The sequence below is a fragment of the Acinonyx jubatus genome, chromosome C2, assembly GCF_027475565.1.
Source record: "Acinonyx jubatus isolate Ajub_Pintada_27869175 chromosome C2, VMU_Ajub_asm_v1.0, whole genome shotgun sequence".
Taxonomy (NCBI): domain Eukaryota; kingdom Metazoa; phylum Chordata; class Mammalia; order Carnivora; family Felidae; genus Acinonyx; species Acinonyx jubatus.
The window spans coordinates 45,893,282-46,181,639 of NC_069384.1; the positions used below are offsets into that span (position 1 = coordinate 45,893,282).

General features: G+C 39.2%; 3 protein-coding genes, 1 long non-coding RNA gene and 1 pseudogene across 11 annotated transcripts; 1 reads left to right on the top strand and 4 right to left on the bottom strand.

The window, feature by feature from the left end:
* Positions 1–8,150: 8,150 nt before the first annotated feature.
* LOC128315155 (uncharacterized) lies at positions 8,151–19,110 on the bottom strand. The gene is made up of 3 exons (XR_008297617.1): positions 18,782–19,110; positions 17,475–17,886; positions 8,151–10,636 (listed from the first exon to the last, which is right to left on the bottom strand). It is a non-coding gene; the product is annotated as an uncharacterized LOC128315155 (long non-coding RNA).
* A 257-nt stretch (positions 19,111–19,367) lies between these two features.
* LOC128315376 (translation initiation factor IF-2-like) lies at positions 19,368–32,462 on the bottom strand. Its single transcript, XM_053221892.1, has 4 exons — positions 32,356–32,462; positions 30,726–30,798; positions 28,962–29,934; positions 19,368–22,688 (listed from the first exon to the last, which is right to left on the bottom strand). Exons 1-4 carry the CDS (start codon positions 32,460–32,462, stop codon positions 22,654–22,656), a joined length of 1,188 nt encoding a protein of 395 aa, XP_053077867.1. The 3' UTR covers positions 19,368–22,653.
* ST3GAL6 (ST3 beta-galactoside alpha-2,3-sialyltransferase 6) lies at positions 28,726–90,169 on the top strand. Of its 4 annotated transcripts, none has more exons than XM_015080696.3 (11): positions 28,726–29,068; positions 50,044–50,205; positions 63,525–63,624; positions 66,632–66,709; positions 69,092–69,195; positions 70,492–70,555; positions 80,755–80,853; positions 83,951–84,137; positions 84,250–84,387; positions 87,774–87,926; positions 89,390–90,169. In XM_015080696.3, exons 3-11 carry the CDS (start codon positions 63,536–63,538, stop codon positions 89,474–89,476), a joined length of 999 nt encoding a protein of 332 aa, XP_014936182.1. In that variant the 5' UTR covers positions 28,726–29,068; positions 50,044–50,205; positions 63,525–63,535; the 3' UTR covers positions 89,477–90,169. The 4 variants fall into 4 exon arrangements, with proteins under 4 accessions (XP_014936182.1, XP_053076704.1, XP_053076702.1 ...); XM_053220729.1 differs by having other exon boundaries at positions 28,734–29,068; positions 80,758–80,853; XM_053220727.1 differs by lacking the exon at positions 28,726–29,068 and adding an exon at positions 40,268–40,690.
* LOC128315377 (SIN3-HDAC complex-associated factor-like) lies at positions 37,680–58,695 on the bottom strand (annotated as a pseudogene).
* Positions 90,170–90,975: 806 nt separating the features above from the next.
* Positions 90,976–178,322, bottom strand: DCBLD2 (discoidin, CUB and LCCL domain containing 2). Of its 5 annotated transcripts, XM_015080687.3 has the most exons (17): positions 177,973–178,322; positions 160,484–160,711; positions 131,255–131,392; positions 118,675–118,726; positions 116,410–116,482; positions 115,954–116,087; positions 114,193–114,233; positions 113,154–113,369; positions 112,295–112,419; positions 106,729–106,879; positions 105,852–105,938; positions 105,579–105,704; positions 102,336–102,429; positions 98,987–99,036; positions 95,669–95,806; positions 94,239–94,589; positions 90,976–93,801 (listed from the first exon to the last, which is right to left on the bottom strand). In XM_015080687.3, exons 1-17 carry the CDS (start codon positions 178,181–178,183, stop codon positions 93,734–93,736), a joined length of 2,283 nt encoding a protein of 760 aa, XP_014936173.2. In that variant the 5' UTR covers positions 178,184–178,322; the 3' UTR covers positions 90,976–93,733. The 5 variants fall into 5 exon arrangements, with proteins under 5 accessions (XP_014936173.2, XP_026933411.1, XP_053076695.1 ...); XM_027077610.2 differs by having other exon boundaries at positions 90,976–94,589; XM_053220721.1 differs by lacking the exons at positions 90,976–93,801; positions 94,239–94,589 and adding an exon at positions 94,609–94,744.
* Positions 178,323–288,358: the final 110,036 nt, after the last annotated feature.

Genomic DNA, 288,358 nt, shown 5'->3' on the forward strand with positions numbered 1-288,358 from the left:
CAACAATTCTATACATTACTCATTGCTCACCATGATAAGTGTACTCTTTAATCTCCATCACCTGTGTCATGCACCTCCTTCCATCCACCTCCCTCTGGTAACATCAGTTTGTTCTTTATAGTTAGAGTCTTTCTTGGTTTGTCTCTTTTTTTTCCCCTTTGTTCATTTGTTTCTTAAATTCCACATATGAATGAGGTCATATGGCATTTCTCTTTCTCTGACAAACTTACTTCACTTAGAATTATACTCTTTAGCTCCATCCATGTTGTTGTTGCAAATGGCAAGATTTCATTTTTATGGCTGAATAATATTCCATTGTATATATTATATATATATTATGTATTCATCTATCCATGGACCCTTGGGCTGCTTCCATAATTTTGCTATTATAAATAATGCTGCAATAAACAATTTATACGCATTATTATGATGTATGGTTAATATAAAAAAAAAACACTACCATTGTAAAAATATTTAATTTTTATTTCATTTTATTGCAAGATTGAAAAAATGGCCACAAATTCTATTCATCCCTTTGCAATGTGACTATGGCAGCTACTCATAAGAAGAGGTAAGGTTTATTCTTCTGTGCCTTGAATCTGGACATGACCATGTGGACAAAGAGATAGTGGGAAAAATTACACAAGCAAAGGCTTCAAAAGTAGTTGTACACTGGGGCTTGTTCCCTTGCTGCTCTTAGGGACCCTCAGCTACTGGCACATAAATAAACCTGTGGTAGCCTGCTGGATGATGATATGCGGCCCAGTATCCAGATGAAAGCCAACTAACCCACCAGATATGTGAGGCCACTGACTGCCAGCTGAACAGGAAAGCATAATTAAGGTTAACTGAGAGCAACAGAAGAATGAGTCCAAAATGTCAACCTACAGGATCAAGAACTAATAAATAAATAAATAAATAAATAAATAAATAAATAAAAATAAATAAATAAATAAATATTGTTTTAAGCAACTAAGATTTGGAGTGGCTAGTTCCACAGTAAAAACGGATATAGAAATTAGTACCTAAAAGTGGGTTATTGTTGTAAAAAAAAAAACCCAAAACACCTAAAACATGTGGCCTTGGGTCCCTAAATTGGGCAGAGACTGAAAAAAAAAAAAAATTAAGAATCCAGTAGCAAAAATGAGGAAAAGTGTGAGTAAACTATTAGTGGTTGCTGAAAAAAAAAGGCGAGGAAATTGCTATAGCTGGCCGGAAAAAAATGGCAACATGTATCATGTAGTTAAAAGCAATTGGCAAAGGGTTGCTCGTAGTAACTTAGAAGATTAAATAGATATATTTTTTCCTAATGAATTTATAGACCTTGCAAGATGACTTCCTGGCAAAATGTTGAAAGTGTTGATTGGTTTTATTTAGCTGCCTAGAAAGAAAGAAAAGAGCTAAGGGAAGAATCTGGAGGGAATTTACGGAAAATAAAACCGCTTCTCATCTCTAATCCCTTTAGCCAGTAAAAATCTTTCAAGTGAAGGCAGTCTGAGACTGAAGATCATATCAAGATGTGGCTATTAAAACTTTATTAAGATATTTCAAAGAATTAAGGCTGTATCTAGTAGACCCACTCAGCTTAAAAAAAGGAGCTGAGTCTAAGGATTATAAGAATGTTATCCCACAACAGACACATCCACAAAATTCTATCTCAAAAAAGTTGTGGGTGTGGCTTTTCTTGAACCAACTACTCTCAAGTCAGATTCATAGCAAAACCACAAACTTTTGAGAATTGTATTGATGAAAGGACCGCACACTTGGGATGAAAATTTGAGATCGCTCAGATTACAAAATAGCCTCAGGAACCCTTGCTTTTTACCAGCAGGAAGCAATCAGAGAAAGCTATTTGGCTGTAAACATGGATTTTCCCTTATAGAAAAGGAACAATGTCCCAGAAGATAGAGTCAAAAACTCAGAAGGTAGGAGCTAAGAGCCTAGGAGAACAATGGAGCAGGGAGATAAAACTAGACCTAATCAAGAAATATTTCTTGCCCCTAGAATGGGGAGACTTGGCAACAGATGTCCAGTTGGATTTCAGAATCATTATTAAGGACCAGTGGCTGCTATGTATTTCACATCCTTCCCCTTTTTGATGTCAGTGTGTACTGTAATGATCCTGTCTCTGCTTTGTCTTTGTATATTATTGGGTATATTGGGGACAGATAATGGGTTAATTAGTCTTTTTTTAGTTTATAGTAGAGGAACCCATCTGAGGATTCTCACCTGATCTGCTTTAGATCACAAGACCCATAAAAGCATGACCATAATTAGATGTGATTTTGGGAGTCCAACATGCGGAAGGAATGATCATTATTGTGTCCAAAGGATAGACCGTGCCAGGTTGCAAGGTGGCTATAATCCTTGATTGCTTCTTTCATCAAGCTAGGTCTATTTCTGCCTTGAATCTAAACTGGTCTTGTGACTTATTTCACCGTTAGTATGCACCAAAAGTGATGTCATACCAATTCCAGGCCTAGGACATCTTTGCTCTCTCTGTTCGTGTCGGCCACTGCCATGATGAGAGGTATGTGGCCCAGTCACCCTTGTCCCTCCAGCCAACAGCCAAAAGAGGCAGAAGCAGAGCTGCTTGAGTTTTTAGCTGCTCAGAGACACCTGAGTGAGCTAAAAATGAGCCTGTTGAGAAAAGCATCCAATTGATCCCAGCCCAAATTTTTGACCTAAGAATTATGAAATAAACAAATGGTTGCTATTTCAAGCACACAAATTAGAGTCAGAAGAGGTTGTCATGTAGCCGTAAATAAGTGATACAGACACCCAAATGCGACACAACAATTTATTATTATCCCATCCTTTCTCCTCTTTTCTTTAATTCTCTCTCTGCCATAAATCAAGCGTCCATATAGCAGTGGGTCTGTTTGGGACACTGTAGTCTGTTCCAGTAGTCTGTTTGCCTGTGTCTGCATCAGTTCAACACTATGTTATTCAATGTAGCTTGACATCTGATGACGCAAGTGTCCCTCAACACATCCTTTTCTTCTTCTGGAGAGTATTGGCTATTCTTGGCCTTTTGTTCAACTCTGTACATTTTGAATGAGTTTATCAAGAACAATAGGGGGAAAAAAAGACACTCTTATGGGATTTTTCTTTGAAATTCTATTAAATCTATAGGTAAATTGGGAAGAATTGACATATTTTTAATATTGACCCTTCCTATCCATAAACAGCTCTTCATTATTTAAGTGTTCTTTGGTCTCTTTTAATATATGTTTATAATTTCCTACAGAAATATTAGTTATATTTCTTTAGATTTATTCATAAGTCTTTTATATTTTTGTTAATAGAAAATAATATAAGAATATAAATTAGACTTATAAATAATCTTAATCATATTTAGATAGTTTTAATAAATAAATATAAATCAGATTTTTAAAAAATTACCTGGGGCTCCTGGGTGGCCCAGTCAGTTAAGCGGCTGACTTCAGCTCAGGTCATGATCTCATGGTCCATGAGTTCAAGCCCTGCGTCAGACTCTGTGCTGACAGCTCAGAGCCTGAAGTCTGCTTCAGATTCTGTGTCTCCCTCTCTCTCTCTGCCCCTCCCCTGCTCTCGTTCTCTCTCTCTCTCAAAAATAAACATTAAAAATTTTTAAAAAATTAAAAATAAAAATTTGACTGCATCAAAGTGCAAATGACTTATTAATTGTAATGATTTTTGTATATTTGAATATTTTTTATTTAGACAATAATCTAGACAAGATAGCTCTCTCTCTACCCCTCATGCTTGGATGAGTTCAAAGCAACAGCTGCAAATACAAGAAGAAACAGAGAGAAGAAAAAGAAACAAAGCCAAAAATGCCCCCTTCTTCCACTAAAGATTGAAAGTTTGAAGCAGACTGAGAGGGGAAAGGAATAGCCACTTAGATAAGAGTTTGTAGTTTTAATCTTACACTTGCAGGAATGGGGGTAAAATATTATTAGATCAGACCAAACTTTTATTTCCTAAGAGCAACTGCATGATCTCTGGTACAGTGGGACATTTGTTTATCTTAAATGTCCCAATGAATGAAAACAATTTAAGCTTCATTAAAAAAATTATAACATATTTAATGGTTCTCTGAGATGGCAAGGAAACTAAGATACTCACAAACTCAACACCAATATAAAAGCGGGAAGTGGAAGACAGTATGGAGGGTCCTCAAAAAATTAAAATAGAATGACCATATGATCCAGTAGTTCCTCTACGGGGTATTTACCCAAAGAATACAAAAACACTAATTCAGAAATATATATGCACCTGTATGTTTATTGCAGCATTATTTACAATAGGAAAATTATAGAAACAACCCAAGTGTCTGTCCATTGATAGAGGAATGGATAAAGAAGAGCTGGTATAGGGGTGCCTGGGTGGCTCAGTCGGTTGGGCATCTGACTTCCGCTCAATCTTCCTTCTCACAGCTTGTGAGTCCGAGCCCCTCATCGGGCTCTGTGCTGATGGCTCAGAGCCTGGAGCCTGCTTCGGATTCTGTGTCTCCTCTCTCTGCCCCTCCCCCACTCATGCTCTGTCTCTGTCTCTGTCTCTCTCAAAAATAAATAAACGTTAAAAAAACTTAAAAAGAAGAGGTGGCATATATGTGTATGTATATATGTATACATATACATTGGACTATTATTCACTCATAAAAAAGAATGAAATCTTGCCATTTGCAACAACGTGGATGGATGTAGAGAGTATAATTCTAAGTGAAATAGGTCAGTCAGAGGGGCACCTGGGTGGCTCAGCCAGTTAAGCATCCAACCCTGGCTCAGGTCATGATCTCACAGTTTGTGAGTTCGAGCCCATGTCGGGTTCTATGCTGACAGCTTGGAGCCTGGAGCCTGCTTCAGATTCTGTGTCTCCCCCTCTCTCTGCTCTTCCCATGCTCATGCTGTCTCTCCCTGTTTCTCAATAATAAATAAACATTAAAAAAATAGTTCAGAGACAAATACTGTAAGATTTCATTCATGTGGAATTTAAGAAACAAAACAAAGAAGAGACCAACCCAAAAACAGACTCCGAACTATAGAGAACAAACTGGTGGTTACCAGAGGGGAGGTGGAAGGGGGTGGGTGCGTAAAATAGGTGAAGGAGATTAAGAATACACTTATCATGATGAACACTGAGTAATGCATACAATTGTTGAATCACTATATTGTACGCCTGTACCTAATATGGGACTGTATGTTAACTACACATGAATTAAAATTAAAAAATAAATAAATAAAATGGGAAACCTAAGAGGTAAGCAAGAGCCAAAGCCAACATTTGCCTGAGGGCATCTCAAGTTCCCTGGTGGCTCTGAGTTTCTGATTTCATGACCACCCAATTCTGGTGACAGAAGATAAGGCTCAGAGACCACCAAAGATTAGAGTCTGGTAGAACTACCCCTTCCATACCTGGAACCTTGGTAAGCAAAAAATGCCCCCCAAAGATGTCCTCATCTTAATTCCCTGAACCTGTATGTTGTTACATGGCAATGGGGGACTAAGATTGCAGATGGAATGAGAGTTGCCAATCAGCCAAGTGTAAATTAAGTGGATTATTTTGGAATATCCAGTGGATATAATGTAATCACAATGGCCTTTTAAATATGGAATAAGGAAGATGGTCAGAGTCACAGAAAGATTTGAAGATTCTATGGTGTTAACTTTGAAGATGGAGGAAAAGACCAGAAGCCAAGGAATATATGCAGCCTCTAAATGCTGGAAAAGACAAGAAAGTGGATTCTCCCATTCAGCCTCTAGAAGCAATGCCACCCTGCTGACACTTTGATCTTAGCCCAGCGAAACTCATTTTAGACCTCTCACATCCAGAACTAATAAGACAATACATCTGTGCTGTCTTTAGCCACAAAGTCCATGATAATTTGTCACAACAGCAATAGAACAGTAATACAGACCCCCAAAGGGGTAATATACTTCCAGAACATTTTCAGTACAGGATTGTTAGGGAAGGCTATGGCTATAGAGATAATATAATAATTTCTATAATAAATGTTAAATGAATGTTAAAATGAAACACAGAAGCACACTCAACCCACTCAGGAGTTCAACAGAAGCTCTTGCTTATTGAATTGGATTTAATGAAATAAAAGGATTTCTGCCCCTGCAAAGGCAGGGCAAGGTTCATTAACAATTACATTTACTGGCAAAGGAAGAGCTGAGTCACTATGAGCCTGAAACACGAAAATGATTTAAGTCTGCATGAATTCTGCAGAATTCAAATACCATAAATAGAAATAAATGCCCTTGTCTGCAATCGGTTCCTTCCTTGTCTTTCATATGGTTTTATCTTTTGCCCCAAATGGATTTTTGTAAGTGAAGTAAATAATTCAAACTTCATGATATTCAAAACATGAATCATGAGGGTTATTTGGGAAACATTTTACATGTAGGAAATGCAACAGACCCTTAGGTTCACAGAGTAAGAACCCACTAATCCTTCTGTCTCTTGTTCTAAAGTGTTACTGCTTCCTTGTGTGAGGGGTATTCTCATCTTCTTTTAACTCGATGGGCATTTGATATTACAGTGATCTTATAATTTTATATTTTCCTTTCAGAGCTAATGTCTTGTGTTTGAGAACACTTTTGCTAACGAAAATATTTTGTGGTGGTGATGTAGTGACCTCAGAACATTTGAGGCAAAGACAAATTAGTTGGCCAAATGGTAACCAGGTTTAAAAGGACTGAATGTTGGGGAGAAAGGAGTTGAAGATAAGGGTGTAATCAGGAGAACATAACATTGGCTTTACCCAGTGATATGAAACAGCAAATTGTATTCCCTTCTAATGCCCGTACCCTTAACCTCTTCCCCTTGCTATGTACTCAGGAACTAGTACTGAGCACTGGCAGCCTTATATCCTCCCCACAGCTACTCAGGGTAGAATCTGTATATCTATATTTTCCATACGGACATCCCATCAAAACTCAGCTGTTATGATTTTCTCATTCCTCTGCTTCCACTTTTAGCTATTCTTATTAGGTAGTAGCTCATAAAGTAATACATACGTGATATTACATGTAAATGATTCTGGTGTTGTTCTTTCTCCCTAGAAGCCAATAATGACTCAGACTGCTCTGTTTCTTTCCTCCAATACCCATCTATCCCCCCAGGGAGTGTCTCCTCCATCACTGCCAAGTCAGTTCCTGGAATTGGTTTTGAAAGGTGGCAATGAAGGGAGAACTGAAAGGTGAGAGGAGAAAGAAGAGAGGTTAAGTTAATCCTCAAAATAAAGAAATAAGAGAATTTTGGAAATGTAGGAGGAAGGAAAGGTGCTGGTGTAGTGCAGGTATAAGATAATCAGGGACAAGGAGGAAAAGGTAAGAAAGATGCTGGAGGTCGGAATGTGTTAAAGAAGCAACTTCAATGCATTTATAAAAGCACAAAATTTAGATTGTAATCCTGTTTTTATAACTAATAGATATTTGGTCTGGGCTTGTATGAGTAAGACGTTATACACGGACTGGACCATAGGAATCAGAGGTTAAAAGGGTTGGACATGAGCTCATTCTGGTTTGCCCAGGATTTCTCCAATTTTAGCACTAAAATGTTCACATCCTGGAAACTTCTTCACTCTTTGTCAAACTGGGATATTTGGTTACTCTAAGTCATTAGTGACCAATAATGGCTTCACATGTTCTGTTTCCTGAGAGAATAAACTGGTTTTTCCCGAGAGTAGTTGCTGAAGATGAAGAGACAACTATGATGACACTTACCAAGAAAAGGGTAAGGAAGAAGGAAAAAAGGGAGGGGAAAAAGAAAGCTGAAAGGAAGTGTGTGTGTGCATGTGTGTGTAAGAGAGTGTGTGTATGTGTGAGAATGTGTGTGTGAGAGAGAATGTGAAAGGGAATGTGGGTGAGAGATTGTGTGTTAAAGAGAATGTGTGTGTGTGAGAGAGAGAATGTGTTGTGAGTGTGAGAGAAAGAGAATGTAGGTGAGAGAGTGTGTTAAAGAGAATGTGTGTGTGTGTGTGTGTGTAGAGAGAGAATGTGTGTGTATGAGAGAATGTGCATGTGAGAGAGAAAATGTGTGTGAGAGAGGTAGTGTGTGAGAGAGCTGGTGTATGTGAAAGAGGTGTGTGTGTGAGTGTGCATGTGAGAGAGAATGTGTGTGAGAGAAAATGTGTGTGTGTGTGTGCACGCGCATGCGTGTGTGTTTATAAGGGAGGACCTGAAGCAATCTTGACCTAATGCAGTAGTTTGCAGCCAGGGGTGATTCCATCCTCCAGGGTTTATCTGGCAATGTCTGGAGATGGTTTTGGTTGCATCGTTGATATCTACTATGAGTAGTGGATGGAATCTAGTGAGTAGATGGTGAACATGCCGCTAAACAACCTGCGCATTGGACAACCCTCCACAAGAAAGAATTCTCCAGCCTCACATGTCAATAGTGATCAGAAAAACATAGAGGAGGAGGGTTGGGGCTGCAGCTTTCCTGTCTGGTTTTCCAGTGTCTAAAATGGTAGTGCTAGTATATAAATAGAGTGCTACAAGAATATGAGCAAAAAGCAGGAAACAGGTGTCAATGTCTTTTATTCAGATGCCCAGGTTTAGGATAAAATGCTTGACTGTGAAAATAACAATGCTTTTCTCCAAGGTTTTCTGATGTTAGGAAAAGGGGGAGTATCCCACTTTGCTCAGAATCTATAAAACATAATGTCAAATTAGAATTAAATCGGTAATTAGGAGAGGTGAAGTTGATCTTATGAGTGTTAGAACCAGCTCATTCATTCCCTCAACAAGCGTAATATTCTTTCACACCAGGATTCTTGAAGAAACTGGAGACCCAAAGATGAATATGATACAAATAGGAGACAAAAAAATGTATATAATAATTTAAGATGAGCATCATGCCATGGGAACACAAGAAGAGGGGCTTCTGCTGGAAGAAAATATCTCAGAAGAGGTAAAATTTCACCTGGGCCTTGAAAAATAAGTAGTAAATAGGAGTAAATAATCCACCAGAGAAGGCAAGAAAAGGACAGTCCAGACCAAGGCAACGGCAAGTGCAAATCATGGGGCTTTAAAGAGTTATGTAGTAGGTCTTTGAACACTCACCTTTGCAGCAAGTAGACTTGTGGAAAAAAGAAAGAAGAGACTGGCTATCTGAAGTTAAGGAAAAGACTACAATGATATCTACAACCCATTCTCTCAAGTCAAACAGCATATACATTGTCCCCACACCCATGATTATTCTCTCCTCTCAGGATCAGCCCACATGTCCCTCCCTCTTTGTTCAAAACCTCTTCTTCAAGGTCCCTCTATACACCCCTCAGGCCAAAGAGATGCTTTTGTCCCTGCACTATACACAGTTTATACCATTTAATACTCATTTACCCCTTTGTTGTAGTGACTGCATTTCCTTAGTATAAATCTTATAATTGCCCATCTATGTCATGAACTTGTAAACATTTTTTTTTATTTTTAAGTTTATTTATTTTGAGAGAGACAGAGAGCATATGAGCGGGGGGGGGAGGGGCAGAGAGAGAGGGAGAGAGAGAATCCCAAGCAGGCTCTGCGCTGTCAGTGTAGGGCCCTAAGCAGGGCTTGAACTCATGTACCATGAGATCATGACCTGAGAGAGTTGGATATTCAACCAGCTGAGCCACCCAGGTGTCCCAACATCGTGAACTTTTTAAAGAGATGGACCAAATCCATATGGCTTGGTTCCCCCAAGGATTAGATTACCACAGTCCTTGGCAATCATATATACAGAATAAATGTTGGTGAAATAATATTATTAAAATAAAATACTATTGGATGTGAACAAAACTGAAAAGGAAACTTAAGTATGAAACATTTAATTTAGTGCTCTGCTAAAGGTTATTTTTCAGGGGAGAAAGAAAGCATTCTTCTAAACTTATGATTAGTAAATATTATGTATTTCATACATGGCCCATCTTGGTCACTCAATAAATATTTTTCTAATAAATAAAACATCAAATAAGATGTTCAAAATTGAGTTGATGATACTGGTTAAATTTCTTCTAATGGGTCATGTTGCTTTTTACATCAGCATTCTATCCCTGTGCTTTGGCTTTCAATGCATAAAAGAAATAATCAATTGCCCTGATACACTCTCACATGCCCCCAAAAGTATGACTATGTTTGTACAGAGCTCCATTCTTTTGAGATAGGCAGATGGAGTTCACACTGGCTGACACAGTACCGCATTCAATGGAAGCTTTGTAGTGGGCAGAGGTGGGTGGGGTGTGAGAGTCAGTCCTCTTTGAGAAAAACGAGCCAATATATTGGACTTAACTTGGGCTTTTTGGTCCTGGCTAAGCCTTCAATAGGTTTAACCAGAATTATCAATAGACAAGAATTTTAGAATCATGAAAACTTCAAGCTAGAAGGAAGCTCACAATATCATTTTGTCTAATCCCCTGAGTCCTAGACATAATGTTGCATCATTCTTGTTTTATTTATTTACATATTTATTTACTGATGAAGCACTTAGAGTTCAAATTACTTTCCCAAAGTCACTTGCAAAAAAATGAGCTTTACTAGCAGTCCCTGGGTGGCTCAGTAGGTTAAGGATCTGACTCTTGATCTCGGCTCACGTTGTGGTTTTAGGGTCATGAGTTCAGGCCCTGAGTTGGGCCCTACATTGGAGTCTGGGCTGGTCGTGAAGCCTATTTAAGAAAAAAAACAAAAAATGAAAGTGAGCTTTACTAAAGAATATGAAAATTTCCCAACTAGCCACTCTATTTGAAGTTAAGACTGATACATTATTTACACTTTTAATACTTACCATATTAGAAAACTGAGAAAAATTTAAATATTTGCATTTATTTATTTACTCATTTAAAACAACAAAAATAAGCCCGCTGCATGTTATCATAATGTAAAACTATGAAAAATAATTATCCTTTCCAAAACAAACAAACAAAAGGCCATGATACGAGCAACATTGTTTTATATATTTGCAAATCTCTTTAATATTTAGCTTAACAGGCAGCTAGATTCTCATCTTTCCATGCATTCAATCTGTTGCTGTATATTGTTTTGGTTGAAATAAATGAAGAAACTCCAGCCTCATACAGATGAGTAATTGAGAATGAAAGAGGCATTTTAATATGCTTTTCAGTTAATTGAGGATATTATTCTCTACTACTACACCAAAACTTGATATTGTCAAACTCTGAGAGGAGAGTTCACTTTTCTAAGCATCAGGGATGTTGTGAGAATTACATCAGATGATGTTTTAAAGAGCTTAGGACAGGGGCGCCTGGGTGGCTCAGTTGGTTAAGTGGCCGACTTCGGCTCAGGTCATGATCTCGCGGGTCTGTGAGTTCGAGCCTCACATCCGGCTCTGTGCTGACAGCTCAGAGCCTGGAGCCCGTTTCTGATTCTGTGTCTCCCTCTCTCTGATCCTCCCCTGTTCATGCTCTGTCTCTCCCTGTCTCAAAAATAAATAAAACGTTAAAAAAAATTAAAAAAAAAAGAGCTTAGGACATATGTCTGCTACATATGTATGTGTGTCTGGTTGTGTATATATATATATCATATGGCTTATAAGGTAGAACTTAAATAATTAAATCATTCCCACAAAGGAATTTCTATCATCTCATATATATTTGGAGCTAACTGGAACTTACAAAAGGGAGGTGGTTTCTTGTGCATCTACAAATAACATACACACACACACATACAAACATATATACATATATACATGTATGTATATATGTATATATGTTTACACACACACATACATATAAGGGGTTACTGAAATACAAGATGGGGGCAAAAAGACCCCAAAATATGCATTACAACACATATGGATTCAATTGATTATTTTAGGTTCCATATTGTACCTATTCTTTATTTTTCTTTCCTGGTCCAGAATTCTTGTTTAGACTTGCTTGTTCTTTTACGAGTTATTTTATATACATATAAAAGAACCAAACTGCAAAATACAGGGAATGCTCTCTTTTCAGAATCAGCCCTTAAGCACTGGTTAAATGCCAAAACTTAAATGTTCTTAGCATTAATATGGAAGTGCATGTTATATATATATATATATATATATATATATATATATATGCACTTATATATATTTATAAATAAATATATGTATAAAATTTATATATTTATAAAGACACACACAGACATCCCAGTTATAAAAGGTGGTCTCTTTGCTTTGAACTGAGATATGTTGGTTAAAACACTTTGGTTGTTAAACTTTACCTGCTTTCACAATACAAAGATTATCTGGGCCTCCAGTGGGTAGGATGATCAGATAACTGGTCACAGGCCAAAACTGGATGGCTAGGGAATGACTGTTTATTGTAGCTACTGGCTCAGAGAAGAGTGCCTGGCGTGTAACTATAAGAGCAAAGGCATCTTCTTCCAGGAGCCAGCTAGTACGGAGCACGTCAGGAATTTGGAGTCAGGCCTGGCTGACCCCAAAGCCATGACCCTTTTACTCTTACTCCTCACTGTCTCTGGAAAGTGGGAGGCAGTGTGTGAGTGGTGCCTTCTTACATGTCATCCTGCCCCCATTCTTGATCTCACAAATTATAGAATCTGAAACCTATTCATTCCCCTTCACACTACAATAATGAGCACTGAATTTGCTGCTTGACCACAACTACAGAAGGGAGGTAGGGCTAAAAAGAAATCCTCCTCCAGAAGGAATTTCCATCATCTCCTATACATTTGGAACTAACTGGAGCTTAGAAAGGCAGGTGTCTTCTCGTACATCTACAAATAACCTTGACCCTGGTAAACAATTTTCTGAAAGTGATTCTTCTGGTGTCCATCCCACAGTGAGTGGTTTTGTTTGGTCAAGTGTTGGTTTCTGGGTAGTTAGTTTAGGATGGGATGAACAGTTTTATAGTTAAGGGGGTTGGGGGTGGACACCACTGCCTTCCTCTCTCCTCAGGCCCATCAGACCAGTGGGAAGGGGTGAGCTTGCTGGTTGCTGGCAGCACTTTTCAGTCTGTATGGACTGTAGAAGGGGCTTTGAGTCAATCCATGATTCCCCAGTCCTGACCTCCCCTCTGCCAAACTCTGCCCAACTAACTCATTAACTTTCCCAGGGGTTTTCCTTTTTTTTTTTTTTTTCCCTTTGATTTACCCAAGGGCTAGCCTTGCTCTTAGGGTGGGAAAGACTTTAAACAATTTGCATTTGAAAAGAGGAAGTGGAAAGAAGAAAAGAAAAACCAGGAGAGGCAAAGCCAGCTGTTTCCTACGAAGCTTTGACAGCTGCACAGCTGTTCACTGTCCTTTTGCCCCGGTGGAAACTGGTTTCCACCCTAGCCCTCTCTGCTGCTTTTGTGTCTCCCTGGCCTATCCAGATAGCTGTAACCTTGTCCCGTCATTGCTCTTAGAAGGTTAAGATTCTGAGCTGCGTTATGTGAGCTCTGGGACAAGTGGGTCAGTTCTTCACTGTTACCTCCACGGCTATCGTTTTCCTACAATAACAATAACCATCTATGGCACTGTACAAATACTACCTCCTCATTCCATCCTCAGTTACCCAGTGAGGAAGAGTGTATTATTACCTTCACGTTACAGATGAAGAAAGTGGCACTTAGCCATGTGTCCAAGTCATCTGACTCCAAGGCCTGTTCTCTAGACCGAGGATTCCAAAATGTCTTCCTGTCAGTTGCATGCTTGTTAAGAACAGATGTCCAGGCAGCCAACTCAGAGATCTTGACCGAGCAAATGTGGAGTGGGGCCCCAATCTATTTTTAAGACACGTCTGTGGTGAAGGCTGGATTTAAATCTTCCCGGTGCTGCTCTACATCTTTATAGACGCTGCTTGGCACAGCCCAGGCGCATTTCTTAGCTCTGATTAATCACTCCTTCCTCTGGGTTCTCAGAGCACCCTGTTCTCACTGCTGGTACAACAGGAAACAAACACACTGTGTTAAAATTAGCTGGTGCTGTGTCCGTCTCTCTGACGAGTTGGGAAATTACTTGATTTCCAGGATCCTGTTTCTCTTTCACTTCCTCTTGCTGGATTGCTCTATCCATTGATCTTTACACAGCTTGGTTCTCCTTACTATTTGGGCCTCCACTTAAAAGTTCCCTCCTCAGAGAAACCTTTTCTGAGGACCTGCCGAATTAATTAAGAAGCCCATCACTCATTCACTGTCATGTCACCCGATTTCATGATGTAGCAAAAAGTACAGGGCTTCCCACAGTAGGTGCTCAATTAGAACCCAATTACCCAAAGGCAGATTAAGCACATTCTTAGGGCACCAGAAAAACAGAGGTACCAAAGATTTTTTAAACAGGTTGGCATATAGTTTTTCATTTTTTTAAACTTTTATTTATTTTTGAGAGACAGAGTGAGAGTAGGGGGGAGGGGCAGAGACAGAGGGAGATACAGAATCCCAAGCAGGCTCCAGGCTCTGCGTTGTCAGCACAGAGCCCAACATGGGGCTTGAACTCATGAACTGTGAGATCAGGACTTGGGCTAAAGTCAGACACTTAACCGACTGAGCCACCCGGGTGTCCCCCCCCCCCTTTAAAAAAAAATTTTTTTTTAACCATGGAAGGCATGTGAAAATAAAATTAGGATCTTGATGGCTTCCCTTCCACTTACATTATGACCAAGTATTATTTTTATATAGAGTTATATATTGATAATGGGCTTCAAAACATTTGGGGGCTTTGAGTCTCTAAAGCTTTTAATCTGGAATCTATGTTAATATGTCTATTAACATCTTTGTTTTCTAAAAACATTTTGAAAACCAATTGGACAGGTATTATTACCTAGTTCCATCTTGAAGTGGTAAAAAAAAAAATAAAATAAAGCACAATAAAGAGGAGACGGAGTCAGATTTCACAGATTTCAGCCCTTAGCTAAAGGCTAAGCAAGACTTCTCCCCCCACCCCCATTGCACACACCAATCACAGGTCCAGCTTGGTCATCTGTGCTTCTCACCTACTGGCTATAGACTGGATGTTCCAATGACCCCCTCTTTGGGTTCCATTAATTAGCTAGAGCAGCTCATGGAACTCAGAGAAACATTTTACTTAGTAGATTACGAGCTTGTTCCAAAGGATATAATTCAGGAACAGACAGACAGAAAAGATATGATGAGGGAGCATGAAGCAAACTGGGAGCAAAGTGCAGGCAGGCTAACAGCAACCCCCCCACCCCGCTCAAGCTGGGACATGTATAATAATCCTTGGACACTCCAGGTTACCAAGAACAGGAAAGGACAAAAAAAAACCCAAATGGTTAAACTGACAAGAGTCTCCACCAGTTTACCAGAAAAAGGCAATCCCATCATGGCCAAAAATCCAGGAACTCCCTACAGTCTTAATGTTAATGCTTTACTAGAGGGAACAACCTTAGCTTGACATTAGCTAGGCCTCCAGTAAGTCTTTAGCTTGTGAAAGTCTCTTTGGAAACTCCCTCTCGCCCAACTCCATAAACGGTCACTCCCACACTTACAATGCAGCTCTTCCTGCCCACGGTTCCTGTCCCCATGCTTTAATAAAATCACCTTTTTGTACGAAAGACGTCTCCAAGAATTCATCCTTGACCGTGGGCTCCAGAACCCACAAACTCCCCATCACCCCAAAACTTCATCAAATGCATAGACCAGAGTATGGGAGAAGAGTGTGGAGCTTCCAAGTCCAAATATACTCCCCTTCCAAATCTCCTTCACCAACCTGGAAGGTCTCTTACAACCCCATCCTTTGGGGATTTATGGAGGCTTCCTCACATAGGCACGATTGATTAAATCATTGGCCATTGGTGACTGAACTCAATTTCCAGCCCCTCCCCACTCCTCAGAGGTCTGAAAATTCCAACCCTCTAATCACGTGGTTGGTTCCCCTGGCAACCAGCCCCCTCCTCAGGTTCAGTCCTAAAGCTACCTCATAAATATAACAAAAGACACCTTTGTCACTCTCAACACTTAGGAAATTCCAAGGGTTTTAGGACCTCAGTTCCAGAAATGGGACTTAGACCCAATATATACAAGTATTCCCACTTTTTGAAAGTTTGAGTTAGGGCACTTCATTTTTGTGAAAGAGCTATGCACCTGAGTAGCTGTTTTTGCCAACAGAACACAATCTGAAGAGGACTTTCACTTTCATAAAAGTGAAAATAGTGTATAGTGTTTGTTTTGCATGGAGCCATTACAGAGGCAGCATATGCTGAACAGTGAGAGGGGCACCTCCGGTTCCTTCCCCAGGAACCACATTCAGCATCTCAGCATGAAGCCACCACAGCTCTGAACAGTGTCTGTGAACATCTGTGCTTTCTCGAAATTTATTTTGTGCACCTGCTAACATGATATGTCCTAAGGTATCTGAAAAGCCTAAGAGAGGTTATTTTTGGGGTTTGGGGACAGTCAAAAAATTTTTCCATATAAATTTCGGCTTATAAAAGCTTTCATAGGAGAGTTCTTCCTTCAGATAGTGGGGGAAACCTGCATTTCTTATAAATTACAATACTACACCAGTCAGCAAGGGCCCAAATGCCAAGGTATCCACAATATAGAAAATAAGAAAATATGAGTTATGTACTTTAGTCCTATAAACCCTATAAAGGTGACTGAAACATAGCTGCAGACTTGTGGAAACCACTGCCTTCTAACTGGAAGAGGGTCTGTTAGAAGTGGAAACACTTGGTCTTTTCATGGACTCAGACATTATAATTAAAGTTTGACTCGACTGACATTCTTCCCTAGACTTGGGGACTACACATCACCTTTTCCCGCTCTGTCCAGTTTTTAAAGAAAGGTTTCTTACAAATGTGTTGTCCTTTATTGATATTCTCAATAAACGTTGGCAAGGATGTGGCTTGGAATGAAACTACTTCTTTTTCAGATATAAAGACAGACATAGGTCCTGTAAAATCTACAGAGAGAAGCAGTGTGAGGAGAGAAAAGCATGTCACTGTGATCTCTGAGGAGCTGTCCCTCTCCAGAACCTAAAGTGGGCCAGAAAACTGTTTCAACTCATCCTGATTCAAAAGGAGGATGAGATGCAGGGGGCAGAAGAGAAAAGGAAGTGAGGAGCCTAAGAAGACCGTAAGGGTATTAAGGGGATGTGTTCCAAAAAGGACGCTTAGCAGAAATCAGAGACGGCTCTCTCTTCCACACAAGGGAAGAACATTTATTAAATAATTTTGTGCTGCAGCTTCTATTAATTGCTTGCTAACATATTTTCCCACCTATCTCTTGATTCAGTTTTTGTAAAAGCAGATGAATCGATTTATCAATATACAGTGAGTTTAGTTCAGTGCTTATAAATTTTGGTATCGCAGAATTACAGCTATTTTAGGATTCAGAAAATTAATCTTTTGCCTATGCAGGAATTCCGGAAAGGAGTTAGTTAATGCACGCAACCTATTCGATCACTAGACACCCTCTAGTGTTAACTGTAATTGGCTGGGTAGGTACATAGCATGTTAATGAAATGGGTTGATCCAAAAGATAAAGTTGAGGATATGCAGAGAATAAAAATGAACCCAAAAATGTGTCTAACGGAATCTCCTACCTGAAAAGCAGGTCAGAAATCTTCATTCAAAATCCATTCTCAAAGCCAGGATTGTGATAACACCAATAGAGAGGCTGTAGTTACTTTCTGCTGGGAGCCTGGGTGGTCAAGGTTCTGTGCTGCTAGTTGCATAGGCAGGGTGCTTTCTGAGCACTAAGAAGGAAAAATGTGACTGGCTTTAACACTGAGTATATTTTAATATATTACATGGATATAATAAATGACATGCTATATGCTGACTCCAGGGTAGGTAATTTAGTAGCTCATCCAGCTCATCAGGGATCCAGGCCCTTTCTGTCTTCTTGCTCCGCCTGCCTTAGATGTTAGCCTTGACCTCAGATGTGTTCTCTACCACTTCGAGATGGATGCCCCATCTCCAGGCATCACCTCTTCACACAAAGATGTCTCACACCTGGAACAGGGAGAGAGAGCACTTACTTCCCTCCTGTATCTTTTTAAGAGATGAAGGCTTTTCCAAAGGCCTTTCTCTCCTATCTCATTGGCAAGAATTGGGTCCCACATGCTCACTGCCGATCTAAATAATGACAAAGGCCATGGTTACCATGCTTGGCTCAGACCAATCCTGCTTTACACCCTTGTGGCTGGGCAGAAGCCCAGCCTCCCTTAAAGTTTATGGCCCACTGGTTCCTGAAAATACTTGGGTTTCAATTGACAAGGGGAAAGAAGAAAATGGATGTACAACAGACCACCCCATAAAGAAGGCAGTATATTTGGAGACAGAGAAGGGATTGTAGCATCCTCAAAAAAAAAAAAAAAAAAAAAAAGGAACTCCTTATTATTCACAAGTTCTTTCAAATACTGACATCAATGTTTTTGCCATTTCCACTTGGGCTTGGATATTTTTTCTGGATAGAAGTAAAATAAGTCTAATCTCTTTTGTTGTGCCAACTGCCCAAGGATGGTATTGAAATACAGTTCTCATGTAACTCCTAAGCCTTTTCCTCCCCCAGCTAAATTCCTCCAGTCTCCTCAGCCATTCCTCATGGTTTCTAAATCCTTCACTATGTCTTCTCACTGCACATCCCTCATTTCTCCCCTAAAAGAAACTGAACTTTTAAGATCTAGCTTTGGAAAGCCCTTATATACTCCGTGATCTCTATTTTCTGTTCCCTCACTCTCCACCTCAAAGCTAACATTTATGGAACCCTATATGCCAGCCAGTGGGCCAAAGGGGTTACCTAGAATCTCACCAAATCATCGTTGGAACCCTATGGGACCGTTCTAATTCTATCTTAATTTCATAAGTGACAAAATTGAGGCACAGAGAAATTAAGTAATTTGCTTACATCACACAGTGTATAAATGGTGAGGCCAAGGTTCAAAATCAGATGATCAGACTTTGGAGTCTTGTCTCATAAGCACCACACTCTACAGACTTATCTGCTCTTATCTGTATCCCCAGAACGCTCCTTGTCCGGTGCCTGACACATAGTAAACACAAATACTTGGTGAGTGAATGAGTGATTCGTGGTTCTTCTCTTGTATATAACACCATCTATTAATTTCTTCCTGAAAATACAATTCCCCACATTGAAAACACTACAAGTGTTTTTGACCAGAAAAACTAAATGGTATATGTGGAAAGTCAAATAATGCCTGCCAAAAGATGTATACATCCTAATCCCATAAATCTGTGAAAGTGCTACTTTATTTTTTTTTTCCAACGTTTATTTATTTTTGGGACAGAGAGAGACAGAGCATGAACGGGGGAGGGGCAGAGAGAGAGGGAGACACAGAATCGGAAACAGGCTCCAGGCTCTGAGCCATCAGCCCAGAGCCTGATGCGGGGCTCGAACTCACGGACCCCGAGATCGTGACCTGGCTGAAGTCGGACGCTTAACCGACTGCGCCACCCAGGCGCCCCATTCTGTGAAAGTGCTACTTTAAATGGCAAAAGAAATTTTATAGACATGATTAAGTTAAGGGTCTTCACATGGGGAGATTATCCAGGTGGGTCCAATGTCACAAGGTCCCTAGAAGAGGGAGGCAGAAGGGTCAGAGTCAGAACAGGAGATGGGTTGAGAGAAGCAGGGGTCACAATCAAAGACATGTGAAGATCCTACCCTGCAAGCCTTGAAAATGGTGGAAGAGCTGTAAGCCAAGGAGAGTGAGTGGCCTCTAGAAGCTGGAAAAGGCACGGAAACAAATTGTGCCCGCCCCTCCTCTGGAAGAAACCCAGCCTTGCTCATGTTGATTTCAGACTTGTGATCTCCAGCTATAAATATTTATCCCTCCTCCATCTCAAGAAGGTAACTACGTTTTGGTGTTTGGTTGGCTCAGTGACTTTTCTGTTACAGGGTAAGAAACAAGTTAACAGATCTCTAGAACATCTCTGCTGGTGCTGCTTTTGTTTTCAAAAGACTGACAGGCAGAGATGTGGAATCCAATGTTATCTTTTGTTCCAGTGGGGTGAAGGGTGGGCAGGCAGGCTGCTCTACGGAAAAGAAGCCTAAAACAAGTTTGGGAGATTTGCTCAAGACTGAGAAGTAAAAAAGCGAGCTGTGGGTCCTTAGGATATTATTCCAAGAGAGCCGCTCCAGGTGATGGGGGTGATAGGGTCACTCAGGGAAGGCAGGTCTAGAGTAAGTGAAATAAACACCATGCAAGAGGGAAACACAAAGGAAATCAAGATGAATTACTAAAATATAACTCCAGGAAAGCAAACATTTTTGCCTGTTTCCCCACTGGCAAACTACTCCTAGCACCTGCAACAGTTCCTGGCAGATAGCAAGCAGTGTGCATTTAATGACTGAATGTGGAGTGTGCTAATGACATGAAGGATGGAAGTTCAGGTGAGATGGAGAGAAAGAAGGACAGATCAAAGATAATTCTAAGGTTTTAAATGTGGAAAGGTGGGAGAAAAGCATTATCAGTAATAAAAATGAGTAAGTGAAAAGAAAAAGCTGGTCAGGGTAGAAGACTTAAAATTTGGCTTTGGATTTGTTGACTCTGCTTTTTGTGCAATTCTTTGCATACAGCAGGTGCTGATAAATACATGTGGAACTGAATGCTCAGTGAGCAGCAGGACGTACAAAGACTGAGAATTAAGAAAGTAGAGCTCGCAAGAGAAGACTCCCAAGTCCCTCTATGGAAATGGTGAGTGAATCCTTGAGAGATCTCAGATACAGAATAAGCGTGGGGGGGGAGGGGAGGACGCTGAACAGCAAGGGATATGCACATTTTCTGAAATCATGTACAAATGAACTTATTACTCACCTCAGTTAAAGAAAACTTAGGGGGGCGCCTGGGTGGCTCAGTCGGTTGAGCGTCCGACTTCGCCTCAGGTCACGATCTCCCGGTTAGTGAGTTCCAGCCCCGCGTCGTCGGGCTCTGGGCTGATGGCTCAGAGCCTGGAGCCTGCTTCCAATTCTGTGTCTCCCTCTCTCTCTACCCCTCCCCCGTTCATGCTCTGTCTCTCTCTGTCCCAAAAATAAATAAACGTTAAAAAAAATTAAAAAAAAAAAGAAAAGAAAACTTAGGGACAACTTCCAGGTATTTAGTATTGGAGTTTTATTGTTTTCGAGCGTACGGATTAACATTTTGTATGACAGATTCTCAGTGGCAGGACTCTTAACTCTAAAGGGCCCAGGAAAATTCAACTGTATTCAGCTTTTTAATCTATAGCCAGTAAAAAAAGTTTTATCAATTATACAAAATTTTGTGGATCCAGAGTCTAGGACTTAGTTGACTTGGTTAAAATACATTTATTTATCACTGATAAGCACGGAGACATACAGTTAAGTCCTGCCTATTCCCATCTCTCTAAGCAAAAACAAAATTGTTTCTCTTTAGTCCCTTGGGCAGAGCTTCAGAACCCCTCAATTTTATGCGATAATACTAAATGATGATAGAGATTAAAGTTATTTGTATTTGTTAAGTATTTGTTATTTGTTTTTTGTACTTACCACTTTTGAAGCACTGAAGAGAGCTGCTCAGATGGTCAGGATATCACCATGTGGTTAATATACTTGTAATAGTTAACAGTCATGTGCAGGATTTGGAAAAACTGCTTCCAATATGGCACCTGAGTACAAAAAAGTAAATTTGGAAGCTTAACCAGAAGATTCAGTAAAAACGAAAATTGTAAACATTGTAAAATGAAAACTGATTCCTAGTCTAACCCATTAGGGAACAGTGGTCAGTTTCAATCCTTCATTTTACTTCTACTTCAGATGTTCATGGTGGTTCCTAGCTCTACAGCTCTTTATTATCGATATCGGTTCTCTTGTATTCATAATGTCCTATAGTGTAATAAACGGTTCTGATGTGGAATAAAAATGAAGAATTGAAGTGTTGCATTTGCATGCTCCTGGGGAGCTGCCGCACATGTTTCCCTTGTGATGACCCTGATGCCATTATGGTTAGTGCTTCTGCTAACGTAATTACATTAAAATGGGATCTATCCCAAAGTGAGCTCAGGTGTGAAAGTGAGCAGACTCAGCCAGGGAGAATGATGACTGGGGTCCTGAAGAAATATTTCCATAATCTACAGTCTGCACATCCCTGGAGAAGACATTCTGGTTTGGGGGAACAGGAACTGGAACAATGGGAACTGGAAATGTTGGCCATACCATTGCAGCCACCATCTTGATACCTGCATACAAAAAGCCAACTAAGGTTTCCCAGGATTCCCATTCAATTGACCAGGTTCTAAGTGTTTTTGTGAAATGTCATACTCGCATAACCGTCATTAATTCTCTCACATCCTTCATCTCTTGACTAGAAAGGCACTATGTCATGGGTATGAAAAGAGAGCCTTGGAGTTTAACCTGGATGCAAATTCTAGGTGTGACACGTACAAGTTCCGGCCCTTGGGCCAATTAGGTAATTTCACTGAGTCTTCAATTCATCATCTGGAAAATGGGGATAATGATATTCAGTTCACAGGGCTGCTGTGTGTGGTAAACAATATAACCTATAAAATCACCTAGCATCTGGCAGGAGTACAATTAATACGAGTTCACATTTGAGTGTATCGAGTGGCCTCCACCTTGCCTTCTTTTCCGCCATTTCACACTTGGTGCTTCTCTATCTCCAGGTGTAATGACAGGAAGTTGGGAGAGGTTCCTAGGTGGTTCCATAGGCAGTGGTTCCTAGTGGACTCTCCAGAAGCAACTTTGTATCCCAGCAGTATCTCTCTGCTTGACAAGTCACTGTCTTATAATATCCTTTGGTGATGCATCCCCTGTAAGTCTGGGAGTAGATGAATTTCTTTAACGCTGAGGTTAAGAATAACAGAAACCAAAATAACTGTCACTATCAAGATTTTGATGAAAATGGCACACAATCACCCCTGTATATCAAAGCTTTTGTCATTACTTCTCAGAAAAACCACTGCGCCCCGCCCCAGGCTCCCCAAGAAGTAAAGCTCAATTTGTTATGTCTCTAAGAGACTACATGCAAAAATTCCTAAATTGTAAAATGTTTTGAAAATTCTCGCTTTTTTCAGTTAAAAATAAACAGTGAAAATCAAACATTCCGAACTGTATAATTTAGAAAGAAAAGTCCTCCATGAATGTACCCTCTAGATGCAGCTGACATTCACAGCTTGTGTGTATTCCTCCAGATACTGTGTGTACTAACATCCGCTGTATTATAACTATCATTATTTCTATTTAAAAAAATATTAAACAACATCAGAATCCTACTGGGCAATCTGTTTTGTAATATGATGTTTAAATTTAATGGTATCGTGGACATTATTCCAAGTCATTAGATAGAAGACTACTTCATTCTTTTAGTGACAACATAAAATTCTATGGTATACGTGTACCCTACAATTCCAATCCCTTACTAAAGGCTATTTGAGTCATTCCAGGGTCTCCATTTATAAGCAATATCTAATAGGCAATTCTTTTTTTTTTTTTTAACGTTTTATTTATTTTTGAGATAGAGACAGAGAATGAACAGGGGAGGGGCAGAGAGAGAGGGAGACAGAGAATCGGAAGCAGGCTCCAGGCTCTGAGCCATCAGCCCGGAGCCCGACGTGGGGCTCGAACTCACGGACCATGAGATTGTGACCTGAGCTGAAGTCGGACGCTTCACCGACTGAGCCACCCAGACGCCCCTAATAGGCAATTCTTATACACAACTTCATATAACTGTGCAAGGATATCTGTAACAAAAGTTTCTCTTGGTGGGATTTCTGTATTGGAGTATATAAATGTTTAAAATTACAAGTGTTTATGCTAAAATATCCTCCAAAAAGGGGTCACCGATTTGTACTCCCACCAATAGCACAGGAAAGTGCCTGTATCTCCGCCCTGTTTTAATACTCATAATTTTTCCCAATAAGTGCAAATTATACCTAAGTTTAAATTCAAACAGTGAAGTCAAGACTCCCCAAAATTTACTAGAATGTAAGCTGCATAGGAACAGGAATTCGTATGTTTCCTTTACTGCTCTACACCTGCTTAGCTTAGTGCCTGGCGCATAGGAGACACATTTTGTTTAATGAATATATGTTTTATTTTTCCCTTCAGAGTGCTGCTTGTCCTTGTAGTTGCCTATTTTTCTATTAAATTCTTGGGTTTTTTCCCCCATGAGTTCTTGTTAAAATAAGAAAATTAACCATTCTCTATGTGTTGCAAATATTTTTACTCAGATTGTGTTTTTATTTCTCAATATATCTTGCCACTCAGAAGTTCTACATTTTAATGAAATCACACATATGAACCTTTTTTTTTTCATGCTTCCGATATGCCTAGTTTCCCCCCCCCCCCCCCACTGCAAATTAAAACACGATTCCATAGGTTTTCATCTTGTCCCTTCAATGTGGCTGTGAGGGTTTTATTTTATTTTGTTTTCACCTGATGCTTCTATTTAGTCTCTACTGATTGGGGAAAAATGTATTGCATAGAATATAGAGTGTACACAGGCAGGGAATCACCAAGGTAGAGAGTTCCAATTTGTGCCTAAACACTGATGCATTTTTATTTCAGGATTTTAATCTCTCTTCCCACACACATGCTAACTTTGTTAGCATCTTTAAAAAAAAATTACAAATGTTATTTATGTACATTGTAAAAAGTTCAAATTATCAGAAATATTTAGAATCAAAAGCAAAAACCTTCCTTTACTTTCTCTCTCTGCCTCTATAATTCCATTCTCTAGATGAAATCTCTGTCAACACTCCCTATGGATTCACAAATACATACACACATATGAGTGGTTCTTTCTCTGCTTGATATTAATAAATAACCGCATCTATGATATGCTACACATATATTCAGTATATGTTTTTGTAATGCCTCGATTTCGAATCTGAGAGACCACCAAGGAACCGATACCGATGCAAAGGCCCGAGGGTTTATTTGCAAGCTCGAGCTTGGGCCCAAGTATACCCGACACAGCGGAGCAGGGATTTGGACCCCTAGGTTAAGAGGCATAGCAGTTTTATGGGGGCCAGTGGCCAATGAGATTGTAACACACACAGAAAGTTGCATAGTCATGTCAGTCCACACGCAGGTGGCCAATTGAATTACAATTTACCCTATAGTAACTGTTTGAACTAGCCTATCACTCTGGTCAGAATTGGCGCGCAAGTTTGGCGAGCAAAAGGCAGGGTTTACATTCTTTGGCGGTTAGGGGTTCCTCATTCCTATATGAGCCGGTTTCTAGTAAAGGTGTGCTCAGCGGCTTGACTAGGGTGGGGGAGTGTCTTAAGCAATAAGTAGGTCATGTGGGGGTTATACATGAGACGGTGGGTATAGCACAAAATGGAGTTAGTCTTGCTCTGCTTGTCCAGGGGTAGGGGATTTTTGTTAAATTCCTTGGGTCCCACAGTTTTCTGAATGTAGAACTTCTAAAGCCAACGTACTGTAGCTGTTATCCCGTTAGCAAACTGAATCCGTATATACATTTATAATAGCCTTGCAATGGCTGCCTTCATTATTAGGAGATACCACAGTCTAATTAATCACTCTATTTATTCTTGGGCACTGTTTTCCTGTTTTTAAACATTATAAACAATGCTGCCGTGACCATCCCTAGTCATATTTTTGTATTTGTATGTGATCATTTCTACAGATGGAGTCCTAAAAACATGGAATTGCTGCTTTGAAGGTGATATACACTCATAGCAGATTGAAGTTTGGGAAATGTAGAGAAGACTGTGTGCCATTCACAGCGCACTGTGATGACTCCAGCTGGCACTCTGTTTCAGGAGTGCTATTGAAACTAGTTGTTGTTGTTGTTCATTTGTTTCTTTCAAGTGTGAATTTCGGAACATGAAAATAGAAAATACAAAACTATTTGTAGTTTCATGTATGCTTTGCCCAGCGATTCCCCTTTTCAGGATCCATCCAGTAAAAACATTCTCATGAAGCGAAATAGCAGTAGGTTCCGCTCTGTAAACCAGCTGAGAGACAAAGGGGTTAGCTAAAGATGTTAATTAGTGGGCTGAGTGCCCCCAAGGAAAGTTACCTATAATACTTTGACAGAATTATCAGTCATGCGACTGGAGTAGAAGTTAGGAGAGCATCTCCACAGACAGGTGGGGAGGATGGGACATCTCCCTCCTGTCTTGGGAGCAGGGCCCAGCAGCTAGGACAGTGGCCCAGGCTTCTAACACTTCTAACATATAATTAAGAGCTCTGAGCAAGCTGCTTGGAGATGCAGTAGTTTTGCCGACTGAGCCCACCCACCTGCAGGAGGCGCCTTACCAGGGTTTGTTCCGGGTGCTACTCAGTAACCAGAATGGCTGCCTCTTCTGGACCAGGATAAGTAGGAGTCAACTAAGAGATCAGTGTCTTTCCCCACCCTTTCCTCTTTCCTGCTCCTCTTTCCGACTTTGCTTGGCTTGAGGCCAAACTGTCTTCTAAGGAAGACAGTTATGGAACTTTAATTAGGGTTTTGAAATTCAAAACCATAACAACCTTGTAAATTTGATAGCAATCACCAAATTGCCTTCTAAAGAGGAAGTTCTACTTCATCCTTCTTTGAATAGTTTCCTTGACACCTTGATGAAACTCATTAAGCTCATTAACCTTAGTTGTTGCCAATCTGATTTCTCCTTATTGTCTACATTTTCATAAACATTGTTATAAAAAGACACTAAAATCTTTGCACCTGTTTATGGACTATTTGTATTTCTTCTATGAAATACAAATTTCTATGAAATTTGTATTATGCTTGCTTATGACCATCATCTTAATTTTGGCTTTCACCAGATATTTTATATGTTTGTGTGTTTAGAACATGATGAACCCTAGTTCCACTCTCCCACCTCCCCTCATTCTCCAGTTTGTGGAAGGAGAGTAAATGCAGTTCCTGAGACTGGGCTACTCAGAACTCTGAAACCTGGCAGGGACTAGCAGAGTAAGGAGACACTGCTGTTTATGAAGTTGCAAATAAGCTTTCTGATAGACCCGCATTCCTTTTCCAAGCACTCACTATACGGGGGAAATCAACACAATGGTTATTTACATAAACAAACATAGGGCTGAGATCCTGCTCTGAAATGGAGATGTTGCAGAAGTGGGAGGAGGCACAATTGTATGTAAAAAATAAAAAAGTTTAGTTTGGTCAAAATTGGTCTCGAGCCAGATTACTGTTTAGAACTGGACAACCTAAGTCTTGAGAAATGTTAGAAAAAAGAATTTTTATTATCAATGTATAAGGCGATATTGTTAAAAAAAATGGCCTCTTGTCACTTGACGCGATTGTTCTGCTGAGGTGACTGTTCTGCTGAGGGCACAGCATTTTGAGTAGGTCTCCCCTATATGAAGTAGACAGTCCTACACCAATCATGCTCAAAAAGCCTGTTCTTGGAACATGACATGAGGAACATGAGGATTTGGAAGACAGGACTTATACTGGGATTGAGGAAGATGTCCTAGTGTCTTTAACCTTACTCTCTACACTGTACTGAATGGCACCCCAGGGTAGTGTGGGGAACCTGGCTTGAACTTGTGCCTAGGGCCACAGAGGCCATATCCTATGAAACAATGTGATTTTAATTCAGAGACTGCGTCATCCATAAAAACCTAGCAAATGGCCAGCCTTGTATGTGCACTGCCTAAAAATTCTGATTTTGGTGGCCATTCATTTGAATCACAGCTCCAATGTAGGCACTATGACATTGGGCACATTGCTTAACCTCCCAACTCTGTTTCTTCATTTCTAAGATGAGATTATTCTGGCTTCCAGGATGGATGGGAGGAACATAGATGATACGTAGGCAGTAACTGACTCATAGTGGGCAGTGACTGGTAGTTAATATTCTTGTTTCCTGACCTGATGGTTTTTGCGCCAAGCAACGTGCCAAGAATTCTTTAGATCATCATCTATTTGAATCCTAACAAGCCCTGAAGATAGGTTGTATTATACCACTTTTACAGGAGACAAAAAGGAAGCACACTGACGTGAAGCCACTTGCTTAAGGTAACAAGGCATGACAGTGGAAGAGGTGGAATTTGAACTAGGTTAGGGTGACCTCTGCCTTCTTGGCCACTACTACAAAGCAGCACAAAGGCCAACTAGGAATAGCAGATGGCCTCTCCCCTGAACACATGACTTTGCAGATCCCCAAATCCTAAAAAGGGCAGAGTGGGTGAAGCGTAACACTAGTGTAATTCTGAAGATCATGAGCAAGAGAAGGGTAGTATGGAACTCAGGAGAAACTAGAAAAGCAAAGCAACCTCAAGGAAAACTGACCTACACGGGCAAATTCCCTAAACATCATTCACTACTCTGGTGTCTCAGGAGCGACCTTTAAAATTACACAATTTGTGTGGCCCTCTTCCAAGGCAATCCACAGACAGGGAAAGAGCTAGGAATGTTCTGAACACACTCCCGTTTTTTGGATTGGTAAATCTGGGAAAATAACAAGTGCTGCCTCCTAGGGCTGTTGTTAAACTTAACACAAATACCAGAAGGTCCATCACAGAGGAAAGGCTTTGTTTCAGTGCAGTGACACATTGCCGCTTTGAATTATACCCAAGTCTGTGGCTCTTCTCTCTGGGGTCATTTGACGGCATGTGATTACGATGCTTAGTATGCAAAGGCTGGAGCTATTAACTGAATGTTGCTAGACAATGAATTATTTCACAAACACTGAAATATAAAATGTATTCAGAGCCATCCAAGTATGAGGACATTATTAACAATGCTTTTCTCGAGAGCGCTACTTTAACAAGAAAATGCACATCCCACCTTCGTTCTTCCCCCTAAAGTAACATCTCCAAAAGATAAAAAGCACCAACACATTTGTCCTTGAAAGGCAGAGCCCGGGAATTCTGGAGATCTGAACACCCCTCCCTTTCTGCTAGGGACCAAGCCGCCTGCCTCGCCTGGTGTCACAGAAGTCCCCGGTGCGCCAAGCAGATGTGTTTACTCCAGCTGCCCGCCAGCCCGGCGGGGAAGGGGAGTACCCTGGCCGCCCCTCACTTTCGTCCCGGCAGCTCTCCCAACAACACCAGGGCGGGATGGGAGTGTCTTCTTGGCTGTGGAACCTGATCCTCCTACCTTGTCCTGAAGCCACCCGCTGCTTTACCCGGGCCCTCCCGTCGTGGTGATTTTCCGTCCCTGACGCCCGGCAAGGGCGCGCGGCTGGTGTCCGCCCAGCCCGAAAGGTAGGGGCTCGGCTGCTTTCCTGCCTCCCTGCTCCGGGGGGCGCGGAGCCCCCACAGCCTCGCTCTGCAGTGCACCTTCCTCCGTGGACTCGGGGGCGGCCGTGGTCACCGCGCGTCTGGCGCCAGCAGACGAGCAGGAGGAGCGACCCCGCGGCCCCGGAGGCGCTCGGCGCAGTCGCCTGGGATCCGGACCCCAGCGCGGAGGGCAGCGCGCGGCCGGGCGCCTCGGACTCCGCTCGGCGCCGCGCCTTCCCCAGCTCCCCCGCCTGGTCCGCGGACGAGGAATCGTGCGGGCGCTGCCCCTGACCCGGGCCACCTTCCTCCGGTTTCCGCCGGCCGCGGGCTTCGGCGGCCCGATGCTGCAGGCGCCGCGGGAGAGGCAGCGACCGGCTGGAGCGAGCGGCGGCGGGCGGCCGGAGAGCCGCAGGCCTCCCGCCGCAGAGTCCCGCACGCCTCTGCAGTCTTCGCGCCTGGGCCTCGGCGGGTAACTCTCCCGCCGGCTTCCCTGCGGGTTTGCATTGCCGGGGCGAGGGAGGTTGGGTGGGGGGCGCGGGGAGACCGAGCTCCTGACCCTGATCCGGGCGGCCTGGGGTCTGTGCGGCCCCAGGGGCTGAGCGTCGGGGGGCGGGGGGCACGCTGAACCGACTGCCCCTGCATGCGCCCTGCGGACCCCAGAGCGTTGCGGGCTCTTGGCCCCCGGGTTTAGGGGGTGGGGGCACCGGCCCGGTAGTGGAGCCGTGGGGCGCTCGGACCCCCAGGGCGGGAGGAGGTGTGCTGCGAGGGTAGAGGACCTGCTTTGGGACCCTCTTTCCTGTGGTCTCAGGAGAGCTTGGGCACTCGAGTGTGACCAGGGTGGGGGCTCTTTGCTAGCTGTTTTTTGTTTTTGTTTTTGTTTTTGTAAAAGGGAAGGGTCTGTACTCGAACAGGAGGGACTAGAGGTCTGGAAGGTTCTGGTCTTTCAGAAAAATTTCCAAGAGACCCTCCTTCCCGCCACGGTAGAACTAGACCTAACAAAACAAGCACCGAGGCAGTCTGGGGAAAAGAGCGGCGGTGAGAAAATTGCAGTGTTTGGCCGCCGTTAGTTTTCAAGATTAAAAAAAGAAGAGATTTGTCATTTTGAGGCCGCTTGCTCTAGAGTTTCCTGGAGATCTCAGCCTCCGTCTTGTGTGCTGTTAGTTTGGCTTAAAAGAACATCTAGAAACGATTTTCAGAAGCTGAAACCCCACACACCTTATAGGATCTTAAGCAGAAGGGGCGGGGAGGGGGGAGTGCTTGCTGTTAGAAAGGTACTATTTAAAAACTGCATGTCAGAGTGGGGACAGGAATGACATCATGGATGCCATCAGAAGCCACATTAACCGCAGGTTCTAACTCAAAAAAGTCACATGCGTCTGAGTACTATGATGGTGGAGAGTTAAGGACACTGCAGGACAGTCAGAAGCTTCTTTTCCTCTTTGGCTGTTCTCCCCATTTTCACGTGGATGTTCAGGTTTCTGATGGCTGTCTGTTTTATCTATGCTAGCATGGATATTGGACTTTCCGGTCTTCAAACTTAGTCTCCTAGCCACCGAAGATGACCCTTTTAGTTTACCGCGAGATATTAAGTGTTTGGGAAGATCCGGTTGGCTGCCAGGTTAGTTTCCTTTTGAAAGCACACCGATTTGACATTTGGAAACTGGTTTGTGTTGCTTGCTTTTCTTCTCACCCAGGACGGCTTTTCACATTCAAATCTGCAAAAGAGACAGATTGTCTTGTAGTCCCCTGTGTCTGAATAAGGCCAGTTGCCTCAGAGACACTTCTGATAATGGCAACTTTGGTTTATGAGAAGAACTTTTTCAGAAACTGATTACGTTAACCCTGATCTGGCTTCATAAGCGTCCTTAATTGTTCATGTGGAGGGGAGAGGAGATGTTCATTTCTTGCTCAGTGGGGCTTCCCTGGAGCAATATTTTTTACCATAATCCCTGAATGTCACAGTGCCCGGATAATGGGGCAATAAAATGAGACCATGTTGCAGTGCATTTGTTGGAGATATTCCCCAATGATTTGCCCCAAATCAATAAAAATCTTTGAGGCCCAGAAAGGGATGGACAGTATTGGCACAATACCATTGAAAGACTTACTGTTAAAAACAAACAAACAAACAAACTCCAAAACGTAAGTCTGCCTTTTGTGAAAACTTTAATTCTCAAGTCATCCAGAGGGAAGTGACAGCTGTTTTCTTCTGTTGGAGATATTTCCGTGTTCCACATCGTGTGGAATATTCTAGGAGAGAGGTAAAGTAGTGGCGCATTTCCCATATTTCTCTGATACATCTCCTTTGCTACCCATGCAGATTACCAGTTGGCTTCCATGGGTTTTACGATTCCGTCCAGGGTTGGGGGCCAGATATCTGTTTAATATGCATTCTAGGTAATGCTTATCAAGGAGGTGAGAAAAGCACAAAACTCATGTGGCATCCAGTAGGATCCCCCATGTGTTCACATGTGGTTTTTTTTTTTTTTTATTAGATCTTCCCACCAACTCTATGAGACAGGAATGTTTAGCCCCATTTTATAGTTAAAAAAACTAAGATTGCTCTAGCTTAAAGGATTTACAATGGATCACACGGAGGTCTGCTTAACCTCTGGCTTTACGCCATCCCAGGAAGCCTCCACAGCATACATTCCTCACAAATTCTTCCATTTTTTATACATATTGTTCACCTTTGCCTTGCACACTCAAGTTCTATATCCCCTGTTCTGAATATACTTCCTTAATTACCCCCAGGCTGGGCTTCTTGAACAGGTGGTCTGAGTACTTTATCTGCCTTTCCTTCTGAGAGCTTCAGACTTTCCTCAATTAGGTATCTTCTATCTTCTCTGCATCTTTGACGGGTCACTTTGGTGTGCTGTGTCTGGCCAAATTCAGGAGGATATGTTATCTCTAATGGATTGTGCTCCAAAAATTCTTTTCATTCTGAATATATTTTCACTGAAGTTCCTACTCAGCCTTCTCTCCTGGGAGGAGTCCTCCCAGGGCTACATCCCCACTTTCACAGTTGAAAGTAACCTCTCCTATTTGTCGTGATTACAATGGATAACAGTACGTATCAGAATTTCCAGGTGAACCCTTTAAGGGTTAAAAGTAAATTAACTTGTTATCACACTGTATGTTAATTATACTTCAACAAAGATGTATTTGATTGGGAGTCAGCTTGATGTAAGGCAGACAATGGATGCATTGGATATTATGGCATGTCAGGAGGAAACTGTATTTCTGGTTCTATATTAGGATGTCAGAAGTACTGTTTCCTCAGCATGGTGAGGTAGCAGGAGTTCTTTCTGCTGATGGTGATTCGCCAGCACCAAACAAGCAGTAGGTCCTTAGGCTTGGTCAGGAACTTGGCTGCCATACAGCCAGGCTAAGAAGGGTTGAGATTCTAGGGGTGAGTTTATGAGGATAAAACAAAGTAAGGAACAGTAGGACGTGGGTCTCTTTCCCATGTCCATATTTCTTTTTCATGGAGACTTTTTGTTATCCAAGGGGGAATGGCCAGCTTCCCATTTGCTGTCACAGCCTTCTGCATCGACCAGGGAAGGGCTTTCCTTTTCTTGGGAGAGAGAGGAAGGAAAGCACCCAACCCTTAGGAAATTTGTTTTTGTTTTTGTTTTTTTTATCATAAACACTGAAAAGCCAAGTGAAAGGGTGCTCTTCTTCCCCATTCTCTCTTTTTGCCCTTATACCTAAGACACAATGTGCCTAGTTGCGTGTAATGCTGGTCTTTGAAGGATTCTTTAAATTTGGAGCTACCTTTATCTGGTTGGGAATGGAAAGATCTGTAGGAGATGAGAATAGGGCCTCCAGAGGAGAACAGGAAAGGAAGCTGGAGATTCTTGAAAGGGAAGCAGCGTTACCTCCACCTTCCACAGGTTGTGGAAGCAGGTCCGGAATTGGTATGGTTGTGGGTTATGGTCACTGTGGTAGAAGGTCGAGGTGACAAGGGAGCAGAGAGTGGTTTTGCAGTGGATCTTGGGTGACTTTCTGCACAGTCATCCATAAGGTGGGACTTGAGATTTAACTAATATTTACAGAGTATCCACTACATAATAGGAGATGCTCTAGGTGCTGGTGGTGGGGGTAGGGCACCCAGTGTTGAACAAGATAGAGCCCTTGCTCTTAGAGACCTTATGTTTCTGTGGGAAATGGAGTCAATAAACAAGGTACAAATAAATGAAAAAACATGTTTCAGATACAAGCCAGTGCACCTCAGGGTTTGCTAGAGAGAAAGCTTCTTTAGAGCAATTGGAGGTTCTCTGAGGAAGTAGTTTTTGAACTGAGACCTGAATGATGAGAAGCAGCCATCAAGTGAAGAGCAGAAGGAAAAGCATTCTAGGAAGAGGGAACAGAATCTGCAAAGGCCCTGAGGCATGAATGGATTTGGGGTGTTTGGAGAACTTGTAGAAGCAGAGGATTAAAAAGGGGGAGTTTGGAAGAGATGCAGTCAGGAAGGTGGGAGGCAGTTTATGTGAAGCCTTCAAGTCTTGTAAAGGAACGTGAATTGTGTTTTAATTAGAATGGGATGCCACCGGAGATTTTTAATTAGAGATTAAGTCAGTCTTCACCCAATGGGCATGGCCTTTCCTGTTTGTGTCTCTTACTCCCTCTCCCTCCCCCCCCCACACAGACTCGCACATGCACATTCACCCTCAGCCAGCTTTACTTCCCTCTCTTAATTGGCCATCACTGATTTCTCCTTCCTTGCCCCATGCCAGGGCACAGGCATCCACCCGGAGAATCAAGGTTCAAAGGACCCTGGACCCCGTTCCTTTTATACTCTGAGATAAATCCATACACTCACTTAGTTTCACCTTTATGCGTAAGACTGTCCATCACTAGTTCTGATTTCTCAACCTCTCTGCAGACTGAACCTCTAATTATCTCTAAGACGTCCCTGGGTTGGCTGGTGATGTCTGAAACTAGATACTGAAAATTAATTAAGCAAATCAATTGCAATTGATATCTTATGTAAGACAATGATTGTCACAAGAGACAAAAATTTAAGTAACCCAGAAACCCTTGCCTTTTCCCGAATATCTGCTCCTTCTCTCCCAGACTGACATCTACACAGTCTGTTATAGGAGGTTTATGTTCTCTTTAGAGTATAGTTTCAGTGGAAATGTGCAGGATTCTTGTAGTATTTGTCATGGGAATGTACTGATGTGTGAGAGATTTCATTTCTATTGGTCTCTGTAGATGATCTCAGAGTAGTAGTTAAATCATGAAGGTTTATGTCCAAGCTGATGTCTCTCAGTAGCATTGGTTTATAAGAAATGAACAGAAGGTTCCAGCATTTTATCGATTATGCTTTGACTCTAGGATAGCTCCTCATTACCAGTATGTTACCCTCTGGGGAAGCTTGGTACACTCCCTAGAGAGAAAATTGTTTTTAAGATTCTTTAGCTAGATGCCCGATTTGTTTATTAACTCACATACTTAATGTCACTAATGTACATCACTTGAACAACTCACTTTTAGCTTTTTGTGTCTGTTTTTTTGTTTTTTTAAATCTGGTTGATGACATAAAATCCGGAATACCTTTCTGTTTGAGAGGGCAGTGATTACATCTTGTCTTGTTCACCCCTGTGTCCTCTGTACCTGGTGCAGTGTCCAGAACATTACAGATAGAACAAACATTTGCCAAGTGACTCAATCAGTGTCCATGGATTAACCCACAGTGTTAATGTATTAGCTCAGTTGTAACATCTTTATAACCATTAGGATTCATCTTTGTAACTATTAAGATTATCAACTTGTTATCTCGAAAACTTTACCCATTGGAGAAGACAGGTGAAAGATGAATTCATCGCTGTGGATTTGCATGTATTAATTAAAACTCTTTTGGCTTTGAAAAGTTTGAAAACTCTTTGAAAATATTTTAGTGTACTTGTGTTGACAAGAAAGAGACCAGGATGTAAATGTCATCAGAAGGATATTTTCAAATTTGTTTCATGTACAGTAAACTTTCTAGGCCAAACGTGGGGCTTGAACTCATGACCCCGAGAGGAAGAGTCCCATGTTCAACCAACTGAGCCAGCCAGGTGCCCCAGGAAGTCTTCAGTACAGTTTCATAATTCATAATTATGTTGATTTGAGTTGGATTTGGTTTGTGGTCATACTACTGGGGAAGTAAATGTATGTGCCAAAGATGTGAATTACAAAGCTATTTCCCTCTATAATAGTACATTTTTATATCCACGGTTTTAGGCACTTTAGTAGGTAGAGATATGCACTCATTGCTGAAGTTCCAACACTTATTATATCTTCCTTAGATTCCTATTAGCTGTCATTTAACGTAGTATGAGACACGAACAAATGCTCTGGGGGATAAAAAGTTCTCCTTGTCAGGATTGCCAGAGCTAGGAGGAATGGGAACAAGAGCCTGGCTGGCGAGAACTGAGAGATGGGGTGCAGGATAGGGGCTGACTAGGGGTTCCTGCCGAGACTCATAGTGACAAAGTTTCTCACAAAGAATAATGTCTTCAGAGGGCATCCTCTTGGTTAATAGAGGTATTCTATATTCATATTTAAAAAATTCTAAATATTCAGGGGTGCCTGGTGGTTCAGTCAGTTGAGTATCTGATTTTGGCTCAGGTTATGATCTCACAGTTCATGAGATCGAGCCTGGTGTTGGGCTCTGCACGGACAGCGTGGAGTCTGCTTGGGATTCTCTTTCTCTGTCTCTGCCCCTCTGCCCCTCTCCCCGACTCCTGCTCTCTCTCTCTCAAAATAAATATAAAACCATTAAAAAAATAAATAATAAAAATAAAAATTCTAAATATTTAGAGACTCTGCCTTTTAGATTTTTTTTTCTGGCCCACAAACACATGATGCTATATAAACACAGCCTTCTTGTTTTTTAGCTCTTTCTAAGGAGTCCTTTCCCCTGACCCCATCAGATTTCAGTCCTCAGAGAGGTTATCAGTCCTTTGTTTCTGACAGTTGGTGGAATTTTCTTCATAGGAAATATTCTATTGCAAATATTTAGGCTGGCACCACAGAAGGTGCCACTTTTGTTAAAAATAAAAATTTTTAAAGATAAACTAGGGGTGCCTGGGTTGCTCAGTCGGGTAAGACTCTTGGTTTTGGTTCAGACTCTTGGTTTTGGTTCAGGTCTTGATCTCACAGTTCTCGAGTTCGAGAACCACATCAGGTTCTGTCCTGATAGTGCAGAGCCTGCTTGAGAGTCTCTCTCTCTCTCTCTCTCTCTCTCTCTCTGCCCCTCCCCCATGCTCGCTCACTCTCTCTCTCAAAAATAAACATTTAAAAAATAATAAAATAAAAGATAAATTAATAAATACCATAAACATATAATATATGAAAAAAATTAGATGCTTTTATTAAAATCTTGTGCAACCCTTTTGTATGTAAGATTCCTAGAGTTGGAGGAGGCAAAGATAAGGGAATGTGTACACTTTCTGTGTTTAACATAGGGCCAAAGAAGGTAGAGATTTAAAAAAAAAAAATTCCCTGACTTCTTTATGGATAATTTGTAGCTGCACTTACCAGTTGAAAATAGACCAGTTGCATTTAGATAAGAGCAATGAGATGATAATCGAGGCATTCAACTAGGGCATAAGAGGATGTTCAACTGCTTTTTAGCAACAGAAATTAAATTAACTTATAACTTTATTTAATTGATATACTCTGAAAGTTAAGAGAACTTTCTGTTGAAAATATAAATAATCTGTGAGATAAAGGACACTTCTTTCAAATTACTTTTGGTATTTGGAGCCAATATTTTAGATAAATGTCAAAATAAGTTAGCTAATTATTCTTGTTTGATTCCAGCTATGCTGCAAATAAATTCAATATAATTGGATATTTTGATAAGCAGGACATTAAGAGAGAAGTATGCTTTCTGATCATGAAGTACCTGGATATGCTTTCCAGGCACTAACTTTTTTGGAGGACAAATCTAGGCTACCAATTAAAAACATGTTTTTGGGGTGCCTGGGTGGCTCAGTCAGTTAAGCTTGCGACTCTTGATTTCAGCTCAGGTCATGATCTCACAGTTTGTGAGATTGAGCCCTGTGTCTGCTCTGCTTCACTGATGGCCCAAGGGCCTGCTTGGGCTTCTCTCTCTCCCTCTCTCTCTGTCCCTCCCCAGCTGGCACACTCTCTCTGTCTCTCTCAAAATAAATAAAACATCAAAAAAAAGAAAGAAAAAAAATTTAAAAATGTTTTTACAGATTTGGTAGGGGTCTTCTGCTTTAACCGTGAAATGGTATAATTATATCCTTTTTTTAAATTGAGTTATGACAAATTTATCATCATGAAGTAAAACAAGTGTAGCCAGCCATCTTAAAAAATGCCCCAACCACTGCTTCTCAATGCAGAAAGAGTAAAACTACATACTTTTTTCACACAAAAATCCCATCTCTGTCCCCTAAAATTCCCCTAGTTTCGTTCATTAAAAGGGGATTAAAAAAAAAAAAAACTTGAAGAGTACTTTACAGCAGCATTCAGCTTTCTTATGAAATACTCAGCATCTTAAACATTACGTACATTTCTTTTTTTTTTAATTTTTTAAAAAAGTTTATTTATTTTGAGAGGGAGACAGAAAGAATGAACAGGGGAGGGGCAGAGGGAGGAGAAAGAATCCCAAGCAGGCTCCGAAGTGTCAGCACAGAGCCTGATGTGGGGCTTGAACTCACAAATGGGTGAGATCATGACCTGAGCCAAAAGCAAGTGTAACTGGCTGAGCCACCCAGGTGCCCCTCTTTGTTTCTTTTAGTAAGCGACAAGGGTTCAGTAGATGTGTGTCAATGAGGACTTCCCCAAAACGGCCTTTAAAGATAATTCCACAACATATTTTCTGGCTCTTCCAGTGTGTGAGATCTGAGAAGGAAAAATCTGGCATTCTGTTAGAGCCAGAGGCCATCTCTGTGTCTGAGCCATCATCTGACTGGTTACTATAACAAGGAGACTGAGCAGGGGAGGCACTTGAGGTGCCTGTGAACATCAGAACTGTGACATTTAAATTCCTTGTGCAGTTTATTGATCTGGTTGCTTTTTATCCTGTTGCCAGATAGAGTTTTCACTTTCTTTGGTTTCAATGTAGTCTTCAGACTGGGTCCTGTCCTTGCGTCTACCACATGATTCCAGGGTTTTTTGGTTTTTCTTTTTTTTTTTTCTTTGATCCTGTTGGCAGTTTCTTCCATCTTTTCACAAGCAGGACACAGGGCATTACAGATATCTCCTGAACGAGTCTCATGCAACCCAAAATAGCTCTGGAAGTCCTTTTCATAGCATTTACTGCCAATGAATCGAAAACTGGAGGACTTAGCTCAGCAAATACAGCAGCCCTCTACACTTAAGTACATCTTTGGCGTGCGAAAACCAAACAGCTTTTCTGCTGGGCTTAGGCCTTCCAAAAGCAGCTGTTAAACACACAATAATGTTTCTGAAGTGCCGAGTGCACGCCAAGCCATCCCCCTTCCCCCAACTGCTCCTTCTTCCTCCTCAACTGACTTGTCTAGAAAGCCATGAAATAAGGGGTACCTGGGTGGCTCAGTCGGTTAAGCATCTGACTGCCTTTGACTCAGGTCATGATCTCACAATTCCAGAGTTTGAGCTCTGCATTGGGCTCTGTGCTGACAGCTCAGAGCCTGGAACCTGCTTCAGATTCTTTGTCTCCGTCTCTCTCTGCCCCTCCCCTCTTATGCTCTGTCTCTGTCTCTCTCTCTAAAAATAAACAAACATTAAGAAAATTTATAGGGCCATAAAATGATATATTCTTATACAAAATCTTCTACCTGAGCTCTCTACCTATGACCCCCAATATTCCTGCCCATGTACCTTTTAGAGAACATTCTTTAAGCCTGGTTTTCATTACAGAAATTTTTTTCTGCTCAAAAATCCAGAGAGTTTCTCCAACTGGTCTTTGAAGTTTTCTGTCATCTCATGTTGCTACCTTTCCTTTTACTCTCCCCTTTGAACCTGTGTTACTGCAGGCTTCCGGTGCTTTAGCTCAGGATGTTCTGTTGATACTTAATGCTTTTCTCCTTTCACTCCACACTGCCCATTCCAAACCAGATGGTAATCTGTGTTCATTTTCTACCCTTACGGCTTTTAATTTTTTTTTTTTTTTAACGTTTATTTATTTTTGAGACAGACAGAGAGAGAGAGCATGAACAGGGGAGGGGCAGAGAGAGAGGGAGACACAGAATCTGAAACAGGCTCCAGGCTCTGAGCTGTCAAAACAGAGCCTGACGCGGGGCTCGAACCCACGGACTGTGAAATCATGACCTGAGCCGAAGTCGGATGCTTAACCGACTGAGCCACCCAGGCGCCCCTACCTTTACGGCTTTTAACTACACGACTCTGCATAAGTTGCCTGTTACTCTGAGCATCACTTTCCTTATCTATAAACTCGACATAATGGCCACGTCACAGTTATTGCAATAAAAGAAAACACATAAAAATAGTTCAGCATAGGTTCTGCCAAATATCATTTAATCTGTATTACTTGCCATTATTATTGCTACAACTATTACCATAGCTATGATTATAACTCTATTCTTCCTTGGATAGTTACAAATTAACTTTCTCCAGAGAGTCTTTCTGGTTGATTTCATGGAGCTCTAATTTTCCCTTCAGTCTGTTTCATCTTAACACCTGGCTTCACTTTGGACTTTATTAGTATACTCATGTTGTTGCATTTCTTTATTCTTCAGTGAGCAGGAACAAATGTTTGGGCACCTAGGATGTGCCAGGTGCTGTGCTATTTAGTCTGTAGGAACCCAAGGGCACACGAAGGGATGAAGTATATATGTGTGTGTGCACATTCACCCGTATGGGTTTTGGGTAGAGTTGGGATGAAAATCTATTGGTTGAATGGCACTAGGAGTCTTTCACAATAAACTAGGGTTACGAAGTAAAAACTGCTCTATTCAGATGTACATTAAAAATCTTAACATCTTTTAGCTTTTTTTAAAATGGTTTAAAATTATGATAGTTATAGTTATCTTTATTCTTCAGACAGTTTTACATATGCTTTCTTTCCTAGACTCTCCTCTATTGTCATCCAAATGCAGAGTGAAGGTGGAAAGTGAAGTCCTCCTTGAAGAGAATACCAACAGAGGGTTCCATAACTTGGAAGTTATTCTGGAGAGGGGGGAAGTTGGAAGGTGAAGAGAATATTCCAGAAAGCACAAATGGAATGATCAAAGGCGCTGAGGCGTAAAACAGTGTTGAGAATGGTTAAGAACTGTGCAAAGTTTAGTGCTCTTAGCCCATAATGTTCAAAATCAAAGGCACTGAGGCGTAAAACAGTGTTGAGAATGGTTAAGAACTGTGCGAAATTTAGTGTTCTTAGCCCATAATGTTCAAAATCAAGCATTTGAGGAGATGCCACAGGAGAGAATGCAGGATCAGCTCAATCAGACTGAGAGGGGTATGGCTTATGATGTTTACATCTCCCCATGAGGTTATGCCTTTGGGGATGTAGCTCTATATGGACAATTTATAACAACCCAATTCTTCACATTGCTTCTAACATTAGGCTTGTTAGCATTTGGCATGGAATACATCTTTCCCATTTGCTGCTTTCATGAGAAAATGATGAAGACATTAGTAATGGTAATGTATAATTGATGTTGGAGCTCTCATTTTTAATAACCCAACTATTTAAAACATAGAGCTATTAAATATCTTTTGAGACTTCTGAAGTGTGGGATTGTAATTGAAATTTGAGAATAGGGATGGGTTTCAATGGGGCAGAGACATCCTGGGAGAATAGTCAAGAGGGTCACTACAAATTCATAGCCTTGAAATGTTCAGTGCCCCCTTAATACATTTTACACAATGGAAGGCCAAGTGCTTCTTTCTCTTCCTAGCTTTATTTTCTATAATTACATGCTTGATAATTTATATGTAAAATTTTGATCAATACTTGCTCTTCATTTCTTTGTTTGCATTGCAATTACGTTTTGTCTTCACTCTCCTTTCTTAGGAATCATCCAGATTTGAATATATCAGTATGTTATTCGGAGCTTATGCAACATCTAATGTTCACCGTCTGAATTATATTTAATCCTAGAAAATCTTCTGTTTTTACTCCAAAAATATGTTTTCTACTAAGTCTGTGTGGTGTCCAGTATTTTAATCCAGTCCTTTGGTGTTAATTTCTCTTGCTTGGAGATTAAGCGACAGGACCCAGAACACTCTAACCACAAGTGTTTAAAATTCCCAGAGAGGAATTAGATGTGAAAGAAAAAAACACTTGAACTATACTTAGCCTGAAAATGGAATGTGTGGGAGAGGTCTGCAAGGAGGGTAGGAAAACAGAGAGCAAAGCAAAAAGTGTCCTAGCATGTTTCCAACACTGTAGAGGGGAGGGAGTACCCTTATTACTTATAATGTGTCCCTGCTTATCAAACAGCTCTTTAATTATCATCCATGGATTTGCCTATGGAGGTTGCCAATCTGCCAGTTCAAACATACATATTCCTTGGCCTTCACATTTTTCTCATTATAAGTAAATTACCTTAGCATTTGCGGTTACACACCAGCTCCTAAGAGGTAAACAGCTCAGGTAAACTGGCCAGTTGAGTGTCTGAACAGCAGATGTGAGTGGCTAACTCTTGGCTTTGGCTTTTCTCAAGACAGTGCCCCTCTCTGAGGTTGTACTTAGGTTGCTAAGATCTCTATTTCTCGGACAGCTCCAACTTCTCTGATGTTTTTTTGTTTAATTAAAAAAAATTTCTTAATGTTTATTTATTTTTGAGGCAGAGACAGAGCATGAACAGGGGAGGGGCAGTGAGAGAGGGAGACACAGAATCTGAAGCAGGCTCCAGGCTCTGAGCTGTGAAGTTGGATGCTTCACTGACTGAACCACCCAGGCGCCCCTCTCTAATGTTTTCCTAAAGTGAAGTTTTCATGGAGGGGTGCCTGGGTGGCTCAGTCGGTTAAGCCTCGACTCTTGGTTTCAGCTCAGGTCATGATCTCATAGTTCGTGCGTTTGAGCCCTGCATCAGCCTTCACGCTGATAGTACCAGAACCTGCTTGGAATTCTCTCTGTCCCTCTCTCTCTGCTCCTGCCCTGCTTGTGCTTGAGCATGCATGCTCTTTCTCTCTCATAAATAAATAAATAAATAAGTAAACATTAAAAAAAGGTAAAGTTTTAGTGGAAATGTATCAGACATACAGAGGAGTACACAACCATGTACGTGCAGTTTGCTACATTTCTTCCCAGTGAGCACACCTTGTAACCTGCCTCAAGATGAAGAACTAGAACGTTGTTCACCCTCACGAGTGCACCATGGACTCCCCTCCTGTCACTGTTTCCCTCCTTACATGTAACCACTATTCTGACTTTTACCACCATAGAGTAATTTTTTTTTTTCTGTTTCTCTTTAACGTGAATTAACATCAGGTATTCTAAATGGCTCTAGAGCATTTAGTCCTTTTGGCTGAGGGCGTGGCCTGGGCATTTCAAGAAGAATGTTATGGGTTGAATTGTGCCCCTCAAAAAAGACAAGTTGAAGTCCTCCTATCCCTCCTATCCAGTACCTCAGGTTGTGACCTCATTTGGAAATAGGGTCATTTCAGATGCAGTTAGTTAAGATGAAGTCATGCTGGGATAGGGTGGGCTATTAGTCCAGTAGGACTTCCGTCCTTATAAGAAGCATCCTTGTGAGGACAGAGACACGGGGGTAATACCATGTGAAGATGTTGTATTGGAGCGATGCATATATAAGCCAAGGAACGCCAAGGAGTGTGAGCAATCCTCAGGAAGCTAGAAAGAAGCACGGAAGGATTCTTCCCTTCAGCTTTCAGAGGGAGCATGGCCCTACACCTTGATCTTGGTCTTCTAGCCTCCACAACTATGAGACAATAAACCTTTCTTGTTGGAAGCCACCCTGTCGGTGGAACTTTGTTCTTGCAGCTCTGGGAGACAAATACAGAGGGTTTGTGCTGGGCCTGGGGGTCCTCCTCTTTGCATCCCCCCCAAGGGTGCACCTGGCCGTTGCCCTGGCTACACCCTGTCCAAGCTGCTCCTGTCTGGATGGGCTTCCAGGATGCTCTGTCTCACTCCTGGTTGCTCCACACCTGTGATGTGCCCTGTAGGAAGACAGAGGTTTTGTTACTGTTATATGGCTTTTTCCTGATTTCTTCGCTAGTGTTTTCAGACCGAGCCAGTTTGGTATCCTGACATGCCTCAGACGAAAGCCTTGCGTATCAGCCTTTTGGGTCTCTGCTGAGGGTTCCTACCTATCCTCCTGCATCCAGACTGGGGCCACATCCTCCATCTGGTTTCTCCAGTTCCTCTGGTCCAAATCATCTTTGATAGGAAAAAAAACAAATCAAACATTATTCTTTAAATGCCATACTCTATTTTAGTATGGCATGCTGAAAATAAAGGTTTCATTTTGCTGTACAGAGGCATATCAAAGACCAATTCTCATCTGAGAAAATAAGCCCTCAGATCGAAATGCAGCCCAACAATTAGACTTTAGTAAGTAATCAGGAACTATGCAGAACATATTAGATAACAGAGCACTTTCTTTAGCAAAGGATTAGTTTTAGTCCGCCTTACAACTTATCTGTTTTTTATTCTGGGCTGAGTGTCTGGTGTGGGGAACCACAAGGATTGTACTATTGTGAAATCCCCAGGGAAACACCACAGACTCAGGCCACTTCCTGTGCTCTGGGCTCTTTTGTGTCCTTGCTTTGGGACCTAGGGTTTCGCTGGTGGCTTTTGACTTAAATGCTCTTAGCACAGACTCTGTCCCTTAATGTCGTATGTCCATAGCATGTGCCCCTTACTTTCTGTCCAGAAACCATTACTTACTGCTACTAACTATGGGGAAATCTTCAGGACATTTTTAAAAATCACAGACACGGGGAAGTTTCAAAAGTTTAAGTGATCCTACTTTTGGTTTCTGGTCTATTTGTCATTCCTTATTCTCATGCTAAGTCTCTTTCAACTGCTAGTTCCTGCTGTTTTTTCTTTCTATCTATCTATCTATCTATCTATCTATCTATCTATCTATCTATTTCTATTTCTGTTCTGCCCTCTGAGGGGAAATGCAAAAAAAAAAATGTGGTTTTAGGCGAATCATGTATTCAGTACAGTATGCATATTATGCAATAAAAATAATAAAATGTGCACCTCGAATCTGTAGTTAAGAGGTTAGAATGAGGCAGAAGGTTATGTTTGGTATGTTTAATTGTCTGTGTTTAAATGTGTGACTATATGGATTCGCTGTCTTGGTTCAGATACTCCTTATGCTCTGCGACCTTGTGCCATGGGATAAATTCGTAATAAATATCTGTGTCAGATGGATGGACGGACAGATGGATTAATGAATGATGAAACTGGTCCATCTTGAACAGTGATTTTATTGAACTACTGGTAGGATAAATTTCAGTTGGGTTCACGGCTGCATCCTGTAGCCTGGAAGGATTTCCCTAAGCCCAGAAGGATTTCTTGGACTAGAGTCCGGGATCTAGAAGTGAAATCTCCTTGGCTTGTCTGTGGAATATGCTGAAACATTTGGCTAGTTGTGTGAAAATGGGGCCACAAGGTCTGACTCCATTGTGGCCTCAGTATGACAGAGTTACTTCTTTCATTGGAAACCTAGATTTTTTTTTTTTTCTATTTACTGACTTGGGGACCGCGTACACTTCTTTGGAAATCAGCCAAGAGACTGCTCTTCCCTTTCCCTCTGAAGAGAAATGCCCTTCTTCAAATTCCGTTTTGCCTTTTCTGGACTAGGTCATCTTACAGTGTGAAGAATGCAGCCAATAGTGAAGTTATTCATATTTTGAAACATTTGCCTTTTGAGGTTTTCTCAGAATTCTTCTGTATAGAAAATGACACTAAAGGTGGAGGAAACCAATAGATGGGTCTTCATGTATTTGTGAACTTGACCTCAGTTTACACTTCAAAATAAAACTTGTTACAGTGTCCTTGAGCAAAAAGTTCCATTAATGTAAATAGATCATTGTTTTTGGTCACACTGTTTATAGGTCTGACCACTTCACGATCATTTTATTGCTTTGCTTAATTGTCTGTTTTATCAAACATTAACTCTGACCATAGTAGGCACTTGCCAATCCCTTGATTCTAAAGAAAAAATTGTTTATCTTTCTGTGTGGTTGTGCCTTGGATTATTTTCTGGCCAGAGCACAGAACAAGGCATTCCAGAGAAATATTTGTTTTGTTTATCTGCTTGCTCAAACGCTCTGATTTTTCTGTCCAGGGTGGTGTGGCCAGGAGGCGAAAGTGGTTGTAAGATACAGACTGTCTTCTGCATCTACTTTCTCTTCAGTATGTTCTGTTTGCAACAGGATTAGTATAGGTTCGACTTAACTGGAAATTTATTTTCTCATTTAAAATACTATTAACCTCCCCTTTTGAGAGAGCCATAGCATTTTAATTATTTAGTTATTTTTACCTGACTTGAATTATCAAAGATTTATGTTTTTAGAGAAAACCCCATTTAAAAGGGAAATTTCAATTTTAAAGTATTTCTAGCCATTTGTAAGATTCACTGTCTCAGTAAACTATTTTATTGAATTATCTAGATTATTATTTTATTGAATTATCTATTATCTAGATTGAAAAAACAGCTTTGGCTCCAAAATAACATTTATATAGGCAATTCTCTGAGAGCAACCTAAATGTCCGCTAGTAGGGAATTGATAACTTGGTGATGCATTTGGTTGATAGAATATTCTACAGAACTTAAAAAGAATGAACTAGACCTTTCTGCATCACATCGATATGGATGGACCTCAAAGTAGAGTAACAAATGCAAATTTCAGAATATTATATAATTGTCATGTAAATGTTAAACATTACTTAAAACAAGGTCACATCCTATATAATGTTTATGAATGTGTGTGCGTGCATGTGAATAAAAAGTGGAACCCACATGCGCATGCATGAACAGGAGGAAAGTTCCACGTTGACCTGCTCGTGGGGAGCTCTGATGGCTCTCAGGTACAGAATAAGGACCCAGGCAGCAGAGTCCCTAGACCAAACACCTTCCTGCTTTGAGACGTTGGACAAGTTGACTTCTCTAAGCCTTTCTGTGTCCTTATGTGCAGAGTTTGAGTAACGGCGCCCATGCCAGTGCTGTGTGCGATCTGTGAGTTCCTGCGGTCGGGTAGGCACACCGCCAAGACTAGCTATTAATTGTTTTCATCATTACTCCCATCGGCGGCTTCAGTTCTTCTGTGTGAAGCTTTCCTTCTTACCTCAGAATCTTTGCAAATGCCGTTTCCTCTGCCCGGAATGTTTTTCATTTTCACCCTATTTCATCTGGTTAACTCTTGAGTAGAGTTCTCTGAGAATTTCCCCCAAATTCTTCGAAGAAGCTCCCTGTCTTTCCCTAGCTGGGTCAGTTTTTAGCCATACCAATATTGTAACTTAATAATTAGCTGTGAACTTCTTGCTAATACCTGCCTCTCTCCTGGATTGTAAACTTCTTTTTTTTCCCCCTTCACTACTTTATCTTTAGTTCCTTGAACAATGTCTGGTATAGAATAGGCATTGAGAAATTTTTTATTGATCACTTCAACACTTATTGTAGAAGGTAGAAACTTTCAGAGTTAATTTTATCAGGAAATAAATTTGACTCACTTTGCCAAAAGGATTAAACCTACTGGTATTAGGAAGTAAATCTAGGATTATATGATTTCATAAAAAAATTACTTACATAAAAAAATCACATGCATTGGTTTATTTGTAATAATATTATAAAGTACCCCAAATTAAGATTTGCATCGTGTTTGTAACTTGGCTTTAGAGAATCCTCTGATGGATAATAATATAAGCACAGATTTTTATGTGCTGTGGAGAGCAGAAGAATTTCCAACACTTAAATTTCGATTTTATGTATGTTCATTTGATTGCTTACCCTCAAGCTAGTTCACTTTTTTTCTTTTAAAAATAGCAAAGGAGGAATTAACAAACATGATACTTCCCAAGGGACAGAATAAGCTAAGTTCATTCAGAATTAACTGAAAAGTAAATAAGCAGTTTGGAAAAAAAGGGCTTTCATAAATCAGATTTCATAAATCTGATTTTCATAAATCAGAAACAACGTTTAAGCAAACTGAAACAGCAAACCCTTTGGAAGGGGGACTTTCAGAGTCAGAAGAAGGGCAGGAAATGGGTTTCCTCTCAGTTCTTGGTTTATTTACTATGGGAGAGAAACGTGAGAACACTTTAAAGTTTGAGGAAAGTCTGTGTGTTCAGATATTAGCATATTTCTCCAGGAAAGACATCACATAGGATTTTGAACTGATTCAGGTCCAGTTTTATTAGATAAGTCAGGGAGCAGAGCTAGAAACGGGGACTTGCAAAACACTGAAGGAATTTTTATGACTCTGATGGATAGCAGAGAGGTGAAATTCAGGGCCAGGTAAATAATATAAAGCCCTACACTGAAAAAGAAGACCACAAATTGTAGCCTTGGGAGACTTACCTCCTCCCCACCTTCGGAGACACACAATTTTATAACAGGTCACTGGGAAAAATTTGTAGCCATGTTTTCTCCATTCTATTTCTCTGTTAACTGTAGAATCGTAAGTAGAAATAATAAGTAACTGCATTTTTGAATGCTGAGTGTCTGTTCGTCAGTCATTCATCAATCACAACACAGTTACTCGGTTTCAAGTATTTGCCAAACTTGGGGCATGAGCATCATTCGTTTGTTTGTTTTATTTGAGAGAGAGAGAGAATCCCAACAAGGCTCTGTGCTGCCAGTGCAGGGCCCGACTTGGGACTTGATCTCATGAACTGTGAGATCATGCACGACCTGAGCTGAAGTCAAGAGTCAGACACTTAACCGAATGAGCCACCCAGGCACCCCTTACTTTTTTTAAATGGAAGTAAAACATCTCTTCTTTAGAATTGTGCAAAATTAGTTGCTCTCAAAAGTATGATTGCGGCAGTCACTGCAAGATACCAAGATACAAACTTTGTAAAATTTTGGATGTGTGGACTCACAAAGTCCTGCTAATTACCATTTAACCTATTTATTTATAGTCATCTGCCCCCAGATCAAGACTGGAGAATACTTTTGAAGTCATATGGTTAGAAGACTCTGTGTGCTTTGGGGGACACAGGTTTAAATAACATTCTAATGCGTGTAATCAAGTTATATCCTTGACACTCAAGACCCACGGTCTTGACCCTTTGCCTCACCTGGCAGGTTGCTTCAGATGCAGATTCTCAGGCCCCACCCCAGACCTACTGAGTCATCATCTACAGTTTAACAAGATGTTCACGTGATACCAGTGGACATTCAAGTTGGTTAAGCACTACTGTCCAAATGTATCTCAAGTGGTTCTTAGGACAAAATACCTTCAGTAACAAGTGACTTTGTTATCCAATCAGTCAACCTGTGTCATCTTTAAGCAGCCCAAATATTAGCAAGTTCCCTCCTACTGAGCTCAGAACTAACTTCTTGAATATTGCATTCCCTGGCTTTGGCTTAACAACTTGCCCCCCCCCAGCCTTCAAACCAACTTAATGCCTTTTCTTCATGAAGGTCATTCAAACATTAGAATGGGCCATCTTGTTTCCTCCCTTGATTTAAGCTCCTCCAGGTGTAACTAAGTCCCCATCCCTCCAGCTGTTCCTGGTGTGGTACTGTTTGGGGTTTCTTTACCAACTCTTCAGAGTAGATCATTTTAAAGGATCTTTCCAACTTTAAAATTGTGATTGCTCTTTTACTTCAGCTGCTGATAAGTACTACTGGGTAGAAGATGATAGAAACCCAGGAGCTGCACTTTATTTGCATTTAAGGAGAATGACTCTGGGGCACAAATGTACAATTATCCATAATTTCCTTAGGCTCAAAATTCCGTTTCATGGTAGAGACTTCCATTATAATAGCTACTAAAGAGCACTACTTTGCCTTTCTTCTAACTTCTAAATGCATCAACTACTTGATATTTCAAAAGTGAAAATTAGCATTTTTTTGTCTATAAATTTTCATTTTCAAAGAAAAAAATTCCCTGTAATCCACAACTCAGCACATCAATGGATTTCATTTTTCTCCAGTGTCTTTTGGTAATGGGTCACACACACAGAAATAATCTTAGTGTTCTCAGCATTTAAATGTTTTCCTTCTTGGTGGAATCTAAATATTTTTTATGTTATTATATGATTTTCATAATAGTTAAGCACAAATATTTCCTTATTGCAGGACATTAGAGTTCATAGTGGCTTCTGAAATAAAGTATTTGCCATATTTTGTTTTGTTTTTAATTTGTTTCCTAAGAATTGTTTTTAAATAACATATTTTCTACTAACACAAGTGCACAGCATGCAGTCTTGGTTTTGTTTTTGTATCAGGGTTGGTCTTGTGTAAGAAAAGCTGTAGCAAGAGGAGTTTGAGATTTTTTTTCAATTTTTTTTTTGAGAAAGTAGCCCACAGCACATTCTTAAACTAGTTGCTCTTCACACAGATTTCTCCATGCTTCCTTTCCCCTCACGTTCTTCTAGACATTTTAATTTGTCTTGACCTCCTCATTCTCCCGTCTCCCTTCCCTTCCTCCTCAGAGAATTTTCGGAGCAAGCTCGTCTCTCACCTCCCTCACCTCTGCATTTAACAATAAAGCTGTGTGTATCTGTGGAGAGAAGCTGAAAAATAAGACAGATGGTTCTTTCATTACCAGGTTGTTTTGGATTAATTAAGCTGGATGTGTTATTTTTTTTTTTCAAGGACACTGAGCCAGATCCTGTGGATAACCAGTCATGAACTATAGTAATGTAACATAGGCTGCTGGTTTTGCTCTTGGGTTTTTTTGTTTTGCTTCTTGGGAATTTCATCATCCGGTAAAGCATTTTGGGAAGGGTCCGAAGTGAGTTTACCGGATGTGTTCATTAAGGATTTTTTGACAGCTTGAAGTTTTCCTTGGGCAGTTAAGCCTATTCTTAAGAAGCATGCTGTCTTTGTGTTTTATTTCAGCACTTGCAAGTGAAGCAGCAGCACAACTCTTTGTTTTGGATTATTTCTAGCAGAGAGGCTCCAACAATTTTGCAGACGGACTCCCGGGCCTCTGGAACCTGTACTACGTCCTTCACATTCAGGAGCAGAGAGCCTTTGCGAAACAGATTCCTAATAGTGGAGGTAAGCCAAGGCAACACTACCACTGTCTCAGACTTCTTAGATGTGAGTGTGAACATTTGAAGTGTTCGTATACAATGTTGCCACCTCTAGCAGGTGACTTTATTTTTTAATTATTTTTAAAAAAATATTTATTTTTTTGGGAGAGCACAAGCAGGGGAGGGTCAGAGAGAGGGGGACAGAGGACCTGAAGCTGGCTCTGTGCTGACAGGCTGACAGCAGTGAGCCTGATGTGGGACTCGAACCCACGAGTCGTGACATCATGACCTGAGCCAAAGTCAGACGCTTAACTGACTGAGCCACCCAGGCGCCCCACCCTCTCCTTCTTTATATACAGCTGTCTGTTAATTTATCTCTTATTAGTTCAACATGTGGCCAGAGGGCCCATGAGACTATTAAAGTAACCAGTGACTGGTCAGCACATCCCAAAGTTAAGCTATGGAAGTAATAATAATAATGCTAAATATATATAATTATTATTTTAAAGTTTGTTTAAGTAATCTCTACCCCAATGTGGAGTTCAAACTCACGTCCCCAAGCTCAGTAGTCTCATGCTCTTCTGACTGAGCCAGCCAGGCACTTCTTAAATATTATTTTTATTCTCAGTGTGAATTTGTCTTGTTTGGGACTGTTCTAAATCAGTATGGAAGTTAAAGAGTAATAAAATGCTGAAGTTAAAACTGGGACATTACATGCAGCACATGTATTATAGAAACTGCTGTTAAGCTGTGTAACCATGGGCAAGATGCTTGCCCTCTCTGGGCCTTGTTTTCTCAATAGAATGGACTCTAGTTCCCTCTCTGTCCTTAAATGCTACAATTAATAATAATTTTATTGAAGTATCTTAATATAATTTTTATGCATATTCTCCTTACCGTTCCTGAACCCATGTACAAATTTAAGACTCACTTCATAAATTTATTCTGAGAAAGCTTGGGAGCTCAAATGTCCATCAGGAATTATCTCCATGTTTCTGTATAGCCCCATGCATCTGTATAGTATTTCCGATTTGTTAAGGTTCATCAGAAAGCAGTTATTCCACTAGTAAATTTGTTACATTACTGTTTTGTTTGAAAATAGTTTTGTGAAGGACACCCACTGACTGAGCACATAATGCTTTAGTGGTCCTGGCAAATTTGGTCATTTGCAATGCTTTTGGGATTTGGTCCTTGGGACTCTCTTGAGCTCTTTGTTCACACCGAGATTATTCATGAGTGGCTTCAAAGCCCTTCCCCAGTGTCCTGGGCCACTGGGCTTGCAAAACTATTGAGTACCACAAACTTAGCCTGGACATAAGGCTGGATCTTCAGGTTTCTTACTTCCAGATATACCTTAATTTAATGGAATCCGAGCTGTAATCATCTTGGGTATTTGTAGAACTGTCTTTCCCACCAATCTGTACATCTCTTGGCATCACCTGGAAATATTTTTGAGTCCTTATAGCATAATGGATTCTGGTGTGTGCCTGCGTTCAAATTCAGCTCTGCCCCTTACTGCCTGGGTATTCTTGAGGACGTTAGAATTTCTCTGTGCTTTCGGGTCATCATTTGTGTGATAGGGATGACAATAGTACCTTTCTCAAAGGGTAGTTTTGAGGATTAAAATAATTGCATCTGTAGAATATTTTAAACAGTTCTATTATGTAAATGTTCAGAATATAAGCTATTTTTAAAATTGCCATCTGCTGCAGTGTTTCATTTCTGCCCCCATCCTCTAGGGCTGACAGATACTCAGCTCTTCATCCTTACCTTGTTAGACATTGCTGATTGGCCCTGGTACTGTATTTCCTTCTGAATCCAGAACACAATGCTTGAATCCTTCTCAACAGTATAACATATAACAGCGTCAGAGACAGCTATTTGTCAGTTCAAATTATTTGCAGAGTTATTGATTTTATTTCTTGCTTCAAGACATAAATTTGATATGCTGGTTCCAAGTCTGCATTGTTTGTTTTTGCTAAAACTCAAGAGCAATTTTATTATGACAAGCATAAAAAGGTATAGCTTCTGTAGCCAGAAATAGGGTCTCATTCAAGCATGAGTTTTGCTAATGAATTACTACTATCTTGAATGTCTTTCATTTTTTATTCAGAAGGAGATGAATAAGTCTTCCTATCTGCTTTGAAATATTGAAATGAATGTGCAGAAACAGCTAGCATAGTAATGAAGCTTAATCTTTTGAGGCTATTATTAGTACAATGTCACTAGTTCTTTAGGGTCTTTGCCAGGTTGTCACAAAGTTCATTTTTTTTAGTAAGGGCTTGGTATATGGGTAGCTGATATTTCATTAGTTTTAAATGGAGAATTAGAACAAGGTTGGGAGAGTCTTTCCCATGTGCCAGACTTTTACCTGAGTGCTTTATATTTACTACTTACAGTAGCTCTATTAGGTGGTATTATTCCCATTTTACAGCTGAAGACACTGAGATGTAAAGAGGTTAAGCAACTTCTCAGGCTCCTATGGTTAGCCAGATATGTAGAGCTGAGACTCAAACCCAAGGGGTCTGATTGCCACGCAGGCAACCTTAATGCCTAATTAGGCTGCTGCCTGCAAAGAATAAACTGCATGAAGAGGAAGATGAGAAGGTGGAAGGACCAAATTATAAAAGTCTTAAATGCCAGGCTAAGTGATTTTATGTTTATTTGGCAGACAATGGGAAGCCACTGAAAGTTTTCCTGTAGGGCAGGGTGACAGAGTGAGAGCTGGGCTGTAAGGATTTTACATGAGGTACAGCAGGTGGGCTGGTTTAAAGAGAAGGGAGATTAGAGACCATTGCTAGAAGCTGAGAAGTAATGAGCACGTGGGTTTTGGAAGCAGCATTAAGATAAGAGCTTGGGAACGCACATAAATGGTGTGCCAAAGGGGAAGAGGCCAAGACACGTAAGCAGAGAGGTGAGACCCAGGCCAGTGAGTGCCACCTGAAGGAGGTGGTTCCGAAGTTGAACACCATGGAGGCCAGAGAGGATTGGAACAAAACAAAGACTAGTGGGCCATTACTGTGCACCCCCCATGAGACTGGAATTGTGCCGGGGAAAAGTCCACATTAAAATGTTCTGCGCTACCAACTCTGCTCCTTGTGAGTGAGGTCCCCTTGGGCAAGTTTTTCGATTGTTCTAAATCCTGGCTGTCTCTTTTGGGGTTCAAGTTGTGAATAACAGTAAGTGGAGATGCTGTTGTAAAGGTTGGGGTGGTGATTCAGTTGACCATTTTAGGCAATGCAGAATGAAATGTGTGTCCTGTAGATATAATGAGAGGAGTCGTGTATATTTCCTGTCAGAAATGCCAGTAGTATCGTAGTGATCGTGGTAGTAAGTGGAAGGCTAAGACTGGAAACAGTATGGGACTGAAAATGTGTAGGGAATTTACAAGGCAACCGCAAATATTCCCTAGAATGTGAGGGACATTTTTCTCAAAGCCACTTACTTTCAGAGAGAATCTGACTAGTTTTCTCAGAGGAAGTTCTGTTGGTTGGAAAATTTAAAAGATCATGTCTAAAAGACTTAAAGGAAATAGTAGGGAACTTAGAATGAGCTTCCAGTTCTTCTCAGAAACCCTTTTTGTGAATCCCTGACCTTCTTAGTGGGGTATAATTTCTCTTTCCTCTGACCTTTTCCATTAGTACTTCTCAAACACAGATCACCTGAGGGTCTTGCAGATTTGATTCAGTGGATCAAGGGTGTGGGGCTGCGATTCTCTATTTCTGCCAAGTTCCCAGGTGAGGCCAACACTACAGGTCCCTGGACCCCACTCTGAATAGCAGGACTCTAAAATACTTTCTAGGTTTCACAACAGGTAAGCATACTTATTTTGAAATCGTGTAACGGTTTTCTCATCAGACTGAGCTCTATTTCCCATATCCTGCAGCACACACCCATAATGAGTGCTCGATATTTATAATCAATTCTTCTGTCAGTGGTTTGTATTATTCAGTGGTATCAATAACTTTAATTGTTGTGGGTGGATGTTTTTTTTTTTTCTTTTAACTGAGAAATTGAAGCAGATCTGTTCAGGAATAGGCGCCAGAATACAATATAAAAATTTTATATAAAGTTAAGCATGCATTTACTGTATGACCCATGAGAACATATGCTCACCCAAAGGCATGTACTTGAATGGTTGTACTTGAATGTTAGCTTTACTAACAATAACAACAACAACACCTTATAAAGAACCAAACGTCTATTACCTGGTGAATTGATAAATAATTGTCATATAGCCATATGATGTGTTACTACTTACCTATAAAAAGGAATGAATTCCTGGCACAAGAAACAATGTGGACAATTCTTTCAAAAGCATTATACGAATTGAAATAAGCTAGAAATAATATACTTATTTATGATTCTATTTGAATGAACTTTTAGAAAAAGCAAAAGTATAGTGATAAACCAATCAGGGGTCAGGAAATGGGGGAAAGTGAGTTGGCCGTAAAGAGGAACCTGGGAACCTGCAGGGGAGGGGTGGGGTGATGGAAACATTTGGTATGATTTTGGTGGTTGTTACTTGGGTGTATACGTATGTCAAAACTCATCACATTGTACACCTAAAAGTGAATTTTATTATAGAAAAAATTTTATCTTATAAAGTTAAACAATTAGCCACAATCGTTAACCTGTTAAGATCTAATATTCCTTGGAGGTATCTTATCAGTGGGATATTAATATAAGGAAATAGAGAAAATTTCCACTGTGGGAGAAGAAATGGGTCTCTGGGAGAAATTATGAATAAACAGTAGGAACATAAGTTCCCTTAAAAGCTTCTTTGTGTATTTTTAATGTAGCTGAGTCTGAAGGGAGAGATCTTGAAAGCAGGAACTTCAGTTCATTTATTTTTAGCATCCAGTATAGTATGCCATTTGCTGAATGATTTTAGTGTGCCCACTGTGCTATTAAAAAACAAAATTCTGCTGAAAAGTCATTTCTGTGCTTTTTTATATTCTTTGCAGTGAGCACACTCAATTATCAGGGGAGCATTCAGTCATCTGCTTTGGCAGTGATGGCTTAGCTTTAATTAGGTAAAAAGATGTGTCTACATATGGTAAGGATGCAATCTGGCAAAAGCACTAGCTTTCTTGAAAGACTAAAAGGAAAGAGTGTGTGTGTGTTTACGTGTGTAGAGCTAGCTGCCTGTTGTTTTATTAGCCAAAGAATTGGGGGGAAAGGAGAGAAAGTTAATTATGCATGTTCTCCTTTTGCCATACAGAAAGAAAAAAACTATGAATTTAGAAATCAGCAAGAATGTATACAGGTGATCCAATTTGTTGAAACTAGACAGAGTTATTTGGGGGGGAGAGGGGGTGCATAAACGAAATCATAATTTTCTATTTACTCGATAATGTCAGATTTTTCCCCCTTAATTTGTATCAAATAGTAGCTCAACATTTCAGATTTAAACTTAGCTTTTTCAGGTATAGTATGGCATATTAATTTTGGATATGCTACTCTTTATTCTTTAATTATGGCTTATTGAGAATTTTCAGGTCCTTCTAGCAGAAATCCCATCAATCAGACTACTGAGTCTTTAAGATTTATCTTTTTAAATTATGAAGTGAACACTTTTTCATGTTTCTAAGTAAGTGTATTGTAATAAATGCATCTATTTAATGTGTATCATTCCCTAATTTTACTTTCAAAAAGGTAGTAAGTGAATATAAAGTTCATCATGTTATAGTTAAAAAAAATAAACCAAAAAACAGTGGTTATAGTTCCCCATAATGTGCAGTTTAAAAGCTTTCCATAATGTACAGTTAAGCTCAGATCTGGGTTTGAATTCTGGCCACTGCTCTGGTAATTGAGCATCTCTAGCATGGGGATGATAATATACTTTCTTTCTTTCATCATGTATGAAAAGGGCTGAGTCTACTGCTGGGCATTTAGGAATACTTAATAAACTGTGCTATTATTTACATGATCAACACCAAAGGTTCGTGTTTTTCGTATGTTCATGAGGCTGCTGGACACGTTTGGATCATCCAATTAGTAAAAAGGGCCATACTTAAAGGGGTAGTAAATGAGTTAAAGAGGACTGAACTCTTTACATGGGTCACTTTAGGGTCCTGTTTGTATCCGCTAAGGCTTCGGCTGTATTGAGATGGCTAGGTCTAGGAGGCTTAAGGGGACCTATGGGGCCAGAACAAAAACTCTAGAATTAACACATAGCTAGAGCTGGAGCTAATGCTCACATGGCCATGTGATTACAGAGAACGGTTCTAAACCGAGCAATAAATACAAAGAGGAAGGCAGGCAGGATGTATGAACTGTTGGCCAAGTTCAGTCTTGGGTGTGTCAGTGTGAGCTAAGGACCTGTGGAGACCTAAATGGAGAAGGAACTCTCTGAGGGCTGAATGGACACAGGCTGCCAGCTGGGCCACCTAGTAAAGCTGTGGAGGTGAGCCAGGAACAGGGGCACCTGGCTAAGGGGAAAGCTGTGGCTGAGATCCTGCCCGTGCCAAGCTATGTGCCCACAGGGCTACGGGGAGTCAGAGGGGATATCCTTTTCTCATATGTCCAAAGACGTAGGTTGTTGAGTCTTTGGACATACTAGAAAAGGATATCCCCTCTGTGTTGAGCAGCAGTGTGTGGAGTATGAGGCAAGACCAAGCCTTGACAGGGCATCCGTCAGTCACTGACGTAGCGGAGAGCATAAGGGAATACAGTGGATGAGGACATGGTTTCAGATCCAAATTACTAAAAAACTGGAAGTTTGGCTGCAGAGCTGCTGGGGTGGCTGAAAGAGAGAAAAGAATGCAAACTTTGAAAAACAGAACTCGTTTCAATGCACATTCTCCCGGCAACAGAACCCAGACCTGGTGAAGGAGATGGCCAAGGTCAGTGTGGGATCAGCCGGAACCTGACCAAACTGTTGAGCTGCTGCTCTGGGGCTCCTCAGGCTCCCTTGCCTTGAGCCCGGGTCGGTCCTAGAGCTTGGGGGTGGGTGCTGAGCCTATGGACAGAGGGGCATTAGGAAGAGTGTGTAGCCAGGTGTAGAGGAAATGTCACAGAGAGGTGAGGCAGCCTGGGTCTGTGTGCTCAGCATCTGGAAATGTGGACATGAAGGATGTTTCTTCCTTTGTGTTGTTTGATATTGAGATACCCACAGTATTTGTGTGCTTGGTGAATGACTGCGGAATTATTGTTGAACATGCTTCATTCTAGCTGGCTGTTGGTCAAACAAACTCCTTTTGGTTTGATAAAGCATTAGGAGACTCTAAAACTAAAAATCTGACCATTTTCAAGTGTCCTTCCATAGCATTTGTTTGTCTGTCTTTATAAGTAATGCTATCAAGCTTGCTCTGGGGCTCAGGAAGGTGCTGAAAACAAGCACCCTCCTGTTTGCTTCTCATACACACTGAAGTTGGAGAGAATCACTGCTCTAGGACACTCAACAGAACCACGGAGGGGGAATAATTAACGTGTTGACTGAAATCCAGTAGAATGAGTTGGCAAGAACAAGGATGGGAGTAATAGGGTTTTGTTTCAGCCCAGTGTGTGACCATAACCTTTCTCTTGATTTCAACAATCCCTAGAATTTGTACTGCCCAAGGAGCTGGTAGGATAGACAAATTAGAGAAATGTGTTGTAATGTTTAGTCTGGTATCAAAAAGATGGGCTTGTGCCCATTTATGGAAGCTCACATCAGGAGAGATGCGGCATAATGCATGGGCTCTGGTCGGGTAGATAAGGGCTGGAGTTCTATTTTTGTTACTTATCTCAGGGAAGTTACTGCCTCTCTCAGAGCTTTAGTTTTCTTCATAAAATGGCAGTTGCAAGTTGGCCACTTCCTTCACAGGGTGGGTGTGAGCATTACATGAGCTGATGCACCAAAAGCATTTATCACCAGCTTTGGCACATGATGAGCACATGCTGAACACTCCTATCTTAATGATTCTAATGAACCGTTATTCATTGGGCATTTGCCATGTGCTAAGCACTTCTGGAAAACAAAACAAAACAACCCCGCCCCCCAAACAAAGCATCTAGTCACAGGATGTATAACTACATTCAACAGCTATCCACTTAACATCTTCTGTGTGACAGGTATTGTTAGAAATGCTGGAAATAAAATGATGGACAAGACAGACTATCCTGCTCTTATGGAGCTCGTAGTCTAGTCAGGATAACTCTTGTCACATCTGTTAGAGTCTCTGTATTTCTGTAAACCCATTATTGTTTTCCTCTGTGGTTCTCTGGAGTACACATACTAGAGCAATGGTTCTCAAACTTCAGTATGCATAAGAATTATATTGGAGGGTGCTCGTTTTAATGCACATTCCTGAGATCCAGAGATTCAGAGTAAGTAGGAGCTCAGGAATGAGTATGTTAACAAGCCCCCGTCTGGAGCTGACCCTTGGATCTGCCACATCACTTTGGGGCACGCTGCCCTAGAGCCATTTCCCTTTCATGGATATCTGAATTTACCTGTGGGGAGCTCTAGCCGCCAACGGAGCACTGTCAGGAAGTTATAGGTTACAATTCTCTTTTGGGTTCTCCTCATGCTTTTTGTCTTGAGAGACAGGATGACCCCAGGAATGGAACTGGGAGGAAGAAGTGGTCAGACCTTAAGTCTATTTCTGTCGCTTAAACTGTGTGACCTAGGACAACCAACTTCAGAAACTTTGTTTCCTCATTCATGAGGGGGATCATACCTGTGCACCATTTGTCAAGCTTGGTTTGAGCCTTAAGTGAAGGAAGGGACATAAAAGCATTTAATGCAATAAAATGATAGACAAGACAGACTATCCACGCAGATAAGATACACTTATTGTTAAAGAGAAGGGAGGGGTGCCTGGGTGGCTCAGTTGGTTAAGCATCCAACTCTTGATTTCACCTCAGGTCATGATCTCATGGTTTTGTGAGTTCGAGCCCCACATTGGGCTCTGTGCTGACAGTGTGGAGCCTGCCTGGGATTCTCTCCTCTCTCTCTACCCCTCCGCACTCATGCTGTGTCTCTCTCTGTCTCAAGATAAATAAATATTTAAAAAAATTTTTTAAAAAGGGGAAACTGTTGCCAAGATGGTGCTCACTTTGACATATGTAGATTATTCATGTAGATTCTTCATATATTGGTTTATGATAATTTAAGAAGAGATAAACATTTGATATCTGCCAACAGTTCCTGTTCTTCCTTGATGTCCTCTACCTACACTTGAGATAAATAATTACTTCATGACTTAAATTTTGTAAATAATGTTATAGGGACCCTGGTCTTGGGAACAGATGCAGCCAAGAAGCTGAGTCTGTCATGTTTAATGTCAAGATCTTGAGACTTGTTTGTTTTGGTAGTTTAAGCTATCCTGAGGGGTTGTGGTTTTCTTTTTTTCCTTCTTTGCTTTAAAGCAGGCATATTTATATATTAAATGCTATATATTAAATATGTTTATATGTTCTGATTGGTTTTTTGTCAATATCTTTTGCTCAAAGCAAAATGGTCATTCCATTTATAGCATTACAATTGGGGAATTTGTTTATTCATGGAAGCTTTTTTTCTACAAGTATGCAGAGGAACTATAAATGTTTATCACAAGGATATCCTGGCTGGCTCAGTCTACTTTGCAACTTGAATATGCTTTGAATTGCCCATGAAATACAGGGGTTTTCTCAGCTGGTGTATGCAATGGCTCTTCAAGAGTAGTTTAATTTTACGTTTTAAAGGAAAACATGTTCCCGTACACTTCTGGGTTTCCAGCTAAAACACATATTAGTGAATGAAAAACAACAAAATCTTGCTTATGGATACCTCCATGCTTTGCAAAATAATATATAAATTTCCCAAAGAATGCATTTTGGGGGAACAGATAAGCAAATTGAATTGTAAATCTGAGTTTCTTCTCTAGACCTTCCTATACTGTTTTATCTTACATGTAAATAGGCTTTTAAAAAGTTGCTGATACTGGTAAGTGGCATCCATGTTGGGTGCTTGCATAAATGATGTTATTTTAGGTGGAGCCTTAAATAATTGAGCAGTTAAGCAGATTGGTGACTATATTGGCCCATGGTAAAATACCTTCCAGGATAGTCTCAAGCCTAACATTAGTAGTTTCTAAAACTGTTTCAGTTCAAGTTTAACTGGTGGATTCTAGAACTCCCAGAGTTGCCAAACACCCCTGATGTCTGACACCGTCAGCATGTACAACAAAAAAAGGGTTAATTACAGTGTATATTTAAGGGAGTCACAGGATATGTAAATATAGTAAAACCTTGGTTTGTGAGCATAATTTGTTCCTGAAACATGCTTGTAATCCAAAGCACTTGCATATCAAAGAGAATTTCAAGAACCATTGGCTCAGTTGTGATCATGTGACATTTGCCATCACGTACTACTCGTATTGCAAGACATGCCTCGTTTATCAAGTTAAAATTTATCAGAAATGTTTGCTTGTCTTGAACAACACTGACAGAACAGGTTGTTCTGCCATCTAAGGTTTTACTGCAATTCCATTGTGTTCTTTGGAGTCTTGATTTGTCCTATATCCATGTTTGGGTAATAGCTGCATGGGTGAAAGAAAAAAGCATTTTGCTGAGGTCCCATCAATTAAAGGGATGAGACAAGCCAAGTCCACATCAGTTCCCTGTCGGCACTGATAGGCCTGTATCTTGTCTTCATGAAGCATTGCTCATGGCCTTCGGTGAATGTTTAATATGATTACCTCTCACCTATACGACGAGTTGCTGGACCCCAGTTTGACCTTTCTCAATTCTCCCAGTACAGGGGGAAGAAGGAAGGCTGATAATGTTGAACAAGTATAAGGGCCAAGTAGAGACTTTTACTGATAATCCCAAACCTTAGCACTCTCCATCACTTGGATTTTACCCAGTATTCCTCAAGAAACATGGAGCCATACCCCGCTCCTTTTTTTAACCTACTAATGATCCTGCAATTTATTTCTTTTTACCAAGGAGAATTTAAGATGATTTTTAAAATAACCCACAGTTACATCAAGAGCGCATACATTTCAGGTGGGTGAGGAAGACCGAACAAAGCAGAAAGAGAGGCGCAGGCCTGAGGGGATGGGAGCAGCAGATCTATGTGCGCTTTATAAACTGCTTTACTCCCTTTGCCATGTGAGGATGTGGGACTTTGTGTAAAAGCCACATGCAACTGCATCTTTCTGTCAGGCCAGTAAGAAGACAGTGTAGGTTGGGGCACCTGGGTGGCTCAGTTGGTTGAGCATCCGACTTCGGCTCAGGTTATGATCTCACGGTTCCCGGGTTCGAGCCCTGCGTCGGGCTCTGTGCTGACAGCTCGGAGCCTGGAGCCTGTTTCGGATTCTGTGTCTCCTTCTCTCTCTGCCCCTCCCCCACGTGCGCTCTGTCTCCCTCTGTCTCAAAAATAAATAAACACTAAGAAAAATTAAAAACAAACAAAGAAGACGGCGTAGGCTGCATCAGGATAGGCCAGGTCTCACATTGGCTTTCTCAAAACCCATGCATATTACTACTTAGAAAAAGAGCACAGCTGACAGTTTTAGAAAATGAACCGCCGTTAAATACACAACCACATTCACATATTTTGTGTCCTAGGTTGTGCCAGGCACGCTTCATTTTGGGTAATCTACCTAATAGCTCAAAGAGGTAGCTTCTGTGCTCTCACCTGTAAACAGATGAGGACGCTCAGGTTGGAAGTGGTAAACTGATTTACCTAAGGTCCCCCAAGACAGGAATTATGTGGAATTGGGCGATAATTCATGTGTTCTGATTGCCAACCAGTTTGACTCTTCATGGCGATCATGTGTGCTAGGAAGTATGTGTAAAGTGTGTTATTTAACTCCTCTATTTGCTTTCTCCTTACATAGGCATTTCTCACTAACTTATAATAATGGCATGTGGGGGTGGCGGCTGCCTGAATAGAAGTGAGAAGCAGCAGCTGACACCAAGGGAGGAGAAACCAGCGATTTCCTCTGGATAAGGACGGCGTAGCGAACAGTCCCACACCCTCATTAGCTCCAGAGGAGCCCAGCATAATTATGACATTTGTTAAGATGACCCCACATTATCGAGGAAAGCTTAAATTGTATTTATTATATTCTGTTTATGAAGGCAAAGGAGTGCTTTATTTTAAGAGTTCCATTTGGACTTATTTTACTGTTCAAAGGGAGACAGCATGATCTTATCTGGAAATGCATCTACCCAGACTCACCATGTCTGCACTGCATTGCCCCGATGAAGGTTGATGGATGTGAACAAGAGGTACATGCAATTGTCGAAATGAACCAGAAACTTGACAGACAAAAAGCTAGCATATTTGTTTAAAGTCCCAAGCATTGAAATCTACTGTAAGCACCATATAATATATTAAATTTGTCTTTTGCATTTAATTGCATGTGGAAACGAGAACTTACTCATTTCTATGAAGTAAAAGTGAGAACAAAATATGTTCAGGTTTCTTAAAAATCTATATTCTATGAAGGGTTTTTAAAATTTACATTCTAGCGAAGATTTTGTCCAGGTTTTTGTCGATCTACAAATGGACAATGAACCACACTGTTGATATAGTGCAAAAATAAGCAAGAAATTAGCTGAAATGTACCTCTGCTAGGATACTGAAAAATCAAATGGATGCATCTAAAAGTATATAAAAGTTGAAGATGTGGAAAATATTCTTAGCAGCCTTTTTTCCCCAGTTTTTAAAAATTGCAAAAAGGACGTGTAAAAATTACAATGCATGGCATTTAAAAATCATTCTGAGAGGCGCCTGGGTGGCTCAGTTGGTTAAGCGTCCGTCTTTGGCTCAGGTCATGACCTCATGAGCCCTGGATCAGGTTCTGTGCTGACTGCCCGGAGCCTGGAGCCTTCTTCGGAGTCTGTGTCTCCCTCTCTCTTGCCCTCCCCCACTCTCACTCTGTCTCTCTCAAAAATAAATAAAAACGTTAAAAAAATCATTTTGAACACTGAGGAAATGCAATGTTTGTTTACATCTTAAGGCATATATTCACTTTCTGTTGAGAGAGTGAAAATAGGTATTTTTTACTGTTTCTGAAAACAAGTTTTGGGTCTGAAATACATGTGTAAAATTTTGTTTTGAATGCATGTTTTTCTTATCTAACATGAGAAAGTAGGATGGCAGCTGCTAACTTTGAAACCATGGTACTGTTGATAGGTTTACGCATCATGTTGTATTGACTAAACAGGCTGAGGAGAAACAGAAAAAAACACTCTTTTCCTACAAATTTAGTGAATATTTCCAAAAATAGTAGGCCTACATCATTTTCTTTTCTTCCCTGTCTATATGTTTATTCACTAATGCTTATTTTGAGCTCTTGTGTGAACCCATCTACATAACAAACGATAACGCTTTTTCTTTGGACTTCATTTCTTGTGTTTCAGGTGGGCCAGCCATGAGAGGGTACCTTGTGGCCATATTCCTGAGTGCTGTCTTTCTCTATTATGTGCTGCATTGTATATTATGGGGAACAAACGCCTATTGGTAAGTTTCATTTTTGCTCTTTAAAAATAATTCCCGGGGCACCGAGGTGGCTCAGTTGGTTGAGTGTCTGACTCTTGATTTTTGGCTCAGGTCATGACCCTGGGGTCGTTGGATCAAGCCCCACGTTGGGCTCTGCACTGAGCATCGAGACTGCTTAAGATTCTCTCTCTCTTCCTGGGCTCTTCTCCCCCACTCATGTGCACGCGTGCGCTCTCTCTCAAATAAAAAAATAAAAATAAATAAAAATGATTCCTAAACTAGTCTTTGACACAGTCACACAAATGATGTTAGAAGGACCTATAAAAAAACAAAACAAAACAACTCTTTAACATTTTGAGCCTTTTTTAGCTTTCCATGCTAAACTGGGGTTTTACCATTCTAGTGTCTTGTACATCGTAGCTTTAACAGTTTTCAAACTGATGAAACAGCACCTTATTTTTATTGACATCAGTGAAGCAGTGGTGTTGCCCATCTCTGGAACATAATATTCTTTATATAATATTTCATCTCCTTGAATTGATGGAGTAATTCTTGGACTCGGTGGTTCTTGACTGTTGAGCCTAAAATGCTTGGATAAGATAGTGATGATTAAAATAGAGACACTGCATATGGTTTTCTTTGTTTAAAAATATTCGGTGCATGATGACACACATTATGAAACCACTTTGACTTGAAATGTCTCATAAAACTTTGAAGAAGCACAGATAGTTTTATGGCAGAGAAAACTTACGAAATAAGCTTTTCATCCTTTTCCCTAATTGTCCTTTGGCTAGGAATAAAGTTTTGATGACCTTTAAATCCTGAATGGATGGTAGTATATGATATCAAAATAAGTCACATGACAATTTTCTATTTTAGACGAAATACCAGTACTCTTTGCCAGTTTTTCAGTAGGAAATTCTAGATCATGTTTCTGGTTGTGTCCCCCCACCCCCGTCTAGATAAAAAAAAGTTCATGCTTCTGAATTTACTTCACCACTTGTTGATTGAAAAATTATTGTAATGCTCTTCATGGAAGGAAGTTAGGCAGATGGTCACTAGAAAAATCCAATGCCGGGTGGGGGTGGAGGGTGGCCCAAAGTTTCTGGGCCTTGGACTTAAATACTGAGCTAGAGGACTTAGAAGTCTGATTATACACCACATGAAGGTTATACACGGTGTTCTCTGCTTCCGTCTTTGCCACATCCTGTCTCTGTACCACTCTTAGTAACGGAAGGTAAGAACAGAAGAGAAAGCAAGGAGTTTACTTTGTAAACAAATCCTATTGTGTCACAGGGGAAATGATAAAGAGGACAATGCAAAGAGTGTTGAATTCTGCAGTCTTTTGTCATCCTGGTTTGAGAGTGTTTATGACCCTCCTAAGCTAACCCGTGATACTAGTCACAGAAAATACCGGGGGAAATTACCTCAGGTGGGTTTTGTGCTGTGAACTTACTTCCTTAAAAATTATTTAAGACCGGTAACTTTTTAATTTTTATTCATTTATTTTTATTACTTTTTAAATGTTTATTTATTTTTGAGACAAAGACAGAGCATGAATGGGAGAGGGTCAGAGAGAGAGGGAGACACAGAATCCGAAACAGGCTCCAGGCTCTGAGCTGTCAGCACAGAGCCCAACTCGGGGCTCGAACCTACAGACCGTGAGATCATGACCTGAGCTGAAGTCGGAGGCTCAACTGGTTAAGCCACCCGGGTGCCCCTAGACAGGTAACTTTTTTAAGCCACCCAAAGGTTGTCTTCAGAATATCCTAAAAGTTTTTGTTTGACTAACCTTAGAAACCAAGTAATATCTTTTACTTCATTTTGTCCTCAGAATGTAATTTGGTTTTTATGATCTAATGTGCTGATCCACCATATTTATGTACCTTCCTAACATATAAATCAAGGGATTCTTGCCATGTATGGTAGTCACAAAAGATGTTTCTCTAATAAGGACTTTACTAGTTTCATAGTTTAGAAATCTAGCAGTTCTTGGGCATCTGGGTGGCTCAGTCATTTGAGTGTCTGACTTCGGCTCAGGTCATGATCTCACAGTTCATGAGTTTGAGCCCCTCATCAGGCTCTCTGGGCTGACAGCTCAGAGCCTGGAGCCTGCTTTGGATTCTGTGTCTCCCTCTCTCACTGCCCCTCCCCAGCTCAGACTCTCTCTCTGTGTGTGTGTGTGTGTGTGTGTGTGTGTGTGTGTAGCAAAAACAAAAACATAAACCTAGACGTCCTAACTATGTGGATTTCTAAAAAATTGAGACTACTTCTTTTAGTTTGTGTCCTGTGATTATAGAAGAACATGGATTAGTTTTTTGGATGAATTCTTCACATAATTGATCATTAATAAAGTCTTCTGTTAGGCTGTTATGAACCTGGCTAGCTCTGGATCCTGCCACTCTGTCCCCCTCATTTATTTTTGTTGTCATGCTCTGTCTTGTTTCACAATACCCTTTTAAACTGTGGAGACAAGCACTCCATTCAGGAGACCCAGAAGGTCCTAACCTGTGCCAAGAATAGAGGAGAGTGAGATAGGACTCTGAATGGTGTGATTTGTGGAGTCCAGATCACAAGGCTGCCTCTGTAGAGCTTCAGGTCTGTGTTTCTATGGTAGGTGTGCCCAGTTGTGGCATGGGGGACCTAGAGAGTCATGTGCACTGGAGTGTGTTGGGTTTGGCAGGCTTTGGGGAGACTTCCAAGAAGTCAGCCTGCTTGTGGCTTCCACAGTGTGGTGACCCCTAGCCCTTCTCGAAGGGCCCTTTGTTCACTGGTGGTTGAATCCCTTCTGGGTCGCTTGTCACCTCAGCCTTTTTCACCCTCTCGCCTTGTATCCGTGCATCCTCAAATATGTGAAAGGGCCTGGAGAAAGTACGGTCATCCCTCAAGGGTTTCTGTGAGGATTTTAAATTCCATGCCGGAGAAGTCTTTCAGCGGTTGTCTCCAAGTGGATTCCCAGGGCATTTGCTTTCCTTTGGGCAGGCTTCCTGGTTCTGGTTTCTGAGTGACCCTGTTTTTTGTCTCCTAGGGTGCCACCTGTGGAAATGAAGCGGAGAAATAAGATCCAGCCTTGTTTATCGAAGCCAGCTTTTGCCTCTCTCCTGAGGTAAAAAGATAAAAGAAATTGTGACCTACAACATGTTTAAAATGTGTTTGTAATCACTTTTCACGCTTGTTTACTTTTTTTCGTATGAAAAGTATGAAAGTGGACTTTAGCAGCGTAAAGTAGACACTCTATATTTAAGGAAGAGCTTGAATATCCCGTCTCTTTTTGTGCTTTTGGTCAGAGCTCTGCATATATTTTCAGAAAAGGCATTGAAGAACTCAATCAGACCAGTTACTCTTTTTACACAGGTGAGATTAGAGAGCTCTGTTTGTATTTGATCATAAAAAGTGAACTGTTCTTCAGGGCTTTACTTCTCCCCTTGTTGTTCCCATGTTGTTTTTTACCCTTATTATTTTGTAGCTTTTTCCCCCCTTGTCTCTAGGTTAAACTTCATGATGAGAAATTTTTCCTCACCATGACTTTCAGTGAACTACTTGGAATGTAAATGTAAATCTTTATATAGTTGTCAGGACTTGCAGAATATCCAGAAATATTCTTTTCCTCTTTCACCTCAACTGTGACAGATTGCTTGTCCAAACGCTTCTAGAGAAATAGAAATAGATGACAGTCTGGTCATGTTTAATTGTGTAAAACAGGTCCAAGCTTTTCAATATGTTCTCCATTAAGGATCAAAAGTTTATATATTTGTAAATTTTCTTTTCATTGCGTAGTATACCGCACGTTTCCATGACTGGTTCTTAACCTTTTAAAATCAACTCTCTAGGAAACTGGAGATACATAAAATATTTCTGCATATGTTTACAGGTATATCATGGCTACTATAAGCACTTTATAAGATGATAAATCTTTCTAGTTAGGACCACTGCAAAACTAGAAGAGTGGTTTTAAACTTTTTTAACCATGACCCCATAGTAAGAAATCAATTTTACCTTGGAACCCAGTATACACTGGGTATAAATACATTTTAGTTTGGAAACTGGCATACATAAATAAAGCTGGACCCCTGAGAATGCTGACACTCTCAAAACTAAGTCTGGGATACAGATCATATGTCATGCAGGAAGGGCCCACCCTCACCTGTTGCCTTAGTCTGAATATGGTGTGAGTTCTTAGCCCAGCTCTGAAGACCTTAAACTCATGTGACTTGCCCAAGGTGTAATGGCTCCTGAGTGGCTACTATGGATGCAAATGAAGCCAGAATGAAACTGAAGCTATTTCACCCCTATTCTGTGCTTTATTTCCATTTTGTCATACAGCCACTGAAACCCCAGGGCACTCTGATCTGCACCTGCAGTTTTTAGACTAACAAAAGGCAAAGCTGATATGACAGGAAAAATGGGGCCAAGTGTGGGGGATTGGGGTAAGGGTGAGTTTGACTTGTTCCTTCTCTTGCATTAAAAGCACTTTGATTTTCTTTTTTTCTACTTCATACTGGTTCCATAAAGAAGTAATACGGAGTTGAAATTCATTCAATCATTTATTAACCGTAGGGAACCTGCCTACTCTGTGCTGGTTGCTAAAAGTGAGGGGAAAAACAGAGGCACATCCTATCCTCATCGAATGGTCTCTCTTGTCTGAGAGAGGACCTGAGTGGGGGCAGTGGGGCATAGCTCAGGACAGAGCAGGCAATAAGAAAGAACATGTCCATAGTTGTTGTTCTTGAGTAAGTCTTAATGCCGGCAAGAATCCTAGGTGCATCTAACTGTTCTTTATTTTCATTTTTATTTTTACTTTTTTTTTCATAGCTGACAAAACTTCACACATATGGTACTTTTTAATTTGGGAGTGGCTTAGCATCCATGCTTTATTTCCCCTTATTACCTCCTTTGTCTCTTCCTGTATATGGCTAACATTTCCTCACATGGTATTGATTTGTTTTTAAATTTTGATCCCCCTCCCTAGCCTCTAGAGTTGTGACAAAACTTTGGTTCCACAGCCTGGGTAGCGTTTCCATCTTGGTTTTGTAGTTCCATTGCACATTCCATTCTCTATTCTATTTAAATTCCGTTTAAGGTGACTTTTCAATAATTTTACGTTTTAAAGTTTGTTTATTTTGAGAAAGAGCAAGAGAGCAAATGGGGGAGGGTCAGAGAGAGAGTCTCAAGCAGGCTCCGTGCTGTCAGTGCAGAGCCCAACTCCGGGGCTCAATCTCATGGACTGCGAGTTCATGACCTGAGCTGAAATCACGAGTCTGATGCTTAACCAACTGAGTCACCCAGGCCCCCCAAATAATGTTAATATTAAAACATAAGACCATAAATAAGCATTGAAGTGAATAAAAAAATACTTTAAAAATAGTTACACAGTCGCATATAGTCCATATATCAACGTATTATACTTCAGTTGTCTTCAGTTGTGATTTTAGAAGGCTGCATATATTGTAGGCATTTGGGGGAAATGATTCTTTTCCTTTTCTTGCAGGTTTCATCAGTTTCACCCTTTTCTGTGTGCAGCTGATTTTAAAAAGATTGCTTCCTTGTATGGTGGTGATAAGTTTGATTTGCCCTATGGGATAAGAACATCAGGTCAGTAATATTATTCTTACCCAGCCCTATTAATAGGAGTGTGTTTTGATGTGAACCACATGTTTATATAATTTTAAGGCCTTTTCATCTTACTGCTTCATGAGCATTCTTAAAGGAAATGATTCGGCAATTTGTTGAAGGAAATTAAATTTTAATTCAGAAATCCCTACTCCTTTTTGAGGCAGTGTGGAATTCTAAAATAAAACGGGAAGTTTGTTGTTTTTTGAGAAACTGCTCTTTACTTTTGTCTAGCTATGGTATTATTCATGAGTTCTGATGCTGTATTTTATTCTAGTATAGAATTAGCAGGATAAACCTGTGGGTTAACTTCCTTCCTGTCTCCCTTTTTGCCTTTTTACCTCTGAGTTTTATTTTATTCCATCAATGTAAGTTCTAACTCCTTGATCAGCCTTTTAACCAGTAGGTATTTTGCTAAATTGAGAGAGAAATTACTCTATCTGCTAATGACAAAACCGTTTTCTCTCCACTTACTGACAACTGATTGGCCTTAAGCAGCTTTATGTTGTAGATTTTTGAGAGACCCTAAAAGCCCAGTAGGTGACAAGCTTAGTTTTCTGAGTCAGATTTTATTTATTCAGTGGATCCTGTTATGTGTGTGTGTGTGTTGTGTGTGTGTGTGTGTGTGTGTGTGTGTGTGTATAGGTTTAAAAAAAATATTGCAGAGAATTTGATAATACATTTAAATTTGCTGAATATTGGTTTCTATACTAATATCAGTTTCAAAGGCTATATTCTACACTAATATCATCTGATGTTGGTATTTTTTTAAAAAATGTCTTATTACTTATTTTTGGGAGAGAGAGACAGACACAGCATGATTAGGGGAGGGGCAGAGAGAGCGAGGGAGACACTGAATCTGAAGCAGGCTCCAGGTTCTGAGCTGTTAGCACAGAGCCCGACGTGGGGCTCAAACTCACGAACCATGAGATCGTGACCTGAGCTGAAGTCAGACACTTAACGGACTGAGCCACCCAGGCACCCCAGATGTTGGTATTTTTGGGGTTACTTTTTCAGAATTGTTGTCAGATAAGGCATTTTTTTTTTACCCCCCTGGAGTTTTCAGGAAGTGTCCTTAGAGCAGTTTTGAGTGTACCTATTGAGTAGTGCCTGCAAACTGCAGTTGTATTGTTAATTTCCACCAAGGAATAAATCCACATGGATTTACAACTTTGAAATGGGTTGGGGGAGGGATGGGGGGGGAATACCTAGGGTTGCTTACTAGGTATCTAAGAAGCCATAATTCCTTTTATTTATAATATGCCATTTGTTTTCTAGCGGAATATTTTCGACTTGCTCTTTCAAAACTGCAGAGTTGTGATCTCTTTGATGAATCTGACAAGTGAGTTTATTTCCTCGCTTTTGTTTGACTTTTAGTTTTAGCTAAGGTGGTTCAAAATATGCACCCCAATGTAAAATGTCTTCAGTCAAGAAAATTCCATAGTAGTTGTGCATGACTAAAATGTCTGTTAGTTATTTCCATGACACTTCAAATAAACACATTACACAATTAATTTAGAAACTGCAAAACTGGTTGCCTCAAAAGTTTGCAGAGTCTTATGATGAGCAATCCTAGTCCCAGGTCAAGACATTTTAACCCACGTTCACCTCTCCTAAGTTGTTGTTACTAGAGAATTAATTCGCAGCCCCTGTTAATCAGCTCACAGCCCCTCCATAGGCTGTCTCCTGTACCTTCCTATGTATCTTCTGATTGCTCATGAGGATCTGTTTTGTTTCACTTGAATATCGGATTTCAGAAGCAGCTTTCTTCCTCCTATTCAGAATTATACTGGAGGAAAGAGAACAGTTGGTTGAGATAATACTTGTTCTGACTACAAAAGGTAACTTAATTTGTAGAAAATTCTGGTGTCAAGTGAACCATCTAGGAATGAAATTGCTAAAGATAGACTCTTTAGCTGATACACTTATTTTTACAAAGGTAGACTTTCTGTACAGATTCTTCATCTACCCTTTAGGATTTGGCCAGTGGTCCATTGGGGGGATGGAATAGGCACTCCATTAAAAAGCAAAATGACAGAATTTTCCCTCTTGCCCAAGAGGACAGAAGTGCTATTTAGCAAATAAATAAATGAGAGTAGTGGACAGAGATGTGAAAATGGGGATAGAATTTACAGAACAGAACTGGAAGAGCAATGCTAGATTTTGTCTGAAATTCTCTCCTTTTTTCTCTGAGAGCCCACATGATCAAAGTGTGGATTATGTAATGTTGGCTCATTTCAGCTGTACTTACTTATTACAATTTAAAACTATGCCATCAACTTAATTTGTTTTTGATTGCATATGAACAGCAACCATGTATGTACTTTTCTAGCCTAAATTTTATGTAGCTCATGGGTTGAATTTTGTGCAGATCTTTGGCATATGTGCATTATGTCCTGCTCTCTAGTTTTTACCACTACCCTGCAAAGAATGCTTGATAGTCTTTTTTTTTTTTTAATGGAGAAACTAAAACTAGGCAAACATACATAGTTTGTTACAGTGAGTAAAAGCTACAGCCAGGATGTGAACCTAGAGAGCTCCATCCAGTGCCCGGATGTGTGACTTAAGAGTAATAGTGACTGTACCTTAAATATTTGGAGCAAGTGTCTACAAGGTCCTAGTCCCTGTAAATGTGAGCTACTGCCAGGATTCTTGGGTGTGTATGACTAGAAGTTTCACTCTTTCCTGGTCTTTATCTTAGAACTAGACTGTATCATCTGTAGGTGCTTTCAGAAGCCCTTCCCACACAGGAATTCATCATCTGCGTGTGCCTCAGCCAGGCTTGTGTCTCTCTTCTTGCTGACGTGGTCTTGCTGTTTCCTTTCCTCCTTTGTCACTGAGCATGGACCCCACTCCCAACATTAACCCATGTCAGGCTCTTAGCATCACCCGTGTTGGAAGAGAGGTGGGTGTGGGTGGTGAGGAGGGCTGGAAGATCTTGCTGATGGCACAGGAATCCTTTAGTCTGAGTTTGTCAAGAGAAGTAGAATAGAATGTGCAGTCAGAGACTTTTCAGGCACAGAGGGAATGGAAAATCCCCTTGTGGGATCTCTTCGGAGTGCACACCAAGAAGCAGTCACATGATCAGCCTTGCTGAATTGCTTGTTTGTGCAAACCTGTTTTCCTAGGGACTTGACAAAGAGTATTTTGAAAGTAGATGAGAATATACTTGGGACAGTATTTCCTATTTCATATTAACTTTTGGGATGGGTTCACATGTAATAAACTATACCTGTATTTTAAGCAAGTCATTATACATTTATCTGAATGGCACTGTATAACACAAAGACAATCGCTGGCCAGTCTATGCCTGAGCAGTGGATTTTATTTTATTTATTTATTTTAAAAATATTTATTTATTTTGAGAGCAACCACACATGTATGCATGCACACAGGGGAGGGGTAGAGAGAGGAGAGGGGGAGAATCCCAAGCAGTCTCCGTGCGGTCAGTGCAGAGCCTGACATGGGACTCGAACTCATGAACCGAGAGATCATGACCTGACCTGAAATCAAGAGTTGGATGCTCAACCAGCTGAGCCACCCAGGCACCCCTGAGCAGTGTATTTCAAAGGCAGAATATACTCCAGAAAGGCAGAATGTACTAACCTGCCTTCTTGTTGCCTCAGAGTAAACTGTTCCCTAAGTGACCTTAAACATCTCCCATTTCTCCTCTCAGCCTGGGGAAAAATGCTCTAGGACAAACAGGTCTGAGAACAGTCTCTTTCTCAGGCAGAGAGAATGAACTGCCCCCAGCTGTGGATTCAGGAGCCGGGTTGGGGGTGAGGGGGGCGCCCCATGGACCAGGAGGAAGCCTTGTTGGCATGAGCTGCTCACTTGGTCAGTGGGTCTGTAGGGTCGGGATTGGGATGAGCAGAGAGAGGGGAGCTCCACTCTTTCCATCCCCTTACCCCTTGGGCTGCTCTCCACTGATTTTATTCTTCCTTTATCCTCTTGGTTTCTTCTAGAAGGTTCAGACATTTGGTCATTGTTTCAAATCCGAATCCTTTACAGTCCTACCAGATGTAAGTCCTAGTTTTGTTCAGTTACATTATTCAGTTCACGTGATGCCCTCCATTGGGACAGATTACACTGTGAATGGGAAAGCTCTAAATACCAGATGCATTTACAAGAGAGGAGTCTTCCTCTTTCCCACAGGTGTCACATAAACGAAGTCTGCAGGTTAGCATGTTATTACCCATTTGATTTTATTTATCTTTTTGTTTTTAACAAGAAGTATACTCTTTGGCTTTTCCCTTTATATTGTTTAGTTTCTCTCCTGAGCAATGACCCACCAGGTTGGGGTAGGGTAACCACCGAGGCACCCGTATGTTGCCTAAAGAATCGTGATTACCTCAGCTTACCTGTCTGTGCTGTGTTGTGCTGCTTTAGGGCCAGACTCAAAAGCAAAGTGGTGAATTGTAGAGAATCCTCAGAGGCAGGAAGGGTAGAGATCTAGTCCAACCCCCTCATTTGAAAGGTGAGAGAGCTGAGGTCCAGAGAGGTTATGTGGAGGTCTGCAAATTTCTGTTTTCAGTACCTCCTTTCACGTTTTAACAGAGTAAAAGACAGGAAAGACCGCACAACCGAATGTCTTAAACTGAGCATCATCTGAAGAGCTAAGGGGAAGAGAATTCTGGAATTGTGAATTCTTTTGGATATATTGTTAAGGATTTCCAGGGCTATAAATCTTGTGCATTATTGAATATAGCTTATGCCTTTATTCTTAAGCCATTTTTAACCAGATGATCTTTAATACTTCGGCAGGGTTAAACCAAATCCTCTCCAAGTTACATGTGTCAGTTCACTGAAAACACATATATGTTAAATAGGTTTCTTTTGTTCTCTTAAAGATACATGATCTCCATAGACTCTTGTCTTCAAGGAGAGCTTGAAAAACAGGGTTTTGGGGGAGGGGAAGTAGAGGGAGGAAAGGGGCGGGCAGTAAGGAAGTGGGCAGGCATGGGACTGCTAAGTAGATGAGTGAGTACTTGTGAAAAACGGTACAGTTTTGTGTCCTTGGGCAAGTTCCTGCATTTCTGAACCTTAGTTTCTTGTAAAAGAGGGTAATGGAGCTACATATGCACCATGCCACGGTCAGTTTTAATAGTTAATAGTTAAGTCAGTGAAACCGTTGCACAGTCATTAAGTCAACGTAAGCATCGGTACTGTTTTTGCAACTTCCTGTGAATCTAGAATTATCTGGAAATAGAAAGCTTACATTGAAAACATGACCACCGAGCTTCTATATGAATGTTCATAGGAGCATTAGTCATAGTAGCCCCAAAGTGGAAACACCCAAATGTCTAACTGCCGAATGAATAAATTAAAGGTATATCTGTATAAAGGAAATTATTTGGTCATTAAAAGGAATGGGGTACTGATTCATGCCACAACATGGACGAACTTTGAAAACACCATGCTCAGCAAAAGAAGCCAGTCATGAAATAGCAAGTACAAGTATAGTTACATACGATACAACGCACGTACCACATACAATTACTGCATGATTCCAGTTACAGGGAGTGGCCAGAATAGACAGTGCTATGGAGACAGAAAGTAGATTTGTGGCGGTCAGGGGTAGGGGAGGGGAAATGGAGAGCAAGTGCTACTGGCTGTGGGTCTGAATTGGGTGGTGGTGATTGTTGCACAGCTTTGTGAATATGCTAAAAGCTAGTGAATTTTAGGTAAAAGGATGAATTTTACGACACGTGAATGATATTCCCATTAAAAAAATAAAATGTTTTTGAAAAGAACTGGGGGTGGCAGTGACCTCTCGTTTCCTCTCTAGCCTCTGTGGCACTGTGTTCGGAAGGGACTGTGAAGCCGTGCCTAGAACCAATGGTTTCTCTTTGTCATCTTTTCTGTATGCTGCTGCTGCTGCGTTCTTGGGACCCTGGTTGCTCCCTTTATTCCCCAAAGCACAGCTCACATGAGGGGGCCATGGTTTACACACTTCACTAACGATTGAGGATATTTAAGGAAGTCGTATCACAGAAAAGCAATACTTAAAATGTGCGTGTGTTACAAGGCCCTGACCCTTTCTGGCTGGCTGTGCATGTATCTCTTTAGCACCAGTCTGCCCCCCAGCCCCGGGGCATGCTGCCTTCTCCTTAGTGGGAACACATTCTCCCTCAGCCAGAGCGGCAGAAACCCTGAATCACAAAATCTCAGCTCCCACTTAAATGCGTGAACCAGGGGCCCCTGGGTGGCTCCGTCGGTTGAGCGTCCAACTTCGGCCCAGGTCATAAACTCAACGGTGTGTGAGTTCGAGCCCCGCGTCAGGCTCTGTGCTGACAGCTCGGAGCCTGGAGCCTGTTTCAGATTCTGTGTCTCCCTCTCTCTCTGCCCCTCCCCTGTTCATGCTCTGTCTCTCTGTCTCAAAAATAAAAACATTAAAAAAAAATTTTTAAATGCGTGAACCAGCTCTCCACCTCCCCTTGTCACCATTGCATTCTGGGAGGCCGCCAGATTCTGTGAAGAGTGTGCGAGGCCAGCACAGGCGGTTACAGAGTAACTCTACATAAATACCTTACTGAGCCGAAGCACCGGTGCTAAATCGGTTGCCTGCTCATTGGACACGGGTTTGTGACAGCTGCCTAGTTGCTCACCCAAGCGGGATCCATTATGTTACATCAGCAGAACGGGGCCAGATTGGCAACCAGCTGGGGCGGGAGCGTGGCTTCAGACAACTTAAAAAGAGGAAAAAGATGGAGACTTCAGTTATTTAAGGAAAAGAGCCCAGGCTCTAGAAAGTTTCTCAATGTCTGCATCACTACTCTGGGCATCCTGCTGTTTTGCAAGGTTTCTTTACATGGTAGCATTTTCAGCCTGGAGGAGAACTTGGGGCCGGGGGTTGGGGGGGGGGGTTGGTTGGGGCAGTTGTGTTTCTGTGTCAACAGAGAGAGTCACAGGTGGTGAAAAGGCAGGAGCAGCCACAGTCTGTTTCATAACAGCCATTGTTGTCACATGTTGAGTGGAAATACAGAAACCGGGTACATGTGCCAGAGGACATGGTCTCCTGCAATGTAGAGTAACAACATTTGAGACCTCGGTGATTCCCTTCACAAAAGGGCAGACTAAGTTCCTAGAGGTTAGGTCTCTAGGCCAAGGTCCTGAAGATGCTGAATGGGGGAGCCAGAACCAGCAGTCAGGTCTCTAGCCACAGCCCATTGCTCAGTGTTTCAGGGTCTTCAGACTGCAAGTAACAGTAGCCTAAGAGTGATTTAAACAAAGCAGACCTTTATTGTCTCCCATATCGCCTAGATACATGGGTTCATGTCTGCAGGCTTGTGGTTCCATCTTGCGGGCTGCGTGTGGCTGCACAGACTGGATGGCACAGCTCCAGGGAGTGTCCGTTCACACATACAGTTACTTGACTGGTGCACCTTGTAGGTGGACAGTGTACAACTTGCGCATCTGTATGGAGCCGCTCTGGTTGTGTGACTGAATTAGCGGCTCAGTGATGTCAGGGCAGCTTCTCTGTGGCTCTCTGTGTCTCTCCCTGTTGTAAGATGACTGCCGCTGCTCTAACCGTATGTTGTCACATACCAGCATCTAAGAGGAAAGGAAGGGGTAGATCAAAAGAAAGCCTTCTTTTCAAACTGTGCTCTTGCGGGGGGCAAAATCTTTTCTGGAGCATCTAATAGACTCTCTAATGTCTTTCTGCCCAAGGGTGGGTCACGGGGCCACCTCCAGACCGACCGTTGTCAGGCTTTACGGAAGCAGGGCTCTACCGGCAGGTACACAGGGTAGTGGGTGTGGGAGAATGACCAGTGAGATCTGCAGAGATTGTTAGGCTGAAGATGAGGTGATTTATTTTAATGTGTATGATACTGCTGAAGGGAAGAGTGGATGTCAGAAAGCATTCAGAAGACAGGCCACCCGCCACTTGAAATGGGCAATTCACGTCTACTTTCTCTGTATTGATGGTGTTGATGTTTACCTCTGTAGAGCGTAGGAACTCTCCTGGGTTTTGCCTGACTTGATGAGAAGCATGCCTTTCACCCGGGGGAAGAGTAATTTCTCACCGTAGCTGTTTCAGCAGGCTTCCAGATTTTCCATTAACAGGTTCAGGCACTCCGGAGTGATTTTGTTTTCTGGGTGAGCAGTTTGGGGCATGTGCATTTCCCCACCTGTTCCTGGGGTAGGGGAAAGAAGAACGGATAGCTGCTTTTCCAGACACAGAGTAAGGAAACAGTCACCATCCTTCATGTAACAGCCAAACTGATTCCTAAAGTGCACAGCCTATGAGCCAGGAAGTTTTAGATCGGAGGATACAGGAATATGCACAGTACTATTCTCACCCTCTAGGGACTCAGAATTCCCTGTAGTTATTTGTGCATGAAAGTTGTGTTAAATAAATATGGTAAAGTTATATGTACTCAAGGGACCCTGGAAATTACCGTTTTACACCTCAGGGAACAAGGGGATCCAGGAGCCCAGACCAGGTGGAGGGAAGCCAAGGAGACGATGGATCAACTTTTTGGTAATATGGGGTGACTGCTGGGGAGAGAGGGGTGAGTTGTGTGGTTCAGACTGTGTACCTGTACCATGACGTGTTTCCCACAGTCACGGGGGTGTCGTGAATACTAGCTGTAGATAAGCTGCTATTGCTACAGAGTGGTCCTAGGGATGCCCCTGAAACAGTTTCTAGTGTTATACATGATCCTCAGAAAAATATGTGGGTCTTTGCGATATCCAAGGAGGAAATGTGAAATTTCACTGACAAGATTTCCTTTCAGAGGCTTAGGCAAACTTTTTTTTTTTTTTTCATGAGAAAGGGCCTTCCCTCCTTCCAGCTGCCCCCTCCAAAGCTAACAGAGAAGAGCATAGAAAGTGAAATTTCTCAAAATGTGGTGACCATCGAACTGTGACCTGTCTTTAGAATTACAGTTCTCTTGAGTGAGGCAGTGTCTCTAAGATTTCTTTCCATTTTTCCCAAGCCCTTAAACCTCCTGGGACGATGGACAGGAAGAGGCTACAGAATTGTGTACAAGCCATGGCCTTCTCTCTGTAGCTAATCCTGGGGCTCCTGTAGTAGGAGTTCTGCACCTAGCCCTCTCCTCCCTTTTCTCTTGACTGGAAGGCTTGATGGGATCTGTGAGGGGAGGTCCAGGACCTGGAGCTTGCGTGGGGACCAGGAATGTGACACATTAGTATGGCAGATGGTTGCTTCTCTTATCACAATGCTCTTTTGGCCACACAACGATCTAGGGCTTGATGACCAACTGCAGTCCAGTCTGATAAACATACCACTGAGCAGAAACTTCTGTGAACACTAAGGTTGAGCCTGTTGGCTTATTGCTGAGCAGTGATTATGGAACTGGTTGTGTCTGGGACGGAGTTGAGCTACCTCTTTACGGGTCAGCTTCGGGGATCAGACTTGTGGGTCGGTGGTCCTTCGGTGAGGCTTCCAGGGTAGGAACTCCGGAGACGCGGCGGTGGTATGCCCTCCTGTCTAGCCTGGTATGTTTGATGATGTTAGAGTCAGTCAGCCTGGTGTCAGGCTGGAAATCCCAGGCCAGGCTGGATGCTGTAGCTGCAGGGGCACGTGGGAATAGGGAGGTGGGAGAGGGCTAATCTGGGTGCCATAGTTACCGATAGCTCTCCTCCTTCCTCATATAGGTTACATAGGAACAGAGCTGTTATTTGGGTCCTGTCCGTTCCTAGGCACCCCCTCCCCTATGCCCAGCCTTGCTTAGCAGGTAGATGGAGCCAGCTCCACAGCTTCAGCCCCTGATTTGTATTAAACTGACCCCGAGGTTATGGAAGGAAAGTCAAACAAGCTGTGCATGTGAGAAGTACCCTCGTCACATAGAGTATTCATAAGATGGATCCGGTGAGGTTGATGACAATATACCCAGAGAGGAAAGGGTTTTGAATGTTTGCCAGTCTTCCCATCTTCTCCGTGCCACCTGGTGGCAGAGCACCGTGGATAAAGTTGCCTTCCTGGAAGTGGGATTAATGTCAAACTTGCAATATAAAAGCATCTAGACACATGTTTCTTTCCTAAGACAAGCATTTAAAAAATGTGCTCTAGAGCACACTGCGATCTGTCCATGATAGGAGTTTCGGGGTTATATCCTCAGCGCTTGTTGGACATGTTTCCCGCTGCCCCCCCCTGCCCCACCCCCGTCCCTGACATCTGTGAAACTGGATTTTCTTGTTTTTGTAGCAAAGCAGACACTGATTTAGACATGACCCTTGAATTTGGGAGCTAAAAATCCCAAATCAAAATGTGTAAAAGTGTTTTCGAGTATTAAAAACTTACCAAATAGGTGAGCTAAACAAATTCTAAGGAAAGAGGGTCAATTCATATGTATACGAGGGTGTACATTGTCTCTTCTTGGCAGGGCCAATGTTTGGCTCTTTTTAATTATTCCTGTATTCCTGCATTCTCTATGTTTATTATTTTTTTTAAGTTTAAGTAATCTCTACACCCAGTATGGGGCTTGAACTCCTGACCTTGATATCAAGAGCCACATGCTCCTCTGAGCCAGCCAGGTGCCCCTCCTAAGTTTAAATATTCTACAGTATTTGTGCAATTTTGCTACTCATTAATTTCTTAAGAGCCTTGTGGTCTAGAGTTCATCTGTTTTGCTTTATTTCATGGTTCTTAGAGAAACAGTTTTTTTTCTTTATACTTTCATGTCTTGAGGGTCCTGAAAGCACAGTTGCAACAGGCTTCCCCTCTGTAGTCTTGTCCCCTGAAGGAGAAGGACATGATCCGAGTTGTCATTTCTCTAAGCTTGGTTGGGAGGTGGTGAGAGCCTGGAGATGGGTTCGGGGTTGCTGAGAGCAAATGGCACACAATCCAAAGTCCTAGGCTAGTCCCAGCCAGCAACAGGAAGTCCCGTTTCATCATCTACTTTAAAGCTCTCTGCCAGGAACACAGTGAACTTTGAGTTTATATTGGTTAAGCTCCAAGGAGCAGTGCACGTTTGGGGAATTGAAGTGCTCATGGTCGGGTCCAAGGAAGCTACCCCTTACCCACCAGATTGCCAACTGTCTCCACACTGATGAGACGCAGCAGTGACCCAGAGCTAGGAACTCAGGGGAGTGGGCAATGCTGGTGAAAAAAAGGATGGCTGTGTAACATAAGCACACTTGTGTCAACATTAACATGCAGCATCGCAGGCCAAGTGGTGTTTTTGTTGTCCAAGGGTCTGAATGCAAATCCCGATTCTGCCTCTTGGAAATATGACTTTGAGATGTAACCAACACTTCTCTGAAGTTCTTTCTTCATTTGTAAAATGGGAGTATCGGGCTTACCTGTCTGAGCACGTGGTTATGAGATTCAAGCAAGGGACCGTGCATGGACTCATAAGCAGCTTTAGTTTCTAGCGATCATATACTTCCTATGAAATGTTATTTATTGAATCCTGTATCTTTCTAATATATCCCTAGACCTGTAAGTCACAATTGGTTCTTTTTCTACTTGGGCAACAAATGAAATTTGGTTCTGGAAAGTATGGAACGAGTGCTTGGAATCACCCACTTATACGAAAGATGTCTCAACCTCTCACTTGTCTGTTTGCCCAGCAGTGTGCCATGTAAAAAGTGCGTGGTGGTTGGTAATGGAGGAGTTTTGAAGAATAAGACATTAGGAGAAAAAATTGACTCCTATGATGTAATAATAAGGTAAATATATTTCCTGTTTGCTAACTTGGAATTGTTTAAAAAAAAAATGGTTTCCTATTTTAGTATGACTGTGTTTTAAAAGGAAGAAGAATTGCTTAGATAAGTTTATTATGTAACTGGTCTCTCAGTTGTTGGCTAGAGTAGGCCTAGATTTCAGGTCGTTGACTCAACAAATATTTATGAAGTTTCCTTAATATGCCAGCCACAGTTTTCACCACAGGGGATACAACCGTGAATGACAGCAATGTTCTTGCTCCCTGTGGAACTTATATTCTAATGAAGGGAAGAAAACAATAATTAAATAAATAAGGGAGTGCGGTAATAAATGCCATACAAACAATTAAAACATACATGACAGGCAATGATTGAATGGCTGCTTTAGAATGGATGACCATCTTGAGGAGAAGACCTCTAAGATGGACCCAAGTGAGTCTGTAGTACCAACTGTATCAGAGCAATCCAGGCAAATAGAACGTTTAGTGCAGGTCCCGGGGGAGGATATGATCCTGGGTTTGAGAGGAGCCCCAAGAAAATCAGCAAGGTAGGAGGGCAGCAGGCCTGGGGAGAGTGGTATAACCAGAGGCTGAAGGAGCAGGCTGTGTAGGACTGTGTAAACTGAGACTAGAACTTGGATTTTACTTTAAGGACAACAGGAAACTTTTGAAGATTTTTTAAAATGTTTATTTATTTTTGAGAGAGACAGAGTGTGAGTGGGGAAGGGGCAGAGAGAGAGAGGGAGACAGAGAATCCGAAGCAGGCTCCAGGCTCCGAGCTGTCAGCACAGAGCCCGAGTGGGGCTTGGACTCATGAACTGCGAGATCATGACCTGAGCTGAAGTCAGATGCTTAACCGACTGAGCCACCCAGGTGCCCCCTAAAGATTTTAAAGCAGGACAGCAATTCCATCTGATTATGCCTTTAAAATACCCTGGCTGTGACGTGGACAATGGAATATGAGGGACAAGGGTAGAAATGAAGAGGCCAGTTAGGTGGCTATATTCAGGCAGATAATGGTGGCTTGGAACAGGATTGCCATGACAGAGAAAGGAGGTAAGTATAGACTGAGACATATTTTAGAGGTAGAGTTATCAGGATTTGTTGATGTGTTGGATGTGAAGAGAGATGGGAATAAAGGAACCAGATACCTCCTTCTAGGATTTCAGCTGAAGAGATTGAGTTGGGGGAAGACTAGAATGGGAACATGTTTAGATCTGGAGAGGGAAGATTTCTGTGTGAACATGTTAGGTTTGAGATGCTTGTAAGATTTGCAGTGGTAAGTCAAGTAGGCCGTTGGTTAAACGGTTAAAGCCTCATTGGTAAACAGCTTGTAAGCTGTATTTAAACCATGGATTGGGCAAGATTCCCCAGGGAAAAACAGAGAGAGAAGAGGTTCCCAGGACAGAGTCTTGAGGTACCCTACACTTAGACATTGAGTAAAGAAAAAAAAAAAAAAAAAAACGAGTTGGAAGAGGATCTACCAGTAAGTTAGGAAGTGTTTTAAAACAGAGGAGGTCAACTATGTCCAGTGTTGGTGAGAGGTCATGCAAGATAAGGACAGCGAATTCACCATTGGACATGCAACTCGACGCTTACTCATACTCTTGACAAAAGCAGACTTGGAGATATGACATGGGGAGTGGCCCTACCCAGGTGGTTTAGGAGAGAGTGACAGGCAAGAAAGTGAAGAAACAAGCATAGGCAATTCTCTTGAGAAGTTTTGCTGTGGTGTTGAGTTACGAGATGGTAGCTGGAGATGGTTATAGACTCAAAGGAGGCTCTTTTGTTTTGTTCCTGTTTAAAGATAGGAGATTCTAGAGCATATTGGTAAACTGACAGAAATGAACAAAGAGATTGCTGTGGTAGAGAGAGGGGATGGCTGCAGAGTTCAAGTGTGGTTGGTCCTCTATAATGAAAGGAAAACTGGAATTGTGGTTATGACTACCAAGAGTCCCACCGATGAAGGGGTGGGAGAATGAGGACATTTCCGTCTCTTACTTTCTCATTGAAAGATTAAAGTAAGGTCATCATCTGGGTGGTGTGTTGTGTGCCTTGGGAATGACTATGAATAGTCTTTTGAAGAGTGGGAAGGTTTCACGCTGGGGCAGTGCATTAGGCTGACCTGGCAGTGCTTGGGGGTTTTGCTGGGTTACAAGCTGCCAAGAGTTTGTGCATTGTGAGGTCACTTTGTTTTCTGTTCACTCTCCATTTTGAGGAAGCTGTGAAAGTTTGTCCACACAACAATTTTAAAACAATTTTTTTAACCTATAATTGTCTAAACATTTGATCATCCAGAACCACAGCAAACCCTTGTGGGAGAATGCCACGGGCACAGCATTTATGAAAGTCATTTAAGTGTTATTAAGACCGTCTCATATTACATTGAGTCCGTGGCAAAGGGCAGAACAGTATTTATCCTCTAGGGGACACTGTTTTGGAAACAAAGCATCCCTTTTAATAGCATGCCTTCCTAGTGTATGCATAAATAGCGCATGTCTAACTTTGGCATTGAGCAGGCACAAGCCCAACAGTAGATCCTCTGTGGTTCTTTAGTTCCCTCTAGCAGTGACATTTATTTGCTTGTGCTTGTGCTTGGGTAGAATACAGAAATTTTATATTATTACTTTATTATGGAGTGCAACAATTTTGATGGGTCCTCACGTCACCTTCAGTGTGATCCTTACCTGTCAGCCTGTGTGCTCCATGACTGTAACATGGGGCAAGTAACTTTGGACTTCAGGGCCCTCACCCAAGGGGTTTTGTTCTGAACGTCCTCCAAGGTCTCTCTTAACTCTAGTTTTCTGTGGTTCTCTGTTCTCATTTGGTTTTATTTAGTCTTTGGTTTTTCTGGAGGTCGGACTGAATTAGTTGTGGCCCCACAATTAATTTTCAACATTTCTGCCTTTGATCCAGCCAGCTGTCTCAAGAAAGGGGATGATTTCCTTGGCTGTTATGCCTTAAAAATCAAGCAGTCGCCTTGTAGCTTTTAGCACCAGACCCATGGTTTCTGGTTTGTCCTGCTCTGTAAGCTCTGAAACTGGGATGGACTTGGCTCCTACTGAACTTGGTCTACATTATTTTGTGTGTTTTACTACCCACAGAATGAATAATGGTCCTGTTTTAGGACATGAAGAGGAAGTTGGGAGAAGGACAACCTTCCGACTTTTTTATCCAGAATCTGTTTTTTCAGATCCCAATCACAATGATCCTAATACTACGGCGATTCTCACTGCTTTTAAGCCACTTGATTTAAAGTGGCTGTGGGAATTGTTGACAGGTGGCAAAATAGTAAGTTGGCAAAATTGATCTGCCTTCTGATTACCTTCAGTTTTTTTTTTCCCATTAAAAAAGAAAAAGACAACCACAATGTTCTATTTTCTGGGTTCTTATTTTATTTCAGAACACTAATGGTTTTTGGAAGAAACCAGCCTTGAACTTAATCTACAGACCTTATCAAATCAGAATATTAGATCCTTTCATTATCAGAATGGCAGCTTATGAACTGCTTCACTTCCCAAAAGTGTTTCCCAAAAATCAGGTACGTATTTTTCCTGGCACAGTTTCAAACTAAAGATCTGGCTGGGGTAGGGTGGAGGGTTCCGACGGTTTTCAGAAAGGATGAGAGCCAGGACTCACAAGGTGGCTTCTGAAGGCCATGTCTGAGGTAGTGAACTTAGATATCTGGCTATTATCTTTATGTTCTTCGGACTGCAAGGAAAGAGTGTCAAGGGGAATGTTGTTTTGTTTTGTTTTTTTCCTGCCCTTGCAGAGCCCTTCTGGGTCTCCTTCTGTATGCCTGAATGGCTCATTTCTCATAACCTTGTCTTCAATATTCTGCAGTGAGGAGAGTCTGACGGGGTCGGGGGCTGATGGGCCAGCCGTGCTCAGAGTAGCAGGAAGGGACTCAGAACAAGTGCGTGGCTTTTCAGGCTAAAAAGAACTGTCTGAAGCACTCTGATAAAAATAGCACCGGTAAACCAGAGGAAAGGCAAAGGAAGGACAAGGTAGTTCAGAAATATTTCTGCGGTCACAGAGGAGACACTGGTCCTGAAATTGGAGGAAGGGTGGTTGAAACTCCAAACTCTTTAATTAAGTAAAGGGAGTCTCACCGATTGTGACTCTTGTAGTTCTTCGGTTATGTTCCCTAGAAAACAATACTCTCCAGACCCATACAGTGGCAGAGACCAGTTTTCATCAGAAGCTTGAGCAAGTGTGTAACATAATATCTCAGCTGAAATGAGGTTTTTCTTTTTGGTAATCAGGGAAAATCCAAAGAAATAAACACACATCATGTTATCTTTTCTTTAGTATGCTAAAAAAAAAAATTCTCAAGTTTAGAATTGTTAGATTCTCATGCTTAAAATGAAACCACTTACAAAGGAATATATATCAAATATATCTACTTATATTCTAATATATATGTTATAATATATAAAGGAAATCATCCTTCTCTGTCTCACTATCCCTTTTTTTTTTGCCTTTTATATCTTTCTAGACTATTTTCTATGCATTTACACTTTTTGTTCAATTATTTTCTGCCATTTCCCCCCTCCATTTAATGAACTATTTCCTTATTTATAGACATTTCCATTTGCATCCAGCTTTCTTCCTCTATATACTATGGAGGAACACATGTGATTCTAGGTATTTTCAGGCCATGTGTGTGATTTCTGTAGGATAGACTCCTACAAGTGGGATTCCCAAGTCAAAAAGCATAAAGATTTTAAATTTAAGCCGTATTTCTTGGTAATTTTTGAAGGGACAGCTTCTTAATAATTTCTTAATTTTGAGGGCAAAAGACCGCTTCTGAATGTACGTTTTGTGACTTCTTAGCTCTAATTTTCCTAAGTGAAGTAAGATCAGATACAACTTTTGTTTTCTGTTTTAGGTAGTGTCTCCAAAAGCATAGGATGACCCTTATCTTAATTAGGTCTCCAAAACTAGTTGTAACTAGATTAAAGTTCCAGTAGAACATGGTGTGCCAAAAGCCAAATGAGGACGTAACGCTATTTCAGAGAGGTTATGTGGGATGCTGTCCAGAGGTTGAGCACAAATGATAAACATTGGTTCTGGAAACATGGAAGTCCTATTGGTAATACAGACAAGAATAAAAGAGGGAGAAAGCCTGCTTGACTTAGGTTAAACAGAACATGGGACATGAGCAAGTGGAGGTGAATCTTTAATAGAGTTTTGCTAGAAAAGAGAGCAGAGAAATGGTTGAAAGACATCAGATCAAGGAAGGTTTTGTGGTTTTTCAAAGACAGATGGCCATGATTATATGCTGAAGGGAATGATTCAACAGAAGAAAATAATGAGAAAGTGGGTAATGGTAGAAGCAGGCTTGTTGAGAGAGACGAGATTGGATGAAAGAGTGCACTACTGGCGAGGTTGGCCATAGGTGGGAACAGACATCATGTGCACCTAAGAGGAGTGAGCGCTGAAAATACAGGTGAAGATGAAGGTAGATTGGGAATTGGGAAGATGGTGTAGTTCTTCTCTGTTTCTGTTAGTAAAACAAGGATTCAGTTACCAGTTTAAAGTAGAAAAGAGCCTAGGGCTGTTGGATTTAAAGGTATAAAAGTGTCACCTTGGAGAGTAGGAGTGGAAATTTACTCGGGAAATACTGAACGGCCACTTGAGGCTTTGGCCATAAACGTAAAGTGTGCCCAGGCACATACGTTGTTTTCTCTTAGCTTGTTCTGCTGCTTGGGTGTGGGTGGAGCCGGGGTTAAGATTCTGTCAGGTGATCATCTATTTCTGTGGGTGACATGTACGGAAAATGGAAGGTCTCCATAAGGGAATGATGATAATCACAGCTGAAGGTACTCTAAGATATGAAGAAAGGAAGTAGAGGACATGAAGGGGAGGGACAGAAGGGGGAGAAAGTGATGGGATCAATGAGGTTGGAGGCTTTTAACCTCCAAAAACCTCCAAAAACCCAGGCTTTTAACCCAGTCACTAATTTCCTTTTCTAACAGATGGTGAAGGGTTGTGGTGGTCACAGTAGGACAGTGGGTAAAGAAAAGCGTATTTCAAAGGCAGTTAGGCTTTCAGACAGGCTTGCCTCTGTGAGTTTATTTGCTATTATTGTGCTTCTTGGATTTCTTCTCCTCCTCAAAATCATAATATGTAATTTCCATGGAATCTGTAATACTTAATCGAAAGAAAATCTCTTTAGATTGCTGTGTTAAAAAGTTTAAGATGTATTTTGTTTTTGCCTTTGAAGGCCATCCTGGTGAGAATTAAAACTTTGAAGATCTTACTGTCAAACATGTGACTGCATTTGCAGGATATAGGTGTATATGATGGGGACGCTTGGTTTTTGTTTTTAAATTGATAATGAGCCAGTTGAGACTGTGACATTACTACGTATATATCTGGCATTTTTATTTTCTAATCAGAGTCTTAACTATTTGTCATTGAAGTTACTTAGTCTTTCCCTACAGCTAAATTACTAGGATTATAAAATAGATTTAGTTTAAGGCTTCTGTGAATTCTTTCACCATGATCATCCATTAGCAAATTAACCTGTCCTTACATTTCATAAATGGGTTCAAAATTCACAGGCTATGCTTTTTCCACAGGAAGCCAAATTCAGCATGTTTTATAAAATACGGCGGCAGTGGCATCCTTTTCCTTGAGCCTCATGGTGTTTCTTCATTTGATAGTTGTCCTCTGGGCTAATATTGCAGTTAAGTTTTATTTGAAAGGTTTTCTAAGATTCCAGTCACACTTTCTATGCTTTTTCAGAGTTAGGATATTAACTGGGGGTTGGGTCTTAGACATGATGAGGGTTTAACCTAAGTATTTCTCACCTGATTAAATGTTCAGAAGTCCTGGTTTCATAGGGTGAGGTCACCTAAATATGCTTGGGAAACAAGTATCTTGTTTGGGTTCTAAAAAAACTTTAATTTCCTTTTCCAGAAACCCAAGCACCCAACAACAGGAATTATTGCCATCACATTGGCTTTTCACATATGTCATGAAGTTCACCTTGCTGGATTTAAATATAACTTTTCTGACCTCAAGAGTCCTTTGCACTATTACGGGAATGCCACCATGTCTTTGATGAGTAAGGTAATACATACCTACTTGGGTGTAATCTTTGATCCTTAGAGTTGGAAAGCCCACATTTTCTCCTCTGTCATTTTTAGTGAGGGAACAGGCTTTGAGAGTTTGAGAGCTGCTTAACCCTACCAAGAGCTCCCAAGTGCTGAAACTGGGACTTGGATCCGGGGTTGTTAGTACCACCCTTGTTCCAATTTGTGGGCCCCGGACCCTTGGGAATATGACACAGTTATTCTCAAGTATCATCAAACCCATATAGGCACCCAGCCTTATCTTAGATGATGTTTGCACTATTTATATACACATACGGGCAACTTGCTATTTGTAGTATCTCAAATTCACTTAGCATTGCCATGGAACAGAGACACTCATCCATGTAAGAGGATCGAGCACTGAAAACAAGGGTAAAGATGCAGGTGCATTTGGAGTTGGGAAGATGATCTAGCTTTTTGTTGTGCTTTTCTGTGTGTGTGTGTGTGTTTTAGTTATGTAGACGAGGTCTGTAACATTTTAGCTCCCTGAAAGAATATTCATGGTCAAAAAGGTTGCAAACCTTTATAGATCATGCTTTTCTTGAATTAGAGATCAGTGATGGTAGATAGTACCTTTAAGACTTTTTATTATTATTTTGGAGAGAGAAAGAAAATCCTAAGCCAGTTTCATGCTCAGCATGTGGCCTGACACGGGGCCCAACCCACCACCATGGGATTGTGACCTAAACTGAAATCAAGAGTCAGATACTCAACCAACGGAGCCATCCAGACACCCCAAGATCTGTAAGCCTTTTTAACAGAATGGGAAGGAGTTGTCTAAGTGAGGTTAGTGGCATATCACTAGTGTTAGGATTAAAATGTTATCTGTACATTTTTAATATGGAAGTATGAATGGGTCACTGTAATGGATATGGATCTATCCTATGTAATCAGTGCCCTTACATCATCATCCCCAAATACTACAGAAGCTGGAGAACTGGTATTACACATCCCACCCCTTGTGAGACAAATGCTTAAGTAGTTCAAGAGTTAGGTACCTGGGGCAGACTTTAGGATGCATTTCTCCTTAGTCCTAAATAACATCGTAACAACTTTGTGAGGAAAATTAGGATATCCATCAAGAGTATGGAACTCTTTTTATCTCTAGGCTGATGTCTCTTAGGAGTTTCAGGTGCTTTTATTAAAATGATCAACCCACTTTGACTTAAAATCTTGGTCTCTAGTCTTACGTCCCTTTTAGGACAGGAAATGATACGGCGGGGGGGGGGGTGCTTTACGTGATGGTTTAAGTGGAAAAGAGTGGGCTGTAGGGAAGGCTGTAGCAAAAGAATGAGCAAAGAATAAGGTAACTGAAAAGTCTACCTGTATACTTGCTACTTGAGTTTTTCATTCAGAAACTTTTTAGATACTGTGCATTCCATTGCTGCTGTTAATATTTTTGGACTGGGGTGGTGACTTTATTATACTTTCCCTCTTTAGAATGCATATCACAATGTGACAGCGGAGCAGCTCTTTTTGAAGGACATTATAGAAAAAAACTTCGTAATCAACTTGACTGAAGATTGACCCTACAGACTCAGAAGACGATGCTAACAGTATTAGTTTTATTTTTATACTGCAATTTTTAGTTTATTTTTAAATATGTTGGATGCACTTGTCAAGAAATTGTGTACATAAAAGTCTGTTGTCGCCTGGTGAGTCATAACCACCAGCTTAATTTCTGTGAATATATTTAATTTATAAAAACCAGGATATGTTTAGTTATCAGGGAAATAAGTTTTGAATGCATTGTTTTTAAAACAACCTAGTTTTCTGAAGTGTTTTTAAACATCTTTTTATAGTTACTTCATGTTAGACTTTTGAAGGGATGTGACTTCTTAGTAGGGGATTTAGTTTACCACAACAAATTTTGAACACATTTTGAGAGGTGTACTCGTCTACTGTAAATTGGTGGGGAATGGAGATGTGGTTGCGCCTTGATATGGCAAAATGGAACCATTTTAGGCATGTATCTAAATGGTTGATTAGTTCCTTTTTGTTGTCCCCGAGGAGACCGATTTTAATCTTAAAAGCAGCCCTGAACACAACAGTGGGTTATGGTCAAGGAAATCTAAGACCATACTGGTTTCATTAAGCTTTTAACTAAACCAGGATTATTAATGAGTAATTTCATAGAAGGAAGGTGGTGTTTTTGTTTTTAAGGTGAAGGAAATAGGCTGAACATGAAATTCTGGATAAGTAAACAGCCTAAGAATACAATTACTAAAGTCTGGTGACTGCATTATTTTTAAGTTTATACAAAGAAGCTCCAGGAGACCATTGTTAAACATCATTTTCTGCCTTGTTTAATATATTAAAATTTGAAAGTTTACTATTTCAACTAGGAAAAATGAAGACACAGTAAGTTAAACCCTTTAGAAGATTCAAGCTGTTTTTGGATTTAAATGGTATTTTCATGAAAAATCTCAACTGTCCACGATTAAATCACATCTTCAAAGGGAAGGCTTATCTGGATACCTAGGGTGCATCAGAAGAATCCCACTGGATGCAAACAAGTCAAAAACCAGTCCAGCGGAGGTGGTGAGCTAGTCTCCCTTCTCGTTTTGGGGAGGGAAGGGTATGGGGGTGAGGGGAAAAGAAGTTACAGGAGGGCTGGAATTAAACGTTCTCAGGAGGGGAAAGAGTTGAAAGAACTGCTGACTTGAACAAGAATTACCACTGGGAGACGAAGGAGACCACCCTGTCTCTCTGGAGTCTGTCAAGGGTGAACTGTTAGAGGGGATGCAGGAGTAGAAGGGGGAGGACACTGAGGTGGAAAAGACAGGTATTAGTGTGACCTGTCCCTCATACCACACAGCCGTAGTTTGCAACCTAATTTAGGCTTCAAAAAAGGATGGTGCTGGCTCTAGTGACAGTAAAAAAAAAAACCACCGGTAGCATTTTCAAATGTTACTGTACGGACTAAAATAACGGCAGTACAGTCTGATGCTAAAATTGAGGGATCTGGCATTTTGTGTAGTATGAGAAAAGGCTACAAACCTCAAGGAAGAAAATTCTCAGCAAGACACATATATATACAATTTATTAAAAACACAAGAACACATTAAAATTTCACTATTTATACAATCTAAATCCTAGCAACATATACAAATACTGAGTGACTACAGTACATGCCGAGGTAAGAAAAGTACATTCTGGGAGAATCACTGACAAACCATTTTTATTTTCCAATATGTATTTCAGTATTCTGTTTGGTTTCTACCTTTCCCAGTGCAAAAAAAAACCAAAAAAACCTAGTCACAAATTGGAGCAAATAAGAATTGGTGCCACAGTTGAAAGTATTTTAATAACCATCCAACTCTTAATTGATTTTGCAGTTTAGGGACTTCAAGTTCAGAACAGAAAGGCAGAACTAATAGGCAATTTTTTAAAGGTAGAGCTTAATTGATTTCTCTTAAAAGAGTGTGACAAGTTTTTGGCCCACAATGCGTCTTATCGTCTGACATGGCATTTCCATAGCCCTTTCACTCTCCAGGTGACCAGGTGGAGCCAAGGCAAGGAAGTTCCAAGCTTTCTCACTTTCCAAAGAATTATGGCCACATTCATGTTTAGATGAGTGCATTTTCTGCTGGGGCATCGGAGGGCAAGAGTGTACATGACACCGTAATTCCAACTGCTGTATAAATTCTCTACACAAACCACTTCATCAGCGGATAAACCCATTCAATGCAAAGTGCAAATAGTGAAACATGAATTTAAATAACTGAACTAGACCCCGCATATACAAGAGGATCTATTTAGTGTTACAGCTTTTAATACAATACAAATCAGCATTCACAATATCTTGAACAGTGCTGGTTCCGAAGACCATGTGTCAGAAGTCAGTGTGATTTTAGGAAACCTGGAAGGGCCACACGTGCTGTACCATTGTCTGACGATTGTGCTAACAGGAAAAAAATTCATCCAAAAAAAGAGTGACTTACGTGTGTTTTTTAAATGTTTCAAGCAAAGAATAAAAATTCAAGGGAATTTTGAAAAAACAAAAAAAAGGTTACTTTCACATTTTCAGTTGTTACTTGATTGTCTCCAAAGCTGTATAGATAGGTATCAGACATAGAAATGGGGTTACAAAACCCAAAAGCAAAACTCTAATGTGAAAACAAACAAACTCAAAGTACAATACCAGAACTCTTTGAGTCAGGCTCAGCTCTTCATTTGGAAAGTAAAATATATTTATAAAAGCAGTAAAAACTTTTGTAAAAATCACTGGTAGTTCAAGCACAGCACAGTGGCAAAAAAAACATGCATCATTTAAGAAAACATTTGCCTCTCAAAAGTTCTGTGGGAGAATCCCGTACACAACATTAAATAAAAAGAACAAGCATCTTTGGGAAGATGAAACAGTTTCTCTTAAAGCTTCTAGAACAGGCCTATGATTGGGTGAACAAAAAATAAATTGGTTTACTCTCCCCCCCCCCCCCCCGAAAGGGGATAACTGCAGTAATACATGTGCTTTACACACTTGTGTCTTAATAAAAAGTTCAACATCTGTGCTTTTTGTTTCAAAATATTTGAAACAATATGAACTGGTTTTTTTCAATGAATGAAATTATGCAAAGTTGTCTGGAAAAGCAAAAGCAAATGACACCAACAGAAATCATAAGACCAGAGGGCAGAGAGGCTGCAGCGTAGTTGGATTTTTGAAGCAATGCTTTAGAATACTCATCTACCTCAGGAAGCAAGCAGAATGAACACGGTCCTCAACTCTAGCAAATTCTGGAAACAATCTGGTGGCATGAGCCAACAGAAAGGTCTAGATCCTGATGGGAAATTACATGTCAAGATTAAGTCTACACACTGGGATTTATAGAAGCCTAGATGCCAAATTAGGTTTCAACCTGAGGGCCAGCTTCTCTTGCCAAAGACTTTGAAAGGTTCTTACACTAGAGGCTGGTAAATTACAGATGCTTTTCATTTCACCCATCTAAAACTACTCCTGGGCAAATGGTGACAAAGAAATTGCCTGGAAATTTCACAAACAAGCTATAATATTTGCTGGCTCAGATGCCAGAGCCTGTATTCCCTAGGTATGTTGGAAAGGACTGTTCACACCTTCCCCCATACAGATGAGGGCACAGTCACACACAGCTGAGGAATCCATGTGGGCTTTATATTTCTTTCAGTATTTTACTGTGGATCATTAAAAATACTGACCCCAAATACCTTTGGATTCAAAGAAAAATCCCTGTATATTAAATCAAAGAGGGCAAGTTGTTTTTTTTTTTTTTTTAAGGTAAATCCTTTCTGAGAAAGGATTTTTGCCTTTCAGTGTGGTAAATAAATATAAGGTGGTCACGTTTACGGTGTTCACTTAGATGCTCTTAAGTTTTCACAACTCGCCCTTTGCAGATAAATTTGGAGGGAGGGAGAGAATCTGTTACAGCTGTGTAAAATTAGAGGATTCATGAGGTTGATGAAACAAGCATCACTCGCTAAAATAACTCAAACATTTTAAAACACAAGAATAGAGCTGGCCCCAGACAGAGCAAGCAGGGCTGAAACCAGCTCACGTACCATGAAATGTTAAAGCTCTTGAGGTGTCAGAAGGTGAAGAATCAATCACCTTGCCCATTACAAGTCAGTTTCCCACCTATAGATCCTCCAAAGGAAAGAGGAGTGTACGACTACCATCAAAACAATGATTATATCACTAATTTTTGGAAAAAAAACCACAAAAAACCGTAAGGTATATAGAAATAGAACAGAAAGAAATCCTGATAGTACCCACCTTTCACAAAGCAAAATTTCAAGCCATTAGACATTTCAAGAACAGTACCGTGCGTTATTGCCAGTCCGGCTTACACAGCCATCTCTTGAGTTCATCAATGTACCTGCAGCATTGGTAATAAATACTCTCAGTGATTCTTAAATTTCTTTGAAGTGCATAGTAGGGAGCTTTTTCTGTATTAAAAATAGTGTTTTACAGTAGTAACAAAGAGGATGTTTGAAATTTAACAGGCAAGCAGTAACTGCCACGATAACACTTTTAAAGCAAGATGGCAAGATTAGTAGTTCCCTGTACCTCGGTCATCACATTTTCCCAACCACATCTGTGACAGATACATAATACATTCTATATATTACTACCACTAACACACAAAAAAGGCCATGTGCTTTAAAACGATGCTTTATGAAAAGCAGCATCACCTTCAAAGAATTTCTTTAAAAACATCACATTCACCATCCCTCCCGGCTCCTGATCCCTCCTGGGTGCTCTGTGGCACCTGATACACCAGTTCGTCTGGGGCACTTGGACCTGGCTTCCCACCTTTTGGGGTGTCATACTGGGCGCGGGCAGAGGAGCAGCTGTCAGTCCTGGAGAGGAGAGTGTTATATGCTCCTACTACTGGGGGAGCTTGGTTCCCTGCAGCTTTGAAAGTAGACGTTGAGCTCAGCCCAACTGAAGCCGTGGGGTGTCCAGACATATCCATGATGATGGGGGTTGCATATTCGGGCCCAGTAATTGGCAGTGGTTCAGCGTAGGCGTGGTAAACTTCTTGCACCGGGGAGTTGTAAGGATCTAAGTCAGCATAACTCGCTTCTTTTCCTTCTTCTGGCTTAAAGGTAGATCTCTGATGAAGGGTGCCAACAATTCCTCCCACCAGTGGCTGTGCATACTCTGGGGTATCAGAGAACAAACCAGAGAAAAGTCACCTCATTCATACAGGGATCGTTCAATTTAGGGGGGCAGCAGTAGTCTTACACCAAAAACAAACACTTCTTTAGGGCACTTTCTTCATTATCAACACGGACCTATGGATTTCTCTACAAGAACTTCAAAAATTAAAATTAAACACGTTATGTTTCAAAAGAAGTTAACATGCCACAGAGCTTCAATCATGAAATTTTACCAAACTGTATATGCTCTTCAGGTTTATAGACAGTATTTCACTGGTGAAAAAAAAAAAAAAAAACCCACTCCATTATTAGAGTAATATTTTCAAATATGACGCTGTTTAAAATACGGGGCGCCTGGGTGGCTCAGGTGGTTAGGCATCTGACTTTGGCTCAGGTCATGATCTCAGGTTTATGAGTTTCAGCCCCAGATCGGGCTCTCTGCTGTCAGTGTGTGCACAGCCTGCTTCAGATCCTGTCTCCCTCTATTTGCCCCTCCCCTGCTGGCTTGCTCTCTCAAAAATAAATACAAAAAACTTTTTTAAAAAGAAAAATAAATAAATATGTTAACAGAATAAATACTATAAGGCTCGCTATGTCCTTCCTGCTCTTAATACTCAAATAAAACTCCAGGTAAACAGGTAACATGCCCAGAGCTTGTAGAAACGGATGCTCACAGCTAAGGCACAGAAATGATTCTCTCAAGGTCACCTTTTTAAAAAGCAGTTCTAGGGGCTCCTGGCTAACTCAGCGGGTTAGGCGTCCAACTTTGGCTCAGGTCATGATCTTGTGGGGTTTGTGAGTTCGAGCCCTGTTGGGCTCTGGACGGAGAGCTTAGAACCTGGAGCCTGCTTCGGATCCTGTCTCTCTTTCTCTCTGCCCCTCCCTGCCTCATGCTCTGTCTTCCTCTCTTTCTCAAAAATAAATATTAAAAAAAAAAAATTAAAAAGTAGTTCTACCTCAAGAAAAGAGCTCATCTCTTACATATGAGAAAGATAAAAGATACTATAAATCCCAAAGCACTTTCCAGCTAAGCAGAGCAGCGTCTTCCCTGACTCTGTGGCGAAGGCTGCAAGCAGTTACCTGCAGAGTCCGTCTGCAGCACTGTGGTGACTTCTCTTGGACTCAAGTGATTAACTTCGCTGCTGCTGTAGCGAACTGGGGTTTCTTCATGTTCCACTGATTTGGCAGGGAGAAACTGCTTCATTCCTTTCCACCAACCTTCATTGTGATTGTAAGCAATAAAGACCATTAAATAAAAACCTACCTCTGAAAGGATGATACTGTTTACGGAAGAAATCCTGTTGCATTTAAGCCATTTTTGTAGCACATCTACACAAACTAGCCTCTATGTTCAATCTTTTTGTTGTTGTGGTCGTGGTAAAACACGTATTACATAAAATTTACCATCTTAACCATTTTTAAGTGTGGGTCAGTTGGTTTTAAATACATTCACACTCTTGTGCAACTATCACCACCATCTATCTCTATCTTAACTTTAAATCTTGTAAAAACTACAACCGTATCTCCATGAAACAGTAACTCCCCATTCCCATTCTCCATCCCCCCCGGTCCCTGGCAACCACCATTCTATTTTCTGTCTCTATGATTTTGACTCCTTTAAGTACTTCATCTAAGTGGAATCATACAGTATTTGTCTTTTTGTATCTGGCTTATTTCACGTAGCATAATGCCCTCAAGAGCCACCCATCTTCTAGCATATTGCAGAAAATCATTTTTAAGGAGAAATAATATTCCACTGCTTGTATACACATTTCACTTTTCCACTCATCAGCTGATGGGACACTTGGGTTGCTTCCATGTTTTAACTGTTGTGAATAACTCTGCTATAAAAACAGATGTACAATCAGGTCTTTGAGACCCTGCCTCTAATTCTTTAATTCCGGCATACCTGGAAGTGGAGCTGCTGGGTCATGTTGTTAATTACTTTTCATTTTATGAGGAATTGCCATAGTGTTTTCCACAGCGCCCGAACCATTTTATAATTCCAACCACAGTGCACCAGTTTCAGTTTTTTGACAGGAGACATCCTAATGGGTGTGAGATGTAATCTCATAGTTTTCATTTGGTTTTCCCTAAAGATTAGCAATGTTGAGCATCTTTTCGTGTGCTTATTGGCCATCTATATATATTCTTTGGAGAGATGTCTATTCAAGTCATTTGCCTATTTTTGAATTTTGTTGTTGGTGTTGAGTTTTAGAAGTTCTCTATTCTGGATATTAATCCTTTAGCAGATACATGGTTTGCAAATATTTTCTCCCATTCTGCATGTTGCCTTTTTACTCTACGGATAGTATATTTTGATGCACAAAATTTTTAAATTTCCACGAAGTCCAATCTACTTCTTCTTTTGTTATTTGTGCATTGGTGACATGGCTAAGAAGTCGTACCAAGTCCACTGTCATCAAGTTTTTGTCCTGTGTTTTTTTCTATCAATTTTATTGCTTAAGATATTACGTCTTGGTGTTTCATTTAATTTTTACAAATGGTGTTCAGCAGGAGCCCAACTTCATTCTTTCATATGTGAACATTCAATGTTCCCAGCACCATTTGTCATTACCCTAGTGGTCTTGGCATCCTTGCCAAAAATCACTTGTCCAGATTTGTGAAAGTTTATCTCTGGGCTCTCCACTCCACTGTTGTGTATGTGTGTGTTTATGCCAATATCACACTGTTTTGAAATCAGAACGTGTGAATCTCAGTTTTATTCTTTTTCAAGACTGTCTTGGCTATTCAGAGTCCCTTGAAATTCCATTGGAATTTCTGAATGGATTTTTCTATTTGTACAAAAAATGTCATAGGGATTTTGACAGGGATCGCTAATGAATCTATAGATGGCTTTGGTTAGTATTGACATGTTAACAGTATTAAATTTTCAATCCATGAACACTGGGTATGTTTCCATTTATTTATGTCTTCTCAAATTTCTTTAGAAATGTTTTATCATTTGCATTACACAAGTCTTTCACTTCCTTGGTTAAATTAACTCCCAAGTATTTTATTCTTTTTGATGTTATTTTGTAAATGAAACTGTTTTTAGAATTTCCTTTTCAGATTATTGTTTATATATAGAAATGCAACTGATTTCAGTATATCCTTTAGTATATTTAGTATAGTATATCCTGCTACTCTACTCAGTTATTGGTGCTAATAGCTTTGTGTGCATGAATGCGTGTGCGTGTGTGTGTGAGATCTTTGGTAGGATTTTTCTTTTTTGAGAGATTTTTGGTTATTGACTCAATCTCTTCTATGTCTTTGTGAGTCTTGGTAGATTTTGTATTTCTGGAAATTTGTCCATTTCATCTAGGTTATGCAATTTTTTGGCATACAATTGTTCATAGTATTCTTATAATCCTTTTTATTTCTGTAGAATTGGGAGTGATGTCTCTACCTGCATTTCAGATTTTAGTAGTTTGACTCTTTTTTTCTTATTCCATCTAACTAAAAGTTTGTCAATTGTGTTGATCTTTTTGAAGAACTAACATTTAGTTTCACTGATTTTCTCTTTTCCATTCTCTATTTTGTTTCTCTAATCTTTATTATTCCTTCCTTCTGGTAGCTTTTGGTTTAGTTTGTTCTTGTTCAAAGAAATTCCTTAAATTATTTTTTTTTTGATAGAATATCTAATGCAAAGCAGAACATGGTAGAAATTTCTATTCAAAGCATATACAGAAGCAAATCATTGCTATTAAATTGCAGCCAGATATAATGTGCCTGTTGTAGGGTGGTTTTTTGGTAAGTTTTTCTGAAAAAATACTTCCCAAGATCTGCCTTGGGATGTTAGCAACACAGGATCTGCCCCTACCACTGCTCTTTTCTACCTTAGTCACAGCAGTGAACTCTTTTGGCTTCTAACAGTTGTTCCCATAGTGAGACTGGAAAGGGGGGAGAGCCTTAGGGGACCTCTGATGTCACCTCCAGCAATCTGCCACACACAGAAGGAATTAAGAAAATGGCAGCTCATCATGGCAGAGATGGCAGACCTCACGATTCTGAAACCGCGAGACTCCGCCTGGGAAATACCCACAGCAGAGGGACAAACACACACCATGTTACCAAAACCAGTCTTTCATACAGTGTTCACACAGGCCCCAAAGAAAGCTGGTCTCCTCAAAAAAACAGACACATGGGGCAAATCAGGTTGTCCAGAAAAAAGGAAGAGAGTGCATGCTACGGGAAATTCTTACTTTTCATTCTGTTACTTATTGACTACAAGAGATTGCACAGAAAAGTAAAAATGATCAGAATGTTAGAGGAACACCACTTTTCTAACAAGTGCTGGGGAGTTTATGTGGGCCTGAAAAGAACTTTCCTCTTTTACTACTGCCACCTAGGGAGGTGGGAGTTCCTTGATGGAAGGAGATGCAAAGTCTGAGTTACCTGCCCGATCCCAGTAAGGTAAGTCATAGGTGCCTTCCGTTTTTTTCTTTCTGGAAAAATACAGAGACAACATGTTAGCAAATAGAGTGAAGTCACTAGTAAGACAGCTCTGAATCTGCAGGATAAACACTAAAGTTAATAATTAGGAGTATACATTTCCATTTACTAATCTACCTGGGGGAATCCTCTATTTCATTTGCCTTTCAAAGTCGCCACTGCTGGCTCATAAACTGGACTCTCAATAAATTTTAAACAACTATCTCCTGAGATAGTTATTTTGTTACCCAAGGTATTTCCCACTCAAGGGGTGAATGAAATGGAAAAGCTGAGTCCGCAGATGATAAGAGTCAAACTAAAGACTTCGGGATGATGTGGGTTGTTATGGGAAAATTACGTTAGGTGTATTTTGGTTTCCAATACAAACTTTATAAATCAACTGATTCACAAAGTTCATAGAAAGAAACATCCCCACATTTGCTTCTGCATCGTTATTTTTTCCAACTATCTGTTTTCCTTCCGTGGTCCTTTGTTCCCAAGAAGTTTATAGTGTCCTATATAAGCATCCCAGTTTATGTCAGTGCTATCTTAAACAGTGATAAGTGCCAGAGGGAGAACAGGATGCTCCATGCCTGGGGGGCAAAAGCCACACGTGCAATGAAGATTCTCCCTAGTCCACCCTTCAGAATTCAGACATATCTTCCCCAGGAGAAATCTCCCTCCTCCCCGTTAAGAATTACTATCTACAGGGGTGCCTGGGTGGCTCAGTTGGTTGAGTGTCCGACTTTGGCTCAGGTCATGATCTTGTGGTTTGTGAGTTCAAGCCCCGCATCCGGCTCTGTGCTGACAGCTCAGAGCCTGGAGCCTGCTTTGGATTCTTGTCTCCCTCTCCCTCTGCCCCTTCCCTGCTCATGCTCTGTCTCGCTCTCTCAAAAATGAATAAATGTTTAAAAAAAAAAATTACTATCTACAAAGACCTTAAAAGGAAGTGTTCTGATTCAAGAATGTAAATCTAATTAAAATTAACACGCTGCAAGCTAAAGAAAATGCAGAAATTATTCTAGTGTATGAGGACAAGACAGTTATGTGATTTGCTCAAGACACAAATGTGGCTTTCTCAAAGAGCCCAAGCTGTGTGCTTTTCTTACTTGAAAACATTCTTCTCCAGGATAAGACTTTATTTGTATTAGAGATGTTAAAATCTTTCTCACTTTAAAGTCTGGCTATTATTTAAAACATGTCATTTTTTAAAAATATAATGTAAAATTTGTGGAAGAGGTGGTAGGCACTACAGCTGTTAATTAAAAACTGAAGTGCAAAGTAAACAATAAAGGGCTGGCTTAATAATTAGTTTTCTTCTTGAAAATCCTGTAATTATCCTAAGACTAAAAAGTAAAAGGAAACCAATAATCTTTTCTAAATGGAAGTCAGATACCTTATATAGCTAAGACAACAAATTAAGTCTGATTACTAGGCAAAGGTTGTGCTAGAAAAGATTTTATAATAATCTAAAGTGGCAAAGCCTCAGGTTATTTATTACATGTTAAGTGCTTAGAACAGGGGTGCTTACCATGAGTTAAGGGTTCGGTAGGTTGCAGCTGAGTTTATTATTATTCTCCTCCTGGCTATTTTCCACATCCCCTTCATGCATCTCTTACTCCTCATGAAGTCAGTCATTAGCAATTTCAACCACATTCTTAGAAATAACTTCAGTTCTGTAGCTCACACCTTTGGTCCTGAACAAGCATCTGTCTCTTGAGAATCTGAACATCCATAGGGTCCTTATGTGCCCGCTGATCTCAGGACTTGACTGCCACCTCCCCAAAAACCTGACTCCCAATCCTTACCCTCTGTGCTTTAACCCTTGGGGACGGGAATTGACTGCCTGATAATACGTCCAGGGGCAGAGGTGGTTCAGCGTGTGGGCTCTGTGCTGTCAGGGCCCAAACTCCGCTCTGCTGCATATGCACCGGGTGACCTCGGACAAGTTATTCATGCTCTGTCTCACTTTCTTCTTCTGTAAAATGGGATTTATAACAGTACCTGCTTCATTGGTCGTTTTGAGGATTAAGGAGTTAAAACACGTAAAGCACTTAAAATAATGCCTAAAACCAGCTTTAATTTTCTATAAAAGCTAGCTGTTGCTGCTGTTCTCACTATTACTGTTGCTTCTGTCCAGTTCCCTAAGAGCACTGTGAACTTTCTTCCCTGGACTTTCCTAAAGCCCTTGCTCTTCCTTTCCCTGATTCCCTCATAACTTGTTGGGTCTCTGCTCAGACAGCCTTCTTAAAACCATGAGTCCAGGACCACTTGCTTCTTCAACTTCCTCCCATGGCATACGCTGTGTGGTCAGTACTATCGCTGACCGTTTCTGCATCGTTATCTTCTCCGTCCTGTAAACTCTGGGGCTCACCACTCAACTCCCAGCGGTCAATACTTAGCACACGGCAAGAGCTCAAATATTTGCTTAACGAACAAATGAAGTCATTCTCTTGCTCCACCAAACCTGTCCCTCCTGTCCTCTCCACTCATGACATCCCTACTGGTCCAAGTGCACAAGCCTGAAACCTCGGATCACCCCGAGTCCCTCCTCCTTCTGTGGCAGCCAGTCGCGCATCATCTGATAATCTCACCTATGTGCTTCACCCTCCTCGATGACATCCTCATCCACAGACTGAGACCTGAATTTGTCTCCCCGAAGCTCCCGTCCCCAATCCAGGCCCAGGCTGCACCTCCACAGTTCCTCCTCGGTGCTCTCCCGTGCCAAGCCTGCACGTGAGGACTGGCTATCCCGCCTGGACTCCACAACTCTGTGCCTTCGCTCAAGCACACAGTCTGGCCTGTTCCCTACCTTCTCCATCTGGGCACATCCAGCGGTCTCTTTACGGCAAAACAAACCTGAGGCTCACTCTTCCCCGCAGAGAAGACTTCAGGTAGCTCTCACGGTTCTCACACCTGTGTCTCCGGCCCTTCATAATAACTCCTCAAGGCATGTGCCAGTTCTTTATTCTGTGAGTTAGCCCCGCCTAACACCCAGGACACAGGAACGGTGTCTCTTTCTTTCAGGAGATATTACTAAGCACCTACTGTGTGTCAGGCTGTTCTTACTCATGTGTATATTCCAGCATGTAAAGCAGATTTTGCTATAATAAAGATGCGCAGTAAATGACTGTGCAATTGAACATACTCTTGTTTTATGAAAAGGAGAAACAAATGTATTTTTACTTTAATAACTACCTTACCTTTCCTTCTCAAAAAGGTGAATGGTAGTTTATCTTCTAGATTTAGTGTATACTTCACATTTGGAAACAACCCTCCAAGGCCCGGTCAGGGGAGCTAGCTACGTACTGACCTGCTCCTCCAATGCCAGGCACACACCACCGTGAGGATAAGGGTGCTGAGCACCATGACGAGCACCGGCACCAGGACCGCAGCCAAGGCGACATCTGCAAACACATCAAAGGCAGACTCAGGAAGGGAAAGCGGGAAGGTTCCCCAGGTCATCCCTCAAAGCTTTTGTGTCTCAAAAGCTACCGTTCATAATATTTATGAAATGAGGCCAGGCAAGTGTTGGTAATGGCAGAAGCCTTCACAGACACGTGGAAGTCTCTCACACTATTTGCTTCACCTTTGTACACGCTTAAAATTTTTCATTGTGACTTTTTAAATCACCAAGACAAACTGAAAGGCAAATAAAAAACTCAGAAAATATCTTTGAATATGTGGTAAAGGATTACTATCATTTATATATTACAGAACATCCAAGTCAAAAACAAACAATAGAAAAATCAGAGATGATTGAGCAATACAATGAAAAAACACAAGTGGCCATTCAACATGTTAGCATTACTAGTAATCACAGAAACAGAAGTTAAAGCAAGAATGAGATGCCATTTCTGTTTATCGAATTGGCAAACATTTATAACAATTGCTAGGAAAAGTTATTAGGAAACAGTTATTTTTATAGGACTTTAAATTGATACTTTCTGTATCATTTTGGGGCAATACGTATAAAAATCAATTACTTAGCAATTCCATGTCTAGAATTTATTCTTAGAAAAAAAATTAAGACAACATTCAAAGATGCATTTTTAAGATGGTCTGTTTCTGTATCTGCAAAAGAATGAAAAACTGGAAATAATCCAAATGCTCAACAATGAAAGGGAATAAATACATCACGGTGTCCTCATAGTAAAATATTATCCAGCAATTGGAAATGATATTGCAACATGATGGGGAAAATATTTATAGACAGGTGAAAGCAACAACGTAGTGTTAAGTATAAAAAAAGCCAATGTGCATCAACAGGGCAGAAAGTGACAATGCTTGAGCCTGCAGGGACCAGGAGATCATTTAATCCCTTATCTCCCTCCACAGATAAGGAAGTCTGGGCCCAGATACAGAAAATGGTCCACCTCAGGTCATTTGAGCCATCAGTTTCTTCCCTAATCTGGCAACCCTGTCCCGGCAACTGCTGATGCCTGTTGGGGGCTAAGCACCAGACACTGTGTTGGGCCTGACCCACAGCATCTATTGTACCCTTATAAATATAGCCAAAAGAGAAAAAGAGGCTGCTGATACAGGAGCAGGAGAGGATAACGCATAACCTGAGGCCTCTGATGGCTGGGTGGATAGGAACACGGGCAGAGGTGGATCAGCCCTGGGCAGGACTAGGAACTCCGTTCTTCAACGCAGCGGAAAGAGGGTACAGGTGAGTTTGCAGGCTCCACAGATTGGGAGTGTCCTTCTAATTGCTTCTACTTTCTTCATAAAGTTGAAGAGGTAACTGAGAGTAACTAAAGAATCTCTGGGTCAAGGGTTTGAAAAATATGGAAAAGCGACTGTTGAGAACAGAAAGAGCTAACCAGAGAAACAAAATGACCATGGGCTGGTGCTGAGGGCCCCCCAGAGGGAGGATTCAGGAAGACACAGGGGCACAAATCTGACCATGATATGATTTTCTCCAGCATCACTCTCAGCCTGGATGTAAAAATGGAAAAGAAGTGCATAAAACAGGCATCATCACTCAGGCTAGAAAGCACTAAGAATTCAGAAAAATAAATGTGCTTTATCCCTAAAAATGTATAACTGGAGAGAGAACCATCAGGTTCAGGCGGATACAGGTCGATTTAATCAGAGGTTTAAAAAATCTGCTTAGGTTCACAAAATAATAAAACATCTACACAGTACCACCCCACAGAAAAGGAGACAAGGAATCTTTAACTGGAAAGACCTCTACATTCTTTTATTCTTTTGAAGAATCCTAGCTCTGGAAGAAAATGCTTTAAGGATACTTTTAGTCTTGAGATTTTAAGATTCTATAATCAGATTTTAAGACGAGCAATACTTTAAATGGCTGTTCTTCCATCCAGGCATGTGGCCTGGAATTCTGCCCAAACAGATTTCTTCTGCAGACTGGTAAGAAGCTTTGTGGGACACTGAGATCTCATCTCTAAGAAGTCTTGCTTCTCTTCAGCAGCATGAGAAAGAAAATGGTCTGTTTAGAAAATACCTTAGAAGAAGTGAAAGAAAGTGACATGTGGAAAGCTGGGAGAAAGTTATCTGCATCGGGCAAATTTTCAGAGAATGAATAAAGTTCTGTGTGGCACACGTTAGTTGGAATGAATTACTTCCTCATCTCTGCATGGTCCTGAAAATGCTTTATCTGCCAACACCGAAATTAATTCCTCTGACACTGATGGTTTTTTCTGAGTCCAACTGAAATTTTGTTTTTCAACAACTAGTAAAATCAAAGTACTATGTTTCATACGTGTTAATACCTTATTTATCATTCATAAAACCTGAAAGTAAATCCTACTACATTTATATTTATAACCGGAAAAAACTGATGGTAAACATTTTTAAAACAGAGACCAAAGTTTTTTAATGAACATGTTAACTCACAGTACTTTTTAAAAAGTGTTAGTTTTCACCAAAACTTATTTTTCACCCCCCCTTCCCTTTTTGCCACCAAATTTTCTCTCCAAAAAATTAATATATACGAAAATTATATATATTTTCTTAATATATATAAGAAAAAACGTTTGTTTCCTGCAATGGTTTTAGTTATTTTTTTTTTTAATGTTTATTTATTTTTGAGACAGAGAGAGAGCATGAATGGGGGAGGGTCAGAGAGAGGGAGACACAGAATCTGAAACGGGCTCCAGGCTCTGAGCTGTCAGCACAGAGCCCGATGCGGGGCTCGAACTCACAGACCGTGAGATCACGACCTGAGCCGAAGTCGGCCGCTTAACCGACTGAGCCACCCAGGCGCCCCGTTAGTTATTTTTATAAATAGAGACTACTTGTGTTTGGCTGTGGTGGGGAAAAAAATCACAAGAGAAGACCCAAAATATAGCCGCCATCTCTAAATATTTAAAGAACAATTCTACATGGCACTGGAGAAGAGAAATCAGAGCGATGCAATCAGTCTCTTCTCTAAGGTAAGGAGTAAACATTTTTGGCTCTTCTTAAAAAACACAGTTAAGAGGAAAAGAAGCTGAGGGTTTAAAAACCGGACGTGTTTCTGAAAATTGAAATTATAAGCAAAATAAAACGCGACCACGTAACGGGTGCTAATGTGGGGGCCTGGTACCTTTGGTTACGTTCGGAGTCACGGTGGTGTTTCGGATATCAGGAGTGGCAGTTGTTTGCTCCGTCTGTGCAGGAAACTCATTGCTACTACGAGGCTGTAGTGGCTGAGTAAATTTGGGGGCTCGACCTTGAAAAAAGTTTCAAATACTCTTTATTCTTTTGTCTACAACAGCTTGATTAAAACAAAGTTCTTTTACAATGCTTTTAATATGTTTTTGGAAAATTATACCACAATCCAGGGACCACCGCATTCTCACACAAGAAGCAGGCATACCTTTGGCTATTTTTGGAGGGGTTGTGGTGTTTCTGAGGTCATTGCTGTTTCGAGGAGGTGGAGTTTGAGTAAGTTTTGGAGGACGACCTTGAAAAACGGTTTAGAAAAGTTGAGACATTTTGCTTATGAAAGTCATAGTTAAAAACAGTCATTTAAATGTCTTCAACGTTCCCTAGAGTAGTTATTTCTGCTCCGTGATTTTAAATCTCGGAGAGCAGTATGTCAGAAGGATAAATATACTATGCATTAAATGTACAAACTTACTAGGATTTCTCACTTTTTGAGATAATTATATTCTCTTAAAATAATTTCCTTAGCGAGGAGAAAACGGAGGAGGTGAATAATGTTTAAAGCTACAGAATTATCATCACAGTCTGACACACTACTCATTCAAGTCACTTAAGAAACATTTGAGGGCCCACTGCGTGGGGGCATTCTGGTAGGTTTTGGAGATACAATAGGAAACAAAGTATTAAAATATTATGTAATAGCAGGGAAGTTATTTCCGCTTCTAATTTATTCAGAGGAAAAGGCACTTGGACTAAGCTTACTGTTATAATCATCAGTGTTTGTGATACAGTATATTATGCTACATGAGTCCTGATTAAAAATTAAGATTGAGACTATGCCTGAAAAAAATCGCATGATATTATCTCATCGATGATATTCTCTCTTCTTCCACCTGTAGCCTTTGAAACCATTCTGATAACTAAGTTTTTAATAGAATAATTATTTCTTTGTAAAATTTCTTTAAGAAGATATTATAATTAAAAGCTAAACACTCACATTGTCATTTCTTATTTTCTCTGAGAACAGCAAAGCCATTTTACATGAATCCAGTAAAAATAACCTATCTTAAAACATACTATCACTTTACCTTTAGGAATAAACTGACATCCAAGAAGTTCCATTTTCATGGCAATTTTCTGCTGCCATTGGGTAGGATTCACTCTAATAAAACGTGCAATAATTGGTGGCAAAAAGTTATTACGCACATCCTGGTGATAATCTTTGTTTCCTTGAAATATCTTTAAAAAACAGCAAAAAAATGGTACTTTACATCAGCAGAGGTCAGGGCTAAATTGTTCCACTGAAACATGTTTTTATTTTTTTTTTGCTCTGGGCCTTAAATGAGATCTGTAAGGTATGACAGTAAGAATTAATTTCTCACAAGATAAATGAATCATAATTTGGACAAACTATTAAGAAACTGCACATTCTTCATAAACTTAAAAAACTTAAAAAAACATTGAATACGAAAATGATTTTAAGATGATTCAAACATAACAAAAATGTTAACTTGGCAATTTGGGAAGAGGGCTTTAATTTCAATGAGTCAGTTTAATTCCATTAATAAATCAGTAATTCTAGTGTAATTACCAACTATTTAAATATATTAATTTTCTTTTCAAAGTAAAGCATAAGTGAACATACACTATCTTAGAGGAAATGCTTTACTGTGTACTTTTCATAATTTTTCTTTCAGAAGAGAGAAAGTGAACACACACTAAGGAATACATAAGTTATATACCTCCACCTACTGGATAAACTACATAAAGACACTTCCCACATTAACCATTTTCATCTTGTGTTGCTATCTGAACCAGAAAAGTGATTCTGAAACACTGCTCCCTGCCGAATATAATGATCTTAGGTAAACAGCAACAAATGTATTATAGGTATCATATGAATAGTCTTTAGATAAAAATACTATTTCAACGGACTATCCCATTCCCTCAACCATTTCAAGGAAATAATGCTAGTATGGAACACTGCAAGAGCTCTTATTTACAAAGCATTTTCATTTAATTAACTCAAATGTTCTTCATGACAGCCCGACAGCCCGATGTAACAGGCAGAACTCAGAAAGCTGAAGCTCACAGAATGTAAATGGACTGCATAACCAGTCAATGATACGAGCAGTGACTTGAGTCTCTGTCTTCTGACTTAATTACAGGGCTCCACTAAGCAAAAAATCCTTGCTCCTTCAGGCTGAATCACCTGGCTAGTTTCTAAAGACTATTACTAAATCGGTATCTGCCTAAAACCAAAGTACTTTCTATCTTATCAGTTCATGTTGCAGCAGATAAATGTTTAGCTCTTCCATCAAGTCATGTCTGGATATTATGGTTGTTTTATTTTGGCTGGTTCACACAGCATTAGACTGTAAACTTCTAAGACGTGTTAATAGCCTTCATTTTCTACAAGGGCTAAAGTTGTAACAGTCTCCACCACAGATAGTTTCTTTACATGCAACTGAAGATTTAAGGGGAAACTCTCGACAGATCCTAGAAGTCTCTCTCTCTCTGCAGTTCTCTTCTTTATTTCCTCAGAAATAAAATAAAAGCAATTATTTGTTGTCTACTGTATTAGTGGAACAGGAACAATAGTTTAGACATAAAAACTAACCCTGAGATCTTACTCCACACTGGAGTTTCATTTTTACAGAAAACCTTAAAGGATAAAGATTTTATATAAACTAAGTAAAAAAGACTTGCTCTGATCTTTGACCATTTATTATAAGACCCTGTGTGTAAAGAGGTCTGTAAGGTGTCATGAGGATAAAAATGGAAATGGAAGTCAAAGTTCCTACTCTCAAGGAACTTAAATTTTACTGGATATTACCACACGCAAATATGGCAGCTATTCAAAAGCAACATGTTATCAAGTTGTATATACATTCCCATCTTTTTTTTTTTTTTTTTTTGCTGGTTAAACACTTATTTTGAAAATTCATTTGGTGATTAGATGATAAACAGAAAATGAGCCAGTATCTTCTACTTTTTATCATTTCTTTAAGCTCTGAAAAACCACAATAAGACACAATGTCATACATACGGACAGAGTAATACAAACCAATGCTTAAAGAAGAGCTGGGGATGTTATTATTCTCTGAGTAGGTGTGATTCACCAGGACTTGGTCAAGGGCTTCAAGTTAGTACTATGAGCACCTCCTATGTGCAGAGATTCACTTCAGAGCCGTGAATCTGAGCTTCTAACACCAGATTTCCGGAAGAGCCACCCACACAGCGGCCAATCAGGATTTCTATGCCAGTGGCCTGTGTGTCTCCTGGTTTATTTCAGGGGCCAGGAGCACTCCTAGCCTGAGGCTTGGTTCTTCCCCTCTGAGAAGTCATTTGCTCTGATGCAGATGCCATGCCAAGGGACAGTGACTCGTTCAACCCTCACCACTGGGTTGGCAGCATTTCAGAGCTGAAGCTTTCATCAGGGGGCTCTGGGCTTTGAAAGGAAGGACAACATTCTATTGTTCTTTAGGTACATTCCCATCTACTGAAAAGAAAACCAAAAGCTGTCTCAGTCTGTATGTGCTCATCATGCATGTGTGCATGCTTATTTAGAAAGGGTGTGAAAACAGAATATACCAATTACTCTGGAGTTGGAGGTAGATGAGTGAGCAGATGGGCTAATGTAAGTGAGCCAAGAGATTGGTATTTTATATAATTCAATGTAAAGACTTCTACTTCTATCCAGGACACTAATAGAGACTAAATTTATTCTTTGACCTGAACATCTGAAAAAATTAGATACAATATATAAAACAATGGTTTTTAAACGTGGGACCAAAGGCAGTACAGGGCAATATTCCCTGAGAGAAGAGAAACACACGAGGTGAACCCTTCTATTGCCCCAATACTGTCTGGAGAGAGCCTTCGTGTCTCAGTGAATTGAGAACACAAAGCTCAGAGATGGAGAGGCCAAGCCAGCTAGAATTCGCAAGACAGGGTATAGGAGAGAAAAGAACTGCAGAGAAAGAGAGACTTCTAGGATCTGTAGGGAGTTTCTCCTGAACTCTTCAGTTCCATGTAAGGAAACTATCTATGGATGGGAAAAGAACCTCTGAAAAGGAGTCCTTTTCAGGGTTGGGAACAGCACATGTTACCAACAGACAGTGTGAAGAAAACTCATTTATACATGGGACTTTGGGTTGAGTACTTGGAACACTATTGTCTCTGTAGTAGAAAAAAAATCTGAACTAAAAGCTGCTCAGGTCCTGCCTAACAAAGCTAAAATGTAAACCTTAAAAAGACCAAACAATTCCCAAGTAACCTAACTGCATACCAGAATAAAGCTAAAAATATTTGAGTAATAAAAAACACTAGCACCAAACAATGTAAAAGTTCACAATGTCTGGCAACCAATCAAAAATTACCAGGCATGTAAATATTTTACATAATACCCATCAACACAAAAAGACCCACATGGGAGCACCTAGGTGGCACAGTTAAGGGTCCAACTTTTGATTTTGATCTCACAGTTTGTGGGATCAAGTCCACGTCAGACTCTGCGCTGACAGCGTGAAGCCTGCTTGGGGTTCTCCCTCCCTCTCCCTTGCATCCTCCCTGCTTGCTCCCGCTCTCCCCTCTCTCTCAAAATAAACTTAAAAAAGAAAAAGACCCACATGTGACACATTAGTAGACAGAATTAGCAGACAAGGGCATTAAAAGAGTTATTATATACTCCATATGTTTTAGAGGTGGAAAAAAGCATGAGAATGTTCAGGAGAGACTTGAAAGAAATTTTTAAAAGCCCAAAACTGAAAATTTTGAGGTAAAAATACAACACAGAGGATAAAAATACACTGGACACGATTAATAGATTAGATGTTACAGAACAGATTAGTGAACTTGAAGGTAAAACAATAGAATTTTCCTAACTAGAACAAGGAGATTAAAAAAAAAAATGTGTAGAGCACCAGTGAATTGTGAGACATCTGCAAGAGTCATAATATTCATGTAGTGAGAATTAGAGAAGCAACATATTTGAGAAAAAATGGCCCACAATTTTCCAAATTTGATGCAAATTATAACCAACAGATCCAAGAAGCTCGAAAAAGCCCAAGCAGAAGAAACACGAAGACAACTACACAAAGGGACATCATAATCAAACTGCCTAAAACAGATGATAAAAAGAAAATCTTAAAAGCAGCTAAGGAATAAAAAGCCACATTACCTATTGAGGAACAAAGGAATTCTCACTGGAAACAACGCATACCAGAAAACAATGGAGGGAAAAACTACATCAACCTAGGTTTCTATATTTAATGAAATTATCTTTCAAAAATGAAGCAAAAAAGAAAGTCTTTTTCAGAAATATAATTCAATAGTGCTAGATGTTTTTATAATAGGAGCATGGATAATTCTTATGATTTCAAAAAATTAACTATATTCCACAAGTATAACAAATATTCTACAAATAAGTACAGATGTGCTCAGAGTAAAAAGTAGCCAAGTTTGGGGTTAAGCAGAAGATAAGTATAAAGACAATACTGTTATATACTCAATGGGTAGAGCCTCACCAAAGATGAAGGTCATGTGATATCAAACAGAAAAGAGGGAAGACGACCTTGAATAACAACGAAAGAGTTTAGATACATATGACAGATTATAGGAAGCCCCTGGAGTTTTCTGACTAGAGAGATAAGAAAAGTGGTAACTGAAGATATATTAGCAAATCATACATATGATAGAGAACAGACAGCATCATATAATTGAAATTAAACTCAGGGAAGTTTCACTAAAAAAAATTGTGCTTACAATTTCAATTCTAGGTGATAAGAAATCTACCCTCCTTGAGCACAAGGATTCGCCCAGTTATAAGATCTTTGTGGTGGATCACGAGCCAGACGTACTTCTGCCTACTCCCCATCCCTTATCATCTGCTCTGGACCATTTCTGCATTATCACAGTCTACTAACTGAAACAACAATTTCATAATTACCACAGAAATTAAGAAAATTCTTCAGGTAGGAAAAAAAAATAGAAGTTTCCTAAGACAAAATTTGGGGAGGTAATCTTGAAATGAACTTTCAAATCTATATCCTACACTATAATGTACTTTTGCCTTTAGCTTTTGTCTTTTGTCCCCCCTGGCCTACAGAAAAGAAATCTGGGAACAAAATTAGGCTCTCCATCATTCTTTGGATTAATAAGAAAATCTTAAGAAATTACAAGTTCATTTTTAGGATTTCTTTTTTTTTTTTTTTTTTGTAAGTTACCACTACTTACTCAAAGTCATTCATGTAGGCTCTACGCCCAAATTCACTCATTCATGTAGATTCTACGCCCAACATGGGGTTTGAATTCATGATCCTGAGACCAAGAGTCACATGCTCTACCACTGAGCCAGCCAGGCAGTCCTCCTTTTTAGAACTTCTTCATAAAGTATCTAAACAATTGAGTTAAAAATGTAGTGAAAAACATCAGGAAAGTACTTACCCTTAAAATAATTAAAAAGGACCTGGAACCACTAAGAATTTCCTAACCACAGTTAGAAGAGTAAAGAAAGCTAAAAACCAACACAAGGTAAAATAACCAGAAGAAAGCAAAGGCCAAATGATAACCAAAGTTAACATCACACAGGAGAGCTTCCTTGATTTTTGGTAAAGGCCCATTTTTAAAATAAAACCTTGATAATCATTTTACCTTATCCTGCTCCACGCCAGGCTCTCTGTACACCGTCCATCTCTGTCCATCATCGCTGTATAGAATTCTGTAGGCTGACACATAGTAATTGTGTTCCACCATGGTGGAGCCAGTGGTTACGATGCCTAAGGAACGCAGAGTGGCTTTCATTAGTGTGCACGGTCTGATCCTTGTTCAGCATTGAAGCCCAAATACCTAAAGTGCACTGTCCAGACATTTTTGCCAGTAGCACATTACCGTCTCTAAGGGCCAGGTTTCATTATAATAGTAAATAAATCTTTGGCTCTGTTCCCTTGTAGAGACACATGAATTATGGGTGTACATAAGGAAAGGACTACTCTGTTTTGACAGCTTGTGTTCACATCACTGTAAAATATATCTTACCTACCAAGTAACAACGACCCCCTGGGAAGGAACAGATTAAAACGATTCTTTTTTTCAGAACCAAATTGACATAAATCTTTAACAAAAATTACTTAACCCAATTCTAATCAATTATTCTAACCATCTGATGAACTGCTCCAAATGAATTTGTATTCAGCACATGAAGAGTATTATTTATAGCACTTAAAATGAACTCCTTGAACATAAATTTCTTTTAACGACTATAAGAGATGTCAAGATCACTTAACTGAAACAGTACCTTAAAAGAATCTTATTACAATGAAAAAGCAAAGTTAATAAAAATCAAATACCAACCCCTCTCCTCTGCCATGTTTCATAAAACCACCTACAGTAATATTTAACACCATACAATTACATTTTCAGTGACCTAATTTTCTATGAAAATCTTCGATGTTATCAGGTTTCTGAATAAAATCAGAACCAGGAATCATTCTAGAAAAGTATGTCTCCCAACCTGTTATCTTCTTTTCTTTATTCAGATCTATTTGTAACCACTGATACTCATCAGCGGCAAAAGCAGCCCAAGGAGGTCCGGGTTGCTTCAGCCTGGCTTTCTCGGGTTTCCAGCTGTTCTCCTGCCCTGTGTGGTCAGTCCACTCCAGCACAGACGATGCTGTTATCTGCGCGTCGGCAATCACCCCGGATTCCATCCCCAGTGTGCCGTAACAGCCTGAAACGACAGAGACAGTAATGTGGTTTCCAGAAATAAATTCAAAATCTGTATAAATGTGCTCATTGGAAACTTTCTATTGTACATGTAATTAATATATACTATGCTAATAACACACTGTAATACAGAAATTTCAAAAGTAGGCGATGTTCTTGGTTCTATGTCTTTGTGTCTTGTCAGGAAATGGACAGACATATTTATTCACAAGCAATAGCCATTAGTTTAGCAGCAATGCATTATCCTCTTCCTGGGACACTGTCTTCAGACCAGTGGATGACTCACTCCCTACTGCCTTCAGGTGTTTGCTCAGGTGTCACTTTCTCCACGAGGCCTTCCCTGACTCCACTTAAAACTCCAGACCAGTCCCTCCTGCACTGCCTATCCTCTTTTCTTGACTTACTTTTCTACATTTTCTATAATATTATAAAGAGTTATTTATAATTTATTTATAATTCATTATTTATTTATAATTTATCCACTGTTTCCTGTAAATCTCTCAATACCAGTATTTAAGCACCAGGAAAGGAGGATTTTGTCTATTCTGCTCACTTTTGTTTCACTAGCACCAGAACAGTGCCTGAAAAATCAAAGATGCTCATAAATATATTCTGTTGAATTAATTACTTCTTCAGACATAGTGAAAAAATCACCTTTCCTAAGGAACTTCCCAATAATATAAAACCTTCAGTTATTCCATCTATTGTATTAGTGTGACATATGAAAAAGTGCAAAACAACAGCAATTAGCATACTGCATGACAGTGTTTAAAAAATATTAACAATTACACAATTATAGTAAGTTACAAAGTCCATGAAAGGCTTACCACTTGTCTTAAATGTAAAAAGACTTGTAGATAAGTGTCCCCTGAAAGAGAGAAAGGTTTTTCTTGGTGACACTCATATATTGACTTCCCTATATTTGTCTTAGTAAAACTTTTTCTTTTGTTTTTATTTTACTATATAAAGAACTAAGGATATTCTATGGCCATTAAACAACTGATACTGTTCTCAGCCCCCCCCCCTGCAAAAAAGTCTGATTTCAAAACAACTTCAGAAATCAGAATAACAACTTCTGAACTCAGCATAAACAACTTTCTCTACAAGTATCTAGTGCCTGTATCACACATGAAATGTGCAAGTATGCCCATGTAACCTTTAATATGTACTTATTTATCTTTCATGGAAATGAACGGATTCCTCAAACTTTTATGTGTCATTTGCTTTTGTTGCAAGTACATTACATTGTAACTCTCAGAGAATGAGGCTCAAGTTTCCTGGGGTAAACAGAAAAAAAGCTGGCTACAAATAAGAGAGCTTGCACTTGTTACAGGAATAAGCAAAGCTCAGAACAAGTTAAAGCTGCAACCCAGCACCGCATCTGGATTTCAAAGTAACAGGCAAGTTAAGTGTAGTGGGAAGAATGGAGGAGGAGGGGAACACGTGACTAGTTTACCAAGGACTCTAAAGAACCTGGGGGGATAAAATCATCAGTGTATGCTCCTGATTTCAGCACAACATTCAAACCATTATTCCAAATGGATGTGACCCACCCTTATTTTTTTCTTAAGGTATGAAAGGAAGAGAACTGATGAAAAAAATTCTTTCTAAAGGTAGAAGAGGGGAAAGGAATGAAAGAGTCTGCGTAAAATCATCTAGAAGAAACCAAAAGATGGAAAGGTAGCTAAGTCTATACCAGGGATGGGCAAATGATATTTCATACAGGGCCTATTTTGTATGGCCAGGGAGCCAAAAATGGTTTCTGCATGGTTAAAAAGCTTTAAATGAACCGAAAAAGAGTAAGTGACCAGGGACAGTTGGCACATAAAGCCCAATATATGTGCGAGCTGGTCCTTTGCAGAAGAAGTCTGCTGGCTCCTGTATTATACCGTCACGGACACAGATTATGCTCTCACCTTCTGAATGAAAACTGCCCTAGGACCTCTGAAGAGAAACTGGCCTGCTTTCCATTAGGCTTAGTATTACCTACAGGACTAAGCCCATCTAGGAGGCAAGATTTACAAAAACAGATCCCAAGTATTACATTTCTATTTAATGTTTCAACTTTTCTTGCTTGTGATGCCTATTCAGTTTCATAAAACTGATCACTGTAGTGACCATAAAAATACATTCTTAAAATATTCTCTTTGGATTAGAGGAGGATTCGTAACACTACTACTTCTGATTTATGTCAAAATTTAATTTATACTCAAAAGTATTTCAGTTATCTCAATCCATCCTAGGTCACACAGGCTGTAAGAAACAGAGCACTTATGCCTCCTGATCTTTAAAATGAAATAAAAACTTGGCCACAGACTTTGAGACCCTTACTCACGAGACTGTTTAAGCACTCAGGAAAGAACAAATCATCCTCCTAAATGACTACCTTTCTGATTGAGAACATGCCAAGGTAGTGAGACCTGGCCTATATTCTTCAGGATATTCAGACAATCAGCACACAAAGATGGGAGTGCTCACCCCACCGTTGTGATTCCATGAACACCATTAACAGTGATGTTGCTCAGGTCTAACTAGTCACTATCCCACCCCTGCCCAACCCGCTTATTGTTAATAACACATATACTTACACCACAGATGTGACGTTGTTAGCCAAAGAACTCTCATAATACGGGATACCTTTACTAATTACAACACTGATTTGGCCACCCAAAATGTTTGACACTACTCCTGCGTGCACACCAGCCATGCACAATGGTGAGGACTTGAAGAAAGGAGAAATAAAAGATTAGTATTTAATTTTCTTTGGGTAATTTATAAACAAGACACTCCTTTCCTCAAGAAAGGAGTTGACCCGGGCAGTATTCTCAGTAAATATAGGATTAGTGATGGGATAACAAAGAACAGACTTGTAGCACAAGAATGAAACATTACATAATACAAAATAATAATAATAATAATAATAATCCCTTGAAAATAAATTAAGATTAAAGATATACAATCGGTACACATCAACCTACTCTGGAGTTTAAAAAAAATAAAGTTAAATCACAACGTTAACATAAGTCTAGGTTACTGAGACTTACATCTCTGTATCCATGAGGGATTGTTCCAGAGATCTCAGCAAAAGGAAGCAAACAACCAGCTGGGCAGTACTTACTGTGAAATGAAAACAAGTTCAAGGGTATATACAGTGTACTTTCTGGGGGAAAAGAACAAAAACCACATATTCATTTTTCAGCTCATTTAAAAAGTATAATCTCACTGCCCTAAGAGAAGCACCACTTCTAAAAAGCCCTTTTTTTTTAGTTCATAATGAATGGTAGACATTTTTGCTATATGATCTATTCATATTTAATATGAATTTAATAGCTACAAGCTATTCTATTTTGTGAATGAACCACAATTTATTTTACCAACCTTCTACGGATCAAATTTAAGTTGACTTAAAAATGTTTGGCATTTATTCATTTATTTACTCATTCACCCACCCATCTACCCACTCAACACATTTATCCGAATGTCTATTTTGTCGTCTGTTAAGTGCTGGGCTGTGCTAGGTACTGGGTTTACAAACATCAGCCAAATAAATATGCCCCCGTTTTCACTATGTCTATGCTCCAGAAGTCGGGGGAAGGACGTTAAACTGATACCTAAATGAGTAATTAATTAGATTATGATTTTGCTACGAAGAAAAGGTGCTCCCTGAAATAAGTAGGAGAAAGCAAAGTTAATAGAAGTAAAGAGTAATACAAACATGCAGTAAATTTACTATGTGCAGAGCAGCCTTCTGAGTACCTCAGGTAACCCACACAAGAACCCTAATGGTAGATATCATTATTTTCCTCATTTTACAGATGAAGAAACTGAGAAACAGTGTGCCCAGGTCCCGCAACTGGGAACTGCCAGATGGGCTCCCGGTTCTAAGTTTTTACACCAGGCTCTGCACTGCCTCAGTCAGGAAACAGGGCTCTGAGGAAGTGAAGCCTCATCAAAGGGAGGGCAATGCACCCTCATGGACAGGAACAGCAGGCCATGAAGCAAGGGGGCCTGTGTGTGTGTCATCAATGGAGGACGACCATTGCAGGTAGAGTACAGTGAGCACTGTAAAACTAAAAGGGTAACATTAGTTTGAGAGAAGCTGGAGAGGTAGGCAGGGGCCAGATCATGCAGAAGCCTTGGGAGCTATGGTGAAGAGTCTGGAATATATTTCTAAGTAAAAATGGGAAGTCAATTAAGGATTTTGACAGCTTATACACACAATCTGATTCATATTTCCAAAAAGGATTATTCTGACTCCTGAGAAGAAAGAGACTGTAAGGAACTACGAGTGGAAGCTGAGACATCGTTAGGCTGGTAGTGCCATAGGCCAGGCAAGAGAGAACGGCAGTTTGCATTTGGGTGGTGATGACGGAGCTGAGAGGAGAGGCTACAAGACCCTCAGGCAGGGCTGGGTGCCACACACTCATGACAGAGCCACCTCTGCTGATCGGGATCCTCCCTGAGTGCTGAATAGAGTACCCATCCCTCACAGAACTATTCTGGAAGACAAAATAAAGGTTGTTCTTTGGGGAGTTCTTTGGGGAGTGGCAGCAAGCTGGGGGGAGGTTAGTGACACAGCTCTTACAAGATGGGAATAAATTTGCCAGGCAGAGAGTAAAGCGATTCTAGGCAAAAGTTCAGACAGCTCAGAGCAGTGTAAAGAATCCAGAGCCGTTTCAATATAAGTACGTAAGATGACATTGGAAAATTGGCCCAAGAGCTACTTGTGAAGGATCCCGAAACCAGGCTAAGGAATTTGGATGACATCTGCCCTAAGAAGGAACTCATGAAGATTTTAAAGTAGGGGAATGATCAGACATGTATTTTAGGATGTAATTTGGCAGCAACGTGAGTGGTGGAATAGAAGCCAGCAAAGGTTAGTCCCAGCCGAGACAAGAGACAAAGAAAGCAGCGAAACAGTAGTAGAAATGCTGCCTGGGCAAGTACACTGAAGAATTCAGTCCCAGCCGAAATCATTCTCTTCTCCTTTTTGAGAAAAGATAAGTAACGCCTCTAGCTTCATTAGCAGTTTTGCCAGGCTTTGAAAAGCAACTAGTTCTACTTTTAAAGTATATTAAATTATACTTTCATTGTAGAGAAAATCCAAATGCTACAATTAAAGCAAAATTTAAACATGGCTACTCAATGGCTTTAAATAAGCTCTAATTTGCTGACATCTTAGACCAATGATTATGTGTCATGTGTGTGACACATACATTAATGTGCATTATCTTTAGTGTATAAAGAATAATGATGAAGTAGATGAAGAGTAACAGTGAAGGGAAAAAAGGTTACAAATATAGTCATACCTGAACTCAGGTTCCAAAAAACTGGATGCAGTGTCTAAACAAGTAATTAGATCTAGAAAAACAAAAACAAAAAACAGATTCAATAATACATACTTTTACTGAACACCAACTGTTTCCAAATCCCAAATCATATTGTTCTAAATTTTAAATCTCAACAGCTGTCAAGGTAGTACTAATAACTTTTTACAAATTTTTGTTGATCATGATTTCCTTGATATAAAGTATCTTGATTTCTAGAGCTCTGTCTCTCCAATACTGTTTGCTACCACATCACCTCATTGAGTCCTGTATCATATATATAGAAGTTACACAGATGAGTGTAATTTACAGACATAAAATGACTTCTACAAAATATAGCTCCTGAAAAAATAAAAACTTTTTCATTATTGTATAGCTTAAAAAACGATCCTTTGCTAGGTACACACAAGGAAAACAGTGACAAAAGAGAGGTGAATTAATTTTGTTGCTCTAAGTAACTAAAATCTAGTCCATGGCCAGGACCAGCAGCACCAGCATCTTCTGGGAACTTAACAGCAATTCAAACTCTTGGATACCTTCCAGACTTACAGAATCTCTGGATGTGGATACTCAAAAATCTGCTTTAACAAATCCTCCAGGGAATTCTTAAGCACACTAAAGCTGAAGAAGCCCTAACCTAAATAAGACGGAACTTCAAAAATTTAACATTTCTATCTAGAAACCAAATCCGAGCAAGAGGTAACTTCTTTCGTTAAGACTTAGCCCACAGACTGGGTAAAACGTGGCTTTAGGTTCAAAGATGTCAATGGCTTCCTTCTGCTCTTAGCACAGAGGGCAGAGCTGTCAACATGGCCCACAGGTCTTGAGATGCCTCGTCCCGCCTAAGTCTTGTTTTGTACCTGTGCACAGGTTTATTGCCACATCCGCCCTCTTTGGTTCCTTGGGCACATATTGCTCTCTTGACCGAGAATGATTTTCTACTGTCCTTTAGCCTTGCTGGCTTAACTGCTGCATCCTCACAGAAGCTGTTCCTCACTTTCACAAGTCAAACACCTTTAGCACATGGTAGGCACCTAAGGCTTTTTGTTTGTTTTAATGAATAGGTGACTATTACATGTTGTCAAAGTACTACGTGTTATGTAAGAACAATCCGTTGACGTAATCACGGAGCTATAAGCAACATCATTTTACTATGCCTAGTCTATGGACAGAAAAGGCTTTTAGTCCTCATCTTTGTATCTATTGTCAGCAATCACAGCATATGGCCTAACAGGAAGCTTTCAATCAACATTAATGAATAAAGGGATGAATAAAAGTCTGTGGCTGTTGGCATGTTTGGCTAAGTCCATTCTTGGATAGCCTGTATAGAGGAAAACCTAGGCCTTAAGGCAATCACAAAAGTAAGTGATTTACATATAAATTCTTGGCCAAACAACTGAGCTGAGGGTGACAATACACTGATGAGAGAACACCCCACATGCACCCTCGCATGCTGACGGATACAAATGTTTGTTAAATTAATGGGCACCACAGCAAGCATAGCATCACTGATTATTCTAGCTTACAATTCTGAAGAAATTATCACCCAAACGAAATCTGAAAGACCTAGAGCTAGTAACTGTTATGCCAACAGAAAAGTGATTATTTTGAGAGTGATTACATGGATTCATATCTACACACCATAGACACTTGAATGATAATTAAATCTGTGTTTTAGGAGTTTAAGAGAATACATGCCTGGATAGGGGTTCACTAAGACCTGGCTGAATGACTGGGAAAAGCAGACACACTGAATTGCCTATACCCTGATTATTCCTAATTACTCCACACTGTATCAACGAGAACTGATTTTCTGCTTTTCTGCTCTACCAAAAGAGTTTCTAGCTTCTAAGATTAGAGGTTCAACTTCTAAAATTAACAGCCTGGGATGCAAAGGTACCTGTGTGGTCCAAGATGGCATTCAAGCCACAGGAAGACTGCCAGCTGGCCTCATTACCTTCAGGCCACATGCCAGAATGCTGGTCAACTATGGATATACTTGATCAGAACAGGGTTTTATTATAAGTCCATGCAGAACTGAAATTCCAGATTATGCCATGCATATGTATGCAGCTCACTTGACCTTGCTTTCAAATTCCATGGAGGCTCAAAAGAGGTCCCTAGGAGGAAAATAGGAATTCAAAATGGACAGCTATGAGGAGAGCCAAGAAGACTAAAGACAGAGAAAGGAAATCATGACTACAAATCTTGAGCTTTACAATTCCACAAAGGCAAAGAAAGAAAACATGGAGCAGGCAATTAAGAAGCTTTAAAACGTCTTTCCTGAAAGCTTTTCCCAAGTAAATAATCTTCCAGAAAACCACTATTACTACAAACCTTCTAGCTAATAAGAACACAGCTGAGGCAAGATAAATAGAACTCAAAAGAAACCATCTGCCTAAGAGACTTCTGATAGCAATGTATAAGAAATTATATAAATGGAACAGAAGAATCCAGAAATAAGTTCTAAATTTAAAGTCAGCTGATTTTGACAAGGATGCCAAAACAACTCAGTGGGGAGGAAGAAAGGTCTTTTTAACAAACGGTGCTGTGAAAAGAGGATATCCACATGCATAAGAATGAAACTGGACCCCTACCTCAGATCCCATACAAAAATTAAAGGGGATCTAAATTTAAGAGCTAGCACTATAAAACTCTTAGAAGAAACCAGAGGTATAAATCTTGATCTTGGATTAAGCAATGTTTTCTTAGATATGATACCAAAAGCATTATAGTCACACAAAAATACGTTAATTGAATTCTATCAAAATTAAAAACTTCTGTACTTCAAAGAATGCTATCATGAAAGAGAAAGATAATCCACACAACGGGGGAAAACATATGAAAATCATACAATCTGATAAGGACCTAGTATCCAGAATACATAAAGAATTATTTCAACTTGATTTTAAAAAAGACAATCAACCCAATTTAAAAACGAGCAAAGGATCTGAACAGACATTACTCCGAAAAAGACATACGAATGGCCAATAAGCACATGAAGATATTCAACATCATTAACCATCAGGAAAATGCAAATCAAAGTCACAATGAGATACCGCTTTATACCCACTGGGATGTCTAGAATCAGAAGGACAAATAGGACTTGGAGAAACTGGAACCCTCATGCACTTCCTGAGGGATTTTTAAATGGTGTAGCTGCTTTAGAAAAGAGTTTAGCAGTTTCTTAAAAAGAGATTCCATATGACCCAGCAATTCCACTATTAGTATATACACAAGAAAACTGAAAATATGTCCATACAAACACTTCACAAATGGTCATCAACTAATGAATGGAGAAACAAAATGGGATATATCTACACAATGAAATATTATTCAGCCATCAAAGGGAATAAAGTACTCATATATGCTACAACATGAACTCAAATACACTAAGTGAAGATGCAAGTCAAAAAAGACCATACTGTCTGACTCCATTTATATGAAATGTCCAAAATAGGTAAATCTATAGAGAAAAAATCAGATTCGTGGTTACTGAGGACTGGAGAGGGAGAGGGTTAATGGGAGATCACCGCTACTGACTATGGGGTTTCTTTTGGGGTGATAAAAATGTTCTAAAATGGACTATAGTGGTGGCTACACAACTCTGAATATACTGAAAATCAGTCAAGTGTAGTGAGTAGTGAATCATATGGCATAATAAAATGATAATAAAAAATTTTAAAGTGAAGAAAAAGATGCTATTATAGAAGCAGGAACAGTTTTCCTTTATATAGAGCACATCTGCGTTGAGGGATGAAATAAAGCGTAGTAAAACAGTCAGGACTGGCAGTTCACTTATTTATTCATTTGTTCACTCAACAAATACTTAGGTAAGTATGTATGATGGCCAGGTGTTGTTCTAGGTACTAGAAATAAAGCAAAGAACACTCAGACAAAAATCTCTGCATATAGGGAGGGTATGTACCTTTTGTGGGGTGAGAAGAGAAAAGAGACACGAGTATGAAATGGACATACTATTGTTAGGTGATAAGTGCATTAGAAAAATAAAGAAAGGAAGGCAGTTACGAAAAGTTAAGGGGTTCCAATTTTAAGTAGCATGGTCAGGAAAGGCCTTACTGAGAAGGTGGCACGAGGTGAGGGAGTGAGGCATGAGGTACGTGGGTAACGGAGAACAGGCAGACGAATCACAAAGGCCCTGAGGAGGGAGCACGCTCAGCATGGTGGCTGCCAGAGTGAACACTGGGAAGAAAAGTAAGCGATGAAGTCAAACGAGGAAAGAGAAGCCAAATCCTATAGGGTCTTGGAGGTAAGGACGTTGAACAAAGAGAGAGGAGACTTTCATTCTCATGCTCGCCCCTGGGCTGAGAGCAGGTTGAAGGGGAGATGGGGAAGAAGCAAAGGTCAGCAAAAAAACCTGCTGCCATAATTGAGGTAACTTGAATTGGAGTGGCAGGAGCGGAGGTGTTGAGGTGTAGTCCGATGCTGATATTTGTTCAAATGTATTCTGAGAAGTGGCCGAAGGATATAAAGTTTGAGAGAGTCAAAGACAACTCTAAGGTTTCTGGCCTGAGCAAAGTGAAAGCTGAACTTACTATATGTAAAGTGCTTAGGCAGTGATTTTAATAATGATAAGGTACTCATCGCGAGCTCAACTGTCATGCTAGATCCACTTTCAAAGTGCGAGACAGTATATAATTTGCTCCGTTCTTAACTAGGAGCTTCTGCATGGGATTAAAAAAAATCCTATATTAAATACATACAAGAGAGTATTTATAATATACATATTATTAACAAAACACTAAACAGAAGTTATAGGTTCTGGGCCATAGAGAGTGGCAGCAGTGCTGTGCAGAATACCCTCAGCGGTTCTGCGGAAGCTGACTGGCATTCTATGCTCTTTTCCTTATGCAGCCCAAGGGAGACCTGGCATCTGCAGTGTAGATGCTACACTAGTCTGAGCAGTACAGTCCAACCCAGAGTGAGTGTCATCATGATTCCTAGAAACAGAATTGCCCTAATATCTGCCACCTTCCTTAACCCTGGAAGGCTCTCTAGAAGACAAAGGCCTCAGGTAGGGTTTTGAAGGCAGAATCATGTAATTGTGAGGAAGAACAGGAGAAAATGCAAGAACAAAGGCAAGCCAACAGTCAACAACAGGATGACAGATTTCAGTTTTCTTAATGAAAACACCAACATCAGACTTTCTAAGATAGCTCCCAACTTAGCAATGTTACTGTCAGCCATAACTGATAACCTATGCACAAGTTTGCTTTTAATTTAAGTACAATTAAACATTTTTCCAGTACATAAAAACTACACAGGCTGGGGTACCTTATAATTGCCCCAGGAAATATTTATTTAAACATGAATCTAATGTTAACCCATACATAACACCATAGAAATATGAAATATTTTAGAAGTTCAAAAGTCAATTAAAAAATAGCATACTGGTTACTATCTTAGGAATATTTTCCATTCACGGTACTGGCCATTTCTGTGAATGCAAAATTATGAAACAGATTTAGATTTTCCCCCAATTAATACTCGGTTTTGTGTTACGGAATGAATTGAAAACACTCTCAGCAGTGTTAGCACTGTGACTAACAACAGAACACCAACTATATTAACTGCAGGGTATAATTTTTGTCCAGTGAAGGAAAGGTAGCTTGAGTACCTATATTCATTCTAACTCAAGAAAGCATAATGTATCATAACTAAGTTACTCTATTTGACAGAAAGAAGAAAATATATGAAGACGACGACGTATATTCCTCTCCTTTATTTGCTCTAATGTTCTTTAACAAATTTCCCAGAGCCTGAAGGAACACGAAGTCATGCTTTCTAATTCACACTTTGTCAGCAATCTTGCACTGTAGGTGTGTAGGTACTTTGTTCAAGTGCTACAGGATGCAGGACAAGACTCTTCTTGTTGCTAAGTTCTCCCGCCAATATTACTATGTGACCTTGGGCCTAAGTCTTTGTTTCTGTGATAGGAACCTGGCATTAATCTGTACCATCTGCAATTTAGTGAAGGAAAACTTACATATATAACAGAACAGAATTTACTGTGATTCAGAATCAAATAACATTTACTCAGTGGCAGATATTAAATGAGGTATTTTACATCTTCTTTTATGTACTAAGAGTAGAGATGAAATCTTATGTTTCTCTTAGAAATATTACACTGCCATCTATGGAAGCTGAGTCTACAGTAGGAGCTTAGGTGAAAATAGTCAATGCTTCCTTAGGGACGAAGCAGGCATGACTGAGTTAAGTAATTAACAACTTAGGCTATAAGGTGTACCTACACGTGGTGAATCAAACCCTCTTCATACCTAAATTCCTATACATGTATATTAAAAAACAAACACAAGAATATTAAAAATATATAAATATAAAATATACGGCATTAAGATATAAAATATTACATTATTAATACACACAAGATATTAAGATTAAAAGATTATAAAACATTAAAATTCTTCTGTGAACTACACGGTATCTAGGGCACTAATAAATACCATCAGTAAGAGCAGCAGTGAAAAATTATGTCATTGGGTAATGGAAGACACCACACAAACACGTACTTACTCCCTTCAAAGCATTACTAACTCACTAAAAAAATGAAACACATACAAAACACTAAAATCATTAAGGCTCTTCAGGTTATCTGTCAACTTGGAATAAATTCTATCCCATAAATGGAATCATTTCTTTGGGTTAACAATCTCCTAGATTGTTTTTAAATGCTCTTTCTCTCTAAAATTGTTAAATTTACTGGTCAGCACCTTTCTTCTACAAATTGACACCAAAATACAGATATTTTTCTGCATGCATATACATTGCGTAATGTACACAAACACAACACATATACATTTGTGTGTAAATAAGGATACATCTAAAATATGCATATAAACTGAGACTTCATTAATAAAATCTTACTTAATAGTTTAAAAGTTTTAAAATGTTTGCCAGATATGACAATAACAAAAATTAGGGACATATCAGAAACACCAAAAACAGAAAACTAGCTTAGTACTCAAAATACAAAAGTTTGTATAAAAATTACTGTACAATTAAGGTAGCAAACAATCTTAAGCAACCCATGCTCTATTTTTAAAACCAAAAGCATCCCATGAAAAAAAAAACAAAAACATACAAAGCAAAACAAGAAAACACAAAACAACCCGTTACAGAAATCTGCACTCTGTTACAAAGTAGTCCTCTATTCTGCCCCATTTCATTTACAAGTTGATATAACCTAATGTAAGACAGAAAAAAATGGAAAATATTTGCAAAGAAAAAAAAGGTGGTTAAAGAAGGTAGCAATCAGAAAACTTTTAAACTATTGGTGTTAATTCTAGGAATAATCTAACATGTAGCAACAATGATCCTGTCAAATGGGAATATTTCCTAGGCCCAGCTGTTGGTAACTTGTAAGCAGACTGTTATCAGATGGTAAGGGGTCAGCAAGCAATAAATAAACAAGTGTTTATGAATTCCAACTAGAAAGTACATTAATAACTACATTGGTTCGTTTTATTTCGCATGAAATTTTAAGCTATTTACTGTTTTTCCCAACAAAAAAAGTACAAACTTTAATATGACCACCACAAAATTCTGGACTGGTGAAATCTAAAACAAACAGGTTTAACATTAGTTTTTAAGTGATGCATTCACATTCTACAGAAGGAGAATCTATCAATTCCCCACTGAGCGTGCACTCACAGACACACACGCCTGCTCCTCTCACTGATGACACATAACAAACACAGACTGCCTTAAAGGACCTGAAGTCTTCCATGCAAATGCAGATGTATTTTCTGAGCTCACTGTCCTACAACTAAAATAACTGAAAAAAAAAATTATGGCCCAGAGTCATCCCAGAAATGTTGAGTTTGTCCTAGAAGCTGGCTAACGTTGAACAGATTCAAAAACCAGGAATTTGGATCACTCACCTATAAAATTTATTTTATTTTCAAGTCCAGAGGTAAATGCTATTTTTAATTTTACATTTTAGAATAAAAATGTCGGTATCACTTATTACGATAATGGATAAAAAGATCTGACTTACTGACTCTGGACCTCTGAGCAGCTGGTTTTGCGTCTCTCAGTAGGACCAGGTGTAACTCAGGAGTTTCCCTCTATGGACCTTCTCACCAGCGGTTGCTAGCATGTCTAAGATGGCTCTAGGGTCTACATACTTCTTCAATTGCAGAAAGTCTAGTTGGAATTTGATGGAATTACACCAACTCAGAGTAGAAACACCAGGCCTCTAATAATTACTGCACGTGTTAATATTTTTGCCTTTCCTTGCTACCCAGCGGGGACACACAAAAACTTTTCACTGGTGTTTACAATCTTCCAAAAATGAGGTTTACAGGTAAGAAAGAGAAGAGATAACCGGCAATGGAAAAGATTGGAAACTACTGATCAAAAACCATTAAAAATAATGAAACCTTAACTGGACACAAAAGTGAGGAGGACAAAGGTACAGTGTCCTAGATACAACCCCAGCATTGCAGCAGCTCAAAGATTCATACAAGAGGGCTTCTTTATGTCCAAAGCCTCTTACTACCACTTAAACTCATGTAGGAAGAACCTTAATTCTTTGAAATGTTTCCTTGGAGAACACAGGTCTGATTCTCAAGTCTTTAAGAAGAATTAGAATCTGGCTTAACTGTAGAGTCACATTTATAACAAGAACTCTTAATTCAGTCATTTCTGACCCAGTGTCCTCCAATAGCCTCTTAACTGGACTCCCTACTATTATTCTTCCCTGTCTTCAACTCATTCACAGAGCAGGGAAGGTCATAAAAACAAACAAAAACACAAATCCAGTCATATCGCTACTACCCTGCTCTAACAGCTTCCATGTCCTCTTAGGAAAAAGCTCCAATCGTGACATTTTCTATAAGGCCCTGAATAACAGAGCCTACTCACCACTCAGTCAACTCCACGTTAGCTGCGCCAGATTCTTTTCTGGCTTCTCTGAAGCTCCTTCCACAGGGCCTTTGCATTTGCTGTTCTCCTCCCTAGAATGTTCTTCTGTCTAGAACCTCCCAATTAATCCTTGGGTTCCCACTTAAAAGTGACTTCCTCAGAAGAGTTTGTCTTTTTACCAATCTTCCACTCCTCCAACCCTTCTGGCCTCTTTTTTTTTTTTTTTAATTTATTTTTGAGAGACAGAGTGAGACAGTGCATGGGGCAGAGACAGAAGGAGACAGAATCCGAAGCAGGTTCCAGGCTTTGAGCGAGCTGTCAACACAGAGCCCGATGCAGGACTCCAACACATGAACCATGAGATCATGACCTGAGCTGAAGTCGGATGCTCAACCAACTGAGCCATCCAGGCGCCCCATTTCTGGCCTCCTGTTGTCGGAATGTTTCCTTCATCATACTTATCATAACTGCAATTGAGTTACCATGTGTTTAAATTTTTTTTAGTGTTTAGTTTTGAGAGAGAGAGAGAGACAGAGACAGAGTGTGAGTGGGGGAGGGACAGAGAAAGAGGGAGACACAGGATCTGAAGCAGGCTCCAAGCTGTCAGCCCAGAGCCTGATGCAGGGCTTAAACCCACAAACAGCAAGATCATGACCTGAGCCAAAGTCGGATGCTTAACTGACTGAGCTACCAAGGTGCCCCAAATTACCACGTGTTTAATACCTTTTCCCAACCTGTATTGTAAACGCCATGGAAGTATAACTATGTCTTATTTACTGCTGTTTTCCCAGTGCCAGGCATACTGCAAGACATAAGGCACTGAAGGGAATATAATTTTGCAATGTGCTCTTGCATAAAGAAAATTCACACAAAATTATGGCTCTATCAACAACACATAGTATAACATCAACAAGTGTTTGTGAGAGCTTAACAAATGAAGCTGTTGAAGAAAAATTTTTCATGATCTTTTCAATCCCAAATAGTCTAAATTTCTAGCTAGGATGCTAAGCTGGGGACGTGCAGTGATGTTCCTTGAAAATATTCACAGAATTTAGTGTGGCAGCAAGTTTCCTGGATGGAAACAAACCGAGGCTCTCAATCAAAGCCAATCAGTGTTCAAATGAATGAGTCATTAAAACTGTGTCTGAAAGGCCACCCAAGAAGAAATGGTGAGAAATTCAACCAGGGTTCTCTTGGAGTTAGCCAGTTCACTTCTAACTTCAAATCAAACAAATGCTTCATGGAAGATGCAAGGAAATGGAGAAACAGAAGCAAAAACTCAGGAGAGAGCTGTGAAATGAGGATTTCCCACGATTATGCCTCGGCAAAGTGTTACTATAAAGAAGTTCCTGATTATGGGAGATATTTCAAAAACTTTGGAAGCTGAGATTCACCTAAAATAGTGATGTAACCATTTGAAATTCCATAAACATATGTAAGTCTACAACATAGAGAGTCTGTTATGTGAAAGCACTTTCAATTCTTAAACTTTAACACAGAGCATTTAGGTGTCTGTAGAACAAAAAGCTCCGTAATGTAAATACCCAATTAAAAAACATTTTTTTTTATAGAGAGGGATACGTATTTTCAAGAAACCTTCAAGTCAATAAATAACAGAGAGAGAGGGGAAAATATAAGAAAAACGATTTAAGCTGATATTGAGAGGAGGAAACTCAAGGAGAGTAAGGAGCAAATAAATTGAGTATTTTCTATCCTCTTACCTATCAACTCAAGACTTTCAAGAAGTATAATTGGAAGGATGGAAATGGACCATCATCTCTGTGTTTTCTAGTTCACTCTTTTGATGGTGGAGGAAATGAGTATGTGTGTGTGGGTATGGTGGTGAAAGGGGGAACATGTGTTTTGCGCCCTACTATGCCATGTGCTTACAGACGTAATTTACTTACACGTAATTTACTTACACGTAAATTACTAGATTGAGTACTCATAACCAAGCCATGGAGGCTAAAGATGTGAAATGACTGGTCAGAAATCCCCTAGTCGGCACGTGACACTGGCAGGCGTGCTCCTCCTACAATGACACACTGCCTTACTTGCTCTGGTTCTGTCTTACTTCTGTCTGGTTCATTTAGCATGATGTTTCCGGTTTTTTTCTTTTCATTATTCCATCCAAATGAGTTTTCTTTCTCACTCTGTCAGAAGAGTTTTATTAGCTTTCCCACCTTCTGCTATAGCTTAGAAATGGGGAAAAAGTAGACCTTTCTTCCCAGAGAAGAGGCCTTCTCTCTCACATTCCAAATGACACTTTTAATGAGACCTGTAGTGTTTATCTCAAACCCACCAGAGCTGAGAAGGGAAGAGCTTGCACTGCCCTCAGTCATTCTTATTGCCCAACACCCTCACACCTAGGAGCTTCTCGATTTTCCCATTTACACAATATTAGGTAACAGCTTTTTTTTTTTTTTAATGTTTATCATTTTTGAGAGAGAGAGAGAGAGAAAGAGAGAGATGGGGGAGGGAGAGAGAGGGAGGGGGAGAGAGAGGGAGCGGGGAGAGAGGGAGGGAGAGAGAGGGAGGGGGAGAGAGAGGAAGGGGCAGGGAAGGAGGGAGGGAGGGAGAGAAGGAGAGAGGGAGAGGGGGAGAGAGAGGAGGAGAGGGAGAGAGAGGAGGAGAGGGAGAGGGAGAGGGAGAGAGAGAAGGAGAGGGAGAGGGAGAGAGAGAAGGAGAGGGAGAGGGAGAGAGAGAAGGAGAGGGAGAGGGAGAGGGAGAGAGAGAGAGGGAAAGAGACAGAGGATCCAAAGCAGGCTCTGTGCTGATGGCAGAGAGCCTGACGCAGGACTCCTACCCACAAACTGTGAGATCACGACCTGAGCCGAAGTCAGATGCTCAAAGGACCGAGCCACTCAGGAACCCTGAAGTAACAGCTTTTTAAAAACTTTTAATTATCAACTTAGTTAAATCATTGTTGAATATCAAAATAATCATCTATTTTTTAAATTTAAATGGTTGATTTGTTCGACATATCTTTGCATTGGTAGCAGTTCTTAGAACTTTCTTACCACAGTGACCCTAATAGAGGAAACAAATACATGCCACAGAAGCCAAAACTCATGGGAGATTTTGTTCAAGTCTTGGATTTTACCTTAGAAATTCAAGTATACTTTGCATTCTATTCCATCTAACAGTCTTGGTTTTAATTTTTCCCCCTTTAGATTATAAACATTAACCATCCAGAAAAATATCTCAGGTTTATCTTGTAGCATCTCAGCACGCCCCAGCATACTCCTGGTGGTATGAGAATCTATGTTTTTGAAAAGAATGGTAATGTAGTCTTTAATACAGTACTATGAAATGGTAAACTGTAGATAACAAAGCTTTAAATTTATATCATGCATTTCAATAACTGACAGATTTTTCAAAAGTTAGGTCATTTGTGTTCTAATCCTATAAATGTGAAAAATCAGTATTTCCTCTACTATGGAAAGGGAAGTATACAGAATTAACATAAATGTTAGTATACTTTTAATTTTAGAATTCTGAAACTAATCTAATTTTATTTGTAAAATTAATCTGTTTTTAAGTTCAGTCTTTCTACTCTATTCTAATCTCAGATAACAAGTACTAAAAGAAATATTTCATTTTTGTTTTCAGAAATTGTAAAATATGGAAGTCATGGTATAAAGTTGAAAATTACCTTGTTTATCTATAACTGAATATGAGGCCAAAAATCCTCGTCCAGAAACATGGATTCCACTCATGAACAGCACTGTAATTTCATTGCTTTTTGACTCAATTGAATGGTTCATCTGCAACCCGAGACCACAGTATTTGCCTAGGAATAAGGAAAAAAAGAGATTTGGTATGACTCTTATAAAGTCGATAATATTTACAACATAGGTAAGAACATCAATATAATATACCAAACCGGACATTAAATAGAAAATGACTAGGATGTTTAGTGATTTAAAATCACATCACTCTGAAGAAAGAAAAAATGAAAATATGTCAAGTAATAACTAAATAATTCAAAAGAAAAAAATGGTACAGGCATCAGTGATCTTACAAAGATTCAATTTCTTGTGAAAGACATTACTCTTTAAAATAGTAGTGAAGAGGGGCACCAGGGTAGCTCAGTTGGGTAAGCGCCCAACTTCTGACTTCAGTTCAGGTCATGATTTCATGGTCCCTGAGTTCGAGCCCCACATAGGGCTGTGTGCTGACAGCTCAGAGCCTGGAGCCTGCTTCGGATTCTGTGTCTCCTTCTCTGTCTGCCCCTCCCCAACTCACACTGTCTCTCTCTCTCAAAATAATAAATTATAAAAAAAATAGTAGTGAGGAATTAAAATTAACTTAAAGCACTTCATGCAGGCAGGTGGCTCATAAACACATTAAGAGTCAATCAGTAATATTCTTTTTTTTTTTTATTTTTTTTCTTAATGTTTTTATTTATTTTTGAGACAGAGAGAGACAGAGCATGAGCAGGGAAGGGGCAGAGAGAGAGGGAGACACAGAATCGGAAGCAGGCTCCAAGCTCTGAGCCATCAGCACAGAGCCCATGTGGGGCTCGAACTCACAGACTGTGAGATCATGACCTGAGCCGAAGTCGGACGCTCAACCGACTGAGCCACCCAGGCGCCCCAATCAGTAATATTCTTAACATACTCCCCAGAGTGCCCCTAGATTCCTGGGCTTAGGGCACCCTTAAACTTTTTCAGACTCCCTAAATTTCTCTTCCAAGATTACTGAAGTTCTAGTCAATCCCTTGAGGTGATCATGCCCAGTCCTACAGCTTTAACTATGCTCTGACAATTCACATTTACACCTCTTCCCAGAGCTTTTCCCTTGAACTTCAAATATTTATATCTAAATGCCAACTTTTAGGGGTGCCTGGGTGGCTCAGACAGTTACACGTCTGACTTCATCTCAGGTAGTGATGTTGTTTCTCTCTTTCTCATGAAAATAAAAACATTAAAAAAAATTAAATGCCAACTTTTATCCTTTAATACCTAATAGACACATGAAAATAACATATCCTCAGTACAGATTAATAAAAGTTTAAGAAAAAAATTAGACCAAGATATACACCAACAACTAATAAAAATGCATTTTCTTATGTGCTTGCTAACCTAAAAGATTCTGAATAAAGAATAACATTCCAAAAATATTTGGGGCTGTGGCAACATCATTCTAGAATGAGAGTAATGTGTGCTTCCACAAACACCATTTTCAAGGACTACACATGATTTTGTGAGTAACATATTCCAAGGAATCAACAAGAAAAGCCCACCAGAACTTGTAAGAAAGTTTAACAATATCACAGGATACAAAAATCAATTATATTTCCACATACTGGTCACAAATAATCTGAAATGAAATTTTAAAAACTTTGTAATAGCATCTAAAGATTAAAATACTTAAGGATCATTTTTTTTGTTAAAAATTCAAAATCAATACACTAAAAAATAGAAAACACTGATAAAATTTAAAGGAAAGCTAAACGAACTGGGAGACAGACCAAGTTCAGGGACTGGAAGACTCAATGTTGTTAAGGTGTCAGTTCTCCCAACACTGATCTACTGAGTCAATCAATCTCTACCAAAACTAGAGTTTTCCTTTTCCTTTTTTTTTTTTTTGATGTGTTTTATTAAGCAAAGATTTTTTTTTAATTTTATTATTTTTTAATTTACATCCAAATTGGTTAGCATATAGTGCGACAATGATTTCAGGAGTAGATTCCTTAGTGCTTACCCATTTGGCCCATTCCCCCCACACACAACCCCTCCTGTAACCCTCTGTTTGTTCTTCATATTTATGAGTCTCTTCTGTTTTGTCCCCCTCCCTGTTTTTATATTATTTTTGTTTCCCTTCCCTTATGTTCATATGTTTTGTCTCTTAAAGTCCTCATATGAGTGAAGTCATATGATATTTGTCTTTCTCTGACTTTCGTTTAGCATAATACCCTCCAGTTCGATCCACATAGTTGCAAATGGCAAGATTTCATTCTTTTTGATTGCCTATTAATACTCCATTGTATATATATACCACATCTTCTTTATCCATTCATCCATCGATGGACTCTTTGGGCTCTTTCCATACTTTGGCTATTGTTGATACTGCTGCTATAAATATGGGGGTGCCTATGTCCCTTCAAAACAGCACACCTGTATCCCGTGGATAAATGCTTAGTAGTGCAATTGCTGGGTCGTTCTATTTTTAGTTTTTTGAGGAACCTCCATACTGTTTTCCAGAGTGGCTGAACCAGCCTGCATTCCCATAGAATTTTCCTTTTTCAAAAATTAATAAGGCTAAAATGGAAATGCATATGGAAATGCAAAGGACACAGACCAGGCAGAATGTAGTGAAAAAGTTGGAAGACTAATATAACCCGATTTTAAACTTATATAATACTACAGTAAACTATAATACTGTAGTAATCGAGACAGTGTGATACATTGTAATAGCAAATCTCTTTCTATATCTAAATCTTTATTTGTATCTATATCTACACCTATACGTATATCTCTATGTATTTCAATGGAACAGAAAAGAGTTCAGAAATAAGCCCACATAGGTGGTCAACTGGTTCCTGACAAAGGTGTGAAGGTAACTCAGTAGATAAAGGACAATGCTTTCAACAAGTGTATTAAACCAGGTGGATATCAAAATGCAAAAACAAATGAACTTAGAACTTCACTTCAAGTCAAAATGGATCACAGACCTAATTCTAAGAGCTGTACTTATAAAACTTACAAGAAAACACAAGAGAAATCTTTGTGACTTCGGGTTAGGCCAAGATTTCTTAGATCCAACCCCAAAAGGGAAATCCATTAAAGGAAAAAATGAGTAATTTGCACTTCATCAAAATTTAAAATGTTTCCTTTTGAAAAGATACCATTAAGAAAATTTAAAGGCAAAATACATACTGGGAGAAAATGTTTACAGAACATTAATCTGATCAAGAACTATTATCTGAAATGTGTAAACAATTCTTACAACTCAATTTAATCTTGTAAAATGGGCAAAAGATTTATAAAGCCAATCTATAAAGATGACCTACTACATGGCAAATAGGCACATAAGATGGTCAAGAGAGCTAGTCATCAGAGAAATGAATATTAAAGCTACAATGACAGACCATGGCACCCCATTGGAATAAAAGACTGACTAATAATAATCAAAAAGACTGACAATACCAAACATCGGTGAGGATGTGGAGAAACTGGAACCTTCAAATGCTGATGGCAGAACTGTAAAATGGCAGAGCCATTTTTGGACAACAATTTGGCAGTTTCTGAAGATGTTAAATAAGCATATGTACATATATAATCCAGCAAGTACACTTCTATTATCCACCCAAGAGGAAAGCAACCATATGTCCACAGAAAGACTATGCAAATGGTCACAGCAGTATTTCTCATATTTGCCCCAAATAACTTAATTGTCCATCAGCTAATAAATGGATTAAAAATGTGGTATATATCCATACAAAGAACTACAACTCACCAAGATAGGAACAAACTAATGATGCACACAAAAACATTAATGAACCTCAAAACCATTATGCTATACAAAAGCTATTTATATTTCTAGAAAAGACAAAAAAAAATTAGAGGTAGCAGATCAGTGGCTACCTGGGACTGGGAGTAACATAGAAATGGACTACAAATGGGCACAAGGGAACTTTTTGGTGTGACGGAAATTTCTAAATCTAGACTTCAGTGATGTTGCACAGCTATATAAATTTACTAAAATTCATCAAACCATGCATTTAAAATAGGTGAATTTTATGGTATGTAAATTATAGCTCAGTAATGAAGTTTTTCAGAAGAAATACACACAATGAAACAATTTGTATTGTCAGAAACCATCAGATGTTTCATACAAAAAAAAAAAAGTACACAAAATCAAACACAGCAGAAAGAGGCTTTCAAAGATTTATCCCAAGTGGCCATATAGCAGCTGAAAAAACTTGAACTCTAATACATCAGTGGATTGCTCAAAATAACACTACTCGTCCGTCAGAGGTGAAATCAGTCCGGAGCCTGGGTCCTCTGCCTTGTCCCGTACCTTATTCTTCTGCACACTACTCTCCACTACTGGTGCTGACACCTTCCCAGGGGCTGCAGAGAGGAACATTTAATACAGCACGATCTTCTCTCCTGTGAGGGATCTGGGGCAGTCGCTGCTCTCTCCTTCCCACCCACAGCAGTAACACCCTTTCGCTTTTTCCTTCCGCATCCCAGCAACAGCCTCACTCCTTAACTAAGTTAGTAAATGCTTCAGCTTGTCTTCTGACGTAAGCCACCTAAATATCTCGCAATACTGCTTTCACCCTTAACTGAATTATGTAAATCTATACCACCTTCATTTTGAGATTAACTGCAGAGGCACAGCCTATTCCTTCCACTTCACTCTAAAGCCATTTTTAACTTTCCAAAAGATCACATACAAGTAGAATTGTGAAATTCAGCCGTATTTTTTAAAACGAGTTCTTCTTTACAACTGTTTTTCCCTGTCAATGAAAAAGTACTACACTTGTACTACAAAAGTACTACATTTCATTTTTTTTTCAGAAAATGAGAACAATTTAACCCTAAAGCCAGACTGACAGTTGTCAGTTAAAACGAAAACCCCAAATTCTAAAACATCTAACACTGTCTACAGCTTTTATACATAGAACTTTTCTTTCAAGACATAATTCTCCAAAGCTTTACAACTTCTGAATTAGTTTTATAAAATAAGCTTATACATGTGATAATTCTGTAAAAACTTTTAGGATGAACAGAGTAGTTGTACCTAAGAATAATTTCAGGCCCACATCTGAACAGAGTAACATATCAGAGACAGAAATCATATTTTATTCTATGTATCACTGTGTTTTACATTATTTTTACCCCTCAACTTGGAAAGGTAAATTCAATTTTTCTGTTCTGCAGTCAGATTAGCCTGACAGAAACTGACAAAGAAAAGCCATTCCAACAAATTTCCTCCCCTTGAGGCACAGAAAAGTTGCTATTATGTCTTACAGTGAACCACATCCACAACCTTATCACAACTGGTTTTAAAGTGGCCGTATGACTCTCTGGTCATTGTACAGAACTTTTACGAAAAAGGTGCCAACAAAGAAACAACAACCAAAAGAACTACTCTAAAAATAACAAGGAATATACTACATTTACAAATTTAAAAAGAAAAAAAAACACCTGAATTTGAAAGCCAAGAATATTCACTCTCTAACTTCTTGATTTATTTAGCATTACAAAAGACCAAACTTCAGTGTGCATGTGCATTAACACACACACTTGGCCTTAGGTAATAGGGTGTTCAATATCTATATCTATACCTGCATCTATCTATATAGTCTTTGCTCATCCTTTATTTCTTTAAAAACACCTACTGTGGGGGAGAAAAAAAAACCTTTCTATTCCTAAATATGGCATGCAATTTAAATAAAGCTAGCAATATTTTTTTAATGTTTATTTTTGAGAGAGAGCACAAGTGGAGAGGGGCAGAGAGAGAGGAGGACACAGGATCCAAAGCAGTCTCTGCTGTCAGTTTCAGTGCTGACAGCAGGGAGCCTGATGTGGGACTCCAACACACGAACCACGAGATCATGACCTGAGCCGAAGTCCAACACTCAACCAACTGAGCCACCGAGGCGCCCAAAAGCTATCGATATTTTTAACATTCAAGCAAAATGACACTCAAAAAGTTCTACAAGTTATTATCTGCATATACAAAAAGATGATTAGATCTTCAAACTTCAATACTAAATAACTCAAAAATAGACTAGTAAATAGAATATTAAATACTATATTATTTTTAAATACTAAAGATCTTCAAATAATGACCTAATATTATAAGCAGTAAAGTACAAATGTTATTCCACATCTTATCTCAAATGTTAAAAATATCAGAACCTATAAAATTTGTTAGCAAGGCCAAATGTGTGCAGAGCTGGTGCCCATCACATTACATCTTTTCATTTTTTTTTAATTTATTTTTTTATTTGAGAGAGAGACAGAACACATGCAAGCAGGGGAGAGGGGCAGAGGAAACGATAGAGGGAGAGGGAACGGGAGCGGGAAAGGGAGAATCTCAAGGAGGCTCCATGCTCAGTGTGGAGCCTGACTTGGGGCTTGATCCCAAGACCCTGAGATCATGACCTAAACCGAAATCAAGAGTAGGACGCTCAACTAACTGAGCCACCGGGCTGCCCCCACATTAAATCTTAAGGCCAAACGGGAACAGGTAGAGGCAAGAGAAATTGCATACCTAGGATCTCTACACCAGTCAGTTAACACTTGAAAATGTGATCAAGTTTCATCTGGGCTCATCAGCACTAACTGTTCTTTGCCACCTAAGAATCTATATATGTGTGATTTTATTACAAGGCTGATCAAGGCCCTCAGTACAAATAATAACTTTTCAGATACTCTTAGGTGAAAATGAAAAAGATCATACTTAAAGAATATTATGGGGGTGCCTGGGTGGCTCATTCAGTTAAGCGGCCGACTTCGGCTCAGGTCATGATCTCGCAGTCTATGAGTTCGAGCCCCGCGTCGGGCTCTGTGCTGACAGCTGAGAGCCTGGAGCCTGTTTCTGTTTCTGTGTGTCTCTCTCTGCCCTCCCCCCATTCATGCTCTCTTTCAAAAATGAATAAATGTTAAAAAAAAAAAATTAAGAATATTATGATGCCATGCAGAGGTGTCTTTATAAAAATTTTATCATGTATACTAAAACATGATAATGTGGACAGAATAGTACAAGTATTTCCTGTTAGCACTGCAGCTTTACCTCCTGCTTCATCATTGGGGTTACCTTGTCCTCTGAAATGTGAATGAATTCAAAATGTGGTAGAAACTAAACTTTAAAAAAAACTACTCTTCTGCAAAACTCAAAAGGCAGTAGGTACTAAAGAACAGATAATCTCAGTTTAAAAAAAAAAAGGAAGAAAAGGACTTTGTAGGTGCTCAAGTGAGTTCAAGATATACTAGATAAACACCTGCCTTCACCTCTTATTCCCACCTAAGGAATGTGATTTACCCATCACACAAGTAATGCAAGCACTTAGCAAAATACTCTGGGAAAGAAAGAAAAAATTCATTCCTAATCTGGGCAATATACTAGTTAATTCTTTAATTTCATCTTCTTAGTTTGGCCATTCAAAGACACTCCTAAATTAACATAAATCATTTAACTGCTACCAATTATAGGTCCTGCAAATGGCTTTCAAACTCAGCCAACATCTCTAAAAGTTTCTCCTGGATAAATAAGAGAAGTATTTCAAACAACACTATATGGATATATACAGAAAATTCTAAATACAAAAGTTAATCAAGTATGTTAATAACCATAAGACCTAAAAACACTGGTTTATAGTTTAGAAAAACTCATGCTCCTTGGGGCACCTGGGTGGCTCACTCAGTTAAGCATCTGACTTTTGGTTTTGGCTCAGGTCAGGATCTCATGTTTCGTAAGTTCAAGCCCCACATCGGCCTCTGCACTGACAGTTCAGAGCCTGCTTGGGATTCTGTCTCTCCCTTTCTCTGCTCCCCTCCCCCACCCCCCACCGCTTGTGCTCTCTCTCTAAATAAACTTAAAAAAAAAAAAAAAAGAGATTTCATGCTCCAGGCAAATGAAAATGTTTAAAAAATCATTACCCTCAAGAAACTAGAGAAACAAATTAATTTCAAAGTGAGAAGAAGAAAAGATTTAAGAATTAGAGCAGAAACCAGTGAAATTGAAAACAGTAAATTAATAGAGAAAATTAAAAAGCCAAAAGCTGGTTCTCTGAAACAAAAGTCAGTAAGGCTCTAATAAGGCTAATTAAGAAAAAGAGAGGACGCAAATCACTAATATTAGAAATAAAAGTGCAAATGCCACTAATGACACCATGGTCATGAAAAGATAATAAAAGAATAGCATGAAAAAATCTATGTCCACAAATTTGATAACCTAGATCAAATGAACTGGTTCCTTGAAACACAATTTGCCAAAACACTAGCAAGAAGAAACTGATAATCTGAATAGGCCTTATCTATTTAAGAAATTCAATCAATAATTAATAAACTTTCAAAAGACAAAGCACCAGGCACAAATGTGTTCACTGATACATGTTACCAAACATTTAAAAAAAAAAAATTATACCAATTCTCTATAATATCTTTCAAAGGAAAGAAGCAGAGGGAATACTTTCTAACTTATTCTATGAAGCTAGCACTACCATAAAACCAAAATCAAACCCATTACATGAAAAGAAAACTACAGGTCATGGAATAGGCCATCCAGGTTATTTATCACAGGATACACATAAAAATCCTTAACAAAATATTTAAAAAATCAAATCCAACAATGTATTAAAAAGAATTATACACCCTGATCAAGTGTGATTTATCTCAGGTATGCAAGGTAGGTTCAACATTTTAAAATCAATTAATGCAATCTATCACATCAGCATGCAAAAGTATCATGATCAAATCAGCAGATGCAGAAAAAGCATTTGACAAAATCCAACATCCACTAATGATATAAACTCTCAGTGAACTAGGAATAGAGGGGAACTTCCTTAGGTTAGTAAAGAATATTTACAGGGGCACCTGGGTGGCTCAGTCGGTTAAGCGTCTGACTTCAGCTCAGGTCATGACCTCGAAGTTTGTAGGTTAGAGCCCGCATCGGCTCTGTGCTGACTGCTCAGAGCCTGGAGCCTGCTTCAGGTTCTGTGTTTCCCTCTCTCTCTGTTCTTCCCCCACTCATGCTATATCTCTGTCTCTCAAAAACAAATAAATGTTAAAGAAAAATTTTTTTAAAGAATACTTACAAAAAACCTAAGCTAACATCATACTTGACAGTGAGAAATTCAAAGCTTTTCCAGTAAGATCAGAAACAAGGCAAGAATGTCCCCTCTCACCACTCCTGTCAAACACCATACTGGAAGTATTAGTTAACACAGTAAGACAAGGGGGAAAAAAGTACACAGACTGTAAAGGAAGAAATAAAATTGTGTTTGTTCACAGATGATATGATTATCTATGTAGTAAATCAAAAAGAAGTGAACAAAAAACTCTTGTAACTAATAAGCGATTATACAAGGTTGTAGAATACAAGATTAATAGACAAAAGTCAATTGCTTTCTTATATATCAACAATAAACAAGGGGAATTTGGAAATAAAAACGCAAAATTTACATCTTACATGAGCAGCCTCCAAAATGAAATAGTTAGGTATAAATCTAATAAAATATGTGTAAGATCTATATGAAGAAAACTACAAAACTCCAAGAGTGAAATAAATGGAGAGATGTTTCCCATTCATGGATAGGGAGACTAAATTTTGTCAAGATGTCAGTTCTTGCCAACTTTATAAGATTCAATCTGATCCCAATCAAAATCCTAGCAAGCTGGGATAATTGGATATTTGCACCTAAAGGAATGAAATTGGACTCCTATCTCATACCACTCACAAATATTAACTCAAAATGGATTAAAGACTTAAATGTAAAACCTGAAATCATGAAATCTCTAGAAGAAAACATAGGAATAAAGTTCCTTGACATGGGTCTTGGTAATGATTTTTTGAATATGACAACTAAAGCACAGCATCACAATAAAAGATAAATAAGAAGGACTATATCAAACTAAAAAGCTATACAGCAATGGCACAAAAACAGACACTCAGATCAGTGGAACAGAATAGAGAACCCAGAAATGGACCCACAAACATATGGCAAACTAATCTTTGACAAAGCAGGAAAGAATAGCCAATGGAATAAAGACAGTCTCTTAAGCAAGTGGTGCTGGGAAAACTGGACAGTGACATGCAGAAAAATGAACCTGGACCACTTTCTTACACCATACACAAAACTAAACTCAAAATGGATGAAACACCTAAATATAAGACAGGAAGCCATCAAAATCTTCGAAGAGAAAGCAGATAAAAACCTCTTTGATCTTGGCTGCAGCAACTTCTTACTCAACATGTCTCCAGAGGCAAGGGAAACAAAAGCAAAAATGAACTATTGGGACCACATCAAAATAAAAAGCTTCTGCACAGCAAAGGAAATAATCAGCAAAACTAAAAGGCAAGTGATGGAATGGAAGAAGATATTTGCAAATGACATATCAGATAAAGGGTTAGTATCCAAAATCTATAAAGAACTTATCAAACTCGACACCCAAAAACCAAATAATGCAGTGAAGAAATGGGCAAAAGACATGAAATAGACAATTCTTCAATGAAGACATCCAGAGTGCCAACTGACCCATGAAAAAATGCTCAACATCACTCATCATCAGGGAAATACAAATCAAAACCACAATGTGATACCACCTTACATCTGTCAGAATGGCTAACATTAACAATTCAGACAACAGATGTTGGAAAGGATGTGGAGAAAGAGGATCTCTTTTGCACTGCTGGTGGGGATGCAAACTGGTGCAGCCACTCTGGAAAACAGTATGGAGGTTCCTTAAAAAAACTAAAAATAGAACTACCCTACGACCCAACAATTGCACTACTAGGTATTTATCCAAGGGATACAGGTATGCTATTTCAAAGGGGCACATGCACCCCAATGTTTACAGCAGCACTATCAACAATAGCCAAAATATGGAAAGAGCCCAAACGTCCATCAATGGATGAACGGATAAAGAAGATATGGTGTGTATGTGTGTGTGTGTGTGTATACACACACACACACACACACACACACACACACACACAGTGGAGTATTACTCAGCAATCAAAAAGAATGAAACCTTGCCATTTGCAACTACGTGGATGGAACTAGAGGGTATTATGCTAAGCGAAATTAGTCAGGGAAAGACAAATATCATATGACCTCACTCATATGAAGACTTTAAGACACAGAACAGATGAACATAAGGGAAGGGAAGCAAAAATAATATAAAAACATGGAGAAGGACAAAACATAAGAGACTCATGAATACGGAGAACAAACAGAGGGTTATGGAAGGGGTAGTGGGAGGGGGGACGGGCTAAATGGGTAAGGGGCAGTAAGGAATCTACTTCTGAAATCACTCTTGCACTATACGCTAACAAATCTGGATGTAAATTCAAAAAATAAAATAAAGCTATATAGCAAAAGAAACCATCAATAAAGTACAAACACAACCTATGGAAGGGAAATACAAATATTTGCAAACCATGTATTTGTGAGGGGTTAGTATCGAAAATATATAAAGAACTTATACAACTCAAAGCAAAAAACAAAAATAAAATAACCCAATAAAAAAATGGGTAAAGGACCTAAACAGACATTTCTCCAATGAAGATACATGAAAGGCCAACAAGTACATGAAAAGATGCCAACATCACTAGTCATTAGGGAATTACAAATGAAAACCACAATAAAATATCATCTCGTCTGTTAGAATGGCCATCATCAAAAAGGTAAGAGATACCAAATGCTGGTGTGGATGTGGAGAAAAGAGAGAACCCTGTGCACTGTGGGACTGTAAATGAGTAGTCACTACAGAAAACAGAACAGAGGATTCTCAAAAAAATAAAAAATACAACCACCATAAGATCTGGCAATTCTACTTTTGGTAATATATCCAAAGCAAGCAAAAACTGACTGAAAAAGATATCTGTACTCCGACATTCACAGCAGCATTATTTACAATACCCAAGATATGGAAACCACTTAAGTGTCCATGGATAGATGGATGGATACATATACATACAACAAAATATTATACAACAAATATCATTCAGCCATAAAACATGCGGGCACCTTACCATTTGCAATAACACTGACAGACCTTAAAGGCATTATGCTAAGTGAATTAAGTCAGAGAAAGACAAATACTTTATGATCTCACTTATATGTGTAATCTAAAAAAACTCACCAAATGCACAGAAAATAATATCGGGTTTATGGGCACCAGAGACAGGGGGTGAGTGGGGGTAGGGGGTATATGAGATGATGGATGTTAGTTGAACCTACTGTGGTCTTGCCTTTTGGGAGAAGGAAGGGATGTAACTCAAGGGGAAGACATGCAAGATGTAAGTGGGTCATCTGTGTGGAGACAATTTGGATGCATAGGAAACTTGAGTCTCAGTATGATACAAGGAAGCCTCAGCGGAGAAAGTGGCTAAGGACTCCCAAGTATGCTCCAAAGGAAATGGACTTAAGGGCCTCAGGAAAATGTGGTGGGGCAAGAACCAATTCTAAGTGCATAAGCAGTAGTAAATGTAACTATTTCCTCTACCATGGAAACTCAGGTTTCCAATTTTTCTATACTTTAGATAATGGCACATAGAGTTGTTAAGTATAACTTATTTCCATATTTAAAACGATTACTGGGGCACCTCGGTGGCTCAGTCAGTTAAGCATCTGACTCAATTTCAGCGCAGGTTCGTGAGATCAAGCCCCACACCAGGCTCTGTGCTGACAGTGTGGGGCCTGCTTGGGATTCTCTCTCCCCCTGCCCCCTTCTCTCTCTCTGTCAAAATAAATAAACTTAAAAAAATTTCCTCTGGTATGTGACATTCCTATGCTTCTAGAGTATTCTCTTAACCAGATTCCTGCCTTTAAAAAATTTTTTTAACTATCTGTATATTACATATATGGTAAGAGGGAGATTTTCCTGGGTTTGCCTGACCTAACCAGGCCCTTTAAAAGCAAAGTGTTTCCTCTGGTTAGTCTATTAACTGGAAATTAGAGAGAAATGCCTGCTGGCCTAAAAGAAAAAGAACATCTATGTGCTGAACACTGCAGGTGGTCTTTGGAACTGAAAACAGTCCCTGGGCAATAGGGAGCAAGAAAATGGGACCCCAGTTTTACAATTACAAGTGAATTCTGCCAACAAGCAAAGAGCTTGAAGAGAACCTCCAGCTTCAGAAAGGAACCACATCCCTAGATGATTACCTTGATTTCAACCAGGCAAGACCCTGAACAGGGAAGCCAGTCATGCCAAATCCAGACTTCTGATCTACAGAAACTGAGATAATCAATTATGCTATTTTAAGCTGCTAGGTTTGTGGTAACATTACAAAACAACACAAAACGAATCCAACCAGAAATCTACTTTGGTGTACAAGCATACTTCATTTTATTGCACTTTGCCTTATTGTGCTTTGCAGATTGTGCCTTTTTTCTTACAGGCTGAAGGTCTGTGACAATCCTGCATCTAGCAAGTCTGTCGGCACCATTTTTCCAATAAACATTTGCTCACTTTGTGTCTCTGTGTCACATTTTAGTAATTCTTACAATATTTCAGGCTTTTTCATTATCGTTAGAGTTGTTAGGGTACTCTGCGACCTGTGATTTGATGCTACTGTCATGACTGTTTTGGGGTGCCATGAAACCCGTAGGACTGGCAGACTTAATCAATGTGTGTGTTCTGACTGCTCCTCCAACCAGTCATTCCCATCTCTCTTCCTCTTCTTAGGCCTCCCTTTACCGTGAGACCCAACACTATTGAAATTAGTCCAATTAATAACCCTTCAGTGGCCCCTAAACATTCAGGTGAAAAAGTCGCACATCTCTCACTTTAAATCAAAAGCTAGAAATCATTGAGCTTAGTAAGAAATGCATGTCAAGAGCTGAAACAGCCTGAAAACTAGGCCTCTTGTGCCAAATAGCCAAACTGTGAAAGCAAAGGAAAAATTCTTGAAATTAAAAGTGCTCCTCCAGTGAACACATGAATAAGAAAATGGAACAGTCCTACTGCTGATGTGAAGAAAGTTTTAGTCTTCTTAAGAAAAGATCAAGCCAGACACAGCATCCCCTTAAGCAGAGCCTAATCCAGAGCAAGGCCCTAAATCTGTGAAGGCTGCGAGAGGTGAGAATGCTGCAGAAGAAAAGCTGGAAGCTAGCAGCAATGGATTTGTAAGATTTAAGAAACCAATCTCTAGGACATAAAAGTGAAAGGTGAAGCAGCAAATGCTGAAGAAGCTGCAGCAAATCATCCAGAAGATCTAGCTAAGATAATTCATGAAGGTGGCTACACTGAACAACACATTTTCGGTGTAGACAAACAGTCCCCAATTGGAAGAAGATGCCATCTAAGACTTTCATAGCTAGAGAGAAGTCAATACCTGGCTTCAAAGCTTCAAAGAACACGCTGACTCTCCTATTAGGGGCTATGGCAGCTGGGGACTTTAAGTTGAAGCCGATGTCCATTTATCATTTCAAAAATCCTAGAACCCTTAAGAATTATGCTTAATCTATTCTGCCTGTGCTCTAGAAATGGAGCAACAAAGCTTGGATGATAGCACATCTGTATGAAACATGGTTTGCTAAGTATTTTAAGACCACTGTTAAGACCTACTGATCAGGAAAAAAGGCTGCTTTCAAAATATGACTGCTTGTTGACAATGTACCTGGTCATTCAACAGCCCTGATGGAGATATACAATGAAATTAATGTTGTTTTCATGCCTGCTAACATAATATTGCTTCTGCAGCCCATGGATGAAGAAGTGATTTTGATTTTCAAGTCTTATTATTTAAGAAATACATTTCATTAGGCTACAGGTGCCATGGATAGCGATTCCTCTGACAGATCTGGGCAAAGTAAACTGAAAACCTCCTGGAAAAGATATAGCATTCCAGATACCATTAAGAGCATTCATGATTCATGGGATATGGTTAAATTATCAACCTTAATGGGTTTGGAAGAAGTTGATTCCAACCCTCATGGATGACTGTGAAGGGTTCAAGACTTCCATGAAGGAAGTAGCTGCAGATGTGGTGGAAATAGCAAGAGAATTAGAAGTGGAACCTGAAGATGCAACTGAAATGCTGCAATCTCATGATAAAATTTGAATGTATGAGTAGCTGCTTCTTATGGATGAGCAAAGAGAGTGGTTGCTGGAGATGGAAACCACTCCTGGTGAAGATGCCATAAAGATGGCTGAAATGACAACAAAGGATTTAGAACAGTATATAAACTTAGTTGACAAGGCAGTGGCAGGGTTTGAGAAGATGGACCCCAACTTTGAAATGAGTTCTACTGCGGGTAAAATGCTATCAAACAGCATCACATGCTATAGAGTAATCTTTTCTGAAAGGAAGAGTCAACCGATGCTGCAAAGTTCATTGCGGTCTTAAAGAAACTGCCACAGTCACCCCAGCCTTCAGCAACCACCACTCTGATCAGTCAACAGCCATCAACATTGACCCCAGATCCTCCACCAACAAAAAGATTGACTGAAAAGACTGAAAGTGCAGGTGATGGTTAGCAATTTTTAGCAATCAAGTATTTTTTTTTGAGAAAGTATTTTTTAAATTTATTTATTTTTAGAGAGAGAGAGAGGTAAGAGAATTCTAAGCAGGCTCTGCGTTCCATGCTGACCTGACACGGAGCTTGATCTCACAACCATGTGATAATGACCTGAGCTGAAGTCAAAAGTTGGATGCTTAAGCAACTGAGCCACCTAGATGCCTCAACAATCAAGTATTTTTAAGTTATGTATATGTAAGTTATGTATAGCACATATCTTGTGCTACTGCATGCTTACTTTGTATAGTGTAAATGTAACTTTTATATGCATGGGGAAACCAAAAAATTCATTTGACTTGCTTTATTCCAATGCCCGCTTTACTGCCAGGATATGAAACTGAACCCACCATACCTCTGAGGGATGCTTGTATAGTAAGGATACCTTGCCTTTGGATGATCAAATCCAAGAGAAATAAAGTACAGAGGTCGGAATCTACCCATGACTCAGGTCCTCTTGGCCTATACAATTTGGGGTTTACACTATTTCAATAATGATTAGCTGCCAAGATTTAAAAATCTTTAAACTTCGGGGCACCTGGCTGGCTCAGTCGGTCACGCATCCGACTTTGGCTCAGGTCATGACCTCACAGTTTGTGCATTCAAGCCCTGAATCGGGCTTGTGCTGACAGCTCAGAGCCTGGAGTGTGCTTCAGATTGTGTCTCCCTCTCTCTCTGCCCCTCCCCACTCATGCTCTGTCTCTCTCTCAAAAATAAATAATAAACATTAAAAACAATTTAAAAAATCTTTAAACTTCACATAAATTCTGAATTTCTGGCTTCTCTCAAAAAATAAAAATAAATAAAAATAAAATAAATAAAAGACACCCGGGCCAGTCCTCCACATGACTGTACCTAAGTAATGGCTGTCCCCTTTAAAGAGAGAAAGTCATACATTGGTTTGTTACAGTCCCTACCACTCCATAAAGTCCCCAATCCCGAAGCTCAGTTAGCATTTATCAGTGCAATGCTGTTACTACACTCACCCCATCCCCTGTTGGCAATGAGTTTGCATCCTCTTGCATAGAGCTTAGAGGTCTTAAGGTTATCAGATGTCTTTCAAAGTCTGTATTAACTATACTTTTGGTAGTGAACAGCAATAAACTCTGGAAGTTGTTAAATGAAAATATTCTATATTCAAAAGAGGGAAGCAATCCCTCTGATGTGAAATAGATTAGAGGTGCTATTATTACTGCCATAAAACTTAAGAAATCCGATTTATGTTCTCGACTAAATGGAAGATCATTTAACTTACCCAAGAGGTCTGTCACAGAACAACACTCTCCTTACAAACTTGCAACTTAGAAAGAGAAGGTAGAGGGTGGGAGTTACTTGTTAGAGCAAAAGCACATCAAATCTGTCCACCTCCAATAGATGGAATAGATGGAAATGGAGTTTGCTTAGAGAATATCACTCCTAATTTACAAACTGATTTAGGCATGTGATTTTAGTGCTTATGTCCAGAAGCACTTCTAATCACAAAAACAATTCCAAATTTGGAACTTTCAAAGTAATTCATCAATGAACTGAGCCTCCGAATATCCAGGCACTGAGAGAGGTATGCACTAGGAATTTAGTGATGAAAGTAGACTGGCACACTGTTGCCCTTGGAAAGCTTAGTGTAGCAGAACAGGGCAAATGCACAGCTGAAGCCCCTAAAATGCATAAGAGGGCATTTTAATACCCAGAAAATGTTTAGAAAAGATGCTATCAGTAAGTAACGTCCACCAATAAGGATCACTGCCTTGTGCTTGGTGGACCAGAGTGAGATGGAGGTATAAAATTAGCCATCTGACAGAGTGATTTCACATACTCTTCTTCCCCCCACCTTTTTAAAATTTTTATTTCATTTCTAGTTAGTTAACATACAGTGCAATATTGGTTTCAGGAACAGAATTCAGTGACTCATCACTTACATACAACACCCAGTGCTCATTGTAACAAGTGCCCTTCTCAATAACCATCACCCATTTAGCCCATCCCCCACCCACCTCCCTCCATCAACCCTCTGTTCTGTTTAAATGTTTTTGAGAGAGAGAGAGAGAGAGAGAGAGAACGCGCGCGTGCTCGTGTGCATGTGTGTGTGTGGCGGGGGGACGGGACAGAGGATCCAGAGGAGGCCGTGCTGACAGTAGTGAGCCCAGTGAGCCCAATGCAGGGTTTGAACTCATGAACACTGAGATCGTGACCTGAGATGAAGCTGGACGCACAATTGAGTCACCCAGGTGCCACTGATCTCCATCTTTGAGAGCCTCTTATGGTTTGTTTCCCTTTTTTCTCCCCCGCCTTATATATTCATCTGTTTTAAGTTCCATATATGAATGTAACCATATATTTATCTCTTATTTTGCTTAGCTCTAGCTCCTAGCTCCATCCATGCTGTTGCAAATGGCAAGATTTTATTCTTTTTGATGGCTGAATAATAACTCGTTGTATATACAATAGCACATCTTTTTTATCCATTCATCAGTCGATGGACCCTTTGGTTCTTTCCCCAGTGTGGCTATTGCTGATAATGCCACTATGAACACTGGGGTGCATGTACCCTTTTGAACTTGTATTTTTGTATCCTTTGGGTAAATACCTAGTAGTGCAATTGCTGGGTCATACAGTAGTTCTATTTTTAACTTTTTGAGGAACTTCCATACTGTGTTCAAGAGTGGCTGCACCAGTTTGCATTCCCACCAAAAGTACAAAAGGGTTCCCCTTTCTCCACATTCTCGCCAACATCTGTTCTTATGTTGTTAATTTTAGCCATTCTGACAGGTAGAAGGTGGTATCTCATCGTGGTCGATTTGTATTTCCCTAATGATGAGTGACACTGAACATCTTTTCACCTGTTGGCCATCTGGATGTCTTCTTTAGAAAAATGTCTATTCATGTCTTCTCACCCTTAACTAGATCAGTTGTTTTTAGGGTGGTGAGTTTGATAAGTTCTGTATAGATTTTGAATACTAACCCTTTATCTTATATGTCATTTGCAAATATTATTTCCCATTCCATCAGTTGCCTTTTAGTTTTGATGGTTTCCTTCTCTATGCAGAAGCTTTTTATCTTGAGGTCCCAATAGTTCACTTTTGCTTTTGTTTCCCTTGCCTCGGGAGATGTGTCTAGTAACAAGTTACTCCAGCCTAGGTCAAACAGGTTGCTGCCTGTGCTCTCCTCTAGGATTTTGATAGTTTTCCCTGTCTCAAATTTAGGTCTTTCGTCCATTTTGAATTTTTGTATATGGTGTAAGAAAGTGGTCCGATTTCATTGTTCTGCATGTTGCAGAAGATGTCCAGTTTTCTCAGCACCATTTGTTGAAGAGACAGTCTTCTTTCCATGCGGTATTCTTTCCTACCTTATTGAAGATGAGTTGACCATATAGTTGTGGATCCATTTCTGGGTTTTCTATTCTGTTCCACTGATACAGTGTCTGTGTTTGTGTCAGTCCCATAGTGTCTTAATGACTACGGCTTGTAATACAGTTTCAAGTCCAGAATCAGGATGCCTCCAGCTTTGCTTTTCTTTTTCAGGATTGTTTTGGCGTCTTTTGTGGTTCCATATACATCTTAGGATTGTTTGTTCTAGCTCTGTGAAAAATGTCAGCAGTATTTTGATAGAATTGCATTAAATGTGTAGATTGCTTCGAGTCATGTTCTTCTTTTGAATGACTGTCTTCCCATAATGATTTCGATTATATGGTGACTAATAATAAGTTGCTTTTGGCTGGACTTAGCATTACCTTTAACTGTTTCAACAAAGACTTACATGGAGAAGATAATCATGGGAAGGTACAGATCTAATTTCCTTTTAAACAATATTGAGTATATTTTTTTAGCATATATTTAAAAGAACAAGTAACAAATATTTACCATTTTTAAAAGCAATAGCAGTAACACCAATAATGGATTTGCCTTTACTTCTAAAAGACAGTGGTGACTACCTTAAAAGTATATTTTTCAGATGGGGCACCTGGGTGGTTCAGTCTGTTAAGTATCTCTCTTGATTTCAGCTTAGGTCATGATCTCATGGTTTGTGAGTTCGAGCCCTGCATTGGGCTCCACTGACCAGCAAAGAGCCGGCTTGGGATCCTCTCTCTCTGCCCCTCCCCATTCATGCTCATTCTCTCTCTCTCTCTGTAAATAAATTAATTTTAAAAAATAATAAAATAAAAGTGTATTTTTCAGGGCACCTGACTGGCTCAGTTGGTTAAGTGTCCTGACTCTTGATTTTGGCTCAGGTCATGATCTTGCACTCATGAGATCAAGCCCCATGTTGGGCTCCATGCTGAGTGTGGAGCCTGCTTGAGATTTTGTCTCTCTCTCCCTCCCTCTCCCCCTTCTCTCCTGCCCTCTCTAAAAAAATATATAAAATAAGAGGGTATTTTTGTATATCAAAAAAAATCATTGTGGATTTTGATTTCAGGAGAAGATGGTAATTTCAGTGTTATTTTTTCATGAATAAATGACAGACCCAGTATTTGTACATTTAAAAATAAAGTCCAGGGGCTCCTGGGTGGCTCAGCCAGTTAAGTGTCTGACTCTTGATCTTGGCTCAGGTTATGATATCACGGTTCAAGTTCAAGCCCTGCACTGACAGTGTGGAGCCTGCCTGGGATTCTCTCCACCCCTCCCCTGCACTCTCTCTCAAAATAAACAAACTTTAAAAAAAGTTTTTTAAATAAGATAAAAATAAAGTCCACATGGGAAAATGTACCTTGACACTTTTACTCCTACTTCACATGCCATGTACAAAAATCAATTATACAAAAATCAATTATGGACCGACTGAAGATAATATGTGTAGAAAGGAAAACAATAAAGCTTTTTTTAGAGGAAAATGTTGGGAACAACTTCATGAGCTATGAGGGGCAAGGATTTTAAAAGAGAACACAAAAAATGGTAACCATAAACTTAAAAAATTAATAACTGAACATTAAAATGGTTAAAATTAAAGTCTACCAAAAGATACCAATAGGGAGATAAAAAGAAAGGCCATAGAAAAAGGGAACATATATGTGTATATATACACACATATGTGTACATATATATACACACACACATATATATACATACACACACACATTTTAAAGTTTACTTATTTCTGAGAGAGAGAGAGAGAGAAGGAGAACATGAGTGGGGGAGGAGCAGAGAGAGGGAGAGAGAGAATCCCAAGTTGTCTCTGCACTGTCAGCACAGAGCCCCACATGGGTTTGATCTTATGAACTGTGAGATCACGATCTGAGCTGAAATCCAGAGTGAGATGCTTAATCAACTGAGCCACCGAAGCACCCCAGAAGAATATATATTTTGTACATACGGGGTGCCTCAGTGGCTCAATCAGTTGGGTGTCTGACTCTTGGTTTTGGCGTGGGTCATGGTTTTTAGTTTGTTGGTTTGGGCTTCATGTTGGACTCTGAGCTGGCAGTGAAGAGCCTGCCTGGGATTCTCTGTCTCCCTTTCTCTCTCTCCCTCAAAAGTAAATGGATATGGGGTGCCTGGGTGGCTCAGTCAGTTGAGCAACCGACTTCGGCTCAGGTCATGATCTCTCACATTTGTGAGTTCGAGCCCTGCGTCAGGCTCTGTGCTGACAGCTCGGAGCCTGGAGCCTGCTTTGGATTCTGTGCCTCCCTCTCTCTTTGCCCCTCCCCTGCTCATGCTCTGTCTCTCTGTCTCTCTCTCAAAAATAAATAAAACATTAAAAAATTTTAAAAAAAAAGTAAATGGATAAACATTAAAAAAAAATTAATACACATACCCCAAAGAACTCATGCCAGTATATAGAAAGAACTACTACAAATAAGAAAATGATCACCCAAAAGAAAAAAAATGCATAAAATATTTCAACACTTTTCAGAAAAGATAGTCAAATGGCTAATAAACACATGAAAAGAGAATAATATGATTAGCCATCAGGGACATGCAAAGCAAAGCTACAATGTGGTATCAGCACACACACACACAACAATGGTTAAAATGGCAAAAGGAGAGATAAGTAACTGGAATTCTCATACACAACTATGTGTCTAAACCACCACTACCACAAATGCATTCGGCAATATCTACTAAAGATGAACACATGCATATCTAGTGAACCAGCAACTCCTCTTCTAGATGTCGAACTGGACACTCACATTCACCAAAAGATGGGTAAGAAAATGCTCATAGCAAACAATCCGTGATAGACGAGAACTGGTTATATGGTCGATATAACTTAATCTCCTAATTGTTAGAAATTTAGATCGCTTCCAATTTCTATATAGTGAAAAATGTTGGAATAGACATCTTCTTTAGTTTTTGAAATATTTCCTTAAGAAGGATTCTTAATATGTGTTTCAAGACTGCTAGCCGAGTGAGCTATAACTACTAAGAGATTGCAACATTAAAAAAAGTACCAATTTCACTATAGCCATGTGAACATAAAATTTTTATGTATTTTTTACTAATTAAAAATTCAAGGAGGGAATATATTGAGTTTTAAAAATTTGCATTTCTTTAAGTACAGGTGCCTCTAATAATAAACTCTTAAAGAATGGGAGGAGCACATAACTTTTTATAACTATCTATGATGGTAACCAAAGGGCCTCGATGGAAAATTTTATAGCATTCATGTGGACCAAAATATTTACAAAGGAATACCAATCTTCTCCATCAAATTTTTCTTAGTAGGTTTTCTTTCTCTTAGGAAACTTACACTTTGAGGGTAAGACTTATCTTCTGGAAAGCAATCAAACCTCTGGACAGAGGAGAAAATCATTAATCTGTTTCTATTTTATTAATAAAAGCTCCTATAAATGTAGTGACTCAATGCTTTGGCTTTTATTAAGTTCATAGTTTCTTTCTTGATAGCTGGCAGAATTTCTCATACTAAGTATAATTAATATAAAAATGATGAGTCACAACAACGTACAGACTTCAGTAAAAACCAGATGTGTCGTCAAAGCATCACAGGTGAGACATACATAGCATACCATGAAATTTCTTTCAAAGCTTTTATAGAAAAATAAAATTGTCACCACTTAGGAGATGTCAAAGGCTTTTTATAGTATTTCTGTAAAGGCCCACAAATAGGAATTCGTGGGTAGGACTGCACAGTAGCTTAAGTTTTATCCAGTTGAATCCTGCCAAAAAATGAGACAGTTGTCAATTCTTCACTGACATGCCTCAAACATCAGAGGAAGCATTTTGAAGTGATAACATCATTTATACAGACAAAGTGTATTTTTTTTTTCTCTTCTAGGTCACTAAGCTAGCTTGACCATTCCAGGGCACAAAGATCCACTACGGTATTTTGAATTGTGTATGGCTTCTGTACTTTGCAATGCTACAAACAACCTCATATGATACACCTCGGCATTAGGGACAAATCCAGATTAAATTTAAATTTCCACTGAGCCTTCTCATGAAAACTATCCACAGGAATCCATGTATTTTCATGATGAACAGGTATGAGATGCCTTTTGCCTTTCTGACGACTTGTTTTCATAGGCTAGGACTTTATCTCATATAAAACTGTGTGGCTCTTACATGTATCATTCAAGATACCTACACTCGTTAAGATTACCCACCATTTCTTCAATTCCTGCTTATGGAAAACTGCTCTAAATGGAAAATGTTAGCAATGATGACTGTATTGTAATACTTTTACTGCTTTCAAATGAAAGAGTACTTATCACTTTATTTTGACATAAAATAATTATTTTTTACAAAGACAACTTTAAAAGAAGGAGGAAGAAACTCAAAGGGTCACAGACCAGTAAAGCATAGCAACAGATTTCAGGGAGTCTAAGAATAACCTAAGTGGTAGAAGTCAAGGAAAGACCCATTGGGGAAGACAAAGATGATCAAGGTATCCCATGCACAGCCAGAAAATACTGGGAAAAACAATCCACTGGTAAATGAGAATACTGACTTCGGGGAAGGAACTTAAGAGCGCAGAAATCCTCAGTAGTGCAATTTTGGAAAGGAAACACTTCAGGGGAAAAGTAGGTTAAAAGCAATAGAGAGGAATTCTTTGGAACATACATTGTAAAGGAGAGAAAAAGCAAAGCAAGAGGGAAAAATTTAGAATCCTGCAAGATGAAAGAAAGAAAGAAAGAAAGAAAGAAAGAAAGAAAGAACAGAACACAACTCCTCCTCCACCTCAACCTCTTTTCTAGAAAAAGAAAGTACCTACTACACTGGCAGAAGAGGGCTATCATGAACCTATCACAAACTATAAAGTAAACAAAGCACTGCAAACTACCACCCTTGTCCACACAAGTACCTAGCTACAGCCTTTATCTACTTAAAAAAATATATAGTATACAAACAAAATACAAGAATCCCAACAATTCAGTTTATGGAAACCTCCTCCCACTAAAAAAACAATGGTAAAGCAGAAGGAAACTGAACATTCCAAACTTAATGTTACGTCCTCAAACAATTGGAGATATGATAAAACCACTTGAAACAGAAAATCAAAAACTAAAAACAGAGATGGACAAAATCTGAAAGAACTAAGAGCTGGTCTCACAAAACAAAGAAATGACAAAATTACATAAAAAGTAAAGACCATATTTATGTACAAAGTGCACAAGGAATAATGGATTCTAATGAAAACATGATAATGAATATTGAAAAAAAGAATAAAAATAGATTGAAAAGGAAATAAAAAACTAAAAGGACTGGTGAGAATGTGGCTGAAAGGGCAAGGAAGATCTAATTTTCTTATACTTAAAATCAAAAAAAGATCCACAAGACAATGGAACAGAATATTAAAAGTATCATCCCACAAAACTTTCCCGAAGTGAAAGATCTGTATCTATATATTGAAACAGGTCACTGGATATCAATGAAAACCAGCCCACAATGATCACCTTCAACACATATCCTTGTAACACTATTAAGACTTTAAAGGTAAATAAACTTCTCAAAAATCAATACAAAAAGTCTGGCGATAATGGAAGAGTACTTATTTTTTTAATTTTTTAAAATGTTTACTTATTTATTTTTGACAGAGAGCAGGCTCTGTGCTGTCCATAGGGAGCCCGACGCAGGGCTCAATCCCAGATCATGACTTGAGCCAAAATCAAGAGTTGGACACTTGTCTGAGCTACTGAGGCACTCCAGAAGAGTATTTAAAAATAAATCAATAAACCCAAAGAACGAACATGTGAATCAAGGACATATTTACATAAAATCAAATTGATCCTCAAGTCTTCATGTAATACAAATTTAAAAATAAGCAGTTTAAATGTTTATTTTTGAGAGAGAGAGACAGAGCACGAGCAGGGGAGGGGCAGAGAGAGACGGAGACACAGAATCCAAAGCAGGCTCCAGACTCTGAGCTGTCAGCACAGAGCATGACATGGAGCTTGAACCCACGAATCATGAGACCGTGACCTGAGCCGAAGCTGGAGGCTTAACTGAGCCACCCAGATGCCCCTAAAAAGCAATTTTAAACATGCAAGAAATTCTGCACCCATAAGTTCTGCTTCAAGAATCAATCTAGTCTAAGATGAATTTTACCCATTCACAGTATGACTGGGAGAACTTGCACAAAAGGCTGAAAATGAACATTTGTTATTTTTATTTTTTTTATTTGCTTATTTAAAAAAAATTTTTTTAATGTTTATTTATTTCTGAGACAGAGACAGAGCATGAGCAGGGGAGGGGCAGAGAGAGGGGGACACAGAATTCAAAGCAGGCTCCAGGCTCTGAGCTGTCAGCACAGAGCCCAACACGGGGCTCGAGCTCACAGACTGTGAGATCATGACCTGAGCCGAAGCCGGACGTTCAACCGACTGAGCCACCCAGGCGTCCCCATTTGTTATTTTTAAATACAGAAGTAGAGAAGCGCCTGGGTCGCTCAGTTAGGTAAATGTCTGATTTGAGGTCAGGTCATGATCTTGAAGTTCATGACTTTCAGCCCCACATTGGGCTCCATATTGACGGTGTGGAGCCTGCTTGCGATTCTGTCTCTCTCCCTCTCAACCTCTCCCTGCCCCTCACCAACTTGCACTCTCTCTCAAAATAAATAAATAAACCTTAAAAAATTAAAACAAAATAGATTCAGAAAAGTTAGAGAGGGGTTGAAGAATAAGAGGTTATATAATGTAGGCTGCATGTTATGAATTTATGTTCTAACAGAGTAAAAATAGGGAAAAGAAGAGAGGAAAAGAGGAGGTAGAGTAGTTCATTGAATGTTATGTAGCAGGTAGCACAGACAATTGGTAGGAGTTAAAGAACACCATCAAAAAAAGACAAATCCGCGGCGCCTGGGTGGCTCAGCCGGTTAAGCACCCGACTTCAGCTCAGATCATGATCTCACAGTCTGTGAGCTCGAGCCCCACGTCGGGCTCTGTGCTGACAGCTCAGAGCCTGGAGCCTGCTTCAGATTCTGTGTCTCCCTCTCTCTGACCCGCCCCCATTCATACTCTGTCTCTCTCTGTCTCAAAAATAAATAAACATTAAAAAAATTGTTTTAAAAAATAGTATAAATTGAAAGATAACACTTAGAACAAAATTATAAAACTTATTAAACTCCAAAAGCAGTTTTAAAATAAAAAGTAAAGAAAACAATGTAAAGAAATACGAACAAGGTGTGCCTGGGTGACTCAGTCAGTTGAAGTGTCTGACTCTTAATTTCAGCTCAGGTCATGATCCCAGGGTCATGGGATCAAGCCCCATGTCAGGCTCTGAGCTAAGCATGGAGCCTGCCTAACACTCATATTCTCTCTCTCTCTCTCTCTCTCTCTCTCTCTCTCTCTCCCCCTCCTCTGTTTCGCTCCCCCACTTTCACTCTCTCTCTCAAACCAAAAAAAAAAACAACCAAAAGAAAGAAATAAGCACAACAAATACATATAATTATAGCTTAAAATACGATAAACTTGAGATAAAACATTCCAATTTTATAAATAACTGCAAATGGGCTTAACTATCAAAAAAAAATTTTTTTCAATTTACTTCACAAAATAAAGTGTGAAAAATGTGCTACATACAAAACAAAATGATATAGAAAGGCTAAAAATAGCAAAGCAGGTATACCAGGCAAATGAAAACAGTAAGAGACAAGAAGGAGGATATGCAGATATTGAGAGACAAAGAATTCAAACTAAAAGTATTATTAGACATGACAAAGGAAACATCTAATGCTGGAGGTCACAATTTCAAATAAAGATATTATAATCAAGAATATTTATGCAACACTGCAACTCCCATAAAAGCAAAATCCCAAGGAAAAACAGGAAAAAAGAGACATACCAATCAAGTAGGTAAAAATAAAGATATGTGTAGAAAATCTAAACAGAAGGGCGCGTGGGTGGCTTAGTCGGTTAAGTGTCCGACTTCAGCTCAGGTCATGATTTCATGGTTTGTGAGTTTGAGCCCCGCGTCAGGCTCTGAGATGACAGCTCAGAGCCTGAAGCCTCCTTCAGATTCTGTGTCTCCCTCTCTGTCTGCCCCTCCCCTGCTTGTGCTATGTCTCTCTCTCAAAAATAAATAAACATTAAAAAAAGTTAAAAAAAAAAAAAAAGAAAATCTAAACAATAAATAAGACAAATCTTCTGAATGTATATCAAACTTTGCATCTTGATATTAGCAAATAAACCTTCTCAAGCATACACGGGACATTCATAATAAAGGTTGTATATTAGGTTATGCAGAAAATATTAGCAAGCTCCATGAAATAGTGATATCCCTTCCAACCACACTCAGAAATATTTATGACCACAATGCAGTAAAAATAAAAATTATTAACAGCAGCAAAGAAAGGTACTTCCAACAGGAAATAAATCTACTTATGTGTTATTTACCCAATAGTAAACAGTTAGTGGGTAAAAGGGAAATACAAAACAAATTACAGAATTCCAAAAAAGTATTGATAACACTATAAATCAATCTGTGGCATATCAAATTAAACCCCACAGCTTTAGACATACTTATCAATAAAAATCAAAGAATGTAAATGAATTAAAATTCTTTTCTAAAAGCTCAGAAATAAATGGGAAAATAAACTCAAAAAGAGTATAATGAAGAAAATGAAATAACGGAACTAGAAACAAAGATTAATAAGGGAGAGAAAAAAGAACAGATCTAAATACAGTTAATAAATCAAATTCCATTTTTTGAAGAAACAAAATAGGCAAACCACTAGCTGACATGGGAAAAAAAAAGAGTACAAATAAAGAAAACAAACAAACAAAAAATGTCATGAAGAAAATAACCATTGACAAAACCACTGAAATAACCATTAGAAAAAAAGCCATAGGATTCTATTTTGCAGACATCACTGCAAATGAATTTGAAGACCCAGGTGAACTGGGTAATTTACCAGGCAAACAACTTACTAAAACTGAATTACTTAAAGATAAAATCCGAAACAGATCATACTTAGAAAAAATAAAGAAGGGGCACCTAGGTGACTCAGTTAAGCATCTGAGTCTAGGTTTTGGCTCAGGTCATAATCTCACAGTTTGTGAGTTCGAGTCCTGCATCAGACTCTGCACTGTCAGTGTGGAGATTAATTACTTGGGATTCTTTCTCTCTCTGCTCCTCCCTCTGCTCGCATGCTCTCTCTTAAAATAAGTAAATAAACTTAAAAAAAAAAAAAAGGAAAAAAGAAAAAATAATAAAGAACAACCCTACCAAAAAAAAAAAAAGAAAAGAAAAAAAAAAGCACCAGGCCTTGCTCCCACAGGTAAGAGGCCAAAAAATAGAGAAGACATGAAGGATTAGACCAGAGATGGGGAAGAGGCGAGCGGATGAACATCACACTTAAAGATACTGGGTTCCAATTATACTTCTAAAAGACATTTTATACATTTGTACCAATCAATGTTTCCAAATTAACTCAGAAAGAATTCAAGATTTCTTTATGATGTTAGCTCACCCAAAGAGTCTTAGATTTTTTCTGCCTTTCCTAAAACAAAGGGACTGATCTCTAAAAGCCAAAGGTTCTTACCTTAACGACAGAGTAGATTCTCCTGGGAAGCTTTTAAAATACAGGGGCGTGGGTCCCACCCAATCAATTCTGATTCAACTGGTCCAGGATGGGGACCAGGTATACAGTATTATTTAAAGTCTTTCCAGGTGACTCTAATATGCAGGCATAATTGAAAACCACTGATCTTAGCTAAGAATAACTATAGTAGCTAATATTTACTAAGCATATATTATGTGTTAGGTACTCTTCTTAGCACTTTACATGTTACTAATTCATTCTCTATTTTACAAATGAAAAAACAGGTCAGGTAACTCACCCAAAGTCACACATATGCTAACAGCAGAGAGAGGGTTTAATACCAGGCAGTTTAGATCCAAAACCCATGCTTTAATCACCATGATATACTGCCTCCTAAGTGTGAATTATGCGTGAATTATACCTGTATTCTTTAGTTGCAAATAAAGTGATCAGGAAAAAAACAAAACAAAAAAATGAGATAATTAATGTCCTCCTTCTTGGAAGCAGTACATCCTGCTTGCAAAAGTACATCCTGTTGCAAAAGTACCAACAAGCTTATTTGGAGAGTAAATAAACAGACAAGAATCTTCTCTTCCCAAAAGGTTCAAATTGAGATTTCCAAACATGGTCCACACAAATAATTTCTTACATATCATCCTATACAACCTAGTTATTCAATGTCAAGTATCAAACATTGCTTTAGCTTTAAAACTCAGGGCAGTGATGTACATTTACAAGAAAAATTCCTACCTATTTCAGTTCTGCTAACTCCAATGCCATTATAAATTCTCAAGTAATTAAAATGACAAGAATCAGAATCTTCAATGTCAAAGTCACCAAATTTGATGCGCACTCTCTCTCCCATCTTTACACGGATCTCCCATTCACAAACGGTGCTGTTGGGATAGGTCTGTGGGTAGTTTATGGACATGAGGGTCCCACTTTCAGGGCCTAGTACAGTATGTCCACATCCATCACCTTTAAAAAAAAAAAAGAGTTAAAAGAACGATAAATTATTATTACATCTTTAACTTATACTATAAATAATCAGGATTTTTTGTGAAAATTTAAAAATATGTATGACAGATATTTTATGCCACCGATACTTTCCTTACACAAGATAAAAGGGATGATAGAGTTCTTAATATATCTACTCACAGGAGCCAAGAGAGAAGCCAGGTAAGGTCAAAATGATCAATGATTATCCTTATTCAAAGAACTTTCCAATCTGAATAAACAGATTTATTAGCTTAACAATAGATTTATACACATATCACAATTCCAATCTTTAAAAGAGTATTAATTCATAGTAACTGTTCAAAGACAACATAAACTATAAAAATAAAAGTATGTGATCAGCTTCATCCATTTATTTATAAATATAAACCTTTCTAAAATCTGTGAGAAGACTAAAGGTTATGCAGATTACTGATCACAGTATTACAAGGCATTCATCCTTGAAGGCATTAAAGCAATATTTAATGAAATTTAATTTTACATTCTACTGAAATTGGACTTTGGAGTACTCCCCCTCCTAAAACCTCACTTTTTCCTACCAAATGAGGAGGAAAAAATGGCATTTGTACATCATGAAACATTAGGAAAAATAACCTTCCTATCTTGGTAGCAGCAGGATTTGCTCCAGCAATTCGTTCTGCAACTGGATATGGGGACTCAGGTAACGTAACATAGTACTATTATTTGCACCCTTCCCTTTCTCATAAAAAGTGGTATTTGGGCACCTAGAAGAGGCACGCAGTGGTAAGAAGTTTCAGGTGCTGCTCCAATTGTACCAGTCAGCATTCCTTAATGATGGGATTCAATGATGAATCTCTTTTAAATCTCTAAAAGGAAGATGGGTACACTGTACTAAAACGATAGTATTTTTTCGTTCAAAAATAGCCACCTATAATCACCTTTGGAATAATTCAGTACTTACACAAAAAAACTATACTAAAAGTGACAGTGCTGAGTTTTATTTATTTATTTTTTAAATGTTTATTTTTGAGAGAGAGAATGATCAGGGGAGGGGGAGAGAGCGAGCGAGCGAGTGAGCGAGATTGAGAGAGAGAGAGACAGAATCTGAAGCAGGCCCCAGGCTCTGACCTGTCAGCACAGAGCCTGATGCGGGGCTTGAACTCATGAACTGTGAGATCATGACCTGAGCTGAAGTCAGACGCTTAGACAACTGAGCCACCCAGGCGCCCCAGTGCTGAGTTTTAAAGTCAATATAGATATAGATGGCTGTAACAGAATTTTCTATTATGTTGATTTATTATTTTTAAGAACAATGCAGTGCTGATATCATTTGCTAGAATAAAAGCTTTAAAGGCCTGTAAGAAGTTAATACAATATCTAGCAAGTAGTTGCAAAATAAATGTTTAATTGGATGTATAAGGAAATTGTACATGAACCAATGAAAAAGTAATTTCAAACCAGTCTCAAAACTAAATTTTTTGAAAAGTTTTTTTTTTTTTTTTTTTTTTAAGTTTATTTGAGGAAGACAGAGTGTGAGCAGGGGTGGGGCAGAGGGAGAGAGGGAATCCCAAGCAGACTCCGTAGGGTCAGAGCAGAGCCAGATGTGGGGCTCGAATTCACAAAACTGAGATCATGACCTGAGCCAATATCAAGAGTTGGGACACTTAACCGACTGAGCTACCCAGGCACCCCTCAAAACTAACTTTAATAAAAGAACACTCTGTATAAGCTTATGATGGCAATATTTTATATCCTTTCCTGATCAAGCAATTCTCAAATCCGTCCTAGTATTGTTAGCCTACTTTTAAATGTTTAATTTTGAGAGACAGAGAAAGAGAGTGCATACACAGAGGAGGCATTTGACAAAGGATCCAAAGTGGGCTCCATGCTAACAGCAGAGTCCGACACGGAACTCAAACCCATGAACCTTGAGATTATGACCTGAGCCAAGGTCTGGATGCTTAACTGACTGAGCCACCCAGGCGCCCCTAGCCTATTTTAAAGGCTGATACTAGCAATCTGGCTTCCTAAACGAATATCTCACATAAAGCTCAGCTTTTGAGCAATGTTAAAATTTCAGCTCTCTCTACACCTGCTTTCATTCTACACACAAAAACTAGGCATAGCCACTCAATGATATATAAAGGCACCATGAAATAAACATGTGAGTTTTTGTGATATATTCACTGATATTTTGCAAATATAAAATGTAAATGTTAGACAACTTAGAAGAAAAAAAACCCACAAATTTTCCCTGAAACCATCAAGAAAATACCTTGAATATCTCTGAGTATCATCCAAATTAGAAACACAGGGATATAAAAACTGTCTCTGTAAAAATAAATGAATTGTAATATAAATAACTTTTGAATAATCATTAACATTTTTCCTTAGAGAAAAAAAAAACTATCCCCTAAGACAAAGTTTCTAACGTTATGAAACTAGTTTGAAATGTTTTCTTAATACTGAAAAGATGAAAATGTGCTTTCTGGAATGCTTAAATCTTTGAAAAGCAGCCGCTGAACAAATGAAATAACTCAAAATATAAATGTATTTTCTTTAGTGAATAGAACTAAAGCAGCTTTTTAAGTGTCTGGAAGTGTTGATGGATTTCAGGAAGGCAAGAATTTCCTATTAACAGCTGAATTCATGACTTAGTAATGGCAGATTGTCCCAACTAACGAATTCCCCATAGGCTATTATTTAACTTAAGGTTGCCATTTTAAGATGAATTTTACAAAAGTACAAGCAGTGTTAGTAATTTTTATGTCTTTATGCTCATATTTATGTTTGATTCTCAATAAGTAATACACAAAATGTTTCTTGCCCTTTCCTCTATAAAGCACAATTTCTACAAGTCAACAAAATAAATATAACTGATGAAAAACAGGACTTTTACATGCATGCTGATGAAGAAAACAATTAAAATGGAGAGGTCTTTTTCAGTATCTTGTGTAGGGGGAGGGCATGAACAGTCCACAAGTAACGTGCCAAGAATGTTCTAAAATATGTGATGGAGTTCAGAGCTTCCTCCTCCAGCAAAAAGATGATATGCACCAGAAACCAAAGTTAAGAGAGTCTCAAATCTACTACTACAGTGAATGAGTTTGAATGTTTCATATGCCCAAGACTTTGATAAATTTACCTGACAAGATAAATAGCTTAGCTGGTCTGGATAAACACTTATTGCTATGAAGTATATGTTTAGAATATTCCAGTTTGAAAGGGGAAGCTGGGCTTATACATTATCACTAGGCCAGCAGTTCTCAAATGTTTTTCTCAGTTATTCCCAAATAAGAAATACATTTTACATTGTATGCCTACACCCATGCATATACAATCCTGACCTACTCTGGTCCCCACCAGCACTCAGAAAACCACTGTACTAGGGCATCCAAAGGTCATAATGTTGAATTCTCAAAGAAAGACCCTGTCCTCACTTTTACCCCCAAATTAGAAAATGTGCTTGCCGTTTATTTTCACAGTTCTTAAAAGCAAATCCTATTCTGCACAATACTTAAAATAACAAAGTATTTAAAAGTAAAACTAAAATCTGGAAAATATTATTTATCAACTAATCACCTAATACACTCAGAGCAGTGGTGCTCAAATGGGGGGTGAGGGGGAGGCTCCCACGGGAGCAATTTTACCTCCCATTTGGCAATGTCTGGAGATATTTTTGGTTGCCACAACTGAGGGGGTGGGATCCTACTGGCATCTGGGGGTAGAAGTCAAGAATGCTGCTAAACATCCTACAATGTGCACAGGACAGCTCCCAGAATAAAGGGTTGATGTTACATGTCAGGAGTACTGGGGTTGAGAAGACTGACTTGAAGCAAAGGCTAGAACAACTCAGACAGAAGATCTGAGTGAGTTCTTGGCTGGGTTTCCTTTGGCCCAAAGGATAATGCTGTTCTGTCCACTAAGGGTACAACCTAGGGCATACTCTCCCTGCTGTGGTCAGTAGTTACACTAAAGAGTTTTACAGTCCCACTTCCCAATTTTTATAAGTCAATGGAGGTTAAAGGAGAGAAAACGTCCTTTTTATTAGCCTACATCCCTGGAATAACTTTTTTTCTGGGTCAGGAGCTCTTAAAATTAGGGTTTAAAAAAGGGTGCGAATAGGGTCAGGAGTAAGTCTCCTAATTTTCTGCTTAGCTTTGTATGTTGGAAAGAATAATGATCTGTGACCAAGCTACACTGCCTCTTGTTATTCACTTTCACGAGGCAGAATTGACAAAGACAGCATAACTACTATGGGGAAAAAAAACTTTCACATGGTTTTCCTAGGACCAATCCATACACTATCACCCATTAACTCCAACATCACCAAATCTTTCTCCTTCTCAACTCCATCACCACCACCATCGCTGCCAGCTTCTCCTCCTCCCCCTCCTCCTCTAGATGGTCTCCACGAAAGTATAACTGACCATCCAGGATAGAAGCCTGTCAATGTAATTTTTGAATTTCAATTTTATTTCAGTGAAGAAGAGACACTGGAATTTGATCTCACTGCTCCTTTGTTTGGCTGCAGATTTATCTAGGGAATTACTCATAGAACATGTGTTCACTTCCTCTGAAGAGTCTAAGGTCAGATGTGTTAAGCCAGATACAAGTTTTGGTATTGTTCCAGGAAAATAACTGAGTATTTTTTTAAACTACGTATCCCTAGAGAAAACAGAAAGAACATTAAACATATTTAAATAATAACGTATTAATACAATAAAGAAGATATGCTTATTTCAGGCTTCTCTAAACTTCAAATCAAATGTGGTTTTTTTGCATACATGCTCATGATACTGATTACATGTGACCTTGCAGCCACCCCCATATTTTAGTCACACTAATACAGAATATAAATCATACTAATGACTGAATCGTATTAACACAAACACTGCATGACTTCTAAAAATACTTTCTTCAACACCAAACACAAATGCAGGATGCTTGCACAAATAATGCCACAAATGTGGAGCAATGTAACTTTCATGATGACCATCATGAACTGGGAAAGGTTCAGACTTTTCCAGCAAGCTTTCAAGGATTTTTTCTTTTTTAATCATTATGAACAGGTGAGTCTGACTACACTTGCTCTAAATAAGTGTGTCATTTCTGTCACATCTTCTAATGCATCTGTGAGATCTTATAAGCTGGAAAAAGAGGCATTTAGAGTAGAAAAGCATTCAAAGGAGTAACTTGCAAGAGTTAACTAAAACATCCTATTTCATTTGGATACGACGAAGATTTTTAGTGTAATATTTAGCATTGTGAATTTTTGGACTGAAGTACTCTATGAATCCCATTACTATAAGATTTTTAAAATTGGATCACTACATATCTCAAATAAATAATTCAAGGTACTACTTTAATTCCACTCATTTTTTAAAAATACTACATAAGATGGATATGCTCAGAGAGCCTAAAGAAGGTCACTGTGACAATTTTTAGAAAAAGAAATAGCTCCCAGCTTCATTCTTTTTTAAGCCCAAACTATTCTCTGCATGTGTGATAATTTACAAAATTGAATTACATGAAGGAACGTGAGAAGTATAAATCCTCTTTAACCCCCACTAAGCACACATCCTACTTAGAACATAATGGTTAGGCAAATGAGCTCTGGAGTCCTGGCATGATTTTAAATGCCCTATCCAGCACTCACTGTGACTTTCAGAAGGTTATTTATTGCTGCTAAATCTCAGCTCCCTAAAATGGGGATACAAACAATTCAAACACAAAGGGCACAAATTAAATGAGACATAGTATGAAAACACCTAGTACTGAGGGCCTAACCTATAATAATGCGCTCAATAAACACTCTTTTGTTTGAGGGTACCATTCCAGTCATAAAAGACGGGAAAGGCTTTTGCCCGTCATACGTAGATACAGGGCATTTGGCTACAATCTAGCAAAAGTAACAGAACAACTGTCCATTACTTTAGGAAATGTACAGCAGCTTTAAAGTTTCAAGTGTAGTGTTCTTGTGAAAAGTATAAACCCAAGAGAAAGTAACTCTCACTGAACTTCTCAGGGATGACCTCTACTTCTCTTCAGTAACTCTCCGAATCACAAGCCGGGCTTTGTTTTTGCCTTTATTAGAGATACTCTCGCCCACCTGTGAAAACTCAAACACTTTAAAGTCTCAGCTAGTCAGTCTTCTTATACCCACATACTTTCCGTGAACTTGACTTCTCTCTTTTCTCCCAGTCTATTAATCTTGTCCTGGCCTCATGTCTTTCCCTACACAGCCTAGGCTTCATGTCCAGTATGTTAACTACCTCTTCCTGGTACTCTCAATTCCTAGCCATTGTGTCCTTCTTGAGTATCTACCTGTCAAACCTCAACCCTGGTTCACATAACCTCTCTCTGCCAAAGAGCTGAGCACTACTGTGAAAACACACACACACACACACACTCCAGGGGGATAGGTGTCATTAGAGTGATGGGTTCCAATCTCAGAAGGGCACTCACAGCCACTCAGTATTCTCTTATTCAGTGGTTCTCAAAATGTAATCAACATTAAAATCACCTCAGGGCTAATTAAAGGCTCTCAGGTTCCCCCCATCTCCATAGATTCTAATAAGTATGTCAGAAAAATTATCTTAAACTTAGACATTGGTTTAAAAAAAATGGTCAACAGCATATCTTCTAAATGTCACAGAAGCTAAAAGCTGCCCAAGGAATATAGGGCAAAATAGTTATTTGGATTTGCTATATTTATTACTGCTTAAAGGTCCCAGTTTTCATTACATGTTAATGTATACAGTTTCTTATCTGGTAGAGATGCAAATCATTTCTGTGCAGCTGAAAAGATAATCCCAAAGGTTAGTTTATGACCCTATTGGCCCATTACCCAGATTTAGCAATTTAGCAATCACATCTAATCTGACAATCACATCCTGTAACACCTGGTTTCTCAAATACTCTTAGGACAGGTTTTAACACCTTACTGATTCCCTCATTAATGAATGAACTGAATAAAATCTTTGACACATGTTCATTTTATATTTGCATGGCATGATTTTGCCTCTTTTGCAAATTCTAACCTGTAAAACAGCTTGTCAGTGGGAGCTAGGTTTTGCAATTTAACAAATCATAAGACACTAACATTAACGGCAACAACAACAAAACCCACAAAAAACTCTCCACCCAGTGTACCCTGACCTCTACCATCTTCTCGCTCACTTTTCCTTTCTTTTACAAAGAAGTTTCTTCTAGTCTCCATAGTTGATGTCTTACTTCTTTGCTTCCTGTTCTAAGTTCCAATGCACTGCAATTCAGCTTCCAAAAAGAAAAGTTTAAGTCCTAATTTTTGGTACCAATGAACATAACCTTATTTGGAAACAGGGTCTTAACAGATGTCATCAAGTTAAAATGAGGTCATACTGGTTAAGGTGGACCCTCATTCAATGATAGGTGTCCTTAGATAAAGAGAAAAATGTGGACATGGTTACAGACACAGGAAGAATACTACATTACAGAGGCAGAGATTGGAATGATGCAAAGGAACTCCGAAGATTAAAACTCCAGAAGCTAGGGAGGCAAGGAAAGACCCTCCCCCAGAATCTTCAACAGAGTATATAGCTGTGCTGACACCCCAATTTCAGAATTCTAGCCTCCAGAACACTAAGCCAATAAAGTTCTGTTGCTTTAAGCTATCTAAATTTGTGGTAATTTGTTACGGCAGCCCTAGGAAATGCAGGCCTACTCACCAATGAAACTATTCACTAATGCAGCCAGTTTCCAAGCTGCCAAAAGTTAACGTGATGAGGGAGAAAAAGGCAAGCTGAGGGCAAAGCACAAGCACATACCCACAACCCCTTCCACCTCCCAGGTGTGACCTTCCCCGGGCACTCCTGGCTGCCCAAGAACAAAGAAAGGGGAGAAACAACGGTTATCTGATAGCACAGTGATGCAGGAGTCTCCCATCAGTTTGCAACTGTCTTAATGATTTACAAGAAAAAAGCAATCTCCAGAAACCTACAGACTCAACCTCCTGGGGACCTAATGTCATCCTCCCCTCCACAGCATAGAAAATCTTATATAATCAGTCACTCTTCACACAACCCCAGCGCAGCTCTTTCTGCTCACGGGTACTGTCCCGTGCTGTAATAAAAACACCTTTTTGCACTGAAAACGTCCCAAGAATTCTCCCTTGGCCGTTGGCTCCGAACCCCACTCCAAACCACGTCAAATGGATACTTTTCCATCCTTATCATGTGTGACCTTTCCATATTATCTGGCATCGCTGGCCCTTCCTTCCCTCCCATCTTCCTTCCTTCCTTTGTATCTTCCCTCCCTCCTTAAAATTCTCCTTCCCTGGCTCAGTTTTTTGAACCAACTGTAACTTCTCTAGCATGTTCCTGGGCTTCTTACTAACCACTGATGCTGTTCAGTTCCTCCCCCATTCTGGGTATTCTACCAGGGGTATCTCCCTACTTCCCTCAGTTACCACGAAGTCTCCAACCCTTCTCCTAATCCTCAAACCTGTCATCTACTTATATATTAAGCACCTCTGCTCATATTATTCACTCACTGAATAAAAATTTACTGACTTCCCAAACAGATTTGATCCCAGCCCTCAAACATTCTAGAAAGTGAGGTGAATTATGTATTTAAACACATAAGAGCATTAAGTAGATGCCATGGTCGATATGCCTAATATTTAAATCCAGGTGTCTGACTCCAAAGTCTCTTCTCTATACTTTCAAAGTCCACCAAAGCACAAAACGGTGAAGACAGACCAAGAAAGCGCTCAGGCTGTTCACAGTAAACACAAGCCAAAACCAAAAAGAAAAAAATCTGACAGTTTAAATGATACTCTCAGTAGAGCAGAGATTAGACTGCAAGGAAATCAGCATTTAACTAATATTTGTTGTGCACCAGCTACTCAGAAAATGTACAGCACAGACAGAGTCAATCGGTTAGTAAGTTTGTCCCTGAAAAAACCAGATGCAAGGTACCAGGCAAGCAAACAGCAAAGAGGAAAGATGTGTACAAGCCAGCGGGGTTTTGAGCGTGTTTCCAGGTACAGAGTAAGAAGCCCATTCAAGTTTAAATTCTACTTAAACACAACTTACATTCCCTGATAAAGCAGTGCTCGGGTAAGTGGAAGAGATGGTTTCGGGAAGAAGGAAAGGTGAGGCAGGTATGCTGTGTAGGAGTTGAGCTCTACAAAGTGGAGGGGCCACTGTGCTCCTGCTGAGCAGTAAGCCCCATGGGAGATTTGATCAGTAGTCCTCGCTGGTGGTAGGACTAGTCACAGTGGGACACATGACTTTCTCCAGTGACCCTGGGCTATCCAGAACCAGAGAAAGGCAGTGGGGACTGGCATGTGAGCCAGGTTGGGGATCTGTCAAGGACAAGAGGAAGGGCATGACAGAATGAAAGACCTGGGAGGCCGCATTGAGGAAGTGAACCTAGAGTTGGACAAATGTACCGGATGAAGGCAGAGGAACCTAAGTCTGATGTCTTGCTAATACCTCAGTCTGCCCCTCAGTGCAAAGTCCTCCACAATTTTGTTCCCACTGACCTTTCCAGCCTTCATTTCTCATTACTTTCCTCTGACACCAGATTACTGAAACTATTGTTCTCCAGGAATTGCAGCTGCCAAAGAAAAAGGAGGCAGGCAACTGTGAGAACCAAAATTAGTGTGACTCTTTGGTAATGTTGGAGATGGCCAGCAGTCAGCACTGAAATCAGAGTTTGAAAGACCCGGCAAAGGAGAGACCCAACTTGCTGACACTGATTTAGGCTGTTACTGACAAGACGGGCACAACTGTTTTCTAAGTAGCCATGGCTCTGGCTCTAGCTGAAGGACTTCTCTCACCGAGGGAGCAAAGAGGTCTAGCTCCCAGAAAGAGGTTGGCTGGGACATGCTAGGCCCTGAGCAAGTACACAGTAAGGTCCAAGAGAGGGCTCTAGTACCATGAGACTGAGAAGCCCGGGCTCTGACAGCTAACTGTGGGGATTAGACAAGAAGAGTAACATGAAGGGCACGCAGATGCCCAGACACTAACGTCGAATAACGTACATGGGGCAGCAGATTCAGTTCAGAAATGGGTTCCCAATTCATATTTTTGAATGACAATTTAGTACATATAAGAAGACAATGAGAAGACAATAAGAAGAAATCTTAAAAATCTCTGTCAGAACAAATATTTAATACACAGTGTGAATAATGGGTGGCTCAGTAAGTTGTCTGACTTCGGCTCAAGTCATTATCTCACAGTTTGTGAGTTTGAGCCCCACCTGGGCACTGTGCTGACAGCTCAGAGCCTGGAGCCTGCTTCAGATTCTGTGACTCCCTTTCTTTCTGCACCTCCATCCCCCTCTCAAAAAAAAAAATTTTTTTAAGTTTTTTTAAATACCCAGTGTGAATAATGAATGCAAAGAAATAAGTGAGAAGTACTATCTGGAAGGAGTGTGTGGGCAATGGTTAAAGAATTCTTCTCGGGGATAATACAATACCCAAGAAGGGTTGTGAAGGAACATCAGGAGCTTACCAAGGATGCAAAGAAAGAAAAAAGCTTTCTTTTTAAATAGACAAAATAGCATATGTAAAGAGATCACTATAGGGAACAAGGCAAAAAAAGCATGAAATTATACCTCAGAGCATTAAGTCTTACACATGAAATATATATATAAAACGGGTGGGGATGCTGGTATAAGATTAAGTTAGAGAAGAAGGTAGACACCAGACTGTAAAAACAATTACATGTGTAACATGCAAAGGAATTTGGAATGTATCTTACAGGTGATCAAGAGGCTGCCGGCCACACTATGGAAGTATTAACATAGTTCCAGGAAGGCAAGTACCCCAGGGCCCAGAACCATTGCCAGCAGTGACCAACCAGCAAATATCTGCCCAATTATTAGGCAGGGGTGCAAGGTAGGGGGCTCAAAAGGAGGAAGTAGTAAGCCAGGACCAGGTACTTAGAGTCTGGCTACTCACTGCAACAGGACAAGCTTTTATACTCCCATGCTTTCCTGACTCCTTGGTGTTCTGATGCTGTGATCTTTTCTTCTCAAATGTCTGTCATCCCCGTGGACTACAAACATACCAGTCCTTTAAAGCTCACTCAGTTATCAGCAAGGCTTCTCCTATTTCCCTAGGCATTGTGAGCTCTTCCTCCCTTCAAACCCACAGCACTATGCAACCTCCCCTGGTTATTTTTAGATATAATCCAACTGAATTATTTCCCCAATGAGACTATAGGTTCTCCGAAGACAATTATAATATTTTACTCTTCTCTAAATGTCTCAAGACTGTACTGACATATGTGCACACATCTCTGGGAGCTCATCATAGCTGGTACTACTTCCTGCTATAAGTTCTTAATGAGAGGAGTACCAGCATCTTTTCTTTGACCAACCAAGCAATTCAGTTTTGACTGCAAACTTACATGCACCCTACTCAACAAAAGCCGTGCAAGAAACTTGGCCTACTCTCAGAAAGCTTAGTTGAGGGAGGCTGCACCTTGGAGGGGGTCTTCCCCATAATTTCAAGTGACTAATCAACATCTTTCTTCCAACTACATATCCTTCAGAGTGCATGTTGATCTAACAGGCAATGTTTTAGCAGTCTTCTAAGATCACCCCATTATCCCATCTGCTTCAGTGGACTCTGGCATTCATTAAATACTAGTTTATTTGAATATCTCTATTTTCTGTCCTTGTGGATTATGTTGATTTCCATGTAATAATCTGGAAATTAGCATTATGTTTCTTTTTTTTTTTTAATTCAATGTTTGTTTATTTTTGGGAAAGAGACAGATCACCAGCAGGGGAGGGGCAGAGAGAGAGGAAAACAGAATCCAAAGCAGGCTCCTGGCTCTGAGCTATCAGCACAGAGCCCGACTCAGGGCTCGAACCCAAGGATCATGAGATTATGACTTGAGCCGAAGTTCGCGCTTAACTGACTGAGCCACCCAGGTGACCTGCATTATATGTTTCTAAGCTAATATTTTGAACTGAAATACCTTCTTACAAAAGATCTCACAATGAATGAAGAATTTAATCAAATGCGCTAAAGAAAATGCTGTTATAGCAATTCTGAACAATAGAGTAATTACTTCATAAATAATGAATTTTTACATTTTGAAGTTTTTGCTATATTTTTAAGTATGCTTGCATGTGTTAAATTAGCCTACACAATACACAATTAATTTGAACACAATATGTCTACAGAACATAACAACACGATTAAAATTATAACCATGTAAGATTATGTAGGTGTGTGAATATAGAATAGAAAGAAACATAAAAATCATAAGTTGATAGATTAGGGGGTAAAACTATGGATAATTATCAATTAAGTTCTTGGTTTAGAATCACCATTATCTGTACAATATTTAAAAAATACAGTGATAAGGCCATAAGGTTTTTATAAAGTAAACTGAATCCATGAGCCATACAAGAAAAACTGCCTGTCTCACTTCATATTTCAACAACCACATTTCACTATCTCTATGAAGCTTTTCCTAATCCTAACAATTTTAGGTCATCATTCTACATCCTTCCAGCTAATCAAGAAGTTGAAACAGAAACTTTATTTGCATGCATTCGATTAACGCCCAATATTACCACCTGAGCTTTCACATCCCACGTCATTTTGTAAAGTATAATCCTAAACTTAAAACCTACCTCTATGTAAATGGAGGCTTTCCGCATACTATAATCTTATGATTTTTTTTATGGAAATTAATTCATTTGTCACGTTAATTCTAGCACTGGTACTTTCACCTACACCAATTTCATGGATATTAAGGTGTTGTTCTTATGTTGGTCTTCTAGAATGAACCTTAGATGTTCAGACAGAATTATTAACCATCTTCATAGGCAAATAATGTTTCTTCTTTGCTTATAACATTGGGAAATCTACCTAAAAATCATTGACCTGTAATTTTACAATGAATTTTTCATCTATAAGTTTTAAAAATACGGATTTTAAACCTGATCATTAGCACTCTGGAATTTGTGCTGTATTTCTAATTTTCACTGTGCGAAATTAATCGGAAACAGCAGAAAAAAGATGCTTTGATTTTGCCTCTAAACAAAACTACATGTAAGAGGCCAAATGTTTTATCAGACCAAGAAAAGACAATGGAAAATTCTAAATTAACCTAATGTCAATATTAGAATTACAAATGTTCACTGCTGAGGCAGAAGTGTTCTTCATTTCTGACAATTCACAAATATTGTTCAAAAATTATTTACCTGCGTCACAGCCAAATAAAGGCATTACTTGACAGAAAACAATTTTTTCCCCCGGCCCACTAGTTCTGACATCATTGCGGAACTGAATGATTAAGAAAGAACCTGACTTGTTTCACAGATTTATTAGCAAACAAAAATCAATACCTTCACAAATATTTCACGGTAATAGGTATAAACAAGTCAGTCTTAATAAATTTTAAAAATTAACTTCCTGGGGAGCACCTCAGTTGGTTAAGCGTCCAACTTTGGCTCAGGTCATGATCACAAGGTTTGTGAGTTCGAGCCCTGAGTTGGGCTCTATGCTGACAGCTCAGTGCCTGGAGCCGGCTTCAGATTCTGTGTCCCCCTTTCTCTCTGACCCTCCCCTGCTCGAACTCTGTGTGTGTGTGTCTCTCACTGCCTCTCTCTCTCAAAAACAAACATTAAAAAAATTTTTTTTAAATTAATGTCCTGATATTTTACCACATTCAAATAAACATCTAACCCAAGAAGGTAGGCAAGTCCTCAAGGACACAAATGAGGAAGCTGAAATCCTGACATGAGGGGACACAAATTGCTAGTCATAAAGTAAATCAGGGACACAGAATCATTCATAGACTCTCAACTTCCTATTAAATATACTTATTACAGTAAATATGCAATCAGATACGCAAATAATAAATTTAACCAATTTAAGTTTTTTAGAAAGACGTGTTACAGTAAAATAGACTTTCAACAACAAAAAACCCATCAAAGTACAATTAGATGTGAATAAATACAATCTATGTATAAGTATATTAATGAAATAAGACTGGTTAAAAGACATCTCTGCTGTGAAGGGCTGATGGATTTTCAGACCACTGATAAATTTTATTCTGAGCCAAATGAAAAGAAAAATCACTGCCAGCAGAATATATGCTGAGTATTACATGACATTACAGCTCACCCTTGAAAAACGCAGAGGTTAAACACGCTGACCTCCCCGTGCATAGTCAAAAATCCACCTATAACTTTTGACTCCCCAAAACATTACTAGTAGCTTACTGTTGACCAGAAGCCCTACCAGCCTTCCATATAACATAAACAGATGATTGACACATATTCTGTATGCTACTGGTGTTATATGCTATATTTTTATAACAATACATAACTTTTTCTTAATTTTTAAATATTTCTGGGCTATTAAGTTCCTGAGTTTTTTCAAATGTTTGTGAATCTCCAAAAAATTTTCTAACACACTTATTAAAAAAAAAATCGGCGCACAGTTTGACCTGTGTAGCTCAAGGGTCGACTGTAACTGGAATGAGAGTAATACCTTCTGCTACTTCAAATGATATCTGGAAGATTAAAAAAAAAATTTGAAGCACAGTTCTACCTCAACATATACATTAAATGCATTTCTACCTAGACTGGCCAAAGGGGGAAAAAAAACTGAAATATCATAAAACATTTTTTTCACAGCTTATATTTTGACTATATGTTAATTGCAGAAAATATGGAAAAGCATAAAGAAATACCCAAAAGACAACTACTATTTTATTTCTTTTCAGTCTTCTTCCAAAGACTTATAGAGTAAAAACTCCAGTTTGTCACTTAACACTACAAAATATAGACATTCCCATCATTAAAAATTCTAATGGAGTTTTAAAACACTTTCTTCATTTTTAAATTAGATTTCTTTTCAGGTTATGTGAGGGAATACCAGTTGGTTCCCAAAGCTTGTCTGTTAGATTAGTTAAGACTGGTTTAAAAGCAATTCTACCACCGACTGCATCAGGGTCCTTTGGATAAAAAATATAATTTTTAAAAATTAGGGGAACTGAAATCTCACACAATTCCTGTTTCCAGTGATGTATACCTAACTGGTTCTTATTTATCAACTTAATACACTCAATTAATAATGATAATCACTTACAGCTATATTATACTTTTCCCTTTGCAAAATTCCTATGTACTATCATTTCATTTTTTTTTAGGCTATGGAATAGGTTATTCTCTTATCACAGATGTAGAAAACTGTGGTACAAAGAAATTAAGTGACCTCACAAAATTTACCCTATCAACTTAGCAGAACTAGAAATCAGGTCTTTTAAATTAACACCATCCTTTCTATTTGTGCTAATCTACACTGCTTATATAAGACATCGCTGTGAAAGAGAACCATGTGTTTGTTAAAACGCTGTGCAAAAAACCGAAGTTGAATGGGGGCACCTGGATGGCTCAGTTGGTTAAGCGTCAGACTCTTGACCTCAGCTCACTCAAGTCACGATCTCAGGATTCGTGAATTCTAGCCCCGTGTCTTGGCCCTGCACTGGGAGCGCAGATCTTGCTCGGGATTCTCTTTCTCCTTCTCTCTCTGCCCCTCCCCTGCTCGCTGCCTCTCTCTCTCTCTCTCTCTCTCAAATAAATAAACTTAAGAAAATACAAACCCTGAAATTAAACCTTGAAAGAAAATAAGTTAATGTTGCGTGTTAATTAGGCCAGTTTCGAGAAATTCCAAAAACTAAGGAAACTGTCTCATTTGGTGAGGAGACACAGAACTGATTCTATACTGCTCAAAGATGATTTTTAAAAACATGATATGAACACTTCAGATCTAGAAATAAGCAAAACTGAGCATTCTGCTTATACAGTTACATTCCTTTCTGTATCAAGGTACCTTTTATTTGGGTCTCCGTTCCCTTATGTTTGAAATGGGATAACCATCCCTATCTCAGATGGTTGTGGTGAGGATTAAATGACTTAATACACATACACCACTGAGTACTATGCCTGCCACAAAGTAAGTCCCAACTAGTTGTAGCACTATGCAAGCCTTCTCGTTTTTTCTCTCTCCTACTAGAAGGAAAATACATGCACAGGCTCTAAAACTTCAATAGGGGGGTGGGAAGGAGGAGATATCACACTTTATTTTATTAAATGCTGATTCAAAAATTTATTTAAGATGAACTAACTAAAAACCTGAATGCTAAGCATCTAAATTTTAAGTTACACGGCGTAGAAACGTGCCTAGAACTAAAAGAGGTCACTTTACCAAATACATTTTTCTTCATAGTGAGATTCTATTTCCACATGCCTGTCAAAGTTTCGGCATTTTCATAACGACAGGCTGTGGCCATGATTCCACACTTTACTGAGAACCATATAAGAACATTTAAGCTGGACTTAAACATGGAGATCAACTTAAAAAAAAAATCTTCCCAGCAATAAATAACAATCCAATCCATATTCTTCTCACTGCAATAAAAAAGGAAATACAATGGGAAAATGTGTTCAATAACTGATGCCAAACTGATTGAAAAATTGCAGTTCACTGCCTGAAAATAGTACTAAAGGGCGGAGGAGGAATCAGCCCTGCATTCTCTTTCCATTATGATGATTATTCAATAAACAGTTTTGCTCAATTCTGAAACAGGTATTTCAAGGACGGTAGACGGAAAAAAAGTTCTGTCACTTTCTGGAAGGGCTTACCCTTTTAACTCGGAATGCTCATAGCACGTTGCCTTGGGTCAGAATGAGTGTCTGACCCAGGCAATCTAGACCACCAGCAGGAATAATAGGAAGGGATCGTAAAGGACTTGTACTGAATCCAAAATTCAAAGCTAACCAGAATCCGTATCCTTCGCTTTTGAACCCGAGCACTTTCACAAAAGATAATTAGCGCCACTTGCCTTTAACTGGTTTAAGATGCTATTTAATTATCTTGTCTCCCTACTCTGTCCATCATTTTAGCTTAACTTTAGGGGTCACATCTCCAAAACTTTTTTCCTCCCAAATATTTTTCCAAGAAGAATCCAATACCGAAAAGGAGGCCTTCACAGCAGAGTCTCACTTCTCTCTTTTCAGCAGCACCAAAGGCCTGGTCAAAAAGTAAAGACGCGCCAACTTGGGGGACAAGGGGCAGAGCCCACCTTTGCAACTCATCCCGGAGAGGGCCTGGTCTGGTCACGCATCCAAGCGCACTGCACCTCCCCCGCGCGTCTAGAGACCCGGCATCCTGGAGGTTCCCCTGCGACCCCGCCGCCCCTGGGGCTCCGCGCGCCGCGCGCTCTCCGGGAACCACTCACCTTGCTGGGCTCCGGTGTCCTCGAGCAACAGGAGCAGGATAAGTAAGAGCAGGAGGAACAGAGGCATGGGGAAGGAGGAGGAGGAGGAGTTGGGGCGGGGAGGGCGAGGGCGGGAGAAGGGGAGCGCGGCCCGGGCGGGGGCGGCGGCCGCGGCCCGGACTCGGAGACGGGGAGGGCTGCGCCCGGCTCTCACCGCCGCCCGGCTCCCCATCTCGGCGGCCGGCTGTCCGCCTGCATAGTGCGGGAGCCCCGGGAAAGGAGGCGGCGGCTGCGGCGGGAGAGCGAGAGGCACCGCGCGCTACGCCCCGCGCCGGGACCGTCTCTGCCCCTTGCTCCGCTTTCGCCTCCTCTTCTCTAGTTCCTTCCCTCCGCTCCCTACCCGGAGACCCCAGACCAGAGCGCTGGGGAAGAGAGGGAAGGAAGCGGGGTACTCGAGCCGCGGAGGGCCGCTGCGGCAGAGCCGGAGGACGCGCCTCCCGCGCCGCGTCCCTCAACCCAACCCCGACTCGCGGCACACGCCCGGGGCTCCGGCTAGCTAGCTCGCAGGCGGGCCGCCCGCTCCCTCGCGCTCCCTCTGGCGCGCACTGACCACGCCTCCTCGGCCCGCCAAGGCCAATCTGCAGTTGGCTCCGGTCCGTCTCCCTCCGAGCCACCCAATCAACACGCTCTCTCCTCAGTCGGCCCGTTAGGTCTCCGGCCCACTCCTTGAGCTCAACCGCCCCTCTTCTCTCTCCTCCAATCCCCTGCAGCCTTAGGAAAGCGTCCCACCCCGCTTCCCCCAATCGGGGTTCCGCCCCCAAGCTCGGGCCCCCGGCAGCCCTGCCCGGCCCGGGCGCCTGTTATTGTTGGGACGGCAGCCCAAGCTGATCTCGCTGGGGCGGCTGCTCGCACTGGTCAATGACTTCCGGGACTTCCCCCATCCCGCTCTCCTGGCTCCTCAAGCCCAGCTTGTTCATTGCTCCTCCCCTGCCGCGCATCAGGCCACTGGAAGGGGTGGGAAACCAGGATCCTGGATGCTTTTAGCTGAGAGCTGAGTCTAAGAAAGCAGAGCGTGTTTTTGTTTTGTTTTGCTTTGTTTTTTTAATTACAGCCAGTTGTTGCAACAACTCAGACTTAAAAGGTGCAGTGTTGGATATTAAAAAAAATATGTATTTCTTGTTTCCTATGCCTTTTACTATATTTACTATATTGGGGGCGGGACAAAAAAAAAAGCATATAACAAGATCCATGCCCCCAAAGCAGTTTAAACCTAACATCCTAACATTCATTCAGCCATTCTACCAAGAGTCGTTGACCACCTGCTATCTACTTTCAAACCCTACGCAAAGACTTGTGGGATTTGCAGCCATAATACAGAAATCTTCTAGGATCTAGTGTTGGTACAGAGATGGAAACACATCATGAAAGTCAGAATGCAACAAATGCCAATTAGCGTCACAAGCAATTTGATGGAGACTGTAAGTAAATGCAGTGACAAAAAGAACTGGTCTTTTGGAAAGACGAATCCACAGGACTAGGCAGTTGATTGCTTTTAGGAGAAAGGTGCCATCCTGGATGTCATTAACATGGGCTCCTAAGAGGAGGATGGTGTCATTAACAAATACAGAAAACTGGAAAGGTGGATCAGGTTGTGTAGGCAGGTGAGTTGATTTTGGACATAGTGAATTTGAGATACTCAGCAGCTAGTATTTGAAGTTATATAACAGGCAGGGGGACATTTGGGTCTAAAACTCAGGTTGAGGAGTGCCTTCGAGTCATAGGTAAAAGTCACAAGTGGATGTGATATTCAAAATCTTGGAAGCGACTGATATCTTCAAGTGAAAAGCTAAGAGTTGGAAAGGACTCTGGAGATCATCTTGTTCAATTCCCCTATAGATCCCTCATGCGTTAAACCCTTCTACCAAATTTATTCAATAAGCATTTATTGGATGTCTGTTGGACCCTAAGATGCTTTAGGACTAAGGTAGACAGTGGACATAAAAAGTTCAGAGGAGCCTACATTCTGTGGGGGAAGTGAACAAATTCATTGCTGTCAGCACCATTTTGGAATTACAGACTAGTGCCACAATACCACAGTGGAAGGAATTCAAAGACCCCTTTATGGTGAGTATGAAACTCCAGCTGCATCTTGAACAAAAAGACAAACTGGGGAAGGTGATCTGAAGCCAAAGGCAAAGTAGGCTGACTCACAGACATCATGATGAATCATGTTAAGGGAGCTGAGTGGGGTTAACTATTGCTGATTTAATAGGAGGAACTGAAGACCAATCCGGAAAAGTTGACAGGAGCAAGATCTAAGACAGGCTAAGGAGTCAGGATTTTATTTTTATAACACTGATAAACAGCTAAAGGGTTCTAAGAAAGAGTTACATTATCCAATTTTTATTTTAGAAAGCTCCACCAGATAGGAAGGTGAGGAATAGATTGGAGTGAGAGCAAGACTAGAGGCCAGGAAGAGCCTATCTGGAGACTAGTCTGGTGATTTGTACAGTTACAGGGAGTGACAGTGAATTTGATCTGCAGTGTCAGTGGGCTTGGAGAGGGGAGACTGGCATGACAGATATATATGAATGTAGGGACTGATTACATGTGGGGTTAAGGAAGAGTCAAGGAAGATGCTCAGGTTTCTAGGTAGAAAGCATTGCCTTTCACACAGCAAGGGAATATGATAAGGGGAAGTGTTTTGGTTGGATGTAAAGGTAGGAGACAAGATCATGAGTTCAGTATTGGACATACCAAACATGATGTGCTAATGTGGCAAGCAGTCAGTCACGTACTAAGACTTCTAGTAATCATTCTCTGAGAAAACTCTCGTTTGTTGGACAACTCCTTTCAGAGAGCACTGAATGGTGACTTTAAGGCCACAGAGATGGTGACAGAGCAAGGTATTGTGAGTCTCAGGCTGGCATTCTCCTGATGACATAGAACTGCCCGGAGGCAGAGGATTCACCTGTGAACTGTCAACATTATAGAAGCCTTGCCAGAACAGGCGAAACCTGGGCTATTGCCCTCTCTACTCCTTGTTGATACAGCATGAAAAGATGCCAACTATAAATGCCTAAAGTAAGAAGTAGGAGCACTTACATTTTTTCATCCCTGTTTTACTGACTGTCTGGTATTTTAAAGGGCTATTAATAGTGGAGACTAGAGTGGCGAAGAGATTCTGAATAAGGTCAGTAGGAGGAAAGAGATGAAGGAGAAAGGGGCAAACTGGAGTTATATTTAAGGAGGTGAAATCAAAAAGCTCTTGGTGACTGATACTATAAGACAATTCCATATTTCTATGCTTCAGCTTCTTGGGTTTTGCTTTGGAACTATAGAGTATGGAACTCTGGCTAGAGAACATCTCTGGAGATCGTACTGCTGTAGTGCAGGGGGATTACAGGTATAGCACGGATGTGGAAGATGGTTGATGCTATTTCTGTCCCTATTTCTCCCACTTCTGAGCATTGTCACTCTACTGAGTTGCAAAAACAATGAAAGAATATTGCTCTGTAATGACAAAAATCTCCTTGTGGGACCTCACGCCAATGTAACATAACAGGGATTCATTTATAGAACGATGACTGGATATAGTGCAATTATAGTTTGTATTATCTTTCTCACTCCCTTCATGCTGCTTTAGCCAACTTTGTCATCTTCCTCACCTCTGGGACTTGGTGTGATTGAGGGTTAACATCTGCCGAGGCAGTAGGAGCAAAACTTGTCCAGGACTACTTTACCCACATGGCTCAGATAGCTGGGTCAGGTCAGAAATGGGGATTCTTTTTTTTTTTTTTTTAATGTTTATTTTTTTTTGAGAGAGAGACTAGGGGGGGAGGGGCAGAGAGAGAGGGAGACACAGAATCTGGAGCAGGCTCCAGGCTCTGAGCTGTCAGCACTGAGCCTGACGCGGGCTCCAACTCACAAACAGTGAGATCATAACCTGAGTCGAACGAAGTCCAATGCTTAACCGACTGAACCACCAGATGCCCCCAGAAAGGGCGATTCTAACCAGGACCCAAAGTGAATAGATCTAGAGGAGGCCGTCATCATAATATAACCTCTGTTATGGGGCCCCCTGAAGCTCAAAAGTGCTTCCACAAGGCAAGCCCAGGTCCCATGCCCTTCCTACAGAGTCTCAAACAGATATGGGTTTTAGAGCCTCCCTTGTGACAAGTCCAACAGAGAAAACACAAACTGAGCAGTGTCTTCATTGCACATTGCACAGTCCTTCACTGACACGTGCTAGGACTTGTAGCAGCCATGGTCAACTCCATGCATTGCCTAGTAAATGAATTAATGCTTTGGATGAAGGCTCTGGGTAAGACTAGGGCCACAAAGAATAGTTACATATCAAATACCAGGAAATTAAAATGTGTATTGTTTGGATGTAGTTATGTTTGATTTCTGCATGTTAAGAAATTTAAAAATATATAGAGATTCTTAACCTAAATTTTAATTCACCAGACCTTGTTCCCCCTTTTGTCTTCTCTCTTTTGCTCTTTTTTATCTTTCTTTCCTTCTTCTCTTAATCATTAATGAGTGGAAGAATAGAGAAAATTGAATTGATCTGCAGAGTAAATGAAAATATGGAAAGAATGGTTACAGTCTGCTATTTCTGCTTCCAAATGAATCCCAGCTCAGCCACTGCTAAGGAAATGAGAATAGAGGGCAAGAACCTGGAGGCTGGTGCCTTTTTGCTTCTGTTCATACAGAAACATCTGGGTTTTAATGGTATGACACAGTAAGAATCATTGGCACCATCATTGCTATTAAATGTCTGTTAAGCATTAATAAAACAGAAGAGACATTTAATATGGCATTTATACTGGAAAACTTGGGATGATGGTATGTAATGAATCACTGGTGGGCTTTATCAGTGAGTGTGTATTTTTGGCAGGATATCAGAAAGAGGGAACAAACAAGAATTTACTTTTGTGATCTTCCAGTGGGATAGTAGAGAAAGATGAATGTGGCAGTTCTGGGGAAATATTTTAAACTTCAAAGACCAGAGCCCTCAGATCTGGTTACTCTTCTCACAGGAGCATTTTCTTTGTTCTGTTGACTGTTTGGACAAATGTTTGCAACCAACATTGTTGCTAAACGTCTGAATTCTGCTGAGACTTTCTTCCTTTTTGTCAACAAAAGTGGTTTGGATACATTTTTTTTTCTTTATCTTGTAACTTCTTTCAGTTAGTCATTTCATCCAAATCTAGCTCTCAGGTTTGCTATTCATATTTTCTTAACATTTGTAAACTATATAGGTAGTATAGCAAATTTAAGACAGAAGTGTAGGGACATGATTTAGTATAGAAAATATTTAATTTCTCCTAGTGGATAATGGTTAAATTTTTTTTTCTTGGCATATTTCAGCAACATGACTGACTTTCCTTGTTTTCCATTTGCCTTTTTCTCCTGTACGACCACCTCTTTTTTTTTCTCCTTCTATTCCTCACCCCCACCCACCAACACCCCTTTGGTTTTTCTAGGAACATAAAAATTTAACTCATTCATTCTCTTGTGGATCAAAACAAGAAGGCTTCAGCTTGGTGTTTTATCTCTGATGGAAGCTGCCAAAGATTTTAGTAAGAATGCTCTCCATAACATCAACATCAACATCATGCCTGGAAACAAAAGAATAAATTACTCGTGAATGGTTAACAGAAAACTGAGAAATGAATAGGGAACAGAGCAGAGTAACTGAGATAATGTGATTTAGGTATATAGTAGATGCATGCTTCCTCTTCTCTACGCCTGTGTTCTTTCCTGTGGGACCTTGCTGGCAACACAGTCGCAAATTAAATACACAGAGCTGAGATGTTGTTTGGCTTCTGAGAAATTGAGTTGTTTCATGAGATCATGGAAACAGCTCTGGACCAGACTCTTGTGTCCAACTTCCGCTTGAAAGTGCTGTATGATCTCCAGCAAGGCTCCTAACCTCTCTAGGCCTCAGTTGCCTTATTTATGGCTCTGAGAATAGGTTTAAAGTTTGACGGTTCTTCCAAATTCTCATTACACACTGCTTGCTTTCATCTCCGAGACAAATTCTAAGTCCTCATTTCCTAAATAGCTACCCAATGCAGGAGGGAGAGGAAACATAAGCTGATATCTGCAGAATTCTTCTCTAGGAGAGCATTGCCTGTGCTGACCAGCTGTGCACCTTAAAGGGTGTGCTTAGTTTGGAAGATGACCCTCATGCCCCTAACCCCCAGCCCAGCAATGCCTTTATGAACTAAGGCTAGATGAAGAGCCCCAGTTCCATTCGGTGAAAGAAGCAAATAGGACCTTGGAGCAGGGAGGGTAACCTTATCAGGAAGGAGATGGGGGAAGCAGAGGACATGAAGCTGACCATGATGTGGCTGGAAGCTGGAGCTCAGAAGTGAAAAATAATAAAAATTCCCCAGTGCTGAGAACGCAAAGATGGTTTCAAAGATAGAGATATCCAATAAAGGTGTTTAGTTGTTTGCTTTATGTGCTGTTGTAACACACACCCCCCAGCCTTTCTCCCAAACTCTCTTAAATTTACTACAGTTTAAGTCTTGATTGGATAAAACTCTGGGAAATGGGTCTTAGAAGTACAGAGGTGACAGGTTGGTGTGCAACTTATTGATTCTTCATGGAAAAGGGCAGTGTCCTCAGGAGGTGAAATGAAAGCAAAGATAAAACGATGAGAAATAGCAGGAGATTCCTAGAACCAGAGGTTTTGAGAAGCTTAAACCTCCGCACTGCTCACCATCCTCTTGACAAAGAGGTTCCATCCCTAAGTCAGGATATTTGAACAATTTGTGGTTTGCTCTTAAGTTTTTATTTAAATTCCAGGGGCGCCTGGGTGGCTCAGTCAGTTGAGCGACCGACTTCGGCTCAGGTCACGATCTCATGGTTTGTGAGTTCGAGCCCCGTGTCAGGCTCTGTGCTGACAGCTCAGAGCCTGGAGCCTGCTTCTGATTCTCTCTCTCTCTCTCTCTCTCTCTCCCTCTCTCTCTCTCTCTCCCCCTCCCCCACTCATGTTCTGTCTCTGTCTCAGAAATAAATAAACATTAAAAAAAATTTATAAAAAAATTAAATAAATAAATAAATAAATAAGTAAGTAAGTAAATTCCAGTTAGTTGACATAAAGTAAAATTTTAGTTTCAGGTGTACACTATAGTGATTCAGTGCTTCCATACGTCACCCGTCACCCGGTGCTCATCACAAGTGCACCCCTTAAATCCCATCATCTATTTAATCCAACTCCCCTCCCAGCCACCTCCCTTGAACAATGTTGTTTAAATATAAAAAGATGAGGTGACCATAGCAAGCTAGAGAATTTTAAATCATCCAGAGAGCTCATATTTATTACACTAGGACAAGCAAATAATAATATAATTCTACTTTTTATTTTCTAAGAACCAAGAGAATAGAAATAGAAATTGGAATTTTTTAAAAATACGCAGGTCACTTCTTTCAATTATTTCTTCGAATCCTTTAATTAAATTTTAATTTAGATCCTTCAAATTTAATAAGTCAATAAAATAGGGACTAATATTTTAAATAATTAGCAAGGCTTTGGAAATGCAGTGTTTAAAAGGAATACCTAAGGTTTTTGAAACAAAGAAGTATATCATCTTCCTTATATCACACTCACAGACTAGCTGTTAGCCTGCCTTTTAACACAATAGGATACAAATGAGATGCAGAATATATATTTTCATTTAAGCAGATCTTTTTATTTTGGGCATTCTATTAACCATGATTTTAAAATGGCAGGTTGTGGTCTAAAAGGAGATAAAATGTTGTTCAGATTAACCTTAATTTCCATGAGATTCTGCATTAACAATCAGGTTTTAATTCCAATGTAAGTAATACTTTGCATTACTGATTTGTACTATCATTTGTTCATAGTTAACATATTGCACAAAAGTGAAAATGTCAGAGATTTTTCTAAAGGATTCATTGCAGACCAAGAGGACTCCTGGGAGGGAAACAAAGGAGAATGTAATTTCTCTGGCCTAGCTAATTTTTTTAAAAAAATCTTGAAGGACTGTATATGCCTTGTACTCATAGAGTTTTGAACAAATGAGACTATTTTCTTACCACATATCTGGCATTATTTACTGGTTATCCCTTTAAATCAATGCTTAGTTCCCATTTGTAGATCTGAAGAATGTGCATTCATTTTTGGTGCATGTAATCAACATATTTAATACTACTGACTTCACTGAAGTGGAGGGGGAGGGCAGGCCTTGGTAAAAGACCTAAATTATTGAGTCACAAATATATGTGGTAACAAAATTTCATGGATTTCTTATTTACTTAAGACTCATTTGGAAGACCCTGAGATTGTAACAGCTCCATCTAATGACAAAGTTTAACTATTTGTTTAGCTGTTTGATTTGAAACAATAAAAGTGGTTTTATTTCCCCCAAATCAATAACCAGACAGAAGGTAATTCAGGATTCACCTTAGTCTTTTTGTCATTTGCTATTATTCTCATACTTCCAAATGTTGAGAAAGTACCTCATTATCGCAACTGAAATATATCCACTCTAGATACCATTAGACAGTCCCATATGCTTAGCGTTAATCAAATCACCTACAAAATAATGTCCCCACCAGAAAGCCATGCTGAATCAGCACCCGATTTTATTTTAATAATAACTGCAACAATGTGTATAATTAAATTGAAATTCTTTCCAAACTCATACAGTCATTCATGCATACTTATGGCAGCCATCCATTTAAAGAAATTATAGTTATACATGGCCCAGAATAAATTTTTAAACACCATCTGTGCCCTAATGGAAAACAAAATGAAACAAATGAGCCATGTTTTAAGATATGTTAAAACATTACACTCAAATCCCATCTGTAATCACACATTCTCTTTTGAAAGTTGTTTCTCAACATTTATGTCTATATATTTGGCATGTAGAGAATTTGTTTCTCTTTACCTATTTTTTCCTGGTCCTGCAATCATTTTCATAACTGTGTGTCTTATTCCATTCTATCATATGAAATACCCCTCACCTTTATTTTCCCAAACTAAATGAAAACAAGAGGTAGTTAACATTCATGAAAAGTAAAGTGAGTAGCCTTTAAATATTTTTGTTTTTTTTTTTAACATTTTATTTATTTTTGAGACAGGGAGAGACAGAGCATGAACAGGGGAGGGTCAGAGAGAGGGAGACACAGAATCTGAAATAGGCTCCAGACTCTGAGCTGTCAGCACAGAGCCCGACACGGGGCTCGAACTCACGGACCGCGAGATAATGACCTGAGCAGAAGTCGGCCGCTTAACCAACTGAGCCACCCAGGCGCCCCTAAATATTTTTCTTTAAAAGCAGCTTTTATGGACTTGATGTAACTAATAAATGATAAGAAACCTGTGTAAGACAGGACAATATGAAAACTGTGTTTAGGAGAAGAGAATCTGAAATATTTTGAGAATGTAAAAATGTGCTTTAAAAAAATGCAACGAAACTCAGAATTCTACACCCTACCCAAAGACCATTAATTTTTCCCCATTAGGTTTCCAAATTGATTTAAAAGCAGGATGCGTAAAAATTATGCCATAATTTTATGGGCTGTGGAATAAAATGAGCTACTCTGCTGAGATGGTGAGCACCAACACACTCAACCTGATGGCGCTTTCCAATTTCTGAGAGCCCCTTTCGGAAACCCAGGGCCTCCTTTCAGTAATGGTAAGAAAAATATTGAGAACCACTGGGTTAGAAGATTTAATTCTGACAACTAGGCTGTGTGAGTTCATTACGGTCTTTGGCTTTTTCAGAGTTACATTTAAAAATCCTTATGTGTCTATTTCTGCCAAGCTTGCATGCATCCTAAGCTGTATATCTTCCATATTCCTTCTCCTTTGCTGTAAGAGTCTAAATGAAACACTTTGAACCATTAATGGAATGTAGTTGACCCAGTGCCCTCTCTGTCACAATGTTGATTCACAGCCACAAAGAGCAATGGGCAGCAAGCCCAGATGCAGACAGTGTCTAAATCTCAGCAACAGGTCAGATGTGGTGCTTGCTTAACGCGCCCCTCTGTCTTGATCAAGCAGGTCGCCTGTCACAGTGGGTACAATTTCTCATTGTAGGAATTAGTTGTACACAATTTCCTGTCACCAGGATTCCTCAGAAAGCTGTTTGTGACCAGGATGAGGTACTCTGCTGTCACAGCTGAAGAATCGTGTCCTCAGAGCTGGCCACCTCCCATGCTCAGGGAGTGTGATCAGAAGAGGAAGGGAAGGGGATTCACGTTTAGTGAGCCTCTACCTCTGCTTGGCATTTTACACATGTCATATTATTGATGTCTTGTGGCATTTCAGTGAGGTAAGTATAATTATTAACATATGGGCACACTGATTCAGTGATGAGGCGAGGCCTCAGCTGGAGTGAGACTCCAGGCCTGCCTAATAAGAGTGAGTGTTCATGTTTTTTCCACTTGACCACACTGCCTCCATAGTTATTCTGGGAATTTTCCTTCTATCACTCAGTGACCTAGATTCCTTCCAAAGCCTTCTACCAGCAGGCAACAAAGTACCTAATAAAAGCACATTATTTTGTTGGTCACAAAATTGTTATTTGCTACAAATGGCTATTTTGGAAACTGCTACTAAAAGGTCACTTTATCTCTTGCGTTTTCTGAAATTTCATCAAAAAATTCAAATCCTGAATATTTTGAAATATGTGCAAGCTTAGATTCTAGAGTTGTACAGGGTTGAGTTCAGTGTTCAGAGAATGCCTTATCTTTGCCTAATGTAGTCCCGTGAAGCCTTGGAGAATCTGAGAGATTGATTTCCAGTTAAAAATGGTGGATTGACCACGAACGTTTATTCTTTCCTCCCACTCTGAAAATGATGTTAAAATGACATTAGAAGAGTTAAGAAGGTATGTATCAATAAGGACAAGGCTAGAGTTCTCTAGATCAAGGAAACATCAGGCAGGGGACTGGAATTTAAGAGCCAGAGCTACATGGATTGGAAGAATAAATATTGTTAAAATGTCAATACTACCCAAAGCAATCTACACATTCAATGCAATCCCAATCAAAATTGCACCGGCATTCTTCTCAAAGCTAGAACAAACAATCCTAGGATTTGTATGGAACCACAAAAGACCCCAAATAGCCAAAGTAATATTGAAGAAGAAAACCAAAGTGGGAAGCACCACAATCCCAGACTTTAGCCTCTACTACAAAGCTGTAGTAATCAAGAGAGTATGGTATTGGCACAAACACAGACACATAGACTGATGGAATAGAATAGAGAACCCAGAATTGGACCCAGAAATGTATGACCAACTAATCTTTGACAAAGCAGGAAAGAGTATCCAGTGGAAAAAAGACAGTCTCTTTAGCAAATGGTGCTGGGAGAACTGGACAGCAACATGCAGAAGGTTGAAACTAGCCTGCTTTCTTACACCATACACAAAAATAAACTCAAAGTGGATGAAAGACCTAAATGTGAGACAGGAAATCATCTAAACCCTAGAGGAGAAAGCAGGAAAAAAACCTCTTTGACCTCAGCCGCAGCAATTTCTTGCTTGATACATCTCCAAAGGCAATGGAATTTAAAGCAAAAATGAACTATTGGGATCTTACCAAGATAAAAATCTTCTGCACTGCAAAAGAAACAATCAACAAAACCAAAAGGCAACTGGTGGAATGGGAAAAGATATTTGCAAATGACATATCAGATAAGGGGTTAGTATCCAAAATCTATAAAGAGCTTACCAAACTCAACACCTGAAGACAAATAATCCAGTGAAGAGATGGGCAGAAGACATGAATAGACACTTTTCCAAAGAAAGACATCCAGATGGCCAACAGACACATGAAAAGATGCTCAACATCACTCATCATCAGGGAAATAAAAATCAAAGCCACACTGAGATACCACCTCACACCGGTCAGTGTGGCTAAAATGAACAAATCAGGAAACTACAGATGCTGGTGAGGATATGGAGAAACTGGAACCCTCACACACTGTTGGTGGGAATGCAAACTGGTGCAGCTGCTCTGGAAAACAATGTGGTTCCTCAAAAAATTAAAAATAGAACTATCCTATGACCTAGCAATAGCACTACTAGGAATTTATCCAAAGGCTACAGGAGTGCTGATGCATAGGAGCACATGTACCCCAATGTTTATAGCAGCACTTTCGACGATAGCCAAATTATGGAAAGAACCTAAATGTTCATCAACTGACGAATGGATAAAGAAGATGTGGTTTATATATACAATGGAATACTACTTGGCAATGAGAAAGAATGAAATCATGCCATTTGCAGCAATGTGGTTGGAACTGGAAGGTATCATGCTGAGTGAAATAAGTCAGTCAGAGAAGGACAGATAGATATCTTATGTTTTCACTCATATGTGGATCTTGAGAAACTTAACAGAAGACCACGGGGGAAGGGAAGGGAGAAAAAATAGTTACAAACAGAGAGGGAGGGAGGCAAGCCATAAGAGACTCCTAAATACATAAAACAAACTGAGGGTGGAAGGTGGTGGGGGCAAAGGGAAAATGGGTGATGGGCATTGAGGAGGCACTTGTTGGGACAGGCAGTAGGTGTTATATGTAAATGATGAACCATGGGAATCTACCCCAAAAACCAAGACCACACTTTACACACTGTATGTTAGCCAACTTGACAATAAATTATATTAAAAAAAAAAAAAAAAGAACCAGAGCTAAAAATGGAGTTGGGGGCTGCATAAGTACATGCCTACATACTGAACTCAAGGGCTCTAGAGGTTTTTCACCGCCTGTATATCACAGTTCCAAAGACTGGGTCACAGTGGTATCTAATAATTAAATGAAATGTTCTGAGATTTCACTGAGGTTCTGGAACATTCTGCCATGCCATTACTATCTATGCTGCTTCAATTTTGTCTTGGGCCTGCTGTGGGTCACAATATGGCAGGCTTGGTCAATGGTTACTTTCATGCCATATTCCTGGCCCTGTGTGCATTCTAACAGCTACTTAACCAACTGGACAAGAGCATGTATTGACCTGGTGCCCAGCTAACCTGAGAAATGGTAAGCTAATTTCTACTGAGCCAGTTTGGCAACATAAAAAACATGAAATTTTTTAACGAAGAATGCAAGAATTTTGTAACAAAATTAACTAGGTCCTCTTTTCGTTTCAACCATCCATAGATCTTAGAATAACCTTTCAATACCGTAACTCTAAAAGAGACAATTACTGTGTCAAAAGTCATATTTGTGTCTCTACTTTGTCCCACCTCCCTTCCTCCTTCATGCTTTATGCATGGTTTGCTACCTACAATTGCATGAAGTCCACTCATACTTCTCCACAGTGTGAGCAAATGGCATGCTATAAACTGTGAAGAGTTAGCTGGAAATCACAAATATCTCTTTACACAGTTGGATTCTCTTAGCATATGCTTAAGGTTTTAGAGAATCTGCTCCAGGAGCTGGATTTCTTTTTTAAATCTTGTTGTGAAGGGCTCCATAGGCCATTGCTTTAAGATCATGGGGATCTTAAGATCCAAGCTTACCTTAACTGTGAAGGTCATCCTATATACACTCTTACACCGAATTTTTTGCTGCTAGAGAGCATGGACTATTTTACATGATTTTAGTGTCTCTTTCCAATAGATAGCACCATAGTAAGTTTACAGTAAAGGTTTGATGAATGAATAATGTATAGATGAAAGAACTGTGACTCTTTTGGACTCAGAAAAATTCTCTTATTGTTTAGATTCCAGGTATCACCCTTTGATTTCCAGGTCTTACCACTAGCTTCTGTCCTAAGGCTCATGTCACAGGACAAAAAGAAAAAATAAACGTTTATTTACTTAAGTCTTCATATTTAGGTTTCTGTTATTTAGAGCAGAATGTAGTTCTAGCTGACATAACTGATGTATGGTAGGAGGGAGGTGCCACAATCCTGATGAAACAAAATATAATATAAATGCACTGAACATTTTCTAAGAGGAATTGGTAACGAAAAAGACTTTGTTACAAATTGGTATAAAAGTCCCTCTCGTCAATGCTGAGTTATATGAGCCTGCTATTCCCTAATCTGATTAAATAAATATTAAGTAATTTCTAATGTGTCTAAGATATTGTCCATAATACTATAGCAAGATATAAACATGAGTTAGGAATGGCTCCATAATAAGCACTAATACGGTCTATTAGTGCTTGTTAGAGATGACTGGATAAGCACCACAAATATATATGATACAAAGTGCAGTCCAGCGTGTACTGTGAAATAGATGTAGATGTAATAGAAACATTGCATTTTGTTGAAGGGATCTGGAAAGCTTCATAGAGAAGTCCTTTGAGATGGACAGGATCTCATCAGGTTGAGAGGTTAGGACACTATCAAAGAAGAAAATGGTACAGACAAAGGCATGAAGGTAGGAACCTGCAAAGTATGATCTAAAGAGTTATTACCTACCGTATAAGCTATGCTAATTTTTGTCAGCTCCTGAAAACTGTCAAAATATCATTTAGATCACTGAGATCCCTCATTTACATTTTAATTTAGCCACCTTTGACACTCTTGTCAGAGAAAAATTTTATTTCTCCATTTCGTTCTGGCAATGAAAGTGGGACTTGAAGATACTACAATCTGAGGGTATTAATGCAAATGAATTCCTTATTTGTACCCACTGTCTGTGAGAGAGCTTGGAATATACTAATACATCTTTATTTTCCATGATGACTTGAAAGATGCTTATTTTAATGATATCAGGATTATAATAAATGCAATCACCTTGAGTATCCTTGCCCACTGTGTAATGTGTGATGCTCTTTAATTGCACTCCATGTCAAGCAAGAGGAAATTATACAAAGGAAGTGATACAGCCTGTGAACAGATAAGAGTGTGCACTTTGTAAATTGCTCTGGAGTGTGGGAGAATCCCTAATGAATCTTTGATCATCACTTTATCTCCCTTATTTTTAACATGCAGTCTATGGCATTCTTTCTTGAAGGTAGGACGGAGAGATTACCCTTCTTTAAGGTTGCCAAATAATTAATACTAAGGAATTGTTTGCGTAGAACCTGAACAAATCATTCAAATGGTTGAAGAAAAGAAATTTAATTAATAAAAAGTGTATACCTCAAAAATTAGGTCTTTGTTTTCCTTATTGTGGCTGAAGGGGTTTCCTTGCCAAGTTTCCCTGTGTTTTCTGCCTTTCCTCCAGCTCTTACTTTTCCTGGAGCATTGGCAATCGGATCTTTTGAACACTGTGTTATCCTGGGCTGTCTATGACTGTGTCTTTGACTCCCTATGTTACCCCGAAAACTAATATCCATGTACCTACAGTCTTTGTTGGATGATTAGTGGAGATGTTTTTTCTTTGTTACTATTTTTTTTCCCTCCTTCCAGATACCAAGGTCTTCCCCTGCTTGTGACTTTTCGCTTTAGAGAGAACGGCATTTTGTCTTTGTGTCCTTTCATTAGAGTATCTATATCATAGATTGTTCAATCAGGGACACTTTAAGATATATCATAGGATCATCCTAATACAAGGATGATATTGATAATGAACCTGGAATAACAGGTATAAACTTGGACTGTGCTGGGCACCATGGGGTGTCTGATCACCTGCCCTGCTCTTTTTCTCTTTCTCTAAGCTGATAGGCAACAGGCTCACACCTTTAAGGGTAGAAGCTATGTTTGGAATATTTACATTCAGTAAGTAAGTAGCCATTGTCTAGTGTCCCTGAATGCACCGTCTCCTTCATGTCACTTCTCCCAGTACCCTCCAGACCTCCCTACTTTCTGGCATCTAAACTGCTAACCCTCGGAGTGGCTGGAGGCCTCGATCCTGTACCAGGTCTAAGGTTGGTATCTGCTATGATAACAACTGTGCCATATGAATTGCTAAATACTTATAATAATACCCCAACCTTTTCCCTATCTGTCTACAATGTCGCTTTTTCTCTTACCTTGTCATTCTATCAGAGTCCAGTCCCAATCCTGCAAACATTCCCAAGCTTCAGTTTTCTGTTTCATCCCTATATACCTGTGTGTTACATTCAGTTTTCTAGACATTATTCATATACATGTCATAAATAGTAAGATATTTCTTCTGGCTCAAGGAGAGAAAGGTATTTGATTTTGTTATCAGCTTCATAGAACCTCATTGTGATTATAATTGCCTTAAACAAACAGCTTTGAAAGGAAAGCTCTTTCTTCATAATCACAGCATTACAGAAAGATTGTTTCTGTCTGTGAGCCACCTCCTCTGACTGGAATGTGGAGAAGGCAACTGGTCTCCATGAGTCAGATTAGAAAACTAAAGAAGAGTGTCAAAGAGCATTATGACTAAAAAAGGGTAGGGGTGCCTGAGTGGCTCAGTCGGTTGGGTGGCGGACTTCGGCTCGGGTCATGATCTCGCGGTTTGTGAGCCTGAGCCCCGCATCGGGTTCTGTGCTGACAGCTCAGAGCCTGGAGCCTGCTTCGGATTCTGTGTCTCCCTCTCTCTCTGCCCCTCCCCTGCTCACGCTCTGACCCTCTCTGTCTCTCAATAACAAACAAACGTTAAAAAAATTAAAAAATAAATAAATAAAAAAAGGTAGAAAATGATTGTGTCTTTTTCTTAAAAAATTTACAAGCCAAGTATTTCAGATTACCAGGTCAAGTGAAGACCTTTCAAGAAGCATTAGAAAAAAATAAAATGTTGTGATTGGTGAAAAACATTCTCCCTTTTTTGCGAGGACCAAGTATGAAACCAGGATGAAGTTCTCCCTCTCATATAGCAATTGTGAATTGAAGGGACTGGCTTTGGATCAAGATCCAAAGTATTTTCATGACTTAATATGAACGTGAGATCTGAAATATTTCAAATGTGAAGATGTCTTTGATAAGAACTTTGGGGAGTTGGTGTCTTTTATGTCATGCCCAGAACTGGGATTGGGAAAGCCATAGGGGAGCATAGAAAGTCTAGGGAAGTAGTGGGGCTACAGAAAAAGCATATGACCTAGAGTCAAATGAAAATCTGGGTTCAAATCGAACTCTGCCCCTTGCTAACTAACCTCTCTCATGAACTGTGATCTCACACACCATGAGATCATGACCTGAGACAAAAACAAGAGCCAGATGCTTAATTGACTGAGCCACCCATGCGCCCCAAGGAGATCATTTTTAAGGAAGAGGCTAAGGCAAAGACAAAGAAGAGCCAGTGTGACCTGAACACTAGATGGGTGTCTGAGGAGTGTGTGGAGAGTTGGAAGGAGAGCATAAAAAGCATAAAAGAAGGAAGGAGAAAGAACGAAGCTGGCACTCCTGGAGGAGTTGATTCCATATGAAGTTAAGACCAAAGACAGTCCAGACATGTACACAATCCCCTTGCTTCTCTGGAGATCAAAGGGAAAACTGTGGCAATTTCTGGCCCCAGAATAATAAAAAGAAGGACTACTGTTAAAATGACTGCACCCTATGGATCAGTGTTTAGATGAGAAGTTCATAGCCCTGAGGTCCATAAACTCCTAGAAGGGCTGTAAGTGTACTTCAGGACGCCCTGTGAGCCCCCTGAAATTGTGTGGAAAATTTGGCATATATTTGTGTTTTCTGAGGACAGACTCCATTGCTTTCTTTGGATGGAACAGGAGTGGCGGTGGACGTCAAGTCCCCAAAGTTCATTCTGTGGCTCCCCCCATTGTGGAGCAGCAGTCGAGTGTTTGGGAATTAGTATCTTCTCTGGGGAGGTGTGCTTGATCTAAGGATAATCCACGCCCCTTTGCAATAACTGAAATTAGAAAGAACAGAAAGATAAACCTGATGTAGCCCTCGCTCAGCTTCTTCTCTGACTCTTGAGAGAAAACCTGCTCTTGCTCTAAATGCACATGTCTGAAGAAGCACATGGCCCAGCCCGGAACCCAGCCTACAACCATGGCAGGATGAATCTGACACTGTGGATGGAAGAACAGAGAGATGAAGAAAACTAGAGTCCTCATAACATTCTTTGAGCCACTGGTTCAACAATGTCCTGAAGCCTGACCTATATCTGAACTTTCTCCTGTAACTAACAAACGTTATTATTTAAACCAGCTTGAACAAGGTTTTCTGTTACTTTTAACCAATTGTATCTGAATGGATACAGTGACCACCAAAGTGTGAGAGCCAGTGGTTTATACTACATTAACGGGAGAAGAATCATAGGGAATGCTTATATGAACTGTTTAATGTTTAAAGCCATTTCAGTATAACTGGACACCATAATGTCTTTGTGCACTTTACCTCATCTAAAGTGGTTAAATAATATGTGCTTTTCACTCCAATACAATTGTAGGTGTGCCCTTGAACTCTTTAAGGTGGTTAGAGGATGTAGGAACACTATCATACAAAAAGAGGTGGTATTAGGAAACTTAGGGAGTGTGTGTGGGGGGGGGGAGGTCTTTAATTATGCAGTGAAAACTTTTACAGAATCACAATAGTTCAGAAAAACTCAGGTACACAAGAAGTGTAATTGGGAGAGTGTATAATACAACTGCCTCAAGGCATCACTGGGGAGGGAGGTGTCTGCCTTTAGGTCTTGATCAATCCCTTCCTAGCCTTTCGCTCCAGAGGAAACTCTTTTGCTCTGGTACTTGGCGTGAGTGAGTGATTAAGTGCGCTTACCTATTGGCAAATGAAGGCTCTGTAGGCACCATCCCAGTTTGTGCTCTGCCCCTGCCTTTACAATCTGCAGACACAGCTAAGTTTTAATCCAAACTTTTGTGGTAGACTAGCCACCCTGCATCTTTCTGATACGCACCTTCTTCTCTAGACTGCAAAACCCTGGTTAGGCACATTATCTTGCTTTCTCTATAGAGCATTTTAATCTAAAACCCTACATTCTGCTCAGAGCCCACAGGAACTTTCAAATGCTCTCTCTATCACTTTAGGTCATGGACAACTTGGGAGGATGAGGATGGAAACTTAAGGCCCTCTCTTGGCTAGATCGGCTGTGCTGCTCTCTCTCTCTCTCGCTCTCTCTCTCTCTCTCTCTGGCCTTTCCCATGACTATATGAGGCTGTTACTTCCATCATTCCAGGCAGAAAGCCAGGCAAATGTCCACTCTACTCTTGGAACTCAAACTTAAAGTGAAATCTGAGAGGGAATTCTGTGGGTGTGTCCTACCTGTTATCCCTCTGGGTATTTTTTTTTTTTTTTTGTCAATCACTTGGGTTAATGAATAGAAATCAGTCTACAGATAACACCGTGCTGGGAAAAATGGATGAGCATAAAATAAAAGCTGCAAATACCTCTCTAATGTTTACTGTATCCTTTCTTCTATGTGCTTTACATATTTTAACTCATTTAATTCTTATTTCATAGATGAGGAACTTGGGACATGGGGTCATCAAGACACTTGCCCATGGCCACACAGTAAGGAAAGAATAAAGGTTTGAACCCAAATAGACTAGCTCTAAACTACATGCTATTAACCATTATAAATATATATATATAAAGTTTATATATTATATATATATTTAAAGTTTATATATATTATATATATATAAAAGTTTATATATATATAAAGTTTTATATATATATAGTTTTATATATATATATATATATATATATATAAAGTTTATTTATTTATTTTGAAAGAGAGAGCACATGCAAGCACATGCAAGCAGGGATGGGGCAGAGAGAGGGGGAGAGAGTGAATCCCATGCAGGCTCCACACTGTCAGTGCAGAGCCCAGTGCAGGGCTTGATCTCATGAACCCTGAGATCATGACCTGAGCCAAGATCAAGAGTTGATTGCTTAACCAGCTGAGCCACCCAAGTGCCCCTTAACCATTATGTTTGGATGTCTTCAGCATGGTATAAAAGTTAAGCCAATAGAATGGATGCTTTAGATTTGCTAACACAAAGGGCAGAGTCGAATAGGTAGGGAAATACAGATTTTAAAATAGTCGATATGATAAAAGACACGGTTTGTAGTTGGTTATCATCTAGATTTGAACAGGCATAGCTGCTTTTTAAAAGGTTAGCACAATTCCAGACTTGTGGCAAACAAAAACATGATTCAGCAAAGAGGAGGTAAATGTTCCACTGTATTCTGACTACTCTAACCAATAGATTATGCTGAACTATTTCATCTAAGTCTAGTGTCAGAGTTTACAAATAACACTATCAGACTCAAGATGCCTAGGATACAAGCCAAAAATGATGTTCCATCCAGTGACCACTTTATAAGAAACGGGACATAAACTTGTCAAACAGGCCATGCAATAGCAATTTTCGGATATTCCAAGAATCATCACAAGGAAGAGGTATGATCTGTGAGGTCATGGAGACAATATTTCAGCTCAAGACCTAGGAGAAACCATCTAAATGTTCAAAGTTTTCCACAATGGTCAGGGCTTCCTCATCATGCAGTGGGCTCCCAGGCAACAGAAGTTGGAGGAAATATCTGGATGATTATTTGTTGAACATCTCATTTGGTGGGAAATAATATTAATTGAATACAATTCCCACAAAGTTGTTTTAGGAATCTGGCTTTGCAAAGGTAGTTTTAGCCAAGGAAACATTTCCTGCACAATCGTTAATTAAAAAGAACATCAAATTAGTATGGGCCTCCCAAAATTCATATTAGCACATTAATAATGGGCAACACTGCCATTAAGTTGGAAAGATGGAAGCTTAAGGTGAAATTTCTAAACTATCTATCATATGTTTTGCAAAATGTTGAAAGCCCAAATTCAAGTGGATGTTTGCCTGCCCCTTTTATGTTTTTAAGTGCTCTGTCTTTGGGAAGATGCTGCAATAAATAGAAGTGTGAAAGTTAAGTGGTTACATGGCCTTCCAAGGTGCCCTGTACAGCAACTGCCCATGTGACGAGTGATGAAGGGAGAAAAGGTTAATGTAATTAGAGAAATGAATTCTCGGTAACCCCAAAGAACATGCCTTGTGAGTCATCCATGTTCACATTTCTTTGAACTTTGTCTATCCTCAGGAGATGAAGCAATTACGTAGACATAATGTCTTACCCTTTCAGTACAATGCATCCCGCATTCCTCCACCCATTCATCATCATCAGTGGTATTTGTGTGCAACGCTGTCATGCAGAGCTGGTTGCCAACAATTATTAAGAAGAAACCAAAGCTTATGCATTCGGGAGACCAAGCAAAACCAATTTTCACAGTGTGTACTACAAAGACTTACTCCATTAAGGGGAAACATCACTAAGGAGCTCCTCAGAGCTGCTCTTGCATCAAGGGCTATCTCCAGAGAACTAGGAAGTAAATGAAGTGATCAGCTATCACTCATGATTTCTCTTCTCTGAGACAGAATTCACAATGACTATGACAGCTGTACAGCAGGTTGTCCCTCTCTGCTATCCTCTTTACCTAGATTCTCACTTACTTCTCATGAAACACTTTTCTCTGGACTTTCCTCCGTACCTGCTTCTTTTTCTTCAAAACCACCACCAACACCACCACCACCACAACAAAAAATACTCTAATATTTTATTACCAGAGTCATTTCATATCTCAAGCATCCTGTCTGATAACAGCATTAGTACTATCTTACCCAACTTTTTAGAAAAAGAAAATGTTCTAAGTGTATTTTTCTCATCTCCTCTTCCTCACCTTCTCTCCCTCTCCCTCCATTCTCCCTTCCCTTCCCCTCCCTTCTTTCTCTTCTCTCCTCCTCCTCCTTCTCCCCTACCTCAGGAACTCATGTTTCCCTAAAAAATTAAATTTTCTTCAATCCCAATCATCTTCTCACAATACTAATAAAATAGCACTTCTATAGTGCCTGCTATGTACCAGGCAGTGTTCAAAGCACATTACATATATTGGCTCATTTATCTTTTCAACAACTCTAGGATAGGTATGCAGTATTGTTATATCCTTTTCAGAAAGAAAACTGAAGCATGGAGAGGTTATGTAATTTGTCAATGGTCATGTAGCTGATGAGATCTGAACACAGGTACTGTGGTTCCAAAGTTCATGCTTGAACAGTGATGTATACCACTCCTTTAACACTAAGGTTTTTCAGAGCAATGACTTCCTTGGAGGCTGAAGAAGGGAACTAAACATACTGAGTCTCGAGTTTATGCCAGGCACTCAATATATGTTATCTAGTTAGATCTCTGCAGTGAGTTAGGCATTATTATCTCTGCTTTCCAGACAAAGTTAAAACAACAACAACAAGAAACTTAACTCTTTTACCCTCTCCTTCTATTTCTGCCTCTCTCTCTCCCTCTCCCTCTGCCTCTTCCCCTTCCTTTCCTTCTCCTACTTTCATCTCTTTATTTTAATTTACACTAAAGAACCTATTCTCGTATCTGGGAGACTTAGGGAACCTACAATCTCTCCTGGTTATGAGTCATATTGCTGACTCTGATCTGCATCATACATTTTTCACCTTTTCTTTGTTATCCCAAATCCTGGAATGGCATATTAGGAGGAAACGATTAAAGGAAAACTATATGAATCACATTATAAAAATTATTAGGTTGAACCATATGAAACTAATGTTTTTTGTTAGTCAAATAGTGCAATTTAATGAGGATCAACATCACGTTAAGTTTTAAAATCCCCATTTTTATTTCCATAATTTGGAAAATATAAATTACAGAAAGTAGGCTAATTTTTATTTTTTTAAAATTTTTTAACGTTTATTTATTTTTGAGACAGAGAGAGACAGCATGAACGGGGGAGGGTCAGAGAGAGGGAGACACAGAATCGGAAACAGGCTCCAGGCTCCGAGCCGTCAGCACAGAGCCCGATGTGGGGCTCGAACTCACAGACTGCGAGATCGTGACCTGAGCCGAAGTCGGCCGCTCAACCAACTGAGCCACCCAGGCGCCCCGAAAGTAGGCTAATTTTTAAGGAAAACATAATCCTATTTTCCAAGAAAAATTATCACTATATTTTATATAATTTTATTTCCATTGTAAAATTATTATAAGTATAGACTAAGTAGTCCTGGTATCTAGCATCTGCCATGCTGATAAATCTCAAAGGAAATTAAAAAAAAATACATTGCCTCCATGAGAATAAAAATGTAGCATGTGGGGGCACCTGGGTGGCTCAGTCTGTTAAGCATTTGACTCTTGATCTCAGCTCAGGTGGTGAGCTCAGAGTCATGAGCCCCATGTTGGGCTCTGTACTGGTTGTGAAGCCTTCATCATCATCATCACCATCATCATCATCATCATCATAATTAATACAGCATATGAAAATTTGCAGGCTGTAGGTGAAGCAGTGCTGAGAGAAAAGTTACAGCACTAAATACTTCGAAAAGGAGAAAAGCTACAAATTATTAATCGAACATCCCATTTTAAGAAACTAGAATAAGAACATCAAAATAACTCCAAAGCAAGCAGAGAAAGGAAATAATGAAGATCAGAACAGAGGGATGTCTGAGTAGCTCAGTTGGTTAAGTGTCATGTCAGACTTGAACTCAGATCATGATCTCACAGTTTGTGGGTTTGAGCCCCATATCAGGTTCTGTACTGACAGCTCAGAGCCTGGAGCATGCTTTGGATTCTGGGTCCCTCTCTCTCTGCCCTTCCCCCACTTGCACTCTGTCTCTGTCTGTCTCTGAACAATAAGTACATGTTAAAAAATTAAAAAAAAAAAAAAAAAGATCAGGGGCACCTGAGTGGCTCAGTTGGTTAAGTGTTGACTTCAGCTCAGGTCATGGTCTCACGGCTAGTGAGTTCGAGCCCACATTGGGCTCTGAGCCGACGCTCAGAGCCTGGAGCCTGCTTTAGATTCTGTCTCTGTCTCTGTTTCTGTCTCTGCCCTTCCCCCACTCATGCTCTCTCTCTCTCTCTCTCTCTCTCTCTCTCTCTCTCTCTCTTTCTCTCTCTCTCTCTTTCTCTCTCTCAAGTATAAATAAACATTAAAATTTTTTTTTTAAGTTCAGAACAGAAATCAATGAACTTGAAAACAGAAAAAAACAATAGTGAAAATCAATGAAACAAAGAACTATTTCTTTGAAAGATCAATAAACCTCTAATAAGACTAACAACATTAAAAGAGAGAGAGAGAGAGAGAAAACAAATTGCCTATATCAGGAATGAAACAGGAGATATCACTACAGACCCTGCAGACACCAAAATGACAATAGGGGAATACTATAAACAACTCTATACACATAAATTTGACAGCTTAGTTGAAATGGGCCAATTCATCAAAAAGCACAATCTAATACAACTCATTCAGTATGGAATAATTTGAATAGTCCTATAAACTATTAGAGAAATTGCATTCATAATTTAAACTCCCCCTTCCCTTTAAAACCAACTAACCAACCAACCAACCAAACAATCAACAAACAAACAAACAAAAAACCTCCAGGCCAGATGATTTCACAGGTGACTTCTTCCAAACATTAAAAGAACAATTAACAATTCCATATAATCTTTTCTAGCAAAGAGAAGAGGTAACACTTTCCAATTTATTTTATGTGGTCAGTACTAACTGATATTAAAACTCGGCAAAGATGTTACAAGATTTAAACAACAACAAAAACTACTGACCAATATCCTTCACGAACATATACAGAAAAATACTCAACAAAATATTAGCAAATTGAATCCTGTAACATGCAAAAAGGGTAATACCCAACAACCAACTGGGATTAATTACACAACAAACAAGTGTGATTAATTATAAGAATGCAATGTTGGTCCAATGGTTAAAAAGCAATCAATACATTCCATTCATAAAAGACTAAAATGGAAAAGCATATGGTAATATCAATTAATGCAAAAGAATCCATTTGGTAAACATAATATCTCTTTATTATAAAAGCTCATCAAACTCAGAACAAAAGGGAAGTTCCTTAACCTAATAAAAGGTATCTATAAAAATGTCTTAACACTTAATGGTGAAAGACTAAATTCTTTCAAAGACAAGAATATTTACTCTCAAATCTTCTGTTCAAGATTGTACTAAAAGTTCTAGCCAGTGCAATAAGACAAGCAAAAGAAATAAAAATCACCAGACTTCTAGAAGATGTAATTATCTATGTAGAATATCCCAGGGAAATTATAACAAAATCTCTGACAATAAATAGAGTTTAGCAAGGTTACGTGTTACAAAGACAATCTACAAATATCAACCATATTTCTACATATAAGCAATGAACCATTGGAAGTAACATTAAAAAGCAACACCACATATGACAACTATTAAAAAAAAAGAACTACTTAGGTACAAATCTAACAAGATGTGCAAGGTCTATATACTGAAAACTACAAAATAATGATGAAAGAAAATTAAGAAAAATTTTAAAGAAACCAAAATAAATGAGAATATAGACTGTGTCTATAGATTGGAAAACTATTTTAATAGAGTTAAGATGTTTATTCTCTGCAACCTGACCTATAAATTTAGCACAATTCCAATGAAAATTCCAAAAGGATTTTTGTAGAACTCAAAAAGCTGATTTTAAAATTTATGTGGAAATGTAAGGAACTAGAATATATCAAACAATTTCAAAACAATAAAATGGAAGGCTCATATACCCTAATTTTAAGACTTACTATAAAGTTATAGTAATCAAGTTAGTGTGATATTAACAAAGGGATAGACATATGGATCACCAGAATAGAACAGACAGTCTAGAAATAGACCCACACAAATACAGCTGATTGATTTTTAATAAAGGTGCAAAAGTAATTCAATGGGATAAGCATAACTTTTTTAACGGTTGGTGTTGGAACAATTGCACAGCCATAGACAAAGAATTGAACTTTGGCCTTAATTTATACAAAAATTAACTCCAAAGGGATCATATATGTAAGCGTAAAACAACAACAACAACAACAACAACAACAACAAAAACTATAGAAATTTCAGATGAAAACAGAAACTACGACCTTGGATTAAGACAAGAATTCTTGGATAAGACACTAAAATCCCTGAAAGAAAACATTGGTCAATTGAACTTCACAAAATTAAAAACTTTTGCTCTGTGAAACACAGTGTTAAGAGAATGAAGAGACAAATAACAATCTGGGACAAAGTATTTGCAAATCATATGTCCAACATCTAGAATATATAAAGAATTCTCAAAACCCAATAATAAAAAAGCAAACAACCTGATTTAAAAATGGGTAAAAGATTTGAACAGACATATCAACAAAAAAGACATATGGTTGCTGAACCAAGCACATGAAAAATGTACATTATTAGCCATTAGGGAAATCCGAATTAAATCCATAGTGAGGTACAACTACACACCTACTAGAAAGAATAAAATTTTAAAAAGATAACAACATCAAAACCAATGGACAATATCAAGCTCTGTCAAACATGCACAACAACTAGAACTTTCCTACATGTTGGTGGGAATACAAAATGGAAGACGGTTTTGGAGTTTCTTATAAAGTTAAATGTATGTTTACGATATGATTTAGGAAACTTATTCCTAAATAAGGAACTTATATTCACACAAAAACACAGTGAAACAAAAGCTTATATTCACACTAAAAAAAACCCTGTACATCAATGTTTATAGCAGTTTTATTCTTAATAGCCCCCAGTTGGGGACAACCCTGATGTTTTTAAGTGGATGAATAAACTATGGTACATCCATTGAATGGAATACAGCTTAATAATAAAAAGGAATGAACTATAGGGATATGAAACAGATCAGTGATTTTTGTTATACATAGCTCTTCTGTCCACTGTCCAGAAGCTAAAATTTCTGCACAGTTATTGCTACTTTTAGTTAAGCAAAGGAGAGAACACAGATTTTCCTTTCATATCTAAGATGGCATATTGCTGGGGTTCTTCTCAATGTGAAAGAGTAAATTCATTATCATCACCTTTCTCTTTAATTCAGAAAATGTCTGGAAATTAAAGTTTCTAACATCAACAGATACTTATTGAAATAGTCTATTCATTGATACTTGGAAAGAAAGCTTAGATTTTAATAGTGATGCTTTAGCTGATTTTAATAATGATAAAAAAACAAAGGTGTCAGATCTTTCTGATTTTTCAAAAATAAAATAGAACTAACCGAAACTAGAAAAGAGATGTGATATCTTTTGTCAATTTAAGTCTTGTTACTCTTGTGGGGAGGGTGTGGGGAGAAAGCATGGAGGAATTATGAAATTTTATGTTGTGATTCTCAAACTTGACTGTGTATCGTAATCACATGAGAGCTTTCTTGTAACACAGATTGCTGGGCCCCACATCTCCAGCACATTCTCTTTGGACAGACAGAACAGCAAAATGAACAATTCTGCTATACAAGTGCCTTGCTGTTTCAGGCACTGCACCACCATTTTGGGGTAATTCTGCCAACTCAAGAGACCAGCCCAGAGATCCAGAAGGGAACAGGAATGGCAAGAAGCTGGGTGCATTGTACTTCAAGGTCATTGCTTACTTTTCTTCAGGGCCTTGGACTGGTTTTTATTAAACAAATGGATTTCTGTCAAGTTTCAATTTTTGCTTATTCCCATAGTAGAAGAATCATAAATGACCCAGTCTCTACTTTGCTGTTCAGAGAATGCTCTCTTTTTGGCATTAGGGAGTGGAGCCACATGCCCTTCTTTAATCTTATTACAGATTCAGTGGTGCAACTGAATTTATGCCACAGTATTTCTGGAGAACACTCAACCACTGTGATAGATATTCTTCTTGGCTACGTTTCAGCTGCATGAGAATTGCTTTAACTGCTCTTCCTGACTTGATCAATCTCTTCCCCTTTACTTATTTAGCATTAACTTTGAATTAGAATGTATGCAGTTGAAAATAAATTTTCAGCTACAGTATAAATTTATAGATGAGGTTCCATAGCAGTTCAGTTTCCTTTAAAGAATGCATGGCATATTATCAATATTTAACTCTGTGCTTATCCATTCTAAGTATTTTACTTGCAATTATCAAGTTGTTATACTGGTTGTCATTTGTATTAGGTACTTTTTTTTTTATCAAATAAAACACATCTGAGGGGAAAATTTCCTTTTCTTACCTCGAACTTCATTTTCCCTACAGGGTAACAGCAAAAGGACAGATGAGACAAGATCACCATTTACAGATGTCATGCGTTTTATGAGATGGAGATTTTAAATGTCCTATGAGAAAGATATGAAAATAAACTTAGAAGGGACTACAAAAATTATTTGATTGAACTATTTTGTTTCACAGGTTGGAAAAAAAAAAGTCTGAGATTCAGAGAGGTTAGGTAACTTTCTCAAGGTGACACAACCAAGCTACTTACTGAGCCAGTACCAGAAATGGGTCTCTTTAGTGGTAGGGAAAGTCAATATTGAAAGAAGTGAATTCTGGATGTCTGGATGGCTCAGTCGGTCAAGCATTCAGCTCTTGGTTTCTGCTCAGGTCATGAGCTCCCAGTTAGTGAGTTTAACCCCCCATCAGGCTCTGCACTTATAGCTTGGAGCCTGCTCGGGATTCTCTCTCTCTCCCTCTCTCTCTGACCGTCCCCCACTCATGTGTGTGCACACATGTGCATTCTCTCTCTCTCTCTCTCTCTCCCTCTCTCAAAATAAATAAAATAAAATAATAAATGAACTGAATCCCAGCATTTCAAAGGATTAACAAATCATTATAATTCATTTAGGTCTATTTGATTAGGCTTTTAAAAATCTCCTAATTCAAAAATCTCATATCATATTCTGATAAAAAAATAATGCACTACAGGGTTTAGATACTGATGTCCTTCCAAACAGTTCATTAAAATGTTTGATTTGGGGCACCTGGGTGGCTCAGTTGGTTGTGTCTGACTCCTGATCTCGGCTCAGGTCATGATCTCACAGTTTGTGAGTTCGAGCCCTGCCTTGGGCAGAGCCTGCCTGGGATTCTCTCTCCCCCGCTCTCTGCTCCTTCTCCACTCATGTGTGCATGCTCTTCTCTAAATAAATAAATAAATAAATAAATAAATAAATAACTTAAAAAAATGAAAAATGTTTGATTTAAACCAAATGAAAGTGATCATTAATGATGTATTCCTGCTGACTTCCAAGGAGCTATAAATAAGTGTAGAAGGAGAACCTTGGAGAAGGAATGAGGATGGCAAAGTGAAGCCACAGGAGAGATAAATGGCCCAGTGGGAATATATGTGGAATAAACTTTTTCTTTAATGACTTTTTCAACATTCAACTTTCTCAATTTCTCAACATCTACATTTATTGTTCAGACTTCTATTTCCCTTCACTCTATATGTTTTCACTGTAGCTTAAGACACAGCTGGGTAAATATTAGTACTGGTGGCAACAATACATTTTTATGGTAAATCAGTCTTCTTCTCATTGAATATAATTAACAATAATGAATGTGACTTTCGAAACATTTTAAAACCGATTCTTACTTTTTGAGCTGAATTTTAAAGAATAAGTGGGTTGCTAAAACAAGAAAAATTTTGGATGATATTTGGCTTTAAATGACCAGTTTCTACCTTAATAAATTCTGTGGCCATGCTAATATATGAACTCAGGGCAAAAGCAACCGATCAGTTGTACCAAATTCATTAAATTAACTAACCAACATGCCAGTTTAGTTAGATAAAGCACAATCAAATCAAATGGCCAGAGTACCAAGTATCAATGTTTTATTGACGCAAAGCTTTATGTGTAGGCTTGAACACATCACTGAGAGGGGGAATCTCTAGAAGAATGCCAGAAAATGCCAGAAAATGCCATCTCTTCTACTCTCACCTTGTCTTTTGGCTTTGCCTCCTTGTCTCTGTGCCTTGGAAGCATGTGGATGAAGGGATCCTTCCCTTTCTGGGACTAAGGGAAGCCTCAAGCTCATTATTTTTAGCTTGCTCCAAATTGTGAATCAGATCAGACTATGAAAAATATTGATGGCAGCTGTCTCTTCCAGAAAAATAATTATATCAAAGTCTGTATGCTGCCTTTATATTTGATTCTTAGCCTATAGAGAACTTATTGATAACAACAAAATCTAACATGTATTTCATGTTTACTATATATAATTGCTGTTTAATGTATGTAAGTTATTTAATACTTAACACCACCCAACAAGGTAGTTCCACGTATTGCAATATTGTCATTTTCCAGATGAAGAACTAAAGGCAGAGCCAGGTTAAGCTAACTGTTTAAGGTATGCAGCTTGTAATCGGTAGAGCTGGAATTTAAACCCAAATTCTTAATCATTCCACTCTTCTTTCTTTTAATTACAGCTCAGGCTAGAATTATTTAAAAAGAAGACAATTTATGTGAATCAAAACAAATTACTCATGGAAATTAAAAACCCGTGAAAACTGAGAAATTTAGCAGATGCATTGAGATATTAGTCCATCTGGTTGCTTGGTAACAATTACTGTTATTACAGCTTCCATAAACAAAAACTCGAGAGTCTCGTATTTGAGAAATGCAGGGATATAAAACATTTTGTGAGATAGTATAGCACATTCTTTATCTCAAACTAAGGATGACTAGAACAACAATCTTGAAAGTCATTCAAACTTCTGGGTTCTTTTATCAACAAGTATCTACTTGTTAGTATTACAAACGGTTTAAAGAATTTTAAGATATAACTCTTGTCTTCATTCAGCCTACTGTTAGGACAACTGTTCATTCACATTGCAAAGTAGATAACCATATGTATCAAGATAGGGTAATTAAAGTTAGTTAAGTATCACAGTGAATACTACCCTTGTAATCCCTTTGCTAGATGTATTCAAGTAGGGGTAGAACAATGTGGATCATTTATGAGAAGTTTCATGAAGGAGGTGAGCTTGAGCTAGAACCTGAACGCTGGATGAAGAGAGTGGTGAGGTGGGCTTAGTAGGTGGGAAGTAGGATCAGCCTGGTATGTTCAGGAGATAGTGAGGAGACAGCTGTGGCTGAAACAGGAGTGTAGAGAAGAGTTGGGTAGGTAGGATTACGTGCACTCTTAAATTGAGGAGTTTAGATTAGGTTTTAAAGCAGCATAGGATTATGAGAGACTATAAGGTGATGTTAAAGTGTTTTAGGATGATAACAAGATACGGAGAATAGATTGGAAAGGGACAATCTCAAGTTAGGAGAATATAGTCAAGAGGCTGGAGCACAAATCCTGACATGGAACAGAAGATATGAAATACGATGGGTTGTGCCTGACCCCTGCGGAGATGTCTGTCAAACCAACTGATATCAGGCCTGTTCCCTGGGGGTGGTAAGCTAAGACAGAGCCGAAACAAACCGTATCAGAAGACGTAAGAGTTCCAGAGCTCAAAATTCAAGAAGCCAAATCTATTTTCAGTCACAGGGTTCAACATGAGGCTGAAAACTAGAGACAAAGCTAAAAGGAGCTGGGTGAAAGCAAGATCTGACCAGGGCGTGAGGACATGGGACAGGGGCAAAGTGAGAATTTTCAGAGAAGGGCTAGAACTTCCCTGCAGAAAGGAACAGGTTGGCTACAGCTCTTCTGTCCCATAGCCTACCAATCAGTCATTCTAAGCAGAGGGTGGACAGAAAACCATCACTCTGGCTTATAAAACACCAGGAAGCCTGCTGCAGTTGCCAGCAGTCTTGTTGGACATTGACAGGTCATAGTTTTGAGGCCCTTGCAAAACCTAGATTTGTTTTAGGGACTTTCTCGGCACTTTGCTTTTCTTTAAAATGACAGAATATTTTGGATGACCACAAATGTCGCACGATCTGAGTTTTGAACCTCAGAAAGATTGTAGGATGGGAATGAATTCAAGAAAATTGCAAAGCTGAATCCAGATTTTTAAAAATAGATAAAACCTAAAATTAAAATCATATAATTTTAGAGCATAAAGGGACCTTAGAAATTATTTATAGTTTCCCATGTACGGTCTAAGCTAGATTCTCAAAAATAATATTCACTATTGTCTTAAAGTGTTCTTTGAAATGTTTATTTATTTTTGAGAGGGGGCGGGGATGGGCAGAGAGAGAAGGAGACAAAGGATCCAAAGTGGACTCTGTGCTGACAGCAGCAGAGAGCCTGATGTGGGGCTTGAACTCACCAACTGCGAGCTCATGACCTGAGCTGAAGTCTGATGCTTAACTGACTGAGCCACCCAGGTGCCCTCTAAAAGTGTTTTTCTATCCCCAAGATTTTTTCTGTATGTTTTATAGCATTTAAATTCCCCATTTTTATAATGGATTGGACTCATAGAGAAGTGTTAAAGTTTACGAGAATCAACTACCATGCACCTTATTAATAAACCTGCTGCTACGATCACATTCATTAAGGAGATATTTAGATATAGATGACAGTATGAAAAAATAATCAAGATCTACGACCGCAAAAGACAAAAAGTTGTTCTAAAGATGTATTTGAGAATTCCAATGGGAAAATCTCAGCCTTGTTAATACTACCCTTCTAAAGTTGTACCCCACACATAAGCACACGTCAGATATTTAAACATTAAAACCTCATTCGTTGCTGCCAGGGAGAAGAGCTGACGGTGCTACAAGAAGTCGTAAAGAACCAGTGATGAATGCACCAGTTGGGAGACGTTTTGAGGAGGCATAGTAAAAGACAATTTTTCTTTAAATCTGAACGTTGACCATGCCCAGAGAAGGACTAGGGACATTCTATTAAATTTTCAGTCTACCATGAGCAAATAAGCAACAATAAACATTAAGGTAATGAAAGAGAGAGAGATCCATGAAGGACCGGGGTACATTTTCGTTAGCTACACCTGGCTCAGCTTGGCATCAACTCTCTAGACAGGAAGTGACACTGACACCAGGACCAGAGAAGCCTATCAAATATTATTTTTAGTTTGTATATATGTATTTATGCTTATTAATAATAGAATGATCATCTTATCCTATTATTGTTTTAATTGAGAGAAGTAGGATTATGAGCTGAAGACATTGGATTAATTTGTAACAGACTCCACTGCAGCAAGTTGAGTCCCTCCTGGCTCGTTTACTTCACTGTTTTTCCTCCTTAATTTGAGCACGAGGAATATTTTAAAACCGCAGTACAGAATCGATCACAGAGATCTAACCTGAAATAAAATTGTATTTCTTCTCTAACATAAAAAAAAAAGACTAAAACAACATCAACACATCCTAACCAACCTGTTTTCCCTGGAGAATAAATTTCCTGTTCACAAAATAGCTGCACATCCCATCTTGTTCCTATTAAAGTTTAAGTCATATAATGAACTGTGAAAAGAATGTTACATGCCAGTGTACCCTGTCCTCATACTACACAGCTTTGGAGCACACTGCAGTAAATGTCATTTTGTCATTCCTTGCTTAAAATACGATGCTTGTGCTTCCTTTTGGAGGTGGCCAACTATAACTTCAATGTTGTTCAGTCATTCTTTGTTTCTTCTTTCAGATCCTGTTGGGTAACTTCACATGTGCATCACTTTTCAATATAAGCCCTCATATAGTATAGATTTATAGGAGCATTCTCTGTCTTTTTTGCAATAAAATATGGAAGTAAATTTATGACGCATCTGCTCAGCGTGCAAAGCAGAGTGACACTTTTAAATTGTGCTGACATCACTGAACAACTAATCAGTAAGGTGCAACGCTGATGTAGGAAATGTTCTAAAAAAAAAAAAATCCTGATCTGGATGTCTTGCTGAATTAGCTAACCTAGGGAAATGGCTCCAAGCAAGACAGATGAGTAATAAGCATGCCCAAGATGACAGAAGTATGTGAATCATTTCTGCAGAAGTGGAGCCCGTCCCTACAGTCTTACATTGAAAGCTGATTGTACACGGGATGAATGAAAACTTTTGTGCTTTGCTGGTTCAGAGTTAGAGCTGCGGATTACAATGGAGGGTTTGCCACTACAAGGTTTTCTCATTAGAGATTCTCATTTAGTAACTGAGAACAAACTGAGGGTGGGAGGGTGGGGAGGGTAGGTGATGGGTATTGAAGAGGGCATCTTTTGGGATGAGCACTGGGTGTTGTATGGAAACCAACTTGACAATAAATTTCATATATTAAAAAATAAATAAAAAAATTTTAAAAAACATAAAAAAATAAAGAAATTCTCATTTAGTTAACAATTTAGCTACCCACTCAGGCTTGTGTTGGACTCCTGGGGCCTGAGTCACAATGCAATGATTAGTCAAGATGAACTCTAATCAGAAATGTCCATGGACCATTTGGGTTTGCAGGAATGAGAAAAAAATGACCCAGGCTAAAAATTAGTGTTGAATAAGGGATATGCAAAGGAAGGTGTCTTCTGGTGAATGAGAGGCACACAGGGGATATTTGGCCTTCTTCACTCTGCAATTTATTAAAATTGGAAAAAAGGGAAATTATTAGTTATCTCCAATATAAGTCAAACCTCTATGAGAAAAATATATTAAGCCTGAAAATAAATTATTCCCCACTGCCAATAAATGCTTATACTGGTCCAATAGCTAATCCTTGAACTTGGGTTTACCTGTTTTACTATAATGACTGAAATAAGAAAAAAATAGTGCCTGAAATACAAACATCACTAACTTAAGCGCATAAAGAAAGAGCAAAGGGAAATTTGAATCATTTTTGTATAGTCAGAATTAATGGCACATTGTCCAATGATTATTTTTTTCTAAAATCTTTTTGATTACATATACAAATGTTCTGGAAATCCCACATTGCAATGACCATCTTTCTTTACTAACTGTCTAGGAATGCAAAAGTTTGGAGTTTGTGGAAATTCTGTTTTTGATTTAGTGCCATATGGAGATTGCTCAGAATAAAATATGATTCTATGCTTTTTAAAAAATAAAAAAGTTGATAAATTCTTTGAAAAAACAATCAGTGATGAGCAGCTAAATCTAAAAGAGAAGAGTGAGGCATCTCTTAATGAATCTGTAGAGCATCATATAAATAACTTACCTTGCAGTGGAAATAGCTTAGTACAATAGTCCCACATGCAGCCAATGTTTTCATTATTAGAATTCCCAAATGAGACAAAATGAAAGCTAGAAAGGAATGGCCTCCTGGGAGAAATCCAGGTGTGCCAGATAGTGTTTTATTAATTTAAAAAGTCTTAATAATACACATCACTTATGGAGTATGTTCTATGTGCCAGGTACTGTACTAAGTATTTCACATGCTATGTACCCAGCTTTGTGCTAAATGCTTGTCATTTAGTAATTACTGTGACACCATGAGATAGGTGCAGTTGTTACTGTGTCCCTTTTGCAGGTGAAGAAATTAAGGCCATGAATGTTTAAGTGGCTTGCCTAAGGCCACATAGCAATGATTTGCATCTACATTTGCCTAGCTCCCAGCATATGTTAAACATGCAACATTGTAGAAATTGGAGCAGTAAATGCCCTTATTAAAAGCAAACAAATCTTTTAAGTAGAATTATTTAAGCTGAGCAAGGTTTGATTCCAGTTCAGGGCTGCTGCCTCACTGCTCAACATCACTATTCCTGGGAATCATATCCAGCACAGAGGACAGCTACTTAATAATAAGAATTAGGAAGTTATTTCTTGTTCTCTCACGTCCTCCTCCTTTTTCTCCTCCTCACACTCAATTCATCATCCTCATCATTGTACATTCTTAGCTTTACGAATTATTTAGTTCAGGGGCACCTGGGGGTGGCTTAGTGGGTTGAGTTTCAACTTTGGCTCAGGTCATGATCTCATGGTTCATGATTTCAAGCCCCATATCAGGCTCTCTGCTGTCGGCACTGAGCCCACTTCAGATCCTCTGTCCCCCTTTCTCCCTGTCCCTCCTCTACTAGAGCTGTCTCTTAAAAATAAATAAATGTTTAAAAGAAAGAAAAAAAAAAGAATTGTTTAGTTCAAAAATATTCTGAAGGTTCAATTCTCCTTTCAACATTCCTACTTAGTGCTTGAATACCTCCCCTAAGGGAAAATTTCTCCCTACTCATGCTGCCAATTCTATTTTCGGACTGCTCTGACAATGAGGAAGTTCATCTTCTATTAAAGCCAAGGATTTCTTTCTGTAAGTTTCATACAGTATTCCCAGTATAACCCCATGGCCTCACAGAATAAGTCATGCTCAAAATTCATTTGCTGAGTAAACCACGTATATTTCCTATAGAATAAGGTGTTCGTCAAGGAAATAAAGTAAAAGTTTCATGATTTTATAGTAGCGATAAATGGGAAGAGCACAGGTGAGGAGGGGAGGAGAGGGGGCCAGAGAAGAGCAAAGGAGAAATAATTTAAAAAGTTTTGATATAGACTATTTTGAAATGAATGCAGTGCTATTCTTTTATGAAGATCCAGCAAGCAAGTGGCTAAAAATAGAAGCCCACAACATTTCTCAGATGTATCAAGAAGTCTAACATCTTTTGCAAATGATACCCCCATGCACTTGTTTAAAGACAACTAACTCAAGAGGTAGCTGCTTTTCCATACCAGATTCTTGTTAATGTTAGCTTGCTTAGCAAACCTTTTTTCATGCATGTCACACATAGAACCCTGGCCGATTTCAGGACTGAATGTTACCAAATTTTGAGTTAATGGGATCTGATGATTTACAAAAAAGTTTAAAAATATGTTCATGCTGTTTTTATTCTTTCACAGGTATACTAATTGTCCACACAATCCAATTTCACTTTTATTGCTTCAGTTTTTAATTTTTTTAATGTTTATTTTTTATTGAGAGAGAGGGGGAGAGAGAGAGAGAGAGAGAGAGAGAGAGAGAGAGAGAGAGAAAGGGGCAGAGAGAGAGGGAGACACAGAATCTGAAGCAGGCTCCAGGCTCTGAGCTGTCAGTGCAGAGCCCGACATGGAGCTTGAACTCACGAACCATGAGATCATGACCTGAGCTGAAGTTGGACACCAACCAACTGGGCCACCCAGGTGCCCCAATAGTCTCAGTTTTTAAAATGTGGTACTAATGATGGTCACGTTATAGTAACTATCTAACACAGAGTTAGGTACATATCAAATATTCAATAAATGTTGTATGTAATTTGGTTGACTTAAATCAGGTAATAGATTAATTTTTATATGGATTAGTTGACCTTACAGAGTTGATAACAATGTTTCAAAGTCTAGACTATGTTTTAATTTTAGCTGAACACCAAAAAAAACTTAAAGGGAACAAAGATATAACATTAGAATAGTTCAGACCCAATACCATAAAACTCCTGGAAGAACACATAGGGAAAAACGTCCTCAACATTGGTCTTGGCAATGATTTCCTGGTTGCGAGATCAAAAACACAAACAACAAAAGCAAAAGACAACATCTAGAAGTATATAAAGTTTAAAAGCTTCTGCACAGAAAAAGAAATAATTAACAAAATGAAAAGCAACCCAAAGAATGGGAGGAAATATTTGCAAACCATATAGTGGATAAGAGAGTAATATCCAAAATGTAAAGAGTTCATATAAATCAATAACAAAAAAAACCCCCAAACATTTAAGAAATGGACAGAGGATATGAAGAGAAAAGACACTCAACGTCACTAACTTTTATGGAAATGAAAGCCAAAACCATAATGATATAATCATATTACACCAGTTAGAATGGCTATCAGCAAGAAGAGATAACAAGTGTTGGAAAGAACGTGGAAAAAGAGAATCTTTGTACACTGTTGGCGGGAATGTAAATTGGTTCAGTCATTATGGAAAACAATATGGTAGTTTCTCAAAAAATTAAAAATAGAGCTTATCATATAACCCAGAAATTCTATTTCTGGGTATATACCCAAAGGGAATGAAAAGGGGATTTTGAAGAGATATATGTACTCCTGTGTTTATTATAGCATTATTCACAATAGCCAAGATATGGAAAGATGAAAACAACCTAACCACCTGTCACTGGATGAATGGATAAAGAAGAGGTATACACACAGTGGAATATTATTCAGCCATGAGAAAGAAGGACATCTTGCCATTTGCGACAGCATGGATGGACCTTGAGAGCATAATGTTAAGTGAGGCAAGTTGGACAGAGAAAAACAAATACTAAAGGATATCACTTACAGGTAGTGTCTAAAAAAGCCAGATTGGTATCATCAGTAAAATGGTCGTTACCAGGGGCTGAGGGGTTGGGTGATAGGTGAGACATTGTATAAAGGTATAAACTTGCAACGAGTAGTAAACAAGTTCTAGAGATCCAATGCACAATAGAGTGAATATAAACAATATTGTATTATAATCATCAAACTGGCTAAGAGACTAGGTCTTAATTATCCTAACCACCAAAAGGAAATGACAATTATGTGATATGATGGAAGTGCTAATTACATTATGATAACAATCATATTACAATATATAGATGTATCAAACAAACATGTTGTGTATCTTATTTTATGCAATGTTATGTGCCAAATATCTTTCAAAAAAAAAGATGAGAAGAGTTAAGTGAGTACCACCAATTCAATAAGAAGCAAGTCTCGTATAAAACTGTAGTATGGAAATAGCACTAAATTTTGAAACCTTGAAACAAATGAAAGAAGTTAAGCTATTCCTATAAAGAATCAAACACATAGAAAAGAGCTTAACTTCTCAGAACCTCCAGTTTCTTCCTCTACAAAATCATCATGAGAATAGTCTGATCCAACAAATAGTGGTTGAATTTAGTTATCAAAAGTTACTAAACAGGGATGCCGGGGTGGTTCAGTGGGTTGAGTGTCCGACTCTTGATTTTGGCTCAGGTCATGATTTCACGATTTGTGAGAGAGAGCCCTCCGTCTCTGTGCTGACAGTGTGGAGCCTGCCCGGGATTCTTTTTCTCCCTCTCTCTCTCTCTGCCCTTCCTCCATTTGGGTTCTCTTTCTCTCTCTTTCTCAAAATAAATAAACATTTAAAAAATGTTAAATAAAAAATAAAATTATAATATATAATATATAATATTATATAACATAAAAAAATTAATAAACATCAAAAAAATCTGGAAATATAATTTTAAAAAGTTACCAAACAGTATGTGTACCATTATATTACTTTGTAGAATTAAATTAAGTGCATAGAAAAAGTTCCGGAAAGGCCCACAGTGGATGCCTTTGGTCAGATAGGTGCTTGGATTATCCCTACTTTAAACAAATATTTATTGTGTTTATATAGTGTGGCTCTTTGGACATTAATATTTTAACTCACTATTTTTTTCTTTTGAGATACAATTTTTAAATTGTGGTAAAAAATACATAATATAAAGTTAAGCATTTTTTTTTAACATTTATTTATTTTTGAGACAGAGAGACACAGAGAGAGAGCATGAATGGGGGAGGGTCAGAGAGAGAAGGAGACACAGAATCTGAAACAGGCTCCAGGCTCTGAGCTGTCAGCACAGAGCCTGACATGGGGCTTGAACTCACGGACCACAAGATCATGACCTGAGCCAAAGTCGGAGGCTCAACCAACTGAGCCACCCAGGTGCCCCTCATTTTAATCATTTTTAAGTACACAGCTTTATGACATTAGGTATATTCACTTTTAGTATAAAGCTAGTCCATTTTATTTTATTTTTAAAATTAAAATCAATTAATCTTTTTTTAATTTTTTTATTTTAGAGAGAGAGAGAGAGTGTGCCAGGGAGAGGGAGAGTTAGAGAGAGAATCCTAAACAGGCTCCATGCTCAGCATGGAGCCAAACGCAGAGCTTCTGACTCTGGGATTATGACCTGAGCCAAAATCAAGACTCAGATGCTCAACTGGCTGAGCCACCCAGGCACCCCCAAAATTAAAAAAAAAATTAATTGAAGTATAGTTGGCATCAACTGTCCATTATTAAAAACGGGTCAAAGCAGGAATAATTTTCTGAAAGTCAATTAGAAATTAAAAAGCAAAAAAGTGAGAACTTCACCAACTCCCCACTCCTGGCAAATTCTGAAAAGCAGACCAAAATGAGTAAAGGAGGGCAAATTTGCCCAAATTTACAGTGTAAACAATGCCAAACACTGATGTCCACTTTTATTTATTTAAAAAAAATTTTTTTTTAATGTTTATTTGTTTTTGAGAGAGAGACAGAGTATGAGCGGGGAGGGGCAGAGAGAGAGGGAGACACAGAATCGGAAGTAGGCTCCAGGTTCCGAGCTGTCAGCACAGAGCCCGATGCGGGGCGTGAACTCATAAACTGCCAGATCATGACCTGAGCTAAAGTCGGATGCTTAACCGACTGAGCCACCCAGGTCCCCCTACCCTGATGTCCACTTTTAAAAATAGTCATTACCGGGGCGCCTGGGTGGCTCAGTTGGTAACGCATCCAACTTCAGCTCAGGGCGTGATCTCGCGGTCCGGTCCGTGAGTCTGAGCCCCGGGTCGGGCTCTGTGCTGACAGCTCAGAGCCTGGAACCTGTTTCAGATTCTGTGTCTCCCTCTCTCTCTCTGACCCTCCCGCATTCATGCTCTGTCTCTCTCTGTCTCAAAAATAAATAAATGTTAAAAAAAAAAATAGCCATTACCAAGATTAAATTATAATGTCGACCAACTTGCTTTTACTTAAATTGGGCGAAACCATTTGTAGCCAAATTATGTAGGTTCCTTGTCCAAAACTGCCTAATGTTTGTATCTTTGTAAGACTTTTTTAATCTAAAAGTTTAGAAATCATAAGAGCTCTTGGTTAGACTCTGGAAAAGATGGCCATCCTAATTTCAGGGAACGTAGGGTTGATAACAGACCCTTCATGTTAGAGGCAATAGATTGCGGAAATACACAGAAGTGTTTCATATCGTCCACATGAATGCTGGGAAGACTCTTTCCCTGATTCAAACTGTGGCATGCAGAATCTTCTCTCTCCACAGGTGAAAAGGATGGTGGCTGGCTAAATGATAGATATGGTGCCATATAAACCCAGTCCTTTGATAACCTTTGGCTTGAGGCCTATCTTTCCAAAGACCTCGCGTATCCAATGACATCAAATGTGGGTGTTTCATACGCAGCCATATTAGTGTGCTAGTTAATTTATTTTGTTAGAAGTTTATATTTATTTGAAATTTGCAATTCGATCGTTTACGTTGACAAGATTAACAGCAACGGTGCAGTAATAGTAACAGTAGTCCTAGTGACAGGCACAGAGGGCTTGTCTGTTAATGCAGTAGATGTAACAGAGGCATTTGATAAGCCCGTAGGTGCTATTGGGAGTAGTCAGAGCACATCAAGGGAAAAAAAAAGATAAAAGGCAGGACATATTAGAGAGATCAACTGATATCAGGACCCCATAATGAAAATAGAGAACGTGAAGTTGTGGTAAAGAGAGTAGTGTATAGAGTGTCAAAAGTCCTGAGTTTGAGGCTAGGTTGTCGCTAACTAATGTCGTGACCTTGGATATGTCATTTAGCTTCCTTGATCCCTAGTTTTCTCCTTCCTTCCTTCCTTCCTTCCTTCCTTCCTTCCTTCCTTCCTTCCTTCCTTCCTTTTTAAAATTTTTATTTTATTTTAGATATATAGAGAGAAACAGTGCAAACAGGGGAGAAGTGCAGAAGGAGAGAGAAAACCTTAAGTAGGCTCCACCTCAGTGCACAGCCTGACACAGGGCTTGATCCCACAACCCTGGGATCATGACCCGCGCAGAATCAAAAGTCAGACGCTCAATCGACGAAGACACTCAGATGCCTCCCAAGTTTTCTTATGTCTTAAGTATGATTAACAATAACTGATGTTTTCCCTACTGATGCTACGACTAAATCTAGTAAGGCTCTCCAGAAAATAAATGCAACTCATACTGAGATAGGAAAAGAAATGGATTTTGGAGTGCAAAAGAGAGAGGGAATTTCTTCACTTTCAGAGTTAGGTGTTGGAGGTGAAGAGGGAATGGGCCTTACGTACTAGATGCCCCTCTGGAGCTAGACACTGTGGGGCACTATTGATGAGCAGCAAGGGACATTCCTGTGGGTGTTACTTAAAAGAGCTTCAGGAACTAACTTGCTGAAACATTGAGTCTCAACCTATAGTAGCATTAACCTGATAATACTCAACAGCTTTCTTCTACCCCAAACCTGGAGAATGTATTTCTAAATCACCGGTCTTCCAACAGCAATAGTCAAAAACAGTTAAACTCCTCAGTTATCGGGTCATTTTTTCTGCTTTCTCTCCTTTAGGTGATAGTGACCAAGTTGCTTGACTCCCTAAATTGCAGAAGGATCCATCTATTGGAATTATCACAGGAAGGGAGACCCTGAGGAGAGAAAAGGGATATTCTTACATCAAGTGGGATGGGAGCTCAGAATCATTTTATTTGAACATTAAAATAAGTGGTCTCCATTTTGTATTCTAATGTAATTATGAGTGTGTGTGTGTGTGTGTGTGTGTGTGTGTGTGTGTGTTGTGTGTGTATGCATGTGTGTTGCACGGGTGTACGTACACATACAATTGTCCTTTGGAAACTCTGCAGTATTATGAAAATTCTTTGCACAGTTCTTTGACTAGATTACTTGAACAGTAAAAAACTTGAAACTTGGGAGTAATATATAGAGGATATAAATGTGACATTGGAGGGTGAGCTATGAGGAGCACCTGAAATAGAGGGATTTCATTTATTTCAAGAAAGAATATTTGGTAGAAGGAAGCTATTATGGACTAAACTGTGGCCCCTTCCCACTCTCCCCGAATTCATATGTTGAAGCCTGAACTCCTGGTGTGACTGTGTTTGGAGATAGGGACTTCAAAGAGGTAAGTAAGGTTCAATGAGATCACAGCGGTAGGCCTCTAATCTGATAGCACTGGTGTCCATATGAGAAGAGGAAGAGACGTCAGGGCTTTCATTCTGTGCATGCAGAATAAAGGCCATAAGAGGATACAGTAAAAAGGCAGCCATCTACAAGCCAGAAAGAGAGCTTTCATCAGAAACCCACCCTAACTGGCACCTTGATGTTACTAGAACTGTGAGAAAATAAATTTCTGTTGTTTAAGCCACTCAGTCATGGCATTTTGTTATGGCAGCCCAAGCAGACTAAAACAGAGGGCTTCCTGTTTGGGTGGCAGCAAGACCACTTTGTGACAATTATGGCCAAATGGGAAATGGCACACCTGACAGTCCTTGATTAAGTATCACTGGAGCAGTGGATCGAGTTGTGGAAACAGAGTGTGGTAATTCACGGATATGATAAATTATGAAGGCAATAATAGCAGCAGCAAAAGTATCATTAAAGTAGAGAGGCTGTCCAGCATAGTGTATGGTGTCTGTTGCCACAATGTCTGCGTTCAGAGTCTGCCTCCAACACTTGCTAACTGTATGACCTTGGGCAAGTTACTTAAACTGTAAAATGGCATAACTATAATACACCTACTATACAATATACCTATAATATACCTACTGTGAAAGTTCATTGTAAAGGTTAACATGTAAAGTGCTTAAATTAATGCCTGAGAATTAGCTGCATGAATTATTATTAATAGGAATAAAAAGATTACAATGGAGTGCACACATCAGAGTTTTCCTTTTTCCTTTCAGAGCCTGACCATTACAGTAATAACCACTAACTACCCTAGAAAGCACTTAGCCCTAAATCGTATAATTCTCACTTTCAGATACCATGAAGACGTTCCCTTTTGTTTTAAAATGAAAACCATTAAGATATATATAAACCCATTGTCCTCTTCCTAAGGATATGAAATAGCAGGTTTGATTCCTAGGTGGCCAACAAAAGAACTCTAGTGAAGAAGGATATAATGATTTTTATATTCCCTGTGAACTGAAATCATCTTTGGGCTTAAATCCTAGAAGATGCCTCATCCCCAATGTTGCTATTCCTTTTGTCTCAGTGACATAAAACCTTGTGTCTCAGTGACAGACAACTTTGTGTCATAAAACGAAATAATAATTTGGATACATCAATGTCAAGGAAAAGAACATGCTCTGATGCCCCCAAATTGGGGTGGACTTAGCCAGGTGTCATGGAGCTCATACCAAAGGGGTGATTCATGCCTTCTCTCTGGGACTCATTCAATTCAGTCTCACTAGAATCCTTGGCACTTATAATTCCTGAAAACACTAATCTAATGGGTATATGTACTAGGAAGTGGTGGAATTTGTACAATATGTACATGGTAGGTTTCCAGAAAAAGTCACAGCTAAAGTGTTATAATTCTATTAGGAAAGCAGATATATGAATGGCATGATGGAAGAATACGTTTGCTTCTCTTCATGTTAGAACTTGAGTTATTAACTTTAGTTAGCTTGGTTAGCTCATCTGTTAAAGCGTGTCCTCCTTTGAGATGAATTTCCTAGTAAAACTGTTCATGTTGGTCATTACAAATTGAAGGTGGCTTTTATCTCATCCTAATACACTTGTAAAGAAACCCCTCTCTGACAGCTTTCGGTTGCCAGGCTAATGGAACTGCCTGAGTGTATGATTACAAATGGCCTGTGGTTAGCCCTGTTGGCTTTGGCATGTAAATCCTCCTACTAAAAACCATCTTACTTTTTTTAAGTCTTAATCAGTAGTTTTGGCAAAGACTCCATTCATGATTCTATCCTAAAACATCTCTCTTGTACCTGGCACTTTTGAAGGTGTTCAGTGAATAATAATAGCAATAATAGTTTATCATTATAAATAATTATACTATACTATACTATAATAATGATTCATAATTACTATGAGTTATTTTATTTTAATGTAAAATATTTTAAAATTTACTTATTTTATTATTATGATTAGGTTGTTTGTAATGCAGTCTTACTATGGAAAACTGTTATATATATTTTTTTTCTTGGGAAAAAGACATTTTCCCAACTACCCAGTATACCAGACACACCATCGTTTTGAATATTAGGAGAGGAAGATGACAATGATTTTATGGAAATTTATTTACGTATTAGTATAATGCAAAGTGAAAGGGAATTATACCATAAAATTTTTTATTTCTAAATCTTTGTTCTCTAAAATATTTTTGAATACTTATTGGGTTGTTCCATTTGGTTATTCAATGTTTGAGCAAAACTTAGTGCCTCACATACTGAATCTGAATTGTCTGCAGTTTTCAATGAACTATCTTCCTGGTCAGCCATATTTGAAGAATTAGCAGTTTCTCAATTTTTATTCAAATTCTTCAAAATTGCAGTGATATGTGCTTATTCATTCTTTGAAGTAACACACATTTATCCATATGTCCATTCCTGCCTTTCCTTTGATACATCAACCCTGTGCCAGGATTCCACTACTTCGCGTCGTGTCTAACTCTGCTCCTCACTACAAGTAACCTCCAGTCATCTTAGGCGGCCATTTCTAGATACCTTTGACTAGAATAACTCTTTTATTATTTCTCCCTCAATTGCCTTCAGTGATACGTCCTTTAAACTGCAAGCAAGCATTTTGAATTGAGAAATTACCATATTTCCATAAATCTAAAGACTCATTATTTAATGATCAGAAAAAAAGATATAGCCGAAAAGTTAAGATAAATTCTAATTTCAGATGTACAGTAAAATCTTGGTGGTTTGCAAGCATAATTCATTCCAGAAACATGCTAGTAATCCAAAGCACTTGTATATCAAAGCGAATTTCCCCATAAGAAATAATGGAAACTCAGATGATTTGCTCGACAACCCAAAATTTTCATATAAAAATGAGTACAATACTGTAATATAATAATAAAGAAAATACAAAATTGAAAGAAAAATAAACAAATGAACCTGCACTTACCTTTGAAAGCCTTCGTGGCTGGTGTGAGGGACACAAGAGAAAGGACAACTATTGTGTAAGATGACTTTATCATTAATGGACTCACTGCTATCTATTGGCTCAACAGAATCTTTTTCTGCATGGATGCCATTGTATACACTATCACAGATGTTGACTACAGTACAATATTAATAAATTCTGGTCCTATACTGTATTTAATGTAACTGGCGATAAGGCAGCAGAGGAAAGGGTCTCTACCTGCAGGTAGCCTGACCTAGAATGAAGCAAAGCATTCCTAAGCTTACCCTTGTATGAAAAAGCAAAGGACCATCCATAGGTGCTTTGAAGTGACAAAAAAATACACTAGTGCCAATTGTGGGCACCTTCCAATATTCTGAAAAATCACTGATCTCTGCCAAACACCATGGCCTGTGACCAAGCATCTAAGCATGACAGATGATCACCCACAGTTCTGCAGTGAGACAGACACACACACAGAGAGAGAGAGAGAGAACCATTGGCTCAGTTGTGATCACGTGACATTTGGCATCACATATGACTCGTATTGCAAGACGTCACTCATTTATCAAGTTAAAATTTATTAGAAATGTTTGCTCTTCTTGCAGAAAACTCATAGAACAAGTTACTTGCAATCCAAGGTTTTACTGTGTTAACACTTGGGGGAAAGCATGTATCTAAGGACCAAGAAAATATGGTACTTCGTTCATCTCTGTAACTCGAGAATGTAGCCCACTGCCTATCACATAACACATATTGCTACTTGTTTCATTATTACTTTTTTGTCATTAATATTATTAAGTAAATAATGGGGCGCCTGGGTGGCTCAATTGGTTAAGCGTCTGACTTCAGCTCCTATCACGGTCTCACGGTCCGTGAGTTCAAGCCCCGCATCGGGCTCTGGGCTGATGGCTCAGAGCCTGGAGCCTGTTTTAGATTCTGTGCCTCCCTCTCTCTCTGACCCTCCCCCGCTCATGCTCTGTCTCTCTGTCTCAAAAATAAATAAATGTTAAAAAAATATTATTAAGTAAATATTAATTGATGGCAAATAAACACTAGTATTTCAAATGGATATGCAAAATCTTTGGTCCTCAGCTTTATCGTGCCCCATCTTTAAAACCATATGGTTTTCAGTTTAGTGTCTTTAGTGTCTTAGTGTCTTTACTTTCCTGATCATGTATATTCCTTCCTCCATGCCTTCTATCTTTTTCTTTCTTTTGTGTTAGGTTATCTCTGTTTTCCAGACTAGAAAGAATAATGTCCGGCCGATCCTCCAGTCCTCTCAGTTCTGAAATCTTACATTGGATTACCAGTAGTTTGGCATTTGGTATTGCTTGTTGAGATGGAACCAGATAGGGGCGCCTGGGTGGCTCAGTCGGTTAAGCGTCCGACTTCAGCTCAGGTCACGATCTCACGGTCTGGTCCGTGAGTTCGAGCCCCGCGTCGGGCTCTGGGCTGATGGCTCAGAGCCTGGAGCCTGCTTCCGATTCTGTGTCTCCCTCTCTCTCTTCCCCTCCCCCCGTTCATGCTCTGTCTTTGTCTCAAAAATAAACAAATGTTAAAAAAAAAATTAAAAAAAAAAAAAGATGGAACCAGTTAAACACCAACAATTAACAGCTGGTACTAGACTTTCAGTTATTGAAAGTAACTGCATGTGCTTAAGAAAATACCTTCATGAATGTGAAAAGAGAGTCTCCTGAGCAGAGTCTGAAAGAAAGGCAGAATTTAAAAAAGGAGCAGGGGGCACCGTGGTGACTCAGTTGATTGAGTGTCCAACTTTTGGTTCCAGCTTAGGTCAAGATCTCTTGGTTCGTGAGTTGGAGCCCCGTATCAGACTCTTTGCTAACAGTTTGGAGCCTGCTTGGGATTCTCCCTCTCTCTCCTCTCTCTCTCTCTCTCTCTCTCTCTGTCCCTGTCCTGCTTGTATGCTCTCTTTCTCTCAAAATAAATAAACTTACATTTTTTTTTAAAAGGTGGGAATGCTCTGCATAAAGTAACAGTAAGAACTTTATATTTTATTTTATTTTATTTTATTTTATTTTATTTTATTTTATTTTATTTTATTTTATTTTATTTTATTTTATTTTATTTTTGCTTTGAGAAAGAAGTACAGGTAGAGCAACTTCAGCCAGAGACTGAAGGGAAGGCTAGAAGTCAGAGACTGATGCGAAGTTGACAGAAATGGCCAAGGGATGTTTAAGCACTGATGAATCTGGTATTCCCTTATTTTTTCTAGCATCATCATGACCTTAACTCACTGCATGCACAAAGACGTTGTGGGCGTGGGTTAATTTTGTAAAATTCACATAGGTATGATGTGTGGGTTATCTGGCGTGGAACAGAGACAGCATATGTAAAACTCCAAGATGGTCCATAAGTTGAAATAGCACAAAAAGAAGTTTCAGGCAGATTTAAGCAGGAAAGCCATCCCACTCCTAGTCCTTATGCTGCCTTTGATAAGAGTTAAGCCTGTTTCCTTCCTCTCCCCTGTAGGATCATTATTAGCAGAAACCTTGGCTTTTTTTTTCTTACTTCCTGCTTTGCCAATAGTATGTGAAGCTCAAAGTACACACTCAGAAAACTCGATTTGAACAATTCGGCCACTTTCATTGATGCAGAAAGACAATTCACACGCACAGAGTGGCTGAGGTTCACTTTGATTTTACATATCTGCCCTCAATCACTAAAGATCTATCCCTAAGGTACCTTATTTTCTAATATGTAATTAAAGCTTTGGCTCACAATTAATATTTCCTGTCACTTGTTGGTGGAAACTAATAGGATAGCAATGAGAGACAGAATAAGAATACAGTTGAGAGAATACAGTGAGTAATGGTCTTAGTGATTCATATGGCCAGGAAAAAAACATTTACCTTGAGAAAAATCCAGTTGAGTGTTTTTGCTTAACACTTATTCATATGTCATTTACCATAGTTCAACATCATTTTTCACTAGTTTGATATCTGGCCTCTGGTTACTTTTCTTTTCTTTTGGAGGGAGCATGTGGGTGTTGTTTTATTGAGTTTCTTCATGGAGGCAGTTTATAAGAAAATCTATAAGATTAATGAATATGAACTTCCTCCAGTGATGTGAGTAGATAGAAACTGCAGGAAACAGATCTGTAAAGAATGCAATGCTGGTTAATTTAGGCTAACTCTCCAATGCTTCCAGCTAGGAGAATTCAAGGGACACTTATTAAATCTGTTGGAGCAAGTTAGGCTAACGTTCCATAATTACTCAATAAACAACATTCATCATCTGCTATTTGGAAAGCATGGAATTGGGCACTGGGTGGAAATCAAATATGAATAAAATATGGTCCTATATTTAGAGATTATATAGTCTAGGATCACAATCTGGTTTATTATCTGGGCATTAAGTTAACAATATCAGAAATTTCCCTAAGCTACAATAACGAATTATATGGTTCAGAGGACAACATGTCATTTTCTGTGGCTTAATCTGGGAACATAAATTTTGAACTGAACCCTGAAGTTGGGTTGGATTTAATAGGTGAGCAAAGGGAAGAAGAAAAAGTGGAGAGGAATCCCAGGTGGAGTGAATGAACATGCCTGCCTCCAAAAAATCTCTCTTCAATTTACCTCTTACCATTACTTCCTTTGTGTTTACCAATACTCTTGCTACTTCCTGCTTACCCAATGGCAACTGCCTCCTTAATAGGTTTTCCTCCTTTTCTAATTTATCCTCTGAAAAGCAATGCCATATATGCTACTCTACTACTAAAAAAACATTAAATGTTTCTAATTGCATACCTAAAGAATAAAGTTCATACACAAGGCTCTTCATAATGTGGCCCAATTCTATCAGTGTTGATTGTTGTACCCTCCAGGGGACATTTAACAATGTGTGGAGACGTGTTCTGTTGTCACAATTCAGGGGAGGGTGTTCCCAGCCTCTGGTGGGAGAGGTCAAGGATGCCACTAAATATCCTATGAAGCGCAGGTTAGCCCTCCACAACAAAGGATTTTCTGACCCAAAACGTCAATTGTGCCGAGGTTGAAAAACACTGGTTTCCATAACACTTAATTCAGTTCTGTAATTATGACAAAAAGTACAACAGATTTGAGAAAAGAGACCACTGACTCAATAAACCGAACACTCAACCAGCAGCTATAGAATTCTATGGGTGAATAGGAGAGTAACTTATTAGCTATAAGCATTTAGCACATCCTATGCATTAGCTGGTGTATTTACACAGGCAATGCAATGCCCTGTTTAATCTCCAGTGTTGTTTTAGTGCACATTAACTAAGGCAGCTTTTACTACACTTGTATTTTTCTGAACAAGCTATATATCTTTGCATTGCTGGACTCTTGCATACCTTCTTCTCTCTGGAATTCCCTTTCTTACTCTCTGCCTGGCAAACACACATATAAGTCCCAGCAAAAATATCATACTCAAGGGAAAACTTTCCCTAATTTTCCATATAGTCAGTTGGTCTAGCAATTGCCTCATACCTCACTTGTAACAGGCTTCACAGACAATTATAATTATTTACAATGTATGTTTCTTCTATATCACAGTGAGCTCTTTGATGATAGGGTTCATGTTTCATTCACCTTTTCATTTCTAGTACTTACCACAGAAGCTGGCACATTAAAAAAAAAGCAACATATGTTGATTTAGTAAATGAATGAAGAGGGATGAAAAAATTATATGTATGCTAGAAGCAGGGAAGAGTCTACTTTGGATGGAAAGGAAGGCATGAATAAAAGAGTAGTGAGAGCTCAGACTGCAGAGATATTTGGGGCCTGGATTATAGTGTGCTTGGAAGGCCTAGAGTTCGTGGTTTACTTGGGAGGATTTAGAGAAACTAGAATGTGTTTTTAATCAAAGGGTGACACAAAGTGGCACTGTAGAAACATTAATTTGGTGGAGCTATCAGAAAGTATTTGGTAATTACAAAGCATTTAATTGTTGGATCATAATGTATATGAGGCTTATGTAAATATTGTGGGTCTACTGCTGAAGACAGCCTGTGAATTAAATTTGGGGTCACTCCCAAGTCTAGAAGAGTAATGAGAAGGAGGCAGAACATCACTATAATCTCACTCCCTGTCTCAGGGGATCTGTGTATTCCACTAAAGAATTGGAGTAGGTCAAATTGGGGAAGCCATGAGAAGGAGTCTCAGTAACCATTAGAACTGACCAAAGTCAGACATGCCCTGGATGGAAGTGTCTATGTCTCTCCTTGTAGGTATGCTTTCTTGGTATAGTCCATGGTAGGCATTGATATTGGTATCTAGGTTATCATAAAGGAGTCTGGTGGCTCTTATTTCTGTCCACTCATCTTTCCCATCTTTCTTTTTATAGCCACAGCATTTCCTTTCCTTGGGGGAATTCCTGTCCCATTTACATTGTTTTGGTACACTATTGATTATTGCATGCCTATCTTCTACCTTTCCAGGCACATTTGAAAACATGGCTCAGGCCAAGCCAATGATAATGCTGCACCCACCTGAGCAGTTTTCACAGAGTTGTGCATAATCAACCAAACCAGGCCACTCAGAATTCTTCCCCAGAACTTTATATTTGGAATTGGAGAGGAATTGCTTTCTTCCATTTAGTAAACTATAAGGATGTGGACCCAGATTGCCAGTGGCCATCCTCTCTGATGCATGGAAACACCCTGCATGGAGTAGAAAACAAAGCAGTTAACATGTAAAGAGAAGGGGACCAATCGAAATAAGAACTGGATGGAGACAAACATCATGGTGGCACTGAGGCCCCTAATCCAGTCTCTGAGTGACTGGTCACTGTGGCTTCTCTTCCAAGTTCATGACCTATCTCAATATGCTTCCTAACTAGAGGAGTCAACTCACTTCTTTTTTTGCTTAAGTTAATTGTTGTTGGGTGGTGGTCATATGTAAGCAAAGGAAGCTTAACTAATCTCATCCCTAAGGGCATAGTGATACAGGGAACATGCATCTGGTAGCAGGCTGGGATCTGAAATATCAGCTTTTATTGTTACACAAAATTTTCCTCCCTCTTGATCAGGGACTCAAAACAGGGATATTCCACCTTGATTCTCTACCATATCCAAATGTGTCTCAAATTCCAATAAAGTTATTAAAAATAAAAATACGTGTTTTACTTCTAATAGCAAAAGAGCTTAAAATATTAAAAATGTGAAGAATTCTGGTCTTCTTTTGTATCACCTCAGCAGTGATTCAGTGTGTGTCCCATCAAAGTCTGCCTGTCAGGTCCAGATGTGGTTCCTCTCATTTGGAGACTTAGGAACCACAAAGACAGGTTTTTCCATCTCTTTCTGCTTCTGAATAGATGACAATGGGGGAAAAAAAGACAGGATAAGAGCAGCAGACATGCTGATTTGGAGAGCGAAGAGTGCAGACAGTGAGCAGTCACTGAGTTGTGCAAGTTCTGGAATCCCACTGACTGGACATTGCGAGTGGCAGATAGCTTCCTTAACTCATTGGGCTGTGACTCTGTTCTGTGGAGGAAAGTTTTTGTCTATGAGTCTTTGCAGGATGTGCCCATTTCCTTTTGTTCTTCACTGGATCTGAAGTGGGCACTGGGGGCATATTTTCTCCTTGGGGGCTGAATAGTTTTCCAGCCCATTTTTGTCTGGAGGGTTGGAGGTTCAAGACTGGTTTTAAGTTGAATGCCTTTTTGGTCAAAGTTCTTGTTTCTTTGGCAATTCATTCCCTTAAAAGTGCGCTTCTGGTCTATTTACTAACAAAATTGTATGTACCAATAACCTCACTCTTTTGAAACCTGGTTCTCAGATCTGCTCTATTTCTTTGCTTCTTCATGCCTATGCCTTGATTTCTCTTTCTCTGGAATGCCTTAAAGCTATTGAATTTAAACTGGAAGATTATACCTTTAATCTGACTTTGCCTAGAAGCACTTTAATCACCTAAGATTTTTTTATTCAGTATTTTTCACTAGAAGGTTTTTTCTTTTTTTTTTTTTTTTTTTTTTTTTTTGTCCTGTGTCTTACTTTTGAGGTATACAAGGAGTTGACTTTCCAATCTGGAAGGCTCTGAATTTCTAGTCTTTCCCTATAATTCCCTTCTGGCCTGCTTTCCAACTTTCTCTGAGTTCATTTCTTTTTGGCAATATCTTGCTAAATGCAACAAAAAGCCACCAATATATAGTTCTAAATCTCCATTTTCTACCATATTACTCTGAAATTTCTGGCTCAATACCCATGTGAGCTGACACCCAAGTCACTGATTGCAAAAGACTAAATATTTTACCACAGTAAAACATATATTGTTCTCTTTTCCACCTCTGATCTCAGTGGTCTTGCTGTTTATTACCCACTAAGAATATTCACATATTTTAGATTTTTGCTATCCCACATTCATTTATTGGGAAAATTAATGCTAGCTGCCACAAAAGACACTCTGAAATCTCCATGCTTATACAACCAAGGGTTAATCTTATCCATATTTTATGTCCAGAAAGACTTGGTGACCTGGGATGAGGAAAGTTCTCCTGTGCATAGTCACTGAGGGAAGCAGACTAATGAAGGTTCCACTATTTTGTACCTACATCACCTGCAACACTGGGATTTTGAGGTTTCTCTGGCCCAGGAAGAGAATGATGGAGTGGCATACCAATTCTTAACTCCTTAGGCCCAGAAGTTATACATTTTAAAGAATTTCCAGTCTCCCTGAAATTTTCTCATTTATTTGTTTGTTTGTTTGTCTTTATTTTTGAGAGAGAGACAGTGTGCATGACCTGAGCCATAGTCGGACACTTAACCGACTGAGCCACCCAGGCACCCCTCAAATATTTTAAATACGGAGTCCTTATTGATAGTTATTTCTACAGAGCTAACTGTTGCTGTTCTTAATTACATTTATTTAAGGTTAGATAGGTCAGATCTCTGCCACTGACCCCCTCAATTTACCTTTGACTTATCTATACCTTGCTTTTTGCCCAGATAGGCTGACTGATGCAGACCACATCACTGGGTTCCCTTGGCTCCTGGTTGCTGGGTAAGTTTTGCCAATGGGAAGCCCTGGAAGCAGATTGCATGGAGGAAAGGGAGGGAGGCTCTGGCACCCTTCCTGCAAGGTCTCCTCCAGCTGGCCATGTCTCTCCAACAGAGTCACTGATTCTCTCCAGACAGCAGGAATGACTCTTTCTCTGGGTTCTTGCACTGTTCCCTCCCCTCTTAATAGCTTGGATATGAGGCTATTCCTGACTCTTGGATGTAAGGTTACAATAATCCACATCTCTGCAAATGTCTCTTTGTAAATAAACTCTCATGAAATTATTCTATTTTGACTACACCATCTGTTTCCTCTTGGGACACTAAGTAATTCCATGGATGTCTCTGTTTGAATCTATTCTCTATGTTACAACTTTCTCTTTTATTGTTGCTGTTGTTGGCACTTTATCTGTGTATGATGTCTGCTATTCATGCCATTTCTGTGTATTTCTATTTAGTATTGTGTGTCTCTGAATTGCCTTTATATTCTCTGTCAAATAAAGGCCAATGATTCTCAGATCTGCAGTGTGTTTCGTTTTTGTTCTTGTATTTTGAAATAATTAAAAACCTGCAAAAAGGTAGAAAGAATAGTTTGGAGAGCTTTTTCATTTTGAACCATTTGAGCAAATGGCTGGTAAAATGTCCTATAAGCTCCAACTACTTTAGTAGAAGTTCCAAATACTTCCATGTCTGTTTTCTACAAATAAGTACAATTTTTTGCATAACCATAGTAATCCCATTGATGTCCGGAAATTAATATTGATACGTGCTACCATCTAAATCACAGATGCCATTCAAGTTTTGCCATTTGTCCCAATAATGTTCCCTCTAGTTAAAATAATTTTATCCAAGATCACATGTTGCACTTAGTGAGCTGTTAGCTCTGTTATCCTTTAATCAGGAACTTTTCCCTGGTCTCTTTTTACTTTTATGACTTTGACGATTTTCTCAAGATAGTTCATAAGATGTCTCTAAATTTAAGTTTATCTAATATTCTCTTATGATTACACTCAAGTTGTGCTTCTTCTAGCGCTGGGATTACCATAGTAATAATTTTATGTTCTTACTGCATCCAATTAGGTGGTACATGTTTTCAGTTTGTCACCTTACTGGTGATGTTAATTTTAATAATTTGTTTAGGTGGTATCTGCCAGATTTCTCCACTGAAAAGTCATTCTTTTCTTCTTTGCAATTAATAAGCATTTTTAGTTGAGACTGTGTAAATATTCCATTTCTTGTCAAATTGCACTCATTAATTTTAACATCCATTGATGTTTCTTGGCTGAATTAATTGTCACAGTGATAGTTGCCAAATGCTTATTTTCTGATTTCACCATTCCTCCTGTGTTTACTAGTTGGCATTCTACTGTAAAGAATTTATTCCTCCCAATTCATTTTTTCCATTTATTTATTTATATCATAGGAATTTGTGCATTCCTGTTCTATTCAATGGGTTATAATATTTTACTGTCATTATTCATTCTGATGTATAACTATTTAGCCATTTCCTTGCTATATTGAATAAAATATTTAGGCTCATCTTTGATTTTCCCTGCTCTAGTCCTGAAGTCAGCTATTTCCTCAGGGAACCCTGCTTCCTTTTAGTAGAGAATTGTATTTAGGAAGCAAGATCTAGGCACTTGGAATGCTTGTTGGTTTTGAAGTGTCCTTGTGCCCAGATCCCATCAATGGACACAGCTGAGAAATACATTTAAGTATGTAATCTCTATACATACATATATTCACAAATGTATTAGTTATCTATTGCTACATAACAAACTTAGTAGTAAAACAATGGGCATTTAGTACTGCACAGTTTAGTCCAGAATTCAGAAGTGGATTAGCTTGGGGATTCTAGTTAATGCCTCTCATGAAATTGTTATCACGACGCTGGCCAAGACTACAGTTTTCTTATGGTCTGACTGGGGCTAGAGGATCCACTTTCAAGGTGGCTCACTGACAGGTCTGGCAAGCCAGGACCGGTTGTTGGCAGACGAACTCATTTTCTCATGTCATTGATTTCTCCACAGGGCCGCTTGAGTATCATCATAATATGGTAGCTGGACTTTCCAAGATTGAGGAAGGCAGATGTCTTTTCTGTCGTACCCTCAAAAGCCTCACTCTGTCACTTCCATAATATCCTACTGTTTACATGGGTCAACCATGTTCAGTATGGAAGAGGGAATACAAAAAGGTATGAATACCTGGAGGCCAGAAAATTGGGGCCATTTAGAGGCTGGCTACTACAGTGCCTATATCTGTCTATCTATTCTATCTATCATCTATCTATCTACCTATCAGAAACCATGTTGTTTATACCAATACCTTCAAATTCAACCCAACACCACAGGATTCATTCTAGTTTTTGCCTTTTCTGTGATGGGGAGAAAGCTGACTCCCATTTTTCTCTATATTCCCAATATATTTACTTATTTGATCAATTCTGTATGTAACTCATCTCCTGGCCCCATGCCCACCTGCTTCCACTCCCTGTGCAGATAGATGTTCGCCTCACCAAGCACCTGAGCTCTTAGCCCTGACCAGGCCACTGCAGCCCCTCCTACCCACCCTACATGAACTACTCACTCCCTAAGACCCCACCTAACTGTTTTTGAACTAAGTCATCCAGGAAGTTATTCCTTCCTATTCAGGAAGGAAGCGAAGTAGGTATGACTCTGTTTTTGTTGTTGTTGTTGTGAATTGTATTGTGACAATGGAAAGATTTTATAACAGATTTGGGCTAGAGATCCAAACCTTTAGGGTTAGTCGAAACGAAAAAGTCTCCCATATGGATACAGAGGACTGAGAACTGTCACAGTTCCTGTGTATTTGGGTCTGGCACTCTCTCTTTCCATGAACAGCTGCTTGTTTAAACTGTCAAGGATACTGTTATGTAGGCCACACTTATATTCCTTTATCCTTTCCCTTTTCTTGCTTCTCTTTTTCCTTTACTACCTCTTTTGTTTCCCTTCCCGTCTCATTCCTTTCACTTCCCACAGCCTTCATCCTCTCACATTTTTTAAAGCTGTCTTTTCTTCAAGCTTGTCACAGTATCCATTGGCACACTCAAAGACATTGTTTTTTTTTTTCTTCAGAGCAGCCCTAAGGTTATTAATTGGCTGGTGCCAAACAAGTAAACCTCCACTGATGGATGGTTCACTGGAAAAAAAAATGAGTCTATTAGCATGACTGTTCACACTTTAGCCCGCTGTCTCAAGTAAGAATGGTGTCTTTTTTTTTTTTAATTTTTTTTCAATGTTTATTCATTTTTGGGACAGAGAGAGACAGAGCATGAACGGGGGAGGGGCAGAGAGAAAGGGAGACACAGAATCAGAAGCAGGCTCCAGGCTCTGAGCCATCAGCCCAGAGCCTGACGCGGGGCTCGAACTCACGGACCGCGAGATCGTGACCTGGCTGAAGTCGGACGCTTAACCGACTGCACCACCCAGGCGCCCCAAGAATGCTGTCTTTAAAATCACTGCTATAGAATTTTCGAAAAGTTACCATTACTCCTATATTTCTTCTGAAGTGCTTATTACCGACCTGAGGACTTCCGTTTCTGCATAAGATACAGGATGAGGCGAGGCAGGATTTCTTACACACTATTAATGATTATTCTAACAATTTACCTTCTCTAAATTACATGCCGATGAATCACAGAAAACGTCTTTCCTACTCTGGTTCTTTAATTCCCCCAGAAAGTCAGGGTGATTAACTAGATGAGACATTTCCTGAAAGTTATGAGACAGAGGTTCCAGACACATCAGAGGGGCAAAATTATGGCTGAGCAAGCTGCTAAACCGTTACACCCTTTAACAACAAGAGGGATCATGGACTTTGTTTTGTTTGTTTGTTTGTTTAAGATCTAGAATTACAGAATTACATGAAAACTGGGGGATTTGGATTTGGGGTTTTTTTTCTTTACTCCTAGAAACATATCAGCATATTTGTTATGCCCTGCCTGTGGAAAGATACATAGTAGAGGAGATAACACACACAACAAACAAGTCAGAGCCGGGGACTGACCCATCTGAGCTCCACAGTTCTTATACCTCACTTGAGAGTAAGATGTGGAGAAGGTCAGAGGAAGGACTGCCTACTGAGTGTGCACATGGGAATGCATGCTCATTAGGGAGGCCCAGTGGGGCGCCAGGGAAATGTGAACAGATTGGTATTTAGTACACTTTATGGGCTCCTAGGTTATCACTGCACAAAGCTAATATGTTGTGTCGGTTTTGTGCTGTGAAGAATTTACCACGGCCTGTAAAACGGCCTGCATTTTTGAAATAGGGTCAATGCCAGATTTTATCTAAAGTAACTCTTTAGAGATATCATTCCAGCAACTTAGGAAAAGGATGAAGTAAACAACTGTAGAAGATAAAAATTTCTAAATGTGGTGGTTGACACTTTAGAGGAACACAGAAAATTCCTAGATAAGACAGTATGACAACATTAGCCACTTTATAGAATATGGGGAGGGGGGGTTCCAAACACCACTTTTATCTTGTGCTTCTGTTTAACTCTATTAAGATTTCCTGAAATGAAACAAAAACGGGCTTTTTAATCATTGTTCCTTTTCATTTTAAAAAGATCACAAAAACAGTAACATTTCTCCTATGTGAATGTTGACAATAAAATTTCTTTGTCTTAATCCTCACTCCAATTTTTCTGGATGCATTTAATGTTTTCATTTATGTGGGGAAAAAAGGCATTAATGTAAAGAAAATGCATGAGGGCAGAATGAGGTATGATCTCACTCTGGGGAAGGAAAGGACTGGAAAGAAGTATAAATCCCAGTGGTTCCTTTCCAGGAGTCATCATGGAAAAATTAAAAAACAAAACAAAACAAAGCAAACACGTGGTTTTACTGAACTCTCAACAAGTCGGTCAGTCTTTCTTTCCTTGAGTTTTTCATTCATCTTTATAAGATAACTAAAAGGAACTAGGTTAATGGAGTTCCCAAATAAAATTTGCAAATGATTAAAACATTAAAACAGAGTAAAACATCTGTATAAAAATTTTTCTGTTTATGAAAGGCATCTTTTCTCTCAGTGGGGGAGAACTCCATATGAACAAAATCATCAGAATTTCTTAACTTTGGCATAGAGTCTGTCATTATTTTTCAAAATATGGGAACAAAGTTTTCTATTTCCCATTGCAATTGTGTGTGTGTGTGTGTGTGTGTGTGTGTGTGTGTGTGTTTGCGTGGCACAAAATATCATCAGTCATTTTAGTAGAAATTTATTGTCTTGTCTCTCTAGCATTGGTTACTCCTTTTCCACATAACACACCTTCATTTTCTTTAAGATATAATCCTTTTCCTGCTTGTGGTTTGTGTGGTTTGGGTGAGGCTGACTCTACCTCTCCTTAGGCCGAGTGACTTAGGACTGACCAATCAGCACATTCTATCCCTTGGTGCCAGTGATTGGTTCCAGAATCATCATGTGATCCAATTCAGGTGAACGAGAGTCAATTCTGGGACTCAAGGGTACATATCAGTAATGAGAAACTATTTTCTGGGAGTTTTAGCTGTAGGATGCTGAGGGAAGCCTGCAGTGCTGGGAACTACCACACAGACAGGGACCAGTCTGAGAATAGAAGCGACATAGAAGAAAGTGTTGAGAGGAAGAAAAGGACTGAGCGCTGGAGACCATATTTAACTCCTTTATAGAAATTTAAAATGAAGTTATCTTTTTATTTGTTTTAAGTTTATTTATTTATTTTGCGAGAAAGAGGGAGGGAGCACATGTGGGAAGGACAGAGAGAGAGAGAGAGAGAGAGCCAGAGAGCATCCCAAGAAGGTTACACGCTGTCAGTGCAGAGCCTGATGCAGGGCTTGATCTCACAAACTGTGAGATCATGACCTGAGCCAAAATCAAGAGTTGGGGTCTTAACAGACTGAGTCACCCAGGCACCTCTGAAGTTAGCTTTTTAGATCAAATTTCTGGTAAAAAAATTAACAGAGGAAAAATGCAGGTTATATAGAGACCCAATATTGATTGTTAAACAAGGAGCCAGTTAATCCTGAAGCTTAAAGACTTATTTGCCTTAACTTAGCCGTATTTTAAGAATTATTTAGCCTAAGCATTTAGTACTTATCATGAACCAGCCACTGTTTAAACCACTTCACCACCACCAACTTACTCAATTCTCATAACAAGCCTATTGTGTAAGAATAACTGACAACCTCATTTTAATGTAGGAAAATGAAGCACAGACAGGTTATATAACTTCCAAGATCATGCAGAGAGCAAGGAGCAGACCAGACCTGGGAACTGGACCCTGTCAGTCTGATTCCTGCTCTATTCTAGCCATTACTCACACTGCCTTTTCAGAATAGTGCTGTACCCTGCCCAAGCTCATAAACAAACAAAAAGAATGTATTAATGTGCATTTTATGAAGAAAACTGAGGCAGATGGATAGTGTCGCACAGCTTCTAAGTAAAAAAAGGTGAGACTCTGAGAGGCAATATGGTGCTGTGATTAAAAGTGTGGGCTCTGTATTCAGACAGGCTGGATTTGAATTCCAGCTACACTAACTCTAGCTGTGTGGGCAAATTACTTTACCTCTGCATGTCTTTGTTTTCCCATTTATAAAAGTATGGTAATACCTTTCCAGGTCGTCGTGAGGATTAAAAACAACAGTGCCTGTATAGCATTAAGCAGAGTATACTAATTTAACTTAATTATTAATAAATCTCATCTTTTATTGTTATACCTTTCTATGCATGATGTTGTTTCTCTCTTTTCCATTTATGTTCTTCCTCTCAATACATGTGGCTATTCTGCTCTCATTTAAACTAGTGCTTTAATTATTTTCTTACAAGCCTATTCTTTTAATTAAGTCCAGTCTTTTAGTCATCTCTGATCTTGTTTTCATTATTTCTTCCAGTTCTAACAAACTGTTCTTTTGGTACAATGAGGAAAAGGGTGAGATACAGAAAAAGTCAAGTCCCTGACCCTACCTTCGGCTTCTGTCTTTAGAGAACCAACAAGGTACTAGGTTATTTCCTATTCCTGTAAAAGTTGAGAGATAGTGGTGTCACTTGTTTGTTCAGCCCTTCAAAGAGTTTTCTTTGGAGAGGGACTATCAGGTATTTGTTAGAGAGCTGCCTCTGGTCCCCATGGTTCCATACAGGGAGACAGTGCACATGTTAGCTTGATTTTCAAGGGTAAAGGCCAAGAAGCACGTAGTAGGTGAATTTTAAAATTTTGCTACTCTGTCTGAATGACTGGTGTGAAGGTATTTAAATATATATAATGATATAATATCATGAGAAAATCTGTACATTTATCGATTGTGGTTGTTTAGTTCCTAAGCTATGTGGGTCATGGGCAGCCACAATTAGGTGCTTCCAAATATTCCCTCCCACCTGGCCCAGTGACAGATGCATTGCACTCACAGGAAAAGGGCAAAAGAGATTTTCCCTCTACACCTGAGAAAAAGGCCTGATCTACTCCAGGAGGAAGCATTATGGCAATTAGAAGCAATCAAATGACTATTGTACTACATCCATCCATCTTTCTTTTCCTTTTCCTTCTTTCCTTCCTTCTTTCCTTCTTTCCTTCCTTCCTCCCTCCCTTCCTTCCTTCCTCCCGTCCTTTCCCTCTTTCTTTCTTTCCCTCTTTCTTTTTCTTTCCCTCTTTCTTTTTCTTTCCCTCTTTCTTTCTTTCTTTCTTTCTTATTTCTTTCTCTCCATCAATTTTTCTGCTTTTATGACTTTCCATATTAATCAGTCATGGAAATAAATTTAAATGTAATCATCATAGTTTACCATAATTGCATATGAACTCAATAGTTTAGTTCCCCTGGACTTTATATAAATCAAGATAATGGCAAAGGCTGACCTAACTAAAATTATCCAGACTAACATTTTGTGACCTAGTTAGATTTTGAAGTTAAAGGAGAAAATTGATCTCATATTCTTTTATCCTTCAACATCAAGTTTAATCTCTTACATTTTCTCATGTGGTAAAGAATGGTTAAAAGAAAATATTTTCACTTGGTTATTTCATCTTCATAACAAGATATGTTAAGAAACAAACATCACCCTTTCCTCTGAGGAATTCTCTGCTTGGCCACTGCTGGTGGCAGATTGTGGCATTAAATGGACAAACATGAACTCGGTGATCCCTGTGCTAATATGGACCTTTGAGGAAGATTAAGCAGTTTTTCCAAACCACTGGTTTGAGGTTTAAAGCATTGAGGTAGATAAAATAGAAACATTGCCCTGCTTTATCTCAGCACCAACTTGTCTTTGAAACCATGAGTCATTTTCCTTTTAGCAAGTGAAAATGCTCTTAAAACAACTCATTACTCAATGATTCAGAAAGAATTTTGAAAAACTGGTGACACTGTTGTCCATTCTTTTGCCAAGGCAACACATTTCTCTGATTTTCCCAAGGTCTAGGGACTTTTCTAAGTCTTTGCCTTATTATTTGTAGGCAGTGAGCTGGCATAGGTTGCTTTTTCTTTGTGATGTTGTCTTAGGAATGAGTTCCTGGTGGTCAGGGCCAAAATACTTGGATCTACGAGTTCTGATGAATTGAGCCATTGGTAAATTAAAACAAAGGAGCTCTCTAATTGGCAATTTGCTTTAGCCCATTAGATTGTTTGACTCTATGGGAAATAAGATGGAGCAAGAGCTTAAGATTAAAACTTTCAATAAGAGGTAATAATGTGTTGACTGACCTATTGTTTAAACCAGAAAGAAATGCAGAAGGTAGAGATAGTTGTTCAACTTACTCAAGCAAAAACCACACACACACACACACACACACACACACACACACGACTTTGTTAAGAAAAATTAGGAGTTTTAAGGTTACTTAATTGTATTGTCCGGACAGGTAAAATTTATTTTGCCTATCTCTCTCTCTCTCTCTCTCTCTCTCTTTTTTTTTTTTTGCATTTAACAGATTACTTCATGAAACCCGGATGTAATTTAGATAGTTACAGGTTTTATAGGTAAATGGAATGGGCCTGTGGTCAGATGTAATCATTTCATCTTTATGGAAAAAAAAGGTGGTTGTGCTTATCAATTATAATAGCTAATTGATAAACAAAAGACATCTAATATTATACCATATACTCACCAAAGTGATAGCCTAGGCAAAGACAACCTTCAGGAGATCTTACCCAGGCTGATGCAGTCCTGGCAAGTCAGAATATCAGAGTGATGGCGGAGCAAGGGAAAGATAACATTTGGACATCCAAGAAACTAGGCCAACTGTACTACTGTCAAAAACTTGTCAGTAGAGTGCTCGAGGGTGGGAATTAATGTCTGCAAGTGAATTCCCAGGAGTAAAAAACAGCTCTGAGTCCTACAAGGGCTAGGTAGGTAGCCAACCGGGATTAGAACAGGGACTAAGGCACCAAACTGGTGGTGACTGGGTTTCATCAACAAGGCAGAAGCTTAGTCCAATTAGTCAGTCAGTCAGTCAGTCAATCAGTCACTCAGTAAATACTTAATGAATAAAACTTGCATACCATCAATATACTAGGTCCTGAAAGTCCAAAGGAAAATAAGACGTGATTTACTCAACTCTGCATACAGACTGGAATGCAAATACATGACCTAATTAGGAGCAAGTATCATAGGATAATGAATACCAGAATAGAGAGGTGACATTATTTATGTCCTTTCTGTCAAATGTTAGGGTTGGTCTCTTAGACTGGGAGAAAGGGGGAGAGTGTGCAGGTGGGGTTCAAATAATTCTATCTATAAGGAAAAGAAGGCTGTAGAGGTCAGGAAGGATCAGGGCCTACCTCTACTGAAACCGTGTATATAGGAGCACATGGATGTTATCTTCAAAGTACTGATAGATATTTCCTTGATCTAGATCCTGTCATATCCTGAAAAGAGCAAGTGAAAAGCTATGAACAGAGTTAGAGTTCTCCTTCACTCTCAGCAGTGGGCTTCCCACATTTTAGTTAATCTGAATGTCAGTGAGTTTTGTGGGGGAAATGTGGAAAGAAGTAAAATAATGCATTTGAGGTTGAAGGGAAGCCATCCAAGGAAAGAAAGTTAATCATGGTTTTTTGTTTGTTTGTTTGTTTTTGTTTTTTTCTGTTTGCTCATTTCTCTAGAAAGGGTAATCTTGATGATTTATTACCTAAATGATGCTTTAATAAATTCCACATGCGATTTCTTTACGTATCTCTTCATGGTACTTTGTTGATACCTATTGTTTATACTAACTCTAAAGATGCTACCCAAACCAATTTGTCATTTCATATGCTATAGGACATAATATAACACATACAACCAAATCTCTCTATTCCAGTCTGCCAAATATTGAGCTTAGTCCATTGACAAGAAGTCTGTTAGGGTGGGAATTAACCCTGGCCTGCAAATCAGAAAACTGAGTTATCAACTCTGCCTCCCACTTTCTTGCAGAGCGACCTTGGTGAGGTCCCTTAATGCCTATCTAGTTTGGTTTTCTCACCTCTAAATCGCTTAGGTCATGCCTATGTTGTAGATTTTAAATAGAATGGTTGCATAAACACAAAATGCTTCTGCTTGGAACCTATAGACTTCTTTGAGCTTCATTCCTGCCGCATCTCTACCCTCACCTTCAGCAGAATGCAGTAACATGGGGCCTGGAATTTCTTTTATTTATCCCTTCTATTTTAATTCAGGAACACTTGCTATGTCCTACTATCTAGACAACAATGAATGAGGATACAAAGCAACTCTTGTTTCCTTGATGAGTGTGGTTCAAGCGGGTTAAGTTAGTTGCCTATTTCTGGCACGTTTGGCTTTCACCAAAATTCAACAGTATGTGAAATTTTTTTTTTTCCTAGTAATTTGGATTGATCAGAGAGAGGTGGTTTTAGTATGATACCTTACTTTACAGTCTTTAACTTATTTGGGGTGGGGGGGCTTCTATGCTGAAATTAGTGCTTCTGCCAGAAGTAGATAAAACAAATGTTAAAAGTCTAGAATGATTTCAGTCTATTACAAATAATTGAGGGATTAATGAGCTATTCTCCAACGAAGTTCTTCAGGGGTATACTGCTCCGATCAGATATATTCATTATTCTATTTTTCTGTGAGCTCTTGAAGTAGTAATGATTTTTTTTTTCCCGAACATGCTCTTATTATCATCTTGAATTGTTAATAAATATATGTTACTAACACCAAAGGCAAATAATATTTTTGAGAATCACAATGATTTTCCAGGGATTTTAAATGTTGGCAATCTTATCTGCCCCTTTGTCAAAGCTAAGAAACATTTGTCAACAAACTGGCTCGAACCATTAATATTTTTCCTGTCAGGATTCAAGCCCGCGTCTGTCTGAGTCTAAAGGCGCCCTTTTTGTATAATGCCTTCAGGCAAACTTCAAGTTCTAACTTCAAGATAACTGCTTGTCAGAGTGACACAAATTTTGCTTGTTTTACACTTTCATGTTTTACATGAAGAGATATGCTTGTCTCCTTGATTTGGCACAAACTTGGTGCTCTATAAATATTGAATAAGTGAAGCAATGGGTTATAGTGTACAAGCAAAGAGCTTTTTATGTAAATTTCAGAAATACATGGGAGAGCTTTTATCGGAGCATGCGTGCCATTGTGGTGGCTCCAGCGCTGACTGCTTAGGATTCCTCTGTGGGAGAGGGAGGTGGTTTCCTATAGGAAGAGGGTTGGGTAATAAAGCCACAGAAATTTGCTGATACATTTGCTAGACACGACTGCTGGTCATTGAGGAAGCTGTTTTGTGGTTCATTAATAAGGTGTTTCCCAGCATGTCGCTGCTGCCCACAGCCATCTCTTCCACTGGAGTTGATAGTTTCCTGGTCTATGACAAGGGCAATTATCCCCTCCGTGCTAACACTGATCTCTGCATCACTTGACTCCAGTAATGAGCAGAAAAAATAAGGACTAGCTGGGAATCAATTTTTGCAAGGCATGGAATATCACTAATCTTTTGATTCTGAAATGGTGGTGGTGTGTAAGATTACCTGAGCATTCCCAGGAATAAGTGTCACTACCGTTTGCAGAAATTAGTAGATGGAAGCTAAAGTATTCTCTTTGCATAGGAGTCACATTATCTTTTTTGTTTTATAAATAGTTTTATGATTATAAGCGAATGTATGAGCATCAGAGAATATTACCATGTAGAAAATAGTTGAAAGAAGAGAGAAACATCATTTACAATTCCACCATAATAAATAACACTACTATTGTTAACATTCTGGTGGACTTCCTTCTAATCTTAGCATTTTTTAGTCTTGGAAGCTGAGATCATAATTAACATATAATTTGTACCGTTTTTTTTTTCCTTTCACTTAATATTATACGAACACTTTCCTAAGTTACTAAAAGTGGAAAAAATCTTCTAAAGGATCTTTTACCTTAATGTTATAATTACTCCCAATGTTATTATAAAGCCTCATATGTATATACATACATATAATTAATAACTATATAATATTCCTTCCTGTTAATCAGTCATAACTGCCTGAGGTCACATACCTGGATATTCACAGACTAGAACTAGAAACATTTTCTTTCATTATTCTTACTAAAAACATAATCCAAGTTTATTTTCCTTCACATTCTTGGATGACAGATAATATGAAAAGTAGAATTGGAATTTTGAATAAACTTATTCACTCTTAAAGAAGTTTCACATCCTGTCTATTCAGTCATTTTTATCATGCTTCCCACAAGATCATTCTATTTTGAATATTTAGTTATTTATTTTGAGAGAGAGAGAGAGTGGGAGGGAGAAGGAGAGAGAGAATCCCAAACAGGCTCCAAGCTGTCAGTGCAGAGACCAACTTGGGGCTCCTTCCCCCCAAACTGTGAGATCATGGCCTGACCCAAAATCAAGAGTCAAATGCTTAACATACTGAAGCATGCAGACACCCCAAGATCATTCTGTTTTAAAGGGTTGAAAAAAATACAGGGAAAGAACAGTGCCAGTAATACACTGTAATGGGATTTATTTTGCTGGTTAAAGAATACATCACCTTTGTGTCAGCACCAGATGGAATATAAGCAGATTTTTAGTGACAAGTGATATAATATTATGGCATCTGCTATAGGTCTGTGGGACTGGTTTATGTTGTGGTTTTAATTATAACGATTTGATCTATAGTTTGAGTATGAACATTGAGATTCTCCCCCGCCCCTGCCCCAACAAACTTTCCTTGTCATTTTTTATAGACAAAGAAATAAGAATGTGGAAGTATAGTCATTTGTCTGAGGTCACAGAGAGAGATGAGTACACAGCTGGAATGGGAGCCTTATACTTGACTGAAACCTTGGCTTTGTCCACAGGCCCAGCTAGAGGCATAAAGCTTTTCTCTTTCCCAGCAGTGACTTGGAGTACCAGCTTTCAGAGATTTATTTGACACTGAATCTAAGCTTTGTGATCAGTATTTAGCAGGAGAAGAAGGGGAGGAATTACTTATCCTTTGACATACATTAGCATGCAAATAAATCCTTTCTCTGCATTGTTGGAAGGGTCTGAAATTGTCACATATACAATATATCTTTCATCAATGGCCCTGAATACAAATGCTACTTTGAGGAATCCACATTTAGAACCCTTCTCCAAACATTTACAGTACTTCTTTTTCTTAGGATTAGAACTTCTATCTACCGTCATTTTTTTTTAACAAAAGGAGAATTATTAATTAGGTTATTCATTATTTACACCCCTCCAGTTGCCCCAAAATGTTTTCATATGGCCTGCCTGATACATATGTCTACAGTAAAGCTTTGGGTTTAAATAGAAATTTTAACTACAAAAAGGGAATATCTGCATCTATTTAACAGACTTGGAGCAATTACTATCTGCTGCTAAGGTTTCTACTAACGATGCAAGAAAAAAGTATCCTTATAGTTTCTGTTGGATTGTGGCAGCCACAACTGAATGGGGTAATACAGGCGTAAAACACTGAGATAATTTTTACAACTCAGAAACAGCCTTGTAAATAGTGACAAACCTATTTTACTCCAAAAAGGTATCTACAATTTAAGTTTAAAAAACAAATGAGGGGAGCCTGGGTGGCTTAAGCATCCAACTCTTGGTTTTGGCTCAGGTCATGGGTTTGAGTCCCACATCAGGCTCTGTGCTGGCAGCATGAAGCCTGCCTGGGATTCTTCCCCTCTCCCTCTGCCTTTACCCTACTTGTGCTCATGCTCTCTCTCAAGATAAATAAATAAAATTAAAAAAAATGAACCAAAGAGACAAACAATATCATTATAATCCTCATACATTCTATTCACATGAGTAAATGCTTGAGCTTTTCTTTTCTTTCTGTTCTTTTTCCAGTCCAGGGTAAATCAGGAAGAATCACCTGAATTTCATTTGATTAGTGGAAACATAAGAGCATTTTAAACGTGATATATATTTTTTTCTGTATTACTATCTCAAATCAATTCATTCCAACTGATTTTATATACGGGGCATTATCACTGTCCAAAGACTATAGTTACTACTTTTTGAAGGCTACAGAAAGATCGGATGCTACCAGATGTTTATTGGCTGAGAAATAATCAGCTGATACTACTTACTCACTGATATGCTGTACTCGGAAGGCAGTAAGATTTGAAAATGTTTGCCTAACACACTAAACAGTGAAGAGGACTGAGCTTGGAAGTTATCTAAATTTCAAAACTCTTTATCAGTGGTAAGCTGACATGGAATTTTTAAAATTATTATTGGTTTTATGTTTCTTTCTCTAGTTGTACATTTTTACTGATTTGCAAAAAGCTCTGCATAAGGATATTACATGTTAAGGATATCAACCGTCTCTGATATTAAGCAAATAATTTTTCTAAATTCATTGCTTACTTATTTATAATTTCTGAACTTGAAACGGATATACCAGCAAATGTGATGCGGCGGTTCTCAATAGGGGTGACTTTGTACCCCAAGGGACATTTGGCAATATCTGGACACATTTTTGTTTGTCACAATTAGGGGGAGGGTGCTGTAGGCAGTTAGTGGTTAGAAGACAGGAATGCCGCTAAACATCTTATAATGCACAGGATACCCCCACAACAAAGAGCTATTCAACTCTAAATGTCAATAATGCTGAAGTTGAGAAACCCTGGTTTAAGTAATTATCTTGGGCTATTGTTTTTTCTAGTTTCCCCTATTTACAAAAGACAACATGAAGATTTCCCCAGAATTTTCCAGGATTGTGGTATGTGTTTATTTCTTGATCCTTTAAGACTTACTTGCTAAGTAGCCATTAACTGATTAAGGAAAGCTGGATGAAATCATCATATTAAATTTTCTCTGATGAATTAAAGCCATCATTATTTTAGAGGCCTTGCAGAGAAAACTGATCAAAATGGAAGAGTGTCCTTCACATTAAATTCCCCAAACTAGTAATCCTTCCCTGTCGGCATACCCTTGACCTGAGTAAAATTGGGTTCTTGATCTACAGGCAACCTCCCCAGGCAAGGGGTCCACTCTGAATGGCAAGACTGTCATTTGCTCTCTGACTTTCGTGTCAGAGACCTGATGGTGAATCTCTGTTCCTCCATGAACTAGCCCGTGACCTAAGGCAAATGACAGTATCTTTTGTTTCCATGCTCAATTTCATTAAAAAAAGTAACAACTTTATTGAGATATATTTGACATACAATAAACTGCACATACTTAATATGTACAATTTGGTAAGTTTTGAATATGTGTACACTTATGAAACTTTCACCACAATCAAGATAATGAACATATGCAGCTCCTGAAAAGTTTCCTTTGCCCTTTGGAAACGTCCGCCTCTAGACCCTCCTGCCTTGTCCACCTTGTCCTCAGGCAACCACTGACTTGCTTTCTGTCTGTATAAGTTCGTTTGCATTTTCTAAGCATTTTATATAACTGGAAGAGTCATGCAAAGTGTTTTCTTTTTTGGCCTTGTTTCTCTCACTCAGCATAGTTATTTTGAGATATATATATGTTGTTGAGTGTATCAATAGTTTCATTTTTACATTATTATTCTATCATATGGATAAACCACAATTTATCCATTCACTTCACCCAGTTATAAACCCCATAAGCTCTACAAAGTAGGGAAAGAAAAGGACTTTAAGGTACAATACCTTTTTGAAAGTATTTTTCTATAATAAGGTTTTATACTATTCTTTGTTTTTAAGTTTATTTATTAATTTTGAGAGAGAGAGAGAAAGAAAGAGAGAGAGAGCAAGCATGGGAGGGGCAGAGACAGAGAGGAAGAGAGAGAATCCCAAGCAGGCCCCACATTGTCAGCAGTGGATCCCAACTTGGGGTTCAAACTCAGGAACCATGAGATCATGACCTGAGCTGAAATCGAGAGTCAGATGCTTAACTGACTAAACAACCCAGGTGCCCCAGTTTTACACTATTTTTTTTTAATGTTTATTTATTTTTGAGAAAGAGAGAGAGACAGAGTTATGAGCTGGGAGGGGCAGAGAGAGCGAGGGAGACACAGAATCTGAAGCAGGCTCCAGGCTGTCAGCACAGAGCCCGACATGGGGCTCAAACTCAAGAACTATGAGATCATGACCTGAGCCCAAGTAAGACACTTAACTGATTGAGCCACCCAGGAGCCCCTATACTATTTCTTTATGCTTCCTTCTATAAGTATCTGAGAATGAATTTAAAATGTAAATTAAAGGGTCCATTGGACCCACATGGTAAATTGTAGTGATTACTTTTTTCTGGTACACTGAGGGAAAACCAAGGAAAACTCTCTAAAATTCTAATCTCTACTTACCAGAAACATTGCTGGAATAGAAGTACTTTCTTGAAATTTGAGATCTCACTTTGAGTAGTCTTTTATTAAATAGAAATATTTTGGACAAACATTAAAAAGACTACCACTAGCACCACAAAAACAATAAAAATGGAGAGAATAATGACAACACTAACTGCCTAAGTCATCAGCTTTTTTTCTCACATCTTTTAAAGCAGTTGGTCTTCTCAGATTCTCAGCTCGAGGGAATGACATTCATTCCACTTGGAGAGTGGAATGCAGTGGGTAAGATAAAAAATCACTCAGGAAACATAAAAGAGTTGGCCCGTGAAGTTGGGTAACCATCCAGCATAAAATTAGAATAATGAACTGCCTTTTCTACCTGGATGAAATATTTCTGATGTTTCAGATTTCAGCACTTGAGCACTCTCTTTGAGGACTTCCCTCTCTTCAACCGGTTGCAAGTGAAGCAGAAAAAATTTGCTTCTCTCAGTCTGTTTGATTTGGAAGATATTGATTGACAATTACCAGCTAGGAAACAGGAACAATCTCTTTAGATCTCACTAGTTCATCCTCCTTAAACTGACTTTAGGAGCTTCTTATCATGGTGCCCATGGTGTCACATCAAAGGATACGTGTCAAATTCCTAAAGTATGAAGCATTTCTAGTTATGAAAGGGTTTTTGAACAGAAGGAAATCTGTTATCATTGCAAGCTCTTTAGTCTGTGAGTTGTTCACTGGGAGTAAGCAGGACAGGGAAAGAATACAGAGTATAGGTAACTTTTCCCGCTGACCTTCCACACATTCCTGGACAGGTGTGAGTGTGCAACTCGGGCCTTTGTTATGGCATCTTCACTATCACTGTAACGGTTAAAAACTTGGCTGAAGAGCATGTTTTATAATTAAAACAAACAAACAAACAAACAAACAAACAAACAAAAGCCAGGCAATTAACCTACCCATTGGTAGACCTAATTGATTTGATTTGGTCTAAGATAATCTCATGAAAGCTGATTACAATAAGAATTTAAATTCTACCATCTCTTATGATAACTTCATACAAGCACCATTTTTAACAGACTCATTTCTCATCTTTTTTTAATTGGAAAATGAAAAATATTTTTCTAAGATTACTAAGAAACACCAAAGGACCCACTCTACTCCAGACTACTCACTGTTCTTTTCCTTAATTGCTTTTACATTACGTCCATGTCTTGAGCGTTTGCACTTAACACATGTTTGATGAACTCCACCAGGCTGAAGGTTGCTTGTCTGTTTCACATTCCTCAGCCTGTGTAGCATTTTTTTTCTGCTTCACATGCCTAAAGGGGCAAAGGTCAAAGCTCCTCTGCTGGAGATGAGGTCATCCTTGCTGATCCTCTGCAGCTGAGCACAATAAAACAGGGGCTCCCGTGGGACCGTCCTCTCCTTTTAGGAGCAGTGATGTCATCTTTGGTGAGACAGGATGAGACTTGCAACTAGTTTTACATTGAATTACATAAATTTTTCTTCTCACTTCCCTGCAACCTTTATTTACTTTACCAAAAAAAACAAAAAAAACACAAAAAAAACCCCAAAAAATAGTTTGGTCATCCTTTCAAACTAAAAAAAAAGAAAAGGAAAAATAAAGGAAGCTGATATTTTACAAGTAGTCATTTACATCTATTAGGTTGAGCCAGATGAAATTGCCTTTTTCTTCTATATTAACATGATTGAATAACGGCAGTCTCAAATGGCTCATCCTAATACCTCTAAAGCATCTACCTCCAAGAATAGTATATGTTCTTTCTATGTATTCCAGAGTCAGGCTGACTTTAGTTGGATATTCCAGCTCTACCATTAATAGCTGGGTGAACTTCAAAACTTTAGGGTAATTTTCTGAACCTTCTTTAGTCCATTTTCAAACATGAAGAAAGTAATATGTACCTCACAGGGTTATATTTAACATGCATAAAGTGCTTAGAATCACTTGCCTATAGAAGGCATTTCATCCATGGTGTTGGTAAAAAGAGCAGTAAGGCTGCTCATGTAGTAACACAGATCCCTTAGCCAAAGCCCTTAGGGTTTGTTGTGTTTAAAAATCTATAACTTTTCAGATTTTAGAAAGTGCTTTTACCACAGTGTGTGTAAATAATACACTCAGGACTAGCTATATACACTTGCCCCTTGAACAACATGGGGGACAGAGGGGACAGTACCCCCGGAAAGTCAAAAATCCACATACAACTTTGATTTCCCTAAAACTTAACTTCTAATAGCCTATTGTTAGCTGGAAGCCTTACTGATAACATAAACCATTGGTTAACACATATTTTATCTATTATGTGTATTATATACTGTATTCTTACAACAAAGTAAGCTAAAGAAAAGATAGTGTTACTGAGAAAATCATAAGGGAGAAAAAATACACTTAAGTACTTTATATATACATATATATATGTATACATATATATGTGTATATATGTATATGTATGTATATGTATTGGGTATATATGTATGTATTGAAAAATTTTTGCATATAAATGGACCTGTGCAATCAACCTCTAAAATGCAGAGTCCTATGCAAAACAAAAACAGAAGAACTCTTGTTCAAAAATTACTAAAGACTTCAAGATAGTGACAGCAGAGCTTTAAGCCAAATGTAGGGTCTAATTGTGGGGCCCAGTGTGACTGCCCTGCTTACACAATATTTCCATATATACCTACAGGAAGGGTCTGAGACAGCAAGAAAACATGTTAATAGTCCTTTAGCGAAATGTAGGAATATTTACACCAAGTGCGATAAAGACTGTAGATATCCTCATGTCAATTCAGATCAGATTTACCGTCAAATGAATTTATCATAAACTGCTGAAAGCCTTATGGTTTTCAGAGCTTTTTTGGATTTTGGATTTTTTGGATAAGAGATCATAGTGGATTTGTGTTGTATTTTCCAGGCCAGCTACACATTGGGCATTTATGTGATAGACCTAACAGCCGGTTAGACAACATTGAAGCCAAGGGCAATTGGGTTCAGATCCTGCTTTGACACATAATAGTTGTGACATTTAGGCAAGGCAAAATGGAGGCAGAACAAACTAGTGTGTTTTTCACTTCAGGGGAAGAAGCCTAGGCGAGAGGAGAGGAGGGATGGGAGGGAAACCAAAGCCTTTAATTATTGGCAGTGAATGGGCAGGGAGCTTCTAAAATCAATAACAAACCAAACTCCCCCTTCCCCCCCAAACCCCTACAATTTGACTTCTACTTAGCTGGAATCCTGCTTTCACTGATTCCTTTTCATCATGGTCATGCTGTCATGCTAATATGTGTGTGTGTGTGTGTGTGTGTGTGTGTGTGTATTTTTCTTTTTTTACAAATATACTCAAGATGCAGAATGTGCTCAGATAAAGTAACTGTGCCTCCTAAGCACCCACCCTAGCCCTGTCTTTGGCTAGAATCTGAGTCTATGGAATAATAATGGTTACCATTTACTGAAATGTACCATTTGGTGAAAAAAGAGCAGTTGAATCCATGGATAGGAGGGGCTTGGATTTGGGCTTTCTGTTAGTATTTATGATTTATTTATCAGAGCTCTATATACATTTGATATCTTTTAATTACCCAATAGAAAAATCCCTGAGGTAAGCAGTTTCAATGAAATAAGATTAAACATAAGTATCTATTTATATTTTCCTCACAATACAGAAGGGAATCAGATTATTTTAATATGTATAATATGTATTAGGTGATTAACATGTAATCTTATCAGAATAAAATAAGACTAAATTAGAATAAAATTAGACTAAGATAAATAGGCAGAAGTTTTAAAACTTTAAAAGAACAGAATTTTAGTGGAAAATTAAAAAAGATATGAACAGGGGCGCCTGGGTGGCTAGGTCGGTTGAGCATCTGACTTCAGCTCAGGTCATGATCTTGCGGTTTGTGAGTTTGAGCCCTGCACCCAGCTCTGTGCTGACAGCTCAGAGCCTGGAGCCTGCTTCGGATTCTGTGTCTCTCCCTCTCACTTCTCCTCCCATGCTCATGCTCTGTCTCTCTCTGTCTCTTAACAATAAATAAACATCAAAAAAATTTAAAAAAAAAAGATGTGAATAAAAATAGATGCAGAGATATGCACCAGAAAAAATATACTGATTTTTAATATCCTTACAGAATAAGGAATAAGACAGTTGATGGGACTGTCCTAGAAGAGCGCAAGACTATGCAATCATTTCAAGCATGTTGGATTGGAAAAATGAAGGGCAGGATTTATATTCCACTGATTTGCTTCCTAGAATATGAGGCTGCCTAAGAAAGCAAGCATGACCAACTCCAGTTATTTTTCACAAGCAGTGCATGCAATTGTGCTATCATTCAATAGGAGCTCAAAGTACAAAAGTATCTTATTATGGTCGGGAACACATCAAGAAATTTTCAGTTGAAACATCTGGATTGTTGACGTCAATGGAAATACTCAGAAATGAGTATGCATACCTCAAATATCTAAATGCTAAGATGCGAAATGTTTGAGCATAACTCCCTCACTTTTAAGAAGCAGAAGTGAACCCAAATCATGGTCTTTGAGATCAAGCAAGGGGTGGGTTTATTTGTTAATCTGCAGATGATGATTTGTGTGAGAGAAGTGTGGATGAATTGCAATTCTAACCCAGGAATATAAGCCCCAATAAGAAGCCTTGTAAATGGTATCAAAAATCAAAAATGGGCTTTAAAAACTACCTAATTGGCCTCATAAAAATAATAACATCTTATTACAAAATGCCTGTGATCCAGACCACGGGAGACTCTACTACCAGATCCCAGTAGATTCATCTGTCCCTCCTCAGGCTGGAGAGGCTCAAGTTCAGCATTTCCTGTGACTGACCACTCTTGGCCTCAGGCGGCACCTGGTCACCTCTTCTGACAGTTTTCTTTCATTTATCTTCAATTAGATTAGAGATTTTCAAAAGCCACTAGGAGCCGAGACAGTAACACCAACCAACCAGCCAACCAGCCAACCAACCAACCAACCAACCACATTTTAAAACATTGCACAGGGGCCCCTGGGTGGCTCAGTCAGTTAAGCATTCCACTCTTGATTTCGGCTCAGATCATGATCTCACAGTTTGTGGGTTGGAGCCCCGCACCCAGCTCTGTGCTGAAAGGTCTGAGCCTGCATGGAATTCTCTCTCCTCTCTCTCTCAAAAATAAATAAATGAACATTTAAAAAAAAACTCCCCAAAATACAAAGACTCTGCATTGTAAAGTTCCTTATAGCCTTGACTGCATCCCGTTCCATGTGGCTATGGCCTTTAGTAAGCACCCAGTAGCCACACTTTATTTGCTAAAGCGTTTTCTTGTGGGAACTGTGGGGATGCTGTGGCTTTCTTCAGTGTTCCGTACGAACCCTTTACGGGAGGCGCCTCATGCTTCACAATGTCTAGAGATGTAGAATCTCTAAATATGTTTTCATTTTTGTCACAGTCTTCTTTCCAGTGTCCTCAGTTGGTTTTGGTTTCACTCCTCAAAATCCTTCTCTCAATTTTGCCTGCTGCTTCTGCTCTACAAAATTAATCATAAGAAGAGCTACACTTATACAGCACTGACTCTGTGCCAGGCACTGTTCTGAGCACTTCACATACATTTATTCATGTGGCCCTACGACATCTCTCTGGGAGAGATGTCATGATTATCATCTCCATCTTAAGTGAGGAAATTGAGTCAGAGAGAGGTTTAAACACCTGCTCAGGGTTGCATCATTAATACGTAGCAGAACCCTGATGCAACCCAGACGTCTAACACCACACCTTGGCTCTTAACCACTCCTATAGCACGTGCCCCTAACTAGACTTTTCCTCTGCTGGTTATTTTTCTTTGTGCCTTTGGTCCAGGATCATTTTATCCCCTCAGGTTTAGAAAGTCTTCAGTTTTAAAAACATACCAGAAAAAAAAATGCGAAAAGTATTTTGAAGCCTTTTTAACTGTTCCTGGTTGAGACATTTTTCTAGCTTTGTCACCATATACATAAGTTTCTCAGAACTCCAAGACTTCCCTTATGTGCAATACAGGGATTTTAATAACCGCATCACGTGTTGTTATGACACTCGACATTACAAAAGAACAATAGAGCTCACTCATCTGGATCGCTGTGATGGGACTTCTTCTTTGGCACTCTAGGCTCAAGAATCTTGATTTTAATGGTCAGTTAGGGTCCAGCCAGCCTAAGAATCTAGTGATTCCTTGAGGGGTTCTTGATTTTAGAACTTTAGGAATAAGAACATTTTTCTTTTTGAGAATCATTATATTTACATTCTGTATTTAATTATATATAGCTTCTTATTCGTATGTGCCACCTGTCAATTTATTGCCTCTCAGCTCCAAATTTACTCTCTAACATCTGCTCTGCATCTCTCCATCACAGGGAACATGATGTTCAACTTTCTCTGTAGAGGGCATGAGAAGGACTTAGCAGGAAGAAGGGGATCTCCTGTTTCCAGAGATTGTAAAACCAGTTAAGGGTGTGAATGCGAGAGCAAAGGGTTGTGCTGTGCCCCAGCCAAGAACCCAGAATGTAAGACCCCTCTACATCCCCACAGCTCCAGCCCAGCTTGGTGATCACTTTCCTGCCTCCTTCTTGACATAGATGCTCCACACTCACTGCTGGCCTCCTGGCCCCGCAGGCACTCCCTCCCTGGCCACTAGCTGAGGCTCACTTGTACTCACCTACGCCTGGAGGGCTGTCTGCATGTCTGTGTGCCGGCCACGGACTACGGCGAGCCTGTGCCCCTGAAGGTTGCCACCTTGCTTGCCCAGTGGCTGCAGACCAGATCTGGACCAGGCAAATCAGCGAGCTTCTCTGTTATCTTGTGGGCTGTAACCTCACTTTCTCCAGTAAGGTCTGAACTTGGTCTTGCCAGGGAGGTCCCCTTCTAAATTTGGCCTTCCTCAGGTTAGTTCTCCCCATCTCTCCACTCTGAAGATGGCTGGATAATGTGACACTTCGTCATCTCTCTCCACCTGAGCGTGCTCTCAGTGTTTTGCTGGAGAGACTCTACTTTCTCTCCCCACGGCAACAGTGACCTCCATTTGCAGTTGATTATGGGAGGGGCTTTGAAAGCTGGTTTGACAGGGAGTTTTTCAGGCCTAGGGCCTCACAGGAAAATGGACCCTCATATTCATTCAGCACCATGACACATCCTATGTAATTCCCCTGCAGGATACAGCTTCCCTTTATGAAATCAGTTTCTTAATCTTTTGCAGTGTTAGAAATGGTGGAATAGAAAGTCATAAGGTTATGCTGATATTAAGTGATGAACAGTCATTTTAAGATCCATAGTTCCAGAAGGACAAATTATGAATGCCTATCTATTAGCGATTGCTATTGACTGAGAGTGGCTTATAGTCTCCATAGGGAGGAGCTGCTGTGGAACCATGGAGCTTCCAGAATAAGCTTTGGATTGGGGCATTTGAGGAGGGAGTGCTTTGTGAATATGTAAGGAAAGCTTCTCTTTCCTTTGCTCCTGGAGTTGTTCTGTAACTCAGCCTCAACTGTTTCCTAATGCCGGATAGCTCACAGATGACTCTTCTCTGGTCTCAGCCTCCCACATTCTTATTCCTGCTTTCACAAAAACAGTTATGCTGTAGGCATAGGCTAGCAAACTCCCCGTTGTTAAACTTTTTATAAATGAGAAAAACAAGGAAGAAACATTCATTTCTTGCTTACACCATAGAAGAATTACATGGGGAAAAAAAAGGTCACAAAGAAATTGTGTTTTTTCCTAGGACAGTATTTCCCTCTGCTGGTGAAAGCCTGCAACTCCCCCCCACTGCCCCCCCCCCCCCCACCTTATGCTGCTTTAAAAAGAAGTAATCAACAAGGATTGTTGTTTCTGTATTCTAGGGAAACATTTGGTGTTTTCTTGCACATAATATGTTGTTTCTAGAGCCTGACAAAACCTCCAAGGAAATCATGTGTTACCTCTTTTTTTGTTTTCTCACATATTCAATTCTGAAATTGTCTTCCCCAAACAATGCCCTAGTGTCTAGGGAGAGACTGCATTTATTTACCAAATGAGCATTTCTCTCCTAGCATGTGGTTTATTTTCCACAGAGTCCAACTAATTATAATTTAGAAGAAAGCTCTTTCAATGTTTACCCCTGGAGACTTTCCTCTTAGTGCCCCTAGAGAATTAACAGAGTTGAGGAATGATAAGTATCTTGTATCAAATTCAGTTGACTTCATAAGATCCTTGTGACCTAAACTTGAGGCCATCCTACTGATTTCTGTGTTTTGAGGAAAGTTAAGTCAGTCAGTCCTGAAGGAAGTGGGATGATCTAGTGACTCACTGGGAAAGCCCAGAGAAGATGCCTTATTTGACTCAGATGATAACTGAGCCCTATTACATCTACACATGTGAACACAAGTGTGATTTTTGCATTGATATTTAACAGAAGGATGAAGTAGGAAACAATTAGAAGCACAGGGGGAGAAAAAAGAAACTGACATTTGGATTAGACTCATCTCAACATTCATCTTGACATTTTGATGAGGGCAATGCAGTAAATAATTAAAACAATGGGTTGATGGGGGTGGGGGGGAGGGGAAGGTGGGTGATGGACATTGAGGAGGGCACCTGTTGGGATGAGCACTGGGTATTTGTATGGAAACCAATCTGACAATAAATTTCATATTAAAAAATAATTAAAACAATGTATTTACAGGCAGTTTTTAGAGTTTTATCTGAATACTGTTGCCATCCCAGTGGGATTGCACCATGTTTTATGCGCATAAATGTTTAAATGCATCCTTACAGTACACTAATAATCATTCCAAACCCAAGTCCCAATTAATTTTGAAAGCATGGCATCCCCTTTCCACTCCTTTATTTTTTCTCCTTCTCTTGTTTTGAACTGAATATTCACTTACTCCTAAATCTAATACTATTTTGGAGAGCATTAACAGACAACTTTCAAAAAAAGGTTAAAATTATGATTCTCGTAGCAATAAAAATGAATAGGTATTAACGATTTTATTCTACAATTTTATTCTCATTAACCAATGAGGCTGCCAGGCAAATATTCTAACTGGTTCAAAGAGAATCTGAGCAGACACATTTATAAGTCAGGAATAGTGAAGTGAATGTGCAAATGGAGGCAAAATTGTTTTTTCCCACCAGGGAAAGGGAAATCAAACCTCTCCTGCACAGGACAAAATTTGCAGGACAATGGACAAGAATTATTGTGCACTGTTACTAGTTATCTTCAATTCACAGAGTTTCAAAAGAGCTCAAGGACAATAAAAGACTAGAAGCAGATAATCCTGAGAGTGTTCTCTAGAGCCCAGAAAATGCAGACTTTTCCAGCAAAACACAATTTCTCTTCCTACAAGAGAAAATAATTTCCTGCTTGAAGCTCATTCCTCTGTCTGTTTCCTAGGGAAACAAACAGACCCAAGGCTCACTGTGCAACCTCTGGGTTTCCATTGCTATTTCTTGCTATTTCTCTGACACAATATATAGTGAATCTAGGTAAGAATTTGCCTTGTACACATGTGAGATGGTTTATAGTTAGAGGTTTTTTCCCCCTCCCAGTGAAATTTTATTTAGGTATATGAAATATCCAATTTTCTCTTGTTCCTTAACATTTATCTATTCATTTAGTAAATATTTACCAATTACCTACTTATCCTGTGTCAGGCTTAAGAAAACAGAAGTAGATCATGATGTGGAAATGTTAGAGTTTGGAGTGAATGGTCAAGAAAGAATTCTTGAAATATCTTTGGTGCAAATAGGTGGTTTTATTAAAGCACGGGACAGGACCTATGGGCAGAAAGACTTGCACTGGGATTGTGAGGAGCAATATATTATATACATTTAAGTTGGGAGGGGTTAAGGACAGCAGAAGTCTAAGGAATCTTGGAAGCAAGGTTTTCAGGACCTTGAGGGGGCTAGCTATTGTTAGGGAAAGGTCATTTATTACTGTCTAGTAAAACCTTAGTGATGAGACCCTTCAGATGTATATCATATGCTAGGAGTATGATTGCTAACATGTTTCTTGGGGTATAGAGATAAAGGAAGGTTCCAAAGGAATTTTTATATGTTACAGGAGACTTATAGGATTCTGGAGGTCAGGATAATGTTAAACTAAGATTGCCTTTTGACTTACCCAAGTGTCAACATCAAGGCAGTTGAGTTCCTAGAGGAAGGTCACTCTGCCTGTCTCAAGGATGAGTCAATGGGCCATAAATTGTTGTTTTTTTTAAATTTTTTTTTAATTTAATGTTTATTTATTTTTGAGAGACAGAGAGAGAGAGGTAGTGTGAGCAGGGGAGGGGCAGAGAGAGAGGGAGACACAGAATCAGAAGCAGGCTCCAGGCCCTGAGCTGTCAGCACACAGCCCGATGTGGGGCTTGAACCCACAAACCATGAGATCATGACCTGAATTGAGGTTGGGTGCCTAACCCACTCAGCCACCCAAGTGCCCTTGGGCCATAAATTGTAAGGAAATTTAATTTTTTTCTTTTGCCTTTGTTTCCTACATCAAATCAGATAAGGTCTCTGTTTTTCAAGGAATCTGAATATGACAGATATAAATTTTATTCAAGAAACTCAGAGGTATAAGAAATATCAACATTCTTTATTGTCTTTAAGTCAAAGGTATTCTGAATCTGAGACCCAGAAACCTGCTTGGCAGCTAATTTAATCACAGTCATTATCCAGCTTCCTTGGGGTCATACGAAGGTCCCAAGGATTACAAAAAAGCAAAATATTTGTGGAGCTTGTTTGTGGTCTTTGGTCCAATGGGGCAAAATTGTGCAAGACTGTAATTTAGTAGACATTCTAGCTAGCTCATCCATGGTGGTTGTCTCTGCTTTTGGTTGTCTTTAACTAGGTTATTTATAACTTCCTAGAGATAGAAGTTAACTTGTAGAACACTAATAATAAAGCAAATATTTCTTGTGCAGAGCTAAGCAAATAATTCCTGTTTGTGACAAGGCAAATTAATTTTGTCAGGAAATATAAATCTCTGGAAGTCAAATTTCCATTTGAACTGGTTATTATATATGTTACTGGTTCTCCCATTAAGTATTGAGCTAAATAAAATTCCTTATGTGTTCATTTTATATTTGTATGACAGTCAAGATTTTATCCTCTTTTAAAATGTATCCTGTTGCAGTTCCATTAATGGGATCCCACCGAAGCTCATAGGTCACTTGAAGTGGCTTCCCTGACTCAGTAGGGATGATAATTCCTTGCCAGGGTCTGTAGTTTCAAGGTTTTGCAGTACTCAACTCTCAACTCTAGGGGGTGCCATTCACATGGACCAGGAGTAAAATTTTTCAGATCGACTCAGGTGTACCATCTTTTTTTGACAGACAGCAGCTGTAGGCATTACATGAATAAATAGACCTGGCTGTGCTCTAAGAAAAACTATTTACCAAAACAGGTACTGGCTCATAGACTGAATTTTGCCGGCGTCTGACATGAAGCCCAGTAGATTGCTGGCAACCCCCCTTGGAAAGCCCTCAGACAATGAGAAGTAGGGGTTCATCATTTATTTCTTTTTCTCTGTTCCCCTACTTACCAGTCAAAAGGCAATTGTTGTTTTTTTTTCTTGTTATCCTCTAGTATAATTTTCTCAAAAAATCTAGTCTTTTAAAAATGAAAGGAGAGGAGCACCTGGGTAGCTTAGTCAGTTAAGTGTCCAACTCTTGATTTTGGCTCAGTTCATGATCTTGATGAGGGAGACTAAGGCAAGCTGAAGGCAAAGCACAAGCTAGCACACCCCACCTCCCAAAAAGGCGGGATAAATGTGATATTCCTCAGGCAGTCCTGGCTCCCTAAGAACAAAGGAAAGGACAGAAACAAATGGCTGACTGATAGAGATCACAGTCGTGTAGGTCAGGAGTCTCCTTCAGTTTATGACTAACTTTGTAAACCGCAAGAAAAAGGCAATCTTATCCATGCCTAATCTCCAGAAACATTTAGACTCCATTTCCTGGAACCCTAATATCATCCTCATCAAGATGTAAGGGGGTTTAAGTGCTTGCCATGGTGATGTGGCACGCACATTATCCTGACCCCTCCCCTCCTCCCCAGGATCCTGTGAATCTCCTTAAATGCATAAAAATTCCTTTGCAAACCTCCTTTATCTTTAACCCCCAAGTATGTGTTGGCAATTATACTTCAAGCATATGGCCCACTGATATACATCTGAAGGGTCTCATGACTGAGGTTTTACTAAACAGTAATAAATGACTTTTTCCTAACAACAGCCTGTTTTTCCTAACAACAGCCAGCCCCTCAAGGTCCTGGAAACCTTGCTTCCAAAATTCCTTAGAGACTTACACTACCCCTAACCTCACCCAACCTGAAGGTACATAATCAGTAACTCCTCACAACCCCAGTGCAGCTCTTTCTCCCCATGGGTCCTGTTCCCATACTTTAATAAAATCACCTTTTTGCACCAAAAACGTCTTCAAGAATTCTTTCTTGGCCATCGGCTCTGAACAGTCACCATCACCCCCAAACCCCATCAATCTCACAGTTCGTGAGATGGAGCCCCGAGGGCCTGTGTCGGGCACTATGCTGAGCATGAAGCCAGCTTGGGATTCTCTCTCTTCCCCCACTCTGTTCCTCCCCTACTCATGGACATTCTCTTTCTCTCTCAAAATAAATAAATAAACATTTTTTTTTTTAATGAGAGAAATTGTTAAGAAGTTTTTCTTTGGTCTCATGATGGAATCAGAAGACTGGCTACCTTGAGGGAAGAGGAGAGGAGAAACATAAGATCAGAGTATAAACTGATATCTCAGTAAGTTATCTTGTCACAAAGATAAGTCCTATAATTTTTCTATCATCACTTCTGAAAATTTTCTTACTTTTATGAAAGGCTTTATGGTTTTTGAAAGCACTTTTCCACATGCACAGAGGCACAGAAGACAAAGCAGCAAGAGCTAAGCCAGTGGTGTTCTAGTCAATGTTTAACAACTGGCTAGGTCAGCGAAGGCCAGATGGTTCGTCTGATGCCTCTGGGGTGATTGCTCAGGACGAAACCAGCTACTGTATGTAGAATCTGACTACCCTGAGTCCACCTTGCTAGGACACATGTTGGTGCTTTGGTAGATGGCCACCATCAGCGGCTAGCAATGAGAGTGAGTGGTCTTGGATGCTCACCGGTCTTGGTCCAGGCCAGGTACCCCTTTAGATAACTGTGGCATCAGCGGATGTCTGAATGCAACTATCTGAAGAACCCAAAGTGAGAACTACCTGGCCGAGCCACACATGAATCCCTGACCCACTTAATTGCGAGCAAAATGAAATGGTTGTTATTTTATACCACTGTGGTTTAGATTTGATTGTTATATGGGAATAGGAATTCTAACAGAGAGACAATAACAGTGTTTGAAGGGTCAGCATGAAACTGTCCCCCACAGGGTTAATGAGCTCAATTCCAGCAGGAAATTTAAAGCTTTTTGTTCTCTAACGATTTCTCCCCAATCAGCTATTGTTTCTTTCCAGACCCCACTAAAGAATGCACTAGCTGTCTCTGTAAAAGCCTGGACTCCAGGTCAACTGATATGGTTCCAGCCTGTGAACAAGCAAGACCCTGCATTCTTCAGCCCGAATTGTCTTACACCGCAGAATAGCCTTAGACTACCTACTGTCAGACCGAGTATTAGCCAGCCTAAGCTAGCCTAAACCAGCTTGAGCTCAGCCACCAAGTCAATGCCTACACAGATGAGCCAAGAAGTGTCAGACAGTTACCTCTGCTTCATTATAATGTTAAAGTCCCAGGAGGAGCACAAGCTTCGTTAACATAACATATGATGCATGTATAGGCGTGTTTTCTAGGTACAGCTGTGCAACCATATGCCTCCCTTTACGTGTGATGACAAAGCTCCCCTTTTTGAATATTTATCCTAAACCCTAAATAAAAAGGACCCACTCACCCCTGCTGGGGGATGGGGTGGAGGGTGGGTCACAGCTTTGGAAATTATTCCCTGTGATCTCCTTACTTGCTGCAAATAAAGATTACTTTTTATGACAACTCCACCTGGTGTGTAGTCTCTATCAGTAACTCACCAAGGAACAGACTCATGTTAGCCCAGTTACAATCGTATAAGAATGAAGGAGAGAGAGGAGTCAATGAAGGTTCTAGAAGATTGAATCTTCTGAAAATAAGATTGAGGAACAGGAAGAAGAGAAGATGGTGCAGACGATCTTGACTACATCGAATTTCAGATGTGTCTTAGTTCAGCCCACTATAACAGAGCACCACAGACTGGGTGACTTAAACAAGAGAAAACTGTTTCTCATAGTTCTGGAGGCTGGGAAATCTAAGATCCAGTCACCAGCAGATCCTCTGTCTGGTTAGGGCCTGCTTCCTGGTGTGCAGATGGCCATTGTTAAAGAACAAAATTCAACTAAGTAAATTTGAAGATCAAATTGACTTTACTGAATGCTTCATGAATGGGACAGTGTCCCATTTAGCAAACAGAGGGGAGTTCCAAGTAGATGCATAAAATGAATGGCTTTTATAGGCAGAGGGAGAAGAAAAAGGGAATTTCCAACAAGGAGTAAATCGTCTCAGGCAAGATCACCCTCCTTTGGGGGAAGGTGGGGGAATCTATCAGAGAGTTTATCTCACTAGTGCCTATCAGGTAATTCCAGGTTGACTGGTTAAAAGGTCATATTCCTAGGAGAGGCTGAAACTACAATTAGATTAGATACTAAGTCTTGGTTCACTGATGAGTGGCTCAGCACATTTGGGTCTGTTGCTTCTTTCTTAGCCCCATTTTTTTCTCATCGTATCCTCTAGAGTTACAATTTTTTCTCATTGTTACCTAAGGAGAGTTGTTCTTGTGTCTCTTCTTGTAAGAGCACTGTGATATGACTGATAACAAGAATTATATATTTGGTCTCCATCATCATTCCTGGCAAAGAGGGCCTAAAGCCCTTATAATTTTTTAAGTTGGAGAGCAATGGAGTTATCTTTTGTTATTCAAAACAACTTCTTTCAACCACTCCTGAGTTTTTGTTAATGAGGTGACTTTTGGAAAGCCCCTAAATGTGAGGGCTGGTTTCCCAGGGACCAATTATGTGATTAGAGGGTTCAAGCTTTCAGCTTCATCCCCCCACCTCCAGGGAGGCTAGAGGGGCTGGAGACTGAATTAATCCCCAAGACCAGTGATTTAACTGATTATGTCTACATAATGAAGCCTCCCTAAAAATTCCTAATGTAAAGAATTCAGAGAGCTTCCTGGTTGGTGAACACATGGAGGTGCTGGATGGTTCCAGAGAGGGTATGGAAGCTTCACTCCCCTTCCTACATAGCTTACTTTATTCAACTCTTCCATTTGGCTATTCCTAAGCTATATCCTTTTATAATAAACTGAAAATCTAGTAAATAAAATGTTCTCTGAGTTCTGTGAGTCATTCTACTAAATTAATTGAATCTGAAGAGAGGGTCATGGGAACCTTTAATTTTGTAGCTGGTTTGTCAGAAGCACAGATTTATGATGGGCATCAGAAATAAGGACAGTCTTATAGGACTGAGCCTTTAGGCTGTGGGATGTGATGCTATCTCCAGGTAGAGTGTCAGAGTTTAATTAAATTGTAGTGATGAAGGAGCATAAGGCAAGCTGAGGGCAGAGTACAAGTTAGCACACGCCCCCTCCCCAGGTGGGATATGTGTGATTTTCCTTAGGCACTCCTGGCTGCTCAAGAACAAAGAAAAGCAAAGAAAACAAATGGTTCACTGATAGAGATCACAGTCATGCAGAATATGGGTCTCCATCAGTTTACAAATATCTTTAGTAAATTATAAGAAAAAGGCAACCTTATCAATAGCCTAATCTCCAGAAATTTAAAGACTCAGTTTCCTGGAGCTCCTAATATCACCCTCCCCTCCACAGTGATGTGAGAACAAAGGCAAGAAGGAAATGGTAGGTAAAATTAAATTTCCTTATGACCTGCAGCACTTTGACAAATGTTTGAGGCAAATGCAGAGTAGAACATTTCTCCAGGAATCCCCTACTGTCATAATGTTAATGCTTTGCTAGAAGGAAAAACAACTTTAGCTTGACAATAGCTAGGCCTCCAGTATCCTGTGAGTCTTCTTTAGCATATGAAAATCTCATTGGAAACTTCCCCTTTGGCTTCACCTTCCCCAACTCCATAGTAGATAACCAGTCATTCTTCACAACCCCAGGGTAGCTCTTCCTGACCATGCGTCCTGTCTGTGAGAAGTGAGATGATTCATTTTCAGAAATCCCAAATAAAAACTGTACTGTATAATTAACAAAAGGTGTACAACGTATTGGAAATATGTACGAACCACCCCATCACCCCCCACAATGGAGTACCAAACCCTTAGACACTTCACTTCCTGGTTCTTTTTCCCCTCTCCATTTCATGGACTTGTTTATCATGGGCTTTGCAATGAGCATGCACCAAAGAACTGAAGTCTCTGGGTCACCTCAAGGAATGTACATTTGTTCCAATCAGACTACTTTTTCTCTTACATGGGCATAGGTGACTTCCGGGTAAGACTGAACCTCTGTAGTACTCAGCCAATGAGGAATCAGGGAAGGGACTTGCATGCTAGGAGATAAATTGCTTGCTATGACTAGAAGGAGTGTGCCTGTCCATCAGACACCCCCTTTTGAAAGAACCTTGATTGAAGCCTCCCTTCACTGTGCTCTGAGTCTCCATGTCCCTCCTTTGATTAGATCAGTGGGCTTATTTCTCACACTGTCCCCATGCTTTAATGAAAGCACCATTTTGCACCAAAAACGTCTTCAAGATTTCTCTCTTGGCCATTAGCTCTGAACCCCCACCACTCCAAAACCTCATCAGTAGGACACCCAGTTGATGTCCACCAGACAACTGAAGAATTGCTTGGTATAGGAAAAAAACCCACACATGTGGTCTTGGAGTGTTCAGTGTGATTAGCAGAGAAAAAAGAAACATTTTAACATCTGAATCACAGGGAGACAGAAATATTCGATCTATAACAGGATATTTCAAAAATAGTGTATATGTTCACAAAAGGATTTGTACAAGAATATTCATAGTGCTTTAAAATCAGGTTATTCCCAAACTAGAAATAACCCAAATGCTCATTAACAGGAAAATGTCTGAATATTCATGTTATTAAAAGAGATAAGTTTCTTTAGTTTAAATGAACAATATTGATGTAATATCCTTTTCTTGTTTAATGTTAATCTTCTTTAGAAAAGAGAATACAATGAGGTGCCTGGTTGGCTCAGTTGATTAAGTGTCCGACTTTGGCTCAGGTCATGATCTCATGGTTCATGGGTTTGAGCCCTGCGTCAGGCTCTACATTGACAACGCGGAGCCTGCTTGGGATTCTCTCTCTCCCCCTTCCTTTAGTGCTAAGTAACTAAATAAATAAGTTTACACAACTAAATAAATAAACTTAAAAAAAAAAAGAGAATACATGAATAAAAAATAAAACAGTTGGGAGTTAACAGGTTTTAAAAAACAATTAACAGTCACAATATATTGGTATTAAGCTGACTTAATACCAGGAAGAGATTGTCCCTGAGGAACACAGAACTTGGAAGATAAGAAAATGACTTGTAAGAGATAGGGGCACCCAGGTGGCTTAGTTGGTTGAGCATCCAACTCTTGATTTTGGCTCAGGTCATGATCCCAGGGTCCTGGGATTGAGCCCCACATCGAGCCCCATGTCAAGCCCCATGTCAAGCCCTACATCAGGCTCCATGCTGAACGTGGAGTTTACTTAAGATTCTCTCTCTCCCCCTGCCCCTCTCCTCTGCTCATGTTCCCTCTCTCTAAATAGAAAAATTAAAAAAAAAAAGAAAAAGAAAAAAAAGAAAAAAAAATGACCTGCCAGAGGTAATCTTTCACTTTAAATGAGTGGATTGTTGATTGACACAGTATGGACCAGTTTTCATTCTAAAACTTTTGATTATTTGAATGTAGATTTTGAACTATTGTTTCATTTGAGCTATAGATACTCTAATCACATGTAATCATTACAAAATTACTACATTTCACAAAATTTACCTCTTCTAAAAAGGTCAACAACGAAGGCATTTTCTTTTATTGAAGAAGTATTGCACATACATGATGAAAAATTTCTAATACTTCAAAAGTGTATATGATAAAGTCAGTTACCATCCCACTTCAGACCCTTCTCCTCCTTTGTTAGAGGCAACCATAGTGAAGAGTTTCTTGCAGACATTTACAAAAAAATTCTATGCTTATGCAAGCATACATAGGTGTGTATATACACATATATCCAATTTTTTCCCTGATACGTTCTTTATGTTAATGTATCTGAGAGACTGCTCCTTTGGATCTACTCTGGTCTTTTTATGGTGGCATAGCTTTCTAACATATGAATGTGCCAATATATATATATCTCATATATATGGTGCTATACATATATGATGATATGTTATATTTAACATGTTTCTTACTAGTAAACATTTAGGTTACTGTCAAATATAAAAAAATTACAAGTGCAATTAGCATGGTGTGTATATACATATTTCATACATGTAAACGTATATCTATCTATATATAAGTGTAGGTATATGAGAGTTTATAGCATAAAATGAAAGTGGAAGGGATAGACAAAGGGCATATGAATTTTATGTTTTAAAAGATAATAGCAAATTGCCCCTCAAGGAGATTATCCCAGCTGTGCTCCCACTGCTTATTTTCTCCCATCTTTATCAATGGTGTCATCGTTGAATAATATTTTTTTGCATTATAATTTGTGAAAAATCATATCATTGCTTTACTTTGTCTTTTCTTAATTCTTAGTTAGGTTTATATGTTTTTAGTATATTTTTGGCCAGTTATGTGTCCTTTTCCTTGACCAATTTTCTTGTTTTTAATAGAGTTTCAAGGCTTTTTATATATTAGGAACTATTAATTATGATGCATTCAGTTGTAAATGAGCATATTACCTAGTAGAGGAGTGTGGGCCAATGAAAAACACATTCTTGCTGTCTCCTCCCCTGCCCCACATAGGGACCAATGAATAAAGCAGGGTGACCATAAAGTCAGAACTCTTTCCTCAGTAATTCTGAAAGGATCAGGACTTCTGTTTTTCTGAAATGAGCCTATGTTGGAATACAATTATTATAAACATGCCCAGTGGCATGAATAATAATTCAATGGCATATATCTCCCTTAAGGGACAGTGGAACAATGATACAAAGCATTCTTAGATTTACAGTAAAACATTAGACCTGGCTTCTAAAGTAGTGAATTAGCTGAGCTCTGTGGCATAACACTAACTAATCCTAATCTTAGGTTTTTGCCTCTATCGGTCCAGTTCTAAAATAGATGAGCAGAGATGGAATGCTTAAACATTTGGTAGGGAGTGCTTGGAGTTTAAAATCAAACGGTGTATTTGTTCCTGTTACAACATTTGCTCCATCATGATGGAAGAGCTATTTTCCCAGGTTGGGGTCACCGTTCCCAGGTCCGCATAGCACCCTAGAGGCCGAAGATTTCATTTTCTCTTAACAGGGGTGTTAAAAATGGGATTTGGTGTTCTTTGCTCATATATGGACAAAGGGCTGAGAAGCTGAGTGCTAGCAACCCTTACAGAAGTCAGCAAGTATGCATGTGCCGCCCAAGGAACACAGAGAGGTTATGAGTTGAATTCTCTTCTCCTCACAAGTAGCCAATGCCCAGCCAGCCCTGCAGTTCAGCCAGGAAAGACATTTCTTCTGTGTGACTGCAGCTGTCATTTCTGCACTGACCTCCAGGTGGCCCGGTTTCCTGCAAACCTTCTGTGTTGTACGGAGAATGACCACAGACCTCCGGTGATGCTCTCAGACTCCAGGTGTTGCCTTTTATCTCCTTCCTTCAGACTTAGCAGAAATTATAATTTAGAGGCCACTTGCTACATGAGTTCAGAGACTGAAATGTCCACCGGTAAGTGAGTCAGAGGCTTTTGGGTGCCAGATCCTAATAATTTGCTGTCTGATGGAGGCTTTATGCCTGACAGAAGCCTGATGTTTTAAAAGACATGGGGTTAGTTTCCAGATAAAATCATCTGCTGATCTTCATGCTGCTATTATTACCCAAATACTGAAGAGGTGGAGAGTGGTCTATTTAAAAAGAAATGTGCAGGATATTGAAACATATAAATGATCAGCAAATAGATTGAATGAGATGATGGATCAGAGAGATGGTGGGTCTTACAACAGGAAGAGGTGATTGGTACACCAAGAAGAGTCATCCATGCCATGTACTGAGTACAGGTTATCGGTTGACCCAGAGAGACACCTGAGATTTTTGCTGCATTTCTAAAAACTCAAGTAGGGGTAGCACCTCTAGGAATAAGTTTAGGCTATGTATCTTCAGCAGGAATGTCACAGAAATGAAGCAGTCCTCTTTTTTTTGTTGTTTTTTTCAGAGTTTTCTTTGGTTTTGTTTCTGTCAGTTCTTGTTGCAATTATGTTTAAAAATGATGGGTGAATAAATTACCAAAACATTCTTTTTTAAAAAAATAATTTATTCAAGTTAGCTAACATACAGTGGATACAGTGTAGTCTCGTCCTTGGGAGTAGATTCCTGTGATTCATCACTTACATACAACACCCAGTGCTCATCCTAACAAGTGCTCTCCTCAATGCCCATCCCTCATTTTCCCCACCCCCATCAACCCTCAGTTTGTTCTCTGTATTTAAGAATCTCTTTTGGTTTGCCTCCCTCTTTGTAATTTATTTTCCCTTCCCTTGCCCGATGGTCTTCTGTTAAATTTCTCAATTTCCACATATGAGGGAAAACATATATCTGTCTTTTTATGACTGACTTATTTCACTTAGCATAATACCCTCCAGTTCCATCCATGTTGTTGCAAATGGCAAGGTTTCATTCTTTTTCATTACTGAGTAGTATTCCATTGTGTGTGTGTCTATAACATATATATATACACACACACACACACACAATGTTCCATAGTTTGGCTATTATTGATAGCACTGCTATAAACATTGGGGTACATGTGCTCCTAAGAAACAGTCTTCTTATAAACCTGATTATGTCGCATACTATTTTAACTTACTGTATTACTAATGATATTTACTTTGATCACTTGATTAAAGCTGTATCTACCATGCTTCTCCATTGTAACATTATACTCTTCCCCTTTGTAATTAGAAGGTATTTTGTGGGAAGATATTTTAAATCTATATAAATAGCTCTTTCCTTATTACTTTCAACTTAGCCATGTATTTATTTATATCTTATTGAGTTTAATAGGCAATAATCTGCTACCATCAATATATATTTGGATACTCAACTTCCCCCAGAGCTGGCCAGAGGGGGTCCCTTTCGGCTTTCTTTTTTGTCATTTTGACATGGCCCATTTTTCTTTGAGTACTTCCCAAGTTTCTACCATAGTAAGATATTCTAGGTTCATTTTGTATTTTCTCTTCCCCAATTTTAAATCAGCTATTACACTAAGGTGACTTTTAATGGAGAATTTTATTTAAACCCCATGATCTGGGTACTAAGTGTTCTTATTGATTTGGGGTGTTGCCATTCACAGTTCCTTTCAGTGGTCACATACAAATATATATGACTTTGCATTTACTTCTCTATATTTTCAAAATCAATCTTATTGAAATTTATTTACATACAGTAAAATATAGCCATTTTAAGTATACAGTTAAATGAGTTTTGACAAATATTCACAATGTTGTAACCCGCCACCCCCCACACCCCCAATCAAGATATGGTACATTTCTATCACCCAGAAAGCTCCACTGTGCTCCTGTGCAGTCACTCCTCCTAAACCCACCACAGGCAGACACAAATTTGGTTTCTATCACTGTAAGTTGGTTTTATCTGTTCTAAAATTAGTTTATAACAGAATGATATGGTATATACCTTTCTTGTGTTTGACTTTCTTCACTCAGCACAGTGTCAATCCGGTTATTCATGTTATTGCAGGTATCAGTAGTCTGTGCCTTCTTATTGTTGAGTAGTATTTCTCTATATGAATAAACCATGATACGTTTATGTCATCATCTGTTCATGAACATTTGCTTTGGTTGAGTTTTTGCTATCATAAATCAAGTCGTCAGCAATATGTGTACAAGTGTTTTTGTGGACATATGTTTTCATTCCTCGAGGGTAAATATGTAAAAGTAGAAGTGCTGGTCATAAGGGAAGTATATGGTCAACTTTATGAGGAGGTGGCAAGTTCTCCCCAAATGGCTGTACCCTTACAAGCCATGAGTGTAGCTCTACATTCTCTGACACTTGATAATGTTAAAATTTTAATTTTAGCTCTTCTAGTGAGTATGCAGTGGTATCTCATTAGAGTGCGAATTTTCATTTTGTTAATGAATCATACTGTGAAGATTTTTGAAATGTGTTTACTGGTCATTAATATATCTTCTTTTGCATCTTCAAATATCATGGACATTTTTCAGGGGTAGTTTGCTTTTTCTCATTGAGTTATAGGAGTTCTTTTTAAATTCTGGATGCAAATCCTTTGTTAATCCTATGTGTTAAAAATAGTTTCTTCCAATCTCAGATGCTTCACCTTTCAGCTTTCTGAATAGAGCCTTTACTTTTTATTTATTTTTAAAAATATTTACTTATTTTTATTTTGAGAGAGAGAGAGAGAGAGAGAGAGAATGGGGAAGGGACAGAGAGAGAGAGAGAGAGAGAGAGAGAGAGAGAGAGAGAGAATCCCAAGCAGGCTCCACACTGTCAGTGCAGAGCCCATTATGGGGCTCGATGCCACAAACCATGAGATCATGACCTGACCGGAAATCAAGAGTCAGATGCCAATTGACTGAACCATCCAGGCTCCCTTGATTAGAGCCTTTTAAAGAGTAAAAATTTAAAATTTTTCTGTGGTTTCAATTAATCTGTTTTTCTCTTATATGGTTGGTGATTTTTGTGTCCTAAGACATCTTCGCCTAACTGAAGTTTACAAAGATTTTTTCTACATATTGAGTTTATTTCTGTGCTAACAAAGAGGACTGTTAGATTGTATCACATATTTGAACTTTCATGAAAACACTAATAAGTATACTGGATCAAAGAAGATGTGTTCTTCCATTGTAAACCACGGGAAAGGAACTTTGGGATTAAGCCATGGTTGGGCTTCCTCAGTGTTCTGGGTGAAAATGTTTTGAGCAAATACATGTAGAAATCAAATTCTGAGTGTTCCAAATTTGGTTTTATTGCAAAAAAACACATAGAAATAAAATCACACTTAACTCAAAGTCAGACTGATTCTATTTTTTTAATTGCTATTTCAGTGACTTTATGGCTCAGAAGAGAGAATGTTAATGCATTGGTCCATCAGCACATAAGGTCAAGGAATGATTTTCTCCATTGAATAATTTATTTAAAATTTTTATGGGGAGGCAACCTATTTCCCCCTTTTTTCTTCTGTTTGACACTTAAATGGTGATTATTAACCATGTTGTCTTTCACACCCACACATGTTCTTCTCAGGACTGTTTCTGTATATCATAAACCAATGTTTCTCAATCTTGGAACTATTGTCACTTTGGGCTGGATAATAGTATTATTAGTTTGTTAGGGCTGCCATAACAAAATACCACAGACTGGGTGCTCTTTCACAGGATTTTTTTTTCTTCCCATCACAGTTCTAGAGAAGTCCAAGATCAAGGTGTTGGCAAGTTTGGTTTCTTCTGAGGTCTCTCTCTTTGGCATACAGATGGTTGTAGGGTCTTTCTTCTGTGCAATTCCTAATAAGATTGGATTAGGGCCCACCTTAATGAACTCATTTTAACTTAATCACCTTTTACAGGCCTTATTTCCAAGCAAAGTCACATTGTCAAGTACTGAGGGTTTGGGCTCCAATTTACGACTTTGGGGAGGATATGGATTCAGCTCATATCAATAATTCTTTTTTGTAGGGTCTGTCCTGTGCATTGTAAGATGTTTAGCAGCATCCTTCACCTTTGCCCACTAGATGACATTAGCACTCCCCACTTGTGACAAACAAAAATGTTTCCAGACACTGTATAGTGTCCTCCCTGGGGAAGGAAGATGGGAGGAGGGGTTGAGAACTATTATCTTAAAAGAACTTAGAGATATTTTCAGTTTGTTTACTTTCTGTCCCACAGATTTCTACCACAGTTATTTAAAACCACTCAGTGGCTGAGATAATTTTGAACCCCAAAATTACTTGAACTTGAATCTAAAAACCACATCCTTTCTCTTCATCGTGTTTTCCTTACAACTTAAACATTAAAAAAAAAAAGTAAATCTTAGAACACAAATTATTGGGTACCTATTAAATGCCATATGCAGTATCTATCTATCCATCTGTCTATCCATCCATCTATCCATCCATCTACCTGTCCAACATCTATCATCATTTGCAATTCTAATCCAACCATATAGGATGTTATTCTAGTTTCCTATATTTCCATATTTTTATTGCTCCCTTTTTTTTTTTGACAGTGAGAAACCTCCTTTTTATATGTGGGAGCATATCTTTATTTCTCTATATTTATATGTATATCTCAATCAACCCCCCCCCCCCGCCATATGTATCTAATCTTTCATTGTCACTGTCACCACTGATGTCCTGTCCCTAGTGTGTATGTCCTCCTTGGTCTCCTGGGCTACTCCCCTGCATCGATACACTTTTCTCCTTGCTCCCTGGGCTGAGGTACTTCTGCATAGATGTCCTCCTCACCTTCCTTGGTGATAACGTGGGCTGAGCTGCTCTTCTACCGGGATGACCTCCTCGCTTGGATTGTGACACCTCATGTCGGGCCACCCTTGCATGGATACCCTCCTTTACTCCCCTCAAGCTTTGACATTCTGCATTAAGCATCCCTCTTCACCTCCTTGTGGAATCTGACCTCCTGTGTCAGCTACATTCCTCTCATGCTACATGGATGCGCTCCTCATCCTGCTTGGTCTCTAATGGCTCCTGCTGGCATCCTGTCTGGATGTCCTTTTTTGCCCTCCCAGACTGGGCTGCTCCACTCACCACACTCTTGTTTGGATATCTTCTTTGATTATCTCCATATAATGAATTTGGGATGATTTTTATTTTCCTTGGGGGTGGTGGGGGGAAGAAAATGGAAAGGGAAAGAGGGGAATACAGGTAAAAAGACTTTAAAGGGGATACAGGAATGAAAAAGAGTTACTAGGTAGAGAGCTTATTCAAATCAAGATTTATCATCTTTCTCCTTAGGCTAGTGTTTTTACCTGCTTCTATCTGTGGTGATATTTTCCTAATTAGTAGTAAGCTTTTTGGTGAAAAATTATAGTCAGTGAGCATATGCTAAACACGGGTTGAAAAGAATTTTTGTGAAATTTTCCTAAGACATGGGGGTTTCTTCATTATCTGAAGTGCCTTAAAACCATTTTTTTTTTGAGTTTTGGAATCATATAATAAAAGATTCCTTACTAAAATGTCATAAAAATGCCAATTTTCCCAGTATCTTTGGCCCCTGGGTGGAAGACTACCTTTTATATTGGACAGAGATTATAGCCTGGCACTGAAAATCTGTTTAAACCTTGGAAATCAGATGTACTGATTCCTCTTCCAAGAACTGTCATTAATTCATTGTTTCATTAGACAAGTCCTGAACTTTGGTTTTTCTTTTGGTAAAGTGAGAACAGTATTTCCATTGGCCAAAATAAGCAAAGGTCAGTGTAATAAAAAAATTTAAAGCAAGACATGCTGCACTTCTCAGGTGAAAACTTTTATGTAAGTACAAAGTATTGATTTATTTCTAAAATATCATTATCTTTATTAGAAACACTCCAGAGGGCAAAACATTTCATTGCTTTGGAAATTAGAGTACCAGAAAATATTGGCTTAAAGATGCAGCTAACCAGGCCATCTTAAAGACAATCATTCATATCACTGACATTTGAAATAAAATAATCATGTAAAAAAAAGAATGTTTGATTATTTGTGATAGGAAAGTACAGAGGTTGGCTTCTTGACCATGGAGTTTAAAAAAAGTTAATAGGAATTTGTGGATGGCCCAACTATCTCTGTAATACTTATGCTAGATATTTTTTTTCCACATCTATTTTATTCTTTCATCAAACAAAACATTGGATTTTTAAGGTTTAATTTTATGACCTGTAGCTTTTATTATAAATCATTAGTTCTGCATGTAGGAAGTGGCTTGGCTAAGTTCTCTTTGTATTTTATTGACCTGAATGACTCCAGCTGAATTACATTCAGATAAAGTTATCAATTGTTGTAGTTGCCCGGGAAGGCCACATGATTGTGTGGAACGTGTACTGGACAAGGAGTCCTGAGAACTGGGTTCATGCTCCAGATCTGTGGAATCTTAGCTAAGTTCTTTTCCATCTTGGACCTCAGTTTCATTTCTCAAATAGGGGATATAGCTATTGCATGTATCCACCTCATGTAACTTTGTATGACACTAAATAAGTGTGGAAGCAAATTTTGAAATGTTATAACGTTGTGCTATAGAAGACACTAACTTGTATTTAATTGTCTCCGCGGTGATCTACATCTGTTAGGTGAATTTGTCTTCACTTCCACATCTACTCTGCTTTTTAACTACCTCTTTTCTGGCATCAGTGACACAGCTATTCCTCTAGTTATACAAGATGGGGATTTGGTAGATCAATTCTATTTTACTGTTACCTTTCTCTACTTTCTCCAATTTTTCATCAGTCTCATTATTTCTTTCTCCACGTCATAGCTCAGTTTTACTCTTTTTCTCTATTATCATTGCTATCAACTTATATTGAACCTTCTCTTCTTTAGCAGTAAGTCAGGAGATAGTGCAGTAAGAACCATTTTCAAGTTCATTTCTACTTTCATTACTCTACCAGGAGGCATCCCTTACAAAAGAGCCCTGAACTATTTAGCTACATTTTTACTAAATCTCCCTGATGGAAAGTAGAGTAGGGCTCTTATGCCTTATACACGGAATCTTGTTATGGTGCAGGCATTCTGGGGATAACCTGAACTTGCATAAAAGGAGAACATGATATCCAGATGTTATGCCCACAGACTGTATATAGAAGAGATACAGGGGGAAAGATGGTACTCATGTTTGGGAGACTGGTTCTCAAAAGAATTGAGATTGTTCCATTCATGAACAGAGCATAAAGTTAAGTGATTCTAGAAGTGGGTGATATTTGGAAATCTGGAGTAGGAAATAGCACCTTGGAAGTCTGTTATCAGAGAGCAGAAACTCAGGGAGTTAGGAGTCTGGATCCTAAGAGAGACTATTAAGAGGCAGTAATGTCTCCAGCTGGGGATGAAGGGTTGAGTATACAAGAGTTTACCAGGCATTAAGAAACAAGTAGATGAGAGGTGGGGATCAGGATGTCAAATCAGAAAAGAAATCAGGTTATCAGAATGGGGGGGAAATAATCTAGCACCTTCTTTAATTCAAAGTGAATAATGCTGAATTCTAAAACTTTAAATCAATGCTCATTAAATTTTTTTCTACTTAAAGTCAAGTTTTGGGGCGCTGGGTGCCTCAGTCGGTTGAGTGTTCGACTTTGGCTCAGGTCATGATCTCACAGTTCGTGGGTTCAAGCCCCGCATCAGACTCTGTGCTGACCACTTGCTCAGAGCCTGGAGCCTGCTTCAGATTCTGTGTCTCCTTCTCTCTCTCTGCACCTCCCCCACTCACGCTTTGTCTCACTCTGTTTCTCAAAAATAAATAAATGCAAAAAAAATAATTAAAAAAAAAGTCAAGTTTGTCCTAGATATTGAGATGTTGTTGATGCTGATTCAGCTATGGAGAAAGGAGTCCTCCAGAGTCTGGGGATAAAGGTAAGGTTGGTTGACAACTGCCTTGTCAGGGAAAGAAAACTGGCTTTGAAATAAACATACCTATATTTTAGTTTAGTCTTATACTTTTTTGACTGTGAACAAGTTATTGAATTTTTCCATATCTATAAAGTGGGGATCAGTTTCCATATCTATAAAGTGGGGATGATATTGTCTATGTAGTAAGATTATTGTAAGACTTAAGTTAGGTGTTATAAAGTTTTGGGAACTATACAAGACTATATATTTATTGATATCTTCACTGATTTTAAAAATAGTATTTCTACTACTTTCATGTCTGAAAAAACAAAGAAGCTTATAAAATTTTTTGAAATGACATGTAAGGCTGGCTTTGTTTTCTAGTTCCACTTGCTGTCTTTGGGAGTCACTTTCTTAAAATTAGGGATTCTTTCTTTCTTTCTTTCTTTCTTTCTTTCTTTCTTTCTTTCTTTCTTTCCTTCCTTCCTTCCTTCCTTCCTTCCTTCCTTCCTTCCTTCTTTCTTTCTTTCTTTCTTTCTTTCTTTCTTTCTTTCTTTCTTTCTTTCTTTCTTTCTTTCTTTCTTTCTTTCTTTCTTTCTTTCTCCCTAGCAAATACTAACAAGCTATCCTTTCATTCAACAAATACTTATTAAGCATCTATTTTATCTGAGAGACTGTTGTACGTGCCTGGGATATTTTATAAATGAATCAAATAAAAATCTCTGTTGTAACAGAGCTTGCATTTTGGTGGGGGAGTGAATATAATATATGAGAATGTGCTAAGTGCTATGGAAAAAATAAAGCAGGAGAAATAGAGAACTGAAGTTTTAAATGGAGTGGTTAGGATAGGCCTCTATCCTATCCTATCCTATCCTATCCTATCCTATCCTATCCTATCCTATCCTATCCTATCCAAGTGGGAGCTTGCCTGTGATGTTCTAGGGCAAATCTGGCCCATCAACTATTTTTGTTAATAAAGTTTTATTGGAACAGGGCCATACTCATTATATACATATTTATATATAAGTTTCTTTTGTGCTACAACAACAGAGTTGAGTAGTTGCAACAGGAACCTTAAGGCTTTCAAGATCTTAACAATTTGAAAATTTTTTTGAAACAAATTTGCCAACCCCTGTTCTAGAGGCCAGTGCTGGAGTGAAGTGAAAATATAATAAGTTCCTACTTTTTCTTTTTTGGGAACGAAGAGATTTTTTTTTTAATTTCATTTATCCACTATTTTTTTTTTTTTTAAAGAAGTTGCTTTTTTAGCTTAGACTTTATCTGGAGAAAGCACATTATTAATACATAGATCCAGTTTTTCAAAAGACCAACTAAGGGACTCTACTGACTCTTATCATCTTTATTTTCTCTAACAGTGGCAATTTATGTTTTCCTTTATTCTTTAAATTTTGTTCATGAAGGAAAAATGCTAAGCCTCCTTGCAAAAAACAAAGGGTGAACAGAATTTTACTGCCAGACTAAATCCAACAGGTGGCGGTATTTCTCAAAGTTTCAAAACCAGCCAGCTTGCTTACTGAATAAAAATTTACATCTTAGTTTGTAGTTTCCTCACATTAATTCTGTGATTCCAGGATCGTTCGTTTTATGACAAAGGGCTAAATAGTGGTGAAAAAAAGAGAGGTCATCAAATAACCAGAGATCATTTCATTGGCTTTATCCAGATCAGTGCTTCTATTGCTCGTGCAAGAAATTCATAACCAATATTTGTCCCTATCTTCAGTCTGGTTGGGCAGTCCATGGTAAACTTCGAAATGACATGGGAAATATACTAAAGAGCTGAGATATTGAGTGGAGTCCTGGATGCATCGTATAGTAGCTGCATGAACTGGGAAGCTATTTATCTCTTGGACTAGCTTAATCAGTAAAAGACTTTAAATAGTAATTCCTACTTCATTGGAATTTTAGGAGGTTTTATATAGGATGTTGGCCAAAGTCCTTAATTTTTACTAAGAGGTTTTATACTAAATGTTATTATTACTATTAATCTTTCTTTTCTCTCAAATATTTTTCATGTTCTATTTTATTCTCTTGGAAAATTTTATTCTCTCAGACACATAGATTTCATCTTCTTAACTTTGAATGACCTCTAAATGATTACATTGATCTCATTGTTTAAAAGATTTTTAGTTCATTCTTATTCCCTAAGCACTGGAATATGGCTATCTGAAGGCACATCATTCCCAAATTGTTTCCCTATATGCCTTTACTTGTGTTTGTCTCCTACAATGCCACTGTCCAAAATGGAATCTGGTTTTACTTCACATCATGGTTTTAAAATTTTTCGTCTGAGTTAGCATGTTGGTTTTGTTGTTGTTGTTTAAATGTTTATTTTTTATTTTTGAGAGAAAGAGTGTGAGTGGGGGAGGGGAAGAGAGAATGGGGGACAGAGGATCCGAAGTGGACTCCGTGCAGACAGCAGAGAGCCCCAAGCAGGGCTCGGATTCATGAACTATGAGGTCACGACCTGAGCCCAAGGAGGGTGCTCTACTGACGGAGCCACCCAGGTGCCCCTGTTGTTATTTGTTTTTACTTTTCTTTGTATTTATTTTTTAAATCAGAACCGATCTTTCAAGTCCTTATAACATAGTACTATCCCCAGACCATTATTTTGATAAGTCAATGTCAGAAAATGAAATTCAGCAATTTATAAACTATATACAAGACGTTGTGGAAAATGTTTTAGTATGTAAAATTGTAACATCGAAAAGGTTACAACCACATGTGAACTATAATAAGAGGAGATAATCCTCTTTGTAACAAGTTGAAGTAATCTTTTTTTTTCCTACACATGTCATTACCAGATATCCACTTCCCATAGCCCTTTCTTTCTACAGAAACACTAAAGAGCAGTTGGTGGACATGAAAAATGTTGGCAGGCTTTCTGTACACCTCAGATACATGTCTATACCTCTAGATTTACCATGCCAGGTCACCATATAGGCCTCATGTTCCTCCATATCCCTGTGCCTTAAGGTTTCGTCTTTTTTTTTTTTAATGTTTATTAATTTATTTTTAGAGATAGCACAAGCAGGGGAAAGGGGCAGAGAGAGAGGGAGAGAGAATCTTACGCCGGCTCCATGATCACTGCAGACCTGATGTGGGGCTCAATCACACAACGGTGAGATCATGACCTCAGCTGAAATCAAAAGTCGGACACTTAACCAACTGAGCCACCCAGGCGCCCCATGGATTAATCTGAAATATAATCTTATTATCCATCCTATGGGGAAGAGATTTATGCATTGTTTTTTTCGTCTTCACAATAATGTAGCCTATTCTGATCATTTTATCTAACACACATTTTGAAAAAGCAAAAAGAGTAAAATAATCAAGAAACTGTGTTGATTAAAGCAAGTCAATAGGAAAGATTAAAATTTCTTCTCAGTGTTAAAAGAGACCTGGCTGAGTTGGAATATAAATTTCTTTTTAAAAATTATTTACTTTTTAAATTTACATCCAAGTTAGTTAGCATATAGTGCTGATGATTTCAGGAGTAGAATCCAGTGATTCATCTCCTACATATAACACCCAGTGCTCATCCCAGCAAGTATCTTCCCTAATGCCCCTTGCCCATTTAGCCCATCCCCCCATCCACAACCCCTCCAGCAACCCTGTTTGTTGTGTATATTTAAGAGTCTCATGTTTTGTCTCCCTCCGTTTTTACATAATTTTTGCTTCCTTTCCCATATGTTCATCTGTTTTGTACCTTAAATTCCACATATGAGTGAAGTCACATGATACTTGTCTTTCTCTGACTGACTAATTTCTCTTAGCACTCTAGTGCTAGTTCTAGTTCTATCCATGTGGTTGCAAATGGCAAGATTTCGTTCTTTTTTGATTGCCAAGTAATACTCTGTTCCCTCTATCTATCTATACCACATTTTCTTATCCATTCATATGTTGATGGACATTTGGGCTCTTTCCATACTTTGGCTATTGTCGATAATGCTGCTATAAACATTGGGGTTCATGTGCCCCTTTGAAACAGCACACCTGTATCCTTCAGATAAATATCTAGTAATGCAATTGCTAGGTTGTAGGGTAGTTCTATTTTTAATTTTTTGAGGAACCTCCACACTGTTCTCCAGAACGGCTGCACCAGTTTGCATTCCTACCAGCAGTGCAAAAGGATTCCTCTTTCTTCACATCCTTGCCAAACATCTGTTGTTGCCTGAGTTGTTAATTTTAGCCATTCTGACTGGTGTGAGGTGGTATCTCCTTGTGGTTTTGATTTGTCTTTCCCTGATGATGAGTGATGTTGAGCATTTTTTCATGTGTCTGTTAGCCATCTGGGTGTCTTCTTTTGAAAAGTGTCTATTCATGTCTTTTGCCCATGAAATATAAATTTCTATATTTATTGTAATTATTCACTAAAGATTTACTCATTAGGGCTTAGAAAAGTTATGGTAATACATTAATTCAACAAACATTTGTTCAATGCTTTTTATATGTCAGGCACTGTGGCACATGATGGGGATATAATGATAACCAAGGTAGACATAATCTCTGTCCTCATGGAGTGTATTATTTTTTCACAGCTGGTGTAACAAATTACCACAATTTTGTGACTTAAAACAATACAGATTTACAGCCCTGTATATCAGAAGTCCAACATGGGTCTCACTGGACTAAAATCAAGGTGATGGAAAGAATGTATTCTTTTCTAGAATCTCTAGGGCAGAAACTTTTCCTTACCTTCCAGGGTCTACACACTGGGCTTGTGGCCCCCGTCTTCTGTCTTCAAAGCCAGCAATGTGGCATCTCTTTGACCCTTCTAAAGGCTCTCCACTTATAAGAACTCATGTGATTGGAGTGGGCCTACCTGGAAAATCCAAGGTACTTTCTTCACCTCAAGGTCTTTTTTTTTTTAAGCTTATTTATTTATTTTGAGAGAGAGAGAGAGAGAGAGAGAGAGAGAGAGCGAGAGAGAGAGAGAGCCTGTGCACATAAGCGAGGGTAGGGGCAAAGAGAGAGGGAGAGAGAGAATCCTAAGCAGGTTCCATGCTATCAGTGCAGAGCCTGATGTGGGGCTCAATCCCACAAACTGTGAGATCATGACTTGAGCTGAAATCAAGAGTTGGACACTCAACCGAGTCACCCAAGTGCCCCTAAAGGTCTGTACTCTTAATCACATTTGCAAAGTCCCTTTTGCCATGTAAAGTAGCATATTCACAGGTTCTGGGGATTAGGACATGGACTCTTTGAGGGTCATTATTCTGCTTATTACATGGAGCTCATAGTCTAGTGCATGAAGAGCAGACTCAAGGGGCACCTGGGTGGCTCAGTCGGTTAAGCGGCCAACTTCAGCTCAGGTCACGATCTCACGGTCTGTGAGTTCGAGCCCCGCGTCGGGCTCTGGGCTGATGGCTCGGAGCCTGGAGCCTGCTTCTGATTCTGTGTCTCCCTCTCTCTCTGCCCCTCCCCCGTTCATGCTCTGCCTCTGTCTCAAAAATAAAATAAAACGTTAAAAAAAAAATTAAAAAAAAAAAAGAGCAGACTCAAATTCCAATGGGGCAGGCAGGTGACTGAAATGAATGAGATTGGCCAGTGACAGCAGTTGTGAATGAACTGAACATTCGTGCTGATTCTGAGCACATGAAAATACTGGCTGCATGTTGCCAGATCTTTTGGTATTTCGAGAAAAGTTACAAATCTTGATTATATGGAATCCACTGATCTTTAAAGTGTGAACAACTGTCTTAGGTTGTTTCCCCAGAAGCAGACCCTGATTTGAAAATTGGTATATTCCCTCTAGGGAAACTAGAAAGGGACTGAGAAAACCAGGACCAGGAAGGAAGAGAATCCCAACAAGGGTACAATTTCAGGCAAAGTCCTACTGCATAACCTCAAAGGGGAACTCTGAAGCGTGTCATATCTCATAGTTAGCTCCACACACAGCAAGGGATCTGAGGCTTTATAATTGTGTGATTCTCAGCCATTGGTTAAGGATAGTTGAGGGGCATGTAAATTGCCTGTTATTACTTGGATTATCATGAATCAGTGCCCATGTTATTTTCTTACTTGGCCTGATCTTCATATGGCCCTAGACATCGGAGTAACAACAACTGTTAAAAGTATCTGTGTGGCTAGCTGACAATCCTATTTCTAAACGTACTTCCAAATCTAGGAAAGTATGCATAGGAGATTGTAATAACGCCTTTTAGGTCATCAAAAGGCTTTATAGTTTAGCCAGTTGAGCTCACATGTTGTGTAAACCTCTACATGAGAAGTAGAGCAAGCCAGTGTTGGTGAGAAAAATTTATTCCACTCTCTTTGATCCTTTCTTGGAAACCACCATCCATTGCCCAAGACTATATCTAACACTTGATTTTGCTCTCAAAAGAATGTCATCAGCACCTTTGCTACAGCTTCATGAAATAATCTAGCTTCTTATGAAATCATTGCTTTTTTTGTGTTTTCTGGGTGTGTGTGTCAGAAGATATTAATTTTTATTGATGTATCTTCCAAAGCACTAGAAGAACCCAGATGCATTACAAATTTGTCATATGTTAATTAAGACATCCAGGTAAACTGGCCCCTTCTAAAGAGTTCAAAGAAAATAAGTCAGTTGGTATTAAAAAATATTTAAGAACATCTGTGACTCTTTTGTCACTCCTTTCTGCAAGAATTTTGTATGAATTTTGACAATGAACAAATTCGGTGAACACATTTAGTTATGAGTTAACCTACTCATTTTTGGATGCCATGAAGGGGGTGGAAATGGCATTAAAAAGTAACAATAGGCAGCTGAAAATTTAGGAAGTCAGTACTTTAATTTTATTATTTATAGGCTGAATGAAATTGGAAAAATAGAGCAGTTGACTCTTTATCATACCCAAGAGAACATGTGGTGTTAGTCTGAGGATAATTTCATGAGTCTTATTAAGGAAAGATATTATGACTGTGCATTGAAGGCTTTGGCTCAGTTCTGATTGTCTACACTTAACTTGTCCATAATTATATCCCCACAATACTCTAGATGTTGCAACCACTATCAATTGCCCAACTAAAAAATAGAGTCCATATGGGCACATTTGTCTTGTGGAGTTCAAATCACAATTTTTTCATTAAAAAAATATTTTTTAATTGGTTTAAAGCATCAACATCATATGCCGAAGGCTACCAGTGCACTAATTTGAAGACCAGTTCAGAAAAAAAGAGTCAGAAATATTTATATGTTAAGTTCCTAGAAGTTTTCCATGAAGTCAATAACTTGGATTTGTTTTTATAGAATGCTGTTGAGTAAATTGCATATATAATTTGCTAGTATCTCTTATGTTTCATCTTTACACTGTCACGTGTGAGGTCTCAAATGTTATCAAACCTACAATTAATCAGGGTAGAGACAGGGGAGGTGACTTTGTCAAGTGCACATGGGGTGCTAGTTTTTTGTTCCAAAATGGTAACAAGGTCAAAAGGATACCAGCTTAGCAGTGGGAAGGCTTGGTTATGACTTTTACTGACGTGTGACAACACATGAGTGCCTTAGCCTCTAGATATCTACTTTCTCATCTCCAAAATGAGGAGTTTAGGTTTAGACAACTTTTGAAGTCTTTTCCAATTCTGACATTCTGCCTCATTTTCTGCTCCTCCATTCAGACAGACTAGAGACAGGTCAGAATGACATCACTGTCTCCTCCCTTGCTAAACTGATTTATCCTACACTTCTCTGGTCATTTCTCTTTTAATCTTGAAGTCTAAGCATGGGAAATATTAGCTAGTGTTCTGGAGTGACTAGACCCCATAAAGAAAGGCATGGGATTTTCTTCTAGCCAGTCAAGCCATTTGTTTCCTCTGCTAACATCATAAAAATTATCTTTCTGTTTCCACCCTTTTTGCTTTGACTCAGAGGCAGTGAAGAAAACTGGGCTTAAGATACCAGCCAAGTTTCTTCTTTCTAGCCACTTTCAACTTGTGGTCCTGGTAGGGGAATGGGAAGGAATTGACGAGGGGGTCTCTGGAAGACATGAATTCTATGGATTTTTCCACCTGCAGCATCTGGACCTTGTAGGACAGACCTTCGGGAAGGCTGTCCACTGGGACCAAGGTTTAGGATCCAGGAATGTCTCTGGATACAGGGACACTGGACTGCAGGGCTAGTTGAAATAGTTCAAAATTGTGTTTACAGCACTTACACATTCTATTTGTTTTTTCCTCTTATCTCTGGTTCTGTGTTTTTTCTAGAACAATCTATGAGCTCTTTTAGAACCTGACATTTCTTCTTAAGAAAGGAATTATGTAGTCTATAGAGGAATGGAAAGCAAAGGGAGAAAAAAAAGAGAGGAGAGGAGAGAAAATGAACCACTTCTACTTCCTTTCCAGGCTGTCTTCCTATCTTGGAGATTTCTATTATGAGTGGAATGGGGGAAGGAATGGAAGGAGACCACATATTTTCCATACAAACCTTATAAAAACACTGCTTTTGTCCAAAAAGCCTTATATAGTCAGAGGGGACTGAGAGTTTAACCCAGAGAATCCCGGTTTTTATAGCCTTGGCTCTGCTCCCAGGGGTCTCCCTTGGGGCCAGGTGTCTGAAAGCTGTATGAGACTGTCAATCCCAAGGGACCAGCACAGTTTCTCAAACCCCATGTCTTGTCCATTGCCTCATTCCAAGTACTTACTAGGCTTAAAAAGACAGTCAAATGAAGTAAAATCATTCTGAGGTTGTTAGACTTAGGAGAGGATGTAGACTTAGGAGAGACTTAGAGGGAAATATCTTTCATATCTCAGTTTCTCAACCTTGACACTAATGACAGTTTGTGTTGGATAATTCTTTAATTATTGGGGGATGGTAGAAGTGTTCTGTACATTGTAGGATATTAGCACTGGCCTGAACCTGCTAGGTGTCTATAGCATTCCCCTTACCTTTCCCAAAGTTGTGGCTACCAGAAACATTTCCAGACAATGCCAAATCTCACTAGGGGACATAATCTTCCTTGATTGAGACCACTGATCTATCTTAAATAAATCTTGGTTTTACACTATTCTATCACATTTGGCAGAATGGTCACTATGGAAGCAAGTTGATCCATGAGAAATTAATTTGACAAAAGGCAATTTCACCAAATTCCCATTTACCAAAAGATCAAGTGCCAAAAGATTAATTCACCAAATTTACCACATTTACTCCATTCATAAGACTTCTTTTAATGACTATTCTTCTTGAATATATTGAGTAAATTTTCAATAATAATAATAGTAATAATAATAACGATAGCACATTCCTAAGAAATATGTACTTATATTCTTTGAACATATTTCAAAATTGTATCTTTAAACTTGTTTTTGGCAAATCAACAAAGGTGAAAACATAGCAAATTTTTTTCAGTGAGTGATTTTCAGAAAATCCACATCAGGGAACTAACTTAGAGTTCTACCTTATCTGTCCCCATGGCAGCAAAACTGGTATTTGTCTTGGAAGGGACCCTAGGACCATGAAGGTACCTCAGTAGACATCTTAAGAAGATGTGTCTCTTGAGAAGAATAAAGCAACAGGTATGCTGGTGTCACTTTGTGGCAAAGAAAACCAAAGGTTTCTCATCTTGGGTTTGTGTTTAATACATGAGTTCATAAAGCAAACGTATGGATCAGAGGCATTGTTTAGTTAATATCATTGTTTCTGTGCCTACATTAAAATAGTAATGTGGCCTTTTATTTTTTTATGTTCATTTATTCTTGAGAGACATAGTGCAAGTGGGGGAGGTGCAGAGAGAGAGGGAGACCCAGAATCCGAAGCAGGCTTCAGGCTCTGAGCTGTCAGCATACAGCCCGATGTGGGGCTTGAACTCACAAACCATGAGATCATGACCTGAGCAAAAGTCTGATGCTTAACTGACAGAACCACCTAGGTGCTCCAATAGTAATTTGGCCTTTAACAGATAGTACCTGCCGAGAAGGAACTCTCCTTGCTTGGGCTCCTTAATTGACATAATATTTATAATTTTCCCATGTTAGTTACAAGAACAGTATATGTTTAGAACTGGGCAAGAGAAGCAGTGCTATGGTGCACCTACTGCGTTCCAGTTAATGTATGGAGGTTTTATTTGGGAAGTTTATGGGAACAGGGGACATATAGTTGAAAAGATGCAGGGAAGTAAAAGAGAAATGTGTGTATATGTATATGTGTGTGTGTATTTAAATGTTTATTTATTTTTGAGAGAGAGAGAGAGAGAGAGAGAATGAGTGGGGAGGGACAGAGAAAGAGGGAAACAGAGAATCCCAAGCAATATCCATGACATCAGGGCAGAACCCAATGAAGGGCTTGAACTCATGAGTTGTGAGACCATGACCTGAGGCAAAACCAAGACTTGGACACTTAACTGACCGAGCTACCCCAGTACCGCAGAAAAGAGAAATATTTAAAAACCCTTCTTGTCCTGAAGTACCCCTAAAGCTCCACCATTAGATTGACTCCCTTGGGTAAGCAGTGAGATTGAGAGGCACAGATCAAGGAAACTATGCTCTCTGAAGAGGCAGAATTATTTAGAAGGCAGGAGGGTTCTGGGAATGCCATTAAAATTTAAGTATCCTTTAAATTCAAGTAAGGCTTAAGGTGTTCCTTTTACCCAGCTACCATCTTAGAGAAAACTTTCAGAGGGGTGACAGAATACATAAGATATGGAGTGTAGTTGAATGGAGACTGATAGGAAACTCTAGGAGCATAGGCCCAGCCCCAAAAATCTCTCATTGGGTTACTGGAAGTGAAAGCCCTCAGCCAGCCCGCAAGCATGGTGGAGGTGGGAAGGGAAAGCACATTTCAAAACAAAGTATTATATATAGGTTTGGGTCAAATCCTTCCTTATGATGTTAATTTTTATTTTTTAAACTAGGGTTAGCCTGGTTGGCAAAACTTAGAGAAGATGTTTTTGGGTGTTTGTTGATCCATTATTCAACAATATGTTACAAGTTTAGAAATGCCATAGGAAATACGCTGTTGGCCTTCTATCCATATCAAACAAAACCAATACGGTACTTTTTCCTGATTAGCTCAGACTCGGCTTTAGAATCCTACTCATCACAGTAATTTAAGCAGCTGTTACCAAAAAATTAGAGTTGGCACATGAGTTAAAGCTCACTCATCATCTCAAATGCTTACAGATCAAGATGTATACCTAATTATTACTGTAGTATTATTACTAAGTTATCCTTTAAGAAATCTCTATTTTATGGTACCCACAAAATTTCTGTCAAAGCCAGATCCTTGTCTTTATAGTGCCCCATTTTGGCATGTACTTTGGAGTATACTTGGCTGGAGATGAAATGGCTTAGAAGAGTTTCCCTGGTATAGCACATTGTCTCATTCTTTCGCAATACTTTGAAAATCTCAAATCTTTTATTTGAAGGCAGAGAACTTTAAGCACTCAATAAATACTTGTTCATTTGACTTGCTCCAAATTCTCACATCATCACCAATGATAAATTGTATTCAGATAGGACGGTTCCGTATAACTTGATCCTTATTTTAATGAGAGAGTCTACTCTTTTGCCATTAGAGGAGGTCAGGAAGCCCACCTCCCATGCAAAGAGGTAGAGTTGAATGCCACATGACTATTCTTATGCAGCTTGGAGTTGCTCTACCATGCTACATGGCTTCATTTATGTTTGGCTTCCAAAGGCCACGTTTTTAGGAACTTGGAAAAATCGCCTTTATCCGCTTCAATGATGTTGCAATCTTTCAGAATAAAATGCATAACTTTAGCCAAAATAGGCCGCTGCCTTCCTCATTGTTATATTCCATGTTTCCCCAATTGCCTTAGAAATTTTTCCTTACGCCTATCGACCATATTTGACTAATTTTGCAATCTTTTTGAAAGAAGGTCAATACTTTGTATATTTTAATGCATATTCATTATATACATACATATGTGAAATAGTTAACGTTATAATTTCTGTGAGATATGTTAGTGGTGTTCGCAGCGGGTTCAGATCTGCTGCTGCATCACCGTCTGTCTATTTATTTGTTTATTCAAGCAACAAATATTGAACCTCTACTAAGAGCCAGGAACTATGACAGGAGCAATAGGAAAGATGATACTGGGAAATTGTGGCATTTTCCTTTGCTGGTAGATGCAGAAGCAATGTCTGCACTCTTTCATTAGAATAACAACAGTCTAGTGCTAATTTAGGGACATTCACATTAGTTTTGTGTCTTCTGTACAAAAAAAAGAAAAACACACACCATTAGGGTAGCTTTAAATTCCATTATCTAGGTCATGTAATACTGGTCTGTATTAGCACAAAGCTCATTGTCAAGTAAAATCTTTTTATATTCTCATGGGAGCTGCTAAGTCACATTCCTTCTTTCCTTAACTTATACAATTCATTTTCTTCTTATTCTCTGTACAGTTTCCTTCATTCTCATAAAACTTCACATCAGTATCAGCCATATTTTTAAGCCCAGAGAGAATGTTTTGAATTAGTGTACTATTGATGTAGCTCTCCAAAATATTGGTTTCTAAAGATATAAGTATGCTTTTGCCATCAAACAAATCACTGATAAACACATGGACTAGGACAAGGCCAAACACAAGCCTTGAAGCACAGT

Excerpts from the sequence above, each read along its gene's own strand:
- LOC128315376 (XM_053221892.1), bottom strand. The coding sequence starts at position 32,462 with ATGGCAGCCAAGTTCCTGACCAAGCCTAAGGACCTACTGCTTGTTTGG. Across the intron at positions 30,799-32,355 it reads CTCACCATGCTGAGGAAACA|ATTTGAATGTGAAAAGCCGT; the intron begins GTACTTCTGACA and ends TCTCTTTTGCAG. Across the intron at positions 29,935-30,725 it reads AGTTTCCAAATGTCAAATCG|CAAAGAGCCCCCACCCTGGT; the intron begins GTGTGCTTTCAA and ends AAAAACAGCTAG.
- ST3GAL6 (XM_015080696.3), top strand. The coding sequence starts at position 63,536 with ATGAGAGGGTACCTTGTGGCCATATTCCTGAGTGCTGTCTTTCTCTAT. Across the intron at positions 84,388-87,773 it reads AAGTGTTTCCCAAAAATCAG|AAACCCAAGCACCCAACAAC; the intron begins GTACGTATTTTT and ends TTCCTTTTCCAG. Across the intron at positions 87,927-89,389 it reads CCATGTCTTTGATGAGTAAG|AATGCATATCACAATGTGAC; the intron begins GTAATACATACC and ends TTCCCTCTTTAG.
- DCBLD2 (XM_027077610.2), bottom strand. The coding sequence starts at position 178,183 with ATGGGGAGCCGGGCGGCGGTGAGAGCCGGGCGCAGCCCTCCCCGTCTC. Across the intron at positions 114,234-115,953 it reads AACAACGTCACATCTGTGGT|GGGACACTTATCTACAAGTC; the intron begins GTAAGTATATGT and ends TCTCTCTTTCAG. Across the intron at positions 105,705-105,851 it reads CCCTCCAAAAATAGCCAAAG|GTCGAGCCCCCAAATTTACT; the intron begins GTATGCCTGCTT and ends ACTTTTTTCAAG.